The sequence below is a fragment of the Pleurodeles waltl genome, chromosome 4_2, assembly GCF_031143425.1.
Source record: "Pleurodeles waltl isolate 20211129_DDA chromosome 4_2, aPleWal1.hap1.20221129, whole genome shotgun sequence".
Lineage (NCBI taxonomy): Eukaryota > Metazoa > Chordata > Amphibia > Caudata > Salamandridae > Pleurodeles > Pleurodeles waltl.
The window spans coordinates 373,432,350-373,720,707 of record NC_090443.1 but is presented as its reverse complement, the minus strand read 5'-3'; the positions used below and the strand labels follow the sequence as shown (position 1 = coordinate 373,720,707).

Below are 288,358 nucleotides of genomic sequence, written 5' to 3'. Positions count from 1 at the left end.
ACATTTTTGTAAGTTTTGAGGCATGAAATATTTAAAAAGATGTATTTTAGACAAAGTGAAATGAAAGGATATTTGAAAATGAAAGGGAAGAAATCATCCTTCACCTAACACTTTGATCATTTGAAATCTTTGCAACTGACCTGACGCATGAACAATTTCAAGTTTCCACTGTCAGTTCCTGTAAAGTTTAAATCTGATATGTCCTTCTTTTTAGTAGGTGGCACCATGCCTCATGCGCTCCTAGGGCCTGTTTTAGGGCTGAATCACAAATATTAAAAAACTAAGGTCTAGACATGGCAAAAGGGTTATTTTGCCATGTTGAGTTGGCAAATTAAAAGCTGCAGACTAGGCTGCAATTGCAGAACTATAGCCATGTTTTCACTTTGTCACAGTAGTGGTGCACGAGTGATGCAGTCCACAGGTGGCATTTAGCTTAGCAGCTCCAGGTACATTTTGTACCATATACTAGCAACATATATGTACACTAAAAATGCCAATCAGGGATTAGCCTCTTACACACCTTGAGGGCTCAAGGGTACATGAACAGCTGGACCCAGTGCACTTCAGAGTAAAAAAAAAACAGTTGCATCAGTCAAACAATTGACTGATGATAAGGCAAAAAACATTCCTTCTCTTACATGCTCTCCCTCCCTGCCTTTTGGATGGGAGCACTTTCAAGGGTGCTAAGATGGAGCCATTGTGAGTGTCCCAAGCTAGAATTGCCTGGAACTTGGCCCGGAGAGGCTGTACGTGGCCTCCACCTACACATTGGCCCAGATACACAACAGTCCCCGACCCTGTTTGGCACAGCTTGCCTTAATAGAATGCCTGCTTGAGGGCCTGAAGCACTTCCTTCAGGTGGGCGAAGTGGTCTTGCTAGAGTAACCAAAATACAGCAGTATCATACAGGTGTGCTGCACTAAATGCTTCCAGTCCAGACAGAACTCTATTCACCACCCTTTAGAAGATGGCAGGGGCATTTGTTAAACCAAAAGGCATTACCCAAAACTGAAAATGGCTCTCTGGTGTGAAGAAAGCATACCTCTCCTTGGCTTCCTCTATTAGGGCTTTTTGCCAGTACCGTAAAGTGAGATCAAATGTGCTCAGGTATTTGGCAGCCCCAAACTTATCTATGAGACCCTCACCTCTTGGGATGGGGTGAGCACCAGTTTTGGTTACCTGTAGCACTGAGTCCCCTATAGTCCAGACAAATCTTAGGTGAGGTTTTGCACCTTGTGGGTTGGATTTAGTACCAGAACCCCGGGTCGGACCAGGGACTACTGGAGGGCTCAATCACCTGCAACTTTAGCATCTCTGCAACCTCAGCTTTGATGCTGGCTTTTACCTGATCAGACAATCTGTAGAGTTTACTTTTGATAGGTAAGCTGTGAGCTTTGTCTATATCATGAACAAACCACTGGGTCTGACCCAGTATTGCAGAGAACAAATAAGCAAACTGTCCTAACCAGTTATGATATTCCCTCTACTCTATTCCATGTTGGAGGCAGTACATTATGTTTGGCTGAGACCTCCAGACAGAATAGGGGGCAAACCAAAAAGCCCTTGGAGAGCACACTTCAGAGTACCACACAGCAGAAGTATCTGTAAGTTGCTGAAGTGTGGTACTCGTAATTATACTCAAGTGTGCCTTTGAAGTTGGGGGTGGTTCAAAGGGGCCCCCTTTGCACCACAGATGTCTCCCCTAAATTTGTCTGGGGCCATGGAATGCAGATCTTTACCTTTAGTGAGGCCATGATCTGGCTCCGAGAGGCCAACTGTCAGAACCTATTCCTCTAGCCTATCCAGCCATGCATTCAAGTGGGAGAGATCTGTCATTCCAGTTGCTTAAGTTTTATAGCTGTCTCTGGAGAATGCACATATGTGTTTTTCTCCTGCTTGCAGTGGAATGAAGCTGAACTAAAAGACACACAGCAAGAGGATTTAAAACATAGAAATGCCCACTTTCTAGAAGTGCAAAAAAGAACAGTGGATGGACGGAATGTAGACCAAATCAAACATTAACCCCCAGTCACAGACCTGGGTTTAATCCACCAGTTTTTGTGCTCACCATGCCATTCCAGTTTGATCCCAGCCATATGCAAATCAGTCTTGACCCTGTTCCCCATGGGAACAGTCCAGCCCGAACTGCCAGGCCAGGTCCTCCTTGGACCAGAAACAAGCATCCTGGGACCAGTTTCGGGGTATCACCCCTCTTCAGCCAGGCTAGCTTGAATCTGGTAGCATAGTGAGCACGGGACCCACGTCTGGGCATACCCTTCCCACTTCCGGCGACAAATGCAAAAAGAACAGTTGATGGACGGAATGTAGACCTAATCAAACATTCACCCCTAGTCACAGATCTGGGATTAATCCAGCATTTTTTTGCTCACAATGCCACCCCAGTTTGGACCCAGCTATATGCAAATCAGTCTTGACCCTGTTTCCAATGGGAATAGTCCAACCCAAACTGCCAGGCCAGGTCCTCCCTGGACCAGAAACAAGCATCCTGGGATGTGTTTTGGGGTATCACCCCTCTTCAGCCAGGCTAGCTTGAATCTGGTGGCATAGTGAGCACGGGACCCACGTCTGGGCATACCCTTCCCATATGGGGTGACAAATGCAAAAAGAACAGTTGATGTACGGAATGCGGACCAAATCAAACATTCACCCCCAGTGAGCAAAAGAACGATGGATTAAACCCAGATCTGTGACTGGGGGTGAGTGGGTGAAAAGTTTCAGCAATCCGTCCATCATCCTTTTGTGTTGCTAAAGTTGCCCTAAGTGGGAAGTGTATGCCTAGACGTGGGTCTCTTGCTCACTGTGCCACTGGATTCAAGCTGGCCTGGCTGATGAAGGGTGATACCCTGAAACTAGTACCAGGATGCTTGTTTCCGGTCCAGGAAGGATCTGGCCTGGCAGTTCGGGCTGAACTGTTCCCATGGGGAACAGGTCAAGACTGATTTGCATATGGCTGGGTCCAAACTGGGGTGGTATGGTGAGCAAAAGAATGATGGATTAAACCCAGATCTGTGACTGGGGGTAAGTGGTGAAAAGTTTCCGCACTCCGTCCATCATCCTTTTCTGTTGCACTTTCTAGAAGTGGCATTTCTAGGTATTATTGACAAAACCACCTTTACCATGAGAAGGGGTTTGTCATTATGAGTACAATGACTGTAAAGATCATGAGGCTGCTCCACTGCAATTCACTTTTGCAGCCAGGATTAATTAAACACTTCCTCCTATGTTAACCTATGAGCAGAGCTGCTTTCATGGGCAGTGAGAACACACATGGATACTCTGCACTCCCTGGGCACATGTGCCCTGGTGCACACAGAAGCCTGCAAGGGCAGTTTGGACACCAGTTTAGGATCAGCAAAAAGGTGCAAGTGTGCCCATACAGGCCTGCTGTGACAGGCTCAGTATATATGTATTAAAAACAGCAGTGTGCACACCCTGGCAAGTTGTGCCAGGCTCAGTATATATGAAAGTGCCATTGTAGAAATCTGCACAAACTAGAAAAGTGTCCCAGGCTCACTATATATATATATATATATATATATATATATATATATATATATATATATATATATATATATATATATATATATAAAAACACCATTGTGCAAGTGTGCACATACTGATAAGCTATGCTAGGCTCAGTATATATTTGAAAAGAACAATGTGCAAGGCAAGCTGTGTTGGGCTCAGTATGTATTAAACCACCATTATGCAAGCGTGCACATACTGGTAGGCTATGCTGGGCTCAGTATATACATGGAAACACCACTGTGTGGGTGTGCACATCCTGGCAGGTGCCACTTCCTAACATATGTAGTACGGGCGCACACAGTTTCACACTGTACTTACAGTGGGAAATCATCCAGGACCCTAAGGCCAATCCAAGAGGATCAGCAAAACCTCATGGAATAGTCAACCTCCAAGGTAGGGAAACCCACGCTGGGGTTCTCCCCTACCAGGGGATGGGACACCCGTGTGTACCTGCCATGCCTTCTGCCTACTCCGCCCTCCGGGGTTGTGTGCTAGGGGTAGCGGAAGGCCTACTCCAGGTTGGCCAAGGTGGAAAGATGCCACCCTGAGAGCAGGCACACCTGCAGCTTCACAGTCCTGCATAATGAAGCTTCATACGTGTTGGTCAGGTTACTCTGGTGGGTGGCACACTCAGTACAGCATCCCACTAGTGAACATGGCTGTACCTGCCCCAGGTATGTGAGGTACCTTTTTACAGAGCCCTCCTGGGTATGGCACCTCAACCAATCACGTAAGTGCTCCTTCTTGGCATGGGTAGAAAGGGCGCATGCACTTTCCCACTGCAGTACAGTAAGAAAGTGACCAGAGTCCTAAGACCACGCTGACTCAGCAAAAAAAAACTAGGAGCAAAAAGCTAAATGGTTCAGGAAAATCCCTTACAAAAGGCCATGTACAACATTCTGTCAGTGTGAAGGTGAGTAAAACTCCTACCAATGAGCCATCCTTGAGATTTTGTGACAGGATGTCTGGTAGAGGCTCGTTTTCTTCTTCTCCTCCATCTGTCACCATGAGCATGGACATGTCAGGTCTGCTGTGGTTTCACTATGTTCACATGGATCATCCTGTGGGGGAGTCTAGCGGTGCCTAAGTTCACAAGGTGGGTAACCACACCTTCTTCTCCAGTATCTTGTATGGACCAGTCAACTTATCCTGGATGACTCTGGGAGCCACAGGTGTGAACACCCAAAACATCTGACCTGGCTCAACCAAGACAACCTTCTCTTCATACCAGTGCTTCACAAGCACATCTATGGTCTCCAAATTCTTGTTTGCCTTCTTCATGTACCATGTAATCCATGATCTCAGGGCCAGCAAATAATCTACAATGTACTGCTTTCGTTCTCTCAGAGGTTTCCCCCAACCTTCTCTCACCAGGCTCAAGGGACCTCACACGGGGTGCTCAAACAAAAGCACAAACGGGCTGAAGCCTGTTCTTTTTGTGGCACTTCCCTGAAGGCAAACGGCAGGCATGGAAATAGAGCATTCTACCTTCTACTGAGTTTGTTGGGCAAACCCATAATCATGCCTTTAATGGTTTTGTTGAATCTTTCATGATGAAGTATGGTAAACGTATAGGTCACCCCACTTCATTCCACATTGTTGTTAGGTATGCAGGCATAAAGGTTGTTCCCCTACCAGATACTACCTCCTTAAGAAACCCTACTCTGATGAATACACCAAGTAAAGCTCTGACCACTGTGATCACAGTCACAGTCCTGAGGGTTGGCCACTGGGTATCTTGTTCCATGGTCCACCACCACTAAGATTAACCTATTGCTAGAAGCAGTTGGTGAGTCTAGGGGACCAACAATATCAATCCCCAATCTCTCAAAAGGTGTCCCAATCACAGGTAGTATTACGAGAGCCTTTGGCTTTCCCCCTGGTTTGCCACTGGCTTGACAGGTGGGGCAGGAGTGACAGAACTACACTTTTCCTGACATCTGGGACCAGTAGAAATGGCTAACCAACCTATCCCAGGTCTTGTTCTGCCCCAGATGTCCAGCCAAAGGAATTTCATGGGCCATATTGAGGAGGAATGCCCTGTACTGTTGAGGGTTAACACGTCTCCTAGATGCTCCAAGTTTGGGTTCCCTTGCCTCACCATACAAGATGCCATACTCTCAATAGACCCAGTGAGGTCCACTGACATCCCCTTTTTTTAGTCTTCAGCATGCTGTCAAAGAACCTCAAGAATAAAACAGGAGGTCTGTCCTTGGCAGAACTCCTTCCTGAAGGGTCCTCCTGCCACTTGGAGGTTTGCAAGCTCTGACACATCTCTCGGAGGGGGGACTTCCCTTAAGGCTCCAGATCCTTCACCTTCCTTCTGGGCTATTGGAATCTCTGAAGCTGGCTTCCCAGACTTCCTACCCTTCCTCTTGTTTGCAGAGACCAGGACCATTATTCCAGGCTGTACACCCCCTTGACTCCTCTGATGCACTGTCTGGGAACCACATATGCATACTCAAAGGGACAAAGCTTCTTGGCGTGAGTCCTACACTCTACATTTAATCAAGCAGAAGTTTCAAAATAATTTCCTATCACACAGTCCACTGGGATGACAAGGGACCTCGCTATCTCCTTCAGGCCAGTAAAACCCCTCCACACTCAAAGTTCACTGTAGCTAACTTTACCTCATTGTCAGCTTTGACAGTCTTATGTAAGAGATCTGGGATGATCTGCTCTGGCAAAAAAGGGTCCCCTGTGTTCTTTGCCTAATTTCCTTATCCTAAGGGCTCTCTCAAAGGAGACAAACCACTTGACAAGGTCATCCCCAACCGCAAAACCTGGCGCAAACCCTTTTGGCAACCTTAGGTCCTGTGAAACCCTCATATAGATACCTAGGCCCAGATTTATACTTGCTTTGCACCGAATTTGCATTGTTTGTTTTATTTTACGCAAACCTAACTCCATATTAATACTTTGGTGCTAGACCTGTCTAGCACCAAGGTTTTGGAGTTAAATTCATTTTTTGCTTGCAGGAAACTGCCTTGCATCAATGAGATGCAAGGTAATGACGATATTGCCTTAGTGCCATATTTATCCCCCGAGAAAAAATCACGCAGGGGGCATTAAATAATGGTGCTAAGCTTGCTTAGCGCCATATTTTAACGTTTGGGTCAGGGCAGGCGATAGGGGACCTGTGGGCCTATTTCCATGGTCAGAGACCATGGAATGGGGCCACAAGTGCCCTTCCCTAGCCCCAGGAACACCTCAACCCACAAGAGAGGCCACCACAGGATGTGGGAATCCCACCCCAGATAAGTAAGGTAAGTATTTAATATATATTTTTTTTTAAAGTGCCATAGGGGCCTACCTTGAGCCCCCCTACATGGCACTGGGTCCAATGGCCATGTCCATGGGACATATGTCCCTTGGGCATGGTCATTGGTGTGGTGGGCATGACTCCTCTCTTTACTAAGACAGGAGTCAAGTCCATGGGGTTTATACGTTGAAAAATGACACTAGTCTGGTTAGAGACATTTTTATGTCTCTGACCATACTAGTGTCATCCTTTGACGCACAACCTCCTGTTTCCCCTACAACTCATGAAAAAGGATGCTAGCCAGGCCTTACCGCCAGCTACTGTTATTCCATTAATATGACGCCCTGCCAGCGTCTTGGAATGGTGCTAGACAGCAGTATACTTTTTCACACAAAACTGCGTTAGCGCAGTTTTGCATGAAAAAAGTATACATTTGGGCCCTATTTTGTTTAAACAAACTTTATTGCATTTAAAAAAAGTATAAGCGATACAGGGTAATTACATCCGAAACCTTTTTAAATGGAATTATTCGTCAAGTTAGGTCCACGCAAAAGAGGATCAGAAAAAGGATGGTAAATTTGATTAGAATATTCTAACTGTATAATACCACAAAACAACGCCTGTATATTAGATTTAATGACATAAGTGATAGATAACCCCAACTGTGATACAATTATAGACACAATTCTGTAAAACAAAAAAAACAACTATGGTTTAACAACGAACCAGTAAATATGACCATATATACCTCCTCATGCCTATCCGGTCTGCTCCTTCGCAGCTGAAGCCAATGTCTGTTTCCCTCTTGGAGGGGAAATCAGATGTTTCCTGTGTTGGATCATTGCACAATATAGTTGAATTTGCCTAATACATCATCAGGGTATGTTTCACATTAGGCCATTGTGCCGGGATATGGAGGGGTTAGTCACCATCCGTTTCTTGTGCTTTAAATTGTTCGAGGAGTGTCTAATGTTGTTGCTATGAGGTGCTTAAGGAGTCCAGGGTACTCCTCTCTGTGGAACGCCTGCCTCTCTGCTGAGCCCCAACACCAGACTTCATCACACCAGGTCATAGCTGGGGAGCTGTAGGGAAATTCCAACTTCTAGTTATCAGTCTCTTTGCCAGAAGCAACGTTGTATCTACAAATCCTGTGATCGCTCTTGTTGTTTTGCTACTCAAATTGAGTCCCAAGAGACATTGTTCGATTGTGCCCCAGTTGTTGGGTCTGTCAGGAATCTGAGGGAGTTTCGAACATGTGCTCAGTATGATCCAAGGACAGGGCAGGACCATAACATGTGTAGTAAGGATGCTTTATCAGTCCAGCAATGTGGACACGTCGCAGAGGCTGCAGGGAATATTCTGCGTAAATTGAGCAGTGTTAAATATGTTCTGTGAAGGAGCGTAAACTGAATAAACGTAAAGGTGTGCTTCTAGGTATTTAACTGGGGTAGCCGACTACCGAATTCCATTCTTTATCATTTAGGGCTCGAACCACATCAGCTTCCTGTTGTGTTCGCAGAGGAATAAGCAAGATATGTAAATGGGTCAGAAGGCATTTATACAGCCACTTGATCAGATGTCTGCCAGTCCCCATCACATGCATTGTTTGAACAAACTTTTGTGTTGTAAGTTTAGTGCACTGTGGCGCCCAGTGTTTGTGAGCATAATGTAATATATTGGCATGTGTCAGGAAATGAGCTCCAGGGAGATTATGTATGCGCATGAAGCCGTTATGTGACAGTAGTTATCCAGTAGCAAATATTTCACAGATCACAGAAATCCCTATTCCCACCTATGATGCCAGTTTTGCGGAAGTAAGGGTATATAGAGAATATTCGGGTCGTAGGAAGAGGTAACCTGTGTGTGATGGACTGACTGTTTCCAATATGTTATAGTATTCCATAGAAGTAAAGGGAGTTTTGTGGGCACATGACTCTGGGCAATAGGAGGTTGTGTAATTGGCCAGAACGTAGCATTGATTGAGTGTAATTAATTTCCTGCAAATGTACACCTTCCAGATACCTATTGTATCATATCACCTTCGAGGGCCAGTCTCTTTTCCTCAAGGTCCAATCTCTTCTCCTCCACACCCAGTCTGGTCATTTGCTTTTCTATCACTTTTTGAGTCTTGTCAGACTGCTTGGTGCTGGCTCTGCTCCATCACTGGCAGCAATGGAGGGTGGTATTGTAGGATTGCCCTTGGACAGATTGTTCTCCCATTATCTTCCTCCATGGGAGGTATGTTGTATTCTTACCATTCTGTGGCTTCTTCAGTTTCAGAGGTGGCTTTGGTTAACCTAGCTTCTTAGAAAGCCCTAAGGGCTGTCTTGAAATCCACCCTGATGTCCATGTTACCTATCTTGAGATTATTTGCCTTGCACAGGCCTTTCTACTCCTGCGGGAACAAGTTGTTCAGGTTAACCAGGTCCAGCTCTTGGTTGATTTAAAAGGGACAAAAACTGAACTGTGACTTTAATTTCGAAAAATCAAAAGTGATCCAATTAAACAAATCAAACCCAATTAAAAATAATTTTTGCTAGGTGACAATTGTGGGATTTTAAATTCTTAGCTTCCTACCTGAGTGGTACTCCTGAACACAAGTTCTCGATCCCACAGCTAATATACCAATGTGAGAAAAGTGGGTTATTAGTTGGGACGGTTGTGCGATTTCATCAACTTTTAACAGCACTAATGCATACCAGGTCCAGCTCTGTTTACGCTTTATTAAACCTCAGCTTAGTCTTGGGGACTGTGAAATGGAGCAGTCAGGTTTAATACAAAGGAAAACAATTGGAGCACCAAATCAGCTAATATGAAAGAAACACAACAATAACAACCACACTCCAATTTATAAAAAAAAGAGTACATTTTTATCTTCAAATAGACACCAAAACGATTGCTTCTCATGCCAAAAACGTTTGGATAAGTTAAAAAAAAGTTTTAAGTCACTGCTTTTCACTCTTAGAGGTAGTCAATGAACGTCAAATGTGAGGATCCAGGGCAAAGTCAAACTTTCAGCCGACCACGATGAAACTCAAGGTCAGGTGGGGGCGACCGGTTGGTTCCGGTAAAGATTTTACCTTTGCACTTAGAAATTTACTGGTTCTTTTTCTGGTCAACGATGGGGACTTCTCCAGATTGAGTCCATCTTTGACTTCGATGCTGGCAGACAGGCAAAATCCAGGGGTCCAGTGAAAACCTTGGGTCTCAGAAGAGTTTAAAGCTACCCACAAACTGTTATGTAGCAGTAGTCAATAACATAAGACTGTGCTAAAAAATGTAAATGTTATCTTTAGGTTGGCCAATTACAGTTTTGTGGCAAGAAAATGTACACTCCAGCACTAGCCAAGGATCCAGGAGCACAGAGGGATCTTTTGGGGGCTAAACCTTTATCGCTCAGGCTACACCAGTAGATACCAGGGCGAGTCCAGTGCGAAATGGTCAGCTGGGCACTATGCAAGTACAGGGCTTCTTTAGCTTTTGTGATTCTGAAGCTAAGCAGGAGGCTAGACAACTAGCCTTTGTAGTCCAGACACTAGTCCTAGGCATGAGTGGGAGCAGGTCTAGCTCTTGCGGTCTCTCTCCACAGGTTCAACAGCAGGAACAGACCTTCTTTTTTTGAGTCCTGTCTTGGCTCAGTAGGTGCATCAGGTGCAACCTTCCTTTGTGCAGCCTTTCTTTCCGAAGTCCACAGGTTCAGCAAATGCAGTCCTTCTGCTTACTTTCCAAGTCCAGTGGTTTACTAAAGCAGAAAGACAGGGAAGCCATTTTTTACATTAGTTTCGGATTTAAGGGTGGGGAGGACTCACTATGCAACTAGTCTACTATTTCCACAGGTAAACCCTACTCACTTTTATCACTAAACAATCCCAAAAAGCACGCACCTGCCCAAATCCAAGATGTCTAGCTCCTTTCTTGGGAATGCGCCATCGGCATACCTCCTAGGTGTGTCCAATATAATTAGCCACTCCTCTTAGGAAACCGGTTCTTCAATGGTTTCCCACCATTAGAACTAATGCTACCTGCAAAATGGGAAGGTCAGGTTACAATGTAATTTCTATTTGCCTACGAGAGGCAATGGCCTCTTTGAAGCTGGGCCATCAGTGGCCATAGCCCTCTGGCCATCTTGCTGGAGGAACTCACACCTCCTCCAACCAATAGTCTTTTTGTTTCCCATTCCTGAGAAAACTTCACACCTCTGGAGAGGATGGTAGCAGGATGTTTCAGGTGACAACTGCTGTAGTAAATCAGAAAAGGCTACTATGCCTTTGGGGCAAGAAAGCAGTGACTTTCTAAAGTCCCATTTGCATCAAATGTGATTCACATCCAACTTCAACATTGTCAGGTTCAATGTAACAATTAGTTTGATACCTTGAAGTGCTAGGTTTTGTGGTCCCGAATGGAAGTTAGTGCTTAGTGCATGGGCTAGTGAAACTCCATGTTAGCCAATTGAACTGCAAGCTTTACTACAGTGAAAACAACAATGTAGAGTTTTCACTGTCAGGACAGGTAAAGTTAATTTCAACATGTCCTTCTTTTTAATATCTGGCAAACTGCTTTATGGGCTACTAAAGTCTGCCTTAAGGGTGACTTGCAGATATTTAAAAAATGGTTTGGACATGGCAAAAGAGTTGTTTTGCTATGCTGCGTTGGCAGTTTAAAAACTGTCTGACAAACCTCCAACAGCAGATCTAGAGCCATGTCTTCTATTTCTCACAACAGTGAGTGTTGCAGTGCACAGGTAACATTTATTTTACTAGCCCAGGGTAAGTTATATATGCCAATCAAGGATTAGCCGGTCACACACACCCTTTGAGGGGTTCAGAGCACATGGATTGGGGCCTGGTCAGCAGGACTCAGTGCACTTCTGAGTCAAAAACCCAGCAGCAACAGTTCAAAACTTTGAAGGGGGTGGTCATGCAAAAAAGCTCACATTCCTTGCTAATGTCATAATTATGTTTTGAGAGTGCACTATAAGGACTCTCTGTGGCTGAATAATTAGGGTCTTAGACTCTCACTCCAAAAATCAAGAGTTCGAGTCCAGGTAACTCCATGGTTATGGGTCTTCTACACTACAAAATGTGCACAGTATATAGCAATAGGTGATTTAAGCTGCCATTTTTTTCTTTTCACTTTGTCTACAAATAGCTCTTCTAGTGTGTTATACCACAAAACATTAAAAAAGTCTCTCTTTTACCAATGGTGCCACAAAAATGTGTATTTACCAAATGATTGTCACAGTTATGTTAGCATTCTGTATAGCTATGCTCAGTTATGTTAGAATTCTGTATAGCTATGATGAGCTACTTCTGGCCTAATGCTTAAGGCCTAAGACTCTCAATCTGAAATTTAAGAGTTCAAGTCTTTCTGTTTCAATCATCATGTCTGGTCACTAGCAAAGATTTTGTCATCCAAAAGGAAGGATGATATTTTCATTTAGAAATATGTTTTTTTTTTCCTTTCACTTTGTTTAAAATACTTATGTGTAAGTATTTTGTGCCTCAAATCTAAAAAAAAAAAAAAGTCTTCTCCCTCAATCTCTCCCTTTCCATCACTTTCTGTAAATCAGGCAACTATCAGTGTACACACTCCACATTAACTTATTGGTATTATGGGCTCTCTGAAGATTAGGCATTTGAGTACAAGTGTTATGATGGTCATTGGGATTTTCAATCACAAGGACAGCAGCGGTTTCTTCTCAAGGGTGGAGGAGCATCGCCTCCCTGCCCGCTGCACAGGCAAAAATAAAATGGCAATTAAAAGATTTAATTGCCATTTCACTTTCACATGTGCAGTGCGCACCAGCTCAATGACATGTTGGGTGCAGTGCCTTGACTGGGCGCAACAAAGTGCGCATATCACTTTGACCGGCTGTTTTGCGCTGGCCAAAGTGATATGCACACTTTGAAGCTCTCCACTCAGCTGTCTTAAGACAGCTGGGTGGAGACCCATCACAGGTCTCTAGGGCCTGAAGGAGTGGCGAGCCAGGCCGCTCCAACCAATCCAGGTGCTCCTCTCATGCTGGTTAACAGCATGAGAGCAGTGTCTAAATTGGTTAGTGGAGCTCTTCCTTTATCGGAAAGCAGAACACAGAGGAGGATGTGTAGCCTGTAGGTAAGTGCAGTCTTTTATTTTAAATGTGTAAAGCATATGTGTGTGTGTAATCCATGTAAGCGTGTAATGCATGTAAGTGTAGTAGTTGTGTTTATTTTATAGTCAGTGTAATGGTGTCATTTGGGCTTTTGGAGGGAGGGGTGGTTTACTTTGGGGTTTTGGAGGGAGGGGGTGTTTTATTATTTTTTTTGAAAATTGGTGGGGCACTTCACTCGCCCCACTACTTTCAAAGGGTACAAGCTGCTGCAGCACAAGTTCAAATGTACATAGTAAAATGTAGTTTCATCCTTTCTAATTGCCATTAGTTTTTTTCACTGTCAAAAAATGGCTTTTTAATTATATCATAAAACTTTAAAAAATGCATATCTCTCTTGCTTTAAAGTTAAAAAACACTTTCTTGCTACGATTACCCCTTCTTCCATCCCATTCTGGAAACAATGTAATTGTCAGTGTAGACGCACGTTTAGCACCCTTTTGACTTGTTTATTTGGGTTTATTGTCTTAGTTATATTTTGATCCAGCATAGGAAAAAATCACTTCTGGCCAAATTGGTAAGGCCTTAGACTCTCAATCTGAAGATTAAGGGTTCCAGTCCTGGTATCTCATTGGCCATACACTTGGTCGATTTCAAACAATGTTAAAATATATACTTTCATTCTTTTTAAGTGGCAAATACATTTTTATTTTCCAGTTCTATCAAAATAGCTCAATTTAATTATATCATGCACAAAAGCTTAAAAAAGTTTCTCTGTTCCGCACCCCTCCTTCCATCCTTCATTCATTTTGTCATATATGTAACTGTCAGTGTACACTCAAGTAAGGCACTGACTTGCATTTTTCTGTCCATTGTCATAGATATGTTTGGATCCCGTGCAGTCAAGATTAACTTCTGGCCTAATAGTTAAGGCCTTATCCTTTCAATCTGAAGATTAAGATCTTTAGTCCTGGTGTTTTAATAGTCACATGTCTGGTCAGAGATCAGAGAATATGCTGAAGGATGATTTCTCCCTGTTCATTTGCATATGTTTTTTTTCTTTTCACTTTGTCTAAAATACCCATTTTAAGCTTAAAAAATGTCTTCCTCGCTCTACCACTCCTCTGATCCCTTTCTGTAAATGATGTATCTGATAGAGACTTCTAGCTGCAGATTCCTTACCTTAAAATTCCCTGGCATCAGCTTCGACTCCGGAATTTTTGTGCTGAGCAGTACCCTGCGCGCGCCATTGTTTGGATCTGCGTGCGTCATCCGGCTTTGCGTGGCGTCGTCAGAGCTGTCTGTGACGTCACGGTCTTCTATATAGGCACCACCCCGGCGCGCATATGTCAGTTTTTTTTTCCTTCCGTGCCAGTTAACCGCAGATCCAGGAAGAGCTACCCTTTTTCTTCAACGATTTGTCAAGGTTTTTTCTTGATTGTTTGAGATGTCTCCGAGAAAGACAGGATTCAAGCCGTGTGGTGCATGTTATCGCACCATGTTTGATCATGGATCCACACAGAGTGTGTCACTGGTGTCTTGAGAAGGACCACGATTCAACATCGTGTTCCGACTGTCGGGCCATGGCTCTGAAGGCCTTGATGGAGAGATCCCTCAAACTTCTGGCGGCCCGACTCTGAGGAGGTCATGGTACTGCAGTAGGAGGAGGTCACAGCACTGCTCCCAGAGCCCCAAGTCCTCTTCCTTGCATTCGGGGTCATCGAGGCACTCAGGCAAGAGGCACAAAAAGAAGAAGTCCAAGCGGACTTCGACTTCGCCACGCCCGTCGGGCGACGAGGCGACTAGGGAACGTCGATGTTCCGAGTGCAGTTCCGCAGAGCCGTCGCCAGGGCCGACTCCGCTTCTTCCCCTTTTTCCGGGGACCGGAGTGACCCCGCTCAAATTAAAGAATTTTACGAGGCTATGCGCCTTGTTTTTGAGCGGGCTGCACCCTCGGGTGGGTCTTCGGGCCCTGCGAGATCAGTAGGGGCCCCATCGGATTCGACGTCGGCGGCTTCAGTCTCAGCACCGTTGGGGACCCCAGAATCTGATAGCGGATCCGGACCAGCGCCGGTCTCTCACAGTCTGACCCGGCACCAAAGGAGGTAGACGTTGACGCTTCCTCCACCACCGGTGCCCACTGGTGGAGGCCCATCCTCATTCCAGATGATCTGGAGCCGGAACAATGTCGTATGACGCCAATTATGACAGCGCCGAGTAGGCCCAGATCATTGCCTAAGCCTTATTTTGGACAGCCAGGCACAGGAGAGGAGTGGAAGAGGTCTGAGGACCCTTTATAGTGTGAACTGGAGCAAGAACATGACTGGTATGAGGATCTAGGGGAAGCCAATGGACTGGATACTTCTCCAGATACTGGCATGCTCTCTCCTTCCAATGTGGCTACGGAGGAAGGGGCTTCTTATGCCATGGTGATGCGTAGGGCAGCTGAGGTCTTGGACCTAGACTTTCCCACGGTGCCAGTCAGGACGAATCTCCTGACAGAGGTGCTTCAGCCATGGGTGACTACATCGGAACCGATGTTGCCCTTCAATGAAGCCCTAACGGACGTCCTTCTGGGAACATGGTCCAAACCCAGCACAGGGACTCCTGTGAATAGGACAGTCGTCCGCCGCCATAGACCTGCTCCAAATGACCCTAGTTTCCTCACCCAACACCCCAACCCCGGAGAGCTTGGTGTTCCAAGCCTTCACTTCCCGTGGTGCCTTCCCTTCCGCCCCTCTGGATAGGGAATCCAAGAGGCTAGACCAACTTGGAAAGAAGTTTTTTTTGTTCCTCCAGCCTGGCATTGAGGTCAGTAAACACCTCTTGCCTATTGGGCCATTTTTCCCATACTTTATGAGATACAGTGGCACAGGTGCTGCCCCAGGTCCCGGAGGGCGTATGGGACACTCTCACCCAGGCTGTCAAGGATGGGAGAGATGCAGTCAAGTTTACTATCAGGTGTAGATTGGACAAGACCGACTCTCTGGGTAGAGCAATTGCGTCGACAGTGGCCCTACGTCGCCACATCTGGCTTTGTTCTACTGGCTTTTCAGGAGATGTCCAGTCGAGTTTGATGGACATGCCTTTTGATGGCTCTCGCCTTTTTGATGAGAAGGCACACTCCGCGCTTGAGAGGTTCAAGGATTCTCGAGCTACATCAGATCCTTGTGCCTCTCTGCGCCAGCTCACCAGCAGTCTGTCTTCCATCCCTTTCGAGGCTTCAGAAGGGGCACGGTACCATGTAAGCCACAACTTAGCCACCATCCTCCGGCTTCACAACATCCCGTCAGAGGACGTGGTCGTGGTACCGTCAGGCCCAGAGGGTCTGGCCAGACGTCGGCCACCACACAGCCCCCCTCCACAGCGCACAAGCCCTCCTAGTGTGGTTCTGCAAGACCATGTCCGTCCAGTTGGAGGGAGGATTCAATTTCATCTCCCTCACTGGCAATCCATCACATCAGACAAATGGGTCTTACAGATCATACGGAAGGGCTATTCCCTCCCCTTCCAGTCTTTCCCTCCGATAAAAGAACTGCTGATGGTGGATCAATTGGTTTTGCTCTGTGAGGAAGTTGCGGCTCTCTTGGCCAAGGGAGCTATAGAAAGGGTCCTGATGTCAGAAGTAGGCAGTGGTTGTTATTCCAGCTACTTTCTGATTCCCAAAAAGAACAAGGGCCTTCGCCCTATCCTGAATTTAAGAGACGTCAATATCTTCCTCAAAAAGGAGAAATTCAAGATTATCACACTTGCTCAGGTATTGTCTACCCTAGACCAGGAAGACTGGATGGTAGCGTTGGACTTGCAGGATGCATATTTTAACATCCCCATCCTGCCCGCCCAACGGCGTTACTTGCGGTTCAAAGTGGGCCACGAGCATTTTCAGTTTACAGTGCTCCCTTTCGGTCTTACCAGTGCCCCTCGGGTGTTCACGAAGGTGATGGCAGTGGTGGCAGCTCATCTGCACAGGTTAGGGATTTCAGTCTTCCCCTACCTAGAGGTTTGGCTGATGAAGACTCCGACGCCCCAGTTCAATGTTCCAAAGTCACACCTGACTTCATCTCAGAAGCTCACTTTCATCGGAGCTGTTTTGGACACAGTGCAGTATCGGGCCTATCCTCCCGAGCAGTGAGCCCAGGATATTCAGGTTACGATACAGATGTTTCTGCCTCTATCCTGCATTTCGGTAAGACAGACTCGGAGTCTGTTGGGACTCGTGGCTTCCTGCATCCTTTTGGTAAAGCATGCCAGATGGCATATGAGGGCTCTGCAGTGGGACCTGACGTTCCAATGGGCACAGCATCAGGGAAATCTTACCGACATGGTTCAGATCTTGGAGGGAACTGCAAAGGACCTGCAGTGGTGGTTAGTGAAATGCGATTGGGTCAAAGGCAGACTCCTCTTCCTTCCCCAACCAGATCTTACAGATCACACAGATGCGTCACTTCTGGGATGGGGCAGCCATCTGGAAAAGGTGGAGATCAGAGGTCTCTGGTCTCCGGGGGAATCTGGCCTCCATATCAACTTGTTGACGCTTCAGGCGATCCAACTAGCATTAAAGACATTTCTTCCTGTTGAGAAAGGGACGGTAGTGCAGGTGTTCACGGACAACACCACCGCGATGTGGTACTGCAACAAGCAGGGCAGTGTGGGGTTGTGGACTCTTTGTCAAGAGGCTCTACGTCTCTGGACATGGCTGGAACAACAGGGCATAACCCTGGTGTTTCAACACTTGGCAGGTTCTCTGAACACCAGGGCGGGTGAACTCAGCCAGCGATGCTTAGTGGATCACGAATGGTATCTCCATCCGGAGGTGGGGCAAGGACTCTTTCAGCAGTGGGGAGAGCCTTGGTTAGATCTGTTCGCCTCCCCAAAGAACGCACAATGTCAGCAGTATTGCGTGTTGGAGTTTCCAAGGCGACTATCGCTAGGCGACACTTTTTGTCGCAAGTGGAATTCAGGCCTCCTGTATGCATTTCCGCCCGTACCACTTCTGCCCAGAGTTCTCAAGAAAATCAAGAACGACCGGGCCCAAGTAATCCTAGTGGCTCCGGATTGGGCATGGAGAGTCTGGTATCCAGAGCTTCTCAAAATGAGTATCAGTCCTCCAATCAGGTTGCCTCTTCAGAGGATCTTCTGTCGCAGCAGCAGCTTCATGCATGGAGATTGAGCAGCGACAGTTGATGGTTTATGACATCCCTCCCGAAGTCTGTGATGTCATTCTGGAAACGTTTTGTTTCATATTGTACAGAGAGGTCTATTGATCCTCTTTCTTCTTCTCTTTCTAATATCCTTCTGTTCATTCTGTCACTCACCCAACAGGGTTCCTCCTTAGGGACTCTTAAGGGCTATCTTTCCGTCTTATAGGCTTTTCTTCGCTTGCCCGATCATCCATCTTTGTTTAATCTCCAATTGTACAGAGATTCTTAAAAGGGTTTGTACATATGTTTCCACCTATGCCTTTTGTTATGCCCCAGTGAGACCTTAATCTAGTGCTCACTTTTCTTGTGTGTGCTCCCTTTGAGCCTTTGCATAACTGTCCTCTTAGGCTGCTCACTATCAAAACAGCCTTCTTAGTGGCGATAACATCTGCCAGGAGAGTGAGTGAGATGCAGGCTTTATCATCAAGACCGCCGTATCACACGATATATCCTGATAAGCTAGTCCTCAGAACTCGTGCCTCTTTCCTCCCCAAGGTGGTGACTCCGTTCCATCTGGGTCAAAATATCACCCTGCTCACCTTCTTTGCTCTACTGCATCCCTCTAAAGAAGAGGAGAGTCTCCATCGGCTGGACCCAAAAAGAGCGTTATCGTTCTACCTTGACTGCACAAAAGAGTTCCGGGTGGACAACCAATTTTTTGTGGGGTACGTTGGTGCAAAGAAGGGTCAGGAAGTCCAGAATTTGACCATTTCGCGCTCGGTCGTTCTCTGCATAAAAATTTGCTACGCTTTGGCTAAGAAGCAGCCTCCTGAGGGCTTGAGGACTCAGTCTACCAGAGGGAAAGCTGCTACCACTGCGTTAGCTCAAGGCGTGCCGGTACTTGATATTTGCCAAGCAGCAACGTGGGCTTCCTCGCACACGTTCGCAAGACACTACTGCCTGGATAGCCAGATGAGGAGAGAGGGGCTTTTTTACTCGCTCGGTCCCACAGGACTTTGTGGTGTAAAGTAGATTCTCGCAGCCCACCAACCACCAGGAGTTATAGCTTGGGTATCTATTCTAAGGTAGGGAATCTGCAGCTAGAAGTCTCTATCAGATGAACAAGTTACTTACCTTCGGTAACAAATCATCTGGTAGTGACTCTATCTAGCTGCAGATTCCTTACACCCACCCAGGCCTCCCCGCTCTGCGGAAATATACATTATATTTTTCATATTTTTTTTCCCTTTCTCAAGGGCATGTCTTAAAAAGTAAATAACTGTTGGTTCTTCCATGACTCTGCGCTTCTGGCGTGGGAAGTAGTGGAAAAGAACTGACGTATGCGCCCGGGGTAGTGCCTATATAGAAGACCGTGACATCACAGACGGCTCCAACGGCGCTGACACCACGCGGAGCCGGACGATGCACGCGGGTCTGAACGATGCCACCGGACAGTGTGCGCAGGGTACTGCTCAGCAGAAAAATTCCGGATTCGAAGCTGGTGCCAGGGAATTCTAAGGTAAGGAATCTGCAGCTAGATAGAGTCTCTACCAGATAATTTGTTACCGAAGGTAAGTAACTTGTTCAACTATCATTGTATACTCTCCTATGGCCCCACACACACTTTTATTTTTGGGCTGAATGTCAATTATATTTTGAAGCAGCACTGATGGCCTAATGGTTAGTGTCTTAGATTCTTACTCTGAAGATTAAGAGTTTGAGTTGAGATGTCTCCATGGTCATGGGTTTTTTTAATTACAAAGGCTTCAAATGTTCATAGTGAAACATTTTTTTTTTTTATTTTAACTGGCAATATCTTTCTTTTTACTTTGTCAAAAATACCTCTTTTAAGTATATTATACCACATAATACAAATAAACATATTTCTTTCATCTTCTCTCTTTCTCTCTCTATATCTCCATCCACTTCCATTTGGTAAATGATGTAGCTGTCAGTGTACTTACACTTATTGCATGACATTGACTGGTACTTTTGGTTCAAATGTCATAGGTAGGTTTTGATCCAGCACAATAAAAAAATCACTGTGTGGCCTAATGTTTAAGAGCTTAGGGCCTGATTTATACTTTGTTAGCGCCGCAGTTGCGTAATTTCTTTATGCAAAAATGGCGCAAGCTTACAAAACTCAATTATATTTTGTAAGATTGTGCCGCTTTTGCATACAAAAATGACGCAAATGTGGTGCTAAAAAAGTATAAATCAGGCCCTTAGACTGTCACTATGATGGTTAAAGATTTGAGGTGTGGGTGTGTCCACCTAAAGTTCTAGACTTTCTGCCTTCTCCTTCCATTCCCATTCTGCAAATGATGTAGCTGTCACTGTACACTCATCCAAAGTGCCATATTAACTGGTATATTAATGGAGATTGTCAGATATGTTTTGATCAAACGCATACGAAGTCACTTTTGGCCTAGTGGTTAAGGCCTTAGACTCTTAGGGGTCTATTTATACCCAATATTAGCTGAATTTGCGTCATTGTTTTGACGCAAATTCTACGCAAAACAAACACCATATTTATATTTTGACATTAGACCCGTCTACCATCAAAATATTGAAGTTTGCACCATTTTTTAGATGCGTGAACCTACCTTGTGTCACTGAGATGCAAGGTAGGCGTTCCCATCTAAAAAATGGTGCTCGCCCCATATTTATCCCCCCTGTGCTAAATTGACGCACAGGTGGAAGGAGGGGCTAAATAATGGTGCAAAGCTTACTTTGCACCATTATTTAATACCTGGGTCAGACCAGGCGTTAAGGGACCTGTGGACCCATTTCCATGGTTAAACACTATGGAATGGGTCCACAGGTGCCCTCCTCAAGCCCCAGGAACACCCCTACCCACACCAGAGGGACACTGAAGGATGGGGACCCCATCCCAGGTAAGTAGGGTAAGTATAGGTAAGTATTTTTTTATTTTTTATTAAAGTGTCATCGGGGGCCCAACTTGGGGCCCCCTGCATAGCTCAGGGTGCAATGGCCATGCCCAGGGGACAATGGTCTCTTGTGCTGGCCATTCGGGAGGTGGACATGACTCCTGTCTTTTCTAAGACAGGAGTCCTGTGGTATGGATGGTTTTGCATCAGAAAATGACGCTAGGCTGGTTAGTCATATTTTCTTACTCTAACCAGCCTAATGTCATTTTTTTGGTGCAAAACCCTCTTCTCCCATACCCCCAGCCCCAGCCAGCTAATGTCATAATAAATATGGTGCCTGGCTGGTGCTCAGGAATGGTGCAAGCTGGTGCTAAACTTTGTGGTGCAAAACTACATTACTGCAGTTATGCACAAAAAAGTATAAATATGCCCCTTAATCTCAAGATTAAAGGTTTCAGTTCTGATGTCTGAATGGTCAGCTGCCTAACTGATTCAAAATAAACAAAATATGGTTTTACTCATTTTAATTGTCAAATATTTTTTTCTTTTCAATTTCTATCAAAATGGCTCTTTCAAGTATATCATGTACCAAAGCTAAAAAAGAAACTTCTCCCTACCACACCCCTTCCTCCATCCTATTTTGTAATTTATGCAACTATCAGTGTATATTATTCAATGGCACTACACTAACTTGATTTACCTGTTGATTTTCATAGTTATGTTTTGAACCTGTGCAGTCAATTTATTTCTGGCCTCATGGCTAACGTCTTAAAGTCTCACTGGAAGAATTAAGGGTTCAAGTCCTGGTGTTTCAAATGATCAAGGAATATGGTGAAGGATTTCCTTCTTCCTTTTCATTTGGATATCTGTTTTTTTCTTTTCACTTTGTGTAAAATAACTCTTTGCAAGTATTTCATGCCTCAAAGCCTAAATAAACATATCCATCACTCTTCACCTCCTTTCATCTCGTTCTGTAAATTATGTAACTGAAAGTGTACACACCCCTGTGCCACCACATTGATTTGCATTTTTGGGCAAATGTCATAATTACGTTTCGACCCAACACAGTAAACAGTCTTAGATTCTCACTCTGAAGATTAAGAGCTCAAGCCCAAGCATTTACATGGTTCTGGGTATTCTAAATCATACAAAGTTAACATTTTCAATTTACATAGTGAAAGGTGTTTTTTTTTATATGGCAATTTTCTTTCTTTTAACTTTGTCTGAAAACACCTCTTTTCAGCGTATTATGACAGAAAGCCTAAAATAAACATCTCTCCATCTCTTCCCCCATTCTGTAAATCATAGAGTTGTCAGTGTCAATTAACCTATAGCATCATATAGACTTGTATTTTTTCGTCGATTGTCATATATTTTGATACAGTGTAATCAAGTGTCACTCCTGGCCTAATGGTTAATTAAGGCTTTTGACTCTCAATCTGAAGATTAAGAGCTACATTTCTGGTGTATCAATGGTCCCTGTCGGGTCAATTAGAAACATTTAAAAAGATCAAGGTTTATGGTGAAGGATAAATTCTTGTATTTTTGGGGCAAAAGTTATAATTATGTTTTGACACAGCACTGTTGTAAGGAAATTCCTCTTTTTGCATGATCACCCTTACAGTTTTGGACTGATGATGCTGGTTTTTCAACCCTGAGAGTGTACAGAGTCCTGCCAAACAGGCCTTGGTGCCAATGCTTTGACGCATAAAATGTGTATGCCTGATAGGCTCAACTACAATAGGCATACGTTGACTTATGTATAAGTCCCTAGTATATGGTACAAATAGTACCCAGGGCCTGTAAGTTAAAGTTACTGTTATGGATTGCCACACTTATTGGTCCACCATGAGTGTGAGACAAAGCAAAGTATGACTCACAGCCTGCCCCTGCTGACTGGCAGAGCAGTTTTGAAATGTTACGTCAACATTCCCATTTAAAGTAATCGCAAAGTCCAGACCTTCCTTTTTAAAATGTATAAGTTACCCCTAAGGCAGGGAGCTATATATGACAAATATGTGAGAGTTAGAGCTATGGGCATTGTAAATGACAATGTCTTTTATTTATGTGATTTGGTTTGGAGTGTAGTGGATGCATGTGTTGTGGAGTGGAAATTTATGGTCTGTATATTAATTGTTACTTGGGGAATTGTGCAGTGTGGGATTGTGTGGTACTGAGTATTTGTGCAGTGGAACTATGTGGCATGGTGAATATATATGGGTGAGAGCTACATAGAATAGATCGAAAGGAAGATAGAGAGGGATAGGTGGTTTATTTTAGAACTGGTGGAAGCTTCCTTCACACAGAAGGTACAATGCAAGCTTCCCTCACACACAGCAGATACAGCACAGCAGCAGTGCAGGCTTCCCTCTTAGAGAATGTACAATGCAAGCTTCCCTTATGCAAGGAACAGATACAGTACAAGCAGAAGGGCAAGCTTCCCTCACACACCAGATACAGCACAGCAGCAGTGCAAGCTTCCTTCATACAGAAAGTACAATGCTAGCTTCCTTCATACAGAAGGTACAATGCTAGCTTCCCTCACACCCTGCAGATACAGCACAGCAGCAGTGCAAGCTTCCCTCTCAGAGAATGTACAATGCAAGCGTCCCTTACCCAAGAAACAGATACAGCACAGCAGCAGTTCAAGCTTCCCTCTCAGAGAATGTACAATGCAGCTTCCCTTACCCATGGAACAGATACAGTCCGGGCAGCAGTGCAAGCTTTCCTCACATACAGCACAACAGCAGTGCAAGTTTCCTTCATATAGAATGTACAATGCAAGCTTCCCTCACACACCAGATACAGCACAACAGCAGTGCAAGCTTCCTTCATACAGAATGTACAATGCTAGCTTCCCTCACACACAGCAGATACAGCACAGCAGCAGTGCAAGCTGCCTTCGTACAGAAGGTACAATGCTAGCTTCCCTCACACACTAGATACAGCACATCAGTAGTGCATTTTCCCCTCACACATAAGGTACCATGCAAGATTCCCTCATAGAGAGGGTCCAATGGACGCTTCCCTCCCACGGAAGGTACAATGCAAGCTTCCCTCATGAAGAAGGGACAATGCAAGCTTCTCTCACAGAGAAGGTACAATGAAAGCTTAACCTCACACACAGCAGCTACAGTACAGGCACCAGCAGTGCATACTTCCATCACACACAGTAGATACTGCACAGGTAACAGTGCATGCTCCCTCGCAGTTGTCATAAAGATTACTGGGCTTTCTCTAACTGCCCCTTCCCCCCTTTATTGGCACACAGCACCCACTGCCCCTCTGGCTAGGTTTGCACTGTGTAGCTGCCTTTATGTTTTAGTCATAACTACAATTATAATTGTGCTCACATCCCTCGGATCATCTACCTCCCCACTGCACTGCTAAGCACTGTACCTTAAGACAAGCTAAGAGCATTTCGCTGTCCAATCATGCATGACACCGGAAAACTTTGTATACAGGGCCATACAGAAAGGGGCATATTTATACTTTTTGATGCAAAACTGCACTAACGCAGTTTTGCATAAAAAAGTTTAGCACTGGCTTGCGCCATTCCTGAGCGCCAGCCGGGCGCCATATTTATAGAATGGTGCAAGCCAGCGCAAAAAAATAATTACGTTAGCCGGGTGGAGGTGGCGGTGTGGAAGAAGGGGGTTTTGCACCCAAAAATGACGTTAGGCTGGTTAGAGGCCAAAAAATGCCTCTAACCAGCCTAACGTCATTTTCTGACGCAAAACCATCCATACCACATGACTGTCTTAGAAAAGACAGAAGTCATGCCCACCACCCCAATGGCCAGCAAAGGCATGGCCATTGCACCCTGTGCCATGCAGGGGGCCCCAAGTTGGGCCCCCGATGGCACTTTCATTTTTTTAAAAATAATTACTTACCTTTACTTACCCTACTTACCTGGAATGGGGTCCTCCTTCCTAGGGTGTCCCTCTGGTGTGGGTCGGGCTGTTCCTGGGGCTTGAGGAGGGCACCTGTGGACCCATTCTATTGTGTTCAACCATGGAAATGGGTCCACAGGTCCCCTAACGTCTGGGCTGACCCAGGCGTTAAATAATGTAGCCCCTTCTTCCACCCGTGTGTCATTTTAACATGGGGGATAAATATGAGGCTATGGGGTTAACACAATTTTTTTTATAGGAATGCCTACCTTGTATCTCATTGATGCAAGGTCGGTTAATGCATCTAAAAAATGGTGCAAACTCCAATATTTTGACTTTCGACTAATCTAACGTCAAAATATAAATATGGAGTTCGTTTTGCACTGAATGTGCGTAAAAACAGATGCAAATTCAACACAAATGGAGTTTAAATATGCCCCAAAATACTAAGGCAACTACACGCTCCACCAAGTTGTAACATGCTAAACGTCTGACAATATGCTTCAGAGTCTCACACTGCGGTATGAAGTGCTCTATAAATACTAAAATACACTACGTTAGACACAAGTCTTTGCATCTTCATTAAATAACTTGTGCAGCTCCTGTATCACTGTGGCATCAAATTTGTATATCTTTTGAAATAAATTATCTTTTACAGGACACGGTCCAAGCAGAGCTGTCAAGTTACCTTATGTGCTGTCTGACGCTTTCAGCCTTTCATGGCTTCTTAGATAAAAATTCCTTTGCATACTGGATTTTTTCATCATGTGTACATCATCGACAGTTGAACCACAAGTCCCAAAATGCAACACTGTGAACTAAAACACAAGGACCAGCTGAAGGTGTAACACAAGCCAAGCATTTCCCTGCCAGCAATGGTGCCATTGATGATTTATAGAGGTGTAAGATGCACATAACCAAACAGCTCCAATTTCTTTTCTGCAAATTGTAGCTCTCACTGTATACCCTCAATTTCTCCACGCTCTTCAGTCAACTCTTTTTTAAACTATTTAAGTAACTGGTAGTCGTTCAGGGGATCCCCAGATTGTCATACTCCTGAATGGAGCCTTACTGAATGTAGAAACGCCAGCAGCCCATCTGGATTTGTCTAAAGCTCCTGGCCACTGGATTAATAACAGGACAACACCTAGATCCCCTCCAGGGTGATGACGCCAGCACCTCTGCTCCATTACCTGCGGCTCCTTCTTGAGTGTTCACCCAAAGTGCCTGCCCTTCCACCCCCTCTCTGCAACAGGTACGCCGTTCTGCCCACCCCCTCCATTTTCCTACAGCCTCTATTTTTAGGTTGAGCGTTAGCGTTCAACGTGTTGTATACTTAAGTATACTTATACTGTGAAGAAAAGCTATTTGATTTGTTAGTTGCAGTGTCCTTCAAAAATCCTTGTTTGCTAGTGGTCAGTTCTGCCTCTTTGTCCTTCCTTTTTTCACTTTGGGAGCATCACAAAGTACTGTGTAATTACGCTATGTCCTGTTTATCTCTTCTGTGAGGGACTTTTTTTTGTAGTAGTATTTGCCTGTTTGTCTTACACTGTGAGTGTGTGTTCAGTCCCTCCTCCCCACCAGCTCCCTCTGTAAACATAAACGAACATCAGAGGGGGGGCTTTTCCAGGCCCAGCTCGCTCTCGCTCTCTTTCGCTAGTTATTTTCAGTCTGTATGGCAAGAAAAGACCAGTCAGTAATTTACAACACTAAGAGCTCTAACTCGAGCAAACACAAGATCATTGCATTCCAAATGCTCGTTTTGATTGCTTCCTGCCTAGGCTCGTATCTGCTCTCATTTGTAGAGTTGCTCCTTCTGCTTTTAGAATTATAGAGTGTGGAATAGCGTGGAACGCTTTGCAAATTTACATTACCGTTCCAATGTTAGTATATGTACTGCCGAAGCGAGCAAAACTTAGAATGGTAGCATGCTGGCTCTCATTTGCAGAGTTGCTCCTCCTGCTTTTAGAATTACAGCGAGTAGAATAGCGTGGAACGCTTCGTGAATTTACTTTATCACTCCAGTTTTAGTATATGTGCTGCCGAAACGAGCACGACTTAGAATGGTAGCATCCTGGTATAAAAAGGCGGAATTTCAGATGATTCTAAAGTCAGAGTGCTTTTGGAATATCAAAAATTGCAGTTGATACACTTCTCCTTTACCCCAGTAGTTTCTTTGGGCCGTATTTATACTTTTTTTAGCGCCGCATTTGCGCCGCTTTTTGACGCAAAACGGCGCAAAACTACAAAATACAATGGCATTTTGCAAGTTTGCGCCGGTTTTGCGTCAAAAAACGACGTAAATGCGGCGCAAAAAAAGTATAAATATGGGCCTTTGTATCTCAAAGAAAAACAAATGCTATAGAATAAAATTGGCATCTCAGTTTATAAAAATCACAGAGGTCATGGATATACAAATCAAGTCAGTGACATCTTGTTCGCGCTGGATGCTCTATCCTGCATGCAAAGCACGTACATTTGCTAGAGAAAGAGAAAGGACTAGCTCTAGAAGAAGTGTTAGTGAAATAATGGGCATCTTATAAATGGATTTGTTCGGGCTCAGGCTCAACGTAACGAAAACAATTAGAACTATTTTATCGGGTTGAAAAATTTGCAGGAATGCTGGCTGCAGACAGCGGATCTGCTTGTAGACAGCTTTGAACTTTTAGTGCCAAGGGAAAAACATTTGTTATCAAGGTAAGAAAAAAGGGAAGCAAAAGTGAAGCAGTCAGGCGCTTGTTTTCTAAGTAGCTTATGGGTTCATTCCTAGTGGGGGAGATTTAATGGATTTGCCATTTGTATGTGTACATTTGATATGCTTGTTTAGTAAGGACATTGCTTCAATAAACGTGTTTTCTGTTCCGATTTCGTACTACTCACGTATGGTATTATTATTTTTTTAACAGCGTACAGTTGGTGTATTGCTTTATTTATCTGTTGCACTTTCTCCTGGTGTTGTGGGGAACATTCTTTAATTTCTTGATTAGATTTGTGAGCAGCGTGGGCCCAACTTGATCCGCTCTGTTGGAGCTGTGTGGTAATGTATAAACACTTTTTTGTAATGTGTTAATAGTGCATGGGAACAGATGCTCTGTAAACATTTGCCACCATTTTTTACTGATGGGAATGTGTGCAAATTTGCAATGAGTAAGATGGCCAGGCAGTGGTACTGAGGTGGTGGCATTTGTGACGGGCAGTAGGTTTGGTGCCAGGGAGTGCTGACCTGGCCTGATTGTGTCCTAGAGGGGAGTGATTCTGCTTCAATGCATCGCCATTCACCAGAAAGCTACTTAGGCAGCAGATTGCAAAGAAAACAGCTGTGAAAGACACTTTAAAGAAATCGCATTCGGCTTTACAATATTTTCACGCCCTTTCATTTTCTGCGTTTCAGTACCCTGCTGGTGGCAGCTACAGGACTGACTTGCTTTTTAGACTACAGCACACTGTTCTAAGCAGTGTAAATTGCTGATGACACTGATATGAATCCAGTGTATGTGAGCAAATCGGCATTGCTGCTGAACGCCCAAAATGCAAGAGAAGATGGGGTTGTACATGTGTTATGTGTGCATTAGAATGTTTATGCTTCTACTGCTTGCACTACCTCTCTTCTGCATGATTGATCCCAAGTAGTCCCTTTTCTAACTCTGTATGCCACACATGCTGAACTGTCATTAATCTCAAGTGTCAACGAGTGATAGCCTTTAAAGAGTTGTTACAATAAGGTGGCAGAAGTTATGAAAAGAGACAACAGACTTAACAGAAGATGCACAGCCGAGTTCTCTACCCTAGGGTTCGTAGGAAGGGTGGACTCCTTAAATATTGTCAACTGGCCTGGTCCCAGAGGCAGCATGCATGTATGTATACTCTGGTTCAGAGTTATGAGCGCACATAAAGGTATTATGCGCATTCACCTCCAGCTCCCTGAATTTCTGTGGCCATGGAATGCGGCCTTACCCTTTCTATAAGGGCTGCATGCCAGAGGAATGTTTCCTTTTTTTTTTTTATCCAAAAGGGTGTCATACAGAATGTTGTGCCCTATGGAAAGTTGTGGGGAGATAAAGTCTTAGCATGAGTTGGAAAATATGTTCTGGGTCTTCCCTGTTTACTGGCTTGCTTCACAATTTTACCTCAGTGCACTAAAAACATACAAGTTCTCTGGAGGAGCTCCATGATTAGGGCACATGACACTAAAGCATATGCTGTATAAGTTAGGAGGTGCACTTAAAGTGTACTATGCCCCCTCACTGTTCCCTACTGCCTCTTTCATGCTACGCCATGTGTGTGTTTCAAGCCTTCTTACTTTCACTTCCGATGGGAATGTGGCCATCTCTGTGTAAATTCCAACTCGTTCTTCATAACTGGTGTCTTGTCTTCAAAGAGTGGGCGTTTGTGTGGTATTTGTAATCTGCTTTCTTGTTAAATATATGCAGAACCAGGAGATCATGTGCAGGGCACGCATAATACTATATGCGGTCGGCAGTGAATGGTAGTTCTGTAGAGGTGCATGGTTTCTTTTAATATAAATACTTTCATTAGTGTCACATCAGCTGCAGGCGCGGTAGCCCTGTACCATAAATCACAACAGTAAGGAACAAAAAGATATTGGCAAGCACTAGTAATGCATAAAAACAACACAATACAAAATCAAAATCATCAAGACAAATCATCATAGGAAACCAGTAAATGCTGCGTTTTTAACTTTTTATTTTACAAGTGTTTCTTAAATCCTGAAATTTCAAGGCCTACAATTTGGTTATTTTTTATTTTTGTACATTTTGGGGCAGTGAAAGTGGTATTCTATTGTAATCAGCCTGGTAGTTTTAAATTAGGATGCTAAATGTCAATATTTGCATTTTTTGCTGAAGATAGAGGAAGAAGGTAAATGGAAGTGCTTTAGTTATTTGCAGGGCCACTGGAATTATGTGGCAGAGAGGACCAAATTATGAGGCAGGGTTGGCCAATTTATGTGGCAAGAAAAGTCCAGTAATGCATTTACCACACCAATAGCTCTAACTCTCGCAAATGCGAGACCTATTGCATTGCAAATGCTTCTTTCTATTATTATTACATTACGAATTCGGCATGCTGACCTCTGCAGAGAATGGTAAAATAAAGGGATAACTCTTGGATTCAGAAAGACTGTCATCAACACGGAATAAAACGTTCAACTAAAACTCACCAATACAAAAACAGGAATGACATTTTAGTAACAAGAAAATGTGAGCAGAGTCTCTCCTTGAAAAAAACAAGGGCATGTCCTTGCTTATAACCAGATTTCAAACGGGCTCGGCGCCAATGCAGATGACGCCCCTGTGTTCCACTTGGTCAAAGCTGTCTTTTGTGAACCCTGCACCAGTACAATGTTTTCCTTTGCATTCTTGGATTTGTAGTCACGATGTACTATGGATAAAACAAGACTACAAGTCCTAGAATGCAAATAAAATTCCTGGCCCGACACGCGTGGACTTTGAGAAAAATTGCTTCCTCTGCCTCACTAGCACCACCGAAATGGCAGCATTACATAACTTCATCATTACATTTGAGGGATTTGTGGGGTTATTATTTAAGAGTAATGCTGCGAGGCAGAAATCTAAGACATAACAGTATACAAAAAAAGGTGAAGTCCCACTCTGAAAATTCTTAATTTTATTGTTGTACAAACATAGTCCCAGTTATGCAATCAAACACTGGTTAATAGGACAGAATACAAGGTCCAAGGTCCAAGGTCCATATATGATAACCAAAGGAGAAGAGAAGATCAGCCAACACGTGTTTCGCCCCCTCTGGCTATATATAGGCCGGGGCTTTCTCAAGGCTGAAAATAAACAGAAATAACAAATTGCATTCGGAGTTATTCATATGAATAGGTGAGATGTCATTAGAAACACCATCAGGAAAGTGAACAAGAAAGGAAATCCCATGCAAAGGTCGTTGAGAGTGTGATCAATCAAGATGTGAAAATAGTTGAAACCAAGTGCTTAATAAAAAAGATGATACGTAAGTGAAAATGATGACTACAGTCAGACCCAGATGTATTTGAAAGTCCAAGGAAAACAGAGGAGCAACCAGTGGCATTACATTCGTGTTCCCAAGTTAAGATGATGATAGAAGGAGCGGTGGGATGAAGAACAAACAGTCCGCAGTTACTTCCAAAATCCCAAATGCCAAATAAAACTAAGGTATCCCCTAGGTGAGCTTGTGCTCGAGAATGAAGAATAGGGGTGCTAGGATGCTAACAAACATACCACGCGAAATGAGGCAGACATGTATCAATTAAAAACTGAAATAGTCCTTTTCTGTAAGGCAACAATAGTCTATCAGTTGGAACATTCAGGATTTTACAAAAGTATATAAGAGAGTATTATTACAGTTTGTTTCGACTAATAAAGCAACTGATGAACCAAAGTTAAGGGGTACATACAACATTTTTTTGAAACTGGTTAAACAAAATTATACTCATACTTTAAATTATTAAGAGGAACCACCATATGGCTTAATAGATAAATACGAAGATTGCATTACAATGTTCGAGAAAGAAAACTCGTCTGGGGGACTACGTCAAATGGAAAGCGAAAAATGCTGCATGGTGATCTATTGAATAAAACATACTAGACAAAAGCAATGGTACAGGGTGGCTGATATCGATCAATGAATTCGTAAGTTTACAACGCACAGTCTCATTATATATAGAGCGTAATTTGAATACGACAGTATTGCAGTCACGATGTTTGGAGCTGAGGTCCACCTTCATAAAAAACAAAGTTGCGGTATTCAGGGAGAGCTAACATTCGCTTTAACTAGCATCAATATTCTAAGCCCTTACCTCGATGTTACGGAGTCAAAATGCCGTGCAAATACGGCCGAAAGCAAAGTGGAACACGGGGAACGGGACGGACGCGTCCGCGTCTCAGGTCGCGTTTAAAAACCCGTGTCAGAATGAATAGGGTAAACAGGGAAAAAGGACTCACACGTTACGCGCTAGGCAGCGCCATTTTGATAAAGAATGGACATGAATAGCTGTCATCTTGAGAATCAAGTGGATACATGAATGCAAAAGGTTCCGTCTTACCGGAGCCTGATTTGGCAGGATCTTATATGATATATAAATATTCTGTAAGTGTTACAATAAGCAATACAGGATGAGAGACTGCATAATTGCCTAAAATAAGGAAAATACAAGTAGTAAAGCAAGCAATTACATTTTCACCAGACAGACTAGAATTGGATTTAACATAAGGTCAAGAAAAGATATATTTGTTGTGAAACCTGAAAGGCAATATAGAAACAGATACTGAAAAAGAAAAAGAAAAAGACACTGAGTTACAAGTTCTTTACATTAACCAAAAGTGCCATTCATGGTCTTTGTTGAGGCCATTGTTAACAGTATCATATTTAATTATTAAGCTGCTCTCTTCCTGACGTAGTCGCAATGGTGTGTTGCCTCCTCTAGGGGAGGGTGTAATACGTCTTAACCCACAAAAGGTAAAGGTACGTTGGTGTTGGTGACACTTGATGAAATGTTCCACCATGGGTGCTTGGGTATCTGACTTGTGTATATTCCGAAAGTGTTCCTGTATTCGAATTTTTAGAGGCCGAATCGTACTGCCAATATAAGTCAAGTTACAGGGACACCAAATGGCATAAATAACAAAGGTACTTGAACAGTTAATGAAGTCGGTGATCCGATAGGTACAGTTGTTAATACTTACTGCTGTAGATTTGGACAGGCCTAGCTTGCATATAGAGCATTTGCTGCAGATGTAGAAATCTAAGGCATAGCCGACGCCTTATTTCAAGCGATAGTTTCACCTAATCCATCCAGGTGCTTTCTGGGACTTGCAGTTTTGCAATTAACATTTTAACTAGGGGCTCAAAAACCCAAGCATGCAACATGCCGTGCCCAAAGGACCAGCAACATGGCAACTATGCTGGAGAGGACCTCCTCATGGGGAATCCCTTTAATTTACGATGCTGCCAGCCAACGCCATCTGCAAGGGTTAGGACACTTCAACGAACGTCAGGAAAGAAAGCACTTCTACCCACAGTGACGATGAAACCTGTTATGGACGTCACTCCGATCCAAATTCTGTTTGCCCGTATTAAAAATAACTGAGGTGACCATGTGGAATTTGTAAGAGTGCTCAAAGACTGTTTACTAAACAAGCTCGGAACTCGCAAAAGCAAGTGGCCAACCTGTGGGCGGATTAACGGGTCAGAGAACACCGAGCCCCACTCCGGCATAGGCATAAGGAGGAGCCAGCGCCTAGCAAGCGCCCATTGTCTGCACATTCAAATGGCCTGCACAAGGGATTTCACAAGCAAAGCGGGTGCCCTCGGCCCATGGCAGCAGACATGCAAACAAGCCTTTTTGCCTCCCATTTCAACAATGCTCTAAAGAAGTTAGCAGAGCAGCCTGAGAAGATGTATGGCCTCAATAAATGAGATAAGCAATGCCCTATACGTAGGATGTCCTGAGTGCTGTCAGGGAGAGGCACTGGAGAGAAAGAGAGAGACTGCAATGCGAGAGCATATAGTATTTGTTTAGTAAGAAAATAGGTTACTTACCTGTAACTGCAGTTCTCCAGTATTGGTAACCTTTTATAGATTCACATGTTTGAATCATTCCCCGTCGTGGACGTTGGAGTCCCATGGTAACCAAATAAAGTAGTATGTATATTTATATCACTATCATAGGCTATAATGGCAATGAACAAGTCAGTTTCATAGCGTATCTATGTCCTTTTTTTTAAAAAGGACCAAACGTGAACCATAACCAATTAGGTGACAGCATCCTCTAGAAAGCTCCAAACAGAGGCTGAAGGGCATATGTACAGGCCCTTAGCGCCACAGGTGCGGCACTTTTCGTGACGCTCAGCACTGTGCCGTATTTACAAGGTGGCGTTAAGCCACTTTTTTTGGCTTAACGTCACCTTGTAAATACGGCCCCTTCCCACACAGCACTGTGCATGCAATGGGTGTTGCTGTGGGCGTGCCACAGCAACACCCATTGCATTTTGATGCTGCCTCAGATTTATGAAATTTTGTAAACCTGAGGCAGCACCAAAATTTAACACCACCCCCAGGGTGGTGTTAGCAAGGTGCAACGAGGAGGAATACTTTTATTCCTCCTCGTTTTTGGTTATTCTATGCGTGAAAGAGCAAAATGCCAGAAATGATTGTTTATGTGCAGGAATGGACACCAGTGCAGGAGACAACACAGGGGTGTGCCGTATTCACTTCAATATGGCGCATCCCTGCGTTTCTAAAGTGACGCGGCGGTGCCAATTTTGGCACAGCACCGCGCTGCGCCACTTTTACATAAATCTGGCCCTGAGTCCCTCAAATTTTCAAGCATAAGTGGGCATAGATAATCCCAAACTGTAAGGGGAACCTCCCTGGGAAGGAGGGTGGGTCGCATGTGAATCTACGAAAGATACCAATACTGGAGAACTGCAGTTACAGGTAAGTAACTTATTTTCTTCTCCAGTATTGGATCTTACATAGATTCACAAGCTTGAATCAGAATAGCAAGCAGTAACTGTATTTGCATATCTTATAGTATTAGCGCAAATAGCAGAAGGTGGGTAGAAAATATATACATAACATTCATATGCAATATATTAAATTAATATACAAACACATATATACACATACATTAAAATCTGCATGAATATATATACACATGGAACCATAACAGGCTCTCCTCATTGAAATAAGTGGTGTAGTAAAACCTGTCCAACCGCTGCATCACTGCGCTGTGCCGATTCCAGGTAATAATGCTGTAGGAACTATATACACACTTTTCCAAGTTGCAGCCCAACATATCTTCTCCAGAGGCACTTACGCAAACAAAGTATTTGAGGTTGGAAACCGCCACAGTTGAATGCAGCCTAGTTTACTCTTTGAGGGACTTGCTAGTCTTTTAGTGATGAACTGGATTGCAGCCAAATTCCTTCAGCTAATGGTTGCCATTGTGACTGGAGCACCCTTACAAGTGTGTCTATCTAAGTCCAACACTTGGTCAGTTCACATGAGTTGTTTAGTGCAATGTAAGTAGAAATTTTAGATCTCACTTTGTTGTGTAGCCATTTTAGTTACAGGTCCATGCATGTTATGTTAGCATGCTAGGCCTGCTGCTGTGCACTTTCATCATAGATATATTTTAATCAGCTTCATTTATTATTTTAACAATAGCCACTTTTGCGGTCTTGTTTTATTCCTCTCTATCTAGCTGTTTTCATGTAGTCCAGCACTACGTTCTCAAACAAGACATTCTTGTTCCTTCTGTGCTTTTTTCAAGGCTGCAGTAAGATAGGTTTCTGGTGAACGTGGTAAAAGTTTTGTCTATGGTATTCCTAGAAAAACACACATCTTAACGTAGGGACATTTTCTCAGAACATCAGCTGTTTTATTATAAAAACACTTCCTTGTCCTTTACACGTTAGAGTGAGATTTCAGCCAGAGGACCACGACTGTATGCTGATTGCTGAACGCTTTGCTACAGCTTCTTATGCACACTTCAGGCCTTTTCTCAGGTATGGGAGATGATGTCTTCTCAGGGGAACCTGAAGGGCAGAACTAGAGCTTAACATGCTGTGCTCTATTATAGCCTAGGTAGGAATTAGTCTATTGACTCTAGTGACAATATGGTAGCGTTATTTCTATGCTTCACTCTCCTTGTCACAATTCTAATTCTGTCATGCTGTATCGTCCTGGTTATTGCAGCACATGATTTGTTATCTAGGAGCAGTTGCTTCATTAAAACCTTATTGACACATATACTGCCTCTGTTTGTCATTGTGTATGTGAGACTAATGTAACTGAGAGAAAATGGATGAGACCTGAATTACCACGATTTCCTTGAGGAGTCAATTATGTCATGCGCTTGGCTTCCCAATCATGTCCGCTCTTGGGAAGAGATGAGGCACTGCTAGTTAGCTGGAGCAAAACCTGGATTAGGGTGACAGTTGTCACCTGTAGTGGGTTAAGACTCAGTCTCTCACACTGTAGGTGATTCTGCCGCTTAAATCCAGTAGTCTCATTAGAATAATGAGAGCCTACGCGTCAATTTGATACCTAGAGTTTGAATAGACCTCAGCTGGTGATGTTGAATTTGGGAGAAAAGTCTGAAATATTATAGGTTCACTGAGGCAAAATGTGAAGGAACCAAGGTAATAAATCTTTGGATTGGTTCAGTGAAGTACTCAATTGCCTGTGAGCTGCAAAAAGGCTCTTGAGTTGAGAAAGCCTGTATCTCCTCTACCCTATTTGTCGGGGTGAGCGCTAGTAACAAGACCATTTTCCATGTGAGAAATAGGAGGTGTGCTCTGTGAATGGGTTCAACTGAACTCTTCATGAGTTGAAATAGAACTATGTTCAGGTGCCAGTCTAAGGAAGGAGCCCTTACTGTAAGAAAAAACTCTGAATAATTATTTCATGAACTGCAAGAGTAGAAAGAGAAAATGTGATGAACATCTATATCTTGATATTGCTGTAAGACATACCTTAACGGACGCATGTAGTAACTGTGACTAAGCTTGTGAGAGAAGATAGATTATTTATTTGCCTGATTATACTAGTAGAGGATGTAGGTTTGATTTTCTGGTGCCACTGGCAGAAAACTTTCCATGAACACTTACATGTCTTTATTGCATCTTTCGCTTTGACTTGGAGAGAATGCACCTACAGTCCTGAGGAATAGTGAGATCTTTGAATTGATGGTATTTAGGAGCTGGGCGCGTAAGAGGAGACAAGTCGGTCAGGATGAAGGGCCTGGCCTAAGTTTATCGTCAAAAGTTCACGGAATGTTGGTAGGTGAATGTGGTTGTATTCTAATAGCAGAAAAAGCTCAGTGAACCAATGCTGTGCTGGCCACCTGGGGACTATCAGGATGAGACAACACTGCTTTGCCTTCCTCTTGGTGAGAATCTTTGGTATTAAAGGTATCAGAGGAAAAGGTAGGTATAGATCCTGGACCATCTGTCGAAAGGCATCCCTCCAAGATCCTGATGTGGAGGCCAACCTGCATAGAACTGGCACTGGCAGGTTTCATTCGTTGCAAAGGGATGCAGAGTCGGTTTGCCCCAAAACGAGATCATACTTAGAGCTGAATAATCAAACTCCCCTTCACAGAGGCTGTTTCCAGTTTTGTTTCAAATGTCTGCTTTGAGAGTTTTAGTCCAGGGAACATGTTTGGCCCTAATAGTTACCCTGGGTGTTGATAGCTGGCTCCAGATTTCCTGATCTTCCTTGGACAGTGCCAAAGATCTTGTGCTGCTTTGTTTATTCATTTATTGCATGCAAACTAACACCAAAGACACTGCTACATTAACAGGAAAGTTTGGAGACTGAGCAGATGGTTTTGACATCTAGGTGAGTGATACCTATGCTCTTCTGGAGCAGAGACCACATTTCTCAAATTAGAGGTTCTGTAGATGACTGTCCCAGCTTTCCATGGAATGATTTGTAGTTTGATACCACCAGGCAAGAGCTTCTACCATACCTATGGGAAACTCACCAGGCCCTCAAATGATTAGTTTGATTGAATCTATTGTTTTTGTAGCTGCTCCTGTAAGGCATTCATTTTAAGGCGTACAAGAGGGATCATATTGATCGCTGAGGACATGATGCCCAAGAGCTAACTGAACAGACGCACTGATTGTTTTTTGATTTTTTTTTAAGAGCCAGTTCCTAGAGCCTTGTCTTTGGATAAGTTTTTCTTTGTGTTTTGACAGCATCTAGTGTTGAGGCCCAGGATCAGTATCTTCTTAGATGGAGGAGTTGATTATCTTTGATAATTCACAAGGAGACTTAGCTTGTGAAACAACTTTAGGCAAGCCTCTGTGGCCTTGGGACACTTGAAATGCCGGTGGTACTTTTATCAACAAACTGTTGAAGGTGGGTAATCCCTTCCTGAAAACAAAACTGATTTGAAACCAAATGGAAGAACTCTGATGAGATGCGAATGTGTAAATCTTGCAAATTCTGAGCTGCCATGTGCTGAGGGAGAGGGTGACCACATAAAAGGATTGTTTGTGGAAATACTTGTTTAATTTCTGGAGGTCTATGATGGGTTGACTCTCCTCAGTTTTTTGGTTTATGAGGCAACGAGAATAGAAGCATATTCCTTGCTGAGAATGAGGGCCTTGTGGAACCTTTGGTTAGTTTAGCTCAAAAGGAGATGGAGATGAGGTGGGAGCCCTCGTTTTGGTGGGATAGTGGACAGAATCTGGGTGAACTGTAACATCTGTCTATATGTGACGAGATCCAGAACTTATTTGTCCGATGCTATTTTCCCACTATAGATGACATCATTTTGGAACTCTCTTTCCCCACTGGATGGTGTAATCAGCACCAGAACGTTGTCACTGTAGGTAAGCTAGCCTAATGGCTACTGAGAGGGTTGATAAGGCACTTATTAACAGATAAGCGTCTTTCGTGGGTCCCTCTAAAGATTGTTTCTTTCAAAGTTGTAATGCCCCAAATAATCATGCAGTGTCAAGAGTCAGCCTTGACTGTTTGCAATGAGTTGTCAACATGCTTGCCAAAGGAGGCGTCAGCATGGTAAGATAAAAATATTATATACCTATCTATGTACCTCAAATTATAAATGTTGTGGCCTTGAACCTTAGCATCCAAGGGCCACTGACCCTGCCAGATGTGGGAATCCTATTGAAGCTTTATCTGTAACACAATCTATGTAGTGAGATGAGGACATTTCGCCCCCATGCAGCAGCATTTCTTTTTAGCTTCCCACAAACACTATATTTACATGGCCATGTCTGACCACATCTGATGGCTATCCCTGCCTCGTATTGCCAGAGAATTGGCAGCCTGTACAGTAGCATTGGACATAGATGAGAAAAGGTCATTGCTGGTTAGGCAGGATTATGAATGATAGTGTTTTCCATGATTGTAATTCCTCATGGATATATCAACAATTGGAATAGGTTTTACAGCTTTTCTATTTAAAATCATATATATATATTTTTTTTTTAAATAACCCTGTTTGCCACAGGAAGCTGGAAGTGTTTGGTCACTCACTCCAAAGGGTAAGAAAAACACCAAATTTCATTTGGTGCAGGAATCGACCAGTTGTGGGTGTAATATGACCTGTAGGTCTGGTACTAGAGCTACATAAACCTGACCTATGCTCTGCAGTTGGAGGCGGAGTGGTGTAATTGCTCCATATATTGCTATTCCATTTATTATTAACACTGTTGTAGTACCTTAATTCTTGACACTAAATTATCCTGGATTAGGTGTGTTTTATTTTTGTTGACAATTACGTGCTTTCGTCTTAATTTGTACTGTCATCAAGCTCGAGGCAGAAGTAAACAACTAGGCTGCAGTAGGAAAGGTTTGGTGCTGATGAGGAGGTGGTAGAGGATGCAGTCATAGACAAGGCCATCGTCGACAATGCAGATGGAGACAAAGTCATCGTATATGTGGTTACGTAGACTAGGTCATTGTAGACAAGGCAGTCATAGCAGACAGCCGTCATAAACTAGGCTGTCACAGATGAACATTGTAGATGAAACTGTCATAGGTGACTATCATAGATGAGGGTGTTGCAGATGACGTCACAGGCTGTCTTAGACGACCTTCATAGAAGAGGCTGTCGTTGACAACCATCGTAGATGATACTGTCATAGAGGACCATCATAGATGAGGCTGTCGTAGACGACCATCATAGATGAGGCTGTAGTAGACGACCATCATAGATGAGGCTGTCGTAGACGACCATCATAGATGAGGCTGTCGTAGACGACCATCATAGATGAGGCTGTCGTAGACGACCATCATAGATGAGGCTGTCGTAGATGATCGTCGTAGACCATCGTAGATGAGGCCGTCGTAGATGACCATCATAGGTGAGGCTGTTGTTGACAACCACCATAGATGACCGTAGAAGTGCCTTATGAAGACTCATGGTAAGTCTTTTTCTGGCTTTTCTGGACACTTCTGGGGAGCCTGGCTCGACGTCTCCCTTTGACCTCTCCTGTGAGGTGAAGGAATCCTCACTGTCCTCATCATTAGTAACAGATTTAATATTCTGTAGTTCCAATAATAGCGTCATCTTTCAGAACATGAGAGTTTTTGATGAAAAGGTTAGACATATTTGTTGTAGTCCTTTATGTTGTTTGCAGTTACTCTGACATATTAGTGCAAGGGTTAGAGAAATGAAGCATGAAATATGATCTTGGATGATCCAAAAAGAAGTAAATGCTGAAGAACTGAGCAGTGCTCAGAAGGCTCTCTTCACTCAACATGCGGTAGGATATTTGAGGGACTCCGCCTCTGTTGGGAGTGTTCTAGAGGGTGCTGATTGGTTATGGATCAAGTTTGGCCCTTTTAAAAAAAAGAAAGAAAAAAAAATCATGGATAGGCTATTAAACTGACCTTTTCCTTGGCAATTATAGCCTATGACAGTGATACATTTATATACTGCTTTATTGAGTTACTGTGGGACTCCCACTTCGACGATGGGGAAGGATTCAAGCATGTGAATCTATGAAAGATCCAACACTGGAGAAAATAAGCTTATTTTATGATCCTTTTGTTTAGGAAAATAAGCTTACTTTAGGAGCCTGGTTCAAGGACAGCACTGTTATAAAGCCAAAACAAATGTCAGCCACATAGGAGGAGATAGGAGGAATGGAATGCTTCAATAAAACGCAAGCAGCTACCAGTCTAAAACACCCACAGTGAAAAGGGACCACCAAAAAAATGTCAAAGTAGCCTGTCACACCCACAGGTAAAGAAACCAAAGTGGAACAATAAAGTAGTTAGTCACTGTTCTGAAACAGAAAAAGGTGGGAGAAAAAGGCAGAACTGACCAAAAGTGAGCAAGAATTTTAAAGGACACAGCAACCAACAAATGAGATCGCTTTATCTCACAGTATAAGTGTACGTAGGCATACAGAAAGTTGAACGCCTACGCTCAACCTAAAAAACATAGGACATGTGTTTTACATACTCTGACAGTAAAAATACCAAACTGTAGTTTTTACTGTAGAAAGACTGGTAGCCCCATTGATGACTACAGGGTTATACGCAAGCCAATCAGCTGTGCTAAATTCTGAATGAGAGGACTAAAGTTGGTGCTTCAAGGTATCAAAAGAATTGTTGCATTAAACCCAACTTGATGCTCACGTCAAACTTAACATATCTTTTAAGTAAATGGCAATTTTAGAAAGTTGCCACTCTATTGCCCAAAGCTTTCCAATGACTATTTAAGGTTGCTGGCCACAAGACAGCATTCTGCCCTCCAGGATGGAGGTGTAAACTACTGTCAGGAAGGAGCACAAAATGCCTGCCTCTGGAAGAGGTTTACCTGTCTGGTGCAGGAAGGCTAAACAGGGTGTAAAAGGGGAAGTCGTCTTTGAAGGGAAAATGGTGGACTCACCAGAGGGGCTGCTTTTTCGTTCTGGTAGACAAGTTAGCATCGGGGACAGATGGGGGAAAACGTTTCCAAACAAGTTTTCCCATGGGCTACTGAGTTCCACACACTGAGAGAAGGGTCCTGCCATCTTGGGAGTCAAAAGAATAAGGCATTCTGGGATAGCTAGATTCCACACTTTGCACGATGTAGTCCTCAGGAGGAAGAAGACCTGGTAGCCCATTGGCTACCAGTCACTGCATCCTTTGAGGGCAAATTCTGGGCATAAAATTGGCATCCCTTGCATCCAGAACTCAGATCACATTTGCACTGGAGAGAGAACAAAGGTGTGACTGCCCTACTGTTGCTTAGACCCGACAAAGAGAGGCTGCACCAAAGACTGGTCTTAACCTGTAGAGACGGGGCTAGCAAAGAGAGGGTTGTGCCTGTGGTGCCCTGCTGGAGGAAAAGTTGTCTCCAATCCCCAGACAGAAGTGACTCCAAGAAACAGTTGGCTGACTTCCTGTAACAGCTACAGGGTCATAAAAGCTGAAGAAGCCTGCCTGGGTGAGTTGCTAGCCAAGATCATTTAACTGCTGCTGACCACTGAAGTGCCGCCTGGGGGACTGAGTCCCAACCCTCAAATGTGGCACTTAAATCTGCTGGATCCAGGTGAGTCATCGGAGTACAGTTTGGTCGCCCAAGATGAACACTAGCCTCAGTTAAAGGGAACTGCTGGTTTCGCCTTAACTGGAAACCATTAGACTGTGCCAACTGTTTGGTTGGACTTCAATTAGACTTTAGGGGACATCACCACCGTAGCCAGATTTGCCCTTCCATGATCATAAACCGAGAAGCAGCCTCAGGAAGACCTCAGTCACTGGATCAGCATCCTCAGCAATCTTCAGCATCCTATATACCTTGGATCAGGACCACTCTATTGAAGTTTATGGTGGTTTGCTGTCAGACTTGGTGAATGTGTGTTATATGAGAAGAAACAGAGCACTGACCTGTGGTATCTGGCCCAGTGGGATCAATGCATGAAGAGGGTCCTACTACACCCTACAATGCTCCATGAAGTGAACACAAATATGCTCTCCTGAGTAGCACATAAAGTAATGGGAGAAAGGGACCAAATTAGAAATTGGCCAACAGCTGGCCGCGCTCCGTCATGCCTGTGTCCTCTTCATGCTGGTAACCTTCAGAAGAATGGTCACATCTGTGTTCTTAGTTTTGCTGGAAGAGGGAACAAACATGTATTACTTGTGTGTCATTGCTTCACTCACATAAACATCCTCTACCATACGATTCTTAAAACACACTACATTTAAATAAACATTTGTACCTGGTTAGCCTCAGCTAGAACTTGGAATCCTGAATCAAACAGTTATTCACCAGGTGCAATGTATTTGCCAATGTTCAATATGTCTCTGTGCTGAATCAAACAGTTTAGCGCCAGACACGCTGCTTTATGTTAAACAAATCCCTAATGTATTTTCACTTTGAAGTTCTGGATTTATTAGTGTTCAGGTAGATATCACACTAACATGAGCTATCTGTTGTCCAAAACTTGAGTTTTAAGTAGGACTATGTCTGAAAGAACAAACAGCTTATGCTGAGTGCTTAGTTAGGATTGTTAGTTATGCTTCCTTGCTTTAGTTAGTTAGTGCTAACTTGCATGGGTGTGATTTCATGCCCGAGTGTCGTACTTATTGACTTCTTAGTTTCTTTTCTGGAGCTGCTGTTGCTGGAGATTGGATCATCTGCCATTGCTGGAATCAAGAGCTCCTACCCTTGCAGAGTGTCATTCCAGCTGGGAACCAGGCGAGGTCTTGATTTTGCTGCAGGTGAGTTCAGCCGTGAAGACAAAATCCTCTTGATACATCGATTGCCTAGCAAATGGGAGCGGTGTAATTGCATGGCTTAAATAGTGTTGCAGCCAAGCTGCCCCTCTCCCCTGAGAGCTTATACTCACATAGACTTCTGTAGAACCTTTAGCATCCTTTTGAGAACTTACTTGCAACTTCCTCAGTCCTTGCAGGCTGCTAAAAGTGTTACCGCTGGACACATCATTATTTTACAACTTTTGGGCTTTGCATTCTCTCTTTTCCAACAGACATGTTCAGAACATTACTGTTATACAGTGGTGTTTTGTCAGTGTTGTTTGAACTGATGTACATCTCAACTTGTTTCCCCATGTGTGCACTCTCAAAGGCCAATTCTTTGGTTTGCGGGCAAATTAGTTATTCCTGCAAACAAAATTGGCATTCTGAGGTAAGGATGCTCTTGTATTTCGGATGATCTAATGCAGGGGTCTCCAACCTTTTCTCTAGTGAGATCTACTTCTGATCAGTGAAAATCATTGTGAGCTATCAAAGGCTAAACAACTCGCGCATTATTACCAGACACCTCCACAGCAAGCTTCCTCGACTTTAGGCCTACTGTCCATAGAGCCATAAAGCTAGATACTATGGTTTGAGGGAAATACTTTGACATGGGGTACTATGACAGGGCTGCCATGTGTCAGTGAGAGTGTGGGGATGGATGAACGTGTGCATATGAATGGGATATATTTGTATGGGTAACTGAGAGCCTGTGTCATACGTACTTGTGACACAGGACATACATTTTGCTATATGTGGCACCATTACATGTATAACACAAACATACAACCATTTATTATTTTAAATTGGAGAAATTTAAAGAGCAAAAATGTTCATAATGTGGAACATTTTTCTGCACTTTAAATTTCTTCTACTTAAAAAAATATAACTTTTTCAGTTATAAATATTGCAGTGTTTTACTGGCCACTGAGAGCAAGAGGCCTCCTGTTTGTAAATGCAACACCTTGAAAATAAATTGAGAAAATGAAAATGAAAAGTTAATTTAATCATAAGTTAACTTTTCATTTTAAATTTTCTCAGATTTTAATAGCATTGAGAAACATCATTTGGTTCTCACCTCCAATACTAAGTTGACAAGGACTATTATTTAAGAGTTAAATAACTTAGGGGCATATGTATAGGTCCTTAGTGCCACCCTGCACTGCATTAACGTAATTTATTTTGATGTTAATGCGGCCCAATAAGGCCAAAATCCCTGTGCCGTATTTACAGGGTGGCGCAAAGCATGCATTGCGCCACCCTGCAACCCTTTGCGCTACATTATGCCAGTGCCAGGCCTAATGTATGCAAAGGGGGCGTTCCCCTGTTAGGGGAGCCTGTAAAATGGTGCAAGGAAATCTATGGGAATTCCTTGCGCCATTTATTAAGGAACTTTTATCACCTGCTCAAAAGCAAGCGTTAAAAGGGGTCTTCTATTCCTTAGAATGGGCCCCTATGTACGCTGCAAGAGTAGCGGCAACAGTTTAGCGCTGCTCTTGCAGAGTACATCAAGAATCATTAAAAATGACTCTATTGCCCCCTACCCTGCGCCATGGTGTGCTGTATTTTAAATACGGTGCACACATGGTGGTGGTAGGATGGGTGCTAAGGGGCGCAGGGAAAGTGGTGCTGCACCATAAATCTGCCCCTTGGTGCTTAAGTTCTTCACTCGGTGCAAGGGATCATCAATCTGACTCCAGCACTGCTCCTTATCAGGCCCTGTTATCTACAGCATGATAATGTAAAATAAACACAGCCTTCCCTTAAATTTAAAAGGAAAAATGTCACCCTGTGCCTATCTAAAAATGAACTCAAGGTCTTGAGCTACTCCAAAGGGGTCAGGGAACTACTGGTAGCTCATGATCAACTGTTGGAGACACCTGCTCTACGATGTGTGCCCGGGTGGCCACACACTGCCATTTTTCACCATGAAGTGGGGCTTTCAGGAGTGTGCCAGCAAAGGAATTTCCTGCTGACAGAAGAGCTCTCGATGAGCTGTTAATCAAGGCTGAGTGAAGCATATTTTCCCTCCTAACTCTGGATTGTTCAGAGTGTGACTAACCCCCGCCCCAAACCACACCCCCTCCCACCACTACAATTCTTGGATGAAAACCAAGTAACTGTTTTTTAAACAGCAACAGCATTTCGTAAGATTTACACACTGTGTGGAAATAAGGAATACGTTTGTGCGGGTACTACAATCTTTATAATAAATCATACAAAAACAAATACCAGCTGTTTTATTTACATTCTTGTTTTTGAACAATGTTGCAATTCCAAAAGCCCCGGAGGTTCCAAGAGAACAGTGTTCTGTTTAATCGTATTTAAATGGGGAAATGGAGAAATGCTGAGATGAAAAAGTGAGCCCGGCTAAAAAAAAAACAGACATAAAATAATATACATCTCAGACATAACTTCTAGGCAAACATTTCCCTACTTATCTTCTTGAGGCCTATTAAATGTTCCAACTTTGTCGAAAATTATGAGATAATAAATTCTTCTCTATGCGCACATTTGAAATCTATACTACTGCTTCTTTAAACATATATGAGATTTCTCCACAACATCAGTCTTAGCAATTACAGTTCCAGTCTGGAACTGGCAGGAGCTCTGCAGAGGTTACTACAAGCACTTTCTAAAAAACAAATCACATAAAACAAACAGTGGAAAGACAGTTAGCAAGACTAGGATTGTTGAATGGGAGCAGAAGTGAATCAGAGCAGTTTTTAAAAATAAGACCCTTTAAGGAAAATTAAGAAAACAGAGCGTGCGTATCACTGAGTTGGGTAACGAGCATCTGTAATATAGCACAAACAAACCCTTGGATAACCACACATTTCACAAGTACGATTCCCTATCTGGTGCACATTTTCCCTTGTGAGTTGTCCCAAACACTGGCATACTACTGATGTGCTGTGAATCTGCATTCTACCCATTCAGTCTTCCCACTAATCTCGGTTTCCCTGCTTCACGGAGGAGACCATGCTTGTTGCAGACTGCACAGCATTATAGTTTAGGGTGCCTGGTTTGCAGAGTGAAGTTGATGTAGGAATGGGGTTCTGCACAGCCTCGATTGAAGGTGCTTAATGAGCGGTGGGTCCACTCTGCACAAGCCATGATGCAAGGTGTGGGGAGGGGAATTCCAAGTATATCAGAAGACAAAAAAAAAATGAGGAGAGTAGCTTCAGATTGGCAAATTAAGAGCATTGCTGGAAAGGAGGTCCTAGAAGAATCCCTAAGTTGCTTTATACCGAGAAAAATTATAGCCATACGTGCAGCGCTTCTCTGAGAAGTCATATTAGTAATTCAAAGTACTTAGGGACATATTTAAGAAAAGTGGTGCTGCACTATGTGCAGTGCCACTTTCCTTGCGCTCTTCCCCGCCTCCATGTGTGCGCTGTATTTAAAGTATGGCGCAACATGGCGCAGGGTAGGGGGCAATAGTGTCATTTTTTATGAGGCTATTGATTTACTCTGCACCAGTAGCGCCAAAATGTTGGCGCTACACCTGCAGAGTACATAGGGGCCCGTTGTAAACAATGGTGTGCCCCCTTTTAACGCCTGCTCTGACCAGGCAATAAAAGCGTCGAAATAAATGACGGAAATAATTTTTTTCCATTTCCTTGCGCCATTTTTTCGGCCCCCACTAATGAGGGAACGCCCCCTTTGCATACATTATGCCTGGCGCAGGCATAATGTAGTGCAAAGGGTGCGGGGATTTGGCCATCTAACGAAAGGTTAGCATTAAAAAAATACACTAATGTGTCGGTAGATGGCGCTAGGGGCTCTTAAATATCTTTATAGTACAATGTAGAAAAACACACATTTTTAAAAGATGAGGAACACCAGTGGTGATTACACGAGTGGGCAGTCCCCTTAATAATAGACACTTTTCACCTCGGTATATGTTTCAGTGCAAAGGATAGTAGGGTGCCCACACAAAAGAGGATTCAATGCTTACTTGCCTAACCTGCTCTTTTCGACTACTTTGAAGCAGTCTTCCGAGCAGCGCGCAAATTGTAATCACAGATATTACAATTTGATGCTCTCTTTCTTTCATCAGATCGTGCAGTTTTCAATCTGATGGACTCCATTTGTAAACCCCAAATGGCCCTCAGCATTTGATGCAGCACAGCTTGCCACTGGTGGGGCACCAGCCAAACAAATGTGCTGATGCAGCTAGGAATTCATTAGAATCTGAAAAAAACATCTTTGTCCTACTCTGAAAAAGTGCTTTTAAGTTACAGTAATGTAACAATTGGTGTTTTACAAAAAACCCAAACTAATAAAAACAAAAATCCGCACCTGCACCACATACCTATTTAGTGGTGTAGTGTGCACTGCGAATCAATTGTTGTGAGGTGGGTAATTCTTAAAATTGCTGAGCTGGGAAGACACTTTTTTTCTGCACAGCAGTCACTCACAAGAAGTACTATCTCAGTCCTGTTCTTTTTCTGTTAACTGCTGTCCTTCCTGGTCTCCCATCCCCGAAAGGCGTTATTTTCTTCTTTGCAAAGCTGTCTCATAATTACAGTTGTCTCAGCTCTCATTTCCTCTGTCACTGCTACTGCCCTGGCACCGTTTCTTTCCGTGCAGTCTCATTTGCTTGGTTAAGGAGCCTTTCACATTTGCGGCTCTTATCTTCAGATCTCCCAGCACTCCAATCTACAATTTCTACGTCGCCAGTGTCCCACCAGGAAGCCTCTCTACCTGTTCAGTCTTTTTAGGTTGAGCCTCGACCGCGCGCATGCACTGTCTGGAAGACCTGTAGTTAGGTATATAGGCATTTGTGTCCCGCCTGCCACTACCGCTGCCTGCCACTTCCAATAGGTTGAAGGAAGTGTTTCTCTTGTTATGCTGCCTTATAAGTGGTTTGGCCGCCGATACGCAACTTCCTGTACTTGGCTGAGGAGCACCGCCCAAGTAAAGTTTAATTAAGCCTCATATGTTTTTCTGCTTCTTTGGACGGACTATTTTTCTTTGTTTCCTGCATCTCTTGTTTGTCAGGAAGCACTCATGTTCAGGTGCGCGGTTCGTTTTCCGCATTTGCCTATCACTTGGTTCTTACTTTACATAGTCAGTAATAACAAGTAGTTTATTTGTACCTGTGTTTTGTACTTTTTTGTCACAATCGACCTGGGTATGAATCCTCAGGCTCTCCCTGCATAGCCAGAGAGCTGATATTACAATATTATCTACACTCGGAAAACCTTGACCCATAATGCTTTGCAAGCATTCGTTTTACAACAGAATCGTGCCCATAACTCCACCTGTGGTGGTCCTAGGGCTAGGGCAATGGGACCCCCCCCCCCAACACCAGCCTCCCCAAAACATTTAGAATGATGTGCTCTTTCTGTTCAGGCAATCTTGTGGGTCACACTAGGTAAAAGGGGGCCCAAATATCATAACCTCTTCCACCAGTCAGTGCATCTTTAAAATCTCTTTGCTTAAACTTTTGTTTCTACAGCTGAGAAAAGTTTTTGTTGTAAGGGGCTTGTTAGAATTCTGACAATTATGCCTTGCCTACAGACGTGTGCTCCCGATATTCCCGTTACAGAAAGAATAATTGATCAAAGGTAAAGCCACCACCAATGGTACTGCAACTTCTGTTAATGAAGAACAAACTTTATTTCTGATAACGGTTTAATGTATTTATGGAAACTTATCCATAATGCTTTGCAGGCATTTGTTTTACAACACGTTTGTGCTCATAACTCAGCTTGTGGTGGTCCAAGGGCAATGGGACCACCCGTAAATCATTTAGAATAATGTGTTCTTTCTGTTCAGGCAATCTTGTGGGTCACACTAGGTGAGAGAGGGCCCAAATATCATAACCTCTTCCACCATTCAATGCTTATTGAAACTCTGTGGTACTGCACCTTCTGCTAATGAACACAAACACCTTATTTCGCATAAAGGTTTAATGTGTTCATGGAAAACTCAGCCCATGATACTTTGCAGGCATTTGTTTCACAACACGTTTGTGCCCATAACTCAGCCTGTGGTGGACTTAGGGCAACTGGACCATCCCCAAAACATTTAGGGGCATATTTATACTTTTTGATGCAAAACTACACTAAAGCAGTTTTGCATCAAAAAGTTTAGTACCTTCTTGCACCATTCCTGAGCGCCAGCTGAGCTCCATATTTATGAAATGGCGCAAGCTGCCGAAAAGGGTGGGCTAGCGTAAAAAAAATTAAATGACGTTAGCCGGGTGGGCGTGGCGGTATGGGAGAAGGGGTTTTTGCACCAGAAAAAAAATGACGTTAGGATGGTTAGAGGCAAAAATTTTTAAAAATGCTTCTAATCAGCCTAGCGTCATTTTCTGACGCAAAACCATCCATACCACATGACTCCTGTCTTAGAGAAGACAGGACTCATGCCAACCACCCCAATGACCAGCACAGGGGACCAGTGTCCCATGGGCCTGGCTATTGCACCCTGTGCCATCCAGGGGGCCCTGATGGAACTTTAATAAAAAAAAAAATACCTGCCTATACTTACCCTACTTACCTGGGATGGGGTTCCCCCATCCTTCTGTGTCCCTCTGGTGTGGGTGGGTGTGTTCCTGGGGCTTGAGGAGGGCACCTGTGGGCCCATTCCATGGTTTTCAACCATGGAAATAGGTCCACAGGTCCCCTAACGCCTGGATTAACCCAGGTGTTAAATAAAGGTGCAAAGGAATCTTTGCACCATTATTTAGACCCTCCTCCCACCTGTCCGTCATATTAGCACAGGGGGATAAATATGGGGCTATGGGGTTAGCACCATTGTTTAGATGGGAACCCCCACCTTGCATCTCATTGACGAAAGGTAAGTTCATGCATCTAAAAAATGGTGCAAAATGCAATATTTTTGATGGCAGACGGGTCGAATGTCAAAATATAAATATGGAGTTAGTTTTGCACCGAAAAATTGACACAAATTTGGCGCAAATGGAGAGTAAATATGCCCCTTAGAACGATGTGCTCTTTATGTTCAGGCAATCTTGTGGGTCACACTAGGTGAGAGGGGGCCCAAATATCGTAAACTCTTCCACCACTCAATGCACATTTAAACTCTCTTGTAGCATAAACTTTTGTTTTTACAGCTAAGAGGAGTTTGTGTTATAAGGGCCTTGTTAGTATTCTGACAATTATACCTGCCTGTAGATGTGAAATGCGCTATGCTCTCTACTGATTTCATTGGCTCGACAGGGACATCTAGCCACGACCATTGGTACTGCACCTTCTGCTAAAGGAACATCTAGCCAGTACCAGTGGTACTGCACCTCCTGCTAATGAGCCAACACACTTTATTTCTGATACAGGTTTAGTGTATTCATGGAAACTCACCTCATAATGCTTTGCAGGCACTCAGTTTACAGCACGTTTGTGCCCATAACTCAGCCTGTGGTGGTCCTAGGGCGATGGAACCACACCCAAAACACTTAGAATGATGTGCTCTTATTGCTCAGGCAATCTTGTGGGTCGCACTAGGTGAGAGGGGGGCCACATTATCATAACCACTTCCACCATTCTGTGCATCTTTAAATTCTCTCATAGCTGACACTTTTGTTTCTACAGCTGAGAGGAGTTTGTGTTTTAAGGGCTTTGTTTGTATTAGTATCTGACACTCCTGTTTAGCCTGCAGATGTGTAAATCACTACATTTTACTCAAAAGAATAATTGTTCTCATGTCACTATTAATTCAGTTGGCTCAACAGGGATATCTAGCCACCACCAGTGGTCTGCTACACAGGGACATCTAGTAATGATGCTGCAGTCTTTTGCCTCTGACTCCACAGTTAAATTATATTTAAAAAGCCTGCTAGGCATGAAAATGTGTAAACAATGTGCCCTCAAGGGGCAGATTATATGATTTCACTACAATAATCTTTAACATTCTTTTTTTTAATGTTAGTATACCCTCTAGAGGCTGAATATATGTTTATATGACCACGTTTCCTCCAAATGTTGTTTTTACTGTGGTGCTCTGAAAGGGCTGTTCAGACCATTACAGTCTAATGCCAATTGTATAAAGGAATGCACAAACGAGGTTTATTTCTGATAAAGGCTTAATGTGCTGCATGCCTGAATATTTATAGGGTCCCAAATGCGAGATTGCCATTAACATTTACAAAGCCAAAAGCTCTAACTACCTACAGCATTGCAAATGCTTGTTTTGTAATGTTATTTTCCCATAGCTTGCTAGGTTTCCTCCAAACTACCTGCTCGCCTCACTGACATTGTCCTTCTTTACTACCTGTAATATCAGACTTCTTACATTTTCATTTACTTACAAAGGATTTCATTAAGTCTCTTAATTATATTTCTCTTGCACCCCATGTAAGTTTAACAAGGATGGTTAAAGGATGAGATTGAATTTTCCTTGGCTGCACTCTTCCTACTCCTACAGGTTGGGCTTTGCAAGACCTGTTCTGTGTCTAATCCTCCCTAGTGACTTTGCCTGGGTGCAAGGTGAGTTGTGTTCCACTTTGAGTAGAGGGAGATGGGTGTTTCTGCATCTGTTTAGGGTGAGAGTTGTTCCTGTGTGAGTGCTCTGAATAGTGTGTATGTCTGTAGCCAGTATAGCTGTATGTGAGTACGGTGAGGGATGCAACTTTATGGACGGAGGGTGAGGGATGTGCCTTAGTAAATTTACATGTGTGCAGGGTTAGTGATGTGTACAGTGCATGCTGGAAGAGGTACGTCAGTAGAATTACATGGGAGAAGCGACAGTTTAAGTGCAGGGTAAGCTGTGGGAGTTTAGGGGCAGCAGTGTGCCTACGTGAGAATGATAAGTGATCTGTTCAAGGTGAGCAAAGTGTATTTTGAAGTCAGTTTGAATGGTGTGTATTGTGAGAGCAAGGTTGGGGTGTACCTTTGAGAGTATACAATTAGTTGTTTGCCTGTATGAGTGCAAAGTGTGGAGTGAAGGTGAGTGGTGTGCATTGGGAGTTCAGGGTGAAGGGATTGCTTCGTGGGTGTAGGATAAGTGGTGTATCTGTATGAGTGTATGGTGAGTCGTGTGTACACACTGCTCATTCTACGCTCACACAGTGACTTCTGTGCCTGTATGCAGTGTGTGTGTGTGTCTCTGTCGGTCTGTCTATAGGGTAAGCAGTGTGGCTTTAGTCGAGGGTGAGTTGTGTGCTGTGTGAGTGCAGGGTGAGTATTTGCCTGAGTGCAAGTTATAAGTGTATATATTGTGAGTGCAGCATGTGTGGTGCACCTGTGTAAATGCAGGGAGAGTGGATTGCCAATGTAAGTGCAGTATGCAGCACATTAAACAGACCTACAGGCATTGCCAATGCTTGTTAGACACTTTGGTAGGTATATGGGTTTTCAATTAACCAATTAACTGTAATGTTTGGGGAGGTGTCCTTTCTAGTCGCACTAGAAAGTAGCATCACATTTGCTGCTATCACTCAGTTGTACACACAAACAAATATGCGCACAAACACATGTCGCTGCTGCACGAAGACAAAAATAATTACATCCACATTCTGCTGGTAAAGCAGGCAGGTAGGCGTAAGAGCATTACATGCCTGAATTCGCCACATGAATTAGGAGGTATGGCATGTGAAGACTCAAACCAGTCACAAACATGTAGATATGTTTGAAAGGCTCCATGTTAAAAATAAAATAATATCTTTATTGAAACAGCAAAATACTCATCAAAAAACCGGTTAAATACAGTTATTAAACTGTGACTTTTATTTACTTTCCAATAGCAGCCTAATTAAATATTTTTTTAAAAGCAAAAGCTCACGATGTCCAGCGCCACCATGCTACTTTCATTCTGTCCCACACGGCAGTCAAAGAATCAAATGCAGGGCGCACATCCAGTATGGTAAACTGATAGTTCTTATCTACTTCTCCTCCATCATAATAATCAATAACATATCGGACGTCTTGCCCACACCGATTAACGATCCAATCATGTCTGTCGAAAGGCAGCTCATATCTTGAAGAGAAAACAGACCACATTTATTTTTTCATTCCGTGTTAGCAAGTCTGTGTTATCTGTAATACTTTATTCAATCACATACATATGGATCATAAGACATCATAAAAATACAGACATATAAATATGTATACATAAAAATATATATTAAAACCAGCAAACAATACTATTAATCTAAAAATAATCCCATGCCCCCAAAGCAATAAAGCTGCAATCTCCAAAAGAGTTTTTCCAAGCTAAAAACACGTAATTTAAAAAAGCATTGATTTGCAGATGCGTATCCGCACTACATACCACAGGCCCCTCAAGCTGTTCAAGAAATATCAACACAGCTCTAAATCTCTTGAACTTTTGAGTTCGTAATAGGGGAATTAAATACTGTTTCATGAGTGGGGCATTGGATATAAAAATAAAAAAAAAGAAAGAAAAAAAAAACGAAGTGCAGTGAGGACTGACGAGGGGCTTTATCACAGGGAGATAAAAGAATATCAGCAGGAGCAAATTGCCCCAAAGGAAAATATAACTGCCACCTGGTAGAACCGGTCCGAAACCTTGTAAGTAGTGCCCGTTCCCAAGAGTTCTGAACCATTACCAGGTGTGGGGCAACAACATCCATAGCTTGAACAAGGCATAAGCCCTCCGATATATGGCTTCATGAACTCCACCCTCTCGTCCCTCCTCAAAGTCCAAAAACCCGTCCTTCAGGGAGCTTTTATCCTTCTAGGAAATGCCGCTAGGGCTCTCAAAAATACTGGCGCAGCCTAAGACCTGAGTAGTCGAGCATATATAGATCTGATCCACGGGATTTTAGTTCCATGTTGGTATGAGAGCAATTCATAATGATATTCCGATAACAACCACCTCTTTGTTAAACCAGATGGAGAACAATAACATTATCAGAGCAAGACAAATTAGGTCCCCAACCTATTACAGCCAAGTTCCTGATTAACTATGTAATGGAGAGTAGAAGGAGGACACCCAACAACCGACGTCAAACCCCGTTTTCCTCAACTTGGCCTTTCATGGGATCACTGTAGCCCCACACCCCAGCTCCATACGTCAAAGAAGGGAGGCATTTTCTCCTATAGATTTCTAAAATGGGGCCAATAGGCTTTCTCTCAAGATTAGTAGCTAGGAGAAAATTGATCCAACTGCACAAGCAAACCAGACAATCCTAATCACTAGGCATGGGGACCAAGAGCAAGCATCATCGAACATCACCCCAAATATGTGTACTGGGAAACCCTGGCAATATATTGGCCATTAATACAAATGGGGCGCATTTTTGTACGTTTAGGAGGGCATATCATATTATTCGTCTTCCACATATTGGTCCGCAAATCTAACTCCTTCATAAAGTTAACAAAGGACATAACTATTTCAGGCTAGTAGCAGTCCTAGCCAGTACCACAGTGTTGTCTACACAGAGCAGCACTGGCTTCCCACTCACAACAGGAACATTGGCCCCCATAATCCCTAGGGCAGACTCAAGCTTGTTAATATATAGCAAGAAAAGGATTGGTGCGAGCAAGCACCCTTGCAGCACACCTCTCCTAGCACCAAAGATCAGGGTGCACTCATCAATCCCAAACCTCACAGCGGATTTCGAGTCCCAAAGATGATGAAAGAATGCAACAAGATCAGCCTCTACCCCAACAACTGTTACCGTGGGCAACAATTTAGATCGATTCCCTTAAAGGCGCTAGACAAGTCCACAAACGCCAACTGAATGGAAACGTCCTTAGCCACCTTATATTTTGCAACCAACAAGTAGAGATTAAGGCACTATTTCACAGTTTCTACAACTTTTTGGAACCCATACTGTGCCGGAGAGATAATATTGTTACATGTAATCCAGTCCATTAGACTGTCCAAAACAACTTGCCCAATTTGCTATGTAATAGAACAAAGAAGGGAAATGGGACGATAACATGCAGGGCCATAGCGCTTGCCTTTCTTCAATACAGAAACGATAACCAACTATCGCCACAACTCAGGGATACCAACCTTAGTTACAGAATTTAATAAATTTTAAAGTAAGGAGGACCAGAATTCCGAGTTATCCTTAAACAGATCCATGTCCAGCCCAGGGGCCTCATTTGCCGGACTACTGTAGATGTAATTAAGAACCTCCCCCTCAGAAAAAGTAATACACAGGGGCTGGATATGTTCACATGGCCCATCAGACTCCTGGCTGGGCCCAGACAAATAGGTAATACTGAGATGCTCCATCCAGGAGTCAGAACTAATACAGGTAGTTACTATATCAGGGGACCCCCCGCGTGAGTGAGGCACCTCTGACTTGTTTCCAAAATCCTTGGAAATCCTTCAACCGGCAAGCTACCAACAAATTGTCTCATTTCTCACCCTGCAGCTCAACCTTCCTTCTTTTGAGAGCGAGTTTGTACTCATTCCTACAAGCTCTAAAAAGCCCCATATCTATCGGGCTGGCCTTCAAAGCATGGTGCAGTTTATCCCTCCCATCTCTACTAGCCCTATCAAACCAGAACTTTTTCTTTCTCTTGTAGCACAAAGGGGTTTAGATAGTGTCCCTATAAAGTAGTTTGTAAAGACTTTAATGATCTAGAGAACTGCAAATGGCTCCGAGCAACATCCCGCAACACTAGCAGCACACTCCCTTTCCAGATTAGACAGGTTTCCCATGTAAGCAAAGTGCCAAACTAGACGCAGACCCCCATCCTTAATAGTCAATGGTAAACTTGTGCTTTTGAAATCCACCCCCTTGTGCCTTTATTGATCGAGAGTGCAAGGAGGTTGTGATCACTATATAATGTAGGAATTATCTTCTCATCAGAAAGCATATGGCATAGATTCTTAATATAAAAAAAATAAAGTCTATAAACTGATGTTTAAGTCATCAACGATGTTTGAAATATTTTACAGTAGATTATACTATTGCGTAAATAATTAATCTTTTAAACAAATTAACAAAAAATAAAATGAAGAAACAAAAATTGTATAAAGAGAAATGCTTAGGCTGACAAAATCCATTAGCAACCATTCAAACACTACAACGTTTGAGCTAGCAACACTCACTTTAGCACCGCCACATAGAAACCCATGCAATATTTTACGGGAACAGTGGGAGCACAACGCGACAAATCACGTATTGTTCCTCTGCAAGGGGTGCCTCCACTGGCAAGCACTAGCAAAGCCGGTACATACCATACAATGGTACAGCTCATAATTTTTGTCTATGGTTGTTTGGCCAGCTTTAATGGGAGTGAGAGCAAACAAAAGCATCTGAAAATGGATGCTACAGAAACAAGCAGTGGAAAAGCCAAGAGGTCTACCTTTTATTTTTCAAAAAGGTACTTCTTTGTTGATGGTGTGGTTGCTCAGATTGCTGAGCGGGCAAATGCGAACCAGCCACCAAGTGGATAAATCAGTGTGAGTGACTGAGCATGAATGGATGAGTGGTGAGAGCATAGCAGACCCTTGGAAGAATGGGTGAGAGTGTAAATGGATGATTGAAAGAGGAGTGAGTGCACGAAGGGCTGCAAGAATGCTGGAGGATCCTATGGGCCCTTGAGTGGCAGAAGGATGCTCTTTACTCCTTTTGCTGTGGTTCGTGCAGTCATCCATACACACAGTCATGACTTCATCCTTACGTGCACAGTCACTCAAACATTCATGCATTGTCTTATTCTTGCACTCACCCACCAACAAAACCACACACAGTTGCCAATCCATGAAAAAGGACTTGCAGGTATATAAGCCTGATCGGTTGTTTTTTTAGGTCGAGACTACCAGACAGCACCTCTGTCTGGTTAGAAAAGACATATTGCCCGCTTATCAAGAACACAGAAGGGCTTGGAGCACACCCATTGATTACAATTGGTTGACTTTTTTTTTTTTTTTTTTTAACACTCGTTCGCCTGCTTCTTATTTAATTGCTTACCTTGTCCATCTTCGCTGTCCCTCCCATGAATCATTCCAATTTACTTATGCCCTTCCACTGTTCTCTTATGAAACACCTTTTTTCTTTCATCTTGAGCACGCCATGAGAATGTACGTTTTCCCGCTGTCTCTCCTAATGTGCTTCTCTTCCCCCTTCTCTGTTGCTCTCTCTTGCCTGGGAGTTTCTTCTCCCACCTAACTCCGTGAAGTGCTCACTCATGTGTTTTTCCCCGAGCTCCATAATGCCTCGGATCTCACCCGTTTGGTATTTTACCCAGTGCTCCACATTGCTCTCTCACCCAACTACTTTCCCCTTCCCACATACTTTAACCCACAAGCTTTGAAGAAGAAAAAAAATTATTTTTGTTTACCGATCCAACTCAGATACATAAATAAAAAGAAAAAAAATGTCCATGACATTTTGTAGGCGCGTGTGCGTGGGACTGCGGAATCATAGGATGTTTTCTTAGTCTTCCTCAGCCATGCTCTACAGGTATCTAAAAACCATTTGGAAAGTCAATAGGTCTAGCCTAATTTGTCAGTGCTAGTTTCTAATATAAGGGAGAGACGCAATTATACAGATTTCTGATTTTATGCCAGCCACGTAGTATCTTGAGTGCATGTGAGGTGCAGGCAAGCCTGTATGCATGTAACAAATGATTCCCCTGGAAAGACAATCGATGAACTCGAATGGGGAGGTGGATCATCGCAAATGTGAAGGGGACGATGGCAAAAATGTGAACTCTCTATCCATTAGACATGGAGACAATTACAATTTAAAGAAGTATTGATGCGAAGACCTTTAATAAACATGAAGAAGAAGAATAGAAACAAGCATTTACAATGCAACGGGTCTCGTGTTTGCTCATGTTAGAGCTGATCGCGTTGTAAACTCCTAACCCGACTTTTCACCTATCGGGCAAAAGTGCATTTATGTACACAACCCGAAAAAGTTAAATTAACTAAGCAAAGCGCTCGACTTCTGCCAAGCGAAATCGCGCTCGTAAATTAGAGAAAAAGAAGTCCACGAGCCCGATGGAAAACAGCGAGCCTCGCATGTTTTCTGTACTTGGTCGCTGCGCTCGAGGAGGGCTAGCCACCGGAAAAGGCATGACGTATGCTTGCCTTCGACTAATGAAAGCAAGCAAATTTTATTAGGCAAGCCCACGAACCAATAAAAATCACTGACGTGAAGTTGACAGGGCTCCGAGCCCTTTTCTAAATACAAAAGCGTCTCGATGCGATACGCAAGCGCGAGCAACGCAGGCTCGACCCTAAAAAAGCCTCTTCCAAGGATACACTGAATATATATCATACAGTAATTGTACCTATATGTGAGTAATGCCAAGTCTGTGAAATGATGTACTTTATGGAGATACTATGTTACTTAATATAGATGTGCTTCGTGGAAGGAGGGAGAAAATAAAAATAAATAATAATAAGAAAGCAGCGAGAAATATAGAAAGCATGAAGAAAGGATGGGGGAAGAATGAGAACGGACTAAGGATAAACGAAGGAACCTACAGAGGAATGAAGGATGAATAAAGTAGTAAATAAAAAAACTTGAACAGAAAGAAAGGGTAGTGGTTTCAAGGGGGAGGGAATGAGAAGAGAGACTAAAGAATGAAAGAGAAAAATGAAGAATGTGCAGAGGAAGGAGCAATGTAGATATTACAAATTAAGAGACAAGGTTTGAATAATACGAAGATGGAAAAGGGGCAAATGGAGAAATGAAGCGGAAAGAACAGAGAAAGAAAAAATTGTAGAGGAAGGGAGAGGGAAAGCTGGCAGTAGACAGAAAAGGGGAAAGCAGAGGGTCTTTGCTGAGGAAACCTTGTGCCAAAGTGTGGAATGAGGCTGCTCCCATCTGCCCAATTGGCGGCTGCTGAATAAAGCTCAGAAAACATTTTAGGATGCCCGCTGATGTGTGCACCTCCGTCGTGACACACAGGTGACAATTTTAGCATGTTTTTGTAAACTGAAATTAAAAAGGAAAAAATGCCTGCGGCGCTGTACAATTAAAAATAAGTAAGCACCCCAGTAGCAGTTCACGAGCCTTTCCAAAGAATTTAATTTTACCACCATAAAGCATATTGGAAGGGGAGGAGCAAGACGGAAAAGGATGAAGGAAGGAAGAAATCTCTAGAGAGACTGCAGGGGTGAGTGGATGCAGAAACTGCATATTTGGCATATCCAAGGTTACAGTATGCTTATGGGCAGGGGCACTGGAATTTTGTGATTCTGCAGCCACGGCTTTTCCATACAATCATGAATTTGCAAAATAATCTATAATCTTTTGCATATTATGCAGATTTTAAGAAAAAAAAATAGTTTGTGTCAAGCTCGTACAGATCAGAAGTTACTAAAATTGCACTGACGCGTGCTGCTGCACAGTGGGTGGCCCAATCCAAAGGTAGACTGGTCACCTTTCAATTGAATATTACTGTATTTGGATACTAATCTGGTACTAATGAGATGAAACATTTGCCCAGACAGTGTTAAAGTGAAATACATTAAAACATTATGATATAATAATAATATCCCAAAATGTGTCATTCAGTGCTTAATTTGTAAATAAAAAGGTGCCGGTGCCCAAAGCCCTCCTCTTAAACACGCGGCTGCTGCAATTCAATATGTGAACACGGAATACTGAGGCGGCGTACTCCTGAAGCCAATGTGGTCCTCTTCAATCCATATAAAGCCACTCCCTGCCCCTTCAGCTCACTCTTGCAGCTTTCTACTTTCTCCCTTTGTGACGCTTTTTCGTTGTTCTCTTCCTCCGTCTTTCCCATATGTATCTTTTGCTCGCAGCAAATGCTTGAGGCAGAAAATAAGCCCCAGCCCTCAAAAATAAGTGCCGGTGCTCAGCACCGGAAACGAGCACAAATTAAACACTGGTCACATTACGTCACATAATTTGCTCTTTCTTGCTATATAATTTACACATAATCTGATCCTCGCTTGCTGCATAATTCCAGTGGGCCTGCGTATGAGTGACATTTCCCTATTGTATGTGCGACACTTAGTGACACTTTATTGATAACTAAGCAAAGCCCTAAGATTTGTGCAATTACAGTATATCAATGCTCTTCAATATAAAAAGGTCTAGAGTGAGGCATTAGACAAATCTATCCATCTAACCCGTACACTTAGTGTCGTTGATCAGTCCTAAAGATGCAATAGGACTGTGGGTAGTAGTGCTTTCATTCTATCACCTTTTTCATACTGTGACCATTTGGACACTGAATAATCTAGTCGCTTACAGAGTTCGTTTTTTGTGTGGGGGATTTGGACAAACTGAGCATCGCTATTGACACCACCAAGCAGTTTAAATAAAAAACGTGATCCAATGTTTCATTTTCGTACTGCACCTGTGATTAACACGATCCTTGATGGACCATGCTTCTTTACAAATGGGCCCCTTTCCACTGACCTCTAAGAAACAAAAAGCAAGCATCTTGAGTTCCAAATAGAGGCATTTCAAATTAATATAAAACTCCTGGGTTACTGCTGTTTACTTTAGTCATACATTTCAGCAGTCTGTTTGACTCAGATAGGCCACTTTTAGGGTTCAACCTGTGAGTGCATGCACTGACTTGCGAGACTGTTGTGTACAGTAAAGGGTTTGGAGCCCACATGTCGCTCACCATTTTTTGGTGTGCGTGGCACTCTTCTTTACAGCCTCCTAATTTGTCAAGGCACGCCTGGCATCATTTCTGTTCCTATATGTGGAGCAGGGACGAAGCTGGTTGATTCAACTTAATTAGTGCCCGTCCGCTGTTCCTGACATGATCGAGGTACTATTTTGTTCTTTTTAGCTTCTAGTGACCTGCAAACAGGAGGCCTGTGAACTGGAAAAAATGTGTCCAGCAAGACAAACAAAAATGCTAAGTTTTATTTTTTTAAAGCTAACTTTCTTTTATTTTGCCAAGTCATCTTTTCTCACTTTCCAATCCTGTTTTTTTTGTTTTTGCTTGTGGGCGCTCTTCTCTAAAGATGACAATTAACTTGCTAGAAATATTGCAAAGCAACAGTGTTTCTTTATTATGTGTAATCCTTAAAATGATGCTTTAACCTAGAATCGTGCAGTACACCCCAATCCACCCCACTACAATCCAACCCAATCCACTCCAACCCGCCCCACTTCAATCCTCCCAAGCCACCCCAATATAACCAGCCCCACTTCAATCCTCCCAACCTACCCCAATATAACCTGCCCCACTCTAATCCGCCCCACTCTAATCAAAAACATTCTGCACCACTCCAAAACAATGTGCCCCACTCCAATCGGAAACAATGTGCCCCACTCCAGTCCAAAACAATGTGCCCCACTCCAGTCCAAAACAATCTGCCCCACTCCAGTCCAAAACAATCTGCCCCACTCCAGTCCAAAACAATCTGCCCCACTCCAGTCCAAAACAATCTGCCCCACTCCAGTCCAAAACAATCTGCCCCACTCCAGTCCAAAACAATCTGCCCCACTCCAGTCCAAAACAATCTGCCCCACTCCAGTCCAAAACAATCTGCCCCACTCCAGTCCAAAACAATCTGCCCCACTCCAGTCCAAAACAATCTGCCCCACTCCAGTCCAAAACAATCTGCCCCACTCCAGTCCAAAACAATCTGCCCCACTCCAGTCCAAAACAATCTGCCCCACTCCAGTCCAAAACAATCTGCCCCACTCCAGTCCAAAACAATCTGCCCCACTCCAGTCCAAAACAATCTGCCCCACTCCAGTCCAAAACAATCTGCCCCACTCCAGTCCAAAACAATCTGCCCCACTCCAGTCCAAAACAATCTGCCCCACTCCAGTCCAAAACAATCTGCCCCACTCCAGTCTGCACCAATCCAAAACAATCTGCCCCACTGCAATTGGATGCACTGCAATCCAAAACAATCTGCCCCTCTACACTCTACCCCCACTCCAATCCAAAACAATCTGTTCCACTCCATTCTGCCCCACTCCAATCCAAAACAATCTGCCCCACTTTATTCCAAAACAACTTGCTGCACTCTAACCCGCCCCATTCCAACCTGCCCCACTATAATCCCAAACAACCCACTTCAATACAAAACAATCTGCCTCACTCCGAATCAATACCCCCACCACACCCCTATCAAACCCACTCCATCCCAATCCACTCCAACTCACCATATTCCAGTCCAGCCCACACCACTTGAATCATCCCTCCCAATCCAAACCCCCTATTCCAATCCAACCAATCCACCCCACTACTATCAAGTTCACTACTACACACTCCACCTCCCTTCAATCCAGTCCATCCCACTCCAATATAATCCTCTTTAAGCCACCCACTCAGTCCAATCCAGACCACATTAATCCACCCTACTCCAGTCGAATCCACTGCACTCCAAACCACCTTAATCTACCCTACTTCATCCAGTACACTCTTCTCCAATCAGTCCACCCCACAACCCAAATCACCCCATTCAAGTCCACACCAGTCCAATACCTCACCAAAATCCAATCCACCACATCCCAATCAAATCGACCACACCCCAACTCCAGTCCAATACACCCTTCACCAATCCAACCCACCATACTCCAATCCAACCCACACCACTTGAATCAACCCACCCTACTCCAATCCAATGTGACCCACTTAACTCCAAACAAATCCAATCCATCCCACTCAAGTCCACCACTACACAATCCAGGCTACTCCAATACAATCCTCTTTAATCCACCCACTCAGTCCAATCCAATCCACATTAATCCACCCTACTTCAAACCACCTTAATCGAGCCCACTTCAATCCAGTACACCCTTCCCCAATCAATCCACAATACATCAATCCAATCCACCCACTCCAATCCACCCAGCCCCAATCCAGTCCACCCCAATCCCTATCCAATCCACCACACTCAATCCAATCCACCTGACTTCTCCCCAATACAATACACCCCACTCCAGTCCATCCCACTGCAGTCCACTTCACCTCACGCAAATTCAATCCACCTCAATGCAATCCACCCCCATCCAGCCCGCCCCAATCCACACACCCCATCGCAGTTCAGTCCACCACATTCCAATCCAATCCACCCAGTCTACCCCTCTCAACTTCAATCCAATCCACCCCATTAAAATCCATTACCACCTCAATCCAGCCCACCCAGTTCAGCCTCCCCACTCCAATCCAATCACCCCAGTTTCATGCAATCCACCCCAATCCAATCCACCCCACCCAACCCCACTCCAATCCACCCACTTACTCCAATCTATCACACTCTACACCAGTCCACCCACTCTATCCCAATCCAATCCACCCCAGTTCAGTCTGCCCACTCCAATCCATCCAGCCCACCCCACTACCTGAATCCACTCCAACCCACTCCACCCTATTCCACCCCACGAGACTCTCTGCCACTGAACCCTACTCCCATCTACTCAACTATATGACACTCTAATCCTCCTACTTCACTCTACAACATTCAACAAATCCACTCTATGACACTAACTTTTAGCCATGCTGAACAGGAACCACACTGGTGTACAACATGGCAAAACACATTCCAAAAGCCAATAGCTCTACTGGCTTTGCCAATGCTTGTTTGTATTGGCAGAACATTTCTTACCCTGGATCCATTCCTGATAATCTTTTCGAATCTGTGTCAGATTGCGCATCTGCACCTTTGTAGCCAATATGACCTTTGAATATGTTGTTCTGAATATGGTTTGCTTAGAGATGATGCTGCCACTGATTAACAGTTTGGTCACTGTCCCCAGAGTTTAGTTATTTATTGCAAAGGTTGTTAAAGGTCACCCCTTGTTTCGTTCTGGTGTGCCTTGTTTTGTTGCTGTAGCAATAATTAGACCCTATTCCATCACACCAACGTGGCTGCATAGGCTATAACTTTATATTCATAGTGTGAAGAATGGCTATGGTAAAGGTGTGGTGATGGCTTCCCTTATTTCACTTGTCTCGGCATAGAGACTGGGATTAATTTTGTGAAGCTTTGTATTTTCCCATGACTTGCCTGTAACAACTGTTCTGCTAAATCTTTGTTCATCTCGATTGGTCCAGGGACTGGTTAGGACTGGCATCAATCTGCCAGCGCCACAACACCTTCTAGGTGTTTGTGTGCTTATAAACTCAGAAAATAACAATCGTATAATCAAGTTGTCTGTATAACAAATCATTGATATTAATAATTTATACATCCTACATGTTGGGGATTCTTAGGGTACCCAAGGTTTGTGGATTCCCCACCAGAGAACAGAGAACATAGCTAAAATATAGCAATTGTGTTTAACAAATTGGAAAACTGCAGTTGGGTGGTAGGGTTATTGGCGTTATTAATGTGTCAATTAGGGCATGATTGTGTGGCCAGTAATCTCAAAATGTAAAGACAGTGCTTGGATTGTGTTTAATATTGTTAAGAACAGCAATACTTCCTTGTTGTCTAGTATGTTAAGTTGTTATATTATGTAATTAATTGTATAAAGCCTAGTCAACATACAGGCTGGATTAAAAATTAGAGAGTATACAAATCGGAGACTAGAAACAGAAAGGTCTTAAATTCCTTTCTTAACAAGATGGTTCGTTTTTGCTCTTAGGGTAGAAGGCAATGAATTTCATATCTTTGCTGCCAGAATACTGAATGCACAGTCACACAACTTAAACTTTTTGCATTTCGGCACTTTGGCTAGGTATTTGTAGAGGAAGGAAGGCTATACCTTGGACAGTAATGATCGTTACTGAAAGGTAAGCCACACAATTCACTCGGAACCTGAGACACGCTGGGCATTCTAGGCATCGAAAGAATGGTCCGTGATTCCAGATTTTATAGCAGCGTTTTTGGGAGACCTAACAATGCACTGTAATAAACCAACCTAAGATGATTGCTTATAGCAATGGTCACCAATAGAAATGGACAACTTTTTGGCCAGTGCGCTCGAATGACCGAAGCAGATGAAAGCAATCCTGTTAACATGTAATTTGAGCAATTGTGAATTATCTATGTTGGCTCACATTTTGTTCCTCCTTGGACAGGGCGTGAAATGATCCAAGATGTGTATGCCACTAATTCTTAGGCCAGATGGCAGAATGAGAACTTCTGTTTTGTCTCAGTTAGGTGTTATTACATTGAAACAGGTGCATAGACCATAACAGACTGGCCAAATTACCAAATTAGTCAAGCAAGAGAGGCAACATATACATAAGACTTGAGGATAATTAATTCATATGGCATGGCTTTAAAAGCCAATTTGAACGAGGAGATCTTGACTGCTTTACTTCGGTCAGTCAAAGAATCTAATCCAAGCCAGCGTGTGCCCCTCCTACCCAACCTCCTTCCTCACCACCAACACCTGTTTCACAGGTCCTATGTCCTGTTGCATGAGAGACACTGTAATAAACCCCACCCCCGGAGTCAGCCTAAGGAACCTCTTCTCCGTGGTTGAAGAAAGGAAGAAAAGATGGAGGGGGTCATAGATTGGTCCATATGAAACATGGATACCACCTCCTGTAAAAAGAATGGGCAGGTGCAAAGGACCAACTTATCCAGGTAAATAAATTCTGTAAGATGGGCAAAGTGAGTATGCCCTAATTTCTTTGCCCTACATGCTAAAGTTACTACTGAAGGAGAGCGCTCCTTTTTGACATGGTCACCCCCACTTTTTGCCTGGTATCTGATGCAATTTTAACCAAAGTGCACTGTGTTCCTGCTATCCAGGTCCCCAGTGCCAAATCTCTTTTAATAAAACTGTGCAATTGTTCCCCCAATAGACAATACCTTTAGCACCCCTAAGTCCCTAGTAAATGGTGCCCCAGGTACCTAGGGCTTGAAGCACTAAACAGGGTCCCTAAAGGCCTCAGCATGTATTGTGCCCCCCTAAGGGACCCCTCAGCACACTCATGCAAATTACCATTGCAGGCGGCGTGACATGGTGCAGAAAAAAGTGAAAAAACAACATAGCACACCTCCTGTGTGCCATGCCTGCAGACACTGCATGCAGTACAAGTAAGTCACCCCTACAGCAGACCTTCCAGCCCCAACGCAGGATGCACTATATTCCATGTGTGGACATATCTGCATGAGCAAATATTCCCCTGGGATGTCGAAGTCGATTTTTAGATATTGCAAATGAATATGGAGGTCATTTTAAGTACATGTGCTGGACACTGGTCATTACGAGTTCCCATCTACGTGATGGCTTCACTGAACTCAAAGATGTTTGGTATCAAACATCGCAAATCAAAAAGCCCACTATGATTTCAGTGATGGATTTATTAATACATGCACCCAGAGTGCACCTTAGAGGTGTCCCCGAAAAGCTACCGGCTACTAGTATACTGGCTGACTGGTCACCTCCAGCCTACCATCGCTGACGAGTTTCTGACCCCCTGGAAGTGAGAGCCTACGCTCTCTGAGGTCGGAAACAAAGCCTGCTCTGGACAGAGGTGTTACCATTGTTTCCAAACAGGATGTCGGGTTGTCAGCTTATCGAGCCAGGAGGCTTCAAAGTCCTCTGCCACCTTTGTTATGTGATCCTGGATACCACAGTCAGTGGAGATGTCCTCCCACTGCCCAGGCCCTTTTGACACCAGAACAGGGGGGGGAAATTAGCTAGTCAGGAGGCATGTTCCTTTACAGGCTAGTTCTACCCCTAAGGTGGGCTACCTGATGTGAACACGAAACTTACAATTCCACCATCTTATTTTTTGGATAGCCTCACTGAGTCAGGGTTGTGCCCACTCCCCCCAGGAAGTGGTCAGATTACAGGGTGTAGTTACCGTAAAGGTAAGCAGCCCATTTGCTACTACCTGTCAATCCCTTAAACAACCATAAATGTAGTATTTTGGATGCACCCAGGATGCCACAAACTCATATTCAATTGATCCAGAAGAAAAGGACAAAGAGCCACGCAAAAGCGAGAACACAAGATTCGCTGTGGACTTTTGGCGCCAAACCCTGCCTGCCCGCACTAGTCTTGACAATCGTGACAAAATGACTTGTCCTGCACCTCAGCACCTGCTAAGAACCCTGGTAGACTGCCAGACCTTCAGAAATTGGCAGCAATCTCTCTTGGAGTAGCAGAGCTACTCCTCTCCAGTCCACAGGCACCAAAGCAGCAGAGTCTGGTCCAACGTCTTGCAGCTCCCTAGTCAACCTGATGCCGCAGCCACCCAGGAAGAGGCACCTGTGCCTAAGAAGGTCAGACCTGTTGACCCACGAAATGTGAAGACACCAAGATCAACTAGAGCTGTACAGCACCAATGCCCCGGGTACCTGAACCCCCAACACCAAGTCATGCCCGTGTGAGTCCAATCCGGACTCCCACTGCACCTAGATCGAACAGCTGCCGAGGAACGTCAGCAGCAGAGAGACCCACTTCCAGAGTGGCCCTGCTGTCCTAATTTCTGCGCCCTCAACCGGCGAAACCGACAACCGCAAGGGCCTTTGACGCACCCAGCCCAGCCGGCCTATCGATTCTGCACCCAAGAGTCACAGCCCAGGTACCCAAGAATAGGCTGTCTTCTTGCTCCCAGTACCCTTGTGAACTGAGCCCCCCGTTGGGAGCTCCCGCACTTGTCCCCAAGTCCCCATCTGCAGTCTGTTTCTAGGTGACCTGCCCTTCTTTCCATAGGTGTAGCTTGCAAAGCTACCAACCCAACCAGCACAACTTTGGACCTTGGCCCCCTGAAGCCCTAACTCCTGCAGGAGACACCCAGAAACCGACCGTAAATAACTGTATGCAACTCATGCCCTTTCCCCCATAGGAAAGCATTGCTGCGTAAACGCACATATAAGTGAACATTTGACTTACCTGTAAAAATAGATATTTTAAAAAGTGCTTACTTGATAATGAAGTTCTTGGTACCAAAATTTACAAAAAATGTAAAAATTTAATATTTTTCTAAATTGGTCTCAGATTTATTCCTGAGTGTGTGTCTCATTTATTGCCTCTGTGAGTACAACAAATCCTTAGCACTACCTTCTGATAAGCATAAACTGTTCCCCCATACTACCACAAAACAGAGTATTTAGTGTTATCATTTGGGCATCGGTAAAATAATAGAGATTTGCCTGGACTCTTTACAGTGTACCACGTTTTGGTCCACTATATAAAGAGCCAGTTTCCAACAACTGCCACCAAAATACCTTTTTCAGAGTAAAAAGACAAACCAAGCAACTGAACTTTGGCTTGGAAAGAGATGCTGTCATGAACGGGAACACAAGGTTAAAACCCCACTGAGGAACACTTTTTGGAGAAGGAGAAAACAAGTGAAGCAAACCTTTCAGAAAGTATGCCACTACTGGCGATCTAAACGGGGATGGTTAAACGCGGATACATATGAAGGCAGAAAGGGCAGACAAGTAGCCTTTAACTGTCACCACAGCGAGGTCCTACTATGCAAGTGATAATGCGGACTGCAAGACATTGGAAAGGCGAGATCCAAAGTTATTATGCCTTCCAAATCACTCGACTGAAAAAATTTGTTTGTGTGACCAAGACAAACAACTTACTTATCTTCGGCAACATTTTTTCTGGTGGATACAGTATCTACCTGTTGATTCCTCACCTTTTGAATACCCCAATGCGCCAGCATTTAACAGAATTATTTTCTCTCTAGCTCTCCACGTCCAGGACGTCACAGTAGCACGGCTTCACACAAGACTCCTGACGTCACTGGAGCCATAAGAAGTCCTCACCTCCCTGCTGACGCCAACGTCACAAACACAACAACATGCGCATTCTCAAATCAAAGATTTATTTATGTACACTTCATGTATATGACATATCAAAAACAAACATTATCTACAAACAGATTTCTTCTCCTTCTTGGTATTTTCAGACTGGCTTGTCAGTGAGGAATCCACATGTAGATACTGTATCCATCAGAAAAAGTGTTACCTAAGGTAAGCAACTTTTTCTTCTGATGAATACAGCTACCTGTGGATTCTTCCCCTTTTGAACAGAAGCCCCAAGCAGTTCCACACTTGGAGGTGGGTGCCTGTCTGCCTATACCTAGAAATCCTGCAAAACAGAATGGGTAAAATGACAGTCCCTCCTCATTTCGGAATCTAAGCAATAGTGCTTTGCAAAAGTGTGGAGTGAAGCCCAAGTTGCTGCTTTACATATATCAACAACAGGAACACCTCTAGCCAAGGCGGAAACAGAAGACTTAGCTCTGGTGGAATGAGCTCTAATACCTTCAGGGGGCTCCTCCTTCGCCTGGCATAGCAGATCTTTATGCAGAGGACGATTTATCTGGATAATGTCCTCTCGTGGACAGCCTTGCCATTCATTGTGTCCACATAGCCAATAAAGTGATCATCAATCCTTAGATCACGTGTTAAATCAATGTAAAAACTCAAAGCTCTTTTTGGATCCAAACAATGCAGCCTTTGTTCCTCCTTAAAAGGATGAGGGGAGGATAAAAATTAGGAAAAGTAATAGATTGTACTAGGTGGAAAGGAGTCACCACCTTGGCTAGGAAAGAGGCTCTGGTTCTCAGAACCACCTTATCTGCACAAAAAGTAGTAAACAAGGCTTTAAAATTTAAACCCTGTAATTCACTAACACGTGCAGCCGACGTGATGACTACAAGAAATACTGTATTAAAAGTAAGAAATCTTAACGGACAGCTATGCAATGGCTCAAACGGAGCCCCCATAAGAAACGTTAAAACTAAATTAAGGTCCCACAGGGACATATACGGAGAAGGGGGATACATATTAGTGAGCCCCTTAATAAACCTCAAAACTTTAGGAGACTTTAACAGGAAAGGTTGATCAGGTAAGCAAATAAATGCTGACAGTGCAGACAAATAGCACTTCACTGTCTTGACTGCGCAACCCGGTTGCGCCAGGTAAAGTGCAAACTGCAAGACATTCGATAATCTGGCTTTTAAAGGGTCAACATACTTTGCAGTGCACCAGTTTACAAATTTAGCCCATGTACCAGCATATCTCGTCTTGGTGGAGTGTCACCTTGCAGATAAAATAACATCTACCACTACAGGGGAGAGAAAAAGAACTCAGGTTGCCCTATTCAATCTCCAGGCATGTAGGTGCAAGCTCTGCAGGGGGTGGGGTAGAACCTGCCTCTGCAACTGTGAGAGGAGGTCTTCCTTGTAAGGGAGATGGAGGGCACAGTGAGTTGAAGAAGGTCTGTGTACCACAGCTTCACGGAGATCCACGTTGTGCTGAAACCACTGCCTGCGAAGGCACCACTGTAGGGCCCTCATGTGCCAGTGCGCATGAGTGACCAATAGAATGCAGGAAGCGAACAGGCCAAGCAGGCGTACGACCTTTAGTACTGGAATGAGTGCTCAATTCTGAAACATCTGAATCATAGCCTGAATGTCTTGAATCCTCTGAGGAGGAGGGTAGGCATGATTCACTGTGGCATCCAGTACTACCCCTATGAACAGGGTGCGCCGAGAGGGCTTTGGGTAAGATTTGGGTATGTTGAAGGAAAAAACGAGTTTGAACAACAGTTGAGTTGTCAAATGCTAGTGATGTAGCACCAACTCTGGAGACTTGGATTTGAGTTACCAATCGTCCAGGTGAGGGAACACAGGTATTCCCCACCGTCTGAGATGCGCTGTAACCACTGCACTCGACGTTCCGAAGTAAGACCAAACAGAAGTACTGCAAACTGGTAGTGTTGCAACCCTACTGTGGACTGGAGTTACTTCCTGTGCGACTGCAGAATGGGAATGTGAAAATACGCAACCTGTAAGTCTATGGAAACCATCCAGTCTTCTTTATCCAGCACAAGAAGAACCCGTGCTAAGGACAGCATTTTTCATTTTTCCTGTTTGAGGAGGAAATTCAAAATCCTCAGGTCTAGGAACGGCCGTTAACAACCATCCTTCCTGGGATCAGGAAATATCTTAAATAACACCCCTTTTCTCCTCCAGAACCACCTCTCCTGCGCCCTTTAAAAGCAGATTTTCCACTGCATGCTGTAGCAGCATTATATGTTCTTCTGAACAAAAACTTTGTTGGGGAGGAAAGGAAGGGGGAAACTCTCGGAAGGGAAGGGAATATCCATTTTTCCACAATGCCCAAAACCCAACTGTCTGTAGACGACTTCCATTCTTGGAAAAAATGAATCAACCTCCCTCCCACAAGTAAAGCATTCTCACTTAAGATGGCGGAACTAGGGCTGCTTCCCTGCACGTTTAGCAGTGGGGGTAAAAGAAGAGGTGGAAGACCGCTGATACTCTGCACCTCGTTTACACACTGCCACATCATCTAGAGGATCTGTAGGGGGGATTGGCTGACTGTTACTGTACAAGCTGCCATCCTCGAAAGGACGAGTTCTAGTCAAACCACCTGAACCTATGCAGTGGTCTGTAGCTCGTGGAGAGGGATTGAAGACCTAACGATTTCGCGGTTACCTTACTTTCTTTTAATACTTCTAAGGCCAAATATGCTTTGTCCCCAAACAGTTTGGATCCGTCCAAGGGCAAATCCATAAGGATTGACTATACATCTGGGGAAAACCTAGAGCCCCTCTAACAGGCATGTCGCCTAGTGGCCACTGAAGTTCCCATGGCCCTGGCCACTGAATACGCCGTATCAAGGCCTGATTGTATAACCTGTTTTGCTGCAACTTGACCGTCATTTAAAAGTTCAGCTAAATGGTCTTGAACATCATGCAGTAACTTGGGAATCACTTCCCATGCTGAATCCATCGAAGCATGGATGTATCTGCCTAAAAGACATGTGGCGGTCACCGATTTCAAGGCCATGCTACAAGAAGAAAAAAAAAAATTCGAAGATTGTTCCATTCTTTTTGATTTTCTACCCACAGGAGATGTTGGAAAGGAACCAGAGGCCGATCTATAAGACCAAGAAGCCTGGACCACCAAGTTCTCCAGTGTTGGATGTGGAGTTAAAAACCCAGGATGCCCTGAAACAGTTTTATATCTCCTGGCAATAGATCTAGACACTGCTGGAGCCGACACAGGCTTCTAACACATCTCCATCACTGGCTCAGTCAGGGCCTCACTAAATGGCACTAAAGTCTCTGAAGTGGATGTCGAAGAATGGAGGAATTCAGTTAGTAAATTTGATTTCAACTCACTTGTCGGGAGAGGGAAGTCCAACATTTTAGCTGCCTTTCTTATTACCCAGTGGTAAGATGTAACCCCAGGCAGAGGTATGCCTCCTGGAGATAACTCCCACTCTGGAGAAGTGTTTAAACCACCTTCGAATTCCTGGGATGGTATAGGAATTTCACCCTCTTCCAGTTCAGGATCCTGATGAGCGTCCAAATATTGTTGCTCTTCTAGAAGCCTCAAAGCCTTCCTAAGAGAACTCAATCTCGACTCCAGCAGGGGCGTCGGAAGAGAATATACTGGCGTCGGTGACATCAGTTGTAGCACCAGTAAAGCCGGTGTCGGTAACCTAGATGTAGAATCCATGTGAGCTGGAGTTGAGTGACATGACGTTGGTTGTGACCTCTCCAACATAGGTACTGGCACCAAAGATTCATGCTGAGAGTCAGCCAGCGAAGGAGTCACCTTCCTCAGTGCCACTGAAGGCCAGGGGTAATGGGCCGTCAGCATAAAGGGTAGGAACGGAACCTGCCTATACGGCTCTGGGAAACCTCCAAAGGAGAAGGACAACGGACCCCTTGGGCCAGCCGGTGCACCAGAGAGCCCTGTTGAAAATGCTATGCATAGCATTTAAGAAGTTAGTCTGGTCCGTCCCAGGAGCAATCTTGATAAGTAGGCAAAATTAACCGAGCTTGCACCACTCAATCTCCATGTGTACAACCTCAGGGTTTCGGAATTGAGGTGTGACAGCAGGTCTAACACGTGTGAGAGGACTAATTGGCTGAATGCTGAGTGACAACAAATTGGAGTACCAGATTATCCATGCCTAATCGAGGCTATAAGAGATCAGCTGTACTGGATCATCTTGCAACTTCAATGGGACTTTGGATAAAAGGGGGATTGGTGGAAAATCATGCTGTGTATCTAAGGCTAGCTGAATATGAACGCATCCAGAAGGAAGTTTATGGAACAAAACAGAATACACTGTTCTAGACTGTGGTGAAATGATTGATATACGTCAATGTACAGATCATCACCTCCGTCACTTGGACACACAGTTCTCACACTGGAGTACTTGGGTGAGGACAGAACATCTGCCCTCACATTGAAGGAACCAGCAAGATGGGTTGCTAATGGGAAAAAAAAAAAAATGTATCATCGCTGAGCCCATTGCCATACAGAAATTAACTCCCAAAGGAGCATGTTCGACACACAGTGGTCCTGAATGTATCCATATGGATGTTGGTAGTTTTGAACAAGAGAGTTTGAATGCTCCTCCCCGAGGTCCAAGGCAAAAAATAACTATATGGCAAGACTGACCAATGTTTACACTCCAGCGCACTGATACGAAGATCATGATGCAGACCAAAGACCTTGTACAATCATGTTTCCAAAGCAAATTCCACAACCCAGCAAGGATGGGTCTGTGACTTTGTAACCCTGGGCTTGTACAAGACAGGTAGAATGACCCACCAAAAGGTGAGAGGAATTCATCAACCTGCACAGATCATGGAAAGTGGACTGTAAGATCTGCACTGGTCATACAGCTCCTGAATGCTGGTGCCACTGCATCCTTGTGGACCACTGAATGGCTTATTAGTCCCACTGGCGTGTGGCATCAACAGAATGAATGAGTCCACAAGACCAAGGAGACATAAGATCCTCATGACCAGAATTCGAGTCAAACAGTTCGGCATCATATCCAGAATATCTGTGATTCTCTGAGGAGGAAAGGACTTTATGAGGTTCGTATGGTTGCTGCATGGTTCTCAACTTCTTTGTTGGAGTGGTGTTGAGACTTTGGACAATGTTGATAAAGCCCAAGCCATCAAGGAGAGTCATTGTCTACTGAAGGCATTCCTTAATCAGCACCAGAGTCTCAGCTTTCACTAGCAAGTCATCCAAGTATGAAATATATGGACTCCTTACTATTGTAGTCAAGGTGACAAATGCCAGTTTTTTTTTTGTTTGTTTTTTAAAGAAGTGTGCAGTATTTAGCAGTCTTAAAGGCAGGACCATAACTTGATAGTGCTGGCCTTTCACTCTGAACATCTGGTAACATTTTTAAGTGGGAATGATTGGGAGCTGGAAATGGGCACCCTGAAGATCCAGGGAGACCAATCAATCCCCTGTGTTCAATGACGGCAGAACCTTGCTCAAGGACAATACCTTGAATGTATCCTGCTGAATGAAAAAGTTAAGAAGGCAGAGATCCAGGGTACAGAATAAACCTCTATTCTTTTTGGTTACCAAACAGCAGAGGGAGAGAACCTCCCATCTCTTCTTTCGTCCATATTCACCACCTCTATAAGCCCTTTGCTCAGCAAGACAACGATTTCTGCATCTATAATTTCAACATGTGCCAGAGTGCATGTCCTTGTGGAAGGAGGGCAGTTCAGAGGGAAAAAAGAGAAGGGTAAAGAATTTCCTTTGGAGGTTATCTGGATAATCCAACTATCAGCCGTGATCGCCTCCCAACTGATAGACACACAGAAGCAAGATTATGGTAGGGGCCGGAGTTCTAGGTTTTGAGGCGGCAGAGGTAGCAGAAGATATAGGAGCCTGGATCTGCTGCTACTGGTGTCCCAACTATTCACCCATAGTCATTTATGCAGATAATATTTTGGTGGTTTCACCTTGCCCCAGAAGGAGCAGCGTAGTTGGTGGGCTTTCTGGGCCAGTTGAGAAGGTTGCCTCTGCAAATCCCGGACTAGCTTTCAATAGACTTGAATCTTCCTATATTATTATTGATAGAATTGTCTCACTGGGTAAGTTAGAGCTGCTGCTTTTAAAGCATCCCAGATAAGAGTCTGCCTTCTCTCAGAATGTTGGCTGGCCACTCCCATGTCGCTGCAGCAAGAACGCCATGCCCCAGGACTGAAATAATGCAGAAACCAAGCAGCACTTTAAGATTGGTTTGGCTGTATATAAGCAGTCACTGACCAGACTGGCAAAAGCCGTTTTCTTGTGGTCTGGCAAGCTCAGAGTTTTGCCAGCTTCCACAAGGCACAAACATACTGGCTCAGGAGGCAGGTTGCATCTGCAGTGTGAAGGGCGAGAGAAGCAGAAGCTAAGATCATTCAGCCCTCAGAGTCAAGTTTCTTCAACTCTGTATCGTGAGGTTCTGTGGAATAGGCAATCAGGTTTATCTTTGAGGTTCAAGCTTGGACTACCAGACTTCCCTAGAAAGGTGGAAGGACAAAAAGTGCTGGTCACCTACAGCAGCAGGGCTGGACTGGGGAACCAACAGCAGCCCTGTTAAAAATGTTCAACTTAACCCTGCTCCCTTCGTCTCCTTGCGCAATCTCTTTTTCCATGAATCCATTCCCACTTTTCAATTCTCTCATCCGTCATTCTCGCTTTCTCTCTACCTTCTCTCTCCCTCCTTTTTTTTGCAGCCTTTCTGTGTCTGATGCCATTAACCTACTAAAAAAAGAGGGACAGGGAGAATCAGTGGTCCAGTGTACACTCTCCCTAACAATCTCAATATTAAACAAAAGAACGAGTTACTTACCTTCGGTAACGATTTTTCTGGTGGATACATTAGCTACCTGTGGATTCCTCACCTAATGAATACTCCCATGGTGCCAGCATTCGACGGAAATCTTCTTACTAGTCTCTGCACGTCGACGAGGACGTCACTCTAGCCCACGCGACGCCGTCTGACGTCATACAGGCAATAAGAGGTCCTCGCCGACGTGCCGATGACAGTACCAACATTTTTTACGTGCATGAGAATAATAATAACCCAATGTAATGAAAGAGCAAAGCAACATCTGTTAATATTGTAAATCACACAACATTGCAATAAAATAGCTGTAGATTTAATATAACCTTCTTTTTTTTTTTTAAACAAATAAATATATTTATACATATGAATCATGTATATACACAATATATATAGATTTATATATAAATATACACATATATACAAATATCATATATGCAAAATGTATTGCAACTTTGAAGACCAAAAGGAGCACACTCAAGGATTGCTTGGAGAGACCAAAAAGGCAACGGGGAGGCGGGTGGGACCATGAGGAATCCACAGGTAGCTAATGTATCCACCAGAAAAATCGTTACCGAAGGTAAGTAACTCGTTCTTCTGATGGATACAACTACCTGTGGATTCCTCACCTAATGAATAGAGTCCCAAAGCAGTACCACGCCCGGCGGTGGGTGCCTAAATGGTCAAACCAAGAAATCCTGCAGCACTGACCGTGCAAAATGACCGTCCCTTCTGACCTCAGAGTCCAAACAGTAATGTTTCACAAAAGTGTGAAGGGACGACCAAGTTGCGGCCTTGCAGATGTCGACCACAGGAACACCCCTGGCCAAGGCCGAAGAGGCCGACTTAGCTCTGGTGGAGTGAGCTCTAATGCCCTCAGGCGGATCCTTCTTTGCCAAAGAGTAACAGATTTTAATGCAAAGAACAACCCACCTGGAGAGTGTTCTCTTGTGGACTGCCTTTCCTCTCCTCTTGCCCACGTATCCGACAAACAGCTGATCCTCCAGCCTGATATCCTTCATTCTGTCGATATAGAAGCTCAACGCCCTTTTTGGGTCCAGGCGATGTAGTCTTTCTTCCTCCTTTGAAGGATGAGGCGGAGGATAAAACGTGGACAAAGTGATTGTCTGAGCCAAATGGAAGGGTGAAACAACCTTCGGAAGGAAAGCAGCCTTGGTCCTCAACACCACCTTATCCCCATAAAACGTTATATAAGGGGGTTTAACCGATAAGGCCTGCAACTCACTCACTCTCCTTGCAGATGTTATAGCTACCAGGAATACTGTTTTAATAACCAAATACCTTAAGGGGCAAGAATGCATAGGCTCAAAAGGGGACCCCATAAGGAAAGTCAGGACCAAGGACAAATCCCATTGAGGCATAACAAATGGTTTTGGAGGATATTGATTCAGAAGACCTTTCAAGAATCTGAGAACAATAGGGGATTTAAATAACGATGGTTGGTCTGGAAGACAAATGAAGGCTGACAAGGCCGACAAATAACCCTTAATGGTAGCCACTGCACAACCTTTCTGCGCTAGAGACAGTGCAAAAGACAAAACATGTGACAGATGAGCATGTAAGGGATCAATCTGTCTCTCTCCACACCACATAACAAATTTAGACCACCTATTAGCGTAGATAGATTTAGTGGAGTGTCGCCTGGCCGCTAAGATAACATCCACTACATCAGGCGGGAGAGAGAAGGAACTCAGGTTGCCCCGTTCAATCTCCAAGCATGTAGGTGCAGACTCTGGAGGTTGGGGTGTAAAACCTGCCCCTGCGACTGCGAGAGGAGGTCTGCCCTGAGAGGGAGACGGAGCGGAGGGCACAGTGAGAGTTGGAGAAGGTCGGAGTACCATACCCTCCTTGGCCAATCCGGAGCTATTAAGATGACTTGGGCCCGGTCTTGGCGAATTTTCCTCAACACTCGAGGAATCAAGGGTATGGGGGGGGAAACGCGTAAAGCAACTGGTCGCACCAGGTTATCTGAAACGCGTCCCCCAACGCTCCCTGCATCGGATACTGGAGGCTGCAGAATAACGGGCAATGCGCGTTCTCTAGAGTGGCAAACAGATCTATCCGAGGAAACCCCCATATCTGGAAGATTAGACAGACCTGATCTGGATGGAGACGCCACTCGTGGTCTGCCGAGAATTGGCGACTGAGACTGTCCGCACGTACATTCAAGACCCCGGCCAGATGATTTGCCACCAAGCAAATCTGATGGTCCTTTGCCCAGGACCATAGCTGAAGAGCTTCTCTGCAGAGAAGGTACGACCCTACTCCTCCCTGTTTGTTTATGTACCACATCGTGGTAGTATTGTCCGTCAGGACCTGTACCGACTGACCACGAAGGGATGGGAGGAAGGCCTTGAGAGCCAGACGTACAGCCCGTAACTCCAACAGATTGATATGAAACACCTGTTCCTCTGGAGACCAAAGCCCTTTGATCTCCAGATCCCCCAGATGAGCTCCCCATCCTAGGGTGGAAGCATCCGTTATGACCGTGGCCACTGGTGGCGACTGCGCGAACGGCTTTCCCTGTGAAAGATTGTTGCCCGCAATCCACCACTTCAATTCCACAGCAGCATCTCTGGAGATCTTGACAGTACCTTCTAAATCTCCCTTGTGTTGAGACCACTGCCTTCGGAGGCACCACTGAAGAGCCCTCATGTGCCAGCGAGCATGCGTGACCAACAGAATGCAGGAGGCGAACAGACCGAGCAGACGAAGGACCTTGAGGACTGGAACTACCGCTCCATTTCGAAACATTGGAACGAATTCCTGAATATCTTGAATCCGCTGAGGCGGAGGAAAGGCTCGACTCAATGTTGTATCCAGTACTGCCCCTATGAACAGGAGGCGCTGAGAGGGCTCCAGGTGAGATTTGGGCACGTTCACCGAAAAGCCCAGGTCGAACAACAACTGGGTTGTTGACTGCAGATGATGCGACACAAGCTCCGGGGACTTGGCTTTGATCAACCAGTCGTCCAAGTAAGGGAATACTGCTATCCCCTTCCTTCTGAGCTCCGCCGCAACCACTGACATCACCTTTGTGAAGACTCGAGGTGCTGAAGTAAGACCAAACGGGAGGACCGCAAACTGATAGTGCTGCGACCCTACCACAAACCGGAGATACTTCCTGTGCGACTTGAGTATCGGGATATGAAAGTAAGCATCCTGCAAGTCGACAGACACCATCCAATCTTCCTTGTTCAACGCCAAAAGCACCTGTGCTAGGGTCAGCATCTTGAACTTTTCCTGTTTGAGGAACCAATTCAAGATCCTCAGATCCAGGATTGGTCTCAACTGACCATCCTTTTTGGGAATCAGGAAGTATCTTGAGTAACAACCTCGACCCTTTTCCTGCTCTGGGACCAACTCTACCGCGCCCTTTGAAAGGAGGACTTGAACCTCCTGTTCTAGCAACAGGAGGTGTTCTTCTGAACAATAAGATGGGCGGGGCGGGATGAGGGGCGGGAACTCCCGAAAGGGAAGGGCGTAGCCTTTCCCCACAATGCCGAGAACCCAAGTGTCCGTTGTGATAGACTTCCACTTGTGGAGAAAATGCTGTAATCTTCCCCCTACAGGAGAGGAGTGAGTGGGAAACGGTGGAAGCCTAAGGCTGCTTCCCCTGCTGCACCCCTCCAGAGGACGAGGAAGAGGCAGAGTGCTGTTGAGAGGCTCCTCTGGTACGGGCCCCACCCCTCCCCCTCCCTCTAAATGACCTATAGGGGAGGGAAGAGGCGGGTTGCTGGAACCTCCCCCGAAAGGAAGAGGAAGAAGAGCCACGCCCAAATCCCCGAAACCTCCTGAAAAATCTAGAAGAGGCAGAGGAAGAAGGAGCTTGCAGTCCTAACGATTTGGCTGTGGCTCTGCTCTCCTTAAATCGTTCCAAGGCCGAATCTGCCTTGGCTCCAAACAGTCTGTCCCCATCAAACGGGAGGTCCAGCAGGGTCGACTGCACATTCGCAGAAAACCCTGAGTTTCGGAGCCAGGCCTGTCTTCTTGCCACCACAGCCGTGCCCATCGCCCTGGCCACCGAGTCGGTCGTGTCCAGCCCAGACTGGATAATCTGGGTCGCGGCAGCCTGGGCGTCCGAGACCACATCCAAGAGACCCTGGGGGAGCTCCGTAAATGAAGATGAAATATCATCCATCAGAGCATGGATGTACCTCCCCAGAATGCACGTTGCGTTGGTGGCCTTCAACGCCAAACTGCATGACGAAAATATTTTCTTGGACTGCGCATCCAGTTTCTTGGAGTCTCTGTCTCCAGGCACCGTCAGGAAGGAACCAGGCGCTGACTTTGAGGAACAGGAGGCTTGCACCACCAAGCTCTCCGGCGTAGGGTGTCTAGAGAGAAAGCCAGGGTCAGATGGTGCAGCTCGATACCTCCTGGCCACAGCCCTATGAACGGCCGAGGAAGACACCGGCTTCTTCCACACCTCCAACACCGGATCCAGCAAAGCCTCATTAAATGGCAAGAGAGGCTCAGCTGCAGCAGAGGCCGGATGCAATACCTCTGTCAGCAAATTCTGCTTCGCCTCTGCCACCGGCAAAGGCAGGTCCAAAAAGCTCGCTGCCTTCCTCACCACAGCATGAAAGGAAGCAGCCTCCTCCGTATATTCCCCTGGAGATGAAAGGTCCCACTCAGGGGAAGTGTCCAGCCCACTGGCTGTATCCAGACCATGTAGTCCGTCTCCAGAGTCCTCAATCTCTCCCTCCTCTAAGACTCGCTGGTACTCCTGCTCTTCTAAAAGACGGAGAGCACGCCTCCTCGAATGAAGTCTCTCCTCGATACGCGGAGTCGACATGGCCTCCGCCGACGTCGAAGAACGGCGCCGATCTCCAGAAGCATCTGACGCCGCGTCCGGCGCCACAGGCAGCTTCGGCGCCGAGGTAGGAGCCGGAGGACGAGGTCTTGGAGCCGATGGACCAACCGGAGTCACAGGGCAAAATCCTGACTTCGACGGAAGGGCAACCTCCGGGGCCGAAACATCCGAAGCCACCGGAGCGGCCACCGACGCCGGCACCGGCGCCGAGCCCACATTCCCAAAAGGGAGAAAGGGCATAAAGGGAGCCGGCCGAAGAGGCGCAGGATCACCCAACGAAAAGGCCAAGGGCCCCGAAGGACCAGCCGGAGCAGCTCCTGGAGCCATCTGCTGAAAGATGGTATACATCGCATTAAGAAACGCGGTACTATCGGCTCCAGGAGTGGGAAAAGCCGGATACTGGGGTGCCTGGATCGAGGGCGACCCCGACGCCGGCCTCGACGTCTGCGACGCCGGAGAAAACACAAGAGGCTGCACCACCTCAATCACCGACGCCTGACCAGGCGAAGTCGGTGACGCCGGAGAGGGCAACAGCGTCGATGGATGCGGCGTGACCGTGGGGCTGACCTCCCAAGTCCTCCGAAGCCGAGCCGAAGGTGACCTCGAACGAGACTCCTTGCTGGAATGACATCGTGAGTCTCTACGGCGCCAGGAGTCTCGATGACGCCGGTGAGACCTTGGCGAAGAAGACTTCTTATGATGTTTCTCCTTCTTCTTTGACTTTGCCATGAATAACTTGGCCTCACGCTCTTTGAGGGCCTTCGGATTCATGTGTTGACATGAATCGCAAGTCGAGACGTCGTGGTCGGAGCTCAAACACCATAGACAGTCGGAGTGAGGATCTGTAACTGACATCTTGCCCCCACACTCTCGACAGGGCTTGAAACCCGACTTCCTCTGAGACATTATTACCGCAGAGAAGACTACGCAGCAGACAATACACTGTAACCACGAAGGTAACAGTAGCTCCCTCGAAGATAACCGTTTCGAATGCACGGAAAAAAGGGAACTGTCATCGGCACGTCGGCGAGGACCTCTTATTGCCTGTATGACGTCAGACGGCGTCGCGTGGGCTAGAGTGACGTCCTCGTCGACGTGCAGAGACTAGTAAGAAGATTTCCGTCGAATGCTGGCGCCATGGGAGTATTCATTAGGTGAGGAATCCACAGGTAGTTGTATCCATCAGAAACACACTGTTCCAAAAATAATGTAAGAAACAGAAACATTGCCAGGCACTTCAATGTGTAGGAGCCAAAACCCTCGCACATCAGAAGATTCACAAGGGTAAATCGCCCCCTCCTGGTCGTACCACTGTTTCTGGGTTAGATTCTGTCCTTGAACCCCTTTTGACTTTTTGTGATCATTTTTTACAACCTATTGTGAGAGAATCTTCCACATTCCTGAAAGACACTAAAGATGTCCTTAACTTGATTGACTCTATCTATGCCACCGAATATGTCCAGGCCCTTATCACTCTTGATGTAGAAGCTCTCTACACTAACAAACCTCAGGGAGAGACATTACGGGTAGTAGAGGACACTCAACAATAGATCATGGTCCTCAGCTACTCCAGTGGAATTTATTATGCAATGTGCTACTCTAGTCCTTACTGAGAACTTCTTTTGTTTGAGAATCAATTATACCATCAGATACAAGGGACATCAATGGGGAGTACCTTGGCTCCCAGCCTGGCCTGGCCTGGCCTGCTTATATATGTATCACTTTGAACTTAGCTATAAACTCAATAACACTAATCATTACGTATTAAGTTATGGCGTTGTTACATTGATGACATACTTGTGATCTGGCAATGCCAGATCCAAGAGGTGGATCCTTTCCTACTATGGATCAATGGTTTGGATCCTTTTTTTTTTTTAAATTCACCTCCACCATTTCTTCCACTCACATTTCGTTCCTGGATTTACAGATCTCTATCAGTCAGGGTAAATTAGAAACTCAAACCTATCAAAAATTGACTGACCGTAACAGCTTACTATTACATGACAGTCACCATCCTAGACCGCTTTGCGACAATTTACCCTATGGACAGTTCTTGCGACTTCGTCGTAATTGCAGCACCACAGCAGCTTTTGAGAAACAAGCAGATGACCTTGCAATGAAGCTACATGAGCGTCTCCTCAGAAAATCATCAACAATGCCCGTAAACGGGCCCGCAACAACAACAGAGAGGCTCTGCTATCAACAGCATTAAAAGAGACTGAGAAACGCCTCACCTGTGTCTCTACTTTCACCCCTCTTTCCAACACCTTGAAGAAACTGATAAATAGCCGATGGGCTATTCTCTGTAGCGGTGTGGTCACTGTACCTAAACCCCTCTTTGCTTTTAAAAGATCTACTAATATTAAGGACCTAATAGTTCACACACTACCAGTCACAGCTTCTAATGTCTCACATCAAACTATATTATGGCAACTTCCACCAGTTGTAGGCCATCACCCTTGCGGCAACTGTAATATATGCAGATTGACCCAAGATGTTGATGACTTAGACTTGGACCCCATTAGTACTCAGCACATTTGGAAACATACAAATTGCAACACCCAGAACTGCATTTACATGATCACATGCCCATGTGATCTATGGTACATTGGGATGACAGCAAGGCCTGTTAAGGTCAGGATTAATGAACACCGTAGTAATATTAGATGCAGTTGTCTAACCACCAAATTGAGTGCCCATTATTTAGATGTCAACCATACCCCTGATGATATAAGGTGGGTTGTCCTCGACTCTCCGAACCGCTCCCCTAAATCCCTTTTAGAGTTGGAGCAACGGTGGGTCTTCAAATTGGGGACTCATCTTCATGGTTTAAATGATGATATACCATGGTTGACTGTTTCCTCTACTTGGTGAGAGCCTTATATATTTTGGTCATGGTACTTCCCCTATTTTTCCACCGGATGTTCTACCTTTTTACTTTATTTACCTATTTAACACTAACTAAACCCCTGTTGGGGTTCTTTTTTCCAAGTGTATACTTGCGTTTGATTGAATACGTGTTTATTCAGTTTGGGCCACTTTTCCCTGTTTTTTGGATTATACTAAGGGATGTCTGTATTTGTCAGTATTCTATTTGATTAGCACATATCACACCATGAAATTCCCTTTCAGTTTTTGCCTGAGTTTTACCTGCATTAGTGCATCCCCCTGCAAACCATTCTAAGTTGGCTACGTTTGCACTTTATATGTTGCTTTTTCATTGGATACCTTGTTGAGTATTTATTTCATACCCTTGGTGAGACAACGTCAGTTTGTCGTTTGTTTCCTTTCATTGTCTTTAATGAGGACCTTTAGCCCTTTGACTATTTTTATTAACTTATACGAGCGCCACTAATTGGGCGTCCCTAGACGCAGAACCGGAATTGGATATTTGTTCCCCAACATTTACTTTTTGGTCCTGGGATACACGACGATAATTTGTTGTTTGTTTCCTTTATTTGCCCTATTGAGGATCCTTGCAGTCCTTTCACTCTCTTCATTGCTTATTTTTTCATTGCCGAGTACGATTATAGCTTCTCCCAATAGCAACGACTCGACGATAGTCTGTCGTTGACTTCCGTTGCTATGCCTCCACGAGACTTGCCTGGTCCTCTCTTTATTTTTACCATCTAACAGTAGTACAGCCTCTTACACTAGAAGCTCGTCACTGATTGGGCGCCCTTTACACTCACCTTTCCATTTAACCGGGAGCCACGTTCCTTACTACAATGTTCGGGAACGCTGCCCCGGGGTAGGTCTCCGGACGGACTGACGTTTGTTAATGTAAGTACTTTGTTGTTCTCTGCACCCTTGATACGTGTTGTATTCGTGTCTGAAACATTGCATTACGGGCATGTTTTCAGAGCACTTTGTAAGGCACAACGCAGATCGTCTTGCAATTCCACTTTGTTACTTCTTTTTGCTGTGTACTTCCTTAAGTTTAACAACCTTGCGGGCTTCTGTGATTAGAGCGTTTTGGCTGTCAATTGTGGCCTCTTATAGCTGCAGAGTATATTTAGAGGCCCACCTTCACTTATTACCGGAGAGTTGTTATCTTCAGACTCTTCTGTTTTTACTAGGTAATGTAGCCTTATTATTTTTTGAAAGCACAGCATTCATAAATTCTTTAAGAACACTCATTTAGGACACCTTCAGAGGTGTTCTTGTTGATGTATAGCGTACGACACATTTTGAAGAATATGGTTCCTTCTCTTAACACCACAGAATGGTTTTTCTTCCTCCTCTTTTGCCGTTTTCCTTTCTGCCTTATTTAGAGTCAACGTTAGCCTAGTGGCACGCTTTGTCCCATGGAGGTGAGTCCTTAATTTAGGATAGGTAAGCAGTGTCTTGTTCCTATTCAATTTTTCTACTGATCACCTAATATGGTAGTATCATCACATTGATTGATCTGTTATTTTTACACTTCCATTACTTTTATTACTGCTTACCTATTTGATGAACCAGCTGTTCCATTTTACCATACAATGGCTATGTTTTGTTCTATGTTTTCATCCACAGGTGCTCCTAGATCACATCCATGTGATGTGAGACTTTTGTGAGTAAATCAACTCATTTTTGGTTTCTCTTTGATTTTCCAATGCTTGGTACATTGTCCATTGAGTTTATAAATAAATCCAAGAGAAGTTATTGTTGTTTTTGGTCCTGAAGAAGCACCATGTGATCCAATTGGGCTAGTGTGAGCCGTGAAACATGTTGACCTGACCTTGCTTGGTGGAAGCAAGTTCTGTACCTTGTTTTCAGTAGAGTGTGGGTACATTATTTCCTGTTTGCTCTACATTGTTTTTTAACCTTGTCCAGGATTCTGCCTTATTCAATAAACCAAGGGTTGGAGGTTTCTGAGGCACTTTAAAGTTTTCTAACCTTTACCTCCTGTTTGTTTCTTGATCTTTGCCAGTAGGTTTAAATCTATTCCTACGTGCTCTTCACCATGGCACATCCTATCAGCTAAAATCTCCGGCAAAGAGCCCCCGTTCGGGGCCCGTCAGATATTACAGTACCAGTCTGACGAAGAGCCACCCTATGATGAAGCATGACATTGAATACGATGTGTGAGGGTTTTGGCTCCTACATATAGAAGTGCCTCACGATGTTTCTCTTTCTTACATTATTTTTGGAACAGTGTATTTTTGTTTAGTATTGATGCCATTAACATCCAGGAGCTGAAGAAAGTGACAGAACACGAGGAGCAGCTCTGGGGTTTGGAAACCAGCCCCTTCAATGGCTCCAGCCCAACAGAGAAATGCCAGGTGGAATAAAAGGCTTTTCTGGGCCTGCAGAGCATGTCGATGGCATCTGGCTATCTGCCAATGGACTGTAAGGTCCAAAAATAGGTTGCCCATCCAGGGATCCAAAAGAGCCTCATTAAACCACAGCTAGGGCTCTGTCACTGAAAAGGAGGGTTGTAAAATCACCATTAAAAAGGTTAAACTGACTCCACAGAGGGCAACTAAACTACAAAACTGCCTCTGAGGGAGGGCCAGAGGGGTAAGGGATGTCCTGGTCTTGACCCCTCAAATTGGTTTAGTCCAGACACAAGCCAGCATCAGAATTCTAGTGGGAGAGGAGGTATTAGCCTCCAAATCACTGTCTTATGGTGAGCCATAATCCTTCTCAACTAATGTGAGGGCGTCAGACAGAGTCAAACAACTCTGCTTGAAGACTGTTAAAGATGACCCAACATTCTCTTGCAACGTATGATGGACATTTTTTTTTTCACTTTACCAGACTTAGGCATTGCTCTCAAAGCCTTCAGAGGGCAACATGTGTGTTGATAGCAAAGGTGATCTGACCAGAAAGTAAGAAAGGGAAAGTGAGAGGGAGAGAGATAGAAATATATATATATATGGAAAATGTCACTTACCCAGTGTACATCTGTTCGTGGCATGAGTCGCTGCAGATTCACATGCTGTGCACATCCCGCCATCTGGTGTTGAGCTCGGAGTGTTACAAGTTGTTTTTCTTTGAAGAAGTCTTTTCGAGTCACGAGACCGAGGGACTCCTCCCATTTCGACTCCTTTGCGCATGGGCGTCGACTCCATCTTAGATTGTTTTGCCCGCAGAGGGTGAGGTAGGAGTTGTGTATGCTAGTAATAGTGCCCATGCAATGGAGTGAATGCGTATGTACATAATAAAGTTTTAAGTAATATATTTACAAATGTACAAATGTTTAAGATCTACTTCTAAACGGCTACAGGCTCCCGGGGAGGCGGGTGGGCGCATGTGAATCTGCAGCGACTAATGCCACGAACAGATGTACACTGGGTAAGTGACATTTTCCGTTCGATCGCATGTGTAGCTGCAGATACACATGCTGTGCATAGACTAGTAAGCAGTTATCTCCCCAAAAGCGGTGGTTCAGCCTGTAGGAGTTGAAGTAGTTTGAAATAATGTTCTTAATACAGCTTGACCTACTGTTGCTTGTTGTGCAGTTAGCACATCTACACAGTAGTGCTTGGTAAATGTATGAGGCGTAGACCATGTTGCTGCCTTACATATTTCGTTCATTGGAATATTTCCTAGAAAGGCCATGGTAGCACCTTTCTTTCTGGTTGAGTGAGCCTTTGGTGTAATAGGCAGTTCTCTCTTAGCTTTAAGATAGCAGGTTTGAATGCACTTAACTATCCATCTAGCAATGCCTTGTTTTGAAATTGGATTTCCTGTATGAGGTTTTTGAAAGGCGATAAATAGTTGTTTTGTCTTTCAAATTAGTTTTGTTCTGTCAATGTAGTACATTAGTGCTCTTTTGATGTCTAATGTATGTAGTGCTCTTTCAGCTACAGAATCTGGCTGTGGGAAGAACACTTGTAATTCTACTGTTTGATTTAAGTGGAACGGTGAGATTACTTTTGGTAAAAATTTAGGATTGGTCCGTAGAACAACTTTATTTTCGTGTATTTGAATAAATGGTTATTGAATGGTAAATGCTTGAATTTCACTCACTCTTCTTAGAGATGTGATGGCAATTAAAAATGCAACTTTCCACGTTAAGTATTGCATTTCACAAGAGTGCATGGGCTCAAAAGGTGGACCCATGAGTCGTGTGAGGACAATGTTGAGGTTCCATGAAGGAACTGGTGGTGTTCTTGGTGGTATAATTCTCTTTAGGCCTTCCATAAACGCCTTTATGACTGGTATCCTAAACAATGAAATTGAGTGCGTAATTTGTAGGTAAGCAGAAATTGCCATAAGATGTATTTTACTGGAAGAGAAAGCTAGGTTAGATTTTTGCAAATGTAGTAAGTATCCTACTATTTCTTTTGCAGATGTGTGTAAAGGTTGAATTTGATTATTATGGCAGTAATAAACAAATCTTTTCCACTTATTTGCATAGCAGTGTCTAGTGGTAGGTTTTCTACCTTGTTTTATGACCTCCATACATTCCTGTGTGAGGTCTAAGTGCCAGAATTCTAGGATTTCAGGAGCCAAATTGCTAGATTCAACGATGCTGGATTTGGATGTCTGATCTGTTGTTTGTGTTGTGTTAACAGATCTGGCCTGTTTGGCAGTTTGACATGAGGTACTACTGAAAGGTCTAGTAGTGTTGTGTACCAAGGTTGCCTTGCCCATGTTGGTGCTATTAGTATGAGTTTGAGTTTGTTTTGACTCAACTTGTTTACTAGATATGGAAGAAGTGGGAGAGGGGGAAAAGCGTACGCAAATATCCCTGACCAGTTCATCCATAGTGCATTGCCCTGAGACTGATGTTGTGGGTACCTGGATGCGAAGTTTTGGCATTTTGAGTTTTCTTTTGTTGCAAATAGATCTATTTGTGGTATTCCCCACATTTGGAAGTAAGTGTTTAGTATTTGGGGGTGAATCTCCCATTCGTGGATCTGTTGGTGATCCCGAGAGAGATTGTCTGCTAACTGGTTCTGAATTCCTGGAATAAATTGTGCTATTAGGCAAATGTGGTTGTGAATCGCCCAATGCCATATTTTCTGTGTTAGGAGACACAACTGTGTTGAGTGTGTGCCTCCCTGTTTGTTTAGGTAATACATTGTTGTCATGTTGTCTGTTTTGACAAGAATGTGTTTGTGTCTTATTATGGGTTGAAATGCTTTCAGCGCTAGAAATACCGCTAACAGTTCTAAGTGATTTATGTGAAACTGTTTTTGCTGTATTTCCCATTGTCCTTGGATGCTGTGTTGATTGAGGTGTGCTCCCCACCCTATCATGGAAGCATCTGTTGTTATCACGTATTCTGGCACTGGGTCTTGGAAAGGCCGCCCTTGGTTTAAATTTATACTGTTCCACCATTGAAGCGAGATGTATGTTTGGCGGTCTATCAACACCAGATCTAGAAGCTGACCCTGTGCTTGTGACCATTGTGATGCTAAGCACTGTTGTAAGGGCCGCATGTGCAACCTTGCGTTTGGGACAATGGCTATGCATGAAGACATCATGCCTAGTAGTTTCATCACCAGTTTGACTTGTATCTTTTGATTTGGATACATGGTCTGTATCACATTGTGAAATGTGTGAACTCTTTGTGGACTTTGAGTGGCAATCCCTTTTGCTGTGTTGATTGTTGCTCCTAAGTATTGCTGTGTTTGACACGGCAGAAGGTGTGACTTTGTGTAATTGATTGAGAAACCTAGTTTGTGGAGGATTTCTATGACATATTTTGTATGTTGTGAACACCGTCTTAGCGTGTTGGTTTTGATTAACCAATCGTCTAGGTACGGGAACACATGTATTTGCTGCCTTCTGATATGTGCAGCTACTACTGCTAGGCATTTTGTAAAAACTCTTGGTGCAGTTGTTATTCCGAATGGCAACACTTTGAATTGGTAATGTATCCCTTGGAATACAAACCTTAGGTACTTTCTGTGTGAAGGATGTATTGGTATATGGAAATATGCATCCTTTAGGTCTAGTGTTGTCATGTAGTCTTGTTGTTTGAGCAGTGGGATTACGTCTTGTAATGTAACCATGTGAAAGTGATCTGATTTGATGTAGGTATTTAATGTTCTGAGATCTAGTATAGGTCTCAGACTCTTGTCTTTTTTGGGTATCAGAAAGTACAGGGAGTAAACTCCTGTGTTTATTTGTTGTTTTGGTACTAACTCTATTGCTTCTTTTTGTAGCAATGCCTGAACTTCTAGTCCTAGAAGATCTATATGTTGTTTTGACATATTGTGTGTTTTCGGTGGGATGTTTGGAGGGAATTTGATAAATTCTATGCAATAACCATGCTGGATAATTGCTAAGACCCAAGTGTCTGTTGTTATTTCCTCCCAATGTTTGTAAAACTTGGTTAGTCTCCCCCCCATAGGTGTTATGTGTTGGGGATTTGTGACCTTGAAGTCACTGCTTGTTTGGAGGAGTTTTGGGACTTTGGAACTTTCCTCTGTTCCTTTGAAATTGTCCCCCTCTATATTGTCCCCGAAAACCTCCCCGCTGATACTGGCTCTGGTAAGTGGGCTTTGTTTGTGAGGTTGTGGCTTCTGTGGTTTGCCCTCGAAACCCCCCTCGAAATTGTGTTTTTCAAAATGTGCCTCTGCTCTGTGGGGAGTAGAGTGCGCTCATGGCTTTGGCCGTGTCAGTGTCTTTTTTAAGTTTTTCGATCGCAGTGTCCACCTCCGGCCCAAACAACTGCTGTCCGTTGAATGGCATATTCAGCACAGCTTGCTGTATCTCTGGTTTAAATCCTGATGTACGCAGCCATGCATGTCTCCTTATTGTTACAGCTGTGTTGACAGTTCTAGCAGCTGTGTCTGCAGCATCCATTGCTGACCGTATCTGATTATTTGAGATACCCTGTCCTTCTTCTACTACTTGCTGCGCTCTTTTTTGGAACTCCTTGGGTAAATGTTCAATAAGGTGTTGCATCTCATCCCAATGGGCCCTATCATATCTGGCTAGCAAAGCTTGCGAATTTGCAATACGCCACTGGTTTGCTGCCTGTGCCGCCACCCTTTTGCCTGCAACATCGAATTTTCGACTTTCTTTATCTGGAGGTGGTGCATCTCCTGAAATATGAGAGTTGGCTCTTTTGCGTGCTGCTCCCACTACAACAGAGTCTGGTGTTAACTGTTGTGTAATGTACACTGGGTCTGTTGGTGGCGGTTTATATTTTTTATCTACTCTTGGAGTAATGGCTCTCCCTTTAACAGGCTCCTCAAACACTTGTTTGGAGTGTTTTAGCATTCCGGGTAGCATAGGAAGACTCTGATATTGGCTGTGTGTGGACGACAGTGTATTAAAAAGAAAGTCGTCTTCAATGGGCTCTGAATGAAGGCTGACATTATGAAATGCAGCTGCTCTCGACACCACCTGTGCGTAGCCTGTACTATCCTCTGGTGGCGATGGTTTAGCTGGATAGCATTCTGGACTATTATCTGACACTGGTGCGTCATAAAGGTCCCATGCGTCAGGGTCATCTTGACTCATTCCTGTATGAGTTGGGGATTGCATCATTGGTGGAGTGGCTACCGGTGATGGTTGCGGAGAGTGATGTGGGGATGGTGGTGGTGTTACTTGTTTAGCCACCTTTGCGTGTGGCTGTTTGTCTTTGTCTTGGAAGGCAAGCTTGCGTTTCATTTTGACTGGAGGAAGAGTGCTGATCTTCCCTGTATCTTTTTGAATAAAGAGCCGTCTTTGTGTGTGATCTGGCTCTATTGCCTGTAATTCCTGTCCAAATCTATGTGTCTTCATTTGTGTGGACAGTCCTTGTTCCTCAGTGTAGGAACTTGTTTTCGGTTCCGAGGCCGATATTTCGGTACCGAAACCTTTTCGGCTGCTTTTTTCGGCTCCAACGAAACCTTTTTTACTTTTGGCGTCGTGCTCTCTCGGTGCCGACCCGTTTCGGTGCCGCTGTCTCGGTGCCTAATCTTCTCTGAGCCACTATCTCGGGCCCAAGATTGCTGTGTGCCGGTATCTCGACCGGAGTCGGATGACTTCGACACCAGCTCGCCCTTTTTCGGTGCCATGAACGGTCACCTACTTTTCGGGTTAAGCCATGGCCTGTTGGCGGTGGCGTCCCCTGTGCTTTAGCGCTTTTCTCGTGAGTTCTTGGTTTCGACGTCTTACTCACGGTTTTAGGCGTTTCCTCGGGATCGATCTCCTCAGAGTCCGACTCCTGGGTGGAGAATGTTTCTTCCTCCTCCTCGAAACGCTCTTGTCCTGTCGGCGAAGACGCCATTTGCAGTCTTCTTGCTCTTCGGTCCCTGAGTGTCTTCCTGGACCGAAACGCTCGACAGGCCTCACAAGTATCCTCCTTGTGTTCTGGTGACAAACACAAGTTACAGACCAGATGTTGATCTGTATATGGATACTTGTTATGGCATTCTGGACAGAAGCGGAATGGGGTCCGTTCCATCAGCCTTGAAGAGACACGTGGCCGGGCCGACCAGGCCCCGACGGGGATGGAAGAAAACCCCGAAGGGCCACCGGAGCTCTTCCTAATTCGGTGTCGATCTGTTGTAACTAACCCGATACCGAATGCAAACAATACCGACGATTTTTCCGAGATTCTAACTAACTTTCCGACCCGAAACACGGAGCGAAAAGGAACACGTCCGAACCCAATGGCGGAAAAAAAACAATCTAAGATGGAGTCGACGCCCATGCGCAATGGAGTCGAAATGGGAGGAGTCCCTCGGTCTCGTGACTCGAAAAGACTTCTTCGTAGAAAAACAACTTGTAACACTCCGAGCCCAACACCAGATGGCGGGATGTGCACAGCATGTGTATCTGCAGCTACACATGCCATCGAACATATATATATATATATATATATATATATATATATATATATATATATATATATATATATATATATATGTGTATGGTTGGGGGGGAGGGTGTGTTTGTGTAGTGGTTTCAGTACACTGGCAGGCTTTTTGATTCATGCATTCCCTGCTGTGCTACCCAGCAGCATCTTTTCATGCAGCTAAGTAGCCTTCAGGGAATCAGTTGATGGTGGGTTTTCATAGCTGCCTTCTGTGCCCTCGCATTTTTGGGAGGTGGCATCTGTATTCTACAGGTCAACACAAGACGACCCTGGAGTCATGCTTCTTGTATTTTGGTGCGGGAACTACATCCCAAGTACAAATGCTTTCTGACACCTAGTGACACCTAGTTAGCTTTTCTGATACTGCCCCTTTCCTGTAATAGTATCATGCTATTTTCCTTTAAAATGAATTTCTGGGTTTATGTTTTTTTAGCCAAATACAATTTGTTATGACTAAATTTTTTGCTAAGCATTAGCAGTGTAACACTGACATAAGACAACACGCAAACCATATCCAAATTGGTACATGTGTTTACATTTATCAAGTTACAAAAGGACATCATGCCTGGTACACTGCAGCATTGACAACTGATCCATATGTCGACTCTGCCTAAAACTACAGCCCAATTACCCCTAAGAAAATAGTGTCATGAGGTATGCTGACATATGAGCCTAGTATTCCTTAGGGCTGAAGGCCTTGGGGAGTTCTTCAGCGTATGCCTCCAGCTGGTCCCTGCACTATGCAATGTCTTGATACCATTGTGTCAATGTCTGATAGGCTTTCCTCCCCCCAATGGATGGCAACCCTCCTCTTCACCAATAGCAGGGCCGCTGCTGTCAACTTGCAGTTAGCTGGTTGTAAAGGCTTAACATACTCCCATTAGACTGGTGGTAGGGAGGGGTTTGGGGGGGTCACATGGTACTGATTCATCAGTGACCTTGGAGAGTGCCTGTGTAACCAATTCCCAATACTTGTAAATCTTAGCACACTCCCATGCAAGGTGTAAGAAGTCCAACATCCAATCACTGCATCTGTGACAGCTGTCCTCCTGCCGGGGCCAAAACCAAGATAATTGTGCCAGCGTGGAGTACATCTGTTCCAGGAACTTGAAGTGAATGATACGTAAGTTCCCAATGACAGTTAGTCTGCCCATCAGAGCACAGCAGTAAGACCACTCCTACACAACGAGCATGGCCTCAAGTGTCTCATTTCACTTGTGTAATAGGGTATTATTGGGCCCACACATCTCCGGTTGCACCGCATTATATAAGCCGGTGATAAGACATGTGCAGGATGTGCTAGTGAGCACCAACTGTAGAGTGCTAGTGGTAGGGGGAGCATGCGTAAAAGTCCGATTATACTCTTTCAAAGCTCCCTGCAGATGCAAGTATGTGAAATGCATGAGGGGTGAGCCACGACTCCACTGTAGCAGTGCAGAGAATTGTATAAAGCGATCCTCTGATAATAATTCCCCCATCGACCTGAAACCTGCATCCTTAAGGACAGTCAGGATCTTCGACTCTTGTGTGATGGACAGACTAGAGTGATATGCTATTGGCAGTGCCAGAGAATACAGAGGACACCTACCCCGTCTGGGCTCCACTTGCCTGCCAAGCACTCGACGTGCAGTTAAGATTACCAATACTGCCACAAATCACGTCCACACATCTACGTAAATGCCGCCCTGCTCAAATGGAAGTGTGAGTTGCCTCCATGTGATCCGTGGTTGCTTTCCCACCCAGGCATGGATTATCAGCAAAGACTGTAGTGTTTTAGTAAACAAGCCTGAGTAAGGGGGATAGAAATATTAACAAACAGGTAAAGAAATTGAGGTGAGATTATAATTTTTGTTACTGCTATTCAGTCAGCCAGGGAGAGTGGGAGATAGGATGATCGCTGTACGTAGTTCTCCACTTAGACATCGCTCAATCGTAGTTAGAACGGATCACTAGTTCCAGATCCTCGTACATCCAGACACCCAAATACTTCACTGGATCCGTGCACACTGCAATGGAAATGAACATCAGTGTCAACCATAAGTGGTAACACATGATTTCGCTCGATTGATATTCAGTCTGGACAGCCATTCAAAGCGTACATATTTCCGAAGGAGAACATCCAGGTGAGTCTATGGATCCCTAAAATACAGCACCATAGCGTTGGCATACATTTTACTCTCAGTATTGATAAGGGATAATGGACAATATGATGCACAGGGCTCAGGCGGCATGTCATGCTTTAGAAGAGTGACAATAAAAGAGGGCGGAAGACGCAGTGCCATGTATGTCTCCTCAAACTTTTCCAGGATGTGCAGAGCTAGTAAATCTGCATATTTGTTGTAGAACTCCCCTGGTATACCATCCAATCCCGGAGCCTTGCCATTAGGTAAGCCGCGTATGTTTCTTTAATTTCATCTATAGTGAATGACTGGCTAAGATATTCTCTTCGTCCTGACGATAGCCACGCTAATGTGATGTCATCTAAATAGCTTACTATATTGGCAGCTGTTGCAGTTTCTCTGTGCCCATATAGTGCAGCATAGAATCAAGAAAACTGTTCTAGAATGGATCTAGTGTCACAGTTCAGCCTACCGTCTGAGTTAACTATACTCACTATGTGTTTCTGAGCCCTAGGATTCTTAAGTTTGTTGGCCAGGACACGCCCAGTCCCACCCTCCTCCCCAATACACGTGCAACATGTCTCCTTGACAAATGTCGCACCTCATGTTCTGCAGTCTCGTAATCAGTCACGTGATCCCGAATACACATCAGTATGGTAGGCAAAGGATTGAAGGGATGGTCCATCTCCAAATCCCGTATAGCATCTTCAGTAGTACGCAGTCGCCTCCTACTATGTTTCAGTATGCCAGCTTGCGCCCCAATACAAACAACTCTAAAAGTGGCCTTAAAGGCATCCCAGAGGACTCCTTCACTCTCGACTGAGTTTTTTATTTAGAAGAAAGTACTCCACGATCACCCCACAGATCGTCCCCCGAAACAGCTGGTCGAGCAGAGCTTTATGGGGTAAGCGCCAGCAAGATGGCAGATGGGCATACGAGGGGATATGTACTGTTGTGTATACCAGTGCATGATCTGAGAGAGCGCGAGGAAGATGACGCATCTTCCCCACCCAGCCCTGGGCCTTCTCTGTTGTCAACCAATAATCAAGATGTGACCATGAGCCATGTACTGAAGAAAGAAATGTACTCTCCTTGACTCCTGGGTGCCGTATCCACCACACATCTATAGTCCCAAACTCGGTCATGGATTATCTCATTGCTTTGGCGGCACACTTATTCTGTCTGCTTGAAGAAGCAGACACATCCAACCCAGGGACTAGGCATTTGTTGAAATCCCCTCCCTATATCAAAGGCATGGGCGGCAAACAGACCCACATATGCAAAAAGAAATCTGTGTCATCCACATATGGATCATAGGAGTTAACCACAGTGACCATGATACAACACAATTTGCCCTGTGCTGTAACACATTGAACATTCTTCAGCTGACTCAGAGTGCACCAGATCAAATCGTGCTCCCCTCCGAACTAGGATAATTACCCCCAGGCATAGGTGGAGTACAAGGAGGCCAAGCAAACACCCACCCATTTTGCACTCACAATGTCTGCGCCATGCCTGGATAAGCAACATGAACATGATCTTGATCCAAGTATACCAATACCTGACTAATCTTTTTTGGGCTATTTAGCCCCCATACATTCCGGGACATGAAACAGAGGTTACACTGGGACTGTCAGTGAGGCCCATAACACTAGAACATCACTGGGCGCATGTAGTTATCAAATATGGCAACACCAGGCAAGGCACAACAACAATTCATATGGGCAAAACAGATCTTCCTCACATCTCGCCCACTTCAATAAACCCAACCTGTTAAAGGCACATTCCCACCCATCCAAACACATCATCAGTGGCAACCACACATAACTCCACTGTTCATTACTCTTGCACACTGCAAGTGCCTCCCCCAAGCCCCTCCCCAGGGGCCTGGAAGAAAGTCAGCCCTCCAGGTGTATAGAGGTGACCAAACCACAATTACAACTGTCGCTCCCTGAGAGCACGTATGAGGGCTAGAAAAGCATTAACAGTCATGGAACAGCAAGTAACTCTTAGGCCCTCCAGGGCCAAGCGTGATGGCCAAGTCCCCCAACATTCATATCAGATTAAGGCCCAACATGAGTCAGTTGGCTCTGTGTACCCAGCCCTGTTTTCCTTGTGTACCCTAGGATGGCCTGTGGCATGGTGAAGATTTTCAGACTGTCCGACAGGTCCACCGAATTCAAGCTGGATAAAGCATGGCATAGTTCAACCTAGCCTGCTGCAGTTTCTTCTTCACGGATGCAAACTCAGGTCTCGCTGTTTGGACCACCATTGTGAAGTCTGGGAAGAAGGCGATTTCAGTTCCTTGATGCTGGAATGTCTTTCCTTCCCTTGAAAGTTGAAGCACCACATCCCGGTCCTGCTAGTTGAGCAGCCTGGCAATTGTGTGTTGTGGTGGTGCTCCAGGAGGAGGTCTTGCCCCCCCCCCCCAAGTGATCTACGGGCATGCTCAACAACCAACATATTGGAGAAATGTTCAGCGCCAAACACATAAGTAGCCCCTGAACATACAGTTTCATTTTCCAGGTATTAGTAGTCTACTAGATACCAAGAATTCAAATACTATCTCTGCAGGACCGAGCCTTAAGGCCTTCGTTCTTTGCTTAAATGAGGGCAATCACTTTCCCCATATTGAGGCAGGATTTCTGCATGCTCTGTAGAGTATCGTCTGTCACAGATATGCGCTGTTCTGCCTCTGCTATGCGCGCTCCACGGTGGTCTGGTTTGGTTGCCATTTGACCCATGCGTAACTTTAAGGAGTCAATTTTATTTTGCTGTCAATTGACTGCAGGCTCTGCTGCATAGCTAGCAGTGTACTTTCCAATGTTGTGCCTACCTTGGCTTGCTCCTCATTGACGTAGAGGCCTGCCAGCGAGTTTTGTTTCAAATGTTAGGTACGATTGTTGCTCACCAGTCTTCCCTAGAGTGCATCAGAGAGAGACCAGCTAATTTCAGCAAGCTGTATTACCAATTGGTGACTGTCCCTATTATCTGGTCCCAGCACATTGCTGCGTATAGCGGGCAAAGCAACAAGTTTGCATATCACAGACACATTTATCGGACGCACCCTGTCCCGCCTTTGGGAGTTACTGAATTGTCTCTTATCTCCACTTCCAGCTATTCACAGTGCGTACCAAAGTGTTAGTGATTGCCCCTTGCAACTGTTAGAAGTGCCCAGCCAGCTCCTCCAGAGATCAGCTGCACTGATCACCTGCCAGTCAGCCACGGCTCAAGCATGCAGGGCAGAATCAGAAAGGGCCTCCCGGTTCCCCCACCACTGCTCCGTGTCCCAATCCACTGCAGACTCCCCCTGCAAATGGTGGAGGGCACTCAGAACCTTATGACCCAGGGAATGTAGGCCATCTCATGGAGAAAAACAGCAGCAGCACTATATCAGAGGGCAAGCGGTTACCTTCGATGCTGTCTCTCTTATCACCTTTCTCGACTCCAGAGATCACGTGGTGCACGCTCACCCCCTTCAGAAGCGCAATTCTGGGCCAGCAGCCTCCCTCGGGTTACTCCACTTTTGCCGCTAGCAGGCATTCCCCGGGCCCATCAACCCAGCAACTGCCTCTGCTTGCAGGGCGCACAGCTTCCACTACTGCAGGCAGCACAGCTCCTCTCATATTATTCCACGCAGCAACGCTCCTCTCATATCACACCTGGAAGCCGTTTGCAGACCTGCAGCCATCAGGTGGTATTCTGACAGCCTTGCGAGCACACGCTCGGCTAGTACACAACTGCTGCCATTTTAGTCAGTTGCTGGGGTCCACGGTTCAGATGTGGGTGTCGCAAAGCACCAATTGTCCTCAATGTTGTTTGAATATGTGTCCTTCACTTCACACCTGGCAAAGCAGCGCTAATGCGGGGTGGATAGGCCCTCAGGGCCAGGATTAATGCAGGATAGATAGTAGCTTTAGGTCAACAGCAAGATGCAAATGTCATTCCTTTCTTGTCTCCTTCGAATGCCTGAGGAAGAGCCAGCCTGCACACTGTGAAACACATGAGGTGACAAATGATCTGCAAACAGGATTTTAAAAAACCTGGCATAAAAGCATCAATTAGACTGGTCTGGTCCTGGCATTAAGAAACTGGACTAAAAAGAAAACCAGGTGCAAAACAGAAGACTGAAATAGTACTGTAGTAACACTGCTCCTCCTGCTCCCTCAGATATGTCTGACTCCACTGAATTGTTTGGTATGATCAGGATAATGAATTGTCAGAACGTGGGTAAGCAATTCTTTATGGCTGTTAAACGCCTGTTCAGCCTTGGAGTAACAGCAGAAATAATTGCTCATACTTTTGTTTAGAATAAGGGTTAGGTCATGAGTCAAATGAGCAACCCATTAAAAAAAAATGGCAATTAAAATTTGAAAAGCGGAGGATGCTTTTTTTCTTTTTTTTAAACTGTTGTCTGATAAGGCGTCTCAAGAATGAGAAACGTTCTCAGGATCCATAGACAAGCCAGAATGACTTAGGGCCTCATTTAGAACTCCGCGGACGGGTTACTCCGTCACAACGGTGACAATTATCCCATTCACCGATCCGCAGACGGGTTACTCCGTCACACTGGTGACAATTATCCCATTCGCCAAAATCTAAATCCCATTCTATCCAATGGGATTTAGATCTCGGCGGACTGGATATTTGTCACCGTTGCAACAGAGTAACCTGTCTGCCAAGTTCTGAGTCAGGACCTAAGTCTGAACCAAATATATCCAATACCTTCAGTCTGAAATTTCTCAGTTATGCACGCAAGCCAGTGTTGACGTAATCTGGATGGGAGAGTGTCACAAGTTTCCGATGCTCAGGAACGCGTTTGGAGAATACCAAGATATTGTCTAGCTCAGGCTTCTCCAACAAGCAGCTCATGTACTACCGGCAACTCCTCAGCTACCTATAAGCAGCTTTTCTGCGTGTAGGCCAGTCGACTAAATTAGAAGCTTTAGCTTGGTTAAATTATTATATGTATATCAAAGCTGAGTGTGTATTTGAGGCAAAAGAAAATAAGTTACTTACCTGTAACTGTAGTTCTCCAGTATTGGAATCTTTCATAGATTCACATGCTTGAATCATTCCCCGTCGTCGAGATGGGAGTCCCGGTATAATTTTCATAAGTAATGTTAAAACATATTGAAGAGAAAAAGGCCCTAGGCCTCTTCAATTTGATAGTCTATCAGAGTCATTTTGTGAAAAAGGACCAAACTTGATCCTCCACCAATCAGGCAACAGCACCCTTCAGAACCTCCTGAGAGAAGCTCTAGCACCTCAGATTTTCCACGCACAAGTGCGTATATTATGTTGAGTATATGTACAACTAGAAAGAAAGAGGTGAAGTGAGCTTCTCCGGGGAGGTGGGTGGGTCGCATGTGAATCTATGAAAGATTCCAATACTGGAGAACTACAGTTACAGGTAAGTAACTTATTTTCTTACTCCAGTATTGGAACTTTCATAGATTCACATGCTTGAATCAGAGTAGAAAGCAATAACTATGCACATTGTAAAATGACAACCCCTTTAATAAACAGGTTATCTTAGACCACAAAGCCTTCTTATCATCATGTATAAATTGATGAAGTATATGAGTGTACTGACATATGTCCCTACATATATATCTATATATACATATACATATATACACATCTATCTATACACACGTATATATACATAAATATAAGTATCTCTTTATCTCTAATATATATATAGCAGGGATGTGGAATTCCTATCGCCCGACGCCCGGGACATCTTGTTTGGGGTCAAGGGCAACAAGTTTTTATGTTTACTTTGTCCTTGGGACAAGTAGGCCCAACCCTCTGCAGCACAAACCCTTTGGCTGCCTGTTTACAGAGAGTGGAACTCTCTGCAGTTGAGGTAATGTGTTTCCAAAAGATAATTCTGTTCGAACTTGTATTTATGGTTCATTATTTGAAAGCCTTCATTATTAGGGTGAGTGCTGTAAATAAATGTTTTAAGGTCACACTTCACTACTGACGTTGGTTCCAGTACAAACAAAAAAAAAAAAAAACTTGTATACACATGTTTGAAAAGTTTAGGCTATGAGGCTAAGTGTAATGCTCCCAGAATGCTCTCTGATTAGATGCAAATGAAGTGACATTTCATAAAATGTTTTGATGCATGCTAGTATTTCCCAAAAATATTTCTAATGGAAAATCAGTGTAACCATTTTCAACACGATTATGGGAAGCATGAAAGTAAACAAACACTGACAAAGCCAACTGATCTGACATATTTTTTATAAGTCTTTTAGTTTCATCAATGCGTGTCTTGTTTTGACATGGTTTTTGTAACACTTTATTGTTGTGGGAGCTACCAGGCCCTCAACATTGTAACAAACACTGGCAAAAAAAAAAAAAAAAAAAAAGTTTTTGAACTCTAAAAGCTCACGTTGCCACCAGTGGCATAACAAAGGCCCCGCAGCCGCCCTCCAGGGGGCCCCTTCAGCACAGCACCTGCCCTGAGTGAGTCTGGAGAGGGGGCTCCTCCATGTTCTCTGCAAAGGGGCACCCTCCAGTTTCGTTACGTCACTGATTGCCACTGTAGTTCCTGACACTGAACAAAACTACTTTGTGTGCCAATATGCTCCTTGTGGAAAAGCAGAATGCGATCACTCACAGTAAAGCCAGCCGAAAGAGAGAGAAATAGAAGTTTAATAAAAACAAAATGTCTTTGTTAACACCAGACCTAATTAGGGACCAAGACCCACATGTAGGTAGCTTTTTGCATGTCGCAAACAGCGACTTTCGCTGTTTGCGACGTGCAAAAAGCACATTGCGATGCACAAACCCAGTTTTGCGATTCGGTAACCTGGTTACCGAATCACAAAACGGGTTTGCGACTCGCAATTAGGAAGGGGTGTTCCCTTCCTAATTGCGACTCGCAGTGCAATGTAGGCTTGTTTTGCGAACGCGGGCGCAAACCAATCGCAGTTTGCACCCATTTCAAATGGGTGCTAACACTTTCACAAAAGGGAAGGGGCCCCCATGGGACCCCTTCCCCATTGTGAATGTCACTGTAAAAAAAATTCAGAGCAGGCAGTGGTCCTACGGACCACTGCCTGCTCTGAAAAAACGAAAACGTTTCATTTTTCGTTTTTGTAATGCATATCGTTTTCCTTTAAGGAAACGGGCTGCATTACAAAAAAAAACTGCTTTATTGAAAAGCAGTCACAGACATGGTGGTCTGCTGTCTCCAGCAGGCCACCATCGCTGTGAGGGCCGCCATTCGCAAGGGGGTCGCAAATTGCGACCCACCTCATGATTATTCATGAGGTGGGCATTTGCGAAGCCCTTGCGAATCACAGATGGTGTCAGGGACCCCATCCTACATTCGGATTTGCGACTCGCAAATTGCGAGTCTCAAATCTGAACCTACCTACATGTGGCCCCAAATTCTTAAAGAAAGTCGCAAAAGTGCACCCCATGGTATATGTCGTACCCATATAAAATATTTGTGAACTGTATTTTAGCATGGGTAAATACGCATGTGTAGATTTGCTCATGTGAAAATCTATTGAGCATTTGCAAGTTCATTTTCCCTCCAGCCACTTTCTTCTCAACCCTGGAAGAAGTTCTAATTCTGCCATTGTCAGGAGTAAATGTCCAACCTTTCTTATTATGGGAAAATATTAGAGAGAAGCTGGTGAAAATCTTTAAAATATGCAGGTTAGTAGGTTTGCAGACTCAAACGCATTCCAGCCCTGGAACTATTGCTTACTGCTTCCTCCAGCCCCAGTATGCAGATCTGCAGAAAGGTGGCAACATAAGGAAATTGCTACAGTAGGGATTGAAAGTGCATGTATATAAGCCCTACTGTGGTAGTAGCCCTGGCATAATCAGAGAGGCTATTATCAGAGCTCTTACATAATGAGATTGCTGCCATAATTTGGCGCCACACTACATGGCACCAAAGGGACAAGTAGATCTTTATACAGGACAAGTAGATTTGAGAAGCAACCTGTCCCCTGGACAAGTAGATATTTTAATAAATTCCACACCCCTGTATAGGGATATTCCTGTGAAGATACATGATGAAATTTAAATAACAAACCAGTATTAAAACATGATAAGACACTAATGTAACCTGATCAATATTTGACAACCCGCTTACTTATGGGATTATGATAGTGTTCTCTTATCTTTAGATACATTTCTTTTTTTTTTTTTTCAATGTGCATACCTTTTCTAGGATGGAGGGATGTAGGAGAAATGGCTCACCTTCACCTGAAGAGATTCCTGAGAACCGCTTGGCCCACTGCTACCTCTCCGTGCGAGAGGGACTCCAAGCAATAGTGCTTAGTAAAGGTATGACAGCTCTTCCATGTTGCTGACCTACATATGTCTTGTAGTGGCACTCCGGCAAACCGTGCCGCTGACGATGAGACTTTTCTCGTCGAGTGAGCATGCACAGATGAGTGCAAAGGTTTGCCCGCTGCCTGATGGCAGAAGCGAATAGCAGAGGCGATCCATCTAGAAATACTCTGCTTGGATAGCGGGTACCCCTTCCAAGGGGCACTGTACGCCACAAATAGCTGATTAGAGCACCGAAAAGCTTTTGTCCTGTCCAAATAAAATTGAACGCATCTTTTCACGTCTAGAGAGTGTAATTCTCTCTCCGCTGGAGTAGATGGATGAGGGAAAAAAGACTTGAAGACCAAAGGTTCGTTAATGTGGAAGTCTGACGGAACCTTTGGAATAAAATGCGGGTTAGTGCGCATTAGTAGTTTATCTTGTTTAAGCTGTAGGAATGGCTCTTGGATGGAGAGCGCTTGTACCTCACTGACCCGCCTAGCTGATGTAAGAGCTATCAATAAGGCAACCTTCCACGATAAATGTTTGAGGGAAGCACGGTGGATCGGTTCAAAAGGATGCTTCATCAGTTGTGCCAAAACAATGTTCAAATTCCACGAAGGAGGTGGAGGTCTGAAAGGAGGGTAAACCCAGAACAGCCCCTTTAGAAATCTCTTAATCAGCCGAGAAGAGAAGAGCGAGGGTGTGTCATCTGAACGTCTGTACGCAGCTATGGCTGCTACATGAACTTTAATGGACGAGTGTGCTAGGCCAGATCGAGCTAACTCTAAGAGATACGGCAACATCTCTTCTGGTGGTGAAAGAAAAGGGTTGATTTGACGCTGATGACACCAGGCACAGAATCTCTTCCATTTACACTGATACGCCTTGTTAGTGCTATCCGCTCTGGCCTGTGACAAAATATTTCTGCAGTCCTGCGGGATATTCAAATGCGCAAATTCTCTGTGGTGAGGAGCCATGCCGCTAACCGCATTGACTGCGGATCGGGGTGTCGAACTTGGCCGTTGTTCATTGTTAGTAAATGAGGTAACGGCTCCAGCGGAATATGAGGTTTGACTGAGAGAATGAGGAGCTCTGTGAACCAATGTTGGCGCGGCCAGTACGGGGCTATCAGTATGAGAGTGCACGGTTCTGTTTTCATCTTCGTGAGGACCCTTGGAATCAACGGAATGGGAGGAAAGGTGTAAGCAAAGATGTCTGACCAGACTATCGAAAACGCATTCCCCCAAGATCCCTTTTGGTGATGCCAACTTGCGAAGAACTGGCATTTGGCGTTGTCCTTCTTCGCAAACAGATCCACTGTTGGTGTTCCCCACTGGGAAAAAATCTGGGTTAGTACCGTCTGGTCTAGTTCCCACTTGTGGCAGTCCGATTTCTGCCTGCTGAGTGCATCTGCTGCCTTGTTGTTTATTCCCGGCAAGTGCACCGCCGATAGTGTGACGCCTTGCTGCGAGGCCCAGTTCCAGAACGCTTGGGCTTCCCTGGAGAGGGTGAGAGATCTTGTACCTCCTTGTTTGTTGAGATAGTGCATCGTAGTGGTGTTGTCCGTTCTAATCACCACTCGCGATCCATAGATTCTTGGGAGAAATGCTTGTAAGGCGAGGTGCACTGCCCTGAGTTCTAGCCAATTGATATGCCTTGATGCCAGATGAGTTGGCCATTTGCCACTTATTTTCAGGTCCTGTAATACTGCGCCCCAGCCTTCCAGTGAGGCATCTGTTGTTATGGTCCACGGGCTGGCTGTTGAAGAAACGAGAGACCGATTGAGAGATGATGCTTTTGAGACCACCACTTGAGGGTTTTGATCATTATCGGAGTAATTTGTATCTGGTCTTCGAAAGTTCCTGATACTTGAAGCCATTGACTGTTTAGCTGCTCCTGCAAGGGGCGCATCTTTAGCCAACACAGTGGGATCAGAGGTATGCATGAAGACATCATGCCCAATAGTGATTTGAAGAGACGGACTGTAACCTTTCGTCTTTTGTGTATGAAACTCCCTAGGGTTAGTAACCTTTGTTGTCTCTCTAACGTGGGACATGCAATGCCGGATTCCGTGTTCAGTTTTGCTCCCAGAAAAGTAATACTGCGTCCTGGTAGAGGGTTGGACTTCTCCCAGTTGATCGTGAATCCGAGATTGGTCAGTAAGGAAACGCACTTTCTTGTTGACTTGTGTGCTCCTGTGTAAGTCTTTGCCTTTATTAACCAGTCGTCTAAGTATGGAAAGACCTGGTGCTTTCTTCTCCTGAGAAAGGCTGCCACTGGTGCTAGGCATTTGGTAAATATTCTTGGGGCTGATTTGAGCCCGAAGGGAAGGACGCGATATTGATAATGGCTCCCGGCTACGGTAAATCTCAAATACTTTCTGTGGGCAGGGTGGATTGGTATGTGGAAGTATGCGTCCTTGAGGTCTAGCGAGGACATAAAATCTCTTTGATTGAGGCGCAGAAGGACGTCTTGCAGGCTGATCATTCGAAACGATTGCTTCTTTAGGTATACATTTAGTTGCCTTAAATCGAGGATCGGTCTCCAATCCTTCCACTTTTTTCGAATTATGAAGAACCTGGAATAAAATCCTGTTCCTCGTTGATCCCGAGGCACCTTCTCTATAGCTCCCTTGAGAAGGAGCTTGTAGACCTCTTCTTTGAGTTGTTGAGGATATCTTGAAGGAGTCCTGCGGGGAGGGTTGGAGGGAGGTTTCTGGACAAATTCTAAAGTATGGCCCGTTCCACTAATTGTAGGACCCACTTGTCTGACGTAATGGTTTGCCATTGACTGAGAAAGAAGAAAATTATTTCGCCCAGGGTGACAGGAGGAAGACTGGGCGTAGCCGGCGCCTCGAAAACATCAGGTTCTACGAGCTGAATCTTTAGCAGGGCGGGTTGAGCGTCCACGGCCTGCCGGTCTATTATAGGCTGGTTGAGTCGGTTGTCTTTGGGAATAGTATGGCCGATATTGTTGTGAAGATGATGGATAGGAAGAGTATCTCTGTTGTTGATATCCCCCTCTGTAAGAGGGCTGGCCGCGCCCCCTAGGACGAAAGGACGATTTCCGAGATTGCAGGGTCCCTAGTGACCTTGCAGTGTCCGTGTCCGTTTTAATTGACTGTAGGGCTTCGTCCACATGTTTCCCAAATAACGCTTGGCCATCAAAGGGTAAGTCTAGGATCTTATTCTGGACTTCTGGACGAAATGAGGTGGCTTTGAGCCAGCCCGGTCTTCTTAATACAGCAGCACCTGCAAGCTGTCTGAAAGCAGTGGTCGCTATATCCATTTCACAGTCTATAAGCTCTGCAGACGTGCGTTGACCCTCTTGTTCAGTCTTATTTGCCTCTGATTTTACGTCTTCCGGCAGTTGATTAATGAAAGGTGCAATATCCGCCCAAAGCTGTCTGTCGTATCGAGACAAAATAGCCAAGGAGTTGGCAGCTCTAAGCACTAGGCTGGCCATAGAAGATAATCTTTTTCCTATGTTATCTAGCCTTCTACCCTCCTTATCTGGGGGCGCGGAAATCGGAGCAGAAGGATTTTTTGATCTTCTTTGAGCCGCTTGAGCTACTACCGAATCTGGAGGAGGATGGCCTGTCAAGCATGTTGGGGTATCATCAGGAGCTTTGTATTTCTTATCCAGACGTGGTAAAACTGCTGTGACTGTTGCTGGATTAGTCATGACTTTAAGGCCTTCTTCCCACAAGTAGTTCACCATCAGGATAGAGCGCACAGACTTCTGGAAGGGCTCTTTAAAATCACAAAGGAAACAATCTGTTTGCTTCGTAGGTAGCGGTAATGCAAAACGCTTGGCTGCCCTCTCTAAGAGATTGTGAAAACCTCCAATGTCTTCAGGTGGGGACTCCACCTTCGAATGAGAAGGAGAAGATGGAGCAGGAATAATATACTCGTCCCACTCTGAGTGAGTATTTATGAGCTCTCCTTCTTGATCTCCTTCTGAAATGTCAGTGTCTTGGGGAATTGTCATGTCTGGGGTGGCCACATCTGTGAGATGCAAAGACGTTGGTCTTTGATGTGGAGTAGAAGGACCAGAAATGGGCGATGGATGAGGTTGTTCTCCTTGTGGAGGAAACCTTCTATTATAATCCACCAACATGGCTCCAAGGCCAGTAAGCAGGTCGGAAGGGATATACGTTCCCTGTTGATACTGCTGATGCTCCAAGGAAGCCTGGGGATCATAAGCTTCCTCATATTCCTCCTCTTCCTGATATTTTACATTCAATTCAGAGGGGCTGTGGGCTGTTCCAAAAGGCCCATCTTCATCAGAATCTTCATCTCCCTCCAAAAGATGTACTGGTACCAGGGAGGATACCTTACTAGGTGAAGTGTGGGTTGGAGTTAATTTTTCTGTTCTTTTTTTATATTTTTCCCTCGACGATCTCGTGTAAACTGACTTTGTCGTAGACGGTGCCGTCGACGCTGGACGCACCGTTATTTTAATAGCAGCAAGCTTCGCCGACGAGTCTACCATCGACGAAGTCGTCGTCGACGGTAAAGCTGACACTGACATCAGCGCCGTCGACGAGGTGTAGACAGTCGTCGACGCTGAAGTCGTCGTTGTAGTTCTCGTCGACGGTGGTGTACTCATCGACGATGTCGCCGATGGAGCCGTGGAAGATGGAAAACCTAAAGTAGCTGGAGTCGTCGGCAATGTGCCCACCGACGGTGCCGTCGACGGGGAATCCGTCAACAAGGCCTTTTTTCCAGTCACAGAAGATGGCTTTTTGAAAGGCACAGATGGTGGAACAGATGAGGATTTCCTGTGCCTCTCAGAACTGGAAGAATGTCTTTTCCCCTCTTTACTTGAAAGTTTAGTTGGGGAAGAAGATGGGCTGCGACCCTTATAAGACCCTGAGGCAGTCTTTTTGAGGGCTTTCCTTGAGGTTTGTGAGGGAGATCTAGAGCGTGATCTTGCCCTTTTAGTTGATCTCTTGGATGTTGATGATTCCTCACTCTCAGAATCAGAAACTGGATCCTTCCTATGTTTCAGTTTCTGCAGCCATATTAATAATCTGCCTTCTCTATCCTTTAAGGTCTTAGAAGAAAAAGTACGGCAAATCTTACAGTCCTTGGCTGAATGATCTGGATAGAGGCAGTTAATGCAATCTTGATGAGGATCTTCAGAATGAAGTCTTTTCTTCCCACAAGTCTTGCAGTCTCTAAAGAGACTTTTCTTTTCCTTGTCAGACATAGTTGAAAAATAGCTGACAAATCCAAATAAATGAGTTTCTCTGAGAGAAAAAGAGCTGAATAAAGGTGTGAAAACAGAGCAGAGCTCTGAGGAGACTCCCTAGCACGACGTGCGGTAGAAAATCTGAGGTGCTAGAGCTTCTCTCAGGAGGTTCTGATGGGTGCTGTCGTCTGATTGGTGGAGGATCAAGTTTGGTCCTTTTTCACAAAATGACTCTGATAGACTATCAAATTGAAGAGGCCTAGGGCCTTTTTCTCTTCAATATGTTTTAACATTACTTATGAAAATTATACCGGGACTCCCATCTCGACGACGGGGAATGATTCAAGCATGTGAATCTATGAAAGTTCCAATACTGGAGTAAATGTGTGTTTTCAGAACGGATCGGCTGATGTTTTTTGAAAATTGCAGTATTTCCAAAATATATTTAAAGATGATATTTGAGCGATAAAACAGGTGACACTGGGGAGACTTACTATTATTATGGCTATGATTGGTATTTCTTAGCCATGTAGAGGCAGTCCAAATTGACAGCCTTTTTACATTACTACTAGCAACACTTCTTATTTGGACTGAGATGATTGCTGCTAATAATCTTGCATATGGTGGCTACTAATGAAATCTTGTCTATGTGGTCGCTAATACAATGCTAATAATGTTATTAGTTCATGATGATTTTAATTTAACGAAAGTAGCTCTTGTAACAGAAAAGTTTGGAGACCCTGGTCTAGATAGACTAGGGCGAAAAGATTCAAGGTATCAGCAAAAAGTGTCATTCCATAAAGCATGGAAGGCCACTGGAGTACCAACATCTCTCTGGCAGGTCCAGAAGCTAACAGCAAGCCATCGACATTCAGAGCAACTCAGAGTACGTTCTTAAGACCCCTTGTTATATTGTGCTCGTTGGAAATGGCCCTTGCTGCAGGCTTCTGACCTCCTCTTTTTTTCGATCCTGTGCTGAATTTAGTTTTTGCTGGCTTTAAGACTCCGGGCATTTCACCACTGCTGACCAGTGCTAAAGTGCTCTCTTTTTAAATGGTATTGGTAATTGGTTTATCCATGACTGGCGTATCTGACTTACTAGTGCCTCCTTAGTACTGTGCACCATGCGACATAGGGGCCTGTAATTCAAATGCTACTACTGGGCCTGCAGCACTGATTGTGCCACCCACATGAGTAGCCGTGTAAACATATCTCAGACCTGACTCTACATTGTCTGTGTGGGAAGTTTTAAACTGCCATTTCGACCGGGCAAGTGCACTTGCCAGGCCCATACCTTCCCTTTTATTACACGTAAGTCCTCTTTAAGGTAGGCCCAAGGCAGCCCCATGGGCAGGGTACAGTGTATTTAAAAGGTAGAGCATGTACTGGTATGTTTTAAACATCCTAATAGTGAAATACTGCTACATTCGTGTTTCACTATTGCAGGGCTTATCTCTCCTGTAGTGTGATTAACCATTGGAAGCAGATACAGATATGGAGTTTAAGGTCTCTGAACACAACATTTAAAAATACATCCTTTGGTGAAGTTGTTTTTTTAAATTGTAAGCGGACACTTGCATCCAGATTAGGGCTGTGCCTGTCCTTACACAAAGCAGTCTCTGACCCCCCTGGAGTGTATCTGCGGCTAGGGCAGGAAAAGCAGGGTCTTGTGCACTACAAAGACTTTTCTTGGAATTCTGCCTACTTCAAAGGCAGAAATGGGTATATGTACTGAACCTCTGACCCCACAAAGCTAGGATCCTTCTGGACTGAGGACATTCTGCCAGGAAGAAAAGCTGGATGCTGTAGAAGAACTGACACTCTGCCTGTTGCTTTGCTGTTCTGTGCTGACCTGCTGCTCCTGTCCTGGGAGTGAAAGGACTGGACTTTGCATTCTACATCCTGCTTCCAAAGATTCTCCAAGCGCTTGGACTGAGTTTGCTTCCTGTTAAATTTCAGGGATAGCAAGTACTTCATTTGCCAGCATCTGGGCTATCTTGCTGAGAGTCCTGACTTGCCAAGTGGTGCCAAATTCAGTTCTTGGGCCCTTGGGGGTGAGTTCTGGTGCAACCAAGAAGAAACCAAGTACAGCGACTCTAGAGCGACTTTGGAACCAGCACTGCTGTCGGACTCTACGCCGGTGCCTGCACCGGAGCTGTGGCTCCCACTAAGTCCAACGACCGCTGCAGCGCCTGTGAAGACCTGCCACAGCGTGAGTCCCAAATGACGTTTCACCGACATCTGTGACAGCCAACTCCAGCACCTGTGACCAGTGGTGTGATCATGACACCGCAAAGTCGGCATCTCACGTCTTGACCTGCTGGATTCCTCAACCCCACCGTCTTAAGGAACCAGTGCCTCGCCACTGATGCCACATCACCTCCCCTGCAACCACAGGGAACAGGCGCCTCACCTGCCCTGCCTACCAGTAAGGAACTGATGCCACACCAGCTCCAGCGACCCCTCACCTCCCCGACTCCGTGCAACATCTTTGCTTCCTCGTTTTCCAAAGATATTATACCTGGGGTCCATGAGACTCCGTGACTGGCACGCGCTTCTTCGTGATTGGACTGTTGGGAATGACTCCATCAAGACATTGTGATAGCCCCAGTTGGAGTTATTGTGCTTTTAAGGGCTTTACTGAGATGTAATCTTTAAAAATGTGCATCTTTGCTAGAGTATGTTGGATTTTTGTTGTTTTGGTCTTGTTTTAAATTAGGTAAATATTTACTAGTTTTCTAAATTGGTGTGGAGTGCTTTTGTGGTGTTTTCACTGTGTTACTGTGTGTGGGTACAAATACTTTACACATTGAGTCTGAGATAAGCCTGACTGCTCGCACCAGGCTACCAAGGGGGTGAGAGCAGGGGTTATCTTAGCTGTGTGACTCCCTGACTAGAGTGAGAGCCCCTGCCTAGACAGGGTGCAAACCGCTGGCAGCTGGAGACCCAATTTATAACAGTGCTTGACAGCTTAAACTTGAACTATAAATATTCCAGACTGCAACCTAACAGAGAGGAACATTCATATTTTACCACCAATGTACATGTAAGATCATTTGGAGACAAAAACTACTGCCCACACCATCTGAAAAACTAACATAAGGGAAGCAATGTACACCTGTCCCCTTCTACCTCTTAGGGTTTCAGTGTTAGCATTTCCTAGAGATTTGTGCGAGTCAAATGGTACACAAACAGACCTCATGTCCAGCATGACTCCAATATAGGCACAAGCCAGACTTGTATAATCATTGTTTCTGTCTTTCCAATGAATAAACTCTAACCGACACAATCTGCATAGGCTATTTACAGGTTGAAGTATCACCCGAATTTCAAAACTTATGGGGAAGAAATAGTCAAGGTGATCTGAAGGCACATTTATTACTAATTTTTTTTGTAATGATGTTCTTGTAGTCTGTGCTCAATCAACATTACTTTGTCAATCATTTCAGCCAAGGTAGTAGATCGAGGAGAACGGACTAGCGTGTCCCTGATGTCTTCCTTTAGACCACAATCAAATAATGTAATTTGGGTCCTTTCGACCCAGGTTGTTTCCACTGCCAATTGACCAAAATGGGTACTTTAAGATAAGGAGTCATAATTTCCTTGCTGAATATCAAATAAAGGCTCTTCCACAGAATATGGTACCTCATGACATTCAAAAATTAGCCTAAGAAAATCATCACAGTTCTAAAGACAAGGATCTGAAACACTGCAACGGAGAAAGAACCAGTAGGAAACATTACCTTAAAAAGGTCACTTCAGAACTGAGCAGGGGAGGGAAGAACAAGTTACTTACCTTCGGTAACGCTTTTTCTGGTGGATACACTAGCTACCTGTGGATTCCTCACCTTATGAATTCGTCCTTGCGCCAGCATCCGACGGAAAGTCTTCTTCCTAGCTGTCCACGTCGACGAGGACGTCATAATGGCACGGCTCCACGTGACTCCGTCTGACGTCAACGTGCCAATAAGAGGTCCTCGTCGGCGTACTGAGGTCAGTTTCACCTCATTTTTTACGTGCCTTTGAGGCGAACAGGTGAGAACCGACCCATCAAAAACCGTGAAGAAAAACATATACAGGGAGTGCAGAATTATTAGGCAAGTTGTATTTTTGAGGATTAATTTTATTATTGAACAACAACCATGTTCTCAATGAACCCAAAAAACTCGTTAATATCAAAACTGAATATTTTTGGAAGTAGTTTTTAGTTTGTTTTTAGTTTTAGCTATGTTAGGGGGATATCTGTGTGTGCAGGTGACTATCACTGTGCATAATTATTAGGCAACTTAACAAAAAAAAATATATACCCATTTCAATTATTTTTCATTACCAGTGAAACCAATATAACATCTCAACATTCACAAATATACATTTCTGACATTCAAAAACAAAACAAAAACAAATCAGTGACCAATATAGCCACCTTTCTTTGCAAGGACACTCAAAAGCCTGCCATCCATGGATTCTGTCAGTGTTTTGATCTGTTCACCATCAACATTGCGTGCAGCAGCAACCACAGCCTCCCAGACACTGTTCAGAGAGGTGTACTGTTTTCCCTCCTTGTAAATCTCACATTTGATGATGGACCACAGGTTCTCAATGGGGTTCAGATCAGGTGAACAAGGAGGCCATGTCATTAGATTTCCTTCTTTTATACCCTTTCTTGCCAGCCACGCTGTGGAGTACTTGGACGCGTGTGATGGAGCATTGTCCTGCATGAAAATCATGTTTTTCTTGAAGGATGCAGACTTCTTCCTGTACCACTGCTTGAAGAAGGTGTCTTCCAGGAACTGGCAGTAGGACTGGGAGTTGAGCTTGACTCCATCCTCAACCCGAAAAGGCCCCACAAGCTCATCTTTGATGATGCCAGCCCAAACCACTACTCCACCTCCACCTTGCTGGCGTCTGAGTCGGACTGGAGCTCTCTGCCCTTTACCAATCCAGCCACTGGCCCATCCATCTGGCCCATCAAGACTCACTCTCATTTCATCAGTCCATAAAACCTTAGAAAAATCAGTCTTGAGATATTTCTTGGCCCAGTCTTGACGTTTCAGCTTGTGTGTCTTGTTCAGTGGTGGTCGTCTTTCAGCCTTTCTTACCTTGGCCATGTCTCTGAGTATTGCACACCTTGTGCTTTTGGGCACTCCAGTGATGTTGCAGCTCTGAAATATGGCCAAACTGGTGGCAAGTGGCATCGTGGCAGCTGCACGCTTGACTTTTCTCAGTTCATGGGCAGTTATTTTGCGCCTTGGTTTTTCCACACGCTTCTTGCGACCCTGTTGACTATTTTGAATGAAACGCTTGATTGTTCGATGATCACGCTTCAGAAGCTTTGCAATTTTAAGAGTGCTGCATCCCTCTGCAAGATATCTCACTATTTTTGACTTTTCTGAGCCTGTCAAGTCCTTCTTTTGACCCATTTTGCCAAAGGAAAGGAAGTTGCCTAATAATTATGCACACCTGATATAGGGTGTTGATGTCATTAGACCACACCCCTTCTCATTACAGAGATGCACATCACCTAATATGCTTAATTGGTAGTAGGCTTTCGAGCCTATACAGCTTGGAGTAAGACAACATGCATAAAGAGGATGATGTGGTCAAAATACTCATTTGCCTAATAATTTTGCACTCCCTGTATATATATATATATATATACATAATAACATTTCCCATTAAACGCATATATTTACATAGATACATATATATATATATATATATATATATGTATCTACAGATAAGCAAGAATCAACCATTACAAGATAACTGTGAAATCAGGCAGGCAACGGGTAGGCGGGAGGGACTGTGAGGAATCCAAAGGTAGCTAGTGTATCCACCAGAAAAAGCGTTACCGAAGGTAAGTAACTTGTTCTTCTGATGGATACAACTACCTGTGGATTCCTCACCTTATGAATAGAGTCCCAAAGCTGTACCGCACTCGGTGGTGGGTGCCCGCCTGATTACACCAAGAAATCCTGCAATACCGAGCGAGCAAAATGACCATCCCTCCTCACTTCAGAGTCCAAACAATAATGTTTTACGAAGGTATGGAGGGACGCCCAAGTTGCCGCTTTACATATGTCTACCAATGGAACTCCTCTCGCTAGTAGAATTGGCCCGGATACCTTCAGGAGTAACTTTCTTCGCTAGAGAGTAACAAGCTTCTATACACAAGATGACCCACCTGGAGATTGTTCGTTTCTGGACCGCTGTGCCCTTCCGCTGTCCAACATACCCTACGAACAGCTGATCATCCAGACGAAAGTCTTTTGTCCTCTCCAGGTATAAACTCAGCGCCCTTTTAGGGTCCAACCGATGGAGCCTCTCTTCATCCTTAGAGGAGTGGGGAGGAGGGTAGAACGAGGGAAGGGTAATAGCCTGCTCTATATGAAAAGGAGTGACAACTTTTGGCAGAAAAGCCGCCCTGGTTTTCAACACCACTTTATCAGGGAAAAACTTGGTAAAAGGAGGTTTAACAGAAAGGGCTTGAAGCTCCCCAACCCTCCTAGCAGAAGTAATCGCAATCAAGAAAACAGTCTTTAAGACCAAGTATCTCAACGGACATGAATGCATAGGCTCGAAAGGCGAACCCATCAGAAACGTCGATACTAGATTCAAGTCCCACTGAGGCATGTGAAAGGGCGTGGGAGGAAACTTATTATTTAAACCCTTAATGAACCTATTTACAATCGGAGATTTAAATAAAGAGGGTTGGTCCGGAAGGCAAAGAAAAGCCGGCAGAGACGCCAAATAGCCTTTAACCGTAGCTACCGTACAGCCTTTCCTTGCTAAATCAAGAGCAAACAACAGAATATCTGAAAGGTGGGCCTTCAAGGGATCTTTTTGATTCTCTCCACACCAAAAAATTTTGCCCACCTCCCGGCATAAATGGATTTAGTGGAGTGTCGCCTGGACGATAGAATAACATCCACTACATCCGGTGGGAGAGAAAAGGAACTCAGGTTGCCCCGTTCAATCTCCAGGCATGAAGGTGCAGGCTCTGGAGGTGGGGGGTGTAGAACCTGCCCCTGCGACTGAGAGGAGGTCTGCCCTGAGCGGGAGACGGAGCGGAGGGCACTGAGAGAGTTGAAGCAGGTCTGAGAGAGTTGAAGCATACTCTTCTCGGCCAGTCCGGTGCCACCAAGATGACTTGGGCCCGGTCTTGACAAACCTTCCTCAGAACCCGAGGAATCAGGGGTATGGGGGGGGGAACACGTAAAGCAACTGGCCGCTCCAGGACATCTGAAACGCATCCCCCAACGCTCCTTGCAACGGATACTGGAGGCTGCAGAACAACAGGCAATGCGCGTTCTCTTGAGTGGCGAATAAATCCACCTGAGGCGTACCCCACATCCCGAAGATGTAGAGGACCAGGTCTGGATGGAGACGCCACTCATAATCTACTAAGAAGTGACGACTGAGACCGTCTGCACGTACATTCAGAACTCCGGCCAAATGATTCGCTATTAAGCAAATCTGATGGTCCTGAGCCCAGGACCAGAGCCGCAGAGCTTCTCTGCAGAGAAGGTACGACCCTACTCCTCTCTGCTTGTTTATATACCACATCGTGGTAGTGTTGTCCGTCAGGACCTGAACTGATTGACCGCGAAGGGAAGGGAAGGAAGGCCTTGAGCACCAAACGTACTGCCGGCAACTCCAACAGATTGATATGCAACATCTGTTCCGCTGGAGACCAAAGACCCTTGATCTCCAGGTCCCCCAGATGAGCTCCCCACCCTAGAGTGGAAGCATCCGATATCACTGTGGCCACAGGAGGTGGCAGTGAAAACGGTTTTCCTTGGGAAAGGTTACTGCCCACTGTCCACCAATGAAGATCCGCTACAGCGTCCTTGGAAATCTTTATTAAATCCCTGAGATCTCCTTTGTGCTGGAACCACTGCCTGCGGAGGCACTACTGAAGAGCCCTCATATGCCAGCGAGCGTGAGTGACCAACAGAATGCAAGAAGCAAACAGACCTAGCAGGCATAAGACCTTGAGGACTGGAACTGCCGCTCCAATTTGAAACATTGGAATCAGTGTCTGAATGTCCCGAACCCGCTGAGGCGGGGGGTAGGCCCGAAACAATGTTGTGTTCAGTACTGCCCCTATGAACAGGAGGCGTTGAGAGGGCTCTAGGTGAGATTTGGGTACATTTACTGAAAAACCCAGATCGAACAACAACTGGGTTGTCATTCGCAGATGAGACAACACAAGCTCTGGAGTCTTGGCTTTGATCAACCAACCGTCCAGGTAGGGAAAAACCGCTACTTCCCTCCTTCTGAGATGTGCTGCAACAACCGCCATCACCTTTGTAAAAACCCGAGGTGCTGAAGTAAGTCCAAACGGAAGGACCGCAAACTGGTAGTGCTGCATCCCGACCACAAACTGGAGATACTTCCTGTGTGACTTGATTATTGGAATATGAAAGTACGCATCCTGCAAGTCGACAGACACCATCCAGTCTCCTTCGTTCAACGCCAATAGTACCTGCGCTAGGGTCGGAATTTGGAATTCAAAATCCTCAAGTCTAGAATCGACCGTCCACTTTGGGAATCAGGAAATATCTTGAATAACACCCCTGACCCCTTTCCTGCAACGGCACCAACTGTATTGTGCCCTCTGACAACATGGTCATAACCTCCTGTTGCAACAACAAAAGATGGTCTTCTGAACCAAAGGAGGGACGGGGGGGGAGGGAGGAGGGGACTCCTGAAAGGGGAGAGCATAACCTTTTTCTACAATTCTTAACACCCACGAGTCCGTTGTAATCGACTCCCACTTTTGGAGAAAAAGACTCAATCTTCCCCCTACAGGAGAAGTATGGACGATAAAGTGGGGAAAACTAGGGCTGCTTCTGCTGTTGTCCACCGGAGGAGGAGTATGAAGATGAAGGCTGCTGGGCTGGCCCTCTAGCTCTACCCCTACCCGCCCTCTAAAGGCACGATAGGGGGGATTGGCAGGTTGCTGGGCCAAGTATTGTGACCTCTGAAAGGCAGAGCCACGTGTAAACCCCCTAAACCTGCGAAAAGGTCTATAAGTTGATGCAGCAGAGGTCTGTAAGCCTAAAGACTTAGCTGTTGCCCGACAGTCCTTAAGCAGTTCAAGGGCAGAATCCACCTGGTCTCCAAACAGCTTTTCCCCCATCGAATGGTAGATCCGTTAAGGTGGATTGAACGTCCGATGAAAATCCAGAGGATCTTAACCAGGCATGCCTCCTAGTAGCCACAGATGTTCCCATGGCCCTGGCTACTGAATCAGACGTGTCCAGGCCAGACTGTATAATTTGTTGTGCAGCCGCCTGCGCATCCATAAAAAGAGAGCCAAATGACCTTTGCATCTTCTGTGGCAGATCCTTGGCCATCTCTTTAGCGGAGTCCATAAGGGCGTGGACATACCTGCCCAGCACACAGGTAGAATTAGTAGCCTTGAGCGCCATACTACAGGATGAAAAGATCTTCTTCGAAGACTGCTCCATCCTCTTGGACTCCCTATCAGTTGGGACTCCAGGGAATGTTCCAGGAGCAGACTTCGCAGAACAAGACGCCTGGACTACTAAGCTTTCAGGAGTCGGATGTTGTGACAGGAAATCTGGATCTCCTGGTGCGCCCCTATGTCTCCTCGTCACTGCCCTGTTCACTGCAGGAGTCGTAACTGGCTTCCTCCAGAAGTCCACTATAGGCTCAGTTAAAGCCTCATTGAAAGGCAGCAAAGGATCAGCAGTGGACGCAGAAGGATGTAATACCTCTGTGAGCAGGTTAGTCTTCACCTCCGCCACAGATAAAGGCAAGTCCAGAAACTCTGCTGCCTTCCTCACCACTGTATGGAAGGATGCGGCCTCTTCTGTAAACTCCCCCGGAGACACAATGTCCCACTCCGGGTTAGTATCCAGCCCACTTGCAGTGGCCAGACCTTGGAATTCATCCGAAGGCTCAATCTCACCTTCCTCCAGCTGTCAATATTCTTCCTCCTCCAAAAGTCTTAAACCCTTCCTACGAGACCGAAGATGTGTCTCCAGAGCTGGCGTCGATAAAGAATCCATTGACGCCGACGACTTCGAACCTCGGAAAGGCCCAGGAAGAGATGGGTGACTCCTAGCCTCATCCGGCACCGGCGCCGACACGGAGTCCAACGATGACCTCCGCAGAGTTGGTTGACAGGAAGGTGATGGAGCCGGTCTGGAAGGAGACATCATCGATGTCAAATGGCGCGGTGATTGCGTCGGCTGACGCGATGGTGGAGCCACCGTCACGGGTGGTGAATTCCCACAAGGGGATACCCTCGGTGCCGATCCGACACTCTCCGTGGGACAAAGGGGCATGAATGGGGCCACCTTGTACGGCGCCGGAGAGCCCAAATCAAATGCCAATGGCCCCGTGGGACCCGCCCGTGCACCAGCAGGGGACATAGATTGAAACGCGGCATACATTGCATTAAAAAAATGCAGCCGGATCCGCCCCTGGAGCATGGAAAGCAGGGTATTGCTGAGTAGAGGCCTGCTGTACATCAGGCTACCTCGACGCCGGCGAAAATTGAGGGCTATGATGAACAACCTCAAAGACAGATGGCGCCGGCGACAACTCCGGACTCCTGGGCTGAGGCGTCACAGTAGGGCTCATCTCCCATGTCTTCTGGCGTCGAGAACACCGAGACCTCGATCGGCTCCGCTCCGACCGGCGCCGAGAGTCATGACGGCGCCGTGAATCATGATGATGCCGCTTCTTATGCTTTTTGGGTGAAGCGTGGGAGGAACCCCTCTTATGGCCCTTCTTCTTTGCTTTTGCCAGAAAAAGCTTCGCCTCACGCTCTTTTAAAGCCTTAGGATTCATACTCTGGCACAATGAACATCCTTCAACATCATGCTCAGAACTAAGGCACCAAATACAATCCGAATGAGGGTCGGTCACTGACATCTGACCCCCACATTCTCTACATGGCTTGAAACCAGACTTCTTTGGAGGAGACATTGTAACCACCAAAAAACACAACAGTAATCAACAAGCCAGGAAGAAAAACCGTTGGCGTCGAAGGCACGGAAAAAAGGAAAACTGACATCAGTACGCCGACGAGGACCTCTTATTGGCACGTTGACATCAGACGGAGTCACGTGGAGCCGTGCCATTATGACGTCCTCGTCGACGTGGACAGGTAGGAAGAAGACCTTCCGTCAGATGCTGGCGCAGGGACAAATTCATAAGGTGAGGAATCCACAGGTAGTTGTATCCATCAGAAGTCATAATGCACTATTAGGAAGTTCAAAAACTTCGGAAGTTTCAAAGAACCCTCCTAAAAATGGGGAAGGACGAAAGGACTACTGGGCTGTCAGTAACACTATCAATGAAGCTTGGCTCAACCCAGCATTTTCTATTCAGGTTTGCTGCCTTTCTTCTGCCCTTTGTTCCATGGTTCGAACCAAATCTTGGGACAGATCCAACCTATGAAGAGCACAACTATACCTCCTTTCTGGCCTGCCTGAAAACGTGGCAATAGTGTGACCCAGCTGTAGGAAGCTGGCTCTTTATACAGTAGACCAAGAAGAGGTACCCTCTATAAAGAGTCCAAGCAAATCCAAGAAGAATTTCAGAGGCATAAATGACACCACAAAAGCTCTCTTTTGTGGTAGTGTGAACAAGCAGTTAGGCATATCGGAGGGTAATGCTAAGCATGTAATACACATACATAGGCAGTAAGTGAGACACACACTCAAAGAAATCGGACACCAATTCATAAAAAATAATACATACTTTTACATAAATTTATATACCAAGATCACTGAAATCAGGCGACTACTTTTGGAGATATAGATTTTTAGAGACCGCAAAAGTTGACAGTGCATTTTTCCATAGCTGCAACGTTACTCTATGAGAGAAAAAACATACATAGCAAACAGGAACTTCACAGCACCTTACAGGACCAATCTTCCGGACCTAAGGTGAGTACAAGGTAGGGTCCTAGGCCACAACAACAGGTCACCTCTGGCGGCACTGGGGCAGCCGGGTGCAGTTCAGTGTTGGGTGTCCTGTGTAAGTCAACGGGGATCGGTCCAGTCACAAAGATGCTGCAGAGGGAGATGGAGAGTCTAGTCCGGGTGAACCTCCAAGGGGGTTTAAGTCTTGTGGTGCTCTGGGACGTAGGGACACTAGTGGTACTGTTCTCCTCAGTCCGAGACTTCCAGGTGCAGAGATGTATTGGACTAATGGATTTCTGTCACCGGAGGTAGTTGCAGTAGGGCAGTGGGGGTTTGCAGAAAGAGGCTGCAGACGCAGTCAGAAAGTCCACATTGGGCAAGCTCAAGGTGGGCTTCATCTCTGGGGGCCTGGGAACTACGCTGACACAGTTGGCCCACTTCAGCTCGAGCTAGGAGACTCTGGTGCAGTCCAGAGTCTGGTTTTGGTGGTCCTTGGTCATCAAGGTTCTTTTGTGGATGACTGCAGATGCAGGGAAGCAGCTCTTATGCTCCAAGGGAGTTCATATTGGCGATTTGCGAAACACTGGCAGCTCTCCCACTTTCTTGGAGGTTGTACAGCAGTAGGACAGGTCAGTTGCTCCTCAAAGGTCAGGTGCAGCAGGCAGGGTTGGCGCCAAGTCAGTCGTGCTCCTCAGTTCTCGGGCCAGCAGGCTTCTTTGCCCACTCCTTCCTTTGTGTCTAGCAAAGATCTGATTTCCTGGTATCAGGGGGGTCCTCTAAATACTCAACTTGGGGAGCGTTAAGGGAAGTGAAGGGTAGTATCCAATGGGCTACTTCTCCCTGGGGTCACTACGCCCCATAGATGACCACTCCCTTTGGGGAGTGGGCATCAGCCTGTCCCAGAATCCCTAATACCGCCATACACAAGATGTTAGAATACTCAAGGTTTACATAAGGCTGGTCACCCTAGAGGTGTGTCCAGCCTGGCACAGCAACACGCCTTCTGCATAGCTAATTTTCCCACCTGTCCAGCTACCAAATGGGCCATGGCGGGGTAGGGTAGTTGGTGTCTCCCTTCAGAGGGGTGCCAGATCTGCATACCAAAGGCAGTGGACTCCTTTGAAGCCTCCTGCCTTGCAATGTGGATTTGCAGGTCATCCAGTTGGGAGGGATGTGCAACACCCTGCCAGAGCAGGCTTTGTTCCTGACCTCCCAAGAGCAAAGGCTCTCACCCTTGAGGGCCAGAAACCCGACTGTTGGGGGCAGCCTAGCTAGAACTCGTCAGTCAGCACACCATCAGTTGGTAGTTTTTTAGGGGGGCACCTCTCAGGTGACCTCTGGGTGCATGTATTAATAAATCCATTATTGGAATCAATGGCGGCTTATTAATATGAGATGTTTGATACCAAACAGCCCTAGTTTCAGTGAAGCCATCATGTAGCTGGGGAACTCGTATTAACCAGTGTCCAGCAAATGTACCTAAAATGGCTTCCCTGGTCACTTACTATGTCTAAGTATCGACAAGGACATATAAGGGGCATATCTGCTCCTATATCTATGTCTACGCAAGTAATATAACGCATTGTGCCTTAGGGCTGTAAGGCCTGCAAGGCCTGCTGAAGGGGTTGACTTATAAATATTACATGCAGTGTTTAGGGCACACAGGTTGTGCGCCATGTCCTGTTTTCACTTTTTAGAGCACCTTGTCAGCAGTCTCCAATGTAAATCTCCATGAGGTTGGTGCTGTGTCCCTTAGAGTGGCACCAGTTATGCTGCAGTTTAAAGGGACCCACTTTAGTACCTATATCCTAGGTGCCAGGGGTACCACTTACTAGGGGCTTACAGCACTGCTAAAGGCCTGGTCACTTGGGGATCAAGTGACCAGGGGTCTTGTTTTTGGGGAAGGAATGCTGGCACTGGGGACCTGGTTAGCAGGAACCCAGTGCACTTCAGTCAAAATTGCATCACAATCCAGGCAAAAAGTGGGGGGCCACTGCAACCAGAACCCAGAGGCAATAAGGTTGTCTTCAGAGACTGTGCACCGTGTGTATTTTGCAAAATAATGCAACAGATGATGTATTTTAAAGAGCAGAAAAAAAAATACATTCTAGAAACAAGTGTTGATAATAGCTACAAACACACAGCTGATATGTTGTTGGAATGTTAGCCTTAAAAAGAAATAGACTTTGAGAAACACAATAGTGTACAAAGATCCTTCTGTAATGAAAGGGAAAAAAATAACAAACATGGTTCATGGATAGGTCTCTCCAACGGAGATTCGTTTATTTTACACCAAACAACGGTTTTGGGCTATTCTCTAGAAGCACCAACTTTCCAAGGCTTTATTTTTCTCAAAGTACACTCTTTTTCTGTATAAAATAAATGTAAATTCAGATACGTAGCTTTCAAACTACCTGTGGATTGCTTTAAAGAAAATAAATGTAAAGGGGCTCAGAAATCAAGCACAGAAAAAAATATATAAAAAGAGTAGTTGTCCATGTAGGTTCTGTAATAAAGAACACAATTATATGTCAAATAAACTTCTGCTGCTCCTTTAAGTTAAATTATTTATTTTCCTAAATAACACATACTTAAATTTCATTTAGATAAAAGAAGCATTAATAACGTAAAGCTTACCCCAACCAAGAGCGGATTCTGGCCCGTGGTGAATATTCCTTTGCTTTACCTCCAAATCGCACCAACGTGGGCCCCATTGGGCATTCCCTAACAGAACATTAAAAAACATCTTCAGAACTGAAACACATTCATTAGGCAGAAGCAAAACAAACTCACATTTTATCACAAGACAAGTGTATAGGTCTAGTCAAAGGAAATCAATGAGTTGCGTTACCTCTAAACAACATTCTGCAAAACTGTTCCATAACAGATTATCAAAGGGAGCATTTATTGAAATGTATGACAGTGACATGTGGAAGACAACCAAGAAAAAGTTACTTACTTATACTTATAACTACGTTCTTCAGCGCTACCATGATGCTAAAGGTTCCCAGACACTAGGCTGTTCCCAGCCAGATGACAGGGAATATTCAAGGGTGTAAATCTATGCTGGAAAACGGACCTTTGCTCAGACAAATGAGTGAAATAACACCTAAACTGACACTGCAAATCACTACTGAATGTAAAATACATAACAAAAGAAACATTACTTGCAGTCGGTATGTTGCTTCTGATGCATACATGGTTTACTTACGTTTTTTAACCTCTAAAACCTCTAGGATACTGCATATGCAAAGAGACAGATGTATGTTCCCATTTATAAACTCACAGAAAATACACATTACAGGCAAGAACATTTCTTTCCTTAAAACTTGAACTTTCCGAACAAGATGTTGTTCTATTTACAGTAGTAATGAAGAATATGTCAATAACTGGAGGTAGAAATAACATAACATCTATTAAGAATTAGTGTGACAATGAATGTAGGCTGGCAAAATAAGTTGGAGGTTCGGCTTAGGATCTATAATTTTGGCCAGCACAAAGTACAGAGGTTAACAGAAATCCAACAGCCGCAAGGAGAGCCAATGCGTCTATTAATGTCTGGGGAAAGCTTAATTAGCAGGTTTCCCTAAAGTACCATTGTGTCCGATGAGGGGTGATAAGGCCATTTTATCTCAGTATCCAATATCTGGAGATTGTCTCAAACAAACGTGTGCAGCCATCCCAAAAGAATCTCCATTGTACAGTTCTCAGGGAAGATTGTGCTGGGATCTTTGGTTTGCAGAAATCTGATATAATAAGGGCCCACATTTTCAAACTAAGTACCATTTTTTATGTCCATTATTATAAGTAGTTCTAAGGGTGGTTGGGATGCTTAGGAAGTGCCCAGGTTCGGGAGGGGGGGTGGGGGAGCAATTTTAGCCTCAATTGATAAAAAAAGAGAGTGTTGATCTCAGTTCATATGACCCTCCTTGATTCCCATGCCAAAGATGTACTGGCAAAGTTACACAAGTGGGACGAGGAGCAGAACATTTTCACAGAGCTTCAGGGAGGGGTGGGGACAGGAGATGAACTGCTCCTGCTTAAGCTGGTTAGGGCTATGGCTGTTACCCTTAAGAAGTACTCTGTATTTAGCGTTTGTACTTCTTCAGCAAGAGTTTGATATCATTTGTTGTGCCTGCTTCGGAGTAGCATGAGGGGGTACAGTCAGGACGGATGCTTGGTACAGCTCTGTGTTATCAAGACAACAAGAGGACCCTGGACACAAGACCCAGTCTTATGTATGTCCAGTAAGGGTTGCTCCAAAGTTGTCCCCATCCACACTTTCCCTTTTAACATAGCATAATAGGTGAGATGTGTTGGCAGGATGAACATGAGGTTAAGTCTTAATTTTGTAGAGCGAAATATTCACCGTAGTTCCTTGGAGCTACTGATAAAACAACAAACACAACTCAATAAGTATGTAAAATGAGAAAAATTAGAAATCAAGCTGCAAGGAGCCAATTAACTATTAAAGTTCGATCTCTAGTTCCTGGTGAAAATGTCAAAAAGAAGACAGATTGAATAGGTTATTAGAGACCTTGCTGCAGCCACAGAATAGGTTACATCATTAAAAGTTAGTCTTGAGGATTTGCAGCACCCACTATTTGGCAGATCACAAAGTACTTGCAGCCCATAAAGAGCAAATCTGGCCACCATAAACTCAGGAAAGGTTTGATGGATTGCCCAGTGAACAACAGCAAGACACTTGAACAAGATGCGTTCCCTAACAGAGTTAAAAATTAGGGCAATATAATCAATTTTCCTATAAACTGTAATGAGTTGCACTGCTGCAGTCTAAACCATTTGCAGCCTTCTAATCAGACACTCGGGAAGATCATGGTAGATCGAATTTTCTGTAGTCCAGTTGTGATTGTATCAAGGCATTGGTTATACCATGTGATGTTCAGAATCACAGAAGGGAGAATTATCTCTATTAGTTTAATGTTCCAGAAGCAGGGGGATAGGCAACTTTCCTACTTGTGCCGTCTACGATAGGGCAGAATTAATAAGAATGTGAAGGATGCAGACTGCTTTAAATGTATTCGGAGGGGTGCCAATGATTCAAGCCAGACTGCTGGATTACATTTATTGTAGTTATTCCTGGTGACGAAAACTCAGTCTTTGAAGAATTAGGATGAACTCCAACACCAGCGAAAGCTAAAGAGTTTGTAAAATTAGGTAACTGTTGCACAAGGAGGCGTAATGGGTGCAAGCCGGAAGGTCAGCTGTGTGTTGTCAGAATACATGAGGCATTGAGCTTTTTTCAAATGTAAAAAAATGTGCCAATGGCAATCTGGATATGCTAAATGATAGTGGTGATAAAACAGAATCCTTGGGGAGCATGACAATTTATCCTTGCAGATTTTTAGGTTTAGAAATGGAAGCATAATGGTTTGTTCTCGCCAGAGTCAAAAACCTCTTTACCAACCTAAGTACAGTGTCTCCAAGTCCTATTGGCTTGGTGATCAGAATAAAGTGATCAATGGCATAAAGATCTAGAACGGCAAACGCTAAGACCCCACCTTTATCCACCACTTGCTGTAAATCATCCAGATGCAGTCCGAATTAGTTCTGTGCGGCACACACTTATCTAGTAGGGAGGAAAGGCTTGGCTGTCTTCAATAAAAGCCTGTAACTGAGAGAAAACTGATTTGTGTTTTGTCCAAACATGGGAGCAACAAGAATGTGGAAAAAGTGGTTATGATGACTTGGGGAGAAAGTTTAATAACGGCTGTTTTCAAATTGGTGGTCCTTCACCATGCTGCATATAGCTATTTGATGGAAACGGCAACAGTGTGAGGCTCAGCAATTTAATGATTTTAGCTGGCCAAAAATACAGGATGGGCCGCTTTAAGTTATAGTTCATTCTAGTTCCTCTCGGGCAATTTCTTTAAACTGAAGCAACTTGTGAAGACTGGGTTCCCAGGTGGTTGTATAACAGTAGGTGCTATGGGTTCCAGGGTGATGTGGCCCCTAATCAAAAAAGATACTTGATTGCAGCTGATATGGGGCTTGTGAATGGGGAATAAAGGTTTGTGTTGCTAAATCTTTTATTTCATTCACATCATGCTTTAATTATTACCCAGCACCAGACTGGAAACCCTTGGTAACAATGTTAATGCAGCAGTATGCCCTGTAAACTCAATAACATTGAGCTTTCAGAGTATTTGCAACCTATCCACGTCATTGTAAGTGATCCAAACTACAGCTGATTGGAGACCATAATTCTCAGCTGCTCCTTTGTCAGAAGCCTCCAACTGCCAGATTTTCTAGCTTGTGAAGTGTTTGTATGATAACTTGAGAAGCCTTGTGACAAGTGGAAGAGGGTGGGCGCATTTGAAGCTATGAATAATGCCAATGCTGAAGAACCGGAGTTACCAGTAAGCAATTTTTGTCCTTTTGTTCTTCTCCATAATTGGATCTTTCATAGATTCATAAGCTTGAACAAAGATGATTACAGAAGCATCAACTAAAGCAGTTGGAGTGTTTGGGTTCTTAAGAAAATAGGTTTCTAGGCACTGCTAGTCCTACAACTGCATCGTTCTTGGTATCCAAAAAAATGCAGTAATGCCTAAGGATGCAAGTGTAGTCTTTCACTTACTGTTTTACAAATGTATTTCAAAGGAAGTCCAGCAAAAGGGCTGTTGAGCCTGCCATAGCCCTGGTGGAAATGTGCTTCAGCCCTTTCGCCGTCAGGCCTTTTCCCCCTCAGGTGCCAGGCCTTTTTTTTTGGCTATTTGGGCCAGTTTGTGCTTACGCCCTCATAACGTTTTGTCCAGATAAGCTGCCCGTGCCAAATTTATGTCCTTTATCCCCAACATCCTAGGGATTCTAGAGGTACCCAGAGTTTATGGGTTCCCCTGGAAGAGACCAAGAAATTAGCCAAAATACAGCAACAATTTTGTTTTAAAAAAAATAAAAAAATAAAAAGAAATGGGAAAAAGGCCTGCAGAAGAAAGCTTATGATTTATTTCCCTGAAAATGGCATCAATAAAGGGTTTGCAGTGCTAAAATAATTTCCCCAGCTTTCAGGAACAGGAAGACTTGAATCAGAAAACCACATTTTCAACACAATTTTGGCATTTTACTGGGACATACCCCATTTTTTATATGTTTTGTGCTTTCAGCCTCCTTCCAGTTAGTGACAGAAATGGATGTGAAATCAATGCTGGGTCCCAGACAACTAAACATTTCTGAAAAGTAGAATAAATTCTGAATTCAGCAAGGGGTCATTTGTGTAGATCCTTCAAGGTATTCCTACAGAAAATAACAGCTGGAAAAAAAAAAAAAAAAATTAAATTGAGGTAAAAAAAAAGAAAAGAAAAAAAAAGCAATTTCTCTCCACGTTTTACTTTGTAACTTTTTCCTGCAATGTCACATTTTCAAAAGCAGTATAACGTTACGTCTGCTGTACTCTTCTGGTTGCGGGGATATATAGGGCTTGTAGGTTCATCAAGAACCCTAGGTACCCAGAGCCAAAAAAGGAGCTGCACCTCCTTGCAATGGGTTTTCAATGTACTCATGTCAAAAATGAGGGGGAACCAAAGTGAGTCAAATGGGCAGTTTGGGGGGAAAAAAAAAACATTTTTAGGCTGACAAGTGGGGCAAAATTGTTATCGGTATAGATGAGACAATCCTGGGTGGTAGGAATTTTGTGGATTCCTGCAGATTCCATCACAAAAATGTGGGGAAAATGTGTGATTTCCAGCAAAGTTGGAGGTTTGCAGGGCATTGCAGGTACGAAAATGGTGCGGGTGCACGTGAAGCACACCACCATGAACTCACCCAGATGTATAGTTTTCAGATGTGTCTAGGTCTCGTAGATATTTCTACATGGAAGCGTCCCAAAGTCCAAAAAGTGCAGCCCTCACCACTCCAAGTGGGACGATTTCGAGTGTTAGCCAAGCTCTCATGCCCCAAATGTAAAACTAAAAACCCAAACTAATCGAATGTCCTCTTGCTTGCCGTGGAATAAGATGTTGTAGTGTGCGGGGGGAGAGGCTGAAAGACTGTTATCCCTTCAGTTGGAGTGTGGGCATAACCATGCCCATACTGGTTGGTAGCCACCACCCCACAATATTTATTTTTTGTTTTAAATTCCCTGGCATCTAGTAGGCTTTCTGCCCCTTTCCCTTCCTCCCTTCCCCCCACACGGAATGGATCGGGGTTAATTGTCCCATCTACCCACCGGTGAGCAGAACAACTTTGTCCCCATTTACTTGGGGTGGTTGTATGGCCATACCCCCCACCCTCTTTTTTTGGGAAAAAAAAAATCTCTTCCCTGGTGGGCTTTCTGCCTTACAAAAATAGGCCGATCTGCCCTCAATGGCCAACAGTAATGTGTCCCCATGGGGAGTGACCTTTGCGCAAGAGGCTACCCCCCCAAAACAACACACACAAATCCCTAGTGCCTGCATGGTTTCTGCCCCCCTGGGGGCAGATCGACCTACTAGAAATAGGCCAATCTGCCCCAAGAGGGGCAGAAATGTCCTAAAATAAATTCCCCCCCCAGGAGAATGATCACTGCCTAAGGGGTCGATCTCCTTGCGTGAAATTGGCACTAAAAAAAATAAAATAAAAAAACCCATTTGCCTAGTGGTTTCTGCATCCCTTGGGGGCAGATCGGCTTAATACAAATAGGCCGATCTGCCCCCGGAGGACAGAAATGGCCTAAAATAAATTTGCTACCCTTGGGAGAAATTGTCGCAAACAAAAAAAAAAAAATCCCTGTTTAGTGGTTTCTCCCCCATCGGCCTAATTAAAACAGGTCGATCTGCCCCCAGGGGAGGCAGAAATGGCCTAATAAAAAATTGCCCCCAGGGGAGCAACCCTTTCAAGGGACTGCTCCCTTTAAACATAATATACAGAAAAACAAACAAACAATAAAACAATATATTCCTGCAGCTCAAAGAGACATGAAAGGAAAGGCCTTTCCTTTCATGTCTCTGTGCTGTCCCCAGCCCCATGATCGGAAGAGAAATGCAAAACATTTCTCTCCGATCGCACTGGAAGCAGCCTCTAATGAGCGCGTGCTGACGTCATCAGACGTCACGGGGGGAATACGTCCATGGCACCACAGCGCCAAAGCCAAGGATGTAACCGTTACGCCTATGGCGGGGAAGCGGTTAACTCTTCTCGGCAATAACCTTGAGAGCAGTTGAGCATCCAGCTTGAACTAGATTTGTGTTTGTACTGACACGTTCTACAATTTCACATACCAGTGCTGACGTGCCCTTAGCAGGACTATCAGTGTCATTGTAAATTTCTCCCGTTTTATCTTTCATAGCACTCTGGAGACTAGAGCTACTGGAGGGAAAGCATAAATTACTTTTTCAGTCCTAAGTATTGTGAAGGCATTCCCTTTAGAGTTTCTTCATTTGTAGTTTTGGTCTGTAGCGAGCATGTCCCAAATGTGCAGTGCCCTTTATAGGAAGGATTCAACTGAACTGATTGTTTCCTATTTCCCACTTGTGAATGACTTATAACGGTTTGCTTAGATGATCTGCCAAATCATTGTGGACTCCACAGACTGCTCCACATTGTGCTGAATCCCCCATTTTCACAATCTCTGGGGTTCTTGTAACAGCAGACTCGATCTGGCTTCACCTTGCTTTAAGATTTAAAACATGATTTTAGCACTGTCATACATACCGAGTTGTGGGTGCCATGAAATGTAGGCAGGAAAGCTTTTAAAGCCAAACCTTGCTGCTCTAAGTTCTAGGATACTGATGTGCAACTATCACTCTTCTATAGACCATGTACCATTTGTTTCCACAGCTAGTAAATGTGCACCCCATCCGGTGAGTGAAGCATCCTTAGTTAAGAAATGCTGGGACTTCATGGGATTGAGTGGTTGCCTTTAGATGTTCTTCTCTATCCACCATTAAATAGTTTGGTGTTACGACCACAAAATTATACCAACCTCCTGAGACTTGTTGCCATTGCTTAGTTGCTCCTGGATTATGCTCATGTGCTAATGACAATGAAGAAATAGATAAACACAAGATAATATTGTCTCTAGTATTGCCTTTCAAAGATCCTATTGTGGTCACATTCTTTGAAATCGGGAACGCTTCTTATCACATCAATGTGTTGCCTCTTTTGAGATAGATACATTGGTTCCTTTTTCATGCAAATTAAAAAACTAAACAAATCCACACTTGGGGACAAATGTGAATTGCGGACAGCCAAGACTAGCTCCAGACATTTCACTGATGCAAATGGCAAAAAGTGGGCAAAGCTGCTCAGGCTAACTGGAGGCAATGAGCAGCAAAGGAGCGTAGGGCTGCTCCGTAAGGTTCACAGGTGCAAGCTGAACCGTTTGGCAAAGCGGCTCGGGTTGTGATTGAAAGTAGCGAGTGGCAAAGGAAAGCAGAAGCTGCTAGGGCCCACATGAGAGGTGACATATATAAGAAAAGGGGAGTTTAAGGCTTGGCAAGAGGTTGTCACAGTGGCAGTCAGATTGCACATACAGGTTCTATGGTGGCAGGCCTGAGACATGTTTACAGGGCTACTCAAGTGGGTGGCACAATCAGTGCTGCAGGCCCACTAGTGGCATTCAATTTACAGGCCATGGGTATATGGTATAACCTTTTACAAGGGACTTACATTTAAATGTGCCAATTGTGATGACACCAATTTTACCATGTTTGAGGGGGGAAGCACATGCATTTTAGCACTGGTTAGCAGTGGTAAATTGCTGAGTCCTAAGGCCAACCAAAAGATGGTCAAAAAAATTAGAAGATAAAGGCAAAAAGATTGGGGTAAGACGAGGCTAAGGATACCAAATATAACATTGGCACTAGGCTTTTCGGGAAGACTCAATGTGCTGATTTCAGGCCAAAGGGTAAGGCTTGGAACTAGTAGTGGCAACAAGTAACTAGGAAGCAAAGGAATCTTCTGTGCTTCACATTTATTGGGATTTTAAAGCATACATCTTTCAGATCTATTGACGCTAGAATTTCTTTCTTCTTTAGCAAGGAATGATTTCTTGTAATGCAATCATAAGAATATTTTGCATCTTCAAGAATTTATTTTGATTCCTTGAGTCCAGTACTTGTCGCCATTCCCCTGATCTTTCAAATATGAGAAAGAATCTTTAGTAAAACACTTAAACTTTTCTGCAAATGGTACTTCCACTATGGCTTTTTTTATATCAGTTTGAATACCTCCAATTGTAAGTGCTGCAGTTTTTTGTGCCTTTCTTTTCTTGGTAGAAGTGAAGGTGGGATTTCCACAAATTCTGGTGTGTGACCATGATGGACGATGTGTAACACCCATTCATCTCTACTTATATGATACCAGATTACACAGTGGCGGCTCGCACACTGTGTCTACATTAATTTGAGAGGTCAAAAGATCTAAATTCTAACTCCTAAGGACGAGACTGATTGCTAACAAACTCCTGGCAAAACGGTACTAGATTTGCATGCCATACAATCTGCTGTGCCGGACATTTCAACAGCTGTACTATGTACACACACTGCCCATAGAAGAGATTAAAAAAAACTGAGACAATCTTCCGAAGAAGAGCCTCAAGGAAAACAAAAGTTGTTTGAGGTGATGGGGGAGGTGGGAACAAAAAAATAAAAAATTACAGGACAAACACCAGGGGAAATGTCTGCAAATTGAACAAAGTACAACAGTGCAGGACACATATATTACACACCTACCCACACATATATACACACTCCTTAAACAGCCCATCAGAGCAAATTATACTAGCTATTCAGCAGTGACACCAATCCCAAAGCGTTACCTTTTAAAGTTAATGTATTTATCAAGACGATCTGGCTCCTTTTCCAAACTGTGTAGTTTAGGAGAAACACTTTTAAGGCTTTTTTTTGTATAACAAACATAAGTCTATTTGCTACTTATAGATCTACATAAGCAAACACATGCACGTAGATCAATACTTACACGGAGGTTTACATTATTGCACACTTTTAAGAAGGACCCTTTAGAAAATGGCTATCAAAGAATAAACCACAACCTGTGGGATGTATAAAGCAACACAAAAAATTGCAGATACTGGACAAACCTGCAATAGTTAAAAAAGACAAAACAAAAACTCACCTTGCATGCAGTGCTTCCCACTTAAGGATCTCGTTCCACGCTTGTTCGTTATTTTTATTGTGAATCTTTATGATATTTGTCATGTCTTGGGGGTTTAGGTCATCATCCTTCCATCTCCACCTACCAATTAAGAAGTTTTGAGACACATTAAATCTCCTGTAACATGATGGTATGAATCTGATGCTCTGCCAATTATTCTCCTACTCAGAAGTGACTGATGCTTCTTGGTCATCACCAGTGAAAACTGCCTCGCCTCAATAAAGCTTGAAGAAAGTTAACCAACTCTCTCTTCTTCTCATGCACCTTGAATATTCATTTAGGTTTTCACTTCTTTATTTGAAATATCTGTATGAAGGTTTTAGTTTTTTTGCAAGTTTGGTGGAGCTTTGGAATCAGAATTTGTTATACATAGCGCACATCAGAAATACATTTCCAACACCAGGTAGCCACATTTTTTAACCTCTCGACAAGATTACAGCACGAAGTGGAATGTCACTGGCTATTCAAAACTGGACTATATTGTGTCAAATATTTAATGACTTATGGGCAGACATTTACATCACCGTGAAGTGCTTCCGGCAAATGACTGATTTTGAAAATGCACAGTCGGAATACATGATTGACATTCAGACAATGCTCACTCGAGTGCCTGAATTTGAACATGCACACAGCTGGGATACATGATCGACATTCAGACAATGCCCACTTGAGTTTCAGAGCTGGCAAGCAAAGTAGTAGCTCTTCTTACCAGGAAAATTAAGCCAACAGTTATCTTCTTTAAATAAGACTGTCTCAATTACATTTGGCTGATAAAGCTTGTCACTATTTCATCAATGGCATTAGAAAATAACAGAACTAAGCTAACATAGCAGGATCAATTACAACAGAAATGCTTTGACAAGGGCAGATTAGGCAGTATGTGGCCTATAAGTCATTGCTGTTCTCCCCTGTACCACCTTTTCTCCATTTAGCTTATTTTACACACCCCACCAATACCTTTCCAATTGCCCCACCACTCCTAATCTTCACTATGCTTTCCTCCCCATCTCACAACTTATCTCTAGGATCCTTCTTTCCCTTTTCCAGCAAAGCCCTTTTCAGACACCAACTGATTTGATGCTGGATCTTCCTTCTCATGAACGGCACCCACTACCTTTATGGCACGCAATTTGGTTCCTTCTATCTCAATGTCTCCATCTCCACCCACTTTGTCATATTAAGGGCAAAGGCAAGGTACAGTGTCAGGGAATTTTGTCAAAAGGAATCCACCCATGATGATGGACTGTAAGGATGCCTGAGTGAATACCAGTCCATGATAGGGGTGGCAGACAGAATTTGAAGGCAGCCTATGATCAGGATGGAGGGATGTTATTAATGTTAGGAGATCCTGCAGTTCCTGCATCAAGCAAGGGGGGGGGTGTAAAGAGAAGGAAACAGTTATTTTCTCTCCAATCCTGTAGTACTGCAAAGCAGAGACTATAACCAGCACATTTGGCAGAGTTCAGAGGAAGGCACATAACCATTTGTGTTTTATGTCTCAACTAAACAGGTTGGAGGCTTGGGTTCGACTGTGAAAGTTCATGAAGAAGAACGAAGTCCAGTCTGGTAGTAGATCCTCATACAATCCACTGAAGCCAGCAATCTGATCTGTGAAGGAATCTGCTATGCTAAATACCCTGCCAAAACTTTCCAGAGCTCCACAAGTGTATGCTTTAATTAGCAACAGTATCGCGTTTCCTGATATTATCCATACATTTATCACCTTTTAGGGACCTAAAGAATAAATGTTTGAAATCAGAGAGCAATGTTCCAAGGATACTGTCATTATTTACATGGCGACTTTATAAATGTGAGAAAATCTGTGGTCTTTTATTCAAGAATGGGAATTATTTTAATTAGAAATTTATAATTACCAAGATATTAAGTTGTCTTTAGTTTGTTGATATGAATATGTCTACTCCTTCACTTTGTTATTTTATAATAGATAAGAGTTGAAAAAGGTAAAAATTTTAATGTTTCTGATTGAGACTGACGATAGCACACTTTCAGGAGGAGTTCTTCTGTAGATTGGAACTGGAATGGGACATTGTCAGTTACGTGCAATTTGGAATTACATCTTATTGCATTGGATTTAGACGTTGTACAACAAAAAATGGGTTTTTCATGTTACAATAGTTGCCAGGAAAACATTTTAAGGTCTGGAAATCAAGATAAAACAAATTGACAGATTGAGGATTGGATTACATTTCTGGTGATTCATTTCAAATAGGAATACTTAAAAAGCTGGCAATTCGTCATTAGTAAAATATGATGGCATAAAATCAGATTTCATTTAACAGAATGGGGAAAGTCTGATTAAGAATGAACAGTTTTGAGTGGTGTAGAATATAAAAAATGTCTTTTCAGGCGTAGCATTACACATTATTATGTAGTTTTGAAGGGACATTAATGAGAAGAGGGATATCTTGGTTATTGCATGAAAAATATTTTTACTATTTGATTAGTACTGTAAACTTTGTTCAATATTTGTTTCCCCGGGTTATCCATGAAACCTACATTATATTTATACACACACACACAAAATTCATAAATACAGTGAGGGGGTGGAGATAAAAGTGCTGCACCACAACACACACAATTTCAAAGGTGACCTGGTGCGCTGTCTGAAGGAAAAGAAGGCATTTTTCTGAATCTAAAAGCAAAGGGCAAGTTGTGAGAGGTAAGGGAAGAATAACACACCTAATAAAATGAGCATTGGCAAAGCCAATAGATCTCAGCAATGGCTGAGCTTCGAGCTTTTGGCACGGTCAATGTTTTCTAGCCATATGTTTCTGAGGTTGCAGATGTGTCATGTATACCTGTGTTCAAATGTGTGTTTTATAACTTTTGAGTGGGTGCCTTTGTGTTGTGTGCATGTTTGGGTGTGTTTACACAAAAGTGGTTGTGTCCTATAGCTGTGCTAGTGCGTGATTTGTGTGTCACTGGGCTGCCTGCTTATTTATGTTTTGTGAGACCCGAGGCACACTCTGGGGTTGTATAAATTGTAAAGTACACTGTTCCCAAAACGACACAAAGTGAAAATACAAATACAGGGGAGCTAATTCAGGAGCAAAGAGAGCCCTCACACAGCCATGCGGATGTAGAGCATCATCACTGGGCTCGCTCGTCAGGCCGACGCTGCAATGCCGGACGGGCGCCCCTTCAAAAGAAGGGGCGCTCTTAACCGGAGTACTTCAGATTAGAAGAGGTGCTGAAGGTGAAACCAAATGGTGACTGAGGTGAGGAGAGAAAAGAAGGTGAGAAATAAAAATAGCTCTAAACCCAAACCATCATAATTTAATGTGTCAGAAACGGGTTTAGGCTAAAATAAAAAATAACTGGAGTGCTTAAAAAGATTATGCTCCTACGCACTCTCACAAGAATGTGGTTGTGGGGAGAGGACACTATCCTAACCCCTCTGTTCAAGGGTCAACATGTTTCGTGTCCTTTTGGTAACAAAGGGATCCAGCGACGCTTCATCAGGACCAAAAAGTACTATCACTTCTCCTCAAGAACCTAAGTAAGGTACAGGTAAGTATATATAATCCAGTGACTGACTTGTCAAATAAAAGTCTCCCATCCCAAATAGAGATTGTGGCGCCCTAGGAGTACACGGAATTCTTATCAAAAGCGCAGAATGCGGCGCTGTCAATGGTCGTCCAGGACCTACCCCGACTCCGTATTCCACTCTGGGATTGGCCACTAGACAGGAATATTTCAGGTAAACTGTTTTTTAAAGGTATCTGCAATGACCCAGCTATCTGCTCAGGGCTTGCCTTCAATGCTTTTGTCATCTGCTTAAAGCTGTGTGTGTTGTATCCCAAAGTAACAGAAAATATAATCTGTTGTGTATGTGGTAGACGTGATTGACCTGCCCGTGTTCATGTTCATATTGCTCAGATGCCTTTGTTCAAAGAGATTCACTTATTTTCTCTTTTTGACGTATAGCTGGTATTTGACAACTGCTAATTACCGAGACGTTCTGAGAGATTTTTGAAATAAAATATAAAGGGCAAGGGGGAGAGGTTTCAGCAAACCTTGCTGCAAAATTAATGAGGTACAATCCCGTTTCCTGATAGTGAAACTAGGCAATGCCACAATCACTCTGCCGCTGTTCCTCATTCTCATGCCCCACTGTATAGACACCACTAAGTGTGGTGACCCTGTAAAAGTAACAGTGTTCAGTTACTGGTTATTTAAAGGTCTGGACCAGGAAGAAGGAATAAACGTAAAAGTGGCACTATCAACCTTACAGCTGTCTCTTAATCCCTTTACTCCCTTCAGCAGATACCCAATTTCTTTTTTTTTAAGCTATGAACTCCAACCAAACCCGAAGCCTCCAATCGTCTATCAGACAATCTCACTAGCCGTTCTAGTCCATAGGAATGTTGGGAAGCATAAAGCATCTAGATGAGAAGCATGTCTATGACCCAACCACACCTGCTACCACAACCTCAGGAGCGCGTGGTGTTAGTTTTTAGTCCTAATTTCCCTCCTTTATTATTATTAGCTTCCATTGGAAGGGAGGATTGTCTGTCTGGCAGAACCCATGAAGAGGATTGGTGCGTTTCTGCAGCCTTGGCAACTGAAAGTGTCAAGAACACTATACCATGAATCGCAAACTGCACATCAAGGTGGCCACAGGTTTTTTTTTATTTTTTATTATTAAATGTGGCTAAATTTCTATTTGTAGACTGCAAAAAGATACTTGGGTAAAGACGGCTTACGATACAGTTTACATAATCTGTGCTTTATTTAAACACAGTTGCCTACCTATGAACATTAGTGATAGATGATTTCCTTATTTACCAACTTTTCCTGCTTTATAGTTGTTTTTCTGTAACCATGACTCAACTGTTGTCTTCATTGTAAGATGGCCACTACGTTAACCACTGTAGAGCATGAAAATCTCCCAAACTAGTCCATCTTTCATGTGCTTAGAGCCTCCAACCACCAGTGAACTTCAATTTTAGTGTAAGTCTGACACACATTGAAACGGTGTGCTGTTGATTGGTAATGAGTGTAAACGGAAGAGAAAGGAATCCAAATGTGAACAAAAGGCACGTGAGCGCACAAGTTCACTGGTGAAAGAGGGGAGCGCCCTTATCTCATTAGATGTTATCAGATTGTCTTGTGAAGAAACAAAGTAGTGCCGAAACAATGCCCTAAAATGGTCACTGTGGATGTTTAGGTGCTGTTGGTCACTGCTCTCGGGAGGGTTAAACCCTGGAACAAGCATGACACATGAATGTCAGGGACAAATGGGGAGAATGGATAATAGAGCAACGATGGAGCCATCAAATCGGAAGCCTATGACTGGGCTGAAGCCCACAAAGTACATACAACAGCTCTTTTTTCGAGCCAGTGCATGCGCACCGTCACTAAAACAAGACATAAAAATGATTTAAGATCTGGTGAAAAAGACCTTCCCCAACGAGGATAGATTTGAAATACTAAAATTAACATGCAGAGGAAGAGTACACTGACTAGGAAAATAATCCCAGGCCTTAGGCTATCAGCAGCGTCAACGATGGAACATGTTTGGAGGACCTAGAATGCTGTTTAGCTGAACTAGTTATACTTTGCTGGGAAATAGCGAAAAACGAAAGATCAACATGGAGAGTTTTTATGGTGGTGTGCACAAATTCTATTTCTTCCCAGTCAATAAGCAGATACTGACCTAATTACATTTGAGACATCTGTCTTTCAAACAGCTCAATCAAAGTTTTAACTTGTGATCATTCATTAAGCCAGGATTTAAACATTTGTCTATATTTCAAACAGCCTATGTGGATTCTCTTACAAGTCATAGTCTGCCTTAAATTTGTTTTTGCAGTCGAATCTGTTGAATGATATTATTAATCTAAACTTGAATGTTTTCCTGCAATTAATATGGCAATGCTTTAGTCATAGGACTGGTAGTTTGCTGTGCCCAAGTGGGTGCGAGTACTTTCAATGGAAAAATAATGAAATCCCTAATTTCTTTAGGAGGTCGCTGCACTAACAAGCTAAAGCCAACAATTCACTTCAGCTTTTTCATGAAAGGACAAAGTTTAAGGAAAGGTATAAAAGAAAAACGTTTTTATTCATTTCCAAATCATCTCCTTTAATCACTCATGGGAGGGTAAAAGGAGAAAACAAAACATTTTTCAGGCAAGTAAAAGCGCTAGCAAAAGACATAATGCTCTCTGTGATTAGGACTGAAAGCTTTCAATACAATTAAAAACATTCTTCAAAAATAGAAGTTTCATCTGAGAGGCAGTAGGACACAGAACTTCTATAAAACATTTGAAAATTATCCTACTGCATTTGGTTTGGGTGACAGACTGACATTTTTAGGAATGTTAGAGGCCCTTAAAACTCACAATGGTTCATTGAGAGATTTAGCTGCACTATAATAACAAGACACATGATGCTAGGTTTTAAGAGGCTCCAATATTGGTATGTATGTCAAATCATACTGAAATATCAAATGCTCTAAAACAGGTGGATTGTAGCACCCTTGCTCACAAACAATCTCTATATATATTTTTCCAGTATACTGAAATGTCAGAAAATGTCCTCTAGTCACAGGATGTAAAGAGCTTCATAAAGTACTAAATTCGGATAATGTTAAAATGTTCAATCAGTCCCCAACTGGTCTGCAGTGGGGTCTAGTAGTGTTATCTATTCTTGCAAACATTTCAAAGACCAAACTAATGGTGGCTCCCACCATCATAAATATAGAAAGTTCTGCTGGTGGCTAGGTTCTAAACCCCTTGAAACAGTAGAACAGTGGAAGAACAAATGAGAACCGTGGAAGGAAAAATTGGCTCCCATTCAGCTGGTTTGATGGCTGATCTATCAAGGAACCAGGAGAAAACATAATGACCTGAACTTGAAAAGTTTATAATACTATAATAGCTATACCACTCTTATAGTGGGTAGACTGTGTTTAAGAGCTGTAATTTCTTAATACACTGGAACAAAAGATACTGAAATCCCCAATTACTGCAATAGGTAATTTATCCATCCAAATGCTGAAGCTTCAATTGGGACTCAAACACTCTTGAGCGCATGCCCTCGAGTCTTATATTTGAAAGGGTTATCATTTAATTCAGGCTTACAGGATTGTGGAATTATATATCTACTTGTCCAAGGGACAAATGCTTCATAAATATATATGTGCACAGTATAAAATACACTTATCCCATTTGAAGGCATGTAGTGCTGAGACAAGTCTTCCCAGTGTTCTCATATCAGGGTTCTGATAATATCTTCTTTGGTTATGCCAGGGTTCATGTTATTTCAGGCTTTGGATTCTAGCAAAGCTCTGATTGTGCCACATCTCAGATTACAGGAATTCTGAACATACAGTGTTTTATTTCTGTCAAATATTTAAAAAGTCATAGGATATCTGTATGAAAGGTTTCTTTCAAGGACAGCTTCTTGATCACATTTGGACTCTTAATAGGACATGCCTTGTTATGCCAGATTAGCATATATCCTGAACTCTGCTACAATTATTTAGCAGAGTTCAGGATAAACACATGTTTACTGCTCTGCCTCTTACTTTAGTTTCTGAGGAAGAATCTTATGAACATTTTACTTTAAAGCATGTACTCAATTTAGCAAAAGGTTATAAACCCAGTTTATATTTGTGGGTCAGTGCCTAAGCTGGTAGGTGGGGGTCAATAAGATCTCTCAGTCTGACCTTCTCCACTTGAACACATTGTAAAGTTCTCAGGGAAACCATTTTATCTCACTGTGCCTCAGTTCTCTTGTTTACAAAATTGTGAGTGTATGCCAACAACTCAATCAATTACATTTTACAACTAGATGAACTCTGCAAGGTCTTGTCGCAGTCAAAATGTTGTGTGTCTTATTCTCAAAGCTATTTGCACATGGAAATATTATTTTGATACTTCTATTTTAGAAACACACCCTAGTCTTTCTTGTATGTTTCTGCATATACTTGTATATAATAAAGGAACATTCTGGCAGCATTATGTATAGCTGTAAATTGTTACACTTAGCACAGTGTACGTGTTTTTGCAATGTCACCTTTGTAAGTAGTGCAAGCTGATCTTACAGCGCGCCGTTTTTCCTTAGAACACTCACCCAATATTAAAGGCTTTACATTAGTGAACCATGTACACAATTCTGAAGATACTACACATGTGGATGCGCATCTTTGTTTAGCAACAACCAATCTCCTTTCCCACAGGAATAATTAACATTGTAAATCAGCAGCAAAAGGGTTTGTTTTGCAAAGGTTGGGTCTACTTATCCAGTGGACTAAATAAATATGACAATTTTCCAGGATCCCAAACAATAGATGTCCTAAGTGTTGGACTATGGTACTCCAAACTTCTGTTGATTTTCCACACGCATTCTGAGAATTTCTAAAAACAGAACTGGCTATTAATAATCACCCCAATTCAATTGTTGGCCAAGATCTTCATGTTGCACTGAAAAGCTTGAATTTGAATGTTGCACATTGAAAGCCCTGGCATAATGCTAAAGAGGCAAAATATTCCCTTAAATACCAGATGTGGCTGTTACAGTCTAGATATAAAGTGCTGCTACACTATAAACAATCTACACACAGTAAATGATTCTACACTACCTAAACAAAAGCAATGTTTCTTGATAATTGTGAAAGATCATTCAATGTACAAATTATTTTTAGGCCTTTGCATTAATGGTCTCCTGCTTCACATTAAGAGGGACTTGGTACGCAAACAAACCTGATGGTGGGGATTGCCCATACTATATATATTTTGGGCAGGATGTCCCAAATGCAATGTTTGCATTAGTTCCACCTTCGACTCTTAAAATAAAATAAAAAAACAACAACATTTTCTCTGAATGATATTAATGGTGCATGGGAAGCTTTGAACTTCATTGAACGAGCCTCTCGAAATAACAGAGTGTTATAGGATTTATAAATATTTTAATGCATTCCTGAAACAGTTCTAAACAAATTAAAACATTTCTTAAAATGGAATAGTTTGATGCCTCGCAATGGATAATCTTAATTGTTTTCACCATATGTTTCGTTCAATCAAGGCAATGTGTTTTGAAACTAATTGTAATACCAGAACATAAAATGTTTTTGTAGACCACCATAGGAAGTTTTTATCCAAACTAAACAAAATGAGTTTTTCAGTTGCTGGAACTTTCTTTGACACTTTAATAGGATTCAAGCTTATAATGAGATATTCCAGGACAGCAGCTTTAGGAAGGGTTTCAACAATTCCAAAACATTTTCCAACTCCTTGGTGCTTGCTTACACTATCAACTGCAGAACGTAATAATAACATACTTCTCTAATAGGCAAAGGGAGAAAAACTGACATATGCCCCTGGCCAGAGATAGTCCAAAAAAGACTCAGCGCCTCAATAGGAGTTCGGCGGATGGGAAGACCCGTCCGTGGAACTTCCAAAGGGGAGGTCGCCGTCACACTGGCTAGCTCCCCGTCGGACCCATTATGAGTTTCCTGCTAGGCTGATAGGAGGAAACCAAGGTCTCTGGGTCGAAATCGAGCTGTCTTCAATGCTGTCACCTGCAGGGTGCAAAAGCATCCTCACAATGTTCCCTGTCAGCACAGCAGACTGTGAATATTGCAAGGGTGCTGGGCAGGGGGACCCCTGCACATGCCATGTGCACCTGTTTACCACCAGCCTTTTCATGGTGGTAAAGCTGGCAGTGGAAACGGCAGAACCCTAGCGGTCTGACCACCAGGCAGAGCTTAATTTGTAGAATAATAAGTGCCGGTGCTCAAAGCGCTGTTCAGAAACTGGTGGTGGTGGCACAGGCGCACTGACTACCATACTGAGTCTTAAATCCACCCTCAACCCGCTTTCATCCACTGCCAGACAAAGGATGACACAGCAAACAAAGTGTTCTAACCGCACCATGAAATGTAGACAATGCCTGTGGGTTGCAGAACAGCTACATGAACCGAAGGAGGAGGACAGGATACATACATTTATTTAAAATAATTACTAGTCCCATCGCACATGGGAGAAAAATGTAATAGCCGGCCCTGTTAAATAAGGGCAGTTACTAGGCCACCAGCACATATTAAGAAATTCTGCAAGGGTCATAATGTGGAGACCGCCACAGCAGCAGCTGGCGGTCTTTAGACCGCCAACCTCGTAATAAGGCGTTCATTGATCACATCAAGGGACTACTTATATTCATCTTTCTGCCTTTGGTCACACTGCTTCTGAAGAAAACATGAAATCAGTGCGACTGCAGGACTTAAACAAGAACTTACAATTGAACATGTCCAAAAATAAGGTACATGGCTGCATCATTCTTATACATATTGTTTCCAATGCTCTTTTTTTCAATGATGTGAAGTATGGTTTTTCTATATACATACCCTTTTCTTAGCATTGCATTCCAAAACATCTGCTCAGATGGGTACACCCATTTAGAATCAGAAAATGCTCTTGGAATTGATGATTCTTCCCTGACAACAGAGAGTGGGAAAGGCTGATCAGGAGCTGGCGCCTGATTTGGTGGTGGCATCTGTTGTAAAAGAAAAATAAAGTACTTATGTTACATAATAGTCATATAAAATGTAATGTAGGCTAGGAGTTAAAGTTGATAACCCTCTACATTAGTTTAGCACCCATTCAGGTTGCAGTAGAACAAACATTAGAGTCTCCATTACTAACTTCCTTTTCATTACAAGGCAAGACCACCCCCCCCTTTTTTTCACCTACTCCCAAACACACATGTATGAGATTTAACAAACAACGCTAGGGTATGCAGACACTTTATAAAATCAAACAGCTATCTAACAATATTAGTGTATATGAAGAAAGAATTCTAAAATGCTCGGTGTTAATATGATGGAGGAACGTGATCTACAAGAGAAAAAAACTGAGCTATTGAATGTTAGCCCAAGACGGTATAATCCAGCCTATTTTAAAAGATTATTACTGACTGTAATTTTTTTTTTTAGGTACAAGGTACATTCTCGTGCATGCATGCAATTTAACCCAGGTAAATACAAAGAAAATCCCACACTGATCCACCTTTTTGGGACTGTTTTGGACACGCCTAGGCTAAACGTTTTGTGAATTATACAGGAAAAGCAAAAGGAATTGGGGAAAGGCAAGTACTATCACAACTATGGCAAAACAATATGTATTTATTATTTGCAAATACTAAAAGTTACCATGTTACTAGGGTCAATGTCATCTGTCTTTGCAGAGGCAGCACTAGGACATTCAACGTATTCGTATGCTCTTTCTTGATGCTGGGGCATAACAGGACAGCCTACATTTTCAGCTTCTGTTTCTGGAGAAGCCTGTTTGTGCATTGGACAACCTGAATTAGGAAAAACAAACAGTCATTGAATTCTTTCAGCACATTTAAAATTCAAATGCATACAAATCACACCCAACAATCTGCAAAACATGCCAACTCATACAATATAAGATATAGGGGAAAATCCTCAATAATTACTCAAGTTCATATAGTCTTGAGCCCAAACTCTTTTATACTAAAAACAGTTTATTTAATACTATTTTCAGCCACTATCAAAGACATTCACAAAAATGATCCCTTTTCAACAACACTGAATCAAAACAAATCATTGTAGTACAGCAAAAATATACGTGGAAATAATAAATGTTTTTCACTAGATTCACCTGACAGCCCATTCATGCTGCAAGCGTTAACATGTTAACATTACATACACTCTTCTGTCAATCACACTCCACTCATTTGGTTACACTCGAACTAGAAACATTGTACAAGAAATAATATAGTGAACCAGACAGACGTCCACCCCAGAATGTGTATTTCTCTCAAGGGTAAGTCTCGTTGCAAACGTAAAAATCAAAGTACTATACATATGTTAATATCCAAATCAGGTAACAGTGAAACTCTGTGACAAAGATGGAGGGATTGTCCTCCTTGACACTCGAGGCTATAAAGAAAAAACATTAAACAAATCTTGAGTATACATGATCGTTACTGAACTGTTAAAGAGGACCCAGAGAAAAGTGTTAAAAATCTTATCAACACCATCAGTGAAGATGCAGCCAAAAAAGAGATAATCTGCAACCAAGAATATGAATTCCTGAATCGTACCAATACCCGACTACCTTTCATTTATGGAGTTCCCAACATGCACAAAAATATGTCAGATCCACCTTTGCGCCCCACTGTATCAAACATTGGGTCAGCTACAGCACCTTTGTCAAAATACGTAGATGTATTTTTCAAACTGCTGGTGAGGGCTCAATCAGCATATATTAAAAATTCAGGACACATGTTCTACAAACTTGAAGGCATAAGGTTTGATCCAGAAACAGAAATCCCGCGCACCATGGACATTGAGGCACTTTAAACCAACATCCCTCAACTAAAGGCCTTGGATGAAATTAATGAGATTACGAACAGATCAGGAGAGAAAGGACACAGCAAGTTCATTATGCAATGCCCGGAAATCGTCCTCTGTGAACACGGAGCTTGATGGAACTTTATATCAAAAGACCAAAGGAGTAAGCAAGGGGACGGCCTGTACTCTGAGTTTGGTGAACCTGTATAAGGGGATTTTGAAGAAAAATACATATTTAATGAGGTTGCCCATTTCTATGAAAATATCCACCAGTGGTCAAGGTACATAGACAAAAAATGTTTTGTTTTAAGGAAAAGAACACCTCCTGGCACTAACCTCAAATTTACCCCTAATATGAGCATTGACAGAGTCAAATTCCTGGATATTTGAATCCAACATCAGAACCAACAGATCCAAGTTGCTCTGTACATTAAGCCCACAGCAAGGAATATCCTTTTTCACTTTGAGAGCTTCCACTCCAGAAGCCAGAAACAAGGAATTCAATTTAGTCAGTTACTACAGTTGCATAGGAATTGCATCAATAGGCAGGATTTCCTTATCAGTGCTCAGACATTCAAGAAGAAATCACTGTCAAGAGAATACCACAGATGCCTAGTGCATTTAAAAGAGCAAAATACTATAATAGGAAACACATGTTCTAGGATTGATTGAGGAACAATGCGGAGAAACTAGTGTGCGTGATACGTCACTCTAATCTAAAATACATCAGATTGGGAACAGTCCTAATACTAATCGAGACTTGGGTCTGTTAACTAAACCAATATTTGCTTTTAAGCCGAATCGCAATTCGACTAACATCTTAGTTAAATCTAATTTGGCTGACATTAGCAACATTTGCCAGACGTCTGTAACGAGATTTAATCCAGTTAAGGGTGACCATAAGTGTGGACCATGCCACACTTGTGATGGACTGTGGTTGCAAACTCTATCCAGTGAGGGCACAGGCAGATCACTTCATCCAACATTACCAACTGTAGATCATCTAACGTCATACACCTCATTTAATGTCTGTCACCGGTTCCATGAGAGAAACTGGCCCTGAATTTAGAAACCAGATATAATGAACATAAATCTGTGATTCACATCAAATGTAGTTGAGCACCACTGGTCGAACACTAGATATGAATAGGACACACAGAAAGGAAGTTGGCCTGAATCATCCTAGAGAAAATAAGATCAGAGCGAGGCAAAGATGATACCCAAATATGCAAGAAAAGGGAAGTATTTAGGATTTTCACTCTGGGGACCTACAAATGAAGACTCAATGAAATTATGCCACAGGAAAATGCCTTCAACTAAAGATTCCCTCCTCTTCCGCCTTACACCCCCTTTTCTCCATCTTCAGTCTGGGAGGGAGCTCTGGTCTCCATTTGTACACCTAAAAGGCAGGGGGTAGGTTGGGGACCTTGGGCTACTTCTGACTTTTTGTCTCTAGCCATATATTATACCCTAGCAGTATTGCTACTGGTACAAGTGCCTTGGTCCCATGTCTCTTTTAGCGGGGGCTCATGAAAAGCTAAGTATGATAGGCGGTGTCTGTCCAGTTCTATTTTGTGACCTCAGGTTTAAGCTGGGGGCTGCTAGTACTCTTAGTTTCTCCCTATAACTGCTGGTAGCCTTCTTATTTTTCTATTATTGTTACTTTTCCATTGATGTTTTGAACATAGCAGCAGCATGGGATTATAAGGATTTTTAGTGCACTTTTTAAAATTTGTTGTATATATCTGTGTGTAGAATTGAACACAATAGAGTTCAATTTCTGTACTTTAATTCATTTCTGTATTTTAGGGTGCAATAGACTACTTCCAAAACTGTGCCAGCTTTTGTCCAGAGACGCAGTAGTGCATGTTCTCTCCTGGTTTGACCCTGCGAGGGACGATGCCTTTTTATGGAGGTCTGTCCTCCGCCTATGCCTCTGATTCCACTTACGGGACGCTGCCGTTGCACAGGTTAGACAAGATGAACAGCAGTCATTGTGGAGGTAAGGAGTCTCTGAGGTAGTTGAGTAGAAGCTTCCCTCTAGTTGGTTTGGGATTTTTGGTTTCCCCTCCATGCAAAGCCACCTCTGAGGGTAGCCATGTCTTTGACCACTTATGACCCAGCTAGCGTCATCTGGTGTAGGTCATACAGTTGACTTACCTTCTATTTAGAGGACCCCTTAGTTTCGAGTTTCTCTGCAGCAGACCTGGGAAACTGTTTCTCAAATTTTAACTTCACTACAAGGGAGCTTACAGCTCTTGCATGGTTTGGCCCCTTATCCATCTTAGATTGGATACGTGTCTGTATTACTCTCTTTCTGTGTTTTCAATGGTGCTGTTTCCATTTTCTATCTTTCTAGAGGTGCAACACTGTGTTGTTTTCATTATCTCTCTGCAGCCTTATCAGTTCAGAGTCATAAGTGCTTCCTGTATTGCTTTGAAGTGTTTTTGGCATACAAGTTTTATGTGTATATATATTAGCCTGATTCTGTTATTCCCTTTGTGGCTCCTGGCATGTTTGAGCTTTTTCACAGTATCTTACCACCTTGTATTCTGAAATTTGCATTTGGAGACTTTTATCGAAATGTTTGTCTTGGACTAATGGAGTGAGGTGAGCACGTAGAACATGGATTATGCTGGACACATATTAGTCTCTTGTTTTCCCATGCTTGTTGACGTTGTTCTGTGTTTCCTCTTCAGACTTTTTTCTGAGGTAAGCTTTAATGAAATATGGACTGTCTTCTCCGTGGATATTTTTGTCTGATTTATCTTTTTAACATGAGGTCTCTTTGCTTAATTCAGTGGGCCTCTGCAAGAAGGTATCATTTGGTCCCTCGACTACTCTACAGGACGGCACTATCATGAGCCTGCTAGCTTACCTTTTTGGTCACTTTACTTTTGCAGACCCTGCAGTACGAGGTGTTCAATTAGTTACAACTGTCTTTACTATGGGTGGTCTATATCAGTGTACAGTTTGGTGGAAGGCACTCACATTTCTTTTGCATGGTAATATATCATATGCACTGAGTGAATGAGTCTACATCTGGGACCTTTAGCATAATTCCTTTGACATTGGTCTGATATTCTCATGCATGTTGTCCTTTCCATTGATCATGTGGCCAGACTGGTCACTGGGCCAATACTCACATCAAGATGGCAATATATGTGTTAACTGGTGTGTCTATGTTCTACCCATGAATATGTTTCACCTAGTATTTGTCTCTGACACAGAGTGCACTAGTTGTCGGAGTACATGGATTTCTATGAAATAGGATTTCTTTTAAATTTGTTTATGTTATTTTGAGCCCATTATGTATTTTCTTTTCAGACCTTTCTGCTCTTTTCCCCCGACATCCTGACTGGAATTTTTCCGCTTTTCCTGTTTGTCACCTGCACCCTGAGGAAGGTGGTGCACCTTGGTCTTCACCGTAACGCATGCAGGCACCAGTGGGAACAGAATGTGAACCAGAAAACCATAAGCTGTATATACCAATAAGGAGTTTTGTATTTGTGACTCCTAAAACAAACTATGTTTTGGTTTTCTCACATTGTATGTGTAGCCTTCAGAGGATATCGCTGTATGGGGGATTTGGATATTAATGTATGTATAGTATAACAAGATTTTTATATTTGCAACAAGACTTACCCTGAAGAGAAATACATATACTGGAGTGGAATGCGGTCTGGTTCACCATATTATTTTGTTTAAAATATTTCTAGTTTGAGTGTGACTGAATGAGTGGAGTGTGATTAACAAAAGAGTATGTAATAGTAACACTTGCAATATGAATGGGATGTTGGATGATTCTAGTGAATACCATTTATTGGTTCCACATATATTTTTGCTGTACAATGATTATTTCAAATTTAATGTTGCAAAAAAGGGATTATTATAGTTAAATTCTTGCTAATGTCTGAAAATAGTATTTAATAAACTCTGTTTTTAAATAAAAGAGTTTGGGCTCAAATCTCTATGATGCTGAGTAATTATAGAGGGTTTTTCCCTATATCTTCTGTTCTATGAGCTGGTAGGTTTTGTAGATTGTTGAAGCTGTTCTCCCCTGGCTCTGCCTCTCTCTCTCTCTCTTTACAGGGCCCTCCTTTGTTCAGTACAAATCACGTCCAACCTTAATAATGCTTCAGATATTTACTAACATTTTGTTTTCAGTGCAAGTCACATTTGTGGGGTGGGACATTAATACTGAGATGTTCAAGTGTCTAGGAACTATCAAGAGAAGAGGGCAGGGATGCTTTGTTTTCTAGCCAGAAACTGATTTTCCAGACTACTAAGTCAACTGAGAGAGTAGTGTTGGGATGCATTTCATGAATGTTCAACAAGATACTACAGGGCAGTAAAAAGGACCTTTATGTGAAAATCTACTAATTTTAAATGACTGCTGTGTAGTAGATATACAAGCAATAGTAGGCTTATAAAGATAGTTTGATGTTATGAGAATGGCACTTGGGCGGTAAGGGTGCTTATCAGTTTCCAGAGTCTTAAGGATGCTAGCTCAAAGAAACTGCTTAGTCAAAGTCTTCTACACTTTCTATCAGGTTGATGCAGAAAATGTACTGTCTGTTCCACTGTTCTGGTGTTAATGCTTAAGGGAAATGCATGGTATACCAGACATCTAGAGCAGATGGCAGAAAAGAAGTATTTGAGGTAGAGCCTGGGTCCTGGCACATTGTTGGCTTCAGAGAATGGGATCATTGGTCATGTTTAACATACTTGAAACTGGGACAAATAAACAGAATACAAAAACAAAAACAAAAACTAAAGAATTAAAATAACCAGAACCAAAGGCAGCGGAGTGCACAGCATGTAAACCGGCAATATATGCATGCTGCAAATGTAGGTTACCTCACCCCACTTTAAGGCACAATTTCAGTGGTCACAGCAACAACTGTTTCTAGTTTGGACTACAAAATCTAACATTTGAGGTGTGCAAAACTTTTATTTTTCCAAATCTGTGTAAAAATGGAGCAGGACTGTTAGGCCACTACAGCTTAGATAGGGGGTATCTGGACCTTGAGGCTCTTCAATTGATGACTTTTCCACAGTTTTGCATTTAAAGTGTGCATACTCCCCTTCAAGCTCTGGGTGAAATTTCACAGAAATAAGAGCACAACTAAACTAATCCACACACAAGGAAGGAAGATCCTTCTCAACCTGGACAACCACCCTGTGGAAGGCCATACCCATCACCATGCCATGGCTCCTAACTACTGCACATAGTTCACACCTTAACAGCTTTATTTAAATCCTAGCTTGACCAATTTCCTTAATTGTAATCAAATTCCAATTAAAGGTGTAATTACAAATGTTCTGAAAAGTTCATAATCACCATTAAGAAACACACAAGATGATTAAAAAAATACATGTTAACAGCTCACCATTTTAATCAAGGGTGTCAAAAAAATTATGGTTCACTAGGTTTCTAACTGATTTAATATTTATATTTTAAACAATGCAAAGGCCGATACCTTCCATTCTCTTTTGCTGCATCGGACATCCTGAAGATACAGGTGCATGCTGAGGCTCCGCTGCAACATTGGATGGCTGTTCCTGAGCCGGCAGAGTTGATGTTGATGCCCCCATGGCGTCTTTAAAGAAGTTCTGAAAACAACTGTGCTTCAGAATTAAAGTTCCAACAATTAGACATTTTTTAAATTTCATATTCTGGATGAGGTGGTCAAACCGTGAAAGTGAAAGAAGACTGCACACACATTCAGTTTGTGTACATACATTTTTTTTTAGAGTCCTTGATAACTAAAATCCACCAGAGGGTTCCGGAGATATGAATTTTGAAAGCATTAAAAAAAAAAAAAAAACAACAAGCACAAACAAGCATTGGCAAGGTAAAAAACGTTTGAAAACGTTGTAATAGTTTTAAACACTGAGTTTGGAGACTCCAACCCTGGTTGGGCAACCAAACCAGATAGAATAGGGATCTAGGAGTCTCAAGAGAAAACTTGGACAGTTACCTGGCCACCAGAGCGTTTTTAAAGCAAGTTTCAAAAACTTTACAGGACAACCACCATTGCCTTCTATGGAGTGGTCCTGATGCTGAGGCACTCTCAAGCACAGTGATGTGTGGTATCTGGGAGTCCTAGAGTGCATCTTGTATGCCACAACCAACATGGCTGAAGGATACCTCAAGTGTGAGGACCTTGGTAGTGCACTCGTGGAGGTGTGGCTACCATGGGCAGCACATCCACTGAAAACGGCTTCTGAAACAAGTTTCACCTTCCTTGACCCTGGCTCTACCCTGTCTAGGGGAAAGAAAAGGCTTCCTGTGCTGGAGTGTTGTCACAGAGGCCCTTCAAAAAGTGGCTTTCAACCTTGGATGCTTGCCTTCTTGGCTAACATTTTGCAGCCCATCGTGTGGGTGTGTCGAGGTGGAGTCGCACCTCTGGTGCTTTTGTTCTTGGCCGGGGAGTCATTCACATGTCTCCCCAGGAGGCTAGAAGAATAAGTTATTTACCTTCGGTAACGCTTTTTCTGGTGGATACATTAACTACCTGTGGATTCCTCACCTAAAGAATTCTCCCCCACGCGCCAGCTTCGACGGAAATTTTCTTCTAGCTCTGCACGTCTACGATGACATCACAATTGCCAGACTCCACACGACGCCGTATGACGTCATCCAGGCAATAAGAAGTCCTCTACGACGTGGAGACGTCAGTTCCCTATTTTCCGTGCCTTCGAGTAACGGTTTTTCTTCGAGGCTAACAGGGAGCTACAGTTGTACTTCGGTGTTACTATGTCGCAGCCAAGAAAATCTGGCGCGTGGGGGAGAATTCTTTAGGTGAGGAATCCACAGGTAGGTGTATCCATCAGAAACCTTTCTCAGTCCCTGCAAGTCACTGGACTAAAGTATGGCAATGTTCACAAAAGTGGCCAGCTTTAAATTGGACATAAATATCACCTGCAACAGTAAGGCGCATTTGACGTTCCCCTTACTTTGATACCTTACATGATATAGTTAGGTAGCCTTTGTCAGAAGTTAGATGCACTGGAGTGCCAAACGTTAACTCTGCTATTACGCTATAAGGCTATTAACTGTCCTCAGCAAACACTGACACTTTAGGGCATTGCTGCATAGACATATCAAAAATATATGTCTATCTTAACAATACATCAATATATAGCTCCTTGCCATAGGGTTTCTTAGGCCTGCCTTAGCAGGGAGATATATGTAGTTGAGGGAGTTAGGGTTCTTTGACATTGACAAAGCTGTTTGTGCCATGCATGCACATCCTCTTCAGTCAATGGCAGCTGAAAGTGGTGTTTTCACTTTGTCCCACACAGAGTGGCACAACTAGCGCTGCAGCTCATGTGAACAGCCAGTCCCACATGCCCTTGGTACCTGGGCGCCATATACTAGGGACTTATAAATAAGTCAGGACGTGCCAATTGGGGTACCCAATTAACTAGATCATTTGAAAGGGGGAAAAAAAAGTCACTGAGGTTTTGACAGCAGATCTTAATGCGCTCTCAAGTCCAAAACCAACAGCTAGTAGTCCAAAATGGGGCAAAACGTTGCGAGAAAACCTGCAAAAAGTCTGTTTTCTTATAGTGTTATTGAGATGAAATCAAGAAGACTCAATAAGCAAACACCGAAAAACAATACAAAGTCAAATTAGTTGTTGATTTCCTCCGAAGGGTAACTAGACTTAGACAGTTAAGAATTCACTTTTTGCATTTTCTCTGAAGGGACATCTACCACAGACTTTCAGATAAGTAATGTGTCACCTCATTTTTATACCTACAAGAAGTCGTCTCACAAGGTGGGTCACCGACACAACTTTCATGTAAAATATTTAGTTGAGTAACAATGTTATTAAATCAGTCCTCCTAGGAGTGATAAGGCTACAAAAATAAGAGTTGTGTACATTGGGGACAACAGTGGTGGTTAACTGTTTAGTGAATATAAAGGAGATTTTTTACATAAATCTGAGTTGTCTGAATTTCCCACGGTGATTACGTATCACACTACCTGGTGATAAGCTTGTATGATTTCTCATGCTGTTTTTGTTGATTACAAACGTTACTCCCTTTTCGTTTGTAAAAGTATCGCTCTTAGCAACTTTCCTCTGGAAAACACCTATATAACAATCTTTCAAGTGCTCGTTACAGGGCCAAAACAGCATTGGCTCTCTTATACAAAACATGTCAACTTTATTTTCAGATCAAGAGCGCTGTGACAGGCAGCTTATTTTCAAATATGAGCAATAGAGCAGTTGTTCCCAAACCTTTTACAACCATGACCAATTTTCTTGACCAACAAACTTTAGCGGCTCACCTACCTTTAATAGACGTCAGAGATTTTTTTGTATTTACCTAAAGCATTGCGTGGTAGCACACTGTCATTTACAGACACCATATTTTCCACTGATGTGGAGACTGCGCATACATACAAGTTTACAAACTATGCAGCACACAAACGATGTGTGCAAATCAGGTTTCTGTGATTATTTATCATTTGTGCATCAGCAAATAAAGTAGCTTGATTTGTTTTAATCCTATCCTATCAAATTTTGTTTTCAGCACACTTCATAATTACAATAAGGGATTTATTTTTGCTTTTCTTACTGCTGAATGCGTACAGTTCATTTACAGGTATTTACATTTTGTTGTGTGTTGCATAAAAGGATATCCTACACACTTTCCTTTCAAACTCCCTCTATTCCAACAAGATTGTCACATAATTCATTAAAAAAAAAAAAAAAAAACACCTCTTTTTCACTATGCAGTCAGAGAAACAAAAAGTAAACACCAATCCTACATTAAAAGGAATAATCAGCAAGTTGTCAGAAGGCAGCAGGGCATTTGAACTCTCTCTTTGACGCAGACAAATGAGGCAAGATAACACCACAATTTAAAGACATCTTTATATATTGCTCGACATCCTAACCCACGAAAAAAAGAAAAAAAAAAAAATCAGCTTGCAGCCCACCCGACAGTTTGGGAAGTACTGCAGTGCAGCATAGACCAGGAATTACAGGCTTCAAAGTATCTCCTTGCCCACTATCACTTTTTAATGAAGTCACATACGTGCATAGAGCCTCTATGTCAAGTGATATCAAAAATGGGTTCTGGCTTGTTGGAAAAGAATACTTCATACGGAGACTTAGGAGCACCCATTCCTAGGAGGGAAAAGCAAAACTACTTGCCCCAAAAAGTCAAGAGCTCCTGGCTAAAATTCTGGATGCAAGAACAAGACCGTGTTTCCCTACGGGAGAGGTTTTAAGCCTAAACCTCCTAGGTCATCTATTATCCGGAATCATAGAGCTAGTTTAATTCAGTATATCATACCACATTACAGGTGCTCCAAAAACAACAGTGAAAGTGAATGAGGACACCCGTGAAAGGTTGTGCGTTAGTGCTTTCTGGTTGCTGCCATTATTTGCTTATCCAGATGATGACCCTAGCAAATACCTCTTGTTAGGTTCGAAATTTTGAAAAATAAACTAGTGTACTGATAGGATTTATCATGGTGGATGTACTCTTATTTTAAGTTGTGGTGAGAATCTTTAATAGCCCCTAGTGACAAGTGTACGCATATGTTTTTGCACAGCATCAACGCACAACCTTTCACAGATGTCGCTATTCACTTTTACTGCATCGTTTTTGGAGCACCTGTAATGTTGTGTGATTCATTGCAGTTGGTCTTAACCTGTGGTCTGCAGATCCCTGAGGGTTTAAAGCCTACTAAGGGGGTTTGCGACTGTTTAGCTATTTAAATAATATTAACAGATTACGGGTATTTAAATGAAGAAGCAAAATATAAAATTGAACATTTTAAAAAAAGTTGTTTAATATGTGAAGAAATTTTTAATTGTACAGCAGTTCAAGATAATCCATAGTTGTTTAATTGCTGCATATTTTCTGAGCAAGGACATAGAGCACAGGGCTACGTAGAGTACATAGCATACAGGGAAGGCATGGGAGACACTAAGCTGAATTTAAAGAAATCTACTGCATAGTTATTTAAAACCATTTTAAACTATCACCATCATAAATACCATGCATCATAATGCAATGTTTCAACTATCAGGATAAATAAAATTCCATAAAACATAAAAACGAATTGCAGACCCTAGTGATACAATTATAATAAACTTTAATTGCCTGGTCAATATATTTAACAACCCTTGACAGTAACCGAGGATCATTCAGGCAAATATCAATAACAATACAAACAGTGGGTGGATAGTCAGGCCGAAAAAGTCATCCTAGGCTTTCAGGAGGCCTTATTTTAAAGGGGAGTCTCTCCCCTTTCAAACAAGGCCTTCCTGAAAGCGTTTTTTTGGCTGTGGATCACGGCAGCGCTGCGATCCATGGGCACGAAACCCCACTAAACCACAAGTTATGTGGTGTGGGGTTGGGGTTTGGCCCTTGTGGAAGGGAGCCGGCCCCCCCGTCAGGGCATTATTGTTTTATTGAATAAGTTTGTTTCCCCCTGGCGATTGCCCCTCAGGGGTTACGTGTATTGAAAAAATAAAATAAAAGCAGAGAAAGTGACAGGGGGTCGGGCCTCCTGCTCACAGGCTGACCCCCTTGTGGGTGCAATGTTTTAGGTATTTTTTTTTAATACATGCGCAGTTTGGCGGCCCCCGGGCAAACCATCCATTTTTTAAATATTTTTTTTATGTGATATATATATATATATATATATGTTCACTTACAAAAACCAAAGGTTACAGGGACATTATAGTCAGGCTCACATTTTAAGTGTACAAAACCATAGAAATTCACCTGTTATGGTTAGAGTTATCTCAAATAACTTTAACTCGTGCCCCAAGCTAATTATAAAACTTGCGCCCCTGCCATGTACAGTTGTTTCGTCAAACTGTTTACAGCAGTTATTACATTAATATGATCAATGATGTTATCAAAAATGTCATGAGTGCCATAATTTGTGGGGTAATTAGCAGTGCAAGGCCAGGGAGCGAGTTATAGTTACGTGAGATAACTAACTGTAACAGGTGAATTTCTATAGATTTGTACGTTTAAAATGTGAGCCCAACTATAACTTCCCGGCAACCTTCGTTTTTTTTAAGTGATTTTCTATGTTTTTAAAAAATTATGTTTCCCAACTGTAACATCCCTGTAACCTTTGGATTTTTCAGTGAATTGCTATGGTATTTTTAACGTATAGTAATTTTCATTACTATATGTCAATCCAACCACCGCTGCGCATAGTGTTTGGCCAGGCGCAGTGGTGGTTGACTGCAGGGCCTAGCCTGTGGCCAACCCCCCCCTCAACTCAGAAACAAAAAGAGATTTAGACTTTGATGAATTCTATACTTAGAATTATGTATTTCTGGACAGATTGACAAGAAAATGTTTTTTCTCAAAAGAGGAGATCACATTTCAGTATGTAACTTAAATATTTATAGTTAAAAAGAAACTAAAGCAGGAAATCACCACCGACTCATCTAGACTAGAACCCCTAGCCTTTAGGAGGAGGGTAAAAAGGCTTCAATGCTCCATCACTAGGAATGTTTAACAGTGAAACGCAAGAAAATAAACAGTGACACGAGGATTTGAACCTTCAGCCTACTAAGTGACAGCACAGGACCTTGACCATTAGGCCAGAAGTGACTCTGTTGTGCATACAAATGTCACTATAAAATTGGTATACAATAATAGTATGACTCTTTGAAGTCATTGTATGGAGAGGCCCTTGCAATAACGCTCTCTCTCTTTTCCATCTGATGAAAGAAAAAAGAATGAGAGAGAGCGACACACACACACACACACACAAAATGAATGAACTATGGGGGAAACCCTCAAGGCCCCCCCCGCCCTAGCTGGCATTGCTCCCACAAGCAGGAAGCTGCTTGTAATAGCAGCTCCTTGCTTGCGGGAGCAAGGTTTTCATCGGTTTCCATGCATGCATATTTGCGTGCAGGGAAACAGATGAAAATGTCACTTTCTGCCAGTGAGAGCCGTTTAACAGCCAGGTCAGAGCAAACAGCTATGTCCTGGGGGTGGGCACACCAGGACATAGCAGAAGCCGGCCCTGGGAGGTGGCGATCCCCAGGGCCATGACTGGCGCCACAACAGGGGGCACACGGTCCCCCTCCAACTTAAATAGCCCCAGGGAGGTGGTGGTCCCCAGTGCCAGGGAGGGTTTCAGCCCCCCATGCATTTATTTACAAATTGTGCCCCATGGAGGTGGTGGTCACCGGGGCCACGGAGGGCCAGGCGGGAGGGGGCAGGGGGGGCATATGGGGGAGCCGGGCACTCCTCCACCCTCCGCATTCGAAATGTCAATGCCCCTTGGACGTGGCCCACCTTTTTCTTGTTTTTTTTTTCCTTTCTGCAAATTCACTACATCTTCGCGAAATCGCTGCAAACATTTATTTTTTTTATATATGAGACTAAGGTAACTGAGAGAAACGGACGTGACCTGAGTGACCACGGCTTCCCTAAGAAAACGAATATGTCATACGCTCGGCTGCCCAGTCATCCCTATCCTTGGGTAGAGATGAGGCACTGCTAGTTAGCCGGAGCAAAACCCGGATTGGAGCTACAGATGTCACCCGCAGTGGATTAGACTTAGTCTTCCACATCGCGGGCGATTCTGTCACTCAGAAATCCCATCGTCTCATTAGACTAATGAGAGCCTACGCGACATGGCGCCACCAACGTTTGGTCAGGCTCTAATTTTCGGGTCCTCCGGAGTATCTCAGTCTCATTATATACAATGATGCCTCAATACTGTATACGGAGACGTCCGTGGTACTGAGGATTTCCACTCCAGCTACATAGGCTATCCTATCTGAGGCTGGAGGTTGTTCAAGCTTGAAATCTAAAAGGAAAAACCCTATTTGGTGTGCCTTATCTGAACATATTGTCTATCTAGGATGGCAAATCCACAACAGATAGCAATAGCAGTTAATATGAGAAAGCCTCTGACTGCACACTTAATAGCAAAGGGCCTAACTGCCCAGGGTGGTCCAGTCACATTTGTGGTGGACGCCCATCCAGCTTATAGACCAGAACTCTTCTATTCTTGGGTCACATTTCAAGCAGTTGATGGGAACACAAATACATTTCATCATTTTACACTTGCATACGTACCTGGACAATTCAGGGCACATGCATATTTGCCGATTCGAATGCCACCATGAAACTGCCAAGGAAATGGTAGTGTACAATGAATGTCAAGAATCACACACAAGGAAAGAATCGCGTGTGTTGTCGATTCGAATGCCACCATGAAACTGCCAAGGAAATGGTAGCGTACAATGAGCATCAAGGGTTAAAACCACTAGGAAACGAATAGAGCGTATTGCCGATTCGAAGGCTACCATGTAACTGTCAAAGGATGGTAGCGCACAATGAATATCATGAATTAATCACAAGGAAGGAATCGCGCATCTTGCGGATTCAAATGCGAGCATGCAAATGCCATGAAAAGTCCAAAACGCAAAAGCAAAATGTTTAACATGAAGAATTAGGCCCAAGAATTCGAGCGTCTTCGATTACGGAGTCGGGGGCCCAGCCCAACCTCCGTCTTACCGCCCTAACTAAGGATCACACTGTAGTATGAAGCACAGAGGCCTGGAAGGTCAAGGTAGGCCACCGGAACAGGAGCTCAGTAAGTTGCTGCTGCTCTGCACCGGGACCTCTGAAATGGGAGCATGTGGAGCTGAGCTGGCTCCCTTTTATTGAGTCTTGGCCCAGCCCACAACCACACCCAGGCATGCTGCAGGGAAAGCTTCTAGAAGGCCTGACTCACTCTGGAAGCCTGCAGCAATACATTGCAAATGAACAGTATCTATAAACACCTTAAGAATGAATCTTCTGGACTGAATTCTGAAATGCAAAAGGTTAAACAATAACATATCAGTACAATGCATAAATTACATTATCTTGAGAGTGTTGGGTTTTTGCATTCTAGTCGCCCATAGAGCGCGCACTGTCCTGGTGTTGACAAAAAACACACATCCTTACACAGGTACATTTTCTTAGAACATCTGGGTGTTCGTTATAAAAACACTTTCTAGTCCTAGTACACGTCAAGAGGGAGATTCCAGCCAGGGAACCACAACTGTATGCTGAATGCCCTGTTGCCGATGCTGATGCTGATGCAGATTACAGGCCTTTGCTCAGGTATGAGGGTTGATGTCCTCCCAGGGGAACCTGAAAGGCAGGCTTAGAGCTTAACATGTTGTGCTTGAAATATAACTTAGAGAGAGAATAATCTAGCGGCACTATGATAGCCTTACTCTTGTGCTTCACTCTCATCGTTACTATTTTAATATTATTGTGTTGTGTAGTTCTTGTCATTGCAGCTCATGCTTTGTTATCCAAAAAGCAGTTGTTTTATTAAACCAATCCTTAAAACTTATACTGCCTCTATTGTCATTTATATATGAGACTGCACTGTGTATGAGAGAACCGGTTGTGACCCGAGTGACCACGACTTCCGTGAGAAATACTGAGATGTACTTGATGCTGATATCAAAAGGTCACGGGCCCGTTGGGACTTCGTTGTACGAGATATGGAGATGCCTTACATTTCGGATATATGAACAATTTTGGCACATACAAAGTTACTTTGTGACTGTAGATGCCTACCCAAGATTTAATTACTCCATTGGAGACAATACGTACAGACTTCTCATGACCTTTAAAGAAATTGCGGATTAGTAGCTTGAGTAAAACACTAAAATACAAAAAGAAAAGCCTTGATAAAGTCCTCTGCAGGACGAAACACGTCGGCTGAATTTGGTTGAACCTTGCAAGCAATTTCAATATTGGATGAAAAGAAATCTTTTTGTATCAAATTATCAGAGTGGATGAATTCCGTTCACACAATTGATTGATTTCACTTTTTCAAACATGATTGTTCCGGGATGAATTGTTTTGCTTTTGATGTATCTGTGTAATTTGTGAAAAGCTTTTTGTTAATACGTAATGTAGCATTAAGTCACTTGTTAAACCACATTAGTCTTGTTGTATTTTTTGTATATTTTCGTGAATTTTGTTACATTCTGTGTGATGTACATTAAATTTGATAATGAAATAACTTTCTTTCATTTAAAAATTGCCATATACTATATTGATACCACACTTGATTAAATTATGTATTTCAGTGTAGGTCTTTATTATAGTGTAGGGACTCATGAACATATTACTATTGATAGCTCATGCAATATATTTATGTGTGTGCCATTCTCATCTTGTGTGAAAATACTGAGATGTCATACGCTCTGCTGCCCAATTGGCTCTACCATTTGGGAGAGATGAGGCACTGCTTGTTAGCCGTAGCAAAACCCGGATTTGGAGTGACAAGCGTCGTCTACCGTGGGCTAGACTCAGTCCCGCACATCGTGGACAATCTTGTTGCTCAAAATCCAGTAGTCTCATTAAGATAATGAGAGCGTACGCGACATGGCGCCGCCAACGTTTGGTCAGGCTCTAATTTTCGGGTCCGCCGGAATATCTCAGTCTCATTATTATATATAATAATAATGACACCTCAGTTCCGTATACGGAGACGTCCATGGTGCTGAGGATTTCCACCACAGCTGCATAGGTAATCCTATTTTAGCTGGTGGTTGTTCAAGCTTAAACTTTAAAAGGAAAAAAAAAACATCTTGGTGTGCCTTCTCTGAACTCTTAGTGCTTCTATGATGGCAAATCGCCAGGTTGTACAAATAGCTCTTAACATGAGACAACCGCTCACAACGCACTTACTAGCACATGGCCTTACGGCCCAGGGAGGTCAAGTCACGTTTTTGGTGGACGCCCACGCAGCCTACAGAACAGAGCTTTTTTACTCATGGGTCACATTTCCAGCAGTTGATGGGAACACAAATACATTTCATACATATACAGTTGCGAACGCGCCTGTGCAATACAGGGCGTACGCATACTTACAGATACCTCTATCTTATCAAGAACATAATAATTGGCTTGATGGCGCCCTATCCCATACAATACTACCAGTAAGGTTAGGTCCACTAAGTAATGACGGTCCTACCTGGCCTTTATTGGCCACATATACACTGCATCCTGCGGTTGCGAATTTGGCAGTAGCTGAGGTTCGACGCTTATACGTTGAGTTAACAGCAACATACAGACGATTAGTACAATTTGTGATGCAAACTTTAAATAAAAGCCCAGCGCAACCACATGCAGTAACACCAGATATAAACTTGGTGACTGAACATTCAATTATGGGTAAGGTCCCGGCCAAACGAGAGGAGACTCCGTTTTGGCTAGCACAAACAATTAACACGCTGGAGGCAGTTATTTCCCCATACGGGACCTCAGGATAAACATAGAATATTAACTATGTGCATGCCCTTTGGGATGGTCCCTACAGTTGAACACATGGGGCACGGTATTTGCTGCGCTCTATACAAGGGCACACGGTACACCAACACTTGCCAACCTACCGGAAGTGCTTAAACAAATTCAAGATGAATACGGGGCTGCTCCGGCCCTAGATTTGGGAATGCAACTGATGGGCAATTTTTCCACAGTTTCTTCAATCATCCTAAGTAACCTTAAAGGGAAAGCAGTTGCACTTGCAGTGCGCATGCGGCTCCGTGACGTTCCGCAACAATATCAGGAACGAAAGCTGCCTAAAATAATAGCGGAAACTTATTCAATCAATCAATCAATCAATCACATTTATAAAGCGCGCTACTCACCCATAAGGGTCTCAAGGCGCTGGGGGGGAGGGGGTCAGTGCTCGAAGAGCCAGGTCTTGAGCTGCCTTCTGAAGGGGAGGTGTTCGGGTATGGCGCGAAGGTGACTGGGCAGGGAGTTCCAGGTCTTCGCTGCCAGAAAAGAGAAGGATTTTCCTCCGGCGGTGGTTTTGCGGATGCGGGGAACGGCTGCCAAGGCCTGACCGGTGGAGCGCAGAGTGCGCGGAGGGGTGTAGAAGGAGACGCGGGAGTTGATGAGTTTGGGTCCGAGGTTGTAGAGGGCTTTGTGTGCGTGGGTGAGGAGTCTGAAGGTGATCCTCTTGTTGACCGGGAGCCAGTGGAGTTTTCTCAGGTGTCCGGAGATGTGGTGGTGGCGAGGTATGTCCAGGATGAGTCGTGCTGCGGCGTTCTGGATCCGTTGAAGTTTCCTCTGCAGCTTGGTGGTGATGCCAGCGTACAGAGTGTTCCCGTAGTCCAGGCGGCTGGTGACGAGGGCGTGGGTGACGGTCTTCCTGGTGTCGATGGGGATCCAGCGGAAGATCTTGCGGAGCATGCGGAGGGTGTTGAAGCACGCGGAGGTCACCGAGTTGACCTGTCTGGTCATCGAGAGGGAGGAGTCCAGGATGAAGCCGAGGTTGCGTGCGTGGTTGGTCGGTTGGGGAGTGCTGCCTAGGGCGGGGGGCCTAGTATTGGTCGAGATAGCCTAGGGGCTAGACCACAAAAGCCTCAAATTCAGGGTAAAATTAATAAAGACAGTACTAAACAGCTACCTGAGGGTACTAAGAAATGCTGGGAAAAAAAACAACAAACACCTAAAAAAGAAAGGGGAGAATCTCCACGAGTGGAGATCCCAAAGAATAGATACAATCTCAGGAATAGAGAGAATATAAAAACGCCTGATAGATATCAATATACTGATACACGTTAATCTCGTTCCTTTCAGGACTCATCGGAAAAGAGAAATGAGAGAGGTGGGCGATCAGAGTGGGGGGAACAGAGTATGTGAAACCGAGACAGGAATCACAACGCTCTTCGGAGGTTTCTGTTAAAAAGGAAGAGAAACCTGTACAACAAAAACAACAATTTAAAAAGAAAAAAGTGGCAGCTGTCTCAGATCAACATGCCACTCAGGAAGAGGGTTCTCTTGAAGAACAAGAACTGGGCTCTAGCACTGCTAGACAGTGTGGCAGAGGTCACAATAGTTCGCCATGAATCTTCCAGAGCATCTGGAGGTGAAAGCAACTGATGACTTTATACAAGTAGAAACAGCAGACATGCGTGTCTCCGAACCCGATAGGGTGTATAAAGTAACACTACAACTGGAAGACATTGATACACGCAATCTTTTCAGACCCTGTAGTCAAAGTATATGACATCTTGTTGGCCGAACAAGATTGGCCACCTGATTTTGTCCGCACCTGCCCATATGGAGAAGAGGTTATTAAACCTTCTTTCTCGCCCCTTCTTCCAGAGGAACTCGCTGAGTCTTATTCTACAGAATGGGCTCTAGCACAAGCACATGCGTTATATAGAAATCACGTGGGGTGGGATAGGGACTCTCCATACCATGTCATTCCCATTAAAAAGTCAACCGCAGTATCCAATAAACCATGAAGCAAGGGCACCGGTGAGAGAGATGCTCACGCAATTAGAATACCAGGGTGTGATTAAACCCTGTGTCTCACCGATGAATAACCCTTTATTCCCTGTAGCTAAGCCGGACCATTCATACAGAATAGTCTTAGACTACAGACATTTAAACTGACATACGCTATACAACACTTACATAGCACTGCACTAATGAGCAACATAGTGCGGAAAAAATACAAAACGACTTTAGATATCTTGAATGGGTTCTTCTTCCAGAATATGGCGCCTGAAAGCGGGGATTTAACAAGCTTTAGCGCACTAGGCTCCCAGAAAAAAAGCTGTTGTTTGCCCCAGGGGTATAAGAACAGCCCAGGACTGTTTGCGGCTCGTGTGACTGCTATTTTACACAAGATAGACCCTAAAGCATTGTCATATGTGGACGATATATATCTTACGGATGACGAGTTACTACAACATGTAGCCCGCATTGTTGTAGGGTTTGCCGAACACAGCTACAAATTTAACTTTAAAAAGTCAAAAATTGCCTTCCTCGGCGTCCTGTTTCTGGGATATTAGCTGTTGAGTGAAGGGAAGAGCCTAGCGCCATAATTTTTAGAAACATTTGCACAATTGCAACCACCAAATAAGATTAAAAAACATCAATCGTTGTTAGGCTTTCTACATTTTGGAAGAACATACATTCCTGATTATGCAACACGCAAGAAAACCTTTATATGACTTAATACATCCTGATTTCTCAAGTAAATTCTGGACGGTTGAACATGCACGCACTCTTCGAGATTTACAGACCGATATGCTAGCAGCAAAACATTTACACAAAAGGGACAATAAAACACATTTGGTCATCAGGGCAATGGCTGGGGCCATCGGTTTCACTTATGTAAAATTTAATGAAGGTGAGACAGTCCCAATAGCATACAAATCACATTTGTATTCAGCTGCTGAACGCCGCTTTGCACTCACGGAGAAAATTCTCACTGCTGTGCAGATGGCTGTTATTAAAGAAAGACCTCTTGCCCAAGGAAAACGCATTATTGTCACTTCTCCTATTCCAGCCCTAGAGGCTGTTACAAAAGCTAGCGTTCCGAACCCGGAAGCACTTCATCCACAATGGATACAATGGACTACGTCTCGAACAGCCACTGATGTAGACTACATTTTCGACCCAAAATTACAAACTCAAGAATTTCTACAATATGAAGTAGAATATCCAGTTCCAGCAGACACCTTGCCTCTTGATCAATATCATGCAATCATGTACACCGATGGCTCTGCGCAACCAGCAATTGGAACTAAACATCAATATTCTGCTGTATGCGTAGTCGTAAGCGGCTATATGGAGGGGGAGAAATTCTGTCCCCAACATACCTATACACAGTCCTTAGGGGATTGTACAGCACAATTGGCTGAGCTAAAAGCTTTACTAATGGCACTAGAACATACGGATCCAACACAGTTCACACTGATTGTTTGTGATTCATATTATTGCGTCTAGTCTTTTAATGAATACCTGCATTACTGGCGTTTGAATGGCTTCAGAGATTGAAAAGGCAACACCATAAAACACAGACTCCTGTGGGGGAATGTAGCAGACCTGAAAGAGACGCTACCCAAAGTCTATGCTGTGCATACACTTGGACACCAGTGCGTTGGAATACACGTTGCTGGAAATACTTTGGCTGATGAAGCCGCAAAGTCAGCAGTGGCAGTTGCCACTGTAGATGCAGTGACTCATTTGATTTCCAAACCAGACACAGACTTTATGGCTGCCATAAAAGCTACGGTTGATGGCACGCCTTATCCTAAAGGATTTCCTAATAAATATCAATATTTGATGGGAGGTATGCTGAACTCTGAAGTTAAAATTCCAGGCGTAGGCGTACGTGACATCCTCAATAAAGATGTAAGACCTCAATTGATTAAAGCAGCGCATGAGGGGGTGGCATCTGCACATGCTGGTGTGGCGGCTACAATTTCACTCTTACAGGCCCGTTATTGGTGGCCCGGTCTCTATAAAGATACTAAGCAGAATGTCCTTTGTTGTGCCATCTGTCAACAAATTAAGGTTTCCAAGGCCAAGCGACCGCCACAGACACCTCTCTTAATTTCCAATAGACCATTACAATGTGTGTACTTGGACCATTGTGGTCCGTTAACACCTGATAGTGCATACAAATACATATTAGTCACTGTTGATTCCTGCTCCAGATTTGTTTGGGTGTGGCCACAACGCTCAGCTGACGCTCGGACTGTTATTAAAGATTTGCGAGTCTTTGTCGGTACATATGCGGTTGCGGCGTTCCATTCGGACCAGGGCCCTGCTTTTGCCTCAAGGGCATTCAGGGACACCATGGCTTCGTTGGGGGTCCAACTCCAGTACTAGTCTCCATTTCATCCCGAGGGAAATAGTGTCATGGAGCGATTAAACCGCGATTTAAAGCAATCCTTAGCGGCCAGAGTCTTAGGTATGGGTCGCAGTTGGCTAACCCACCTATATGGAGTTCAGAGAGCACTAAATAACCTGCCTAGAAGGTCCCTGGGGGGGTCGTACTTTACATGAGTGCCTGTTCGGAACACAAATGTTTGTTCCGGATCTTGGTGGCCCTGGCATGGAGGGAGCAGAAACACATTTTGACATAAATGATCATGTCACTGTTTTACAGGAATTACAGCAGTTCTGTGAAGACAACTCTTCTAAAAGTGCTGCCTCCAAAGGAATTAAGGATGTGACAGTAACATCTACCGGCTGGATTCCCAGGGTGGGGGATCTTGTACGTGAAAAGGTTGCAGTGAAAAAATTAATTTGGCCCTTCTTATCGAGCACCAGTCCCTGTGTTGGGGATAGACGGTACCAGAACTGTTATTCTACCACCGTTGCCAGGTGCCAAAGAAAATCGTTTTGTTTCCATTGACAATGTCAAACTACAACATGTGGCCGATTCTGCACAGCCGACCAAGAGGAACGTCCAGTAGTTCCCGAATCCCTCTGGCTACTGGAGAAGAAGTTCCGCTTCAAGTTGTTTATACCAACGCGGATACCTCTCCGAGCTTGGGGAGGGTGGATGATGATCTTGCATTAGTTCCACTAACAACAAGCAACTTAGAAACATTTGATCAAGTCACTACGACTACTAGCCAGACGGATGGTGCTGCCTATAGTGTACCACCACAGGAAACACCAACTCCACCGTTGGCCACGGCTACGCCATTTGCACGAACATCCTCTGGTTACTTTGCCGACTACAATGACGGTCTATCGGACTCATTTGCCTCTTCGACAGCTGATCGGTCAGCTGCACGTAAGCTATTACATTGGCTTAAAGAAACATATTTCATTTTTCCATGGAACTATGTATGGCTTTCTTTGACTGTCCTAGCGTTTCTGCTTTGGATTGGTTTTGTCATTACTTTTTTCTTGTAAATACACGGTCATTTTCTTCCCGAGAGATCAGTGGTTGGACAGGTGGAGGAGGATTTGAAACCACATTTTTCATCACATAAGATTCGAAGAGACTTGTCTTTTGTGAACATTTCTGCAGTACCAATTCCTGATGGGATTGTGTGGGACAAATTAATGTTTGATATATATGGTCCCACTGAAATTATTCAAGTACCGTATGTGTTAAAATTATCCATGAATGATATAGTCATACCAGGCATTGTATCTGATGATTGGGATGTGAAAACAGTTGATTCTGTGATGACAGACTTGCAATATTATACTGTCTATGAAAACAAAGATGTTTACAAGTTTAAAGAAAATTATGGTGATATGTTTTGCTATAATTATTATGGGCACCATTTCATACATAGAGCGAGCAGACCCAAAACTGTTTTTAATTATACACAATGGGAACATTGTCCAACTCCGCCACAAGGGAGTTCTAAAACATATTCTGAAAATAGTTTACATATTTTTCTGGGCACAATGTAAAAAATGCTGAGTCATTATTTTAAACTGCCACCTACTAAAGCTATACATATACTATTGACGAATACAAAATGTATATATTCAGAATCCTTTGTTTCCCGGTTCTCTATAGAAGGCTATGCATATTCGGCTGAAGTCGATTGACTTAAAAAGTATATGGGGAACTAGACATTGGCAAACAAGGGGGAAGGAAGCTTTATTTAGAGCCTGCCTGATACCTGTACAAATGATATTCTTAAATGAAACAGTACGACAAACAAGTTGTTTAGTCTTAGCAAAAATTAAGGAATTAAAAACACCCAGTATACCTGCCCCCGCAAAAATATACAAATGCAACTGAAGATCAGCTCGACGAGTAGGTCCAGAATGGTACATTTAATGTTTCACTGGCACGTCCTGGCGGGTGGTTATTGTGGCCAATAGATACCAACGGGTGTCACCAACGTTTTATCAACTCCTCAGGGGGCTTTAGAACTAATAGGCCGGACCCTCACTATATATCATCCGAACATGCGGGTATAGTTACAACATATAGCATAGGGAAACTGTGCCAGCAATGGTTAAGAACTTCCTCACTAGATGCGGTTAGAGAACACCTCAGTCTCCTGTCTAAAAATACTGACTGACAGGACTTCCGGTTAGGCCCCAGAAAACACTGCAGAGAGTGTTTCTTATATGAAGTATATAAAGAAATTTGGAAGCTTTTCCAACAAGAAGCAGCTGATGAACCAGGAAAATCCAAAGAAAGCATTAACTGTTGTGGATAATTGGATTAATACCCTGTCCGACCAAATATACACCTTAAACAACATTGTCTTTTCTGCTATAGGCATTATACAAACAGATATGTCTTCTTTACATCATGGACAGAGTCAGCTAAGGTCCATTATGCAGTTGGGTTGGACACTTCAAACATCGAAGGCGGGTTGTGTTCCCTGGCAGCATGTCAGCGCAAGGGAAATATTTTCTTCCTTTAATTTAACGCAACAACAACAACTAATGGCTAAGAATGAAATGACTTATGTCATGCTCAACATCGAGAAATTTAAAAAGTTGCCTTTTACTGTGGCTGAAATACCATCTGCTGAGTGCCTAATACACGTGGTCATCAATCTGCCTATTTCTACACTACAATTCACCTCTTGTTTAAAACACATTGCGGTAGGCAGATATTAAAGGCTGGGAGATAGTTAAATCCATGAGGTGTGGGAGCTTCCCTTCTCGTACAAATGTCTCAGTAGCATGAAAGAAGTCTAAGTCTTTCTTAGCGGTAGTGAATGCGAGAGTTCAGTCAGCCATTCGATGGTTTGTAAACAGCTGTCCTTGCATGGGGCGTGTAACGCTTCTGCAGCAAACTTAGCTTGTTATCTGAAGGGATTTCCAGTCCCCTTGATTAGGCCTACGTTCCAGGTGCTTTCAAACGGCAGCTATGTCCTCCTCAGCGGTGAAGATTGTTGTGGCATGCGAGCCAGAATAGTTTGTTGTTTCAGTCTCTACGGTCGTTACATGCTGCGGGAACGTACTTTTTCCCCCCACTAAGATAAAAGAGGTAGCTGATATTTGGCCTCATACTGCTACTTCAAATGGGAATTTTGACAAGTTGAGCAGACTCGAGGCTTTATTGTTTCAAAAGGATGTTGCCCTTACATCTGCACGCGAGACCTACGCACTTCAGGTGGGAAGGTCGTCAGTAGAAATACAGTCCCTTTTAAGTACAAACTTTCCGAGACACTTTGGTGAACTCGTGGGATGAATATTTAATGCATCCAGTACAATTGGAATCGCACATTTCTTTAAAGCTGTTGATTCTGGTTTCATTCACACCTTCTCCTCCATATTCGGTTTAATACCATCAGCCATTCACCCAATTTTTTCTAGAATTTTTGGGGGATTTCCAATTTCTTTGACTTTAATGGCTTTAATTCTGCTGTTGCTATGTTTTTTATGCGCAATGGCTGTCCGCCGCAACAAGGAGGAATGAAAGCCCTCCCATCAGCGCAGCTGTGTCGTGAACGCATGATGCAGTATTTTGGAGAAACACTCCTGGAGCAATTGGAGAGTGGCTGGTCTCTGTCATTCAGACCAGTTTTACATTGTGTGCAGCCCGTGTTTCGGTGCCTCTGGTGCTCTTTCGAACATGCACTGGAAATCTGTCTTTCTGCGCAGCGCTTGCTTTCATATGATGCTGATCTGTTGATGTGGTCGCTGAGGGCTCATTACCGGACATACGCGTTGAGGTTGCGTTTGCTACAGGAAGCTTTTTATGAGTTGCCCTTCCTGGAGGATGTGGCTCATGACTCATCATTGGGCACACCACGGAATGCCGCCTTTGCTGAGGCTGAGGCTATGGAACACTACTGCTCCTTGATACTTCTTGGCGATGCGTTTTCTGCAGAAGTGGAAGATTTCCTGTCCTCTATGGTCCTGGAATCGATTGGAACTTGTCAAAAATAACTTTACCCTTTGGAATTTGGTCATTTTATGCCACATGCTCGTGTTTTAAAATTGTCCTTTTAAATGCTTACGTGTCCTTTCGACTTGTCATAATTTACATTAATTTTTACTATATATATATATATATATATATATATATCTATATATCTGAGGTCGAGCTTTTAGTAGCAATTTTATATGTTCTTATGCTCTGAACCACCTTCAACTGACAAGGGGAGGGTGTTGTGTAGCCATTTTAGCCATAGCTCCATGCACGTTATTTTAACACGTTAGCCCAAGCCGATGTGCACCTTAACCTAGATATATTTTATTCGGCTTCATTTTATTATTGTTACAATAGCCACTTTTACGGTCTTGTTTTATTTTCTGCTTATCTGACTGTTTTTGCCTAGGCCGGCACTCTGTTTTCAAACAAGACATTCTTGATCACTCTGTGCTTCTTCCAAGGCTACAGCACGGTACATTGTCAGTGAACATGGTAGAAGTTTAGTCTCCAACATTCGTAGAAAACACTCATCCTTACGTAGGGACATTTTATCAGAACATCAGTTGTGTTGTTATAAAAACACTTCCTTGTCCCTTACAGGTTAGAGGGAGATTCCAGCCAAAGAACCACAACTGTAAGCTGATTGCCGAACGCTTCGCCAAAGATTCTAAAGCAGACCGCAGGCCTTTCCTCAGGTATGGGGGATGATGCTTTCCCAGGGGAACCTGAAGGGCAGAATTAGAGCTTAACATGCTGTGCTCTATTATAGCCTAGCTAAGAGTTAGTCTATTGACCATAGTGACAATATGATAGAGTTATTTCTATGCTTCACTCTTCTAGTCACGATTTTAATAATCTTATGTTGGGTCGTCTTGGTTATTGCAGCTCACGCTTTGCTATCTAAGATGCAGTTGTTTTATTAAACTCATTATTGAAACATATACTGCCTCTATTTGTCATTTGTATATGAGACTAAGGTAACCGAGCGAAACGGACGAGACCTGAGAGACCACGTCTTCCCTGAGAAACGAAATATGTCATGAGCTCGGCTGCGCAGTCATCCCTCTCCTTGGGTAGAGATGAGGCACTGCTAGCTAGCCGGAGAAAAACCCAGATTGGAGCGACAGGCATCACCCGCAGTGGATTAGACTTAGGGGGTCATTCCAACCTTGGCGGTAAAATCAGCTTACCGCTGTCAGAAGACCGCCAACATACCGCCGTGGCAAACCGCCACGGTCATTCTGACCCACAACAGGCAAACCGCCAAAATACAGAAATCCACAAAAGTCTGCCACACCAAAGGCCAGCGAGAAACTGGCAATGACCAAACCTCCACCGTCACGCCAACAGAAATACGCCCACACTATCACGACACACGAATCCACGTGGCGGTCTTTCAACCGCGGTATTCTATTGGCGGTACACACCGCCGCGCTCAAAATACACACACACTTACAAAACACAACCACATTGGACAAATCAAAATACACACACCTGATACACATACAAACACTACTCCCACACACCCAATTAAATATAAAACACACACCCACATCACCCTCAAACCCCCACTCCTCCAGAATCGGGACCACGCACAGAAATAGAGATCCGAGCACCCAGGTGCGCATTTTACTTTCACCCACCAATATTACCACGCACTTCACACAACACATCAATACACATCACCACACTTAGCACCACACAATCCACCCCACACATCACCCACACCACCACAAAGACACCCCAGGTTTTCTGAGGATGAACTCGGGGTCATGGTGGAAGAAATTGTACGGGTAGAGCCACAGCTCTTCGGGACACAGGTGCAGCACACCACCATTGCCAGGAAGATGGAGCTATGGAGCAGAATAGTCGACAGGGTAAACGCAGTGGGACAGCACCCAAGAAATAGGGACGACATCAGGAAGCGGTGGAACGACCTACGGGGGAAGGTGCGTTCAATGGTATCCAGGCACATCGCGATGCAGCGGACTGGCAGCAGACCCCCACCGCCTCCCCCAGAATTTACAACATGGGAGGAGCAGGTCTTGGCGATCCTGCATCCTGAGGGCCTCGCAGGAGTATCTGGAAGAATGGACTCTGGTAAGTCTCATCTTCACTACTTCATCCCCCCACCCCACCAGCATGCCAACTCATACCCCCACCCTCACCCTCACCCTCACCCCCATCACACCTGCTCCTTGCAAATGTCTCACCATCACAACCCACCCATCCCAACCCCAAGCCCTGCATGCGACCAAAAAGCATGGACACCCATCACCAAATCATGCCCACTGCACATCCCCATCCCCCCCGTAAACCACTGTCACAAAAGCCCCCACACAGGAATGCCAGCACTGGGGTACACAGGCACCCACCCATTGCACGCTATGGCACACACAGATGCAATAACCATCCATTTATACCCCTGCAGGACCCGAACGCCACGTCACCGCGCAGGAGGGTCCACAAATGTCCACTCCACCCCCAGAAGAGGCCCACAGTGATGACAGCACCTATGTCAACCTGGATCTAGATGACCAGCCCGGCCCATCGGGGACCTCAGGACAGTCGGTTCCCCTCAGACAGCCACAGGCCACAGCATACCGTCCCCCCTCTGGGAACACCAGCACAGCACCCACCCAGCAGGCCCATACCTCTGTCCCCAGGACACGGCAAGCAGCGGTGTGTCCACCACTACAGGGCACCCAGGTTAACCCACCACCCTAACAACAACAGGGACCTGGGGCAGTGGTAGTGGGCACACGGTCCAGGGGACAGAGGCCCAGGGAAACGGGGGAACTGGGAGGGCTGCTGTGCGACAGGGGGGGGGGGGGGGGGACAGGCCCAGGGAACCTACTCTCCACGAGGCCCTCTCCTCCATCATGGGAGCCTACCATCATTCCCAGGAGACGATGGCGACGGTCCTGGCCAGGTTTCAGGAGATCCAGCTCCTGCAGGAGGAACAGTATTTGGGGTTCAGGGAGGAACTACGAACCATCAGTTCTGCCCTGGGCACCATTGTAGGGGCTCTGAATCAGGTAGTCACCACATTGCGGGACACTGTGGCACCACAAAGGGCCCCTGACACTAGCATGGACCAAGAACTGCCTACCACCTCTGCCGGCGCTAGTGGACAGGAGGCCCCGCCACAGGACCAACAGGCCACCAGCACCCCACCCCGCAAGCAGGCCCTGAGATCCAGGAAGAAGACAGAGTAAGATGCCAAGACCCCCGCCAGCAAAGGATACCTCCCTGATTGTCATCCCACTGACCCACATTGTCACCCTGTCCATCCTTAAACTGCCCCTGCTCCACTTCCCACAGCCATTTGGACAATGCACCTGTGATAATACTAGTCTGGACTCTGCCATGGACAATCCTCCACCATCACCCCTCACCGATTTGCAACCACCCATCAATATAGAGCACAGAAATAAACACACTTATTGCACAAAACATTCTGGAGTCTGGCTGTGATTTAGTACAAATGTATCAGAGATTACTGTGCCAAAATGCATATTTACATTGTGATGCCAACATACCACTGTCACACAGCTGTAGTCCATGGGGAAACAAAGCAGATGTCACGCAGTGGGGCCCACATCTCTGAAATCGGAAGGGAAAGTCACAACTCAGTTACCATACACTGGGGGAAAAGGACAGACAGTAGAGACGTAGTAGTGGTTAAGTATATGTAATATGCCGGTGTGGATTCTTACCTGTGTGTCACTGAAAATACTGCTGTATTACTGTGTTCCTGTTGTCTAGGTCGTCCTCTTCGGCTTCCTCGTCTTCACTCTCCACAGGCTCCACAGCTGCTACAATACCACCATCTGGACCATCCTCCTGCAGAAAAGGCACCTGGCGTCGCAAAGCCAGGTTGTGAAGCATACAGCAGGCCACGATGATCTGGCACACCTTCTTTGGTGAGTAGTAGAGAGAACCACCTGTCATATGGAGGCACCAGAACCTGGCCTTCAGGAGGCCGAAGGTCCGCTCGATCACCCTCCTAGTTCGCCCATGGGCCTCATTGTAGCGTTCCTCTGCCCTTGTCCAGAGATTCCTCACTGGGGTCAGTAGCCATGACAGGTTGGGGTAACCAGAGTCACCAATTAGCCACACACGGTGCCTCTGGAGTTGACCCATCACGTAAGGGATGCTGCTATTCCGCATGATGTACGCGTCATGCACTGAGCCAGGGAACTTGGCATTCACATGGGAGATGACCTGGTCTGCCAAACAGACCATCTGTACATTCATCGAATGATAACTCTTCCTGTTTCTGTACACCTGTTCACTCCTGCTGGGGTTACCAAAGCCACATGTGTCCCATCAATGGCACCTATGATGTTGGGGATATGTCCAAGGGCATAGAAATCACCCTTCACTGTAGGCAAATCCCCCACCTCAGAGAAAACGATGTAGCTGCGCATGTGTTTCAGCAGGGCAGACAACACTCTGGACAACACCTTGGAAAACATAGGCTGAGACATCCCTGATGATATGGCCACTGTTGTTTGAAATGACCCACTTGCAAAGAAATGGAGCACTGACAGCACCTGCACTAGAGGGGGGATCCCTGTGGGTTGGCGGATTGGTGACATCAGGTCTGGCTCCAGCTGGGCACACAGTTCATGGATAGTGCCTTGGTCAAGTCTGTATGTCAGTATTACATGTCTTTCCCCCATTGTCGACAGGTCCACCAGCGGTCTGTACACGGGAAGATTCCTCCATCTCCTCGCATGTCCCAGCGGACGGTGCCTATGAAGGACAACAGCAAGCACAGAGTCAATCAACCCACAGGTACGTAACCACAGCTTGCACATAACACGATTCCCAATGCATTGAATGGCTTGTATGAGTGTTGATGCAAGGCCTAGGTATGTGTGACGCAGTAGAAAGAAAGCCATGTGGGCCCCTGAAATGGCGGCTGCCTGACCTGTGAAATGCGACAATGGGATGTGAGGTAGATGCACTGGCGTGGCACACCGTGGCGGTATGCGGTCGAAGACCGTGGTGCAAAGCAGCATTGGTTAACATTGAACCCTATGGGTCTCAGGAGCCAATGAAGATGTGCACCGGCGGTCGCGGTACGCACCGCCGTGGTACGCACCGCCGCGGGCGTGACCGCCATTTTCTATCAGCTTAATCACTCGATACCTGATCTTTGACAGGAGAGGACCTACACTGCAAGTGCTGCTGTGACCTCGGTCTGGAAGAGACAATGGCTCATGCGACTGGGGAAAGGGCCCCTGCCTTCACTGCTCAGGAATCGGAGAAACTTGTGGATGGGGTCCTCCCCCAGTATGCGCTACTCTACGGTCCTCCAGACCAACAGGTAAGTACACTGGGACCATGCTTTGTGGGCAATGCCTGTGTTGAGTGTGGTGGATGAATGATGGTGTCGAGGGGAGCGATTGAGGCATGCATCAGACGACGGATGAGAGCATGTGCCACATGGCGAGGGTAGGGATGGGGGGCCACTCACATTGAGCATGCAGATGGTGATGACTATTTTTACCCCCCTGTACATTTCACATAGGTCAGTGCCCACCAGAAGATCGATATTTGGGGTGCCATCGCCAAGGACGTCCGGACCCTGGGGGTCCACCACACACGAGGCACCCACTGGCGGGAGAGATGGGAGGACATCCGACGCTGGAGCAGGAAGACGGCGGAGGCTCAGCTGGGGATGGCCTCCCAACGTGGGAGGGGTGCCAGTCGGACTTTGACCCCCCTGATGTCCCGGATCCTGTCGGTGGCCTAACCCGATTTGGATAGGCGCGTGAGGACATCATAGCAGACACAAGGGGGTGAGTACACTCTCATTCTGTTGACTTTGCGTGCAGTGGAGGTGTCTGGGTGGGGGAGGAGGGCTGTGGGTATCCCTAGGCCAGGGTGATTTCTGTAGGCTAGGCCCCTCCGTAAGGCATGCCCTGTGCCCCCGCCCCCCCCCTCTGTAGGGTGCCAAGTACAGCTAATCAAGGCCCTGTGTCATCTATGTGTGCAGATGTCGTCCATAGGCTTGCAGGCCATGTTCCACGGATTGAGTAGTCGACCCCAAGTGCGCGGCGTAGTGCAGGGGGCTTCTGTGTCTGTCCTGTCCGCCAACGTCGTCGCCAATGCATGCACTCAACATGTCTTTATTTTCTCCCCCCCCCCTTTTTTGTGGTCTTCCTGTTCATGTGTGCATTAGCATCATCAGGCGGAGGAGAAGTGGCATCGGAGCACGAGGGAGCTGCATCCCACATGGCCATGGAGGGCCATGCAACGGACTCCGAATTCACCAGTGGGACGGAGGGCGAGGGGAGCTCCACAGCAGGGACTCGGGCAGACATCAGCGACACGGACTCGTCCTCTGAAGGGAGCTCCCTTGTGGTGGCGGCAACATGTGTGCCCCCCGCAACAACAGGTACAGCCGCCACCCACCGCACCAGCACCGCCCTCCCAGCAGCCCCTCAGCGTTTGCCCCGTGCCCGCTCACCCAGGAAGGTGGGCATCTCCTTTGCCCCAGGCACCTCAGGCCCTGCCCCAGTCACCCCTGCTGCCCTCAGTGAGGAGGTCATTGACCTCCTGAGGACGCTCACTGTTGGGCAGTCTACCATTTTGAATGCCATCCAGGGTGTCGAAAGAGAGGTGCACCAGAGTAATGCATACCTGGAGGGCATTCATTCTGGTCAGGCTGCCCTAAAGCGATTGTTCAACACTCTGGCCTCAGCACTGATGGCAGCCATTGTCCCGGTCTCTAGCCTCCCCCCTCCAACTTCCTCCACCCAGACCCTATCACCTGTACCTCTGCCTATCCCTGACACACCATCAGACCAGCCTGCACACACCTCAACATCCAAGGGAAGCGCAGGCAGACATAAGCACCACACATCACACAGGCATTCACCCAAGCAACATCCACATACAGACATACCAACACCCACTGCCTCCACTGTGTCCCAATCCTCCTCGTCTCCCTCCCTGTCACGTCTCCACTCACACCTGCATGCACAACATCTTCAGCCACTACGTCCATCACCAGCACACACACCAGAACCCCCGCACACGTGCAGTCACCACCCCCACTACCATTTACACGTCCCCTGTGTCCTCTCCCAGTGTGTCTGTGACCCCCTCTTCCAAGAAACACAAACGCAGGCAGCCACCCGCCCAACAGCCATCCACCTCACGACAGCCTCCAGCCCAAGCACCTGCACCCAAAGACACCAGACTTCATACAACCACAACCTCTTCCTCCACTCCCATACCCACTACACCTACCCGTCCCACTGCTCCTAAAAAGCTTTTCCTGTCCAAACTCAACCTCTTTCCTCCAACTCCCCCACCCCGTCCATGTCATAGGACTATAGTCAGCACCTCAGCCACGACAAAACAGGGCCCTGACATGACAGTCTGCCATGGACTGTGGAGCCCCCCACCCTCCAGGGCAGCAAGTTCAGTACGGAGCCAAGGCACGGGCAGCCCACCCCCGGAGAAACATTCAAAGATAGGCAGAGACCGGCGCGAGAGGGTGAAAACAGCAGGGACTAAAACCCCTACCATGGCTCCGGCAGGAAGTGTGGAGACAGCTGGCACACCACCCAAGGTGGGGAAGGGACACAGGCGATCTGGGAAGGCTGGGAAGGGCAGCACGCCCGACAACACCGCCATCAGCCCAGCTGGCCAGGAGGGCCCCGCCAGCCCCATCCCAGGTGGGCAGGAGGGCCCCGCCAGCCCCATCCCAGGTGGGCAGGAGGCCACCAACAGGCCCGGCACTGCAGCCCAGGAGGGCCCCGCCAGCCACAGGACAGATGGGCAGGAAGGCTCCGCCAGCCACAGGACAGGTGGCAAATGACCTCCACGCCATGGCCAGATCCGCTGCACTGGGCAACGCCGTCTCAAGGACCGCTGAACTGGGCCCTTATTCTCAAGCACCACTGAACTGGGCCCTTCATCTCAAGCACCGCTGAACTGGGCCCTTCATCTCAAGCACCGCTGAACTGGGCACCGCCGTCTCAAGCACCGCTGAACTGGGCCCTTCATCTCAAGCACCGCTGAACTGGGCACCGCCGTCTCAAGCACCGCTGAACTGGGCCCTTCATCTCAAGCACCGCTGAACTGGGCACCGCCGTCTCAAGCACCGCTGAACTGGGCACCGCCGTCTCAAGCACCGCTGAACTGGGCACCGCCGTCTCAAGGACCGCTGAACTGGGCACCGCCGTCTCAAGGACCGCTGAACTGGGCACCGCCGTCTCAAGGACCGCTGCACTGGGCCCTTCATCTCAAGCACCGCTGAACTGGGCCCTTCATCTCAAGCACCGCTGAACTGGGCACCGCCGTCTCAAGCACCGCTGAACTGGGCACCTCCGTCTCAAGCACCGCTGAACTGGGCACCGCCGTCTCAAGCACAGCTGCCCCATGAGCGGCAGGGGCTGGCCCGCATCTGTGTTGGGCAGGGCTGCACGAAGCACTCTGGGCACCAAGCCCCCTCCAGAACCAGTGAAGACTGTTATCCACTTGAGAGACTGTGGCTTTGCACTCCCCAGGATGGTCCAGTGGGCAGATCACCCACTGTAGAGACTTGTGAGACTGTGGCTTTGCACTCCCCAGGATTGAACAGTGGCCATGGAGGCCCCTCGTGGATCTGGCGTTGTTCACTCATCTGGCTGAGGTGCCCCCCCTTCCCTTCCCCCTGAGGTGCCTGTAGTTTTGCTATCTGATGCCCCTGCAGTGTTCTCTCCGTTGGAGTCAGGTATCTTGTGTGGGCTTTGCCTATGTGATTTGGGCCCAGTGGTCCACGGACAATGCTCGGACTTGTTCATTTATGTATATAAGAGTTTTTGATGTGTAGATATATTTTTAAGCCAGTTATACAATATATTCCAATGTTTAGAATCATTCCCTTTTGTATTTGCATTCTTCCAGGGAGTTTGGGGGGTGTCACTCTGATGTGTTGCTATGCATTGATGTGTGTGTTGTAGTGGGTGAGGGTGGGTGTGTCGCGTATGTGTGTACCCGTAATATGTTCTTCTCCCCCCTCCCCTGTGTCGTAGGTGCTGTGCTCACCGTTGCCTTCTGCGCCGGCGTTCGTGCTCCTGGTAGAGGAGTAGGAACACTATCGCTGGGAGTATGTGGAGTTCGGGTTCCATGCTGTCCGGATTCCTCGTGGGGTATATGGAGGTGGGCGTTTTCCCTTCGAAATGGCTGTTTCCGCCGTGTTTTTATCGGCGGGGCTACCGCCCCGGAAAATGTGGCGGATTGGTAGCTTGTGATACATGGTCTCCCGCCTGTCTGTTGGCGGTGACCGCTGCGCTGTTTCTTTGTGCCGCCGTTGCGGGCGGTGTGGTAATGTGGCGGTCTCTGTTGCCGGTTTCCGCCAGGGTCGGAATTCCATTTTTTACCCCGCCAGCCTGTTTGCGGTTTGGCCGCAGGTTTAACACTGACCACCAGGGTTGGAATGACCCCCTTAGTCTTCCACACCGCAGGCCATTCTGGCATTCAGAAATCCAGTAGTCTCATTAGAATAATGAGAGCCTACGCGACAGGGGTACAGGACACAATATCTTGTATAATGATTGTTTTCACATCTTTAATAAAAGATGTGGAAAAATTGTCATACACAATGTTGTGTCCTGTACACTTTTTCAATAACATTAGGTATGATACAAGTTATTAAGTTTGCACACTGTCAAAGCAAAAGTAGAAGTGTCAACGAATGAGTCCCACAGGATATTTGCTCGGCTTATTAGTTATGGGAACTTAGGCACTATTCCGCAGCATGTTTGCCTTACTTTCAACAGTAGATATGCTCGCTTATTTCAAGTAACAGGCCTCGCAAGGCAGACTCAGTCACCCCCAAACTTCCATACACAAACTGGGAGGAATTGGGATTTAGCACAGTAAGGGCATGGAAGACAAGTTTTCTTAAGATTAAAGTAGCTAGAGACGGGTGGCATTAGCATAGGTTCACTTGGCAATTATACAGGATTAGTCAAGACACTGATGAGGACAGAGACGTGAACGGGTAAGAAAAGCTTACAGTAGGTGTGCTTTCCAAGCGATATTGCATAGGTCAGTGGTTCCCAAACTATGGTCTGGGGACCCATGGAGCTCCGCCAAGATTCCTCATGGAGTCTGTAACTGCATAGAAAATTAAATATTATTAACAGATTCATTAAGTGTATATAAATAAAGTGGCTAAATGTACAACTGAAAATTTTAGAACATACTATAAATGCCAAGGTAATTGAAATTGGGGGCTAAAAATTAAATAAGTATCCTCAAATTGATTTGTGGGAGCAATGCAAGTGCATCAACAGAATACAGTATAGACGATGTATGGTTTCAATTGAATTTATAAAAACTCTAACCTTCCTATTAAAATGTTAATTTTTGTATTTTATTTGTTTGCAAATTAAATAACACGCGTTATCATTTGTGTAGGTCTATGATGGAATGCTTGTTTCCATTTGTTTGTGTATTGTTTTGCTGTTCAAATCATCAACCATGTTTATGCATGGGCCCCCGACTTCCAATAATGACTCAGTGGGGGGGTCCCCGGATTCCAATAACGATTCAGTGTGGATCCCTGGGTTCCAGTAATGATCATGTTGGGGGTGGGGGGGTAAGAGGGTCCACAGAAGTTAAAAGGTTGGGAACCACTGGCATAGGTAGAAGAAATATAGTATAGGTAGTATAGTTACACATGCCATAACTGCATCTTAACCTATGGATTCAACCCCATTGGTTCCGCACTCGCACTGAATTACTATAACATGTAATGATCAATGCTTTACCTTCTTGCCATGCTCATCTTCTGTCAGAATGTAGTAGATGTTTAGTTTGCTGAACGATACATGCATTACAGTTACGGCACTGCAAATACCAGTAGATGCCACATATGCTATGTTCTCACAAACTACACTATGTGTCAAAAACTTAAGTTCTTCATAGTTTATGACCTTCGCAAAAAAATTCCAAGCATTTCTGCCTAAGTTTAAACTGGAGACATGCTCTCTCAGTTTCAAAAATAGGCCTCGAAAGGCATCTGCGGACACCCCCAACTTGCATCCACAAACTGGAAGGAGTTGAATTTAGCACAGCCAGTGCGCTAAAGACACATGAAAGACATGTCTTCCTGAGCCTCATGTGGCTGTAATGGGAGCCAATAGTAAAGGTTCACTACGCATACGTTCAGTAATGTTCAGGAAGAAGAAGGTGGTTACTTGACAGGTGGGACAATGCAGTTAAACTTATTCCGTTCTGTGGCGTATAAAAGTGATGGGCCCAGGTCTGGCGACATTCAGTTGAAGTGAGTGCACTGATTGGTTCGATTAGGCCATTGTCCGGTGGTATGAAGTCTTGTGTGTGGTCTGTGAATGGACTATAAAGCAGTTGGCGCCGTGATGAGGCTTTACGGCAGACCTTCAGAAGGCTTGGTTTCAATATACAGTATTTATGCTTTGAAACCAGGAATTTCTGGAGGTGTTAAAATCAACCAGTGCAAGTGGTGGTTTAACTTCAACAAACTAGTACCAGACTTATATCTGTGACAGTAAGATGGCCCTTTCTAAGAACTCCTTGCTTTCTTGTTTATTTGTCATTATGGGCAGCTGTGAATTTTGTGCCCTAGCTCAGCCGACACATAGGCAAACATGTAAAAAAAAAAAAAAAAATGTAAAGTAGACAACCAGGGGAATCCTAGGGTGCACAACCTATGTGGCTCTCACCAGTTGTTTTTATACAGAATCTCAAACTTTGCTCAATGCTCAAACTTTGCCCCCCAAAAATATTTTCCTTGCATTTCCATGAGAACAAGTCGTGGAATCTATAGGCAGCCACCCAGTGTTCCCTGAAGTCTCCCGAGAAAAACGGTGCCACACTTGTGTTCGTGGGCCAAGTGCCCGCGACAGGGAAGGGCCCAAAACATATTATGGAGACATCAAAATTATCTATCACAAACCACCCTGGTTTTGTAAAGGAGGCACCTGCATTTTTGGTCCTGGCAGCCACATAGGAAAACCTACCAAACTATGTGAGCCTATCAATGCAGCCCACCCTGGATACTCCTAGGTGGCTAGTTTTAAAAAAATGTATAGGTTGGCTAGGTTTCCCTAGGTGCTGGCTGAGCTAAGGTCCCAAATCTTGAGCTACCCACAGTCGAAAAAAGGGCCAGTTTTCGGTAGAAAAATGCTTTGTATCCATGTTACCTTTTGGGCCATTTCCTGTCGCGGGCACTGGGTCTAACCATAAAAGTGAGGTACCGTTTTTATCTGGAGACCTGGGGGAATTCAGGGTGGAAGGAGGTTTGTGGCTCGCCACAGATTCCAGAACTTTCCATCACAGATATGTGAGGAAAATGTGTCTTTTTGTGAAAGTTTGAGGTTTGTAAGAGATTCTGGGTAAAAACTGTGGTATTAGCCACGCAAGTCAGCCCACCCTGGATATCCCAAGGTGTCTAGTTTTTAAATATGTACAGGTTGGCTAGGTTTACCTATGTGTCGGCTGAGCTAGGGTCCTACATCTCGAGCTACCCACATGATAAAAAATGGCCAGTTTTTGGTGGAAAAATGTGTTACGTCCACGTTGCATTTTGGGCCTTTTCCTGTCGCGGGGACTAGGCCTACCCAAACAAGTTAGATACTATTTTTATTTCGAGACTTGTGGCAGTATAGAATAGCAGAACATTTGTATTATCTATTGGATTTCACTGCACTTGTGCCTTTCAAATGTAAGCCAATGTATAAGAAAGATGACATTTTGAAAAATACTGTTATGGATACCCACAAATTCAGAGATAAAAAAATAACCACTGCTCCTAAGCTCTATCTTGTGTTCATTTCAGAAATACATACGTTTCCTTGATACCCATTTTTAACTTTGCCTATTTTGCTGTAAGAAATGATCTATACTCTGTAATCAATGAAAAACCATTGTGCAGTGCAACTCAGTTGTTGGCTCTGGGTACCTACAGTTGTTGGAGAACCTACAAACCCTATATGTCCAGAAGGACATAATGGTATATTGCATTTGTCAATCAGCTATGGTGACAAACCGTTACAGACTGAAATCTCACAAATGCCCGTTATTTTCCCTACTCAGATTTAACAGTTATTTTCCTTGGCAAAACTTGAGGAACATACACATGACCCTTTGTTGAATTTGAAATTTTGTCTACTTAACAAAAATCTATAGCTTTTCTGGATCACCCTTGGGTTTCACCCTGGTTTGTACCACAAACTAGAAGTAGGTTAAGAGAACAAAAATAAGGGAATTAGGATACCCTTAGAAAAATGTCATGCCTGTGGTACAAAATTATGTTTTTGGATTCAGCTCTGCATGCTCCTGAAAGCTAGAAAGATGGTGACTTTAGTACAGCAAACAGTTTATGGATTCCATTCTTAAGGAACAAAAACATACACTTTCAACTGGAGCACTTTTTCCTCCCATTTTTCTCACAAATCTCAAAATTCTCAGTCCCATTGAGGGTAATTCACCAACCCTGGGTACCTTTACAGTCCCCAGGATGTTGGAAAAAAGGCTGCAAATTTGGTGTGGATACATGTGGGGAAAATTTGATGGGCCCCTAACCGCAAACTACCCCAGATAGCCAAAAATGGGCTCAGCACTAGGGGGGAAAGGCCCAGCAACTATGGGTGTAACTATATCTTCTCTCCTGCAACCACAATGCCGGCAGTCACCAGACATCAGTTTACACGCCGACCCCCCTTTTCAAAATTCCATCAACAGTAGCCTTAGTCTAAAGCAGGCTTCTCTATTGAGTAGGTTGTGAGCTAAAGGTAGTTCTCCAGCTACCTGTAAGTAGCTCTCCTGCATGCGCCCCAGCCTACTAAATAAGAACCTTTTTCTTCGTTGAATTAATGCATTATACCAAAATTAAATATTCAATACAAACATCTGTATCAGTGATACTCAAAAGTACAGCCAGGGGGCTACATGCGGCCTTCTAGACCTTTACAGGTGGCCCCCTCCTCTACAGCAACATTGGGCTGCTGTTTACTCACCTCAGCACCAACATCAAGGAGAAGTTAAGTAAATAGACAAGTATTTATTTAAAGGGCAATTGAAGTTAAAGAAAGGAAGTGAAGAGGGTGTCCTACACCACTTAACTTTAGGAACACTCATTTTTAAAGGCATCTGGCAGCAAAACTATTATAAAGTATCTTCAAAATTCAAAAAGTCTAATTCATTAACACGCAGACCCCATTTCACCTTAGTACATCAGGTTATATCATTGCATTGAAAAGTATTTTTTAAAGTGATAGTTTTCAAACATGAATTTAGAAACTTTCATTCTGCCCCACCCCGCCGCCGCCACCACCACCACCACCCTTACAACAATAGTAAACTAAGAGGCAAGACAGTTGTTATGTGCACTCCGGGGTAGCCTGGGTGCCTATTGTACATGAACAACATTATAGTTTATTAAATCAAACATAGCTGAAATGTCTTTCCAAGCACAAATCCTTAAGTCTTGTATTTCGATGTCTTCTTATAAATGATAATGAAAAAAAGGAAGAAAAGTTAAATAAAACAATTGCCTAGGAGCACACAATTTGGTAAGTGGGGAGGCTGGGTTTAATTCTACGTTTTCTGGTTTCACATTGTGCTATTCAGCCACCAGATGTATATGCTTTGTTTCCCCTACACCCACCTTACTGCCACCAGCCCCCACCCAGTCTCACACACACACAAAATACACCCAACCATCACCCTGGCTGGCATCAATGCGGCCCTCAGTCACATTAGTGACCAAACTTTTTGGCCTTGGGTAAATGTTTGGGAGACTCAATCATCTATTTTTATAGAACTCATGAGATGATGTTTAGAGAAAAATTACAGAGTTTTCAAAATATATTTATAAAGCTGATTTAGGAGTGACAAATCATGTGGGGAAGCATTCCTATTTTCATTATTTTCGTTCCAGGAGCACTGCAGCTATGTCGGTTATGGATTTACTATGTAGAGACTTTCCAAAATTTACACAGCCTTTTTAGGTCGCGTGCACAAGCCCTCTGGCCTGTTGTAATCTATCTGTGGGCTTTTAACCACACCCACCACTATTACTCATTCATGGGCTTGCCTTTCAAAAATCCTTTATCATTGATAAATGCTTTGCGTTTGTCCTGCCTTGCCCTGTTACATGGATAACTGCACGATGGCTGATACGTTTGACTGCGAGCAAAATTATTTTTCTTTTTGTGTTGCTTCTTCGCACTCATGCTCATGGCGCTCATAGCGCTTTGAATCGGCTTGCTTATGACAATTGTTTTACTTTTCATTTTCAATTTATGTGGCAAGAAAAGTCCAGTTAGGAATTTACAATGCGAAACCCATTACATTACAAATGCTTGTTTACATAACGATAGTTCAAAGAAATAGGCTTGTGCTTTCAGAATCCTACAATTCACTAGGATGTACTTGGCTTGACTGACGTTGCGCAGTGAGGCTAGATCTAGAGTATAGGAGCACAGGCGCAAGCTCCTTTTAGCAATGTGTTTAAAACTAAATAGTCTGAAACACAAGATCAAGATTTAATTGAATTTTGCGTCTTAAGTGACTTAGTCAGGACAAGGTAAGGAGGCCAAATAACTGACAGTGTCTGGGGATGAAGGAGGCATATCTGGCTCTCTGGCAGTATTTAACACAGCTTGCCATTGCAGCTAAAGCTTGTTTATCTCAACCAACGCCATCACTCACAGTGGGGTACGGAAAAAATTGTGCTAAATAAGGAACGCTGAGCTAAGTCTCGCCAGTTGCAAATTTACCTGGAAAGCCTTCGTGCGGATAAGTTAGAAAAGGGGGAAACTTTGCTTGATTAACTTCCAATATTTCAGATGAATGAATTCGCAGTCAAGAATATATTCTGCATGCGGTGAAATTAAGAGTAGAAGCTGTGCGTTTCGGCTTCACACGGTGGTACTTTGTGCTAACTCCTGAATTCAGCGATACTTCGTCGTGAATTCAGCCAAACCCATTAATATCCATAGGAGGACTCTCGGTTCGATTTTCCCCAAAAGGACTAAGCTAATCTCTTCACCATCTTTTTATCACAAAAATGATTTTGTTTTAACTCCGCTGATAACTACTTTGGTATCACGTTTTAATGTATCTAGAGCGGACATCGCATTGCTCCTTGTATAATTTTAGTGAAAACATATTTACATTAAGGTATCCGATTAAGGCAGCGGTTTAATGGGGGGAGGTGGAGACAGGTATTCTGGGGACGAGGGCCAAGGTAAGAATTAAGGGCAATGGTCTGCTAGAGACTACAAGTCTTGAACGGGAACACGTTATGAAAGGGCATTTTTATGAAGTCAGAGGCGGAACAACGAGCACAGGTCCACCGTCATCCAAGGGTTAGGCAAGGCACTGGTCTGGATCAACGGGCACTAGTCTGACTGGATGATGCAGTGGTAGATCAAACGCACGGATCTTGGTGGACGACAGAAAATAAGATGCTCCGCGGTTGTGGTGGACCAGAAGGCGTCTAGTATAATGCAGAGGTGTGTCCAAGGGCACTGGTCTCAGAACAGGCGCAAGGACACAAGGTTGGTGATAGGATAGACTAAATGGTAGTGGACGGGGGATGCACAGAGGTGTACAGAAACGAACGCAATCGGGAGTTTCGTGGCCAAGAGGAGATACAGGACAGTAAAGTCTCACTGAAGATAACGGCACCATGTCCTACAGCGCCACTGTTATTTATACCCAATCTTTATGGAGTCGACGAGTACTCACCCCCGGAACAAGAAACCAAAACAGGCAACAGAAGGTTGAGGAGAAGCAGTTTATAGCGATTGCCAAGCACTCATCTTTCTACTCAGCATGACCTCCACAAGAGTGCACAGACGCAGAACAGAAACTAGATGCCGCTAGACATAACATGGACAACGAAAGGAGACTAGAACACATTACCTTGTGTAACAGAATCGGACAAGGGAGAAAGACTACAGGGCGCGCCTGTCTTGCCACAGTCATAATTAAAGAAGAAAGACTACGAAGCCTTGTTCTGTAAACGTATCCCACGATCCCGTTTTAAAAACTGGAAATAAAGCCACAATTAAATGACAAAATGCATCTATGAAATGAGCTGGGAAAATTCTCGAGCAGGCGTCATCCTTAGAGATTCCACTAACAAAAAATAATGTCTGACAAGCAGTTGATGCAAACGTATTCACCTTTTGCTACTTAGCTACTCATGCTTCTCTTTTCCCGTTCCGTGTTGTCAGATTTCAAAATCTGATCGTAGTAACGTTTTGGAACGATTGCGTCGGCTTCCCAATATAACTGAAGAATATTCCTTCGGGCGTCAATAGAAACAACGTAACCATTGTCACGTGATCTTTACGTTAGGTCACGCGTGTTGAATCATTTTCCAATAGTACCTAGCTGAGGTTTTTATTTGTAAACAACGAAAGCGGAGAAAAGTGGCAGTCTGAGGGAGAGAAGGCAGAGTGGTAGAAGGAGTGGCCAGTTTTGCGGCTGATTTGCCACCTTTCTCAAACAGGCATTGTTAAAGCCAATAGGTCAGATTTTTTTTAGTATTCTATTGTTGCAACATATGCGTCAAGAAGGAATAAAATATATAACATGCCACTGCCCAGGGGCGAAACTAGACTGGGGGCTTGGGGGAGAGCAAAGGTCTCCCCCCTGGCTTATCGGGCTGTTGTGGAATGATCCACGAGCCCGAAATGGGATTGGTCAGTGATCCAGATGAACGAGTTACTTACCTTCGGTAACGACTTTTCTGGTGGATACATTAGCTACCTGTGGATTCCTCACCTCATGAATACTCCCATGGCGCCAGCATTCTACGGAAATCTTCTTACTAGTCTCTGCACGTCGACGAGGACGTCACTGTCTCGCACGCGACGCCGTCTGACGTCATACAGGCAATAAGAGGTCCTCGACGACGTGCGGACGTCAGTACCAATCATTTTTTACGTGCATGAGAACAACCAGGCAATGCAATGAAAGAACAAAGCAACATCCATTATATTGTAAAAATACACCACATTGTATGAATAACTGTAAATCTTTTTATGTACATATATATATATATATATATATAAAACTCTCTCTTTTAAAATATATACACACACCAAGTATATACATAAAGATATATAGACATATACCTATATATATATAAATATATTATATATATACATCTATTGCACCCTCAAAGACCAAGAGGAGCACACTCAAGGATTACCTGGCAAGACCATAAAGGCAACGGGGAGGCGGGTGGGACCGTGAGGAATCCACAGGTAGCTAATGTATCCACCAGAAAAGTCGTTACCGAAGGTAAGTAACTCGTTCTTCTGATGGATACAACTACCTGTGGATTCCTCACCTCATGAATAGAGTCCCAAAGCAGTACCACGCCCGGCGGTGGGTGCCTAAATGGTCAAACCAAGAAATCCTGCAGCACTGACCGTGCAAAATGGCCGTCCCTTCTAACCTCAGAATCTAAACAGTAATGTTTTGCAAAAGTGTGAAGGGACGACCAAGTTGCGGCCTTGCAGATGTCGACCACAGGAACACCTCTGGCTAAGGCCGAAGTGGCCGACTTAGCTCTGGTGGAATGAGCTCTAATGCCCTCAGGAGGATCCTTCTTTGCCAAAGAGTAACATATTTTAATGCAAAGAACAACCCACCTGGATAGTGTTCTCTTGTGGACTGCCTTTCCTCTCCTCTTGCCCACGTATCCAATAAACAGCTGATCCTCCAGCCTGAAATCCTTTGTTCTATCGATAAAGAAGCTCAACGCTCTCTTTGGGTCCAGACGGTGCAGTCTTTCTTCCTCTTTGGAAGGATGAGGCGGAGGATAGAACGTGGACAAAGTAATTGCCTGAGCCAAATGGAAGGGTGAAACAACCTTCGGGAGGAAAGCAGCCTTGGTCCTCAACACCACCTTATCCCCATAAAAAGTTGTATAAGGGGGTTTTACTGATAAGGCCTGCAACTCACTCACTCTCCTTGCTGATGTTATAGCTATCAGGAAGACTGTTTTTAAAACCAAATACCTCAAGGGGCAAGAATGCATAGGTTCAAAAGGGGACCCCATAAGGAAAGTCAGGACTAAGGACAAATCCCATTGCGGCATAACGAATGGCTTTGGAGGATATTGATTTAGAAGACCTTTCAAGAATCTGATAACAATAGGGGATTTAAATAAAGATGGTTGGTCTGGAAGACATATGAAGGCTGACAAGGCCGATAAATAACCTTTAATGGTAGCCACTGCACAGCCTTTCTGCGCCAGAGATAGAGCAAAAGACAAAACGTCCGATAGATGAGAATGTAAAGGATCAATCTGCCTCTCTCCACACCACGCAACAAATTTAGACCACCTATTAGCGTAGATAGATTTAGTGGAGTGTCGCCTGGCCGCTAATATAACATCCACTACCTCAGGCGGGAGAGAGAAGGAACTCAGGTTGCCCCGTTCAATCTCCAGGCATGTAGGTGCAGACTCTGGAGGTTGGGGTGTAGAACCTGCCCCTGCGACTGTGAGAGGAGGTCTGCCCTGAAAGGGAGACGGAGCGGCGGGCACGTTGAGAGTTGGAGAAGGTCGGAGTACCACACCCTCCTTGGCCAATCCGGAGCTATTAAGATTACTAGAGCCCGGTCTTGGCGAATCTTCCTCAATACTCGAGGAATCAAGGGTATGGGAGGAAACGCGTAAAGCAACTGGCCGCACCAGGTCATTTGAAACGCGTCCCCCAACGCTTCCTGCATCGGATACTGAAGGCTGCAGAACAACGGACAATGCGCGTTCTCTCGAGTGGCGAACAGATCTACCCGAGGAAACCCCCACTTCTGGAAGATTAAACGGACTTGATCTGGATGGAGACGCCACTCGTGGTCTGCCGAGAAGTGGCGACTGAGACTGTCCGCACGCACGTTCAAGACTCCGGCCAGATGGTTTGCTATCAAGCAAATCCGATGGTCCTTTGCCCAGGACCATAGTCGAAGAGCTTCTCTGCAGAGAAGGTACGACCCCACTCCTCCCTGCTTGTTTATGTACCACATCGTGGTAGTATTGTCCGTTAGGACCTGTACCGACTGACCACGAAGGGAAGGGAGGAAGGCCTTGAGAGCCAGACGTACAGCCCGTAACTCTAACAGATTGATGTGAAAAATCTGTTCCTCTGGAGACCAAAGACCTTTGATCTCCAGATCCCCCAGATGAGCTCCCCACCCTAGAGTGGAAGCATCCGTTATGACTGTGGCCACTGGTGGCGACTGCTGGAACGGCTTTCCTTGTGAAAGATTGTTGCTTGCAATCCACCACTTCAAATCCACAGCAGCATCTCTGGAGATCTTGACAGTACCCTCTAGATCCCCTCTGTGTTGAGACCACTGCCTTCGGAGGCACCACTGAAGAGCCCTCATGTGCCAGCGAGCATGCGTGACCAACAGAATGCAGGAGGCAAAAAGACCGAGCAGACGAAGGACCTTGAGGACTGGAACTACCGCTCCATTTCGAAACATTGGAACCAAATCCTGAATATCTTGAATCCGCTGAGGCGGAGGAAAGGCCCGACCCAATGTTGTATCCAGTACTGCCCCTATGAACAGGAGGCGCTGAGAGGGCTCCAGGTGAGATTTGGGCTCGTTCACCGAAAAGCCCAGGTCGAACAACAACTGGGTTGTTGACTGCAGATGACGCAACACAAGCTCCGGGGACTTGGCTTTGATCAACCAATCGTCCAAGTAAGGAAATACTGCTATCCCCTTCCTTCTGAGCTCTGCCGCAACCACCGACATCACCTTCGTGAAGACTCGAGGTGCTGAAGTAAGACCAAACGGAAGGACCGCAAACTGGTAGTGTTGCGATCCCACCACAAACCGGAGATACTTCCTGTGTGACTTGAGTATCGGGATATGAAAGTAAGCATCCTGCAAGTCGACAGACACCATCCAGTCTTCCATGTTCAACGCCAAAAGCACCTGTGCTAGGGTCAGCATCTTGAACTTTTCCTGCTTGAGGAACCAATTCAAGATCCTCAGGTCCAGAATTGGTCTCAAACGACCATCCTTCTTGGGAATCAGGAAATACCTTGAGTAAACTCCTTGACCCCTTTCCTGCTCCGGGACCAACTCCACCGCGCCCTTTAAAAGGAGGACTTCTACCTCCTGTTCTAGCAACAGGAGGTGTTCTTGTGAACAATACGAAGGGCGGGGCGGGATGAGGGGCGGAAACTCCCGAAAGGGAAGGGTGTAGCCTTTTCCCACAACACTGAGAACCCAAGTGTCCGACGTAACAGTCTCCCATTTGGTGAGAAAATGCTGTAATCTTCCCCCTACAGGAGAGGAGTGAGTGGGAAATGGTGGAAGCCTAAGGCTGCTTCCCCTGCTGCACCCCGCCAGAGGATGAGGAAGAGGCAGAGTGCTGCTGAGAGGCTCCCCTGGTGCGGACCCTACCCCTCCCCCTAAAAGATCTATAGGGGTGGGAAGAGGCAGGTTGCTGATATCTTCCCCGAAAGGAAGAGGAGGAAGAGCCACGCCCAAATCCACGAAACCTCCTGAAGAATCTGGAAGAGGCCGTGGAAGAAGGAGCTTGGAGTCCCAACGACTTAGCCGTGGCCCTGCTCTCCTTAAAACGTTCCAAGGCCGAATCAGCCTTAGCCCCAAACAGTTTGTCCCCATCAAACGGGAGATCCAACAATGTGGACTGTACATCTGCCGAAAAGCCCGAGTTACGGAGCCAGGCCTGTCTCCTTTCCACCACAGTTGTGCCCATTGCTCTGGCTACCGAGTCGGTGGTATCCAGTCCCGTCTGGATAATTTGGGTCGCAGCAGCCTGGGCATCAGAGACAAGATCCAAAAGACCCTGGGGAAGCTCTGTAAACGAAGAGGAGATGTCATCCATCAGAGCATGAATATACCTCCCCAGGATACAGGTCGCATTAGTGGCCTTTAACGCCAGACTGCAGGACGAAAAAATCTTCTTCGACTGCGCCTCTAGCTTTTTTGAGTCTCTGTCCCCAGGCACCGTCGGGAAAGAACCAGGCGCTGACTTGGACGAACAGGAGGCCTGCACTACCAATCTCTCCGGCGTAGGGTGCCTAGATAGGAAACCAGGATCAGTTGGAGCCGTCCGATACCTCCTGGCCACGGCTCTGTGAACTGCTGGGGAAGATGCCGGCCTCTTCCACACCTCTAAAACCGGATCCAGCAGAGCGTCATTAAAAGGTAACAGAGGCTCCGCCGCGGCTGAGGCCGGATGCAACACCTCCGTCAAAAGGTTTTGTTTTGCCTCCACCACCGGCAAAGGCAGGTCCAAAAAACTAGCTGCCTTCCGTACCACTGTATGAAAGGAAGCAGCTTCCTCAGTATATTCCCCCGGGGACGAAAGGTCCCACTCAGGGGAAGTGTCCAGCCCACTGGCCGACTCCAGTCCACGCAGCCCATCACCCGAGTCCTCTAGCTCTCCTTCCTCTAGGGCTCGTTGGTACTCCTGCTCTTCTAGTACCCGGAGAGCACGCCTCCTTGAATGCAGTCGTTGCTCAATCCGCGGAGTCGACAATGCCTCCGCCGAAGTCGGAGATCGGCGCCGATCTTCCGAAGCCACCGACGCCGCATCCGGCGCCACGGGTAACTTCGGCGCCGACTGAAGAGCAGCTGAAACAGATGGACCCACCGGAGTCACAGGCCGAAATCTCGACATCGACGGGATGGAAATCCCTGGGGCCAATCCCTCCGAAGCCACCGGAGCGGCCACCGGCGCCGACACTGGCGCCGAGCCCACGTTCCCAAACGGGAGAAAGGGCATAAAGGGTGCCGGCCGAAGAGGCGCAGGATCACCCAAAGAAAAGGCCAAAGGCCCAGCCGGAGCACCCCCTGGAGCCATCTGTTGGAAGATGGCATACATCGCATTCAAGAATGCGGAACTATCGGCTCCAGGGGTGGGAAAAGCCGGATACTGGGGTGCCTGTCTCGGAGGCGACCCCGACTCCGGCCTCGGCGTCTGCGCCGGAGAAAACACTTGAGGCTCCAATACCTCAATCACCGACGCCTGTCCAGGCGAAGTTGGTGACGCCGGAGAGGGCAACGGCGTCGAAGGATGCGGCGTCACCGTGGGGCTGACCTCCCATGTCTTTCGGCGCCGATCCGGAGACCTGGAACGAGCCTCCCTTGAATGACGCCGAGATTCTCTACGGCGCCGGGAGTCTCGATGACGCCGATGTTTTGGAGAAGACTTCTTGTGATGCTTCTCCTTTGACTTGGCCATAAACAGCTTCGCCTCACGTTCTTTAAGGGCCTTCGGATTCATGTGCTGACATGAATCACAAGTCGAGACGTCGTGGTCGGAGCTCAAACACCAAAGGCAATCGGAATGAGGATCCGTCACCGACATCTTGCCTCCACACTCACGACAAGGCTTAAATCCAGACTTTCTCTGCGACATTATTTCCACGGAGAAAGAGTATGCAGCAAGATATACACTGTAACCGCAAGAGTAACAGTTGCTCCCTCGAAGATAACCGTTTCGAATGCACGGAAAAAAGGGAACTGACGTCCGCACGTCGTCGAGGACCTCTTATTGCCTGTATGACGTCAGACGGCGTCGCGTGCGAGACAGTGACGTCCTCGTCGACGTGCAGAGACTAGTAAGAAGATTTCCGTAGAATGCTGGCGCCATGGGAGTATTCATGAGGTGAGGAATCCACAGGTAGTTGTATCCATCAGAAAGGGCTGTGCTTTGGGCCGGCTGGGTGTCGGCGCCCTCTTTGGCTGTTGTCACACCCAGTGGGCGTTTTGTCTTCGTGCCAAGGTTTGTAGTGAGGCGTGTTAGAGGCAAGAGTAGGCGGATTTTGAGTTTTGGGCAGAGTTTTTGAATTTGGTGGTTGGTTAAAAGTAATATTTGTTATGGAGCCGAGCAGGGTGGTAAAAGCGTTAAAAGTCCTTCAAGATGAAGGGAGGGAGGATTTAATAAAAGAAGGTGTGGCTGGAAGAGGCGTGGGTGGGGTTAAGAAGACCGAAGCGGCTTTCGGCCGAAGGTGTATCGGCCGCTGTAGCGGCTTGTTCTTCGCCTTGAAAAGCATGTAAAAAGTTTAAAACCAAGAGCGCTGCTGGGAGGAAAGTTTCGCGCTCACCTGAAATTATTGATGTTGTAGCTGACTCAAGCTTGGTTCCGAACTCTTTGGCTGGAATGCGGGGGAGGCGCAAAGTTTGTTTGCCCAGGCGTCAGGGCTCGTCTTTATTGCGGCGTGTTTCAGCAGGTGGGAGAGGCGCTGGCCTCATGCCTGCGGTGGCGGTAGGCGGCTGCATGGGGGCTTGGGCTCGAGGCGCGCATGCGCGTTTGGTTAAGCGTGCGCAAGCTCGATCGCCTTTAGAAAGAGGCGACGAGCCTAAAACAAGTGATGTAGAGGAAAGGCCCTTAGGAGGCGTTTCCAATATGGCGGCGCCCAGTAATGTTTCCCGGCCGATGTCAGCTTTGGAAAAAAGTAAAGTGGGCACGCCAGTTAAGAGGGTGGTGCCTGGTTCTAAGGTGTGTAATGAGGTTGTTATTTCTGATGAGGATGAGGAGCTGCAGGTGAGCCCAGTAGGTGGTTTTGTTAAAGATTCAAGAGGCAGTGTGGGTTTTCATGGTCAGAGGTGTGGCAGGTTTATGCAGTGGATACCTAGGGTGGTCAGTCCGATGCTGCACAGGGTGCAGTCTTGGGAGGTAGGTAACCAGGCTGTTCTTCAGTTAGGGGAGCAGATTGAGTTAGTGGACAATAGTGGGGCTGTGTTTAAAGGTACTGTGTGTGGTGAGGCGAGTAGTACTGGTGGAATAGGTAGGGCGTACGTTAGCCTAGATTTTTGGCAGCCTGATAGTGGTGAGGGAACCTCTGGGTTCGACACGTCCCATGCTTCGAGCGGACATGGGGTGCAGGCGAGTCACAAGCGATCTGGGCAGATGGTTGGTGATCAGAGCCTGCCGGTGAAGGTCAGGGCGCCTTCAGAGCACCTGCCTGAAGGGAGGGTTAAACCTGGAGCGGTTTACCCGACTTCGAGGGAGACAGCTGGAGTTGACGTTGCACAGCCATCCACTAGCCAGGGCCCTGGTGCTGGTTGGGCTTCTATGGACGAAGAATTACTTGATTATTAAGACGACATGGAAGAACCGGTTATGTCACGACAGCGGGTTGTGATGGCAGGAGACGTGCCTGGAGGGGTCCAGGGTGGCCACGCTAAGGCTCACTGCCGGGATGTGTCGACTGGCAACTTGGCAAGAGGTGAGGATGGGTTTGTTGGGTCTGGGATGGTGCATGAGTTGTGGGAGTATTTGGGGGGTTTGAGTCACACGAGGGCTTTGAATGCTATGGCTGGTTCAAGGGAGCAAAGGATGGGTAAGGTGGATGCATCCATTCAGGTGAATTCGGTCACGGAGGTGGATGGTAAGTTGGAGGTAAGTGGAGGTAATGGTGATGTGTCAGTTAAAAAGACTGAGTCGGGTGAGGGTGGTAAGACTGCTACAGGTGTTAATACGGGTGGGGATGAAGTGGGGGGTGGGGTTAAGTCCAAGAAGCTGCCTTATATGGGAGTGTCCTTCAACAGCGGTCTCTGTAATAGACAGCAATGTAAATTTAGACATGATTGCTCCAATTGTGGTGGGAGACACTCAGCATACCAGTGCTTCGGTGGGCTTCATTGGTCCTTGCTTGGGCCATCATCAAGAGGTGGCGAGAGAGGTAGACGACATATGCAGCAATTGGCAGGTAAAGGGCCCTACGCCTATTAAATTTGATGCAGTTGCTTATTGGTTGCAGTTTTATCCATGTTCTGAGGAGGCTAAGGTTCTTTTTAGTGGATTTTCAGAAGGTTTTAGGTTGTGTTATCAAGGCCAGAGGTTGAGGAGATGGGCTAATAATTTGAAGTCGGCAAGGGAACATCCTGAGGGGGTGAGGGCTAAATTGAAAAAAAGAACTGGAATTGGGCAGGATTCTGGGGCCTTTTCTAGAGTGGCCATTGCCGAATTAGACTATTTCCCCTTTGGGTGTGGTCCCTAAAAAACAGGTTGGTGAGTTTCGGCTGATCCATCACTTGTCATGGCCGGCGGGTGCTTCATTCAATGATTTCATTGTAGTGGAAGATTTAATGGTACATTATGCATCGGTTGATGAAGCTATTGCGTTGGTACGGAAGTGTGGGAAAGGTGCAGAAATGGTGAAATCAGACATTGAGTCAGCTTTCAGACTGTTGCCGGTCCACCCGGACAATTTTTCCTTATTGGGAATGCAGTTCGAGGAGGCCATATATGTTGATCGGATGTTGCTGATAGGGTGTTCAGTTTCCTGTTCTTTGTTTGAGATGTTTAGTTCATTTTTGGAATGGTGTTTTACATTTCACAATGGTGGCTGATTAGTGACTCATTACTTGGATGATTTTTTCTTTGTTGGGAGAGCCAAGTCAGGGGATTGTGGCAGAGCATTGAGTGAATTTGAGTGTTTGATGTCTCTCTTTGGGGTTCCGTTGGCAAGAGATAAAACTGAAGGGCCTGCAACATGCCTCAATTTCTTGGGTATTGAATTGGACTCTGATAGAATGGAAGTGAGGTTGCCTAGGAACAAAGTACAGCAGTTGATTTCTATGTTGGACGAGGCTGTGAGGAAACCCAAGCTGGAGTTGGGTCAGGCACAATCGTTGCTTGGACATTTGAATTTTGCCTGTAAGGTGGTAAGGGTTGGCAGGGCGTTTTGCCGCAGGCTCGGTTTCGCAATGCGGGGTGCCTTTTTGCCACATCATCATATTCGCCTTCAGGCATGTGTTAAGGAAGATTTACGGATGTGGATTGTATTCATGAGGGATTTTAATGGTGTGACGATGCTGGTGGAGGACGAGGATTGGTTTTGGCACATTCAGATATTTTCAGATGCGTCCGGTGCTCATGGTTTTGGATTGTTCTGGGATGGTCATTGGGCGGCAGAGGCCTGGCCTGTGAGTTGGAAGCGAGCAAAATTTACCATTGCATTTTTGGAATTTTTTCCTTTAGTAATTGCTTTGACAATTTGGGGTCGGTTTTTGGCCAATAGGAATGTAATTTTCAATGTGGACAATCAGACTGTAGTGCATTTAGTTAATTCCCAGAAGGCAAAAGATGAGAAGGTACTTAAGTTGTTGAGGATTTTCTTGCTGAATTGTTTAAAGATCAATATTTTGTTCAAGACTCGACATGTGCCTGGCATTAATAATGACATTGCTGATGCCCTATCTCGTTTTCAGTGGCAGAGATTCCGTGGCTTGGCGCCGGGAGCAGACGTTCAGAAGATGGTCATACCTGGGGAGTTGTGGGAAGTAAAGGATTGAGAATGTTGGAGCTTGTTCAGCAGTCTATAGCTCCGTCAATGAGGAGGACTTATTTTCAGGCTTGGTTGGAATTGCTGAACTCAAGTGCGGTACGACGATCGGGTGGGTTTGATGTGATCTCTAGGAGACAGGATGATGCTGTTCGTTTTGTTATGCAACAGATTGAGGCTGGTTTAGTGGCGGTCACTATATCGGGTAAGTTATCTGGGGTTTCTTTTTGTGGTAAGTATTTTTGGGGTTACGATCCTGTGGTAGGTGAGTTATGTAGGAGGATTTTGGCAGGTTGGCTAGGTCAGGTGGTGTGAGGTGTGATCGGAGGCGCCCTATCACGTCTCATATGTTGAGGACTTTGTTGGGTAGTTTGGGAGTCATTTGTTTTTCGGATTGGGAGGTATGTTTGTTTTCTCTCTGTATGTCTTGGCTTTTTCATGGGGCATTTCGTATTCCTGAGCTTTTAGGTGTGAAAGGGAGAGACAGGCTTACATATGAGAATGTGTAAGTTGGAGCTGAAGGCATTTGCATATGGTTGCCTTTTCCCAAAGGGGACCAGTTGGGGAGGGGTCAGGAGGTGATATTAAAAGCTAAACAATCAATTGATTGTCCAGTGCGATGTTGGTTTTCCTTTGCAGCGATGTTGCCACAATCGTCAAGGTTTGTATTTGTTCATCAGGATGGGACGCATTTGTCAGCATCACAGTTGTTAGCTGTATTGAGGATGTCTGTCAGGAGGTTGGGCTTGGATCCCAGTAGCTACGGTACACATTCTTTCAGGATTGGGGCTGCCACGGAAGCGAGAAGACAAGGTAAATCAGACCAGTCGATTAAGCAATTGGTTAGGTGGAGATCGAGATGTTTTCAGAGGTATGTGCGTTCTTTTAAGCAGTAGGATTTCTTTTATGGGGTTCTCAGACTGTTGTATCTATTCTGTTTTCATGCTCTTATAGGTCTTTACTATACCCCTTAACCCTCTGCTATGTCTTATTCCGTTTTTGTTTCTAAGGGGTCTTGGTATACATGAATGCAAATACGTTACTTAACATATTTTTTCTTGTAGGTTGCTTTGGGGGTCCTGACAAGGTGTGCAGCGTGTGGATTGTAGGACACTCTTTTGTTCACTGGGCAGAGAGGCAAGCTTCATTGCACCATTTTGGGAGGCAGTTGGGGCTTGATGGGACAAGGATAAAGATTAGTTGGGTAGAAAAAACTGTCATGAGATGGGGTGAGTTACTTTATGTGTTGGCTAAAAGGATGGAATAAGGGGTTTGTCCAAATTTATTGGTATTACACTTGGGAGAGAATGACTTGGTCACATTGTCAGGTATTGGTTTGTTGAATGTCATGAAGTTAGACTTATGCAGGATTAAGGAACATTGGTCAGAGGCGCATATCGTTTGGACGAGTTTGGTGCGGAGAAGGGTGTGGAGGGGCGCTAATTCATTTAAAGGGATAGAGAAGCAGCGTAGAAAAATTAACAGGGAAATGAGGAGTTTTTGTAAGTCTCAGGGTTTTTCGGTTCTTACACACGAGAATATTGTGGTTTCTGATGTTGAATTATTTCGTCAAGATGGTGTGCACTTATCGTTTTTGGATAATGAACACTATTTGTTGGAGCTTCGGCTGTTGATTGCTGAATTAATGGGGGAACGTTTATGGGACAGGTAGATAGGTTTGGGTGGGGCAGGAAAACGCCTGCTCGGGTTTTCCTGGGTGCTCTTTCGGGGAGGAAGGGGTAGATCAGAAAAGATGAGAGGGCATGGAGTTTTCACAGACAAAGGTAACTGGAGAAGGTGACTGCAGGACAGATGGGTTAATGGGTTGGATGGGTCAAGGTGGGGATGGGATAAGGGGTAGTGCGGTGGGGTCAGTTTAGAGGGAGGGGTTAGGTGATAAATTTGTATTAGTAAGGTTTGGGTAGTTTTGTGAGGCTTTTATGCCAAGGTTGTATTTTTGCCAGACCTGTTCTATTAAAGCGGCCTTTTACCTCTTTAATGAGTGTCGTGGTCATTTCACTGCTTCAGCCCGATGGAGGCTTGGGGGGAGCAAAGGGCTAGCCCTGTCTCCCCCCGGGCTTATCAGGCTGTTGTGGAATGATCCACGAGCCCGCAATGGGATTGGTCAGGGATCCGGTTAGGGCGGTGCTTTGGGCAGGGGGATAAAAGGTAGGGGCTGGGTGTGGGCGGCCTCTTTGGCCGTTGTCACACCCAGTGGCCGTTTTGTATTCATGTCCTCCCGCCCTCCTGTGTGAATTCTTCCTTCCTTTTTGGTGTTTCCTTGGGGGGGGGAGGGGTTTGTTGGTTATTCCCAGTTCCTTTTGGTTCCTTTCCCTGGGTCAGTGGTTAGCTGTTTCAAGTTTTAACAGGGCAGGTCTAATTTTTTGTCTGTTTTTGTTTGTGTTGGCTACGGTGTAATGGGCATTTCGAATCATGTGGGAGGGGGTTGTTGTTTTTTGCCGCTGATAGTCAGGTCTGGTGTGGGTAGGGTGGGTTAACTGTTCACTGAGGCATTTCGGAGGGGAAGGGGTAGATCAGAAAAGATGAGAGGGCAGGGAGTTTTCACAGACAAGGGTAACTGGAGAAGGTGACTGCAGGACAGATGGGTTAATGGGTTGGTCGGGTCAAGGTGGGGATGGGACAAGGGGTAGTGCGGTGGGGTCAGTTTAGAGGGAGGGGGAGGGGTTAGGTGATGAATTTGTATTAGTGAGGTTTGGGTAGTTTTGTGTGGCTTTTATGCCAAGGTTGTATTTTTTGCCAGACCTGTTCTATTAAAGCGGCCTTTTACCCCTTTAATGAGTGTCGTGGTAATTTCACTGTTTCAGCCCGATGGAGGCTTGGGGGGAGCAAAGGGCTAGCCCTGTCTTCCCCCCGGTCTTATCGGGCTGTTGTGGAATGATCCACAAGCCCAAAATGGGATTGGTCAGGGATCCGGATAGGGCGGTGCTTTGGGCAGGGGGATAAAAGGTGGTCATTTCACTGTTTCAGCCCAATCACATTTTGGGAGGGTGGGGTAGCCAGTGTTAGCAGCTGCTAGACCAAACTTAACATTTGGTATCCCTGCCAGTGCCCTGTGTCCCCTGGACTCCAAGGTCATGGAGGCAAAGGCATGAACATAACATAAATGTATACTCTTGAATTACCCCAAGCATCTCAAAGTGTAAGAGGAATTAAACTAGATGCCAACATACCTAAAAGCCAGGGAAACCATTGTAGTTCTTGATGCACAAGAGGCAAACTCATGTGAAATCCATATATTGAGCTCCATGAAGCCACAGAAGGCCTTTGCCTCTCAGTAAACTCCAGAAAAAGATTCAGCAGTGTCTCAACCACAATCTCAAAAGTACTGGACATGAATGCCAGCAGGAATACAGTGGCAAATGAGATGATGAACTGTTGGAAATGGAATGTCTCCTGCGTGACATACAGATGTGTTCCCCTGCCCTGAGTGCCCGAATGCTTGTGAATCAAATATTTGTTTATTTTGGCCCTGGTGTCACTCTACTCTACCATATATATAGAGAGGTCTAGGCCTGTTCCCAACAGTGAGAGATCCTGGATCTGCCTTGTGACCTGGAGGGATGCACCCAGCAAGTCCTCATGGAGTGAGTGGACCGATACCCTCACCATGGGTTTAGCACAGAAGGCTGTGCCGGCTGTACACTGTGTTTTGTAATTCATAGTATTACTAGATGTTTATATCTATGTCAAGGGAATGTGGCCTGTCTATTCTGAAGTAAAGTTCCACGTTTATGTGAAATTCAGCAACTTGCACTGACATCCATTATGCAGTGCAAGTAAGTGTGTACAATGAGATTATGGTGCATACACAGTAGTAGGCGAGGCAGGTTGGTGTGTGTGTTTTTTGTGTTGTGTCTGTCTCTCTCTTTGAGTAAAAAGCCATTGGGATCCATTTTGAATGCCTCTTGTTTGACATGGCACAAGATGGAAGATGATGACAGCTTCCCCAGACATTGGAAGTGAATTGCCTGCATTCCTATGGCTGCAGGATGGACATCTAGACACTTAGGTGAGGAGGATGGAGAAAAGGCTATCTATACTTTGTAAGTAAAAGATTGCTAATTAGATCTTCTTAAGTACTGCCATTAGGTTGACGGTAGGACTGAAGGGTGGAACTGAGTTTCTAAGTCAGGCCTGCCTTTTTGTCTTCCCCTGACTAGTGGCCAGAAAGTATGGTGACAGACAAAGGAGAAACCTCTCAGGTTACTATGTTCATGTTTTGGGGGCGTTTCCTTAGAGACAGTCACATTGCCACCTGCTTTGAGAAGCATCACTTTACACCAGGGATACCCAAAGTACAGCCTGGGGGCCGCATGCAGCCCTCCTGACCTTTAATTGTGTCCCCTCTGGTGAACAACAGTTTGAGCCTGTGGCGGATGTAATCTACACCTCAATCTCCCCTTGTCTGTCCTGTGGCTCCCCAAACAGTATCTGGCAATGGAAATAAATATACATAAGTCAGGTCAGTGACCTGCAAAATAACATATTGTTGTCTGGTATAATATTGTCCTGGATCATTGGTAAACATATGGAAGTCAATAAATTGCCTCTGCCACAGATTAGAAGCAACTATAATAGGCTTAGATGCTGCAGATGCTTGGCCCAAAAAGAACAGGAGATAAGCACCTTATGTGTGGTGACCATAATACTAAAATACTTTACAAAAGTATTGTGAAACATCAGTAAAGATGCTTTATAATAAACCATATCATATTACTACACAAAACTTTTAATTCTGACTGACCACCAGTCATACTCAACAGCAAACAGTGCAACCCTGCATTATTTAGGAAGAGTTATAATGATTTTGTTTTTGGAATAACATTGCCTTAAATGGTGTGCTTTTGTACTTTTGAGACTTTTATATGGTGCTGTATTCTACACCTCTTTTAACCTTGAACTTTGTGTGTACCTTTGTTTATTCAGTCATCAAATAAATAATTTAGTTTTTTCCTGAGCACGTTCCACAGCACAATTTGCAGTTTTACAGTTCTGTAAATGGCACGTGTTGTCAAATTAGTGATATCTATTATACTGTATATTAAACTCAGAATAATGAATTGCAGAAATACGCTGCTGACAATCAAAAATAGACCATTAACATTTTTTTGCAGAGGTTACATAGCGGTACATATAACTACCTGATTAAAGCTGCATATCATATATTAAATAGAGCTATCAGTAGAGCATTTTTTTAATGCAGTATATTATGTTTACATATGGAAACCAACAATTATCCAGCTTTCCATAGCACCAACTGCCTTTAACCCTTTCATTCGAGTTCCTTATTTGTCTTTTGTTGCAAAATGGTGAAGCAGGGCACCCCTGTTATTTTTCTGTACATGATAAAGTGTTTCCTAACAGCAGGTTTCGACCCTCTTTGGTTTTACCCTTGTGCCCTGGACACTTTAAATATCCTAAGTTACTGCTCGTTATCTCTGAACAAAAGTAATATAGTATTGACATCACATCACTTACCTCATGGAAAATTTGCAAAAGTAAACAACTGCAGGCTTGATTAAGCCTGTAAAAGACATTAGCAGGACATGCAAAATATTAACTGAAATTCCGAGCGGCAGCAAGGCCCTGCCACTGCCTAAGCATTGCCACCATGCAATTGCAATAAAAATGTAAAAAACATTCTAATAGTACAGGTGCTTCCTACCAGGCAGGTCTTATTGGAACAGCCCTAGAACCCAGAAAATGTATTAATGGTTTTTGAATGACTGTAACCTGAAAACATTGTTTAAAGATAAAATGATGACTAAGAAACATAAAAAAAGATAAATTATGGAAAGAAACAGCATTGGCAAAGGTAAATATTGTCCCTCCGACCTTGGGACCTAGATGGACATCTTTAGAGTAGATGTGCACGTGATCAGGCAAAACACCATCACTTACAGAGTCCAGTGACTGAAGTAGGCTGACCTGCTGCTCCATGTAGTATGCTGTGGTGAGTGGCAAAAATGCAAATGATAGTTAAACAGATCAATGAATGAAGATTGTTGGCACAAAGCCCCTATGTGTAAATGTATGAAGTATAGAGATTATATTCTATATATTTCTTAAAAGCAACGCAGGAGCCACGGCAGATCTCCAGAAAAGATTGCAACGGATACAGAATGCTTCCTACTGTCATACTTTCTGGAAATAGACGAGCTCAATTTAATTGAGAGTACTGATATTGTGAGGGTCTTACTTGACTACAGCAGGGGCAGGAGTAAGGCAAAGGTCTGGTTCTCTTCCAATATTATCGTGAAATTAATTTTGGTTAATTGTACCCAACTTCAAGGCAGAGGTATAGAATTCATACCAGGCCGGGAGAAGTCAATGTACCCCAATGGCACACTATGACTCCTGGATAAGATTCTACAAACTCAGTCGTGAATTGGGGGAGAAAATTCTCTCTTACCTCAGGTGAAAGCGTCCAAGTCTCGTTATATCAAGGTACAAGGGTAGTGAATGTCTTGGAAGGACCTAAATCTCAGGGCTACGGTCTAAATCAAGAAAAATTGAGTTGGGTAGCGGGAGCGTTGAATAGACCTAAGCCCATGGATAAGCTGAATCAGTCACGTTACTAGTGTTAGCCTTTCCCTGGTCTCTTGGAATGCTGCAGCTCTAGGTAAACATCAGTGTAAATTACAAGTTTTGTGTTCAATGATGGTCGATTTGATTTGCATTCAAGAGACCTGGTGTTCAAATAAGTTTACATGTCCGGGTTACACGTTTTAAGCAAAAAAGCACATCCTTCAAAGAAAGGGCGTGCTAAAGGGGGCACTGCCATGCTTTTAAGTGACAGATATAATTGGGAATATGTCAGCATCCCGACTCTTCAAATGTTTGTCAAAAAGTACAAGTACAAGTTCAGGTGGAGAAGGGCGGGAAGCTGCCCCTAACGATCGTAAATGCATATATCCCTCCCAATAAGGAATGGGATTTTATTTTACAAAAACTCTTTTTACAAGTTCATGCTATAGGAAATCCTGTTAATCTAATTTTAATAGGGTACTTAAATTGTAAAGTTTCTAATACTACGCTGTATTCCTTTAGTAATCTAGATAGGGAAAACGAATATCCCTTCTATCATGTTCCCTTCTAGAATTAGGACAGATAAAAGAGGATTGATCTTTTTGAAAGGTCTAAGGTCCTTGAGTTGTATTATTTTGAATGGGCGCTTCAGTATGGACTCACCCACAGCCCCCACCCATAAGTCGGTTAAGAATAACTCCATTATAGACTACATCTGTGCTTCGTACAACATAGCTCAAAAAGTTGAGGAAATGGCTGTATTAGACACCCTTTACAGTGACCACAAAATCCTAAGGCTTACTTTGAGCTTGAAGTTAAGGGCCACAGACTCATGGTCCTTAAAAGGCGCAAACCTTAGTATTAACGGAAAAAATAGGAGAATGTCCTGGACGACAGTTAAAATGATATTGATTAAGCCATAACTGGAAAATATTGTGGGAAATATGGAGATGTTGGGGGAAGACATATTAATACAATTTTCCAACTTAATAAATCATATTACTTCACGTAAGCAGCCCAAGTGTATTATAATTAGAGTGAAAAAAATTCAGTATCCTATTCTGATTCTGAACAGAGTAATAAATAAGCGAGTACGGCGTCAATTGGAACACAAGTCTAAGGAAATGAATAGGGAAATAACAAAACTTAGGAGAAGAAGATCACGACTGAAACTGGCAATCTGAAAAAAAGAAGAGGATCATAAATGGATTGCATTAAGGGAAGCGGCTGTAAAAAGAAATCCCAGAAAAGTTTGGGCTATTATCTCAGAGAGGTGCGGAAACTCTAAAACCTTAGCCGCCCCGATAGCGGGGGAAGATTGGAAATTGTATATTCAAGATCTTTACGCTGAAAATCATGGAGTTGACCCAGGGAGAAAGGTGTTAGCATCAAACAGAGGGGGAGAAATGGATAATACGGGGGCTCCAACAGTGGTGGAATTAGAAGGGATCATAAAATCAAAGCGCCCTTCAGGTGCTATGGGCCCCAACGAGGTTCCAATTACCCTAATTAAAAGGGAGCTTCTGCTCTGGGCAAAACTACTTCCACCAGTATCTGGCTCCTGTTATGCCCAAGGTAATATCCCGTAATCACGGACGGGTAGTATAATTCTTCCTCTATATAAAAAGGGAGACAGAACAATACCGTCCAATTACAGACAAATCGTCTTATTAGACGCAACTGGAAAGATATTCACAAAAAGCATTTTATTGCAATTGACTGATTGGGTGGAGGAAAATGGTAGTCTACCAGTGGAACAGGCAGGTTTTCAAAAGGACCATAATACCCTAGATAATATCCTGATTATGCAAATTATAATTGATGAAGTATGTCCAGTTAAGGGGAGGTGCAAACTCCAAGATCTAGTGGTCCCTCCTGGCCTCCTGCGATTGTTGATTGCCCTACACTCATCAACCTGGTGCAAGATTTTAATGGGTGGAGAGCAGGGACTATCTTCAAAGGTTTTGACCAAAAATGGCCTGAAAAAAGGCTGTCTACTGGCCCCATTGCTTTTTTCCCTTTATATCCATGACTTTCCCATAAGTCTTAGGAACTCTCCGGGCGATGCCCCAGTGGTGGGTAGCCGGCCAATCACGTGCTTAATGTACACAGATGATATAGTAGTGTACGACCTTACCCCAAAAGGCCTAAACCACCGCTTGGCCACCTTAAAAACCTACTCGGAGAAGCACTTCCTGAGAATTAATAAAGCAAAGTCCCAGGTGGTTTGTTCCTCCGGGAAGAAAAACTGAAGGAAAGTCTCTCATCCTTGGGTTTTGGGTCAACATAAGCTGGAACAGCAAGTCTCATTCCAGTTGTTTGGGTAAGATCTTTTCGGCTTCAACGAAGGATCAAGACCACATTTGTCATAATACCAATAAGGCTATCTGACTTGCTCAAGGCCTGTCAGCTTTTTATAAGGCAAATGGTAAACGTCACTTTTTATACTTACTATCTGCCTACCAGGTCAAGATTCCAGCGACTCTCTTATATGCGATTGAATTTATTGATATAACCAAATGGGATTTTCTTGACAAGACAGAAGGCTGCATTCTGAGACGCATGGTTTCTTGCAATCATGCAGTCTCAGGGCGGCATTACGTCTTGAATTTGGCATTAAGAATATTATTGTGCAAGGCTTTGCAGCAGTGGTAAGAAGGGCGCATAACCTCATGCATAGCGAGGAAGTCACATTGAGAAACCTAGCCTACAGTGAGATCTTTAACAGCCTGAGAGAAAAGTCTGGGTTCTTTAGAAATTATACCAAAGCGATCCGGCTCTTAGAGCTAGACTTGGACCTCTGCCCTTCAATTTCTTATATATTGTTTAAAAAAAACTTTGAAGGAAGTGACATGGTCCAAAGGCTTCCTGCTGGACCTGGATGCGTGCCGCCAAAGAAGAGATCTAGAGAATTTAACTAACTCTGTAACTATGAAAATGGTGCAACCCTATCTGACCTGGAATCTACACCATGGGGTGAGGCAAGTGTGTATCCTGCTTAGACTCAATAGAATGCCCCTGTGAGTTCTTACTTCTAGGTGGGATGACTCTACTAACATTTGAGAACTGTGTAAAGGCGGGATACAGACTCTTTCACATGTTCTGTTTGTCTGTCCTGCTTTAGCCACACCAAGGAAACTATGGTTGAAACCTCTCTTTTTGCGGCTTAATATTAGATGTCATAGAGAGGCCTTAGATTTATGTTATACTCCCCCACCCCCCATCAAAGATTTTGTTACAGGATTTTTACATTTTTTCAATCATTCTTGCAGTTATTTTCAATCCTTGTGTTTTAAATTGTGTACTATTTTACCATGTATTTATATGCCCCGTCTTAGTAATATGTATCATTTTATGTTGAGCCAATACGATTTTTGTATCTCTACTCATGTGGATCTCTTAGGAGTTCCAAATCATGATAATAAAATATTGATTGATTTTGGAACAGCACAGGTGCTTCCTACCAGGCAGGTCTGATTGAACAGCCCTAGAATCCAGAAAATGTATTAATGGTTTTTGAATGACAGTAACCTGAAAACATTGTTTAAAGATAAACTGATGACTAAGAAACATAAAAAAGATAAATTATGGAAAGAAACAGCATCGGCAAAGGTAAATATTGTCCCTCCGACCTTGGGACCTAGATGCGCTGCTTTAGAGTAGATGTGCACGTGATCAGGCAAAACACCATCACTTACAGATTCCAGTGACTGAAGTAGGCTGCCCGCTGCCCCATGTAGTATGCTGTGGTGAGTGACAAAAATGCAAATGATGGTTAAACAGATCAGTAAATGAAGAGTGTTGGCACAAAGCCCCTATGCGTATGTATGAAGTATATAGATTATATTCTATATTTTTCTTAAAAACAGCGCAGGAACCACAGCAGCTCTCCAGAAAAGACTGCAACGGATACAGAAAGCCTCCGCATGCCTCATCCTCATCATCCCCAGCCACAGCCACATCACAGCCCACCTGAGAAATCTGCACTGGCTTCCCATCAACAAAAGGATTCTCATTCAAATTCCTAACCCACGCCCACAAAACACTCCACAACCCCAGACCAGCATAGCTCAACGAGCGTCTCACCTTCTACACCCTGAACCGTCAGCTCCGCTCTGCTGACCTCGCTCTCGCCACCATCCCACGCATCCAGAGGACAACAACTGACAGCAGATCCTTCTCCTGCCTCGCGGTCAAGACCTGGAACACCCTCCCCATCCACCTACAGCAGACCAAGTACCTATTGCCTTCAGGAGACTCCTCAATACCTGGCTGTTGGAGCAGTAGCAGCTCCCCCCCTCCTCAAAGCGCCTTGAGACCCTCACGGGTGAGTAGCACGCTCTACAAATACACTGATTGATTGATTCATTGTTTGAATAGTCTGGTGAGCATCTAGCGGTATCTCAAAGGCCAGGCGTAAGATATATAGGTCATTTATTAGGATTCTGAGATTCCTTTGTAATTTTAAGTCATTCGTCTACCTTACCCTCATACACCCCTTGGAATCTTGAAAGGGATTTATGGGCAATGCCCTTCACTGGTTCTACTTTTACCTTTCAAACTACAACCAGTTTGCTCACTTGGCTGAACTCTAGGTCCCAAAAGATTTCTATCACTTGTGGAGTTCACCAGGGTTCTATACTGTCCCCTTTTATTTTCAACCTCTGCATGGAGCCTCTCATCTACCCACAGATAACAGCATCAAGATTCACCAATATGCCAATGATGCACAAAGCTAACTGAAAGTCACCTCTGCTTCAGGAATCCTACTCTTCAAACGCCACCTTTACATTATGTGGAACTTCATGTCCTGTGCCTACCTGAAGATCAACCCAATCAAGACAGAATTTCTGGTATTTGCCAAGAACAACAAACAAGAAACAGTAGAAACCTAGCTCAATGACATGAACCTTGTACATGACTCTCAGGTCGGTTTTGCTCCCTGATCACTCCTCCAGGAATCACTTGCAATGTTTATGAATTGTCCTCTGGAAAGTAAAAGATGACATGGATAACAAAGTTTCTGATGGATACAACTACCTGTGGATTCCTCACCTTATGAATTCGATCCTTGCGCCAGCATCCGACGGAAAGTCTTCTTCCTAGCTGTCTACATCGACGAGGATGTCATAATGGCACGGCTCCGCGTGACTCTGTCTGACGTCAACATGCCAATAAGAGGTCCCTGTCGCCGTACTAACGTCAGTTTTCCTTTTTCCGTGCATTCGACTCCAACGGTTTTTTCTTCCTGGCCCGTTGGTAACTGTAGCGATCTCTTGAAGTTACAATGTCCCCTCCGAAGAAGTCCGGGTTTAAGCCGTGTAGGGAATGCGGGGGTCGTATGTCAGTGACCGACCCCCATTCGGATTGTATTTGGTGTTTAACCTCCGAACATGATGTAGAAGGTTGTTCTTCGTGCCAGAGCATGAATCTGAAAGCTCTGAAGGAACGCGAAGCGAAGCTCTTCTTGGCCAAGGCAAAGAAGAAGGAACACAAGAAGGTTTCTTCCCATGCTTCTCCCAAAAAACATAAGAAGCGGCGTCATCATGACTCTCGGCGCCGTCATGACTCTCGGCACCGTTCGGAGCAGAGCCGATCGAGGAGTCGTTCGAGGTCGAGATCTCGTTCATCACGGCGCCAGAAGACGTGGGAGATGTGTCCTACGGTCACGCCTCAGCCGGAGAGTCCGGGGTTGTCACCGGCGCCTTCAGTCTATGAGGTCACTCAAGGTAGTCCTCGCTTCTCATCGGCGCCGAGGGATCCTGATGTTCCCCAGACGTCTACACAGCAGTACCCGGCTTTCCCGACTCCAGGGACGGATCCAGCCGCATTTTTGAATGCAATGTATGCTGTTTTTCAATCCATGGCCCCTGCTGGTGCACCGGCGGGTCCCACGGGGCCATTGGCATTCAATTTGGGCTCGCCGGCGTCGTACAGGGCTGCTCCTTTCATGCCCTTCTGCCCTACAGAGCCTGGTGGTCCGGCACCGGTTGTTTCCCCTGGCAGGAGTCCTTCGCCTGGGACCGTGGATCCGTCGGCTTCTCATCCGACTCCTTCTCCACGCCATCCGGCGTCATTGGTGGCCTCATCCAGACCGGCTCCATCTCCTTCTGTACATTCGGCGTCGAGGAGGTCATCTGCCGACTTCGGGCCAGCGCCGGCTCCGGCGCCGGTTGAATCCGGGAGCCTTCCGGAACCGGTTCAGGGTCTGAGATCATCGGCGTCGATGGAGTCCTTCTCGACGCCGGCTCTGGAGACGCATTTAAGATCTCGAAGGAAGGCGTTGAGGCTTCTGGAGGAAGAGGAATACAGAAGGCTTGAGGAAGGTGAGATAGAGCCTTCTGATGATTTCCAGGGACTTGCCACTGCAAGTGGTTTGGATACTTCCCCGGAGTGGGACATTGCTTCTCCGGGGGAGTTTACTGAGGAGGCCGCCTCTTTCCATGCTGTGGTGAGGAAGTCAGCTGATTATCTGGATTTGCCTTTGTCCACGGCAGAAGTTAAGACTAATCTACTCACAGAGGTTCTTCATCCTTCTTCCTCCAGTGCTGTCCCTTTGTTGCCTTTTAATGAGGCTTTGACCGAGCCTATTATGGACCTATGGAAAAAGCCGGTGACATCTCATACGGTGAACAGGGCAGTGGCGAGAAGGCATAGAAGTGCCCCAGGAGATCCAGTTTTTCTATCTCGTCACCCGACTCCGGAGAGTTTGGTGGCTCAGGCATCATGTTCTGCAAAGTCTGCCCCCGGTACAATCCCTGGTGTTCCGACATACAGAGAATCCAAGAGGATGGAGCAATCCTCGAAAATTTTCTCCTCCTGCAGCATGGCCCTGAAAGCTACCAATTCCACCTGTGTGCTAGGCAGATACATTCATGCCCTAATGGACTCTGCTAAGGAGATGGTGAAAGATCTGCCACAGGAAGTGCACAAATCTTTTGGGGCTCTTTTCTTGGATGCGCAAGCTGCTGCACAGCAGATTATTCAATCTGGCTTGGATACTACGGATTCTATTGCCAGGGCCATGGGAACATCGGTGGCTACAAGAAGGCATGCCTGGCTAAGGTCTTCGGGCTTCTCGTCAGATGTACAATCCACTTTAATGGACCTTCCATTTGATGGGGAAAAGCTGTTTGGGGACAAGGCAGACTCTGCCCTTGAACGGTTTAAGGACTGTCGGGCTACTGCTAAGTCCCTGGGTTTGCAGGCCCCTTCTGCTACATTGTACAGGCCTTTTCGTAGGTTTCGAGGGTTTGCTAGAGGTTCTGCCTTTCGTAGGTCTCAATCTTATGCCCAACAACCTGCCAACCCGCCCTATCGTGCCTTCAGAGGGCGAGGTAGGGGTAGGGCTAGAGGTCCAGCCCAGCAGCTCTCTTCTTCTTCATCCTCCTCTGGTGGACAACAGCAGAAGCAGCCCTAGTTTTCCCCACTTTATCAGTCACACTTCTCCTGTAGGGGGAAGATTGAGTCTTTTCCTGCAGCAATGGAGGTCAATTACAACAGACTCGTGGGTGCTAGGAATTGTGGAAAAGGGCTATGATCTCCCCTTTCAGGAGTTTCCTCCTCCCTCCCCTCCCCGTCCCTCCTTTTGTTCAGAAGAACATCTTCTGTTGTTGCAACAGGAGGTTGTAGTCATGTTGGCAAAGGGCGCTATAGAGTTGGTACCATTGCAGGAAAGGGGTCAGGGGCGTTATTCAAGATATTTCCTGATTCCCAAAGTGGACGGTCGTCTAAGGCCGATCCTAGACTTGAGGATTTAGAATTTGTTCCTAAAGCGGGAAAAATTCAAAATGCTGACCCTAGCGCAGGTGCTATTGGCATTGAACGAAGGAGACTGGATGGTGTCTGTCGACTTGCAGGACGCGTACTTTCATGTTCCCATAATCAAGTCGCACAGGAAGTATCTCCGTTTTGTGGTCAGATCACAACATTACCAGTTTGTGGTTCTCCCGTTTGGTCTTACTTCAGCACCCCAGGTTTTCACAAAGGTGATGGCAGTTGTTGCAGCACATCTCAGAAAGAGGGAGGTAGCGGTTTTTCCCTACCTGGACGATTGGTTGATCAAAGCCAAGTCTCCAGAGATTGTGTTGTCTCATCTGAGAATGACAACGCAGTTGTTGTTCGATCTGGGTTTTTCGGTGAATGTACCCAAATCTCACCTGGAGCCCTCTCAATGCCTCCTGTTCATAGGGGCAGTATTGGACACAACAAGGTTTCAGGCCTACCCCCCGCCTCAGCGGGTACGGGACATTCAGGCACTGATTCCTTTGTTTCAAAGAGGAGCGGCAGTTCCAGTCCTCAAAGTCTTACGCCTGCTAGGTCTGTTTGCTTCTTGCATTCTGTTGGTCACTCATGCTCACTGGCATATGAGGGCTCTTCAGTGGTGTCTCCGCAGACAGTGGTTCCAGCACAAGGGGGATCTCAGGGATTCAATAAAGATCTCCAGGGATGCTGTAGCGGATTTTCATTGGTGGACAGTGGACGGCAACCTTTCCAAGGAAAACAGTTTTCACTACCACCTCCGGTGGCCACAGTGATATCGGATGCTTCCACTCTAGGGTGGGGAGCTCATCTGGGGGTCCTGGAGATCAAGGGTCGTTGGTCTCCGGCGGAACAGATGTTGCATATCAATCTGTTGGAATTGCGGGCTGTACGTTTGGCGCTCAAGGCCTTCCTCCCTTCCCTTCGTGGTCAGTCAGTTCAGATCCTGACGGACAACACTACTGCGATGTGGTATATAAACAAGCAGGGAGGAGTGGGGTCGTATCTTCTTTGCCGAGAAGCCCTACGACTCTGGTCCTGGGCTCAGGACCATCAGATTTGCTTGATGGCAAACCATTTGGCCGGAGTGTTGAATGTACGTGCGGACGTTCTCAGTCGTCACTTCTCATTAGATCACGAGTGGCGTCTCCATCCGGATCTAGTCCTCCACATCTTTGAGATGTGGGGTACTCCTCAGGTGGATTTATTTGCCACTCAGGAGAACGCGCATTGCCCGTTGTTCGGCAGCCTCCAGTATCCGATGCAAGGGGCGTTGAGGGACGCGTTTCAGATGTCCTGGAACGGCCAGTTGCTTTACGCGTTTCCCCCCATACCCTTGATTCCTCGGGTTTTGAGGAAGGTTCGTCAAGACTGGGCCCAAGTCATATTGGTAGCACCGGACTGGCCGAGAAGGGTATGGTATACAGACCTACTTCAACTCTCTCAGTGCCCTCCGCTCCGTCTCCCGCTCAGGGCAGATCTCCTCTCTCAATCGCAGGGGCAGGTTCTACACCCCCACCTCCAGAGCCTGCACCTTCATGCCTGGAGATTGAACGGGGCAACCTGAGTTCTTTTTCTCTCCCACCGGATGTAGTGGATGTTATTCTATTGTCCAGGCGACACTCCACTAAGTCTATTTATGCCGGAAGGTGGGCAAAATTTGTGTTGTGGTGTGGAGAGAACCAAAAGATCCCTTAAGAGCCCACCTTTCAGATGTACTTTTGTTTGCTCTTAGTTTGGCGAAGAAGGTCTGTGCTATAGCTACAGTTAAGGGTTATTTGGCAGCTCTGTCGGCGTTTCTTTGCCTTCTGGATGAGCCGTCTTTATTCAAGTCTCCCATTGTACATAGGTTCCTTAAGGGTTTGGTGAATAGCTTTCCTCCTATTCCTTTTCACATGCCTCAGTGGGACTTAAATCTTGTTTTAACATTCTTAATGGGTTCGCCTTTCGAGCCCATGCATTCATGTCCATTAAGATATTTAGCCTTCAAGACTGTTTTCTTGATCACAATTACTTCTGCCAGGAGGATTGGAGAGCTTCAAGCACTTTCCATTAAGCCCCCTTTCACTATGTTTTTCCCTGATAAAGTGGTTCTAAAAACCAGGGCTGCTTTTCTGCCGAAAGTTGTCACCCCTTTTCATTTGGGGCAGAATATCACTCTTCCTGCTTTTTACCCGTCTAAAGAAGAAGAGAGACTCCATAGGTTGGACCCTAGGAGGGCCCTGAGTTTTTATCTCGAAAGAACTAAAGACTTTCATTTGGATGAGCAACTGTTTGTTGGATATGCTGGTCAGCAAAAGGGCAGAGCTGTACAGAAAAGGACACTCTCCAGGTGGGTCATCTTGTGTATCAAGATCTGTTACTCTTTGGCAAAAAAGGTCCCTCCTGAATGTATCAGGGCCCACTCTACTAGGGCTAAATCCGCATCCTCGGCTTTGGCGAGGGGAGTTCCATTGATAGATATATGTAAAGCGGCAACTTGGGCATCCCTCCATACTTTCGTGAAACATTACTGTTTAGACTCTGAGATGAGGAGGGACGGTCACTTTGCTCGCTCGGTATTGCAAGATTTCTTAGTGTAATCAGGTGGGCACCCACCACCGAGTGCGGTACTGCTTGGGACTCTATTCATAAGGTGAGGAATCCACAGGTAGTTGTATCCATCAGAAGAACAAGTTACTTACATTCGGTAACGCTTTTTCTGGTGGATACACTGACTACCTGTGGATTCCTCACAGTCCCTCCCGCCTCCCCGTTGCCTGCCTGGTTACACTCTTATCTTGCAGTATTTCGATTAAATATTTTTTATTATATTTTTATATTTATATATATTAAAGCACATATATATGTATATTTATATGTATATAGTGATATTTCTCTGTTTATTTTGTATATTTATGTATTTCAGCTCTCAATAAGAATGGATTGTTTAAATAGTCAAGGTTTTTGTGTGTGTATATCTTTCTATATTATTTATCAATTTTCATGGTCGGTTTACTCCTATTTGCTTTAAGGGCACGAAAAAAGTGAGGTGAAACTGACGTTAGAACGCTGACGGGGACCTCTTATTGGCACGTTGACGTCAGACGGAGTCACGCGGAGCCGTGCCAGTATGACGTCCTCGTCGACAGCTAGGAAGAAGACTTTCTGTCAGATGCTGGCGCAAGGATCGAATTCATAAGGTGAAGAATCCACAGGTAGTCAGTGTATCCACCAGAAAAAGCGTTACCGAAGGTAAGTAACTTGTTCATCATGGTCCTTGGAATCAGAAAAGGCATTCAATAGGGTCAAATGGGGGTATTTCCGAGAATGCTGAGGAGAGTTCGTACACTCTTGACATCACACATTTACACCTGTGTCTAATCCTTGCATTTTAAACGTCAATCATTGATTTTAATAGTTTTGCACTGTAGCAGGCATTATTTCACTGCTTTTGTTAGTGCTTGAGTGTGAACAGCAAATATTCATCAATGCTTTTTAACATGATTATGCAGTCACTGCTTTGGTAATGATATATGAATAGTTTGGACATCTCTACATTCCGTTTGAAGGGATTTCTTCTTGTAATTCTTGTGTTAATGTTATATTTCAAATGGCAAAATAAAAGCATTGTTTTATGTTTCCAATGTTTTTACTGGGCAGACTGTAGACCTCTGGCCAGGTGACAACCACAGACTGCATCTAGGTTGAGGGGAGAGTGTGAAGGTGGGGAGAGCGCAGTGTTCACGTTTACAGAGCCCATAAGCGATCAGCTGGTCAAATCCAGGTTTTTACCTTTGTATCTGAGACTTGTAGTCCTGATTTATCTATGGCAAAAAAATGGCTAAAATGCCAGAATATAAATAATAAAACCTAGACTGGATGAGCTACTCACACATGGATGAGGGAAACTTGAGCGTTCTGGGGGAAAAGAGACAACGAGTTAGTGGAGAGTGGGTAAACACATGAACAACCACTACAGCTATCACCCTCTGACACTGACAATACTGAGGTGCCCTGAATTCAAGGAGCAGCATCAACCATACTAGTGCCTCTGCTCTCCAAGTCAGCAGGGTCCTGGGAGAGAGGCAATAAAAAAATAAAAAAAACATCCATTGCTAGTGCAGCTAACTGTCGATTACCACTTCGCAGGACAATGTGCATGAGAGGATCCAACAAAACATATTTATCTGGGGGCTGCCATCGAAGATCATGGGTACTGAATGCCTTTTGGGGGGTTCATTCCTTAACACCCTTCTCTAAACTGCAGCTTTATTCTCCTTAAAACATAGATTTTATCAGACATTGATTTTATCTAGTGTAATTACTGTGTCGATTCTGAGACGCAATTCCTCTACCACTACTTAGAGTTGTCCTTGACTGCTCTTTAGGGCTTCCCTCGGAAGGTTAAGTGCACAAATATTTGTTATGAAATTATTGAATTTAAATAGTATCTTAGGGTCTGGGAACATCAATTGTAAACCATAGTATCCAGTATGGATACTGGACAGTATCATCCTACTGCTGGAAAACCTGCCAAAAGAGATGACTACATTTCTCACACCTTTAGTTCATTTTCTGCAGACATTGGGGTGACTTGGAAACTAGCTCAGCTCAGAAAGTTAGTGCCATTTAAAAAAAGAAACTTGAAAGGACCCCCAGAAATGTAGGGAGTTGAATGGGTATGTTGACCGCACCATCCCCACCAGTAGATGTGCTCCAGTGGGTAAATCGTCCCTGTATTGCTATGAAACATTGCATTCCATCTTTACCAAAATAAACTGTAATAAACTCTATTAAAAACCTGGACGGTGCTCCTAATACAGTTATATTTTATTGAGAAGGCAGTCCCTCTGCATCTAAATCACCCCAACCCCGTAGTAACTTTATTTTTTGATCACAAAGGTCATGAAAGTACATATGTAAAAAATAAATAATACATATTTATTACATCAACAATTAAATGAGTACAAAATACAATATTATAGGCACAAATTTATAAAATCACAATTATAAAATCATGAACATTCAGGGGTTCCAACGATTCAGATCAACATTACACAAAATGATAACTTCATGGCGGTTTCTCACACTTTGCTTATTAAAGATAAGCAGCAGATCTCAGTTTTCTTGTTTGAAGCAAAGTGACCAGTGCAGTACCTTTTCCCCCATCATTAGGGATCATATTAGAACTGGGCATCTGACTACCCAAAGAGATTTGAATTATTGAAAAAACAAATTTGAATATTGTTCCATAACATGAGAGAAAAAACATAAAACACAGTCATACATATTGCATTATGTTTAGTCTAATATGTGCATTACCAGCTATATTAGAGCATTGCACCCCTTTTGCCACTATGGGATATGTATTGTGAAGTAGCACATGTGCCAGGAGCGGGTATTCAACTTCCCATCCATAATTGACTCTCGCTTTCTAGACACTTGATACGCCTTATCCATAGCGCCATTAGGTATTTTGCCAAACCAAACACTTTCTCTGCTTGTGCTGGTTCTCAAGATTCTAAAGGCGTCTATAAGAGATCTCCTAGTGCCCAAGTTCTTACAGAGGGGCACAATCCACTTGGCCCGGAGGTTGTGATAGCAAGGGCAACAATTTGGTACCCCACAGCATGCTGGACACTGGACATCCACCTCGCTTTTTGCATGCCATTTAGAACTAAATGCTTTGATGGGAAGAGTGCCGTATCTAAATTGGGGATCTAGCTTGCGTGCTAGAGGTGGTACAGTTTAATCAATGGTCGTCTCATAGTACACAAGGTTTTATATCAATAAAATCTAGTGTTAGTTTTCCTTTGTTCTGTGTCACATTTTCAACAGCTACAGCCTCCCAGTACTGACTTGTGATACTGTCTTGTAGAAGCATACTCATCAGCTCTGGGGAGGACCAAAAATTGTCAAACTCCAGTTTCTGCAGGAGTGGATTTAAGGTTCGGAACCAAGGGATCTTCTCCACACACTGTATAGTCATAAGATCACCTATACCTTCTCAATATGATTCCAGTTCGGGGGTAGTTCACAGGTGGTGCCAGGAAGTAAGAAGTCTGCATTAAATTTTATTCAAGATCTTTCTCTGTGCTAGATCTAGATACAGAGGCATGAGTGGGGTACTCAGGGAACAGGTAAAGCCCTCAAAAAACAGTGTTCTGGATATCTAAGCTATTAGTATTTAAAGTGCCCAATAATTTAGCACCATATAAAACAGCCCCTATTATAGATTTTAATGGCAGGAGCAACCCTTCAAGAAGTAGTTCTACAAGGAATCTTTGCTATATTTGTAGTCTGCTGGTTAATGGCTGTGTGGGCCTTCTCCAACTAGATGGCACAGCACAGGTTGTGTGTCAGTGTGATGCCTAAATAATCAAAAGCAACTACCCAGTCAATGTAGATGTTACCCACTAACATGCGTCTGTTGCAGTGGCTCACCTTTTGATTAGAAAAGAACATGCATTTGGTCTTGGTATCATTAAGCTGTAAGCGCCGCTCATCGCAAAAATAGTTAAAAAGCTCTAGCAATGACTGAAGCCCCAGCAGGGACTTAGAGATCAGTAGGGTATTGTCAGCAAAGAGGAGGGCTGGGACTCTCATCCCCCCCACAAGTTTGGGCTCATCACATCCATCCCTGCTTAATTGCTCAGTCACCCCATTGATATAAATTGACAACAGGGTAGGGGCAAGAACGCAACCCAGTCTAACTCCATGATGTACCTTAAAAGGTGTGGGCACCCATCCTCCCCCATCTGACCTGAGACATGTTTCCAACATGCAGCCTCACTAAGATGTTTAATAGTGGAGGAGGAATGCCCATATTCTTCAACAACGTCTAGAGCTTCCACCTCGGGACCAGGTCAAAAGCCATGTGTAGATCAACAAAGGCACAAAAAGCTTTCCATTTGTTAATCAGCACCTCTTTCCAATAAAAGCAAGCGAGCCGGAAGACCTGTTCTAAGGTCATTTGGGATCCTGTCTGGTCTTGGAGCACAGGCAGAAATGCAGGAGTTAATTGCGGCCAGGGTCTCATTTAGTGAGAAAGCAAGGGTACATGAAAAATCTATGGTACCCATGTATAGAGGCATTCTATCATCCTCCTCAAGAGCACCCCCATTTGTGTACAACTTACTGAAATGGGCCACCCACTCGCCTGGTTGCACAAAAAACCCAACTCGGTTTGGGGAACATTTAGACAGATTGCTTTGGTCCTCCAGAAAGATTTGTTATCTTTAGCAGTAATGGCTTTGTGTAGAGTGGACCACATGGAGTTTTCCCACTCCTTTTTAGCTAGGATCAAAACCTGACTATAACTAGCCCTGCAACTTATTATATCTGGGCAGGAGTTGGTTTTGACTGCAGCAAGGAGCTTGCTTTTAACTAACCTGCAATCACTGGGAAACCGGGGATTAGTCTTGGACCCCCTCATATAGTTTTGCCTAGCAAATCCCTGACTTGAGAAAACAGGGAAACATAACTGTAGCTCAACATCACTCTCATTTTGTCCACTGCGAGAAGCTATAGATAATCAACAATTTTCTCCACTCTGGCTATGGCTGCCTTTAAGGCTAAGGGATTTTCTTCCACCCATTTCCACCTAATGCTCTTCCTGTTCATAATTGTGAAAAGGAAACTCAGATCCAATGAACCCTTGAGTGTTGGTTTTAAAACGTAGGTATCTAAGAGTGACAGAGTTAATGAATGATGGTCACTATCGGATCTGTCCACCACTACCATGTCTAAAACTGCTGGCCAAAGCTTCGCAGGAACAAAAAAAATAAACTATTCTACTACGGTGGCCTGGCCTATTTAATGTATTTTTTCTATGTCCATCGGATGGTATCCTACCATTTGTAGTTCTGAGGTCAAAGTTAAGTTGATGTTTTTCTCCCCCGACAGTGCCCCAACACACACCCGGGATTTGAAAAACATTTGGGGTATGCACTTGGTAGACGCAACTGAAATGGACGCGAGAGCATTGTTGCTAGATGTGGAGATTGGATTAATGATGTTCACACATTCAGAAAGTAGATCGATTCTCTCCATTACACAGTTACCAGCTGCCAAGGATAGGGTCTACTTTTTTCGCTTTTGACGACACAGAAGCCCCTTCCACTGTCTTCCTTTTATCCATTTTAAAACTGAGAAACCAGTAGTACACAGACAATAAAATCAGGATATGTGGGCAACAGTTACATCATTCTTGTCTACCCAACAAAAGGTAACTTCAGGTTGACATTATGCCAGTAAGGCTGTTGACAGAAATCTTCCCTTGATCCCTCAACTCTAACAAAATAGGAGGGTCACACTCTCTATAACATAAGATAGAAGGTGGGAGGCTGGAATTTAAAGTCAAGGTTTCCACCAGTGTCAAATGGTGATGCCCTCAATGGAGTACGATTCAGCCCAGATTCTCATCTTGCAAGGGCACAAACAAAACTAACAAAGAGAGCACTAAAAATACCTTGTTAGGAGGAAGCTGTAACCACAGCTTAGTTAGAAGGAAGATGTAACCACAGCACAGTTCGATGGAGATGGCTCCAGTCTGGTAAACTAAGGGGGGTGGCCCTGCCCTTCCTCGTGCTGACGGGTGCAGGACAGGCGCACTCTTTGGCCTGGGTGCCACCCGTGCGTGTCCCACGCTGCTGGGGAGAGGAAGCTCTGTAAGTGCAATGCCAGGTGACTCCCCCTGATAGCAGCAGCAGGCAAGCGGCAATCGGGCAGATGGACCCTGAGACAACGAGTCCCACCAGCAGGGGTGTAACAAAAGCCCCCACAGTGTGTCAGGGGCCCCATGCTCCAGGTGGCCCCCTCAGCAGCTTGCAGTCATGCACTGGCCGGCTCTGTGTAGTGCTGGTGGGCCCCTGGTTTAAGAGGTCCTGACTGAGTCAGAGGGTTCAAGATGGGGGCACCCTCAATGCACTTTGCAGGGGGAGGGCCTTAAGTTTTTATTACATCACTGCCCACCAGGGTATACGTACAGATGAGCCCTGGGGCAGAGAGTCCCACCAGGGCAGCCATTTGCAGACAGAGTGATCAACAATAAAGAAAACACAACCCCAACTCCAGTTCTGGTATATTGGACAAAATGGAAACTGTGAAAGCAGGAGGCCTGGTTTTTAATCTCAACCTCTCCATGCAATCAAAATGCGTACTCATAATCATGTTTTGAATACTTTCCTCTGCTCTCCCTTTTTGCAGATATTAAAAGTGCAGTGCATATCCTCACAGTATAGGCAACTGAATTGTGGTATAAGGTGATAATTAAGGGCCATTAAGTGAGATTTTTTTCATTGCAAACTGGTTGTTCTATTTGATCAAATATTTGCTCTTAAGCTCTTCATGTTCTTTACCTGCCAATATGCAAGAACCTCAAAACAGGCTCAGTGCAAAAAATGAGCACCAAGGGCAAATTCCCAGGACATGCCACTAGCACAGTTTTATGAATGCATGTTTATGATTTCATAATTTTCTGGATCTGAATGGGGGATAGTTGACAGGTACTTGACCGCACCAGGTGCTTGACCCACACCCGTCCCAGCGTAATAACACATCCTAATAACATTTGGTCTGAAGTGCTCTCTTTGCTCTTACATTATTGGTACAATAAAGATGTGCAGAAATACTAGACTTCCAACACATCAAACAGTGGTAAGAAATAGGTGTTGAAAGACCTTCACTCCACAACAGTGTAATTTCCATTTTTTAAATACAGTACATTGGTCAAATTCAATGCTCTGCTTAAAAAGGAGTCCCATAATATGCAGAAGCCTAGTCACAAAGGAAAATTTACACATGTAGATTTACTAATAGTAAATTTAGTCTTACACTTTTGAGTAATTTCACCACTTCAGGCTATTGACAAAATCTGAATACAAAGTTACTGAAAAGTGTAGACTTACGCATCCCCACCCCTAAAACAGGGGTTCGAGTCAGTAAAACATCAGGTACAGCTACTAATAGTGACTTCACAGACATATTTGACATACACCGCACTCTGCTGGATCTCCAGAATGAGGGCGGGGGGCTCTCCATAAGGAAAAGTGCAGGGAAATTCGAATTAACGGTATTAAAAAATAAATAAAAATGTTTGTTATATATTAATGTTTAAGAATTCTATATATTTAATTCAAATGTAGTTTAAAATAATAGAAACACTATTCCGTTTTCAACTTACATAATAGTTATTAAAATAATGTAAAAATCTTAAATTATTAGCTAAAATAATTATAATAGTCACATTCATAATTACTTTAAAAAAAATAAAGTAAATGTTTTTATTCCAAAATAAAAAGTTAAAATTAATTTTAAATTCAAAAAGGTAAATAATATATTTATAAATATATTAATAATTACTATTTATTTACATATAATTATTTCAACATTAAATACATTTATATATATCTGAAAAAAATAACTTTTCACATATAATCTGATGCCTCAGCCTCTGGGGCAGAGCTGTCTGTATCATAAAATATAGAGAACAGTTTAAAAGTTTCTAAAACTTAAAAAAAATTGCCAAAAATATGTTAACATTAAATTGTTATTTAAAGTAATTTTATGTAATTATTTTAAATGTGGCAAAAAATTTAAATATGGTACGGCATAATTAACTTTATTATAAGTAAATACCTTAGTTAATTATATTAAATTAAATAAATGTTATTTTGAAAAGATTTTAAGACAAAGTCCCACCTAAAGTATAACATTTTTATTTATTTATTAGAAATTACTAAAAGGTATGTATTTACATTACTTAAAGTAAATTAATTGTTTTTCTTTTTTGACCTAAAAACAGTGACTGTTTATTGGGCAGTTCTTGCTTCTTGACTTTGGGGGAAAGAGTTTATTTTATTGTCTAACAAACACGGTCCCTAACGAACGTCACTTCTTCAGTTCCATACATGCCCCATTGTTACATGAGTTCAACTCCTCTATGTCATGATTCCTCGTCTCTAGATGCCAATGTGTTTCAAACCTCCCTGGTGGTGTTAAAATCAATGAAGGTCTTCCTCTGGGCTGACTGTTTATTAGAAACAACAAAGAGCTCCTTTGTGAATCTCAATTGATGTGTTCTTATTTATGTATCTTAATGAATACAAAGTTGTTTGCAGTTTGAGACTTCAAAGTCCGTTGGCTCTCTTGATGCCATTGCATTACAATGCCAAGTGGTTTGTCTGCAATGGGTCCTTTCTTTGTTTTTAATCATTCTTTATTATTTTATAATGCGAGATGTTCAGTCCATTGATGTTAAGAGAGACAGTACAAACGTTTTTGAGGTGTGATGCTCCCGCCAGTGCGGGGGCGTTTCAAATCACAAGTGGGCAGTATTAGCACGGAGATTAACTGTTGTTGGGGGGGGGGTTAGATGTTGGGGCTTAGCACCCCGTTAGTGTAGATCAACAGGGAAAATGTAAGTGGGTTTAGGGATGGTCTCAGTGACCGTAGTGGATTAAGTACAGAGAATCCAGAGGTACACATGAAATCTCAGAAAAAAATAATACCTACAATAGACAACTTAAAAGAAAAGGAAAGAAGAACAAGTGAGCAAAGCCTAAACAGTGTACAGTATGTGGTCTCAAGTAATACTATTTCAGCTACCAACAATCCACCTAGGGCCTGATTTAGAGTTTGGCGGACAGGTTACTCCATCACAAAAGTGACAGATATCCTGTCCTCTGTATTACGATTTCCATAGGATATAATGGGATCATAATACGGTGGACGGGATGTACGTCACATTTATGATGGAGTAACCTAAATCACACCCTAAGTCTTTAAATGGGTGCCTCTCCATCTAACTCAGTCACCCCACGCCCCTCACATACTATGGTCAGGGCAAACTTTGAAGACCAAGTCCAGGAATTGAGTGGTCCCTATAAGACAGATAGGTAGTGTCGGGGAGGGGCTGAATGGACAGCTTCAGATTGATATCCCCAAATTATATATGCTAAAGCCAATCCAAATCAACTGAAATTGTGTTAGTCTGAGCCGGCATGTGGCCTAGGGCCTGGGCTCTCCAGGGGAAAGATCTTACCTGGCAGCAGGAGTGATGTTGTCATCAGCAGATACCTCCCAACATGGTCTGTTCAATAGTCCTCAGGGTTTCAACGGGGACCGCGTTTTGTCTCTACCCCTATTGTTCTTTGCATTGGTCTGTCCTCTGTCTTTGTCCTTCCAGTATTTAGTCACAGCCTCAAGATGTTGTCTTTCAGTAGCCCAGTCTTCGGTGAGGCCAGTTGTTAGCTGCAGATTGGTTATGAGACGGCTGGTAGAGGCAAGAGGCATTGCCCCCTACGTGGATGTGTCCTTACCAGATGGTTCAAAAGAGTCTAGGAACAGTTCAAGTTCAGCCAGATCTGTGAATACCCTGTGGGTACCATTGATTGTAAGCAGCATCGCGAGTGCTCCAGGAGGCCATGTTGGATTGCCAACTTTCAGAGTAAAGGCATCAGTGCCAGAAACATCTTCTGACAGATCATGGTGTCATGGGAAAAGTCAGCGATGTGGATGAGCACACCTTTAGAGTTAAAAGGTCCATTGTGCTGTTTGTCCACCATCACCAATTATCTAGCCTGATAATGACGACGGCGGCAAGGGACTATCAGCCGGAGTCCTGTACGATTTTGTGTTGTGCATGTTCGTATCTGATGATCACTTTGAAATTCTAAGGGTGGTGTAAATGTGAGATCTTTGAGTTATGGCAGGAAGGATGTCAGGAAGTTGGCTATATTGTCTGATTCAGCCCCCTCACACCAAGAAAGCAGACATTGGAGGTCATTATGACCCTGGTGGACTGCGGTAAAATGGAGAAAAGTACTTCCAACAGGCTGGTGGTACTTTTCTCCATATTATGACATTGGCGGTTTGGCTCAAGCCAAACTGCCAATGTACCACACCGTCCGCCACGGCGGTAATGACCTCCAGCCCGGCGGCCGTCACTAGGCTGCCTTCTGGATTATGACCCCGCCTACCACCATGGTTTTCGTTGCTTCCTTACCGCCACGAAAACCATGGCGGTAGGCACTATCAGTGACAGGGAATCCCTTCCCCGTCACTGATAGGGGTCTTCCCCGCCCCCCTCCCCTTGTTTCCCCAACCCCCCTCTCCCTCTCCAGGCCCCCTTCACTCATGCACATTCATGCACACACACATTCACGCACTCATACCCACATTCAACCATGCATGCATACATCCATTCACACACACATCCACACACACTGACATACATACAAGCACAAACACATTCACACAACACAACATACATGCACTCACACATCCATACAGGCACACACATACAACACGCATCACACACTCGCATACACAGACATATACACACACCCACAAACGCAACACCACCCCTCCCCTGTCGGAACACCCAACTTACCTTTTGTGAGGGGGTCCTCCGGCAGGAGATGGGATGTGGCGCTGCTGTCAGCAGTACCATCCACCAGCAGAACACCGCCAGGCCGTATCATGGGTCATGATATGGTCTGCGGCGGTCTACTGGCGTGGCACGGCTGCTGGTAGCAGCGCCACCTTACCGCCGTCCGCCGGCATGGCCACAGCCGGATTTCCGCCGTTTCTCTGGTGGAAATCCAGCTGTGGGCATAGTACGACTGACGGCGGTAGCCGCAGCGAAGGTCTTTTGGCGGCCGTCACGGCAGTGGTAGGCGGTATATACCGCCAATGTTGTAATGACAACCATTGTTTTTTCTACTCTGTTCATCCATGTCCACTAGTTTTCTAACTCTCGGTCTAGGTCTGGTTGATTCTCAAGTACTATCAGTCTGTCATCCAGTGCCAACCTTCTACTCAGTGCAGTCTAAGCTAGTTTGAAAAGCTCCCAATTCTGTTTGTAGGGACTTTATTTCAGTGGATGTGGAACTGGTGTCTTCTCAAGCCAAATTATTAGTGTATTTAATGGAAGTCAGTTCCTTTAGAAGGGTTTCCAGCCTGACTTAGGCCATTGCTAAATTGGGCTGTTTGTACAAGCCTGACACCACCTCTGCAAAAAGAAGTTGACAAGTCGCCTTAACCTTTGACATCATGGGTGACAAGGATCACAACATGAGTCTCAACAATGTTGAGTATGTCATCCAAAAGCGGCCAGTAGGAAAGAGTACTGACAGCAATCTCCTGGAGACTGGAGAAGATCAGTAGGTGTGTGGTATAAGATATTAGAGCAGGGCTAGTGTCCAAATGTGCTTATGCATTGACCAGTAAAAAAGAAGGTAAAGCAGAGGGTGAACAGCGAACAATCTGGCACTAAAAGATGTCAGTCCGCGTGTCACCTACTACTGCGTGCCAGAGCCAGGTCCAGATCACCATTAGAGTAGGTCTGGCTAATGCTCAAAAGCATGCATTGTTGGCCTTATAGAGGTTTTTAAGAGCTAAAGGGTGATACAAGGCGTCCAGGTGAGATCCTAGGTTGTAGGGATGCTGATGATTCCCTGTGAGGTGCACCCACTCAGCAACTTTTTCAGGGCCCTTTAACAGTAGAGGTCACAGGTTGATTGTCTGAGTCAGTCTCCAAAGGGCCAACGTGCTCACATACCTGCCCTGTAGTAGCACAGGGTGTGCTCCCAATTCAGTTCTCTGTGTGTGTTACTGGGGCGGGCAATCGCAATCAGGGAATCACAGCCTCAGTTTATAAATGTTGTTAAAATCCTATAAGCCCTGCTGAGGCATGAATCGGCTAGTAGACTGTGTTACTGTTGGCTCTTCTCAGCTGTTGACAAGTATGCAAGCCTCCATGGGCCGATCATGGTATGCAGGCTTGTTGGTAAGGCGTCCAATACCTTCCCTCAATGGCAGCTGTTGTTCATTGCCATTATCATCCACCTGGTTCGGCACAAATCAATCTGAGGTACGGGCCGGCTGGAGTAGTGTATCGAGAGATGGGCATCTTAGGTAGGGCAAGACTATGCCCCCCCCTATTTTTGTATTAATATTAAAGGTTAGACCATTTTGAATGTTAAAATATAGCTAATATTCAAGTAAGCGCATATACCACAATGCAAAGGGGCGAACTGTGCTGTGATGTGAGGCGGTGTACTCATCTCCCTTCTGTTTAAAAAGGCTTCCTTGAGCCAACAAACTGACAAGTTTTGGAGATGCACTTGTGCACTGGTGAGAGGTACTAAGACCTAAGAGGACTGTGGCAGCATCATCGGTAACAACTGATGAAATTAATTTTTTGATCTCTACTGATGAAGAATAAAATCCAGGAACACGTATGTCTAGAGATGTACAGCACTATCTGCACCAACTCTGGTGAAAAACCACAGCTAATATTCAAGTAAGCACAAAGGTTGTACTGCATTTACCACAATGCAAAGGGGCAAACTGTGCTGTGATGTGAGGCAGTGTGCTCCAATCCCCCTACTGTGGAGAACGTCTCTGCTGCTTCACTGCATGTTCTCATATTTCAGTGTAGTAGCCTATCTGAAGGTGTTTCTGGTATTGTACAGAACACCAGTGCTCCAGCTCTTGAGCCAGTTATCATGTAAACATGTGTTGCACCTTCAGAGCCTATTCTGCAGAGTTCTTTTTTACAATATCGGATTGGTCTCTCATCCCCCGATTGAGGAGCTGTTCTGAGCAGATTAATCTTTTTTTCAGCGATTCAGAAGTCCCTCAGTCTTCATTATTCTCCTTGAACAGCAAAAAGAGAGACATTTGGTGTCCTGCACTAGCCTGATTCAAGAGATGAGAAAGGCATCTCACATCCTACACAATCTCTTTGAGACTGAGTTAGTTGGCTGGCAAGGGTGGCTGTGGAGCAAGCAGCTCAACAAGCAGACCAGGGAAGCAGACATGCTCAGTGAATAGCAGGTAGGAGAAGAGTTAGGCTGGGGATAGAAGAGGCAAGCTGGAGAAGACCAGGCAGACTGGAAGAGAGCAAGCACACATTTATCACATACTATTTCCCATGACCTTCACCATTGACCACCCTCACTGAGCACCATGCAACATCACACAATGCTGCTGCCCCTCTCCAGTGACACTGCTCCTTGGAGTTAGTGGAGTCAGTAAAAAAGGCCCTACAGTCATAATGAGGAGTCTGCTGGACAAAGAGTATGTAGGGAGCAGAGCAGGCAGCTTGGAGGAAATATGAGAAGACTAAAGATGGAGGAGATTCAGCAGACTGAGGAGAAAGTGCTGTATCAAGGTAGAGCTGGGACAGTGAATAGGGTATTGTGAGAGCTGTTAAACTGGGTGAGAGTGGGCAAGCTAAAGAAATCTGGCTCCCACGCACACTCATAAGCTACCACATTAACTATCACACACAGAACCCACCATAAATTAGGTGCTCTGGATTGAAAGATCAGCTCCAAACACTTTAGGTGGTTCTAGTGCCCTCGCGTCCCAAGTAACTGGGGTCACAGCACTCAGGATAAATATATAAAGTGGAATACAGTCACTTGCAACACTCATTTTCATAATCTGTATATCCTTTTATATGTTAACCTAAGTGATCTGTACCTATGCTAAATGCCAGAACGAAATAGTTACAAAATTCAAGGACATACTGCTGGCTGAAGTGAAACATGTCAGAATTTGACTGAGCTAAGATCTTTCATTGCAGAAAGCAATTTTCACACAGTAGTTCAGAGACTGGTTGTCTGGCAAGGCACTATTCATGTGGCTTCTAAAATACAGGCTCCAAATGTTCTACACATAAAAGAAAACTGAATGACAATAAAAACTGAAACTAATCCTAAAACTGAAGATTCATTTACTGCTGGAAATCTAGTCTTTGATAAAATGACTACTAGGCATGCCCTAATGTCATGACCTCCAATAAACAATCCATGCTTATGTTTCCACCCATACACATAAGAAACACTTGGACTCCTAAGGTCTGGGTATGGAGAAGGCAAAGGGTAGTAGAAACAAGTTGTGTACAAGCAGGTGTGCCTTTTCATCCAATCGGCAGTCATCCAACGTCTGATGAGCCCAACTCCCTTCCTCTTTCTCCCTACAACCCCTCTCTAGGTCGAATTTAATTACTCCTGTTTTGAAGTCTCCGTGCCTGTCAAGAACCGAATGATTAATATTAAATCTTAATAATATATTGTCTCAACTAACCCAACAAAAATTTAAAATCTCAACATAACGGCTTTACAAACAAATATACATTTGTATAAAAATAGTAGTTTAAAATACATCTTCTGTTGTGGACATAGAACTTACAAGACAGTTTACCCACCTGAAATGGGGGGGTCCTTGTATCAAGAGGAAAGGGAGGGACTAATCCTCACCTCCGTGTCCTTAATAAAATTGAAACTTTCCATTACGGTAGCTAGGACATTTTTCATTCTATGTCAGGACCGGAGCTGAGGATTAGGCTGGTTTAAAGCTTATCGACCACTAGCCTGGCCACTGTTTGAATCGGTTTAAAATAGAACTTCTTGAAGGTGGAATCAGAGGACCAGTCCGCTCCCCTAAGGATATCTTCCAAAACGCAACCCCAAGGTCCAAGCCTTAGATGCCATCGCGCCTCTTGCGGAATGCGCCCCAAAAATCGATACATCTATGCCTGCTTCACTCATCGCCCTTCTAACCCACCTAGCGATCGTAGGAGACGCCACCGCTTTATGGGGCTTCATTAGAGTGATGAGAAGTTGATTTTCTCTGTGTGGCTAAGGTCATTAGTCATGGCTTCATAAGCCCTAATCATTTTGACTATGCATAGTTGAGGAGTCTGTGGGAATCGCAGATAAGAAATCACACGAAAGTTAGATTTAGCATGTCTATGAATATAAAATGTGACTCCGTCTTGAGTAAACACGCTACCTGTTAAGTCTAATGCCCTGACATCTGAGACCCTACGACAGGAATGCAGGCAAAAAAGAGTCCCCAGTTTGGCCAAGAGTTGCTTCCTGAAAGCTATTTATTGGATGGCCAATTCCAGAAGAGAGTCAAAACCTTATTAACATCCCAGAGGGAAGAGTACCGAGGTTGGGGGTAGGAACAGCCTAATGCCCCTTAAAAGTTTGCAAACCATGGGGTGTTACTCTGCGGGAGAACCTTCAATTGGGCAATGACCCACAGATATGGTGGAATGGAAGGTATTTATCGATCTATAAGCCATCCCTTCTGAAGTGAGGGATGCCCAAAAATTAATTATATGGACAATGGCTGCCCCCATTGGATCCAAGCGTTGTTGAAGACACCAACTCAACCAACCTTTCCATGAAGATTTGTACCTCTTGTTAGTACTCTTCGACCAGGCTCTGGCGAGGAGGGTGGAAACCGTTGGTGAAAGCCCCGGGATCTTCCAACGTTTCTTGTAATCCTCCAAGCCATTAAGTTGAGTCCACCCCTCTCTATGTGAGGGTGGGGAAGACTGGACAGACTGAGAAGGAGATCTGGAAGCAGGGATAGACGGATTGGAAAATCCCAAGAAAGGTCCATCAGAACTGGAAACCAGGCTTGAGATTTCCACATCAGCGTGACCAGCATGAGATACGCTTGCTGTCTCCGGAGTTGGGATAATACCCTCATTATCATTGCGATGGAGGTAAAAGCGTAACCTTGTTCTTGGGACCAATCTTGGAGGAAGGCGTCCGTGGCTATCTCTCCGGGATCCTGTCTCCAACTATCTTTCGAGTTGATGATCCAGGCGAGACGCAAGAAGATCCACAGAGAAAGGACCCCATCTGGCCTGGATCACTTGAAACACTCGTACATACAGTTTCCATATGCTTGCATTGTGCCAATGACGCGAGTGCCAATCTGACACTTCATTGGAGGCTCCCGGAAGGTATTCTGCCACCACCAAAATCTGGTGGGTGAGACAATACTCCCAGAAGGATCTCGCTAGATCGGACAGAGCCTTCGAGCGGATGCCGCCTAGATGGTTGATGTAACGCACTGCTGCCACATTGTCCATTTTCAGCAAGACGCAGCATTGCGGCTTGTCCTTTATCCAACACCGCACCGCAAAAGAGCCCGCCAGGAGTTCCAGGCGATTGATGTGGAGGGAGCGTTCGTCTGAAGACCACACCCCACCTGTGACAAATTCCCCATAGCGCGCTCCCCAGCTAAAGGCACTGACGTCGGATTCAATGACCAAGTCCGGTTGTGAACCAAAAATGGCGCAATCGTTCCATTCATCCATGTGAGTAATCCACCATTGTATTTCCTCCTTGGCCTCATCTGAGAGGGAAATCACTTGAGAATAAGTGAGGCCCTTCTGCAGATGGGAAATCTTTAGCCGCTGAAGGGCCCGATAGTGGAAAGGGCCTGGAATAATCACCTGGACGGACGAGGAAAGCAGGCCTACAATATGAGCCAGATTGCGATAATGAAGTTGTACCCTTGTTCAGAGTCCGTCTGAGTTCATGTCATATTTTGGACAGCTTGTGGGTCGGGAGACTGAGGATGGCTCTGACAGAATCTACCACAAAGACCAGAAATTGGAGGGACTGGTTTGGAGTGAGAACTGACTTTGTTTCATTGATAACAAAACCTAGGGATTCCAAAAGATGGACACACGATTGAAGGTGAAGAGAGAGACGGCGGGGACAATGGTCAATCCGGAGAATGTCATTCAGATATATTATAAGCCTGATGCCTCTGGACAGAAGAAACTCCACCACTGGGCGGAGGAGCTTGGTGAAGCACCAAGGAGTGGAAGAGAGAACAGAAGAGAGGAGAATTAGAAAGTTTGCCCTCTCCATTGGAATTGAAGGAAGCGATTGTGGGGCGGAAAGATGGGAACAATTAAATAGGCGTCCTTCAGATCGAGCTGTACCAGCCAGTCATTGACTTGCAGGAGATACCAAAGAAGGTGGATGCCCTCCATTTTGAAATGTCGGAACATCACCCACTCGTTGAATTCTTTCAGATTGATCACAGGACAATAGCCTTGGTCTCTTTTCTCCACTAAAAAGATGTTGCTGAAGAATCCCGATGGATGGGAGAAAGTGGGAACAATAGCTTGCTTCTTCAAGAGATTTGAGACTTCGGCATCAATAAGACGCATCTTTGTTGAAGAGAAAGTCAACGGACAAGTCCTCCTTACCTGTATGGGGGAAGCGTAAAATTATATGTGAAACCCCTCTATGGTCTTTAGAACCCATGCCCAATTGCAATAGAAGAGCGCCAATCTGCCCCCCCCCCCCCCAAGAATATCCCATGCCAGGAGAAAAACTCACCTTGTTGGGTATTGAAGGCGTGGAGGTTGCCTCTGCCGGTGCCTCTAGATCCTCGGGGCCGGGGGTATCAGTGGGTTGGGTAAAAAGGCCCAAGGCGGGACAAGTCCTGCCATTGTCCTCGTCCTCTGGAGGCATTCTGGGTTGCACAGACAATTGAGCGTCCCCTTCCTCGATTGGCCAAGGTGAAAACCCAGGAAGAGAAGACCTTCTTGATAGAAGTCTGTGCTTTATCCAAGGACGTGAAGGTAGAAACAAATTTACTGAGTTCCCAAAGAGATCGACTTGGGCAAAAGGGCCTGCCTCTGAAGAAGCCAGTTCCCCCTGTTTGGGGTCCACTTTGATCATAAGGGAACGGCGCCTTTCTGCAGAAAGAGCGCAGTTGGCATTGCTCAGCAGGATCATCGCCCGCTGTGCCCAACATGACAAGACATCAGGGGATATGAGGGATCCCGAAGCTCTGGCATCCTCCGCCATGTCTAAAGTTTTTGTGAGCGGGCCAACCACGCCTAGAAATTAGTCCTGGCAGGCTCACCAGGACCAGTCAATCCCTTTTTCGGGATCCTTCATAAACTTCCCCAGGAATATCGCCATGTTGGTGTCAATCTCTGGAATTCGCCCAATGCTACATATACATAAATCTGCTTTAGTTTTTGTAACAGAAATCACAAACTGTTCTTTCTTGCCAGAGTCTCTTATATTTGTGAAGACATATGGTATTGAAACATTGTCCGGTTGATACTCTTCCCATTCCCATTTAGTTCCTTTGGCTTGGGGATACCCATCTTTGTCTTGGTAGCATACTTTATTAAGGCGAAAAAGAAGTCCGCCCTCTGTACGTTTTCCAGATGCAAACAAAAGCGTGTACCAAGCTTGACAAGAATCATTGTGTAAAAAAGGAAGAGGAATGAAAGGTGTTCCTCCTTTCTTTTGATGCGCAGGTATCATTCCACATACCCAACAGTTAGTAGTATTTGTAGCATTATGAGTATGATGCAACATCTGAATGAAAGTTTTGAAGTACGATTGACGGTGCTTCTGCTCCTGACAGGGAAACATAAAGTAATAGTGATCCTCTGGTACTGGAGTAATGGCAACAAAAAACTCACGAGCAGGAGCCTTCTTTTCAACAAACCAAGTGATTATTGCTATAATCACCAAAACAACAACAAACCCCATAGTACTAATGATCAGTTTGTTATTCATTTTAGCAACAGTGATAATCGACCCTTTCAGAAATGAATTAAAAACAATCGTTGGAGCGCTTATCTCTGGGCAGCCGCTGATTTCTTCACCACGGGCCAAGACGGGTGTCACTACTCTAATGAATGGCTGATCTCCCCCCCCTTGCCACATTGGCTCTCCGTTTTACCAACCCAGGGCGGTAGCTCAACCAGTTTTTTTCAAAACAATTTCAGATTCTTTCCTCGGTCTCAAATTATATCGCGTCACTCCAGAAGTCGTATGGTCCAGGAAGACCTCTGCAGATTCGTCAGGTGATATAGCACGGCCTTTCTCCGTAGTCAAAATCTCTCGATGATCGGTCAGCACAGCAGGTTCCACCAAGGTAGGTAGCACTCTCTTGCAGTGAGTACTATGGACCCAATTCTTTCGGTTTTTCACTCGAACTGCTGTCCTTGTCGCAAGGAGCACCTGTTCTGGGCCTCGCGCCACCTTGGTTCCAAGCTGCTTGATCTTTCAAAGGACTTAATCATCACCTGGTCACCAGGTCGGAGTTCATGGCCTTCACCTGTAGATCTGTCAGGAAGTGCTTCTCAAACCTGTTGATGAATAGAAACCAAATTGTCGGTTAACTGTGCCAAATAATCATTCATCAGGACACAAGGTACATCATATACAGAATTTGGCTTAGGAACTCCCCAAATGTTCATTGCCCTCCCAAATACCACTTCGTATGGGCTAAGGCCGAGTCGAGAGTGTGGCACTGACCTAATAGACAATAATGCCAACAGTAATGCATCCGGCCAAGTTAAGGATGTGGAAGCCTGTATCTTCGCTAACTTCAGCTTCAAAGTAGCATTATACCTTTCCACCAATCCTGCTGATTGTGGGTGGAAAACCGCATTGAACTTCTGTTTGATCCCTAATCCTTTCAGGACATACTTAATAACTTCCCCAACAAAATGAGGTCCGTTATCATTCCATAAAAGTCTGCAAACACCAAATCTAGGGAAAAATTATTTCAAAAGCACCTTCGCTGTGGTAATGGCAGTATTATCCTTTCTGGGGTACGCCGCTATCCATTTACTGAAGGCACATACCACCACCAAGACATACTTTAAATTGTTGCAGCGTTCAAGCTGAATATAATCCATTTGTAGAACTTCAAAAGGTGCAGTTGGTGTAGCAAACCCTCCCGCAGGAGTACGTGTCCCTTTTCCAGGATTGTATTGTAAACAGATCAAACAAGACTGTACTACTCTCTTAGCTGTACTGGAAATTTCTGGATGCTCCCAAACTTGCGTAAGCAACTTCGTTATTGTTGAAGCTCCAACATGTACCAGCCCATGTGCCATCTGAACCATAGGTTGTACAAAAGCTATAGGCAATTTCCATTTATCCATCTGCTTATTCCGCAACAGCCCTCATCATCCAATTCTCTATCTTCAGACCATTGCTCACGTTCTTTCACAGAAGCAGATTTCTGTATATCTAATACGTCTTGTCTAGCATTATGCCAACGTTCAGCTTGTGACTTCACTACATACATAGAAGTAGTACTTCGCTGCATCGCAGTCTCACATGCTACGCGGTCCACAAGAGCATTACCTTGCCCTATCTTATGGGTAACTTTCTTATGTTCACTACATTTTACAATAGCTAGTTTCTTTGGATATGTCAATGCAGTCAAGAGGTTATGCACTAATTCTCCATGCATTATCTGCATCCCGTGGGATGTGAGAAAGCCTCTCTCCTTCCAAAGCAAACCAAAATCATGAGCCACTCCAAAAGCATAGCGGCTGTCTGTATAAATGTTCACACATAAGTCAGTACTAAGCTCACATGCTTGTGTCAAAGCTATTAGTTCAGCTGCTTGAGCTGACTTCTGTGGTATATGAGCTGTCTCCACTACCGTGTGTATTGTGGTGATTGCATATGCAGCTGAGGTCGTACTGTCTGGCAACTTCAAACAAGACCCATCAACCCACAGTTCCCCGTCTACATCTAGAAGGGGCGTATCTTGTAAATCAATACGACCCTTTGTCCGTTCTTCTGTAAGGAATATACAATCATGTGTTTCTTGTGACTGAGGCTGAGTCACCGGATATGGCAACAAAGTGGCTGGATTTAGTGTTGCACATCTCTTCAGTGTAATGTGAGGAGCCAGCAATGTCAATTTATATGCTGTTATGCAAGCACTTGTTAAATGTTGTGTCTTTGTTTGATTTAAAAGAGCATCAACCGCATGGGGTACTAACACCAACAGCTTATGTGACAAAACTATCCCTTCACTCTGACGTATTGACACAGCTGTTGCGGCAACTGAACGAAAATACCCAGGCAACTCTCGAGCGACAGGGTCAAGTACTGCTGAAAAATCTGCACAGGGATGCTGCTTATCGTCATGTGTCTGTACTAAAACTGACAATGCACTTCTCATTTACGTAAAGTGCAAAAGGCTTCATGTAATCTGGAGTACCTAACACTGGTGCTGAACAAAGGGCTTTTCGTAGCTTCCGGAAAGCAGTCTCACATTCATCTGTCCATGGGAGGGGCACTGGAGTATCTTTAGTCAAAAGTGCTAGCAAAGGTTTGACAATGTGTGAAAACCCTAATATCCATTGCCTACAAAAAGAAGTAAGACCAATGAATGCACGAACATCTTTCTGAGTAGAGGGTACTGGTGTGTCTAAAATTGCTTGAATACGATCTGATGTAAGTGCACGGCCCTCCTTAGACAAAAGGTGACCTAAATAGGTTACCTTTGGTCTACAATATTGCAATTTCTTTCGTGACACTTTATGATGGTGTGAAGCAATAAAAGAAAGTAAGGACAAAGTGCACTTTTCACATTGCTCAGGGGTATCAGCCGCCAACAAAATATTATCGACATATTGTATGAGAGCCACACCTTCAGGCAAAACAAAAGAATTGAGTTGTCGTTTTAACGCTTGACTATAAATACTTGGACTCTCAGTATAGCCTTGAGGAACTCTGCAAAATCTATATGATTGTTTATTCAAAGTAAAACCAAACAAATATCGGCTGTCAGGATGAATAGGGATCGAAAAGAAAGCATTCTTCAAGTCTATCACAGAGAATGTAGTTTCTGTCGGGGGAACCAAAGTAAGAAGTGTTGTGATGTCAGATACCACAGGATATTGTGGTATCACAATCTTATTGACTTCTCGTAAATCAATAATGAATCGGTAAATCCTGGTATCAGTATCCTTTTTCAGAATAGGAAGAATCGGACTGTTACAAACATTATACAGAACTTCCTCAACAACTCCAGCTGCAATAAGATCATGCACAATTCGTGTGAGTGCTTCTTCGCCCTCCTGTGAAATTTTGTATTGAGGCAAACGTGGCAATACAGCTCCCTCCTTGACACTAATATGTACCGGTGGAATAATCATTTGTCCCACATCAGTATCTGAAGTAGCCCACAAAGTACTAGGGAGTGAAGCTAATGCAATATCCTCTTTAACAAGACAAACTCTTTCCATCACAGGATGATTATCATTTAAAATAACACGCACCCCTTCAGGAGATTGTAGCCCTGAAATACTTGAGCATATCAAGACCCACAATATTGTCTGGTGTATTTGGAGAAAGCAAAAATGGACATGTAGCAGTAAATTTATCAACATGGAATGCAAGTGGTTGTGACAATGGGCTAGGGGAAGGTGTTTCATCGAAACCTATCGATGTAATGGTTAAGCCAGACAGGGGAGCCCTTGGAATCAATTGTTTAGACAAGGCGCTACGAGTAGCTCCTGTATCAACCAGAAACTGATCAGTAGAACCCAAAACATGTGCTGTAACATAGGGACCCCTCTGATCTACTGGAACTTTAACTGATTCCTTACCCCATCCTAGCCAATCCTATGCATAAGCAGAATCTTGGAAATCAGGCTGCACATGGTCAGACATCTGGTATTGGTTCCGTCTATCAAAAGTGTTAAACCCATCCTGCCCTCGTACATTAGCATCAACCCTAGCATGATCATTCGTGCTTCTTCTAGGTCCTGAATATCCTGAGCAATTTCTCATTTGTCCCCGACCACGTGCACTGCTGAACACGTAGTGCTGGACAATCGACAGCCCAATGCCCAACTTTCTTACAATACGCACACTGATCAACAGACAAATTAGAACGAGAAGAACCATAAGATCCACGTCCACCTCTATCACTTCCTCTAAAAGGCGGACCATAAGCTTGAGCCAACATAACCTTCGTCTTTAATTCTTTAATCTTTTTATCCTCGCTACCTTTTGCTTCTAATTCCTGACGTTCATAATACTGAGCCATAGTCAAAAGAGAAACCGGAGTAGAGGTAGTCCATGAACTTTCACTAGCTTTTAGACGACTAGCTATTCCTGGTAACAGATTTGCGACATATTTATCGACAAACAAATGTCTGCCCATATCATCTGACAATAACTGGCGATAAAATCATGAAATGCTTCTTCAAAGTGTATAAAGAAATCAGAGACCGATTCATCTGCCTTTTGCTTACAAGACGCTAAAACAGTCCAATCTATCTTTTTAGGGGGAATAAAAGTTTTTAACTTAACTAATATGGCTGCAGGAAGATCTAGAATCAACTGATATGGCTTTTTCGCAGGTTCCCTATCCCCGTCCATCTGTTCTAATTCTTTCCATGACGCCCCAAAAACTGCACGATCATCAATTTTACGAACTGTTCTCCACATATCTGGCGGTAATATCAAGTCGAAAAATAAATCAATGTCAGCCAAAGTCATAGTACAAGAACGAATTGCTCCCTCAACTTCCTCATAAAAGGCGGCTGGATTTTTCAGCGGGTCAGGTAATGCTGTTTTAAGTGCCATTACATCTGCCCTATTCCAAGGAGTATACACCCAATTATAAATAAAATAACCCTTAGCATCAACAGAGGTTTTATCATCACTTGTACCCAATCCTTTAGGAGGAACATACAAAGGCGCGGCCTCCCGCATTGGTTTCGCATGAACTATCATAGTCTTATCTGTACTGAAGATGGAAGCTTGCACCCCATCGGTCTGGGATGTCCGTGCAACTACATCCACAGCCCTTTTCTCCTCTTGCAAACGGACTGCCGCAACACATAATTTCACCAAACGCCTGATTGCATCAGCCACCTGGGAGAAAACAAAAAGACCATCACACATTTGCTTATGATCAGCTGCTACATCATCGGGCTCTAACTCATCAGAATATTTCCGATATAGTTCAATAACTTCTGAGCCAAATGCCTCAGTAAAATATAGCTGCTCCTTTTCCGTCCACCCTTTCATGTTGTCTAAAAGTTCAGAAGAAGAGACAACGCTACGAATTGTTTTACGAGCAATAGATCTAAGCTCAGACGCACGGTCAGCAGGCAACATAGAGCGACTGTCTTGCATCTTCTGTTGCTCCGAACTGGAGACCTTAGCTAACTCATGAGGGGCAGAAGGAACGACATACGGAGGTGGAGGGCGATCTAATAACAATAAATCATCATGTTGTTTATTAAGGATAGGATAGAGAGGTTGCCTAACGGTGTATTGGCCAGTTACCTGTAATTTACGTTCTTTCTCTTCTAGCTCCTTTAAGTCATTTATTTCTTTCTTTCTCATTTCCAATGCTTTCACATATACATTCTTCTGCTGCTCTTTCTCAAGCAAGGCTTGCTCATGCTTCACTCGTCCACGCACTTCTTTCTCCTACATTCGTACACAGTCAAACATATCTTGCCTAGACTTTCGCTTACACATACATTGTTCCACATACTCAATCTTTCGCAAATCAAATGACCCATGCATAGGCTATCGTAACTCAGGATCCGCACAAGTGTATTTATTCCATAATGTGCTGTACATTATAGAAGAAAGACCATGTTTAACATACATATCTCTATTGGGCGTCCCCTCTGGGGGTGCCGGTTGCGATTCTTCCAGTCTCAAATTGGTACCATTACAAAAGCAACACATCCTACGAAGTGCGCTAAAAACAGGCATGCCAAAAAATAGTGCACAATATGCAATATTATAATCAAAGTAGCACTTAAGGTGCCGTTCAAATCAAAATTAAATTGGAGAAAATTCTCCTCATTACCTGCCTATATAAATTGCAATTTATATATCAATTCAAAGGACACAAATTGACTAGTCACCCAAAACACGAGAGCCACAGTAAGTAGTGCTAAAGTACATTACCAAACAAAGGCATCAAAACCCACAGCAAGTGCCGTAAAACGTCTCTTACCAATCACAGGGTGTCCAGGTTCCAACTGCCAAGTTCTAAAATCGACCAAATGGTCACTGCATGACGAATGAACAAAAAGGATCTCAGTTGAGGACCCGTGCCACCTGGATGGTCAAATCAGAAAGAAGGGAAAAACGCCGTGGTTGCCAAGACTCTGGTCTCCTCAGGCATTGATCGTCCACAGGGAGATCCCAGTCCTTCGTCGCAACCAATCCGTTGGGCGTCCGAGTCACAGATGAGTCCCAGTTCGGGCGCCAATTTGTTGAAGTAAGCCTCAGCAAGGCCTACTAGTGCAAGGGGTTCACCTTTCTCTGCACAAAGTCCTCAGACCATGTAGGAAGAAGTTGGCACAGAAACTGAAATAAAAGACAAAGTTTATTAACCTCATAAGGTGGTACTACAGTTCAAACAGCACCCTTCAGTAATGTTTGAAGTAGCACACTGAACTGAGAGAGCATGGTCCTTTTATACCCACTAAAAGGAGGTGGTACAATTATAGAAGCAAGACTTGCATACATGTAAGGTCATGTGGAAATGCACAGTCGACAGGTAGGAGGGGCTGACAGTTTTCAAGGACTAACAGCTGCAGACCTTACGGAGCATGTGCGAAAGTGGGAGATGCTAAATATAACTTGTCACTAGGCAGATTTTCAAGAGTAGTTAACAGAAAGGCAGGACAGAGCACATGGCAGCATGTGGCAGAGAAAATGGCTGCCATGAATACAAAATGGATTCCGCGAAATGTTCACAATAGTTACTAAATACAAGATGTCTTCTGCTAATGCTTAATCTAATCGCTGCTAAACTACAACATTGGGTGCAGGCAGCCACTCACTTGACCGTGGGTGAACCAGATCGTCGGGATCAAGCATATCATCCGTAGGGACTTCATCCGGTCTGGGGTTTTTATATGGAAAGGGTGCAGGACCCTCCGGACCCAAATCCACGTCTGAAGAGCATGGGGAATCGATGGGTTTGTCAAGGTGGGAGTCAGGATCTTGGGATTGTTTCAAGCAGGCTTTTGTGAGGCGTGTAGAGGCCTCCAGAGCATATTCCCCTGTGCGCTTACGTGTAGGTTCCGGGCTTCTCTTACGTCCCCAAGAAGAAAAACCTGAGGGGCCGGCAGGGTCCTCGGGCGGCAGAGAAAGTGAGCATTGGGACGCCATTAAATTGATCTTCTTCTCAAGGGGAGCGATTAGTTGGGTGACAACCTCATAGATTGAGGCATCCATGATGTGACAGAAATTGTCATCGATAGGGAGGTAGGATATCTGTGCCTCCTCCATATACTCCCCTGAAGTATCTTTCAAACGGTGTTTCTCTGCCATGTTGAACCAATATGGCCCTGCGGGCACTATTAGTCACTTCCAGTGACTTGAGGGTAATAGGGGTGCTGATTAGCAGGATACGGTAGCGCCAGGCACAAAAAATTGCACCAAAACTCAATCAGGATGCACTTCCCCCTGCCGTTTTCGAGGGGCAGAAAGGCTGTTTGTGCCGACTCCAAGGCCTGGGCCACGTCCCTGTGCAGAAAAATTAGCCTTACCCCTCAGGTGTCAGGCTCCAGGCCGGCTCCGATATTTGACAGCTCTCACTGTTTTTTCCGAAGTAGGGTTTAGAGAGAAAGACTTCCCAGAGTCAAATGGCGAGCACGCGTCAGGATCGCTACGTAAACTATGTGAAACTGATGCGTGATCGCCTCCGGGATCGAACGCGCAAGGCACGGAATGCCAGGAATGTGCAGGCCTTCTAGCGGTCGGAAGACTGCACTGCGCACGGAGCCGTGCTGTAATGAGTTGCGAAGGATACAGAAGTGTTCCCCCGGCTGGAAAATTTATGTGACAATTTGCATTGAAATTAACGTTATAGGGAAATAGCAGAGTAATGAGAACATGCGACTTATCTGAACAGGGAGCAGTGAAGAAAGAGGAAGGGAAGACGTGGAGTTGAGCTTGTCAGACATTGGAAAACTGCTGATTGGATGAAAAGGAAGCCCTTCGTTGATGTTGTTTCTTTACCTTTCTACTGTTTGCTGGGAAAAGTAGTTTGGACGTTTCGCTTACTTGTTTAATGCTGCTGTTTTGAATAAAGTGAAGAATGAAAAGCCTAATCCTCGCCTCCGGTACTGACATAGAATTTATTTGTAATAAGGAGATTGCTATTTTAAAGGTGCACACTTGTTAATGGATGATGTATTTGTCCTGAGACTAAAATGTTGACGTACTTTAGTGTGTGATTTCCTGATAATCATCAGAATAGTTTTTTTAACAGATAGCAAAGCGAGGTTAAACGGGAGAGATGCATCTTCTGAAAAGAGAAAAGGCATAGAGGCTGAGTGACAGATGGAGTGAGTAGCCATTTCATCTGCACGAAATCACACATAGCCCTCCTTTCCTCCCTTCCCTTTGTCATTGTTTTGGTTTGAGTATAAGTATTAACTAGTGCATATCATGGAAAATACAGTTGGGCTAAGGCAGCAAGTACTTCTGTGCATTACTTCTTCTAGGTCAGTGTGATGCTATTAATTGTGTGTGACCAATGACTTTGTGTTTCACCACTGCGCATATTAGTTGCTCAATGTTCACCAGTAGCACATTACATGTTGTGTTCAGTTTAGCTGCCTATTGGCTTTGACATGGCATTAGCCATTACATTTTGTATTCAGTTTAGCTGCCTATTGGCTTTGACATGGCATTAGAGATTACATTTGGTATTTGGGTTAGCTGCCTATTGGCTTTAACGTGGAGTTAGACATTGCAGTTGAGACATTGCAGATGAGCTGTGTTTTTCCACATGGTAGACCAAGCTGTGTTTTTCACACCAGACCTTAGCTGATAAGAGCGTGTAGATTTTGTGTTTACCTCTCAATCCAGTCTGAGAACGAGTGAGGCTCTGAGAATTGGCCACTCTCCAAGTTTCTTTGGTTCTCACACTGAGTTTGCTTTTAAGGATGGCTCTGGAATACAGCAGAGTTAGATTGAATCTATCTTGACTTCAGACAGGAACCAGACGTCAGTTGCCTGTCTCCCATTTGGGTAGAAAATCTCTTTCTCGCAGTTGAACTGGAGTCATCAACTTGAAGCCCCAGAAAGATGAATCTGAGTTATAGGCCCTACGATGATGCAATTTTGACTTTTATTCTTTGCTTTGAAGTTATGCTATAATATAATCACATGTATTTATTTGCTGTGTACATTGCAACTGAGAAGTACTTTGATATATTTTGCTTTCATTGCTGCTACTACTTTTGAACGTGTGCTTCCAATCTTCTAATTTCTTCTTTCAGGAACCTCGTGGTGAAGTAATAATAACAATAAATGTCTTCGTTAAACTCAGAAGTGCATTCCAGAGAGGTTCTGTAAGCTCGGTCATGAGATAAGAGCAGGAAAGCAGAATATTTTGGCGGAGTCGTCAGTTTTGAGAGTCGGAATTGGAGATTGGAAATGCACTATTTAAAAGTGTAATTGTTTTTTTGTTGTTTAGAGAATTAAAGAAGCACAGCAGACCATGTTTGAAAATGCATGTGAAGCTAAACTGCCTTATGGTGCTGTGAGAAACATGTTTTCTTGTTTATCAGGACTGTGTGAGTCTTGGGATGAGTGCTGTGAAAAAGCATATTTATAAAATGTGCCTTTTGAAAGAAATGATGTTCCTTTTGTTCTTGACAGAAGGGTTTGTATACTTTTGTCTGCTTACAGAAAAATGCAGGAGAGATGTAGGCAGTTAGAACATGAAAATAAGAATTTACGTTAGCAAATTAGCCAGAACACATTAATGCAAAATAATGCTGAAATCTGTAAAACTGCTGTTTTAGAAGAATCTGGCTTTTCCCATTCCAGTAATGAGGAGGTTAAGACAGCTGTGAGCCAGTCTGAGCCTCAGTGTAAGCAGAGCATAGCGCAGAACACCCCACAGTTTTTGGCAGTGGAAGTGCATTCCTTAACAGATAACACTGAGAACAGAGCTCGGAATGTGATTTACAGACCCTTTTTGCAAAGTAAAATTAATTCGGACAAGGCAGAAGTACTGTCGCAAAATGTGCAGTTACTGGGAATTCAGTGGAACCAAGAAAATAGACAGATGTTGTCTTAAGTAAAACAAAAGATTTTAAAGTTTCTTACTATTTGCACTAAGCAAGAGACACCGAGTTTCACAAGCTTGTTTGATTTTCGGAAACAGTATAGCCCTCATCTGAGTGAAATCTTAACACTTTGGTACAAAGTAACTAGGAAAAAAATGAGCAGCTGCGCGCTTTTGATTTGGCAAATGAAATAATTCAGACTTTAGGTTTCTGCACAGTGCAAGAGGGAAACACTGATTTACATGTAAATCCGGAACAGGGGAAGACAAGAGTGCCCCTGGAACTTTGGAGTAAGCTTTTGAATAATGTAATTCTGAAACCTGAAGTATCAAGCATGCAGTGGGTTATGAATTCACCTAACTCTCAGTTTAGGACAGGCACAGGAGGCTAGTATCATACACTGGATCTGGTACATGCAAGACAGGCCTAGAGTCACTGCGGCCCTACATGAACAAGGGTCACAAGCCCCTTTTCAGGATGAGGAGAGGGGGCAGGGAGTACCACAGGTAAAAGAGTCACCAGTGAAATTGAGTGCACCATTTGAATTCGTGTCCCCTGAGGATAAAAAGCATGTTTGTTTGACTATTGATTCAGATTTGTACAATGTGTGTCAGACTTTAAAGCAAGAGCTGCTTGAGATGTGTCAATTTTACACTGATTCTTGGTTCACTGCCAATGGTTTAGCCATTTGGTTTTCCACATGGCTTGTACATAACTGGTTCAATTCCCTTGCAGATGTTAAAGAGAAAAATTCAGAGTCCGAAGTGTCCACCCAGAATTCTGGCTTAGTGGGATGGCTAAGTGGGTGCACCAGAAATGTGGACATCTGGGAGAAAAAGCCACTTACAGGTGGGCAGAGATTAGAGGGATGCACATTCCCCTAGCTTTGATAAAAACTGTGATTCAGCACGCACAACAGCAATCTGTCCCACAAACAGTCAAAGATCAGTTGGGGAGAGGAAAGTTACCAGGACAGATATGGCAAATTTATCAGGTTTTAGGGGGAGTGATTGCTGCAGATTACCAAATCGAAATCAAAATTATGCTGATAACTAGAAAATAATCTGATTCATTCATACAGATTGGAGACAGAGCTGCCCAACTTGTCAAACGTGCAGTGAATGGAGGTTTGGTAAAGAAGGAGTCTGGCCCACCCCTTCTGACAGTGCAAGAAAAGGGAAGCTGTGGTGCAGCAGATAAAAACCTCAGTGCTAAAGTTTGGGTTGAATCCCCAAATGACCCTCCAGAACCTGCAGAAATAATGACAAAGGGCCCCAAGATTATAAAATAAGAAAAGGAAGAGGAAGGGTACATTTCAGATGACAAATTTTATTTGCAAGAAAAGTCATACTTTTTTCTTTTGCAGATCCTACCACGTCTCGCCACTGCCAATGAGTGTGCTGTGTGGTCTCCCTTCGGGTGTGTGCGTGTTGGGTCGGGGGAGGGACCGAACCCCCCACCTGAACCTGATTGATTAAAGTACAAACCCCATGGATCCATTTTGCGCAGCTGGCGCTTTCAGTTCAAGTTCAACTTGTTTGATTACATTCTTCCACTGGAACTAAGCAACCTTAACAGTTAACTGTCTGTGTTTTTTCCTATAGAACTCTGACTTTTGCTTACATTTCAGCAAACCTTTCAGGTGGACCGTGTACCTTTACATGAGTAGAACTCATGCTACATCAAATTGCTGTTTTAGAGACACTATTATCCCAAAACACCGAACACCACCGCACCCCTCTTCCGCCTCACCGCCGCTGGGGAAAAGTCACCGAAGACCAACTCACCAACAACCTCGCCAAAAACCCTCCACCCGACCCCACCGACCCGGACTCCGCCGCCATCAACCTCCAACAATGGATCCTCAACTGCGCCAACATCCTAGCCCCACTCAAGAGACCCACCGCCAACCAAGAAAAGAAAAAAACAGCCTGGTTCACAGACGAACTAACCACCTCCAAACGCACCTGCCAGAAACTCAAGAAAAAATGGATCCTCGAGCGTACACCCGAGAACCTTGCTACCCTCAAGGAAGCCAACCGGAAACACCACCAACTGATCCGACTCGCCAAGCGCTCCCACTTCACAGAACGCCTTAACAACAACGCTCACGACTGCAAGGAACTCTTCAGCATTGTGAAGGAACTCTCCAACCCCAACGCCAACGTCAACGACATCCCTCCATCCCAGAAACTCTGCGACGATCTCTCCACCTTCTTCTACCAGAAAATCGCAGCCATCCACGACAGCTTCAACACCTCACCTCCGCCAGACCCCACCCCCAACAACTCCTCCCACGCCGACCACATCACCACCTGGACCCAAGTAGACGACGCCGAAACCCTTAAAACCATGAACTCCATCCACTCAGGATCTCCATCTGACCCCTGCCCACATCACGTTTTCAACAAAGCCGACGTCGCCATCACCCCCATACTCCGCAAGATCATCAACCTTTCCTTCAACACAGCTACCTTCCCGGACAGCTGGAAGCACGCAGAAATCCAACCTCTCCTCAAGAAACCTAAGGCTGACCTCAACGATCTCAAAAACCTCCGTCCAATCTCCCTCCTCCCGTTTCCAGCAAAAGTCATCGAGAAGATTGTCAACTCACAGATCGCCCACTACCTAGAAGACAACTCCATCCTAGACCCCTCCCAATCCGGGTTCCGAAGAAACCACAGCACTGAGACTGCACTCCTCGCCGCCACAGATGACATCAGACTACAAATGGACAACGGCGAAACCTCAGCCCTGATCCTCTTAGACCTATCAGCCGCCTTCGATACAGTCTGCCACCGCATCCTACTAACCCGTCTACACGAAGCCGGCATCCAAGACAAAGCCCTCAACTGGATCTCCTCCTTTCTCTCCGACAGAACCCAGAGGGTCTGACGCTCTCCTTTCCACTCCAAAGCCACCAACCTCATCTGCGGCGTCCCCCAAGGCTCCTCACTAAGCCCAACGCTATTCAACGTCTACATGGCCCCCCTCTCACAACTGGCCTGCCAGCACAACCTCAGCATCATCTCCTACGCCGACGACACCCAGCTCGTCCTCTCCCTGACCAAAGATCCTCTCACCGCCTTAAGCCAACCTTCATGAGGGACTGAAATCCATCGCCGAATGGATGAGCAACAGCCGCCTAAAACTTAACTCCGACAAGATGGAAGTCCTCATCCCCGGTTGCACCCCCTCGGCCTGGAACGACTCTTGGTGACCCACCGCCCTGGGCCCCCCACCCACCCCAGGCAGCCACGCACGAAACCTCGGCTTCATCCTCGACTCCGCCCTCACCATGTCCAAACAGGTCAACGCAGTCTCATCCTCCTGTTTCAACACCCTCCGCATGCTCTGCAGGATCTTCAAGTGGATTCCAACAGGAACCAGAAAGACGGTAACCCAAGCCCTCGTCAGTAGCAGACTCAACTACGGCAACGCACTCTACACAGGCATCTCAACAAGAGACATCAAACGACTCCAACGCATCCAAAACGCATCCGCCCGCCTGATCCTCGACATACCCCGCCGATGTCACATCTCCCCTCACCTGAGGGACCTCCACTGGCTCCCCGTGGACAAGAGGATCACCTTTAAACTCCTCACCCACGCACACAAGGCTCTACACGACACCGGACCCACCTACCTGAACACCAGACTCAACTTCTACGTTCCCTCACATCAACTTCGCTCTGCCAACCTTGCCCTCGCCATCGTCCCCCGAATCCAGCGCAAGACCTCTGGCGGCAGATCCTTCTACCTCGCCGCCAAGACCTGGAACGCACTCCCTACCTCACTACGCCAGACCCAGGACCTCCTCACCTTCAGGAGACTCCTCAAGACATGGCTCTTCGAACGATAGCAGCACCATCCCCCCCTCCCCCCAGCGCCTCTAAACCCTAACGGGTACATAGCGCGCTTTATAAATTATTGCTTGATTAAATCAGAGTATATAAGTTTCAGTCTTTTCTGTGTAGATGTATCTGATGTGAAAAGTTATGAGATCAATATGTTAATCCACTTCCATTGCTTTACAGTGATTGCTTTTATCATTCAAATCTGATTTGCTTATAATGTTTTTGTGTTGATGTTTTTGTTTTTTTGTTTTTGTTTGAAATAAGAGGTATGTAAACAACAATTCATTGGTCATAGGGTGGAATGTGATGCTATTAATTGTGTTTGACCAATGACTTTGTGTTTCACCACTGCGCATATTAGTTGCTCAATGTTCACCAGTAGCACATTACATGTTGTGTTCAGTTTAGCTGCCTATTGGCTTTGACATGGCATTAGCCATTACATTTTGTATTCAGTTTAGCGGCCTATTGGCTTTGACATGGCATTAGAGATTACATTTGGTATTTGGGTTAGCGGCCTATTGGCTTTAACGTGGAGTTAGACATTGCAGTTGAGACAATGCAGATGAGCTGTGTTTTTCCACATGGTAGACCAAGCTGTGTTTTTCACACCAGACCTTAGCTGATAAGAGCGCATAGATTTTGTGTTTACCTCTCAATCCAGTCTGATAACGAGTGAGGCTCGGAGAATTGGCCATCCTCCAAGTTTCTTCGGTTCTCACACTGAGTTTGCTTTTAAGGATCGCTTTGGACTACAGCAGAGTTAGATTGAATCTATCTTGACTTCAGACAGGAACCAGACGTCAGTTGCCTGACTCCCGTTTGGGTAGAAAATCTCTTTCTCGCAGTTGAACTGGAGGCATCAACTTGAAGCCCCAGAAAGATGAAGCTGAGTTATAGGCCCTACGGTGATGCAATTTTGACTTTTATGCTTTGCTTTGAAGTTATGCTATAATATAATCACATGTATTTGCTGTGTACATTGCAACTGAGAAGTACTTTGATATATTTTGCTTTCATTGCTGCGACTACTTTTGAACGTGTGCTTCCATTCTACTAATTTCGTCTTTCAGGAACCTCATGGTGAAGTAATAATAACAATAAATGTCTTCTTTAAACTCAGAAGTGCATTCCAGAGAGGTTCTGTAAGCTTGGTCATGAGATAAGAGCAGGAAAGCAGAACAGTCAGAGAACAACAAGTTAGTGCATCTGTTACCTTTTATAGTGAAACCTGCTCTGACAATACCAACCAATGGGATAAGAGTTTCTGGCACCTACCCTACCCACTTTGAACATTTTGAAGATGGCAGAAGTCTTTGGCCACACTACATTTAGGCTCCGAGGGATGGGTGTGTGTGAGTGTGTGTGGGAAGTGTACTATGGTTATCCTATTGCCCTCCCACATCTAGCACTTTTGGGGCAGTCACTGTACCACTTGTAAACTATGAGACGGAAGTCTTTCCGAACTAAACAAACAGGATTTTCCAAAAACCAAACAGTGTATCCAAAAATAATTATTTTGGCTTCATGTTTCCCTTCCGTTCAAGTATTCCTCCAGTCTTATGAGTAAACCCCCAGATACAGAGGTCTAGTGGCACAAAGCAGGCCCTTCAGCAACCAGACTGTGGCTACCCAAGAATTGCTTTGGCATCCTGTTTCCCTTCCTTTCAAGAGCATAGTTATATGTAAAAATCCAGCATACTCATCAAGCAAGATTTGACATTCAAGCAAGATTTGACACTATAATGTAAAAAAGGAAGCACACAGTCCCACATTGCATATTCTGTGAGTTTCTGATGAGTCATCTCTACCCATTAAGGTCAGCTTGTTTGCACCTGAAAAGCACTTCATACCTTTTTCCTCACCTATTAAAATGTGAATTACTGGCTGGCAAAAGTAGGAGAGCATGTCAAAGCATGATGCAAATGATGCGTCTTAGGATCAGTGCAATGCGCAAAAGGGATCACCTCTCAACCTTCACAATTTCAGATACCATAAAGGCACAGAATATTGAGGCGATTGAGCGAGGGAAACATTATGGGTTGGTAATAGGGGGGTATGAGTACTGTAAAGAAGAAGAATATCCAATTATTTACTATAACTTCTTCCGCTCAAAGCACTAGCCTCCAATGGTTATTTTTCTAAGTAAGACTCAAAGATTCTATAGCCAAAATGCACAAGGGATCCTGTCTTCTGATGCTGTCTATATTTGTTTAGGCCATGTAGTCTTTCCCCAACTGAAATGATGGAACTATATTGTGCCTGCTGAAAATAAAGAAGTAGTGATGCAATATCACATTCAAGCACACCTATTAGTAATATCTTAACTTCAAATATTCAAGAAGGACTTACATACCACAAGCATAGTTCGTTTAGTATCTCAGATGTTTTTTCCAAGAATAAAGTCTCGTAGATCATGAGTTTTCTGATAGTCTTTGAGTTATTTCCAGTAAAGCGTTTGCACATCAACAACTCGTTTTCGGCATAGTAAACTTTTAATGTTTACATGCATATAATCTGTAGCTTGTCCCAACAGTTCAATTGTTCTTACACTAGTTACCGCACCAAATGTGGAAGTTTTTGCTCACATTGCACATTACTGCAACTCTGTGACTTCATAAGCGTTCCAAAAATAACATGCACGCTTTATTGAAAGGTGGTGGTGTGCCCCAGTATTAGTTCAAAAGTCTCTTCTAATGTTCGCTGTGGATCTTTGCTAAAATAAGGATCGGATTTAACATGTGCGCTGATGAGCGTAGTCTTACCAGGATTCTCAGTGGTTCTCAAAATAACAACAAAGGGAGCAGAAGAGACTCCCCTTTCCTGCAAAGCTAGTCTGGGTTCCTCCAAACAAAGGATTGCAAGCCAATGAAGAGAGCATTGGCCAAGCTCCATCCACTTGGGACTTCCTAGAATGACACACATTGGCATTCTGGCACGGCTCTGTTTATACACATGCCCTGCCCAAGATAACTGTGCACTGGTAATTTTGGGACATGTGGTCATATTCGCTCCCTATTAGGAAAAGGACAGGAAAAGTCAATTTGAGACCTGTGAAGTAACAGAACAGGTCTTGTGGCGAGAATACTCATTATGACTTATAACCAAACACACTCATTTGTCACAAGGCGTAGTAATATGATTGACAGGTGCAATGGGAGCCCCAATACATTAGACTGCAGAGAGTTTTGTATAGTTCCATTCACTGTGCTTGTGGCAATTTCAGTCTCTACCCCTATGACCTCAGGCATTAGAAGGTACTGGGCAGATCGTATTGCTTTCTGACAGAGGAATTGCAAATTTAACTTCCTGAAACTCCAGACAGGGAAGAGGTAATTTCATAAAATTTACTTTTCCTCAATATTTATTACAAATCTGACTTCACCATGGAATTGGATTTTAATAACGATTAAAAATAGATGTTTCATTATTTTTCTAGATAGTCCAATACCAGAGGTATGATTTTTTATTTCTACTTTGGTTTTCTACATAGCACAACTGGGCCTGCCACATTGAGAACTAAGTTTTGGGTGGTAGCCATTGTAAAGACATGAAACTATTACATTTTTACATGTACTACTTTTAAATACCATGTACCCTGCCTTGCGGGCAACAAGACACGCAATGGGTTGACTTATTCACACTGAAAAAGGAGGATTCAACTTGTCAAAAGGGTTTATTTTGACAGAACAAATTCCAGTTTTTACACTTCTACAGTCAGGCTCACTGGTAGGCCAGAAGCCTGTTACTGGAGTGAATAGCACAGTAGGAGCCGCAGTCCATTAGAACAATTTAACGTATAGGCCCTGGTACACTTTGTACCATATGCTAAGTACTTATAGGTGTGCTAAATATACCAATTGGCAATATCTGGGGTGATCACGCAGAAAAGGTTGATTTCCTACAATAACCTTTGTTGCTTCCATTAGACAACTTGTCATGTCAATTATTAATGGTTCTGGGTGTCATTCTTATTCATTGGCTATGTTCAGTTGTGTTTTTTTTTCCAGAGATTTGAATTTTGTCTGTTTCTTTCTTAGGCACTTCTGCAACTGGGAATACATAAAGTGTTGGTCCTGTCACCACCTGTACCATGTCTTGCTTGAAAAAGCTGAGATGGTCCTCCTCCAGTTTCTTTAGCAAATGTATGGGTACCCTAGAATGGTTTGAGGCCATAGGACAGATTGCCTTGTTGATAAGTGAAAATATTTGCATATTTTGCATTTTCCTTGGCAGTCAAGAAGATGGGGGATTTTCTCGTACTCCTAATCCCATGAGCTGTGCTATTACATTATTCAGGAGGCATGGCACTGGTATCTCGCCATTAATGTGTGTATTTCTACTCACAATAATGTATTTCAGTATGTTATGCTTTTTTCAGACTTTAACATATTGACATCTGGGTCATGTGCACTCCACTGAAAAATACTTAGATTTGCCTTTATAGCATGATTTTGTAACGCCGCGCTCAGACGCACTGTCTCTTTCTGTCCTCGCGGATGGAACACGCAACCGATACTCGGAGCGGCGTTCCCCGTGTTTTTTGACTACACATTCTGGGAAGCATATATTTCGCTCCCGGTCGCGCTACACTTACCTGTAGCCCTTTTTTCTTCTTTTTTGGTGGTGGGTTTGTCTGGTCTTTTTGCCTGTCTTTGTCCATGTTGAGTCCATCTTGTCTCCTTTGTGTTTTTGTCCCAGCATGCTCTGTTTTTCTTTTATACTACTTTCTTTTTCCTATACTGGTCTATGGGCTCTTCCTAATTCAAGATGGTGTTATTTCCTTTTCCTGTGATGTCACTTCCCTTTTCTCAGTATATAAGTCAGTCAGTCTTGTTCCACCTTGTGTTGCAAACATTTCCTTCTGGTTGTGCTGTTCGCTCCTGTTCTTTATTCCTGCTTTTTGGCTTGGGAGATTTTTGCCTGTTCTTTGTTCCTGCTTTTTTGCCTTGGGAGATTTTTGCCTGTTCTTTGTCCTGCTTTTTTGCCTTGGGAGATTTGCCTATTTTTGTTTCCTGTTGTCAAGTCCTGTTTGTTCTTGTTTTTCTTCAGGAGTTCCTGCTTGAGGTTTTTTCCCCAGTGTTGTTTTTTTTTCCCTCTGGGACTCCTCCTGGAGGGTAATGTCTGCTTTGGCATAGCCTTTCAAGCAGCACCATGGCTACTAGAAGGGGTCGCCCTTATCTTGGAGTATCCAGAACCTGTAGAAGACTTGGTGTATTCACCAACCCGGTATCCAGAGGTGAGAAGTCCAGCGCAGTACGTAACAGATTGCAACGCCAAAAGATTCCGCATTGCGAGATCGCCATGGAGGATCCACAGGGAGAGGCGTCAGAAAATGCTCAAGCCATGTTGCAGACTGTCCAACAACAAGCCCAAGAGTTACAACAGTTACGGGCAGAGAACACTGCACTACGACAGGTCTTGTCTTCCCGATCAATGGACATACCACCTGTATCTGCCACTACTCCTCGATATTGTGGAGATCCTCTAAAGATGAAGGAGTTTTTGGATGCCCTGACAGTTTTCTTTGCCTTTCGTCCACTCCAGTTTTCTTCGGATAAGGCTAAGGTGGGCTATCTGATCAGCGCCTTGTCTGGTCCGGCGCTTGCTTGGGCGACTCCTCTGGTTTCTGCAGAAGACCCAGTCCTGGCTAACTATTCCGCATTTCTGACTCTTTTCAAACAAATGTTTGTGAGACCTGGGGTAGAAGCAGCAGCTGAAGAAGTCCTATGTGACATTCAGCAGGGTAATCAGCATGTTCTGCAGTATATAACCTGCTTCAAACAGCTGGCAGCTGAAACCTCCTGGGTGGAACGTACCTTCATAACCCTTTTCCGCCGAGGCCTGTGTGAAGAAATTAAAGATGAGCTTGTACATTCTTCTCCAGCTTGTTCTTTGAAGGAATTAATGGATCAATCTATGAGCATTGAATATAGACTTCGAGAGCGCAAAATGGAGAGACGTAGAGCGTGAGCTCCATACCAGTCTGGTACATTTTGTGGTAGCAGTCGGCGAACGGAAGATATTCCATCCAAAGCCTCTCCACCTCCCCCTGAAGAACCCATGCAGATAGATCTGGTTCGTGGGCCACTGACGGAGTCAGAAAGGGACTTTGTCTGTACTGTGGTAAGGCTGGCCTCCTGATCCATAGTTGTCCGGTACGTCCCTCAAGACCTGTGGGAAACGCCAGCTCCCGTCCCCTGTAAGGAGGAAGGAGACATGAGGAGCTGAAGTACCATCAATATGTTCCTCCAAAGAAAGCATGTCTACCCTGTTTATCCTCTTGGTCAAGTTACAAAGTTCACAAGATCAAGAAGAACACCTTCTGGCTCTCCTTGCTTGTGGAGCCAGTGGACTCTATCTGAATGAGACCTGGGCTATGAGTAAAGGAATTTCCCGCATTCTTAAAGAGACTCCTGAGCAGGTTCACTCGGAGGATGGCTCTCTGTTAACCTCAGGACCTGTGGTGGCCTCAACTCTTACTCTTTATTTGACATTTGGGGGGCATCAAGAACATGTTGCCTTTGATCTCATAGCCTCACCAAATCACATCATGATTCTGGGAATACCCTGGTTAGCCCGACACAACCCCTATATCAATTGGGAAACAAGAACTATATCCCTAACGTCTTCATTTTGTCAACAGAATTGTTATTCCACTACTTCTTATTGGACTCCCAAAAGGTCCTGTCAGTCAACTAAGGATAACACTAACTCTATCAATATGATCCAGGGAGCTCCAGATTGTTATCAGAAATATATATCGGGATTTTTTAGAAACCTAGTAATCCTATTTTGCCGCCTTATCGCAGTTATGACTGTGCTATTCCTTTAATTCCTGATGAAGTCGTCCCCTTTGGTCGAATGTATTCTCTGACAGACCAAGAAAAGAAGGTGCTGAAGGAATATTTAGATGATAACTTACACAACGGTTTGATTGCTCCTTCCACGTTCCCTGCTGGGGCTCCTCTCTTCTTCGTCCCAAAGAAGACTAAGGATCTGCGTCCTTGTGCTGACTTTCATGAACTCAACAGAATAACGATTAAGGATCGATATCCGCTGCCTTTAATCAGAGATATATTGGATGCCATTCAAGGAGCCAAGATGTTTACCAAATTAGAGTTACGGGGTGCCTATCATCTCCTTCGGATCAAGGAAGGAGATGACTGGAAGACCGCTTTCCGTACCCCTTTTGGGCACTATGAGTACCGTGTTATGCCTTTTGGACTGACCAACGCCCCTTCTGTGTTTCAACGATTTATGGATTCGGTGTTCTCTGATGTACTCAACCAATATGTAGTCATTTATTTGGATGATATCTTGTTATATTCCCGTGATCCTAAGCAACATACAGATCATGTCCTGCACGTCCTGGAAATACTCAAGAAAAAACAATTGTTTTGTAAACCTGAGAAGTGTGAGTTCCATAAATCTGAAGTAAAGTATTTGGGGTTCTGTATTAATCAACACAGAATATCCATGGATCCTGACAAGGTCAGTGCCATATTAGATTGGCCTTCTCCAACGTCCATTAAGGAAACGCAATGTTTCCTTGGTTTATCAAACTTTTATCGGCATTTTATTTAGAACTTTGCCCACCTACAAAGTTTCATAACACAAACAATTAAGAAAGAGAACCTGAAGAAGGGTTTCCTTTGGACCAAGGATGTTGAACGCACATTTCAAGAATTGAAGACAGCCTTTACCCAAGCACCTGTGCTGCGTCATCCTGACAATACCAAGAAATTTATCGTTGTGACTGATGCCTCAGACAGAGCTATTGGGGCAGTTCTGCTACAGAAACAAGACAACGATGGATTGGAACATCCTATCTTTTATCTGTCTCATATCCTATCAGAGGCTGAACGCAATTATTCTGTATTGGAACGAGAACTACTCACTCTCAAAGTAGCTTGTAAAGAATGGAGGCATTTTTTGATGGGTTCCAGAGAGCCTTTTGAAGCCAGGACTGATCATCGTAATCCCCAATGTCTTCGGAGTTTTCAGTGTCGCAATAGTCGTCAGGCTCGATGGGCCTTCTTCTTTAGCCGGTACGATTTTGTGATCACGTACATACCTGGTTCCCAGAATTCAGTGGCAGATGCCTTATCCCGCAGATATCCTGACATAGCCCAGAACTCCTCTCCACATCTTATTGAGTCTAGCAGAATCATCGGAGCTACTCAATCTTTTCATTGTCACGTTCAATCCGATTACCAGTTTCTGTCTGCTTCCGAATGGGATAGAGTGACTCCTTTTTTGCAGAAGAAGGACAATTACTTCTATCATCAACATGCTCTTTTCCTACCTACCAAGAAAGTGCAGACAGAAATACTACAAATGTGCCATGATTCTCCGATAGCCAGTCATCGAGGTATCAGGAAGTCCCAGGAGCTGCTTCAGCGATCTTTTTGGTGGCCTTCGCTTAAGACAGACACTGAAACCTATGTGTCAGCATACCCAGTCTGTGCTCAGACTAAGACACCCCGAACTAAGGTGGCAGGTTTATTAAGACCTTTACTGGTTCCTTCCGCTCCTTGGTGTACTCTATCCACGGATTTTATATGCTCTCTAGCTACCTCCTCTGGTAATCAAGTAATCATGGTGACCGTAGATTCATTCAGCAAAATGGCCCATTTCTCAGCCTTGAAGAAACTACCGACGGCTCCAGAAATGAGTCGCATTTTTCTGCGGGATATTTTTTACCTCCATGGTTTTCCGCAAGAGGTCATTTCGGACAGTGGGCCTCAATATATATCACGTTTCTGGAGAGCCTTTTGTGCCTTATTTAACATTGAGATTTCTTTATCCTTTGGTTTCCATCCAGAGACTAATGGGCAAACTGAAGGAGTGAATCAAGAACTTCAGCAGTATCTGAGATGTTACTGTAATGCCACACAAAGTAATTGGTCGGCGTATCTTGCTCTTGCCGAGTTCTCCTATAACAACACAATATAGTGTGTGAAAGACCACACCCTTTTATTGTACCTATGGATTTCATCTGAGGACTTTCACTACTGTTTCCCAAACATCCTCTTCTGTGCCTGCTGTCACTTCTTTTTCAGGACAGATCCGTCAAATCCAGGGCCTACTTCACACAACTCTCCTAGCTTCGAAACAAGCAATGAAACGAAAGGTGGATTGTTCTCGACAAGCCGCACCTTTGTATCAAGTGGGCCACAAGGTATGGCTTTCTTCAAGATTTCTACCTTCCCGGTTTTCCACCAATAAGTTCAAGCCACGTTTTTATGGACCCTTTCGGATTTCGCAAGTCCTGAATCCTGTAGTTGTGCGTCTCCACTTACCTCATACCTGGATGGTTCATCCTGTTTTCCATGTGTCCCAGTTAAAACTCTTTGTTCCTGATCCATACCATCGCCAGTTCCAGCGTCCACCTCCTCTTTCTATTAACGGACAGCCTGAGTATGAAGTCCAGAAAATATGTGATTCCAAAATTGTTCGACAAAAAACTACAGTTTTTGATCCATTGGAAAGGATACCCTCTCAGTAACTGTTCTTGGGAGGATGCTTCCTCCGTCCATGCTCCCCGTTTGGTCCGCCTGTTTTTTGACAGTCATCCTGACAAACCTGGAGCCTCGGGGAGGGGACCTACTATAACGCCGTGCTCGGACGCAGCGTCTCTTCCTGTCCTTGCGGATGGACCGCGCTACCGATACTTGGTGCGGCGTTCCCTGTGTTTTTTGACTACACATTCTGGGAAGCATATATTTCGCTCCCGGTCGTGCTACACTTACCTGTAGCCATTTTTTCTTCTTTTTTGGTGGTGGGTTTGTCTGGTCTTTTTGCCTGTCTCTGTCCATGTTGTGTCCATCTTGTCTCCTTCATGTTTTTGTCCCAGCATGCTATGTTTTTCTTTTATACTACTTTCTTTTTCCTATACTGGTCTATGGGCTCTTCCCAATTCAAGATGGTGTTATTTCCTTTTCCTGTGATGTCACTTCCCTTTTCTCAGTATATAAGTCAGTCAGTCTTGTTCCACCTTGCGTTGCAAACACTTCCTTCTGGTTGTGCTGATCGCTCCTGTTCTTTGTTCCTGCGTTTTGCCTTGGGAGATTTTTGCCTGTTCTTTGTTCCTGCTATTTTGCCTTGGGAGATTTGCCTATTTTTGATTCCTGTTGTCAAGTCCTGTTTTTTCTTGTTTTTCTTCAGGAGTTCCTGCTTGAGATTTTTTCCCCAGTGTTGTTTTTTTTCCCCTCTGGGACTCCTTCTGGAGGGTACGGTCTGCTTTGGTGTAGCCTGTCAAGCGGCACCGTGGCTACTAGGAGGGGTCGCCCTTATCTTGGAGTATCCAGAACCTGTAGAAGAATTGGTGTATTCGACAGCCCGGTATCCAGAGGTGAGAAGTCCAGCGCAGTACGTAACAGATTTGCTCTCTTGTAATAGCTTCCTTGTTAACTCTAGGCTAGTTTCCCTTTCTCTTTGACTTGCATTTTTCACACTTGTTCCATTTTTCTGTTCTTTCCTGCTTCTGTTCTTAATGGATATGTTTCTGCTCTGACTTCTGTTCATGCAATTTGCAATATTTCATTTGGTCTAATGGGTCTTTTAGTAGTTTAGTCTGGAATGTAGTGGAGTGGCATCCTTCTACATTTCATTTACTTACTGATACTGACGTCATGGTCTACATCATTATCCTACACAACTGATGGGCCAGGAGCAGTGTTAATCCCTTAACAGATTTTGGTGCTCCTTGCTACATCTGTTTTCAGCACTTTGAAAAGGAACTTTCAGGTTAGACATGTAGAACCCATTTGGTCCTACAAGAACAACAGATAGGGAGGGGCTAAACCACAAAGGTGTATTTTCAGATTTGGTCATACAGAAGTCAAGTAATATATTCAAAGTCAGTTAATCAATGGATCAGAGTCAAGGTTCAATTAGAACACAGAATCAATTATAGAACTCTAGGAAAATGGAAGTGAGCCAAACCAAAGTGTGAGAAAACACAGGCTGCTTACTACTTATAGGATTATTAGTAAGGGGCGTAGTATCATAGTATCAGCTTTAAAATTCCTCCTCCCATGTTTTTAAACTAGTTACTTACCTGTGCACATTTTCCTTCTGTGACACTAGCCAAAGAAGCTATTCCCTCCCATACTCTAGTCTCCTGCAACTCCTTATCTTTGGAAGTGATATTAATAATGTTGACCACAGGATTGTTAATCAGATTATCTACTTTAGTAATAAAAGCACAGCATTGCTGTAATTGAAGCATTTGGCAGACTCAGTCCTCTTTTAGAAGTAACATGTCTAATGCAAGGTGATTTTGCGTAACCATGGTTCTCATAGGAACTTATTCCTTTTGATGACCTGCCGTTGCAACTGCAATGTTAGTAGCAAGCCTATCTACTAAGGTAGACAATTGTCTAATCTTCACATTGGCTAAGCTACTCGAACAGACAGCATTAAAGTACCAAATACATCTCCCAGAAACAGTCCAAAGCTACAGCTACTCCTCTTTAAACTATTAGAAATCCCTCTACCCAAATCATCTGTATGGTGTATTCTGGGGTACACTAAAGCTGCGTAACAGCTTCCCAGCCAATGATGTAGTAACTGAAAGTATTCACATTTACCACAAACATAATATGGTCCCCAATACTTGCTTCCTGTCCTGTTAGTACTTGATCCCTCACCAAATAAATCTTGTCACAGTCATGCCATCCCACCATTTCTGCAGTCTCATTCTCTTCCCTTTCACAAATGACTCATAGTTCTCCTCTCTTTACCACACCTAAGAATAACCTCGGATATCTTTCTGTCTCTTCAACCTTTCCTATACCCTGCCATGACTAACCTTTCCCCCTCCAGTTGAACTTCACCTTTCCTTCATTATTGTTTTGTTACATTTATCTATAAAAACTCTTAAGGCATGGTTAGTTTTACATGAAACCTCATGTGCACTTGCGTTATTCCACTGGGTTGAACATAGAGCTGGACATACTTCACAGTGTATTCCCTTCTACTCACCCTCGTAAATGCTTTCGAAAACCGAGAAACAGAGTTTGTCTTTCAAATGTACATGTTTGAGGAATTAGTGAAAGGACCTTCTCTAAATGAAATTTATAATCAGAGTAAAACAGTTTAATGGTACTTGGTGATTAAACAAATTCATAAACACATTGCATGAGAACAAATAGGACAAAGGAAGATGAAAATAAGTATATTTCTCAGCTGTAGATGCAAGCAAATAATAGCAAACACAAAAATGTTCTTCTTTTATTAACTTTATATAATCAGTTAAGACTTGATAACAAACATAACTAACGACCGTTTCAAAGTTAGCCTTGCACGTTAATCTTCCTTCTAACCTTTCTCTACTATTCACTAGCATTTGATTGACTTTCATTAGGTGAGGCATATCCAAACAGAAAATAACTGCAGACCAACCACAGAAGCTATCAATACAATCGCCACAGCTATTAAAAAACATTTGCAGCATTATTGTGTCTGAAATGCCATGTTAGTCTCTTTACAGCTCAAGGTGGAGAAAAAAATAAAAACTAAGACTTTGATCTCATCAGCTTTCAGTTTCAGTTCCGTTTTTAATTTGTCAGCTCAGTTCACACTCTAATATGCAATACATACTCTATCAAGATTTCTCTCTAGACCATTGTGGTCTTCATCTGTATACCCAGGGGCTCCATAGTCTTTCAACTGTCAGCCTAAGGTACAAATGTAAACATTGTCTGTCCTTTCAGTGTGGTTTTGTAAGTTCAAAAATCATTAACATAACTATTTTCCACCTAGGCAACAGTCTCTGCATTTCATGGAAGCTGGTTAATGTCAGATGGGTAATCAAGTAGTCAGCATCACTTCTCACAAAGTAAGTCCATTCAAGGTTTTAGTATTTCTTGTTTGCTTTTTTCAGCCCTCTTGGTCTCTTGACATCTGGATGCTCACTGTCACTACCACTAATCCCTAACTGTTCTTCTTACTCTTGTTCTTCTACATCTATTTCCTGTTAATAGTCTTCGGCCTTTTTTGATCATATCAGCACATTGTCACCTTTCAGAGTCTGGATTTTCGCCTTTTGCTTACCTGGCTGTGTATTTCTTTCTGCTTGGTTGTTCTTGAGAACTCGCCAGGAAGTCAGCAAATACAGAGGTTCAGTTCTGGTCTCTGAGTTTCTCGCTGTGCTGGAAACCGTAGCACTTCTGTTGGCCACAAACCTGGCTGCCGTTCAGTTATATGATGCTGCAGACTCTCAGTAAGGCTTTCTTCCTATTCATCTGCTGGTGCCTCGGAAACTTCGAATCAAGTGGACTCGGAGAATCAGCGGGTGTTGTTACCACTTATCCTGCTAGTCTCTTTCTCTGCGTATGTGAGGCAGGCATCTAATTCGGAAGGCTTACACATTTCACTACAGTGTTGGTCACAAGGATTACTGCACTATTCTCCATTTTTTATTTGGTTGTTGAAGGGCCATTATCAGAGAATTACATGGACTGCCATAGACTTCCATCACAGGGCCCTGTTCTATCATGCCTTCTTTCATAGATAGGTGTTATACCAGCTATTGCTTCTAGTGAAATGCTTGTACTGGGCATCTGTGGAAACACTGCATCTTGCCTCAACATGATTATGAGGTTTTCACATTTCTGATTAGCCCAGTTTCCTTTCATGTGAATCCCATAGAGCCTTATGTTTGTACATGTAATTTACAGATTCGGTATTTGTGAGAAAAAAAACATTGCATATCGAATTGGTAAATCATATGGTAAAAAAAATAGTTTTCTCTATTAGCATTTTGTTCGGATTTGCAATTCCAAATAGCGATTCTATATTTGCGAATTGGAAGAAGTCACAAATAGAGAATCACAAATTCTGAATGTAGCGCAGAGTGCATTTGATAACCTCATAACCAGGAAATGAGTTACCAGTCTCACATTGCTTTGTTAACACTTTCAAGACATATGTAGGAAGTTGGCTCTGTATGTGCTATTTCAAAGTAAGGAATAGCATGCACAGAGTCCAAGGGTTCCCCTTAGAGGTAAAATAGTGGTAAAAAGAGATAATACTAATGCTCTATTTTGTGGTAGTGTGGTCGAGCAGTAGGCTTATCCAAGGAGTAGTGTTAAGCATTTGTTGTACATACACATAGACAATAAATGAGGTACACACACTCAGAGACAAATCCAGCCAATAGGTTTTGTATAGAAAAATATATTTTCTTGGTTTATTTTAAGAACCACAGGTTCAAATTTAACATGTAATATCTTGTTTGAAAGGTATTGCAGGTAAGTACATTAGGAACTTTGAATCATTTCAATTGCATGTATACTTTTCAAGTTATTCACAAATAGCTATTTTAAAAGTGGACACAGTGCATTTTTCACAGTTCCTGGGGGAGGTAAGTTTTTGTTTGTTTTACCAGGTAAGTAAGACACTTACAGGGTTCAGTTCTTGGTCCAAGGTAACCCACCGTTGGGGGTTCGGAGCAACCCCAAAGTTACCACACCAGCAGCTCAGGGCCGGTCAGGTGCAGAGTTCAAAGTGGTGCCCAAAACGCATAGGCTTCAATGGAGAGAAGGGGGTGCCCTGGTTCCAGTCTGCCAGCAGGTAAGTACCCGCGTCTTCGGAGGGCAGACCAGGGGGGTTTTGTAGGGCACCGGGGGGGACACAAGCCCACACAGAAATTTCACCCTCAGCAGCGCGGGGGCGGCCGGGTGCAGTGTTAGAACAAGCGTCGGGTTCGCAATGGAAGTCAATGAGAGATCAAGGGATCTCTTCAGCGCTGCAGGCAGGCAAGGGGGGGCTTCCTCGGGGAAACCTCCACTTGGGCAGGGGAGAGGGACTCCTGGGGGTCACTTCTGCAGTGAAAGTCCGGTCCTTCAGGTCCTGGGGGCTGCGGGTGCAGGGTCTTTTCCAGGCGTCGGGACTTAGGTTCTCAGAGAGTCGCGGTCAGGGGAAGCCTCGGGATTCCCTCTGCAGGCGGCGCTGTGGGGGCTCAGGGGGGACAGGTTTTGGTACTCACAGTCGTAGAGTAGTCCGGGGGTCCTCCCTGAGGTGTTGGTTCTCCACCAGCCGAGTCGGGGTCGCCGGGTGCAGTGTTGCAAGTCTCACGCTTCTTGCGGGGAGATTGCAGGGTTCTTTAAAGCTGCTCCTTTGGATAAAGTTGCAGTCTTTTTGGAGCAGGTCCGCTGTCCTCGGGAGTTTCTTGTCGTCGTCGAAGCAGGGCAGTCCTCAGAGGATTCAGAGGTCGCTGGTCCCTTTGGAAGGCGTCGCTGGAGCAGAGTTCTTTGGAAGGCAGGAGACAGGCCGGTGAGTTTCTGGAGCCAAGGCAGTTGTTGTCTTCTGGTCTTCCTCTGCAGGGGTTTTTCAGCTAGGCAGTCCTTCTTCTTGTTGTTGCAGGAATCTCCTTTCTAGGTTCAGGGAGAGCCCTTAAATACTAAATTTAAGGGCGTGTTTAGGTCTGGGGGGTTAGTAGCCAATGGCTACTAGCCCTGAGGGTGAGTACACCCTCTTTGTGCCTCCTCCCAAGGGGAGGGGGTCACATCCCTAATCCTATTGGGGGAATCCTCCATCTGCAAGATGGAGGATTTCTAAAAGTTAGAGTCACCTCAGCTCAGGACACCTTAGGGGCTGTCCTGACTGGCCAGTGACTCCTCCTTGTTGCTTTCTTTGTTCCCTCCAGCCTTGCCGCCAAAAGTGGGGGCCGTGGCCGGAGGGGGCGGGCAACTCCACTAAGCTGGAGTGCCCTGCTGTGCTGTGACAAAGGGGTGAGCCTTTGAGGCTCACCGCCAGGTGTTACAGCTCCTGCCTGGGGGAGGTGTTAGCATCTCCACCCAGTGCAGGCTTTGTTACTGGCCTCAGAGTGACAAAGGCACTCTCCCCATGGGGCCAGCAACATGTCTCTAGTGTGGCAGGCTGCTGGAACCAGTCAGCCTACACAGATAGTCGGTTAAGTTTCAGGGGGCACCTCTAAGGTGCCCTCTGTGGTGTATTTTACAATAAAATGTACACTGGCATCAGTGTGCATTTATTGTGCTGAGAAGTTTGATACCAAACTTCCCAGTTTTCAGTGTAGCCATTATGGTGCTGTGGAGTTCGTGTAAAACGGACTCCCAGACCATATACTCTTATGGCTACCCTGCACTTACAATGTCTAAGGTTTTGCTTAGACACTGTAGGGGCACAGTGCTCATGCACTGGTACCCTCACCTATGGTATAGTGCACCCTGCCTTAGGGCTGTAAGGCCTGCTAGAGGGGTGTCTTACCTATACTGCATAGGCAGTGAGAGGCTGGCATGGCACCCTGAGGGGAGTGCCATGTCGACTTACTCATTTTGTTCTCACTAGCACACACAAGCTGGTAAGCAGTGTGTCTGTGCTGAGTGAGGGGTCTCTAGGGTGGCATAATACATGCTGCAGCCCTTAGAGACCTTCCCTGGCATCAGGGCCCTTGGTACCAGAGGTACCAGTTACAAGGGACTTATCTGGATGCCAGGGTGTGCCAATTGTGGAATCAAAAGTACAGGTTAGGGAAAGAACACTGGTGCTGGGGCCTGGTTAGCAGGCCTCAGCACACTTTCAATTCAAAACATAGCATCAGCAAAGGCAAAAAGTCAGGGGATAACCATGCCAAGGAGGCATTTCCTTACAACATACATCTCTGGAGCAGAAGAGTATTAGAGAGTTGTTACAGTTTCCAGTAGGATAAAGGCAAGAGTGATGGAGGGCGCAAACAAAAACAGAAGTTTTCTGATGTTGGATTGGAGATTTTAGTTGAAGAATGGGCCTCCAAGGATGACAAACTTTTTGGGAAAACATCTTTGACTGTGACAGGTCAAGAAAAAAAATCTGGCTGGCAATCCAAGAAAGAATAAATGCTTTTGGTGTCACCAAGCATGTCATTAATAAAATCCATAAGCACTGATATGATACATATTATTGCACAAAAGAGACGCTTGCACAAAGAATGTCTGATGCTCAGCAAATGGAGGTGGTTCTTCATTTGTTCCCCCTGCACATCGGATGGAGCAAATGATAGGAAGTAACTTCGCACCAGAAGCAGTGTTCGGAGTAACAGACATCGACACATCAATTCTTCCACATCAAACACTGTTAGAAAGTCACCATGTTTAATAAAACACTGAATTTCATTTTATTGGGAGTTATTTTAATAATAAATAATGCACACTTAAAACAAATATATGTATATGTTATGTCTCACTCGAAACATTGCTGCACCAGAGAGTATTAGAAATAAAGATGACAATGTTGAAAATATTGTTGATGAAGAGATGGGTGAAACGTCTGCTGCCCAGCATCCGAGCAGCAATTTACAAGAAGAGCCATCGGAAATGTGAGATGAACCCCATGGAAATATAAGATCTCCAATATGTCCATCCAAGCAGATAGTTAGAAATATCTTTCCATCCACAAGACACATTATGAAAAGCAGATTGTTGCAAAATCCTAGATCTAATATATGGCCAATGTAAGCAATGTCTCTTAATTTAGAAGCAGAATTACAATCTTCTCGAGCATTTCAGAACATCTACAAATCCGTGCAGCAAATAAAAAAACAGCAACTATGGGAAATACGTTCTTTTGGGGCACAATTAAGTGCTATTGAGGAAACTATAATGATACAGGGGTTTTATCCTGTTGGGGGAGGGATCCATAAATAGTCTGCTCAAAACATAAAGACCCCCCCCCAGTAGCCATAAATCAAGCACTGTTTGAAATATTACACAACAAGAACACGAATCATTTGTGATGAGAAAATTTTTTGGATTGTTTAATATTATTTGATCATTATTGTGCTTCACACTTCCACAACAAACTGGGACCGGCCTGGGGTGTACATGTGTCTCTTTCTAATAAAGGGTGCATTCTATATATTAAATCTAAAACAGCACTACTAGTAGGCGGACCATACTTCTTCCTTCACTGTTTCGTTAAATCCAAGAATACAACCTTTGTAAGGACTGAGGACAGCCCAACCGTTGACCTTAGGGACCTTATTTTGAATTCTTCATTAGCTGCTAGAATCTCAGTAGGTTCCCAGTAGGTTCATGGGATTTAAAACCCATACCTCACATTGATGATTCTCTCTGATTGAATCTATTCACAGCCTCAAACTTTGTTTGTGCACTGCTTACTTCTGATGCCTACAACTTGGATCTCTGTTCCCAAGAGAGGAAGGTTTAAGATCTCAACCATTTGAATGATTGATGGTCTAGCTCCAGTATCGATCAAGAATGATATAGGTTGTCCATTCATCTCACCTTCTACATATAGGCCACACTGGTCTACCTCCAGAATCCTCTCTTTCATTTTCCTCTCCTTTTCATACTGAGTTTCACTGCAGTATTTTGCATACAGAAGGATTTTATCAAGAGACTACATTCTGCTGTATATGAGCGCTAATCTCCAGGTGCAAACCAAGAACAGAGGTCAAGACAATTCTGCTCACATTCTTGGGAATCATGCCTTTAATTCCACTCTATTCTCTGTAAACCTGCGTCAACCTCTCAAAGAAAGCATCTACTGACTCTATCTGTTCCTTTGTCACCCTCACGATATATTAGGCCAATTTACTTGCTTCAATGGTACCTTTGTTATCGAATGTGCAATCACAGCATCTATTTAGCCTTAACCAAAGGAGAAGGCCAGTTTCCTTACACCCCTTCCACAAATCCCCGGAAATCACCACCTGTGAGAACATGTCTTCATACAAAACCTTGGAAGCATTCACAATTTAATCTAGGTGGTGTAATCTTTGTCTGGGTTCTCTTTCTACATTTCGGAAGACTGTTTGTGAAATGGAAAAGATCTGCTCAACTTGATGGAATATGCACATATGTTCCTCGCTGTACCATTCTCTAAGGTTTCCCTCTGCACCTTCGGCACTACCACTTTTGTCACCTTCAGTCTCCACTCTCTTCTTTCTCACTGTTGACCTTTTTTTCTTTTCTGACCATAGTTCTATGATATTTTCTAAATCTTCCTACTATCTGATACAATTTAACAATTCCTTGACAAGTGTTTTCGATCCTAGCAGTTTTATTGCCTTTAAATCCTTGTCACTCGGTCACTCTGAACTTTTTGTAACTTTTTCCTTTGTGACCAATCAAACCCAAATTCAACAGGTACAGCCTCCATCTTTACATATGCTGTACACTGAATTCTAGCAGTTTCCTTACTCATATATATCAGTTCATTCTTGCTATCATGTTTCAGAAAATCTATAGCAAAGTTTCCTTTCAGAATCTCCGCATCTCAGTCTTCACCTGCACAACATTAATCTTTTGGGGGACATGTTCTTTAGGCTGAGGTGATGATTCAGTTATTGCAGGGGGCCCTGTGTCTGTTTCATGAGTCAGTACACTCTATTCAGACTCTATCTCTGAGGATTCTACTACCAAGTGAACACCTATGCTTACTGGAATCATTGAGGTGCTCTCAATTGCTTTTACCTGGGAAGTGCTTGTAATCATCTATATTGGGGACAAGCTTATGATTACAAAAATCTGGGGAGTACTTGTGGCACCTCACATTGGGGTAGTACTTTGAGTTGCTGGAGTTGGGGGGCACTTGTCTCTGCATATGTCAGGGAGTGTTTGCATCTGCAGAGGGATCTGTCACTGCTCCTCCCTCTGAGGGTCGCTGTTGGGACTGACCTGCTGGTCGTAGTAAATTATAAGGGGTCATCTTGACCTTAACAAATCATCCAAAAACTCATCTTCATCACTTATAGTCCGTGTATCATTTTCCTGCTTTTTCTGGGTAGGGGATTTCTCCCATTCTGACGTTTCACTCACAATCACAGGGTAAGCTAAATCTTATGCCTCTCATTATATTGTGCTTTCAACCAATGGGTAATTTTATTTTGAGACAGAATCTTGTACCTCTCACGTTCCTTCATATTCACTATGTGTTCCCACATATTTAAAGGTTCTTATTGTGTAAGTCTAGGTTGGGGCTTCATCTAATAATTTTCTTCCTCAGATGCTTAAGCCTCTTAATGTGAAAAGTGCTGTATAGAGGGAATTGCTTGTCCCCATCTTTCTCTGTGTGCTTACGCTACTGTTTGAGCCACTTGCACATATATAACACATTGTGTGTGCCATTTCTCTGGCAGGGGAGCCTTTGGGTGGTAACTTCCCTCCCTTGCAAATGGGCTTCACAACCGTAACAGAAATATTTCCCATAATTTTTGCTCATGTGTAAACACCACACGCAAACGTTTACAACAGTGAGCCAATCGCAAAGCACTCTTAACGTCTTTCAGCCAATACCAGTGTGACTAGTGCAAAGGTCAGGCAATCACAGTGCAACCCTTGATGCGAAAAGACCTATCTCAGCTTAACACCTAGGGGTGCAACAGCACAGCATAGACTGCATTATCAATGGCAAAAACTAAAGCAAACAACTTTTGTCTGCTCTTATCTACATAGAAAAGAAATCAATGCTCAAAAATACAGACTTTGCATTTTACAGCACTCCCAAACACACATCAAACTCTTGATCTGCGGAAGCATACTCTTATCCAATAAGTTTACTTCTGTGCACTGAAGAATAAATGAACAATGATCCAGATTAGTACACACATACAGTTGATATAATGTCCCTATCTCAGTGGGTCTGCAGCACTTCACAGTACACACATCAACTTTTAGCAGACAATTCAACAAATCAGCTAGAGTTTGAAGCACTCCTTGTCACATCTCGACTGGCGCTTTAAAAAAATCAAGGCTAAACATTAAAATGACAATAACCATAGTCTCCACAGGTCTGCAAATTAAGGCTGCGTAGTAGTACATATACTCAAATTCAGACACATTTTTGACACCACACTCTCTCCCGCTGTACAAGACCCAACATGCACCATTTCATTCTAAATTTCCTCAAACTCTAGGTCATACACAATGCTTCTTCCTATTGATACTCACAAAAACGACTTCAGAACCCCAGGACAACTGCCATTACTTCATATGGCAGCCAGGAATCAGGAATGCTGATCGGGTTAAGGGTTAATTCAAATTAAAGGTCACAGCCAGCTGTACCATTAAGGTACAGTTTCTAGTCTCTGGTCCAATTTACTTATACAGGTCCACACAGAATGGAACAGGTCCTGTGCCGACCACCCTCTGCTACCAGAATTTGGTGTTGTGCTCTACTTCATTCTCTTGCGCGACGGGAGAGCAATATGGCATGGATTCCCCTTCTAAAGTCAGTCAAAAAGGGGGCTCATAATACATCCAAAAAGAGCATACTTTCATAGGTTTCTGAACAGAGGATTTCAGACATTGAATACAGTAGTACACAGTTCCCAGGGAATGAACCACATAGATTTTACTAGTGTGAAACAGTTGTAAGAAAATACATTTGCAAAGTCTCTTATGATTCTACAACATGAAACTTCTCACTGATGCCATAAGTAGTAGAAAAATATTGTTACAGTTTGTGTGACTCTGCTAAGACAGCTAAGTGAAACCTTGAACAACATTTTAAAATCTGCGTGAAGGTTGTTGTCTTGCATGTGAAAACATGTGCAACATTAGTCTACTGAGACATGAAAACACGAGTTGGTCCATGTGATATAGAACCTTGGCAACAAATGCCACAAAAAATGAAGTAAAGTATAAAGATAATACTCCATGTTGAATTTGTGAAAGTCACAACATGTTACTAATCTCTACAGTCTTGTTGCGAAATCATCCTTAGACTCCTCTTCTCCTTGTCCCATATTAAAAGTGTATCTTTCAAAATCAGAATATCTTTGTGGGTTAAATCATTCATTTAGGCTTTTTATTATAACTTCATATGTTTTTGTTTGTTTCCTGGCGCACAATGCTAATAAATCTTCCACCTCATCACTTATCAGGTTTATCAGCAAATCTTGCCCTTGTTTATTTCTGTTTCTTTTTCAAGTTGACTGTACATAATGTTAAAATCTACACCTTCATTTTTCCCATCTTGCTCCTTGTGTTTGTGTATCTGAAATGTCAAAGGGTAGAGGTTGTCCATAAAGTGAGTTGATGATGTTTTCTGTTTTATTTTGTCTTCTTGATATAGCCTATGAAGCTGTTGTTTGTGAAAGTATAGGCAGTGCTGTTGTTGCTGCCACAGTTTGCTGCACATTTTTTGTACAGGTCTTAGTTCTGTTTCTGCCAAGTTCTTTTGCCTTTAATATATCCCTATATTTAACATATCCCTGTAAACGGTTGTGTTTTCCTAGGCTAGTCTTCAATTGCTGTAATCTTTCCTTTTTTGCCGTTAACTGTCTTTTTATGTTTCTTGCATGTGCATTTCTAATTCATTTTATATGTTTGTGTTTTCCTTTTACTTCCTTGTTTAAGTGGAAACATCCATTTTATATGTTCACATTTTTGTCAGCTATGCACTTCGCTTCATCTCCGCTGTGTTGGCATTAGGGTCCATTGCCCAGCCCAGCTCAGCCTGGTTTTGATTTTCTCCAAACATTCACAGCAAAATGTTCACCTAATTATTCGTTCTGTATTCACCTGGGCACAGCAGCACTTCAGCCGATTAACTCTACAGCAGTCCACCTTCGTTTTTAGTTTACAGATTGTTCCTATTCTTCGGGTCCAAATTATGAGGCACACTTGGAATTATGAATATTTTTGATAGAAAATGGCAAGAAAAGTATCAATACTTTACATCGACCATCCTGTGTAAAAAAACAAAAGCATTACAACTCTCTTCCAATTGTAGACGTGCTTAGCTCCTCATTTACATTGGGAATAATCAGTTCAGTCCTTGAAAATCAGTTTGAAATCATTTTTGTGAGTATGAAGGAGAAGAAAGGTAAGGTAGGGCCAGGGCTGTATTTGTAATGGTTGTGTTCATTACAGTTAATGTTGATTAATTTATTTACATAGTCTCATTTTTTAATGTTGACTTTTTTGACTTATAAGTCTTTGGTGGTTCTCCTCAATCTCTGACATGGATGCAGTCTTTATTATCTGTAAAATAAGGAGAATGGGAAATTTTCTAAAACACCGTCAACGGTGAACACGGTTGTGAGGGGTGAAGGAATATCTTGGTATTGTATGAAGAGTCAAGTAAAAAGAGGGCAGAAAAATGATGAACCATTGATACACATTATGATTAAGTTTTTACCACATAGAGAGTGTTGAATAACTTTTCATACTTTAGGGTTATAATAGTAACTGGTCAGTTGGTTCCCCGAGCTTCCAGGTGAGGGGACGGTAACTTGGTATCACACGTTGCACACTTTGCTGTGGTTACAAGCCAGCATCGAATTACAAAAAGCTTGGGACGCAAGGTCCTGGAGATACTGTTAAAGCTGTTTCACACTTACCACCCTGGAATCTCCTAGTTGTCTAGTTTTCAAAACTATCTGTGGTTGGTAGGTTTCTGTAGGTGGCACCACAACACAGCCCCAAATACTGTAGCTACCCTGACTGCTTATCTCTTAATGTAGCACTTTAGGGACTTTGTGTTGTGGTCTTGTGGCTCACCGCACAAGTGGGGTACCGTTCTTATCGGGGGACAAGTAGGAATTCAGGGTGGTAGGAAACATGTGGCTCCCCACAGATTCCAGAACTTTCCATCACAGAAATGTGAGGAAAATGTGTTTTTAGTCAATGTTTGAGGTTAGCAACGGATTCTGGGTAAAAAAAAACCTGGTGACAACCATGCACATCACTCTATCCTGGATTCCCCCAGATGCCTGTTTTTCAAAAATGTGCCATTTGCTAGGTTTCCTTAGGTGCTGGCTGAAATATGGACCAAAATCCTCAGCTACCCACTTTGCAGAAAGAAAATGGTTAGATTGAGTGGAAAAATGTGATGTATCCATGTTGTGTTTTGGGCCTTTTCCTGTCACGGGCACGTTTGTGGCTTCCTACAGGTTCCAGAGCTTTCCATCACCGAAATGTGAGGAAAATTTGTTTTTTAGTCAAAGTTTGAGGTTTACAAGGGATTCTGGGTAAACAAAAAACCAGCTGAGAGCAACAGAAATTACCCCACTTTGGATTCCCCGAGATTTCTAGTTTTCAAAACATTTGCAAGTTTGCTAGGTTTCCCTAGGTGCCAGGCGAGCTAGGGCCCAAAATCCACAGCTATCCACTTTGTAAAAAAAAAAAAAAGGTTTGTTTTGACTGGAAAAATGTGATGGATCCATGTTGCATATTGGACCATTTCCTGTCACCTACTTACACAAGTGAGGTAACATTTTTATCTGGAGTCTTGAGGGAATGCTGGGTGGAAGGAAGTTTGTGCTTCCTGCAGATTCCAGAACTTTCCATAACAGAAATGTGAGGAAATGCATTTTTTAGTCAAAGTTTAAGATTTGTAAAGGATTCTGGGTAACAAAAAACCCTGGTGAGAGCCACGGACTCCCCCCACCTTGGATTCCCCCAGGAGTCTAGTTTTCAGAAATGTGCAAGTTTGCTTGGTTTCCCTAAGTGCCTGATGAGCTAGGGCCCAAAATCCACAGACACCCACTTTGCAAAAAAGAGATACATTTTGAGTGGAAAAATGTAATGTATCAATGTTGAGTTTTGGGACTTTTCCTGTCATGGGCACTAGACCTATCCACACAAGCGATGTACCATTTTTATCGGGAGACTTGGGGAGGAATGCTGGGTGGAAGGAAGTTCGTTGCTACCCACAAATTCCAGTACTTTCCATCATAGAAATGTGAGGAAAATGTGTTGTTAAGTCAAAGTTTGAGGTTTACAAAGGATTCTGGGAAAAAAAACCGCTGAGGTCCATTCAGATCACCTCAACCTGGATTACCCCAGGTCTCTAAGTTTAAAAAATGTGCCAGGTTGCTAGGTTTCCCTAGGTGCTGGCTGAGCTAGGGCTCAAAATCAGCAACTACTCACTTTGCAAGGAAAAAAAGGATTAGTTTTGAGTGGAAAAATGTGATGTATCCATGTTGTGTTTTGCACCGTTTCCTATCAGGGGCACTGGGCCTAACCTCACAAGTGAAGAGCGATTTTTATCAGGAGACTTGGGGAATGCTGAGTGAAGGAAAGTTTGTGGCTTTCAACAGATTCCAGAATCTTCCATCACAGAAATATGAGGAAAATGTGTTTTTAGTCAACGTTTGAGTTTGCAAGGGATTCTGAGTAAAAAACCTGTCAGTGACCTGGCCAAAGAGGGAATGAAAGAGCTGAAATTGGAACATAAATTCAAAGCTTATCTGAACAGGGACCCCCAAAATATGTTTGGCCCAGGCCGCCAAAATTCTTAAGATGTCCCTGAGTACGGGTGCCCACAAATTCAGAGATGTACAAATAACCAGTGCTCCCAAACTCTACATCTTGTGTCCATTTAAAAAATGCATAGGTTTCCTTGGTAGCCATTTTCCACTCTATATATTTCACCTAGTCTATACTCAATACATAAAGAAAAACCATTGTATGGTGTAGCTCAGTTGTTAGCTCTGGTACCTTGGTTCTTGGAGAACCTACAAACGCTATATATCACTGCAACCAGAAGGTTCCAGCGGATGTAATGGCATTTTGCTTTTGTGAGTCAGCCATTGTAACAAAAAGCCATGGATGAAAACTTTGTCACAAATGCCTCTTCTTTTCCTAATCATTTAAATATTTATTTATTTCAGCAATTTATTTCTTTTAGAAAACCTTGAGGGACCTACACGTGACCCCTTGCTGGATTTGCACTTTGCCTCATTTTTTAGAAATCTAGAGCAGTGGTTCCCAACCTGTGGTCCGGGGCCCCATGGGGGTCCACGAAGCCTCCTCAGGGGGTCCGCAACTGCTTAGAAAATAAAATAATAGTATCAGAATAGGTCCCCAGTTTTCAGTAATGACTCAAGGGGGGGTACCCAAATTCCATTAATGATTCAGTGGGGGTCCTCGGGTTCCAGTAATGATAAAGTGGGGGTCCACAGAAGCCAAAAGGTTGTGAACCACTGATCTAGAGCTTTTCTGGATCACCCATGGCTTTCACACTGGTTTTCACCAGAACTTAATGGGTTAATATTGGGTTTGTATGTGTTCTTAAAACACCCTATGGTGGAACTGAAGGAAGTAAAGGACAAATGCATATGTATATTATTTCATGAATATTGTGTACAAGGTGTTAGGTTTCCAGTCTGTGTATACATTGCCAAGAGTAGGAGACATCAGGATATTAATGGTAATTACTTGTTGGCTCTTATTGTACCCATGAGACTGCTGGATTCAGATGGCAGCACCACCAGGTTGTGGGGAACTTAGTCTAATTTCACACCTTGTGACAACCTTTGGCCTAATCCTTTCAGGCAGCTAGCAGTACCTCACCAGCACCTGGAAGTGGCAGTGATTTGTGACAGCTGTGCGCATAACATTCTGACTTCTCAGGGGAAATCATTGTAGAACAGATCTCATCCTTTGCTCCCAGTTACATTTGTTTCACACATGCAAAGAGAAACAGAGCAAAGATTGGTTCAATATATTTTATTGAATTAATTGCGTTCTAAATAAAATGGCATGTACTGCAATCATTAGAATGATAAAACATAATAATAATGCTTTGACAAAGAAAGTGAAACATAAGAAAAGTCCCACTGTAGTGTCAGAATGCTAGGTGTTGAAATTCCTACCTATGCCACTAAAGTACTATATCAGAGCACAGCAGTGTTAGCCCTAATCCACCCTTTAGAATCCCTATGAAGACACCATCACCTGTACCTGGATTTGGTAGTAGCGAAGAGGGCTGCTAATCTACTGAGAGTCCTCTCTCATGTAGGCAGAGACAGAAGTCAAGTCTCAGCAGACATCTAAAATGAAATGACAGCATGCAGTGGCAAACTTCTAGCTGAAACTCTCCCTCTAATGTATAGGGGGCACAGAGATATTTTATAATAAAACAGCTAATGTTCTAGGAAAACTATCCTAACGTAAAACATGCATGTTTCCATGAAGTGGCAGAGATTGCGGTGTTCCACTTTGTGCAGGCCACATATTGGAGACAGCCTTGAGCAGAGAACAGAACGAGAATGTCAGATTACAAAGATTGAAAACAGTTTCTGTGCTAAAAGCATACAAGATAAAGGAAAATTAAACATCACTGCAGAAGACAGACTCTGCTCAGAAAATAAAATTGAATTGCAACAAGGCTGCAGGCCTATGGCTAAAATAGCATGTCCATAGAAAGCTGCTAAGGTAACCTCACAACAGTAATTTTATTTTTTTCAGTTCAACAGAAGTCAAGTAGATACTATGCTAATCCTCCAATACAATGTATAGTGACAGAGCTTGAGGTAGTTACTCTAAACTTAAGAACAGGCAATCATGCAGTCATATTTGTGAGATATTAAATTGACTAATGTTTGGTTTTCAGGAATTCCCAATTTCTTATGGAAGTATAGAGAGTTGGGTATAAAGAGATTTTGTGTTAAGTATTCTATGTCAGGTTACTTAAGATACCTCTTATTTGGTAGACATCCATTAAAGCCAACAGGCTTATTTGACTCCAGAAGTGATGAAGGAGAGTGTGGAGTCCTGTGTCTTTGTTTTCTCCTTCTCCCTTCCTTTCCCTACTTCTACCACTGGTCTTGTATCTTGAAAATGTGATCATTGATAGGGATATTGAGAGATGGAAAATAGCATTGCGTTTGTTGGATTCTATGCATAAGGTTAGTGCAAACTTGGCACAAGGCCATTTATGCATTTTATCCAGGTGAGTCTGTGCCAAATACGGGGAGTGGTGACATTGGTGCCCCCTCTTATGCATCCTTCTATATTTATGAGCACAAGCTCATTATTTCCAGGTCTCAAGACACAAGGACATACAGGCGTGGTTGCTTTAGCTGTATGGTTACCCTCAAGCTCATTCAAGCTCTTCCACATCCCTACATAACTGTGCTTGTTGTGCCACTGCAGAGTTTTTTTAAACTAAAGGATTAACGTTTATGTGAAAATTTGTAGTCATGAGGCAGAAAGAGATTTTGCATGCATGTTGCCTCATGAATATTTTCTCAGTAGCATATGAAAGTATTGCCAATTGTTTACATCAATAGGATTAAACATTACTTACTCCTGGTTTCCCTTCATGAGGTGTGTTACCTTTATTTCTCCAGGTTCTTGCTGCCAGTAATTTTGTATGGGCAGTAGTTTAGGTTATTCATAGAGGTGTGGCGGATACATACTGGGAAATCTAAAATTCTATTACAGATTATTTTCCATGTACCGAACTGGCAAGTACTATTTGGTACAGGGGCAAAAGATGGCACGAAAGAGGACCATAGTCTGAAGATTACAGAGAAGATTGGTAAAATGTCACTATAAAACATTGGAGTTCAGATATTTAAACCAAAACCTTTAGTTTTGAGGTTGAGAATCAGGGCTGTTTACTGAGGGTGAACAGTGTGTTTATAGAGTTTGCATTCCAGTGAGGACAGCATATGCCAGGTCTGATTTACAATTTGTTTGAAGTCTGTGTTATTAGAGGAAACGATGGGTACACATTAATTTAACTTAATAGCCTTCTTATATCTGCTATAATTAGAAGTGTCTCCCTAGGAATAAACCAGACATTTCAGGGAGTCTTTAAGGTTAAAAGCCCACGATTTACGATCCAAAATTTTTAACAACCATCATTTTGGATTTAATATTTCAGAGTCACCACTAATTCGGATCTCTTTATTGTCAGGAGTCATGGCATGTGCTGGTGGAAGGGTAGACGAAGTAAAGAGAATACTCGAGCCAGAGCTGCCCAAAATCACACAGGGAATTGGCGAAGGCAGGTGATACAATGGGGAAGCTTTGCACATGTGTAGAAGAAAGGCAAAGCTCAGAAAGATCTGACACTCAAGAGGCAATCAGCATTCACAATAACTAAATAACTAACCCGTCCAAGCAAAAAACTCATAGAATGTGGTGGGTAGAGCCCCTTAAGATGGTGGGGCATGCTCTTTGGACATGTTATGTTAATGTCTATGTTTTGGCATTTTTATGTTATGATCTTTTTATGTTATGGTATATGGTTATGTTTATTTTATATTTAGTTATGTTATGTTAAATTATGTTGATTAATATAGCACACCAAGAGGGTATCCAGGCACTTGTGTAGGTGTGTGGTCCCCAGGGTGGTTATACAACGAACCAGATCTTCACCTACCTGTGGAACTCAAGAAGTGAGGAAGAGCATCTGATGTGTTGAGGGAGGTCAAACCATGTATTGTGTGCAAAGTGGGAGAAAGAGGGACCTCCAGTTTTGCTTTTGTGGATGTGGGAAGTGTGTGCGAGAGAGAGTGAGGCAGAGCGCAGGTGTCTGGTAGGTTGGAAAAAGTGTATGCAGCTGTTCAGGTTTTCTGGTCCTGTGTTCTGTAGGGCTTTGTAAGTAGACATGAGAAATTTGAATTGGCTGTGTTTGTGAATGGGGAGTCAGTGAAGCATCTTGATGTGCTGTGTGATGTGAGTGTCCCAGGGAGTCTCCCAGGAGTAGTTGCACTCGGAACCATTCGGGACTTGTGCACACCAGTGGTTCCTCACAGCATGGAGCAGGCGTCTCCAAGGCTTTGCAAATGATTGACTAAGACAAGCACAGATTAAAAGTAAAAAATAAATAAAAAAAATGCTTTTGGACCTCACGTTGGGACGCGAGTCATAACAACGCCTTCCCGCACATTTAATGATGGACGTTTTCAAAGGAATTTGGCAGGTCTCGCTTGTATAAATATGGTCGGGCTAATGCCCGTGACCGCCATAAAGGTACCACTCCTATGTCCTGATGAGGCACATAGATGGAGGGCCGAAGTGCGTTGACAACAACCTGAGGAGTGTTATGAATTTATGAACTAAAAGACTATGATAAAGGATTATACCACACTTAACCAGTACGAACAATTATCTATTACTGATGGTATAGATAATCACTACCTCATATAGAGGACTGCTCTTGGAAAAAGTGTTTGGCAGCCCACAGTTGTAAATAGCATTGCAAGTTTTGAGTGCAACATTTACTACACTTAGTACCTGCTTTTTGAAAATTGTGGTGTATATTTTTGTGTGATGTGACATGTATATATATGTTTTAGTGTCATGCATTGTGTCAACACTGTATATTATATGTGTTTTCTTAGAAGGAGGAGTGAGACAAGTACACATTTATATAAAGTGTGAGTGCCAGAATTAAAAATCCTTCCAGTGATCAATTAATGTCTTCACTGTGATGTATAATATATGTGTATCTTTCCATACTCTATACCAGCTTTATATCAGTGTTGTGTGATGCGAGTGAGGAATGAGAGGTCGAGTATCTTCTTGTGGTGTTTTGGTTAGTCCGGAGTTGGTGTAAGAGTTGTTTAGAGATTTCCGTTTAGGGAGTGTAGCCATAGTCCAGCCTCCTGGTAATGAGTGATTGTGTGGCAGTCTGTCTGATGTTCTGAGGCAACCATTTGAACATCTTTTGCCACATGCGTAGGATGTGGAAGCAATAGGTGCATACTGTATTGACTTGAGCCATCATGTTGAGCTTGTCATCTAGGTTGATCCCTAGATTTCTTGTGTGGTCTCTGGGTGTAGGTGAGGGTCTTAGTTCTGAAGGCACCAGGTGGAGTCTCATGGGGAGGTCTTGTTGCCGAAGACAAGTACTTCAATACAGTAGCTTGTCGGAGGTGAGCTTCACACAGTTGGTTCACATGCAGTCTGCTACTATGGTCATGCTGTTGGTGAAGTTGGTTCTGATGGTGGTTATTGTGTTCATTAGGGAAAGAATAAGTTGGGTGTCATTGGCATAGCAGATGATGGTGATGCCTTGTGATCAGATGATGTTGGAGAGCGGTGTGATATATATGTTGAAAAGAGTGGGGGTGAGGGACGATCCCTGTGGGACTCCACATATCAGTTTCTTGGTCTCTGATATAATGGGTGGCAGCCTGACCCTTTGGGTCCCTTCGGAAAGGAAGGAACAGATACATTTGAGATCAGATTTTTGACCTCAAATAACGGTCTTGCTCAAGGCCAAGAGGAGACTAATTATCCACATACCCCAGGCTGGTGATACCCATCTCCACCACCCTCACAACTGACTTGACTTCTTCCACCCAAAGACTTTTTGTTATTGAGTGTGTTGGTCTCTGTGACAGGGCATGAGAAACTGGGGTGGACGTGGAGTACCCCGGGGGCACTCCGATGAGTGCCAGAGCCTATCTACGTCCAGCACGGCCTGACGTAGAAAAGGAGCTGGGAGGAGCGGCTCGGTACCCCGAAAGGAAAGAAGCCGTATCCAGGTACGAGGACGGGCAGGGGAAGGAGGTGAAACTATCAGAGGGGAGGGAAGAGGAATTCTGGGAGGGGGAGGGCAACGCGTTGGGCACTAACAACCAAAGGAAAAGAATAAGAGCACAAGGGCACTAGGTGAAGGGAAATGAAGGGTGATACACATCAGAAAGGAAAAGAAAGAAAAAGAAGAAAAAAAAAAAAAACACTCCATATTACTAACATAAAAATATCAAGAAGCAACAAGGAATTAATAGTTGCACAACTCACCAGCGGAACGGAAGGGTCAAAGAAATTCTGATGGGAAGGGAAAAGTAGAAAGAATGTAGTAAACTACCACCCCCTACTTACCTAATAAAGGCTTCGTGTTTTCTTTCCTCTCTTGATGTGGACGACATTCTGGAGCTTTTGAACCACCTACCTGGGAAGAAGAATCGAAAGAAAATACGTGAGGAACTTACAAGAAGAAAAGGAATAACATAAGGATAAAACAAACACTGTAGAATATACTGATATATGTGGATAAGAAAAGAAGGACATAGAGAAATTAAATGAAGACGAATACTAAAGACCCTTAATACTGGTGCAAAGAATTATTTAAAAAAATAAAACAGAAAATAAAGGAAAAGGGGGAAAGTATCCCGACCTATTACTTACCTGTCAAAGTCTCCATGTGGACACCTTTTCCCTGCTAGTAGCATGTTTCACCTCCTCATTGCCTACTTTGTAGTTGTGATGTTTTTTTTTTTCTTTCTGGGTCCTGCTGAGATACTTCTTGGACAGCTCTATCTGCTGAAAAAGAAAGAGTATGAAATAAAAGAACAACGAGTGCTTAGAATTTTTTTGGATATAATAAATCTAAATACAAGATATATTGACACTGTGTAGACTTTCACTAACCTATGCCATGATAATATGCAAGTCAGATGAAAAGATCACAAAATCAAATAGGTAAATATGTAAAAGTAGGTTGAAAACGTTTTGAAGTTCATATGCAGGACATCATTTTGTGATTAGAGACATGAACAGAGTAAAATATTATCACAGACAATGAACAATAAAGTAAAAAATATTCTCAGCACATCCTTATAAATTAGGTGTTTTTAGTAAAGACTCTTCATTGTTATGAAACTTTTATCAAATTTGTTTTTTTCCTACAAAGTAGTTGTAGGTGTTTATTACATTTGCATGTTTGAAAGCAAGTTAAAGTTACACAATGTCAGCCTTATATATACATGTTTTTCCAAAATGAAAATGTTAAACAAGTGAAATGTAAAAATGTTATCAGCTATATAATCTGGACACCAAATATGAAGCCTTAAAAATATGTTATGCCCACTTGAGATAAGTTTTGCATACAATAAATTAACATTGATATGCTTAATAAAACAATTATATTCTTAAAACAATTCAAGACATGTTACAGACAATATAGGATGATGATAGAACAAACATTAGACTAAAGGCAATACTGAACAACGCTTCTCAAAATGAATCCCCTCTTATTGTAATAAAAACATATTACCTTTACCACTTCTGGGCTATGCAAAAGCTTCCATCTGACCTAAGCGTACAGGGTTGACAAGGCTGTTCTAAGGAGCCCCCTGTGCTGTATAATCATCGTGGGGAATGTGGCTGTGAGGACATGCTATGAATGTCCTGGACCTTCATCCTGGCCCAGCAATTAATGTCTTTACAATGCTTGTACCACTCCTTCCCTTGCCGTACTCAGCTGGGTCTCAGGACCCCCACTGATTTAAGGTGATTTTAGAGGACCCCATCAGAAATTATGCTAAACTCTTTATCAGTGCAGGTGGGGTCCCTCCCATCTTGTTTTCTGGTCATTCAGCCGTGTTGGGGGTTTGGATAGCAAAAGGAGCAGTCGGAAGGAGGAGGCGAATGCTGTGGTGAGACAAAAGCTAGGAATGACCAGAAAATGGCTGGCTTCCTTTCCTGTAAGTAGTGTTTTGTTTGTCATGGTACGATTGCGATGTCTGCACCACAATAGAGGTCTCTGCCCTGCATGCGGAGATCTCTCTCCAGCCTTCAGCGCAGAGAATCTGGAAGTGGAGAAAACGCCAAATCCACCCCCCCCCCTTGATAGAAAAAGCTGAAACTATTAGGGAAAATAAATTTTTGTTAGAGAGAGCGGGACATCACTTGTATACAACAATTACATTGTTACAATGTATGTTTAAATAATTTTAAATACTCAAGTGTGATTTTAGGTTTGTAAGTTAAAGTGATAAAATGATTGTGTAAGTGAAATGTAAATGTAATAATGGAGCATAGTACGTTTGTGATATTATTGTAGTGCAAGTGGGGTCTCAGGATGATGTTTGTAGACAATGCACTAGTGACATCATTCACTTTGATTAGACACTGTCTAGCCTCATAAATGCAGCAACTAAAGTAGCAGCTCAATTTAAAAATGTATTTACTAGTCGATCCCGCACCTCTGCTTTAACCTTAGTTCTGTGCCTCACCCCAGGAACCTGGATGTAGCTGTAGAACATGGATAATAGCTTTATGTAACCCTTTTTCATGGTGATGTTGTGCAAGACATTTGGATCATGACTGAAGGATACTTAAACTACATTCAATGACGACTTGTGTAGGTTTGTGTGCCCTATTATACATCTGTTGAGGTAATTTAGTTAGACCTGTGAAGAGTATGAGGTGATGGGAAGAAAAAGCATACCTAGCATTGCCTACAACAAAAACAAATTAAATGTTCCTATGTGTGTTTCTATTCTAAATATACTACATCACGTATACATACATGCAGTGACTATTGTAGTAATGCATATCTATAGTGTTGTAGTGCACACTGAGTATGATGACGAGCCCATCTATAGGTGCAAATGCAGCCCCATTGTGTGACCTACACATGAGCAACATGTTCCCAAAATCCCTGTCAACCAGCCAATGTGCAAGATGTGACTGATGAAAGATGTTGCAGGTGTGTGTGCTTCCAGGAAAGGCAGCGTACGTATTAAAAATGCACCCCGGCATTGCAGAGAGCTTACAGGTTGATGGAGTGCCTATTGCATCTGTTGCAGAAAAGATGTTCTCTCTGGTGAGGTGTATGGTGTGCCCCATGGGTGCAATCATTGGCAACTAAGACATGAAGGAAGTGGCAAAGGTGCAGAATTCCCCTGCCAGATTTTGCTCTTATGCCAGTGTCCGGGGCATGGCAATAAAAATGCATCTTTTTATATGAGGTAAGCATCAAGACTGGCTTGTCTGTGAGATGCCCATGTTGTCCAGTCTCACCCTCTGCCAACCTAGTGATAATGAAATGGAATGCAGTTAGTATTTTGATATAAATGGTAATATCCTGGGAGCACCAGGCAGGTCGCTCCCCCCATCTGCCACACAGCCCCCTGTGGGTTGAATCTCCGTTGCCGCTTTTGCCACCTGACTACTCGCTCCCTTTTTTCTGTACCCCTGCGCTTGGCTTCTGTGCCACTTCGTTTTTTCCATTCTGTGCCCCTGTGTTTTGCTTTCTGTACCCCTGTGCTCTGTTGTCCCTCTCCCGCCGTCTTTTCCCACCGTTTTTCCCTCGCCGCTGAGCCCCTGCTGCCCCGCCCCCTTCACTCCCATTGGCCGCCCCGCTCCCACCTCCCAGCTGCTCCTCCCTCCCTCTGCCCTCATATGGAGGCCGCGAAGCGGGCGTGCTGCTGGCACGCCTAAGGCAAGCCCGTCTGCGCCCGTCCGTGCCTGGACCGCACCCAGCACCAGAACCCCTGGAACCCGCACCGCCAGACTGCACTACGACGCAAGCACCCTCCACGCACTCAACACCAAACGAGACCACCCCTGCTACCGGGCCACCCCGAAACGCACCCAAGGGCCTTTCACCTGCCGGAACTGCAGATTCACCAGCATCCAACCCTCCACACCACCAGCCAGAGAACCCAACCACCTCGGCTGCATCCTCCTCAACACCCGCTCCGCTCGCAAGCACGCCATCGAACTTTGGGACCTCCTAGACTCCACCGCCCCCGACGTCGCCTTCCTGACGGAGACCTGGCTGAACGCCACCTCAGCACCAGACATCGCCATAGCCATCCCACAGGGCTACAAGATCTCCCGCAGAGACCGCACCAACGGAGTGGGAGGAGGAATCGCCATCATCCACAAAGACTCCATCAAAATCTCAACGAACACTGATGACACCCTCACCACCACCGAGCACATGCACTTCCAGATCCACACTGACCCCAACACCACCCTCAGAGGAACTCTCATCTACAGACCTCCCGGACCTTGCCCACAGTTCATTGACACCATCGCCGACCTCAACAGCACCCACGCCCTCACTTCCACAGACTACATCCTCCTCGGGGACCTGAACTTCCACCTCGAGAACAACAACAACGCCAACTCCACCGCCCTGATCGACAACCTCGCCAACCTTGGACTCAAACAGCTCGTAACGACACCCACTCACGCCGCTGGACACACGCTCAATCCCATCTTCTCCGCAAGCCCCCACTTCTCCTTCAACCACACCACCGAACCACACTGGACCGACCACATATGCGTCCACTTCACCTTCAGAAAACCCACCACACACCACCGCACCCAACAGCTACCACGCCGCTACTGGGGCAAGGTCACCGAGGACCAACTGACTACCGCCCTCGCCCTGAGACCACCCACCGACCCCACCGACCCAGACACCGCCGCGACCAACCTCACACAGTGGATCAACGACTGCGCCAACACCCTCGCCCCTCTCAAGACCTCTACAAACAACCACACCAACAAGAAAGCCGCCTGGTTCACCGAGGACCTCCGGATCTCCAAGCACACCTGTCGGAAGCTGGAGAAGAAATGGCTCCACGACCGAACACCAGACAACCACACAGCCCTCAAGAGCGCCACCCGCAGACATCACCAACTCATCAGGACCGCCAAGAAGAATGCCTTCAAGGACAGCCTAGACAACAACGCACACAACACCAACGAGCTCTTCAGCATCGTGAAAGAACTCTCCAACCCCAGCTCCATCACCAATGACATCCCGCCATCTCGAGACCTGTGCGACTTCCTGGCCACCTTCTTCCACCGCAAGATCACCGACATCCACGACAGCTTCAACCCCGACCACCCCGCACCCACCACTGAGTCCACCACCGCTGCGACTACCACTCGCACCAGTCGCCTGACCGTCTGGTCCAGCGTCAGCGATGAAGACACCTTCAAAACCATGAACTCCATCCACTCCGGATCCCCATCGGACCCCTGCTCTCACCACGTCTTCAACAAAGCCAGCGCAGCCATCGTGCCCCACCTCCGGAAAACAATCAACTGTTCCTTCGAGACAGCAACCTCCCCAGAAAGCTGGAAACACGCCGAGATCAACGCCCTTCTGAAGAAGCCCAAGGCAGACCCCAAGGACCTCAAGAACTTCCGGCCCATCTCCCTGCTCCCTTTCCCGGCAAAAGTGACTGAGAAGATTGTCAACAAACAGCTGACCCGCTACCTCGAAGCCAACAACACCCTGGACCCTTCCCAATCCGGTTTTCGCAGTAACCACAGCACCGAGACTGCCCTAATCACCGCCACTGACGACATCCGGACCCTGATGGACAAAGGAGAAACAGCCGCCCTCATCCTCCTGGACCTATCAGCAGCCTTTGACACGGTCTGCCACCGCACCCTATCAGCACGCCTCCATGACGCCGGTATCCAAGAGAAGGCCCTGGCCTGGACCACATCCTTCCTCTCCGGCAGAACCCAGAGCATCCGCCTCCCACCCTTCCGCTCCAAAACCACCGAGATCATCTGCGGCGTCCCACAGGGATCCTCCCTCAGCCTGACACTGTTCAATATCTACATGGCCCCCCTCGCTCACGTCGCACGACAACACAACCTCAACATCATCTCCTATGCCGACGACACCCAGCTGATCATATCCCTCACCGAAGATCCCCACACCTCCAAAGCTAACCACCACCGAGGAATGAAGGCCGTAGCCGACTGGATGAAGGACAGCAGACTGAAGCTGAACTCAGACAAGACGGAGGTCCTCATTCTCGGACCCACCCCATCAGCCTGGGACGACTCTTGGTGGCCCACGTCACTAGGCACAGCCCGCGTTCTGCTTCAACAACCTCCGTATGCTCTGCAGGATCTTCAAATGGATCCCCCTCGACACGAGAAAAAACGTTACCCAGGCCCTCATCACCAACAGACTCAACTACGGGAACGCCCTCTACTCAGGAACTACACACAAGCTCCTGAGATAACTCCAACACATCCAGAACGCCTCGGCCCGACTCATCCTCAATATCCCCCGCTGCAGCCACATCACACTCCACATGAGAGGCCTGCACTGGATCCCCGTCAACAAAAGGATCACCTTCAAGCTCCTTATCCACGCACACAAAGCACTGCCCAACACCGGACCCACCTACCTCAACAACCGACTCAGCTTCCACACCCCCACCCGAAGCCTCCGCTCAGCCAACCTCGCCTTCGCCACAGTCCCCCGCATCCGAAAAACCACACCCGGCGGCAGATCCTTCTCCTACCTCGCCGCCAAGACCTGGAACACTCTCCCACCATCCTACGACAGACCCAGGACTTGCTGGCCTTCAGAAGACTCCTCAAGAACTGGCTCTTCGACCAGTAGCACCCCCCTTCCCCAGCGCCTTGAGACCCTCGCGGGTATGTAGCGCGCTTTACAAATGCAGTGATTGATTGATTGAAGTTGGAGGTCAATCAGGCTCCTTCTTCCTGTCTGAAACCATGTCTAGGATCACTTCTGGGGAGACATGTTGTCTGGCTTCCCTGGGCATCCCAAAGATGTTGATCCTTTCCCTGAAAACCCTTGCTCTCCTTCTCTAATAATTGTTCCTCAAAATGAAGGGCAAAGCAACACAGAGATTCACCACCATAGCGAAGGTGTTTAGTGTATGAGTTCATTTCTTATGTGGTCAGCAGGTATGTGATTCGTTGGTATTGTAATTTGTTTCACCTGTAGATGAGAAGTAGGGTCTAAAGTCAAAACTTCATCCCCACTTGAATTACAAGATGTGTTGTAAGTGCAGTAAGCCTACAATGTAAAAAAAAAAAATATATATTGAAAAATCTACGATAAACTTTTTTCCATTACTTTAATATTTTTCTGTGTCGTTATTTTGTGCCTCAATCATTTTCTGTGGGAGTGTGTAGCCTCAATCATTTCCTATGTGAGTGGTCATGGATAGTTTATAACCTACTCCAGGGCTTAAATAGAGTACATTTTAGTCTGTTTATGTTATGCGATTCCTACTCAGATAACAGGGCTGTGTGTTACAAAGTGGACCTTGCTATATTACAGGAGACATATTTAACGCCGGACAGCCCGATGCTCAGCAACAGGCGATTGCAGGGACAATTTTTGGTGGCAGGTTTCACTACTCATGCACGTGGTGTAATGATTTGGGCTTCATGTCCCTCAGGGGTGGACCTCAGGAAAGTTGTGGCAGTGCCGGGAGGGAGGTATATAGTAGCACGATGTGAAGGGAGCATTGCCCCTTTTCTACTGGTGGGGATTTATGGCCCAAATTTTGAGAATCCTCACTTCTACTATGACTTGTCCACTAAGGCGGACTCATGAGGGGGTTGCCGCAGATCTGGGTGGGGGGAGGGGGGGAACTTCAACTGTACACTGGACCCTGCGTTTGACAGATCGGGTGGGGGCGACCGTAGGCCAGCAGCTGCAGCTAGAGCAGTGATGAAAGTGGCATCCGATTTGGGGCTGGTGGATGTGTGGCGCGATAGGCATCCAGGCAAAGGTGGTTACACACACTACTCACCTGCACATAATCTGCACACATGCATAGATTTATGGCTGGTTGCGGGGAGCCTCTTGGGCGGTGCACACCCGGGAGCTCCGTGGCCGAACACATACTCTGACCACTCCCCGGTCCCGTTGAGTGTGGCTGTGGGTGTGTGGTGCCCCCTCCTTTCTTGTGGCGCTTCCCTCCCTATTCATTGTTGGATCTCGTTTTTCGTAAAGGTCTAGCTGCGGCAATTGTAGACTTTTTCCAACTTAATAAGGGCTCGGTGGCCAGCGTAGGCACGGTGTGGAAAACATTCAAGGTGTACATTAGAGGGGTCACAATCTCAAAGCATGCTGGGGTTTTGCAATCGGTCAGGGGGCGCCTAAGCACACTAGAGCGAGAGCTGGTGCAGTTAGAACAAGAAAAGGAGCTCAATGCTGATGACCAGACCCTAGGCTGCATACTACCTAAGTTGACTGAGTTTCAAGACACTGCGGGCCAAGGTTCAACACATGGGGAAATATGCTACGGCTCAGGTGTATGGAGAAAGGGATAGGCCGGGATCAACCTTGGCGAAAGTGATTCGTCCAAATAAAGATAACAACCTGATTGCAGTAATACAGGCAGAAGATGGTAGTGAAATCCGGGAGCCAGAATCGATACCTAACAGATTTCGTGAGTATTATGAGTCACTTTACACCTCTAAGATTGGTCAGGACTTGGAGGGGCTACTGGACTATTTAATGCATATTGAGATGCCCAGATTAGCAGAAGCAGATAGAGAGTCTCTCAGGGCAGCTCTGACATTAGAAGAAATGAACAAGCAATGGTGGCATGGCAGAGGGGAAGGCCCCAGGCCCTGACGGGCTCACCGTAAAGTTTTATAAGCCTATAAACACCTATTATTCCCTCATCTCAAAGAGGTTTTTGAGGAAATGGTAGAGAATGGTCTTATGCCCCCCTCTATGCGCGAGGCAATGCTAATCGCGCTACTTAAGCCGGGCAAGCCCAAGGTACAATGCTCATCTTATCGCCCGCTATCTTTATTAAATGTGGATGTTAAAATATACGTAAAGATATTGGCGGATCGGTTAGCCACACTGCTACCAAAAATGGGAGCAGCCGGAGCAATCGGGATTCGTGCCGGGTCGCAATCTTACCACGAACCTCTGAACACTGTTCGGTACCATACAAAATATAAAGCCGGAGCTGAAGGCCGATGCATTTTTTTTAGACGCTGAAAAGGCGTTTGACTCAGTGGAATGGTGTTTTATGAAGGCAGTTCTGCGGCGATTTGGGGTGGGAGATATATTTCTGCGTCTGGTGTCTACTCTATATGGGGAACCATTAGCCAGAGTGAGAATAAATGTGATAGTCACTGCCGTGTTCCCTATCACTAAAGGCACTAGACAAGGATGATCAAAGTCCCCCCTACTGTACGCTATCGTAGCCAAGCCTTAGGCCTGCACTCTGCGAGAATACCATAGTCATCGAGGTCTCCCTTTTCCGGCTGCACCCTACTACTTTCCACCTACGCTGATGACACGTTATTATATATCAAAAACCCACAGTGTAATGTTGCTTTAGTTCTGCGTGAGATAGCGCAGTACGGTACCTATTCTGGTCTTAAAGTAAACTGGGGCACATCCATTTTGTTCCCCCTGACGCCAGCGACATCATAGGTAGAAGTGGGATTCCCTCTCCTTTGGGAGGCAGGCTCGGTCAGATACCTGTGCTTTAAGGTCCATATGGACCCACAGGTGGTATTATCAGATAACTACATGTCCACTTTAGAGACCCTAGCAAGTGATATTGAGAGATGGATTAGACTACTGCTCTCGCTGATGAGCCACGTAGCACTTCGGAAGATGGTAGTGCTCCCTCATTTTTTGTTCCTATTTCAAAACATCCCTATGTCACTACCGAAAACATACTTTGCGGCTTTGAAAAAGTTACTTATCAACCTGGCATAGGTGGGAAAGCAGCCACGAGTCAAGTGGCAAACCCTGATGCCCCAGACTTGGAAACCTACCACATAGTTGCACACGCAGCAGCTGCACATGCTTGGATCCATGGGTCTAATGATGTCCATTTTTTGCCCATAGAACGTGAACTGGCATCCCTGTTACCGCTACAAAGTAGGTTATTCCATACTCCAGATAGGCGATGTAGCAAGCTAGCGTCTCTGAATTCAGTCACACGTACTTGGCATTCCCTATTACATAGGGAGATTGGCTTTGCTGTACTCTCCGCATGTGCCCTTGGGGTGGTGTGCCTGGTTTGAACTGTGGCGAGATAAGAGTTTGGTGCGGGCCATGGACACCTTGGGCATCGCCACTATGGGGGATCTATTCGAGAACGGGGTCATGAGACTATGGGAGGCGCTGCGTGGATGGATCTCCGGACCGTCTATGCTGCCCCAATATCAATACTTCCGGGCGAGACATGCTATGGCAGCACACTTGGGGGAAGACATGCGAGAACCTCCGGATATGCTGGCCTTATCTGCAGTGTTGGTACACGACCAACCCCGTAGACTGACATCATGTCTGTATGCCCAAATGCAGACAGCACGTCACAACAACCTAAATACAGCCCTGCTCGCGTGGCAGAGGGATTTAGAGATGCAGCTTACAGATGAGCAATGGCGTCGCTGTTGCGGACTGACTTGTACTGTTTCCCTGATTGGTCGACATCGCCTGATCCACTTTAAATACCTTAAAAGAGTATACTAAACTCCCCTTAAACTTTATGGCTATGGCCTGCGCACCAGTGCAGCCTGTCCCAGGTGTAGTCCGGACCGCGCGGACCTTCTTCACATGTCCTGGGCTTGTGCGGGGGTGCAGTGATTCTGGGTGCTGGTTTTCAAAGAACTGGAGGCGATATGCAAACAAAGACTTGGTTGTGAGCCTGTCCTGGCGCTTCTTGGGTGGGATGGAGACATACTGAAATCAATTAGACAGTTGGTGGCCATTGGCTTACTGTTAGCCAAGCGACAAATTGCTGTGAGGTGGGATCGCGGCCAAGTGCCGACAGTCGAAGACTGGCACAGAGATATGGTATATTGCAATACACAAACAGATGTATATAGTGAATTACTACCACCAGTTCACAAACTAACAAACTATTGGGACACTTACAAGAAATATTTAATAGGTAAAGAAACCGGCGAATCAGAAGACACATGTAATGATACCCAAGAGGAAAGTGGGGATTGGTCGGGGATGGTATCAGAACAGATATGGATATTAATAGTGACATACAGCTTCCTGCCAGACGTGTTTGGATGATGACGAAATGGTTGAAACTTACAAAATGGTCAGCTATACTGTGTATAGATGCTCCTGCATTTTTTTTTCCTACCTTACTGTATTTGAAAGTGTTTAAAAGTATAAATAAAATAATAACAACAAAAAAAGTGTGTTTAGGATGGCCGAACGGCAGACTGTGGAAGATGGAGTCTATCTACACCATTAGTAAATGTCAGCC

At 44.4% G+C, this 288,358-nt stretch overlaps 1 protein-coding gene and 1 long non-coding RNA gene across 5 annotated transcripts; one reads left to right on the top strand and one right to left on the bottom strand.

The window, feature by feature from the left end:
- Positions 1-52,703: 52,703 nt before the first annotated feature.
- HCCS (holocytochrome c synthase) lies at positions 52,704-186,089 on the bottom strand. Of its 4 annotated transcripts, none has more exons than XM_069231488.1 (8): positions 185,941-186,055; positions 178,779-178,879; positions 149,574-149,706; positions 142,921-143,072; positions 142,117-142,265; positions 131,706-131,825; positions 122,268-122,354; positions 52,704-53,036 (listed from the first exon to the last, which is right to left on the bottom strand). In XM_069231488.1, exons 2-8 carry the CDS (start codon positions 178,806-178,808, stop codon positions 52,838-52,840), a joined length of 870 nt encoding a protein of 289 aa, XP_069087589.1. In that variant the 5' UTR covers positions 178,809-178,879; positions 185,941-186,055; the 3' UTR covers positions 52,704-52,837. The 4 variants fall into 4 exon arrangements, with proteins under 4 accessions (XP_069087589.1, XP_069087588.1, XP_069087591.1 ...); XM_069231487.1 differs by lacking the exon at positions 185,941-186,055 and adding an exon at positions 185,501-185,665; XM_069231490.1 differs by lacking the exon at positions 178,779-178,879 and having other exon boundaries at positions 185,941-186,089.
- Positions 186,090-192,463: 6,374 nt separating this feature from the next.
- LOC138292747 (uncharacterized) lies at positions 192,464-277,619 on the top strand. The gene is made up of 4 exons (XR_011202784.1): positions 192,464-193,992; positions 256,060-256,246; positions 258,661-258,736; positions 276,956-277,619. It is a non-coding gene; the product is annotated as an uncharacterized lncRNA (long non-coding RNA).
- The last annotated feature ends 10,739 nt before the right edge of the window (positions 277,620-288,358 follow it).

Coding starts and splice junctions, on each gene's coding strand:
- HCCS (XM_069231488.1), bottom strand. CDS start 178,808: ATGCAATATCGCTTGGAAAGCACACCTACT. Junction 142,266..142,920: donor ACATTGACCCTAGTAACATG/GTAACTTTTAGT, acceptor CTTTTACAACAG/ATGCCACCACCAAATCAGGC. Junction 122,355..131,705: donor TGGGAAGCACTGCATGCAAG/GTGAGTTTTTGT, acceptor ATGTTCTGTTAG/GGAATGCCCAATGGGGCCCA.